Raw genomic sequence first — 220,455 nt, forward strand, 5'->3', positions numbered from 1 at the left:
CCGGCTGTTCGCGCACTGCCCTTTCCTCAGCTGTGCGAATGTTACAGGCCGCGGCCCTTCTCCCGAGAGCTGGCATACTTCCTGCCCTGTTATCGCCAAACCTCCGGCACCTGGCACATGTAATGACCACACCAGCACTGATGGTGTGAAGGATTCCAGGCTGATGTGAGCAGAGTTCCACCCCCCTGCCTTCCTGAAGCGCACAGTCCCAGGGAGCAGTCCAGGACTCTATCAAAAACTCACATTGATTTATTAGAATATGAAAAAAAGGTTCAATTTCTTCTGTACAGGTGGCAGAGCGGCAGCAGCTGCGGTGGCTTTGTACATGGTTGTCGACGTCACCTTGCACGGCGACTTCTGCCCAAAACAGCACTTGCATGGAGAGGAGAGACAGAGGGCCCCATCCCCTGGCGGAGGGCCACTGACTATTGCACGATCCTGGGGGAGGGGGAGTGTCCAGACAGGCAAGGCCCTGCCTGAGCTATGGCGGGGGGGGGGGGGGGCGGGAATGGGACTGTGTGCCTGTGAGCAAAGGCCTCTGGGGACCCAGGGCTCTGTCCACCCCAGCAGCGATGGCCCGGGGGGAGGCCCTCTTACCAGGAAGAGAGGCTTGTGGGGGACACAGAGTAAGAAACAAAGGCCAGCAGAGAGTGAGGGTCAGACTTGAGAGCAAGGCAGGTGCCCGGAGGCCTTGTGCCCGGGAAATTGGTCAATCAGGACAGGTTAGGGCCACGTCTAAAATCGGAGCCTTGAGCAAAAGTTCGGAGCCCAGGAGGCAAAGGACTGATTCGGGGGCAGGGTGCGGGACAGACAGGCACTAATGAGGAGGGCTCTCCAGAGCTGGAGGTCCTGGGAGAGGGGTTTCAGATACGCTAAAACCCAGGACTGCCTCTGTGTGAACAGCAGCGGACACGGAAGTGGGAGTGATCCGAATGTGAAGGCAGGACTTCCGGGGGGCTCAGCGGTCCCTTGCTGGGTAGCGGCCACAGAGACGCCCAGTGTTCACTGTCCACACAGAGAGGCTCCGAGATGCCCTCCGCCTCAGGCGCTGGGTGAGGGCTGGCAGGAGTGGGGTGGCCCTTCCTCCAGTCACTCACCTGGCTTCCAGGAGCAAAGGGGAACCGGGCAGAGGCCAGGAGGCCGCAGCTCCTGGGGGTCCTGGGTGGGGCCACAGCTGAGCCAGAGGCTCTTTGGTCGGAAGGAGGAGGGCGCTGCAGTGGAGGGCACGGCCTTGCAGCCTGCGAGGCCGTGGTCCAGGCATGGCGAGCTCCGATCTGGGGGAGAAGGGCTGCCTCGCCAGCCCAGCAGCTCTGCCCGGTAGGAGAGATGGCGAAGGCAGTTCTGCTGGGAGGGGCGGGAGGAAGCTGTGCTACAGGAGGGGCTGTGGACCCAGCTGCCATGCGGAGGGAGGAAGGGGCGGAGATCCAGATCCAGGTCAGGAAGGGTGTGGGGAGCCCCCAGCTCCCCTCCAATCCCCGCTCTGGTGGGAAGGTCCGTTGTACAGGTGCTGCCCCTTGGCCTGGCACTACTGCCCCTTGGGGATGAACGGCTCCCCCTCCCCTGGATCGGGGTGGGGGCCTGGGTCACTTAGGCAGCGCTGTATCCTTTGGGAGCTGGGGCTGTCACTGGGCCCAGGAGTGAAGACATCATCAGTGCCGGGGGAGGAGGGCTCCTTGGACCGCATCATAATGACTCCATCCTCCTCCTCCTCTTCCTCTGCTACTCTCCCTGGATTCCGGCTTAGCCCCAGGACCTTGCCCTTCAGTTCCTCGTTCACCAGGTCCACAGACTCAGGTGACTGCGGAGAGGCTGGGTCGATGGTGATGACAGGCAAGTCTGCCTTCGGCTCGTAGGCCAGCGGATCTGGGGACCAAGCACAGAACCAAGGTTGGGTTCTACCCAAGTCCTGTCCAGTGCACACCACACCTCCAGGGCCCCTCAGCTGTGTCAGCAACTCCCAGAGCCAGAGCCTTCCGGTGAACGTGGCCGTCTCTGTGAGCCTGAGTGACCCCCTCCGTCCCAGCTCCTCCTCCCTCAGACTGCTCCCTCCCCTTGGACCTGGGGCTCCTACAGGTGGACTGTCATAGAAGTCCAGCTGGGTCTAACAGGGTTCTTAGTGGGTGCTGGTGTCTCACACCTGTAATCCTAGCTACTCAGGAGACAGATTGAGGATCAGGTCTGAAGTCATCCCAGGAAAGCAAGTCTTTTATCTCCAAGTAATTACCAGAAAAGCTGAGGGACAGAGCCTAGACCCTGAGTTCAAGCCCTCCTATACACAGAGAGAGAGAGAGAGACAGAGAGAGACAGAGGGAGAGACAGAGAGAGAGACAGAGACAGAGACAGAAAATAGAGTTCTAGGGCTACACAAGGGCTAGTGGTAGAGTGCTCGCCTCATATACATGAAGCCCTGGGTTTGATTCCTCAGCACCACATATATAGAAAAAGCTGGAAGTGGTGCTGTGGCTCAAGTGGTAGAGTGCTAGCCTTGAGCAAAAAGAAGCCAGGGGCAGTGTCCGTGTCCAGGCCTTGAGTTCAAGCCCTAGGAGTGGCAAAAAACAACAACAAAAAACAAGGGCTGCACTAGGGACCCAGGCCTGTGAGCAGGCCTTGCCCTTGCTCACTTCCGTGGACAGAGGCCCCACCCCGCTGCCAGCCACCCTGTCTGCCCAGCTCCTGTCCCAGTCCTCACTGGGACACCTCTGCATCTGAGGATGGTAACAGGGCCCTTTCTGCCCTCGTCGGCACAGTCCCACCTGAAGCAGATGAGGCCACGGTGGGAGAAGCCTGGCCTCCCCACTGGTTTTCTCGGAGGCCCTTTATGCCTGGAGACGCTGCCTGAGGAGGCTGTGCTGAGTGCCCAGCCCCGGGGGCCCACTCTGCTTACCTGAGCCAATGCGGGCCCGGGACATGGTGGGCGAGTCCAGCTTGTGGGCTGGCACCGTCAGGTAGTTGTTGATCTGACACAGAGAGAGATCCGGTGAGCAAGGCAGTTGGGGGAGGGGGCCCCTTTGCATGCACCTGACACCAGTAGTGCCCTGTGTCTGCTCAAGCATCCTGGATGGCACAAGCAGCCCCTGGGGGCGTGTCCTGGGCTTCCTCCTTGCTGTGTGATCTCTCTGGGCAACCTCGAATGTTCCTATGTTACCCAAGCCTTGGTTCCAGGCCACCACCTGTCTCCGATTCCAGACTAATAAACCAAGTCAAAGGGTGCCCTGGGCCCTGCACGGCCTAACAATTGGCAACTATGCTCAGCTCCTTATCTTCCTTCAATCCTTTCTCAGGACTAGAAGCTTGGACACAAACCTGACTCTTGGGGTGTGGTGGCGTAGTGGCTCAGAAGGCTGAGATCTGAGGATCAAGGTTCAAAGCCCAAGTAGGAAGTCTGTGAGACTCTTATCTCCAATTAGCTACCAGAAAGTCAGAATTGGAGCTTTTACTTAAGTGTTAGAGCACTAGCCTTGAGGAAAAAGGCAAAAGGACAGCACTCAGGCCCTGAGTTCAAGCCTCAGTACTGGCCCAACACCCTACCTCTTCTCCCTTTGGCCCACCCAACTGGTGACAAAAGTTTCCAGTTCTACTTCTTAATGTCCCCTCCCCCGCTCCATCATGTACCCTTTATCTAGGCCACCCCCATCCCTCCCGTGTTACTCCAGGGGATAAAACCCAAACCCTCGAACCATCAGCAAGCCTCCTGAAGCCACTGTTTTTAGCATGAGCACGTTCCCTCTGAGGAGGTGGTGGAGCACTGGGGTGTGGGTATAGGTAGAACACAGATCCCCCCCACCCCCAAAAGGCTGGGTCCCATGCTGATCTGGCTCCCACCTTCTGCTCCAGCTGCCGGGCCTTCTGTCTCCGGAGCAGCATCTGGTTCCAGGCCTCCTCGTAGGGGTCGGCCACCAGTGTGTGTCTATTGTAGGACCGCAGCTGTGGGAGCGACAGGGTGGCTGTCAGCGTGGGCAGGATGGGGGCTGGGGAAGCTCTGGGCACACCGGTGCCCCGGGGCAGAGGAGAAGGCTGCAGGAGCAGAGGCGGCCCTCACCCGCTGCCTGGTCTTCTGCAGGTTGTTTCTTAGGATCTTACGTATCTCCTCTTCCTTGTCCTTGGACAGTGCTGGCAGGATGCGTTCAGCAGCCAGGGACTTGGGATGGATGTTCCTGCCACAACACAGCACAGGTTAGGTCTCCGTTCTCAAGACCTGGGAGCCGGCAGGGATGGGCCAGGAGGCGGCCATGCTGGGGATGGCCTAGGTGGGTGTTCAAAGCTTCAAGCCCCCCTGTGGCCCCCCCACACCTCACAACCCAGGTTCTCCCTAGTGGCCGTTCCAGGCTGGGGCTGGCACAAGGGCAGGGTCGCTGCCCGGCCCGGCCTCGGGCACTCACTGCATGGAGACGGTGGAGACGGCAGAGGGGATCTTGCCCATGCCCCCGCTCTCCACCAGCTCAATGGCCTGCTTCATCTCCATCTTGTGGTAGAAGGCGATGAGCTGGGGCTCCTTGGAGCGCTCGCCGGCTATCAGACATTTCTTCACGTACTTCTTGTTAAATCGGTTGAGCCTGGTGGGAGGAGGAGACAGATGGAGCTGGTTCCCATGGGTGGGCAGATGCCAGGGTCCCTCCCTCGGGGGGAGACCCTTACCTGCACCTTCCCACCCCACCCCACCCCACCCCACCCCACCTGCACCTACTTGTCCTTCCAGTGGTGGTGGCCGTAGTGACCACAGATGTCCTCGATGCCCGTCAGAAGGTGGTCCAGGAACTGAAACGAGCCAAGTCAAGCTTCACTGTGGGGCTCCTTTCCTATCTAGAACTCCTCTGAACAGGCTCTACCTTCCACCCCGGAAGGGCCTCTTGCTCCACCAGGCCTTAAAGTTCCAGAAGTAGCCAGGAGGTGGCGCCAAGCCTCCAGTGATCCTAAAGCCCAGTGGACAATGGGATCTTTCAAACCCGCCCTCTTGGAGCTGGCTGAACCACTTTCTCTGAAACCACTTGAGCCCATCAATGCCTGGGGGCAGGTTTTATCTAGAGGCAAAGATGGCATAACACCCCTGGGATTTCAGCTGCTACCACACCTGCCTATCAGTGAGATGGCAGGCAGCCTCTAGGTACTGAGGGACTACACCCCACTGAGGCAAGGGCAGAGGAGGTAAGAAAACAAAGACCTAGCTGCTCCTGGAGCCTCCTTCAGCAACCGAGCACCCCAGCTCCCAGTACCTGCGTGTGGATCTCCTCATTGATGGAGCGCTTGGTTTCTTGCTTTTTCTTCACAGCCAAAAGGTCTACCAGGGGCCGAATGGTCATGCCCTGGGCAGGGGAGGGGGTGAGGAGCAGTTAGCTCTCAAGTACACTGGATCTGACAGGGATCCTGAGATGTCCTTGCTGCTCCGAGATCCTCAGTGTCCCAGGACCAATAGATGGTGGAACTGTTTGCCTCCCCCCAGCACCAGACCTTCTGGGGGCCACAGCCAGAGCTCCAACAGGGCCCTACACTGCTCCCATAGACAGTGGCAGAGCTAGGGATGATGCTAGGCCTCTAGGCGTCTGGCTTAGAATCCTGTCGTTGCCCATATTCCATTTTACAGATACAGAAACTCGAGACCCCCATGATATGAGACCACTGAGGAAGAGTCAGATCTTGAGACAGGATCTGCTGCTGACAACCCACATCTCTTAAACGGTTCCCAATTGGGTAACAGTCTGGTAACTTTACATTCCAATTGCTAACTTCACAGTGACTCATTTTCCTAACGGCCACTTTACACAGGAGGAAACTGGGGGCCAGAAGGGGAGTGGCTTGTCCATGGTCACAATGCAAGTTAATACACGAGCTTCATACAACACTTTTTTTTTTTTCTTGCCAGTTCTGGGGCTTGAATTCAGGGCCTGAGCACACCACTTCTGGCTCTTTCTATATATGTGGTGCTGAGGAATTGAACCCAGGGCTCCTACCACTAGGCCACATTCTCAGCCCACACAACACATTTTCTATGGGAACAGAACCTGGGACCCTAAGGCCGGAGCCTGCCCCACCCAGGCCCAGCACCTGGACAAAGACGGTGAAGAAGATGACGGTGATGATGGCGGTGAGGAACAGGTCACACATGGGGAAGTGCTTCTTGTCCAGGAGGTAGCCCAGGGAGAAGGCGATGGCCCCTCGCAGGCCCCCGTAGGCGATGATGAACTGGTCCTTGGGGGTCAGCTTCACGATGCGGAATTTGTTGATGAACCAGGTCAGGCCCAGCACTCCTGCCAGGGAGGAGCAGAGGAGGGGTTGGGCAGGCCGGAGCGCCTCCGGGCCTCAGCACCAGGGACTTCCCCACCACAAAGTCCCATAGCTCACTCCTGGGTCCCTCGGCCCAGGGGGCTCTAGATCCATACATAAGGAAGGTTCCTAACCTAAACATGGTGTGGAGATGGCACTGCGGCCGGGTCAGGAAGGGGAAGGCAGGGGGTGTCACAGTCCCTCCTTGTCAATAAGATGGACACATGGGGATCCGTAGCCTAGTCTAATTCTCTCTGCATTTGATGCTCCCCATGATAAAACATTACTTCAAGACACGGGCTGGGTCTGACCTCCACCCACGACACCCAAATCCCTGAAGGGCAGGGCAGCAGCAGGATTGTGAAAATGGCCAAGTCACACAGAACACTCATGGGACCACACAGCCGACCTTCATTTCACAGAGACATGAGCAAGACCCACGGGGACACTGGCTTCTCCACAGAGGTGAGTGAGGCCTGACAGGCATCTGAGGGGACGCCCTCAGCATGCGGCACCCACAGGCGCGCTGGACAGTTTATATATCCTCCTACCTCACCTGCCACGGGCCAGGAGTTCCCCCCCCCCCCCCACTGTACCTCACCCACCATGGCCAGGACTCCCCCCACACACACACCTCACCCACCATGGCCAGGACTGTACCTCACCCACCATGGTAGGGGGGGCCCCCACCCCACTGTACCGCCACGGCCCAGGAGGCCCCCCCCCCACTGTACCTCACCCACCATGGCCAAGACCCTCACACAGCACATCTCACCCTCCATGGCTTAGCTGCTACACACACTCCCCTCCCCCATCATAAATAGCCCTATACCCTGCACCACACCCCGCAAACTAGACTCTCCATGCTCTGTACCTCACACACCACAGCCTCGCCATCTCCTATATTATACCATACACACTAGACAGCTCCTGTACACAGCACGCTACACATCACCACACACTACCGTTCAGTACAATACACATAATACACTATACACACACTGAAGTCCACACTTCTACCAACCTCACACACTGCACCCCCCCACAACCAAGCTCCTCGAAACCCACCCCTACACCACCAAACGGTACCACCCCACAAGCCCCTCTACACTGGGTGCGCTGTGGCCGGCCCTCACCCAGCACACGGGCGATGAGGCAGAAGAGCAGCGTGCTGATAACAAAGGTCCAGTTCCAGTGGTGGGAGCCGGCCACCGTGGAGACGCCCAGGAAGATGAAGATGAGGGTCTCACTGACGCTGCTCCACATCTTCAGGAAATACTTGATGGTGGTGTGGGACTTGTGGGAGATGTTGGCCTCCACGTAGGGGCGCATCACCACCCCTGAGGCAATGAGACTAGGATGGAGGAAGGTAAGGTTCAGGCGCATTCTCGTCCACACTGTGGTGCGGTGCGGCTGACAGTGCTAGGGTGGACAAGCGCTCGTTTTCTGAGCCATGTGTGGGGGTTGATTCCAAGTATGATTCTTTCCCACAATGCACGAGGATCTCCTCAGAGACTTTCACTCAAAGCAGTCACCTAGGTCCTCCTCACCAGGTAGCCACACCAGACTCTGTTCCTCTGGGACAGGTGACTTCTCTACACTTTCATACTTCTCCCCCTTGCACCCCTAGGCCATGCCGCTCTCTGTCCACAGCCCACCCCCCTCCTCAAGACCTAGCAGTGGCCTGGTGAGTTCTTCCTGGGCTGGCTGAGGCAAAGGGTATGGGAGTCCACTCCCACTCAGGGAATTCCATTGAGGCAAAGGAAGGAAGGAAGAGGTGGGGTTGGGACTTTGCAGGACTTTAAGCTCAGTACTTCTGAGGCCACCCTGGGTGCTGCCTCTTGTGTCCAGGGCTAGTCCCAACACAGGTCACTCCTGCTCCATCTGCTCCTAGACAAGAATGCCTCCTAGAGATTCTCAAATCCCCACAGGGACCAGTGGACGTGTCTCATTTCTAGAAGGCCCCTGATGACCTTGGTCATTAAAGCGGTTTCCGTGCAGGTCTGGCGCCTGGACCCTGGGGAGCTCTGTGGTGAGGACCCCGGTCTGAGGCCACCCTGCTAACAGCTTCCCCAGCAGGGCCCGCTGCCTGCCACACCCAAACTCACGCCATGATGCCGGACAGGTGGAAGAGCTCGGCGGACAGATAGGCCATGTAGCTGTAGAGGAAGACGAAGAGTGGCTCGATGACTCGGATGTGAGAGGTGAATCGGGAGGTGAAGGCTGCAATGACCCCGTAGACCACGCCCACAAACACCCCTCCCAGGGCCACTACGAAGAAGCTCAGGAAGCCGAGGACGATGTCTACGATGCCCACTTGATCGTAGCTGGCAAACTCTTCGAAGAGGTGATACAGGACCTGGGAAAAGTGTGCAGGTGGTGGGTGGGAGGGCAGGGTGCTAGCCCATGGCACCCTGGGGTCCACCCAGGGTGATCCCACCCCTCTGGGAACCAGAAACACAAAGAATAGGCCTTGTGGGGGCTGGGGGTGTGGCTCAACTGATGAGTGGCTGCCTTAGCAAATGAAGGCCCTGAGTTCAAACCCCTGATACCACCAAAACCAAACCAACACATAGAATAGACCACATGGTAAAAGAAAAACCCAGTTTCAAACAAGAGCTCAGATCCATGGGCTGAGGGCTGGAGGGAGCTGCCTGGGGCCCGGGCCCCGTCATGCTGGTTATAAACATAGAACCCAGGAACCAAAGGGCCATGTTGAAATCCCTACTCTGCTGCTCCCTAGCTGTGTACTTGGGGCCAAGGACTCCTTGTGCCTTGGTTGTTCCATCTCTAATGTGGGCTGTTAAGCTTCAGCAAACACAGTAAAAGTGCTCAGTACTGTGCCTGGGCAGAGCTAGCACACCCATGTGATCACTCCTCCTTGGGTTCAGTCCCTCCTTCAGCACAAAGCAGGAACTTCAGACAATGAAGAGCAGGATAGCCTTCTTCCCTTTTTCCTCTTTCTTTTCTTTTCTTGCTTTCTTCTTTTTGGTGCCAGTACTAGAACTCGACCTCAGGGCCTTGTGCTCTTCCTTAGCTTTTTTGCTCAAGGCTGGCACTCTACTATTTTAAGCTACAGCTCTACTTCCAGCTTTTTGCTGGTTAACCGGAGCTAAGGGGCTCACAGACTTTTCTGCTCTGGCTGGCTTTGAATCATGATCCCTAGATTTCAGTCTCCTAAGTAACTAAGATTACAGGTGTGAGCTACCAGCACCTACCCAGCTAGAACAGCATTTCTTAATCATGATAATTCATGAGGCCAGGCCATACCCCACTTGAACCCTGTGGGTGGGGCTGAGAAACCCTGCTTTAAGAAGCTCCCCAGGTGGTTGCAATCAACTGCCAAGCTTAGATGCTGTGAAACTGAAAAGTTTCCTGTCCCTTAGACTGGGAGGTAGACATCTCTGCAGAGTTCTGTAGTGTGAAGCCCCTGAACAATCTCTGCCTAGTCAGTACTAGTCTTGTGTGGATTCCTGTTGCCTTGCTACGCTGAGGCTCAGAGAGTTGAAGCGGCATGCCTGAGGGCCCCGGGGACTGCACCCAGGATGTGTTCCCTGATGGCTATGGCCAAGGCCTCCCAGCAGCCTGTTTCTGGTCTCCACCAGCACCATGGCTCCTTGGCCTTCTTGCATCCAGCCCCATATAGCTCTGCCAGGAGCCAGCCAGGGAGTTTACAGGGCCAGTGAGGGGGACAGAGGACCTAAGAATCCATGAGAGGACACATTCCGATGTCCCCAGCACCTGGGCAGTTCCTGGAGGCAAGGGGTAATGGGCAAGGAGTGTGTGTGTGTGTGAGTGTGTGTGTGTGACAGGGCACAGAGCCACCTGAGACCATGCAATGTAGGGACAACCTTACTGCCTGGGAAATGAGGCGCTCAAACCCTTGCCTGGAGTTTCAGAAGTGCCAAATCAGGGCCAAGCAGGAAGAGCAAGTTCTAGGCCCAGGTGCCATCGGGGAGACAGGGCGGGGTAGCAGCAGTAATAGCCTTGTCAGCAGAGACACTTAGCCCTGAGCTACTCCAACTCACTTCTGGCCCGAGGGGAGTCATAAGTGCTCCCAGTCTGCCACACAGGCCACGGGGGCGGGCACAGAAGCCAGGTCCTCCTTTCTGGCTGGGCACTGTGGAATCTGTGTGGCACAGGTCTGTGTTTGGGCTCAGGATCACACTGTGTGCATTTGAACCTGGCTACTCATCAGCTAATGTAACCTCTCAGTGCCTCAGTTTCTTCACCTGGGGAAACAGAACTAACAGCAGTGGCAACCTCATGGGGAATTACTGGATGGCTCAGATGAGGCAATAGGTATGGGACAGGAAGCGGCCCCACACCAGTAACTGCCACACCACCCACTTCAGCAGACATGGCTGTGGATCTGAGTTAACTTTTGGCACAAGCACACCCAACCTGGACTCACATCCACACCCCACTGGCCGCACCTCCGGCACTCAGGGCGAGCAGAATTCCCACAGGAATGCCAGCTAATAGGAACAGCTGGGTACTGCAAGTCCTGTGTCACACTAGCGGGGAACCCTGTGGCAACCCTGGGCTAGGGCTAGTGCTAGAAGACACCAAGATGGAGGCGTCTGCTCAGTGCAGGCTGCTGCTCTACCCAGCCGTATGATGCGCCAGTGAGAGCCAGGAGAGGCAGGGGAAACAGAGGCTGTGGGCACTGAATACCAGTCTACCTCTACAAGGAGGGGTCAGAGGGGCTGGGGGGGGGAGTGCACATGGAGCAGGGACTCGGCAAGCACACGTGCACTTGTGTTTTCCGTGTAAGTGGCTGCTCTTGGAGGGGTCCAGCTTGGTGGGGGGAGGACATACATGCACACATCTCGTGAGGAAATTATGTAGACATGTATAGTATACAGTTCTGCCACATACAATGCAGACCCTGCATGGGTCTTGCCTGCCCGTAGTAGGGCCTTTATAGATGTCCACACCCACCTAGGTGCCAGTGGTTCACATTTGTAACCCTAGCTAAGAGAGGCTAAGAATGAGAGGGTTGCAGTTCAAGAGTGGTTGGGGCAGGAAAAAAATGCACAAGACCCCTTCTCAGCAAATAGCTGGTTACAGTGGCATGTGCCTATCACCCCGCTATAAACAAGCAGCATAAAATAGGTGGATTGTGGTCCAGTCACATACCTGGGCAGGAAGCCAGACCCTGTATCTCAAAAGTAACCAGCACAAAGGCTGGAGATGTGGCTCAGAGATGGAGCTAGGTAATGCCTGTCTAGCAACCAACCACAAGGTCGTGAGTTTAAACCCCAGTACCAAACAAATAAAAGGTGAGGCCCAGAAAGGCAGAGTCATACAAGAAGCAAATAGCTAACCCATTTTTACCTGTCATCTACAAGTTTGGGGGACAAGCCCCCTTTCCAAACAATCTCTGTTCCAAAACTGCACACACTAAATTTCTAACTTAAGATAACTCAACATCAGAACTAAAGGATCGGGCTGGGGATATGGCCTAGTGGCAAGAGTGCCTGCCTCATATACATGAGGCCCTGGGTTTGATTCCCCAGCACCACATATACAGAAAATGGCCAGAAGTGGTGCTGTGGCTCAAGTGGTAGAGTGCTAGCCTTGAGCAAAAAAAAGAAGCCAGGGACAGTGCTCAGGCCCTGAGTCTAAGCCCCAGGACTGGCAAAAAAAAAACCCAAAGCAAAACAAAACAGAACTAAAGGATCAGCAATATGGCCAAGATTACATGGAAATGCAAGCTGAAGAGCGAACATGCGACCTAGGAAGGCCAAGAGCTCCAGCTCTGGAGCGAGGCAGACCTGGTTCAAACACAAACTGCTTCTACCACATTGACTCAACTCTCTGCCCTAACACTCGTTGATGAATGTCTTTGTCTTGTTCTATAGAATGTCAATACCAAGTTTTCCGTTAGGTTCTCCTGAGGATGAAACGTGAGGATTCGTGTCCCTGTGCCCAGCATGGCGCCTGGAACCCAGCAAGGACGAATGGACACCATCTGTTTGCACTACTGCTATTAGCTAGTGGGCAGCTGAGGGATTGGGCCTGTGCCTGTCAGCCGGGCCCCTGGCCCCTCACCACGGTGACAGCGTCGTTGAGGAGGGACTCCCCAAAGACGAGGATGTGCAGGAGCTCGTTGATATGGATCTCCTCAAAGACAGCTAGCACGGCCACGGGGTCCACGGCGGAGATGATGCTGCCGAAGAGCAGGGTGTCCAGGAGGTTGATGTTGTTGATCTGCTCGCCGCCCACCAGGCACACGGCGTACATGAGGCCACCCAGGAAGAAGGCATTCCACAGCGTGCCCACCACAGCGAAGATGAGGATGGTGCCCAGGTTCTCGGTGAACTGCCGCAGCGGCAGGAAGTAGCCGGCGTCCAGGATGATAGGAGGCAGCAGGAAGAGGAAGAAGACATCCGACTGCAGGAAGGGGGGCGTCTCGCCCACACCCTTGATCAGGCCCCCCACCAGCAGCCCCACCACGATGAGCAGGCAGCTCTCTGGGACGATGCTGGAGATGGTGGGGATCACATGGAAACCTGGGGAGGGTGAGAGAACAGGAGGCGGTGGGCTTCTGGGGGATGGGGAACCAGGATTGGGGACCACAGAACAGCTGGCAGAAAAGACGAACAGGCTGTTAACTCTCTGAGCCCCGGCTCCTGTCTAAAAATGGAAGGGATGATACCAGCTCCGCAAGGTTGTGGTATAAAACGAACGATGTTTTAAAGTGTTGGGGAGGTTGTTTGGTTTTGGTCTGGTGCTGGGTGCTGACCTTTCACTTTTTTTTGCTCAAGGCTGGCACTCTACCACTTGAGCCACAGCTCTACTTCTGGCTTTTGGATGGTTAGAGATAAGAATTTCTTGGATTTGTCTGCCAGGGTGGGCTTTGAACTATGATCCTCAGATCTCAGCCTCCTGAGCAGCTAGGATTACAGGTAAGAGTCCGTGGTGCCTGGCTTCAAGTGTCTTTTTTTTTTTTTTTTTCTCCAAAGGATATTTATATGCTGTTTCTGTCACTGTCATAAATAAGGAGCAGCAGGTCTACATGCCTCCAGAAGGCCAAAGTTAATTAGACTGATTACTAAGGTGCCAATACCTAAGGCCTCCTAAGCCTCCAACTTGAACCCAAAGCATCTTTCCAGACACAAGTCCTGGGAGGCCAACTTGAACCCAACACCAGGAACAATCTAACGATTTCCTCTGAGGGAAGCTGGTAGGCTCCCTTGCCAGGGAGATGTTTATTTAACTTGAAGGCAGAAACAGATGGTTGGAGATGCGACAGAGGAGCGGGGAGATTCATAGAAGATCAGTGCAGGAAGGAACGTGGGGGACAGCGAAACGAGGCCTGAGGTCTGCAGACCCGCAGAGCACGTACAGTGCCTCCACTCCAGCACTTGCAGGCTTCTCTGCGGAGCCGCCTGCTTCCTGGCTGAGGCAAAGTAGCTGCTTCACACAAGGCTCTAGGAATCAGCAGCCAGCAATCTCCACGTGAGAGACAAAATCTGTCACCTTTTTAGCCCAATTCTACTCTACATAGGGGGCACCTGAGGCTCAGAAAAGTGAAAGGACTTGCCTAAAGGCACACAACAAACCAGTAACAGAACCTCGAAGGAACAGCTGTGGTTGGTTCTCCAACACCTCCCATCAAACTCCAAAGTTCTGAAATTCAAGCTCTCCTACCATCCCTCCCCATCAAAGCAAAGTATCTTCATGCCCCTTTTTTCTTTCTTTCTTTCTTTTAAAATAACAAACTCAGGGCTTTAAGCCCATACTGGGCTCTTTCTACTCACTGCTGGCATGTAGCTACCACCATGGGAGCCATTTGGCTGCCACTATGTTTCTGCCTCCTCTTCCTCTTCTTCCACCTCCCCCAGAAGGGTTTCTTGGCTACCTTGTGTGCTCAGGGAAGGGTAGGGGTCCTTCACTGGCACCGCTTTCTCTCAGTCTTCAAGTCACAATCACCACCGAGGTTCTGTAGCATCTGCTGAAGTCAGACAATCAGACCAAGAAGTGGAGATGGCCATAGCCCCTCACCCTACAGACCTACAGTGCCCTCGAGGGCAGATGGGACAGCACGAGGTTTAGCTTCAATCTTGACTATCACCCAAAAGGCTCATATTTTAAAGGGTTGGACCCCAGGGTGGTCTATTGGGAGATGGATGTACCTTAAAAGAAGTTGGGTATAGCCAGACCCCAGTAGCTCAAGTCTGTGATCCTAATGACTCTGGGGGCTGAGATCTGAGGATCAGGTGTGAAGATAGCCCAGGCAGGAAAGTCCATGACACTCATCTCCAATTAACCACCAAAAAGCCAGAAGCAGAACTATGGCTTACATGGTGGAACACCAGCTTGAGCAAAAAAGCTAAAGGAGAACACCCACTCTTTGAACTCAAGCCCCAGTACCAGAAAAAAAAAAAAAAAGAGGTTAGAATGGTGGGAGGTTTGGGGCACATTGAGGGTGTGTCCTGATAGGTCTTTGGGACTTCCTGCCTCCCCCCCCCCACTTGCTCTTGGCTCTCCAGCTCATGAAGTAAGTGGCTTGCTCTGCCAAACATTTTCACCATGATGCAGTCAGAGGCCCAAAGCACAGAGCCAGAGCCAATCGATGTTGGACTAAAACCTCCAAAACTGTGGGCCAAAGTTTAAAAACTCTTTTTCTTTCTTCTTCTTTTTTTTGGTAGTAATGGAAATTGAGCCCAGAACCTTGTGTTTGCTAGGCTGAACTGCAACTTAGTCCTTTTGCTTTCAGTTTGTATTTCAGATACATGGTCTTTAGCTTTTGCCCTGGGCTGACCTAAGACCACAATCTTTCTACCTCCGCCTCAGGCATAGCTAGACCACAGGTAGGCATTACTACACCTGGCTTGGTTTCTTTTTTTTTTTTTTTTTTTTTTTTTTTTTTGCCAGTCCTGGGCCTTGGACTCAGGGCCTGAGCACTGTCCCTGGCTTCCTTTTGCTCAAGGCTAGCACTCTGCCACTTGAGCCACAGCGCCGCTTCTGGCCGTTTTCTGTATATGTGGTGCTGGGGAATCGAACCTAGGGCCTCGTGTATCTGAGGCAGGCACTCTTGCCGCTAGGCTATATCCCCAGCCCCTGGCTTGGTTTTGAGACAGAATCTTGAAAACTTTTGCCTGGCTAGCTACTTCCTCTCTCTACCTCCTGAGCAGCTGGGGTTGTAAGCATGTGTCATTACTAGCCCAAATGTTTTCAGTAGGGTTTTGTATTTTTTTTTTTCTTGTTGGTTGTACCAATACTGGGGCTTGAACTCAGGGCCTTGTACTCTACTCTCCCTTACTTTTTGGCTAAGGCTAGCCCTCTACCACTTGAGCCTCACCTCCACTTCTGGCTTTTTGCTGATTATTTGGAGATAACAAATGTGTAGGATTTTTATCTGCCCAGGTTGGCTTTGAACCCTGATCTTCGGCTCTCGGCCTCCTAGTAATGTTTATTATCTCAGGTGTTTCGGTAACAGAAAGCTAACAAGTGTTGAAGGGAATAGAATCCCTTTACATATGCAACAGGAAGCAGCTTCCCAAGGCCCTAAGTCCAGCTCTAGGCAGCTGACCCTCCTGAGTATCCCAGGTGCCGCACTGACAGCTGCCTTGGAGAAGGCAGAGTCTTCACAGACAACTCAGGGTAGACAGGGGACACCCTCTACACCCACCTAACAGGGAAGGCTTGAAAAAAACACCTCTTCTCCTCTATGCCATGGTTCTAATCCCAGAGCTTTCCTGGACCGTGAGCCATGAGCTGGTGCCCCAGAGCTGAGTTCTGTCCCTCTACTCCCCACTGCCTGGGGAGAGGGAGGTATGTGAGCAAGCCAAGAGTGGTAACATGAAGGGTTCGCCGTTCCTGATGTGTCAGCACTATGCCAGAAGGAAGACAAGCTAGCTCTTCAAGGCGAGGCAGACTCCCCTGCTCTAAAGGAGGTGTACCATTATGGGTATTGTTGTTTATTTTTTTTTGTGCCAGACTAGGACTTGAACTCACAACCTGGACACTGTCCCTTAGTTTTTACTCAAGGTTGGTACTTTACCACTTGAGCCACACTTCTGGCTTTTTGGTAGTTAACTGGATATAAGAGTCTCACACACTTTCCTGCTCAGCTGGCTTTGAACTGTGATCCTCAGATTTCAGCCTGCTAGTATAGCTAGGATTACAGGTATGGGCCTCCAGTGCCAGGCTGCTTATGGTGTCTTGAACCTGAAGCAAAGAGCTATATTTAGCCTGCTGCTTCCACGCCAATATTTTCCCTGAGACACCATGTTAGGCACTGGGGACCGAGAGGTGACTCAGGCTCACAACTTACACAAGGAGCTCATGATGGTGACCATGGTTTTCCAGATCGTGGGAGCTCCATCACAGGGAAACAGACAGATGAGAAACTAGAGTGCTGAGAGGAGGCAGGTCCCCCAGGCCTCCTGACCAGGAGATAGCACTTTCTTCTACTTAAGTAGCTTCCAGGATACCTTGCTGGGCCCTGTTCTCAGCCCCCTGCATCCCAGTGAGCAGAGGAGATCTTAGCCCCAGAGGGCTCTGAGTAAGGGCAGGGTTACCATACACACACACACACACACACACACACACACACACACACACACACACACACACACACACACACACACACGCCTTGCTCTTGGCTTTGGGCCCACACTAGGCAGCACCTTACAGGAAAGCGCTTCCAGGGCAGGGGAGGAGGAGGCTCCTCCAGGAAGGGAGGAGTGTCCAGGTCTGTCCTAGCTTGTCCCACTCCCTAGGCCCTGACTACACCCATCAGCTCCACCCTGCCTGAAGAGTCCCCTTACATAAGCTCAGGAAGGTGTCTGATACCAGGTGTGAAAGGGCACGGAGGCATGGGTGGTGGTCCTGGACTGTGTCTAGGGCTGGCATCAAGGGGAGGCCAAAAACTTCTAGGTCTCAAACTTGTTGCTGTGGTGACCTTGCCAGTATGGAATCGGGGTGGGGTGAACACAGAATCAGATCCAGAGACATGAGAGCTGACAGGAACCTCTCAGAGGGAATTTCATTCTCCATTACGTCGTTGGGGAAACAGACTCCAGGAGGGCCAGTGACCTCTCAATGGCCACTCAGCCAGTTCCACCAGGGAAGCTTCCCTTCCCCAAGGCACTGGTGCCTCCAGAGCAAGAAAGGGGACAGAAGTCCCTGGCCCCCAGCCCAGCTGGCCAAACCCTCTGCCCTTGAGAAGAGGCTGGGGGTGGAAAGGAGGTTATTTTTCATTCCTTTCCATAGAGATGGTGGCTTGAACACGTGTGAACACACCTGGGGCATGGTGATCAACAAATCTCAAAACTGCAGGGAGGCTGGGAGCCATCGGGCCCTCTTGTAGCTGCTCTGGCCTTCAGCACAAAGATTTTATTTACACTTGTCAGACTTGTCTCCATCTGCTCAGCCAGCATGGTGGAGCAGTACAGTGTCCCATGTTACCATCAGTTGCCAGGGTGACCAGATTATGTGGTCCCTCTTTCCACAGGCCTCCCCTAGCTTAAGAAGTCAGAGGGGAGCAAGAGGAAGAAGAGCCCTTGAGGCCCACTGGTGCTGGATCACCAGGGACCCAGGGACAAGCTGGGGGCTCTGCCGGCCTACTTTCAGAGCTGCTATGGGGCTGCAAATCGGCCAGACCCCAAGGGATTCCCAGTTGCACAATGATTCCATTTCTTTAACTCCCTCTTCAACTGCCCCAGCAACCAGTCTCAACTGCAGCAATGAAAGGCAACCCCTTACAGGGAAAAGCTGGGCACTCTACAGTGTGTCTGTCACTGATACTCCAATATGTATCTTATGTGCTCCTTACCAGAGCTCTGGGAGGACTCGAGTTTATAGATGAGGAAACTGAGGCACAGAAAAGTTAAGCAACTTGCTCCAAGTCACACAACGGCTAACTGGGATTCAGTTCCATGTTCTTAGCCATTCATCCTGTTAACCCTAGCTCTGTGCATGTGCATGCGCATGCTACTGGAGCTTGAATTCAAGGCCAGGGTACTGTCCTGAGCTTTTTTTGATGAAGGCTGGAGTTTTTTCTCGACTACAGCTCCATTTCCAGCTTTTTAGTAGGTAGTTGAAGATAAAAGTCTCATGGATTGTCCTGCTCAGTCTGGCTTTGAATTCAGGGTCCTCAGATCTCAGCCTCCTGAGTAGCTAGGATTGTAGGTGTGAGCCACACATGCATAGCTGCCTCCTTTTATTCTTATTTTGTTTTTATAGAGAGAATCTGCCCAGGATTAAAGAAGCTCAAAGTAGCCCAAAGTTCTCAGAGAGCCAGAAGCAGCCATTTCTTTCCCCAAGTCTTCTCCTCCATGGCTCCCTTCCTTTCTAGGGGCTCATGAAGACGTCATAGAGCCCGTCTTCCTTTGAAGCCAGCTCTCCTGGAGGCCCTCCAGAGCGAACTCAGCCAGGAGGGTCTTTTCTTTCCTAACTTAGAGCAACAGATGGGAATAATCTAGATTGTTGATTTTTCCACCACCATACTCAGCTCCCAGGCAGGACCAGGGCCGACCAGGCAGCAAGGTAGAGTAGACTAGAATGGACTCAGCTGCTACCTTGTTGCCTAGGTAACTCCTGCCAGACCTGCAGAAGAGGCAGCAGCAGCTACCTGCCCTGTGTGCCACCTCCAGCACACTGGATCCCAATCAGGACAGTTCCTACCCTCAGTTTCCCCACCTGTGTATAGGCCTACTTCAGAGGGTTCCTGGAATATTTCAGAGATAATGAGGGTAAAGAATGCCAAATAGGGGCTGGGAATGTGGCTTAGTGGTAGAGTGCTTGCCTAGCATGCATGAAGGCCTGGATTTGATTCCTCAGCACCACATACCAGAAAAGGCCAGAAGTGGTGCTGTGGCTCAAGTGGTAGAGTGCTAGCTTTGAGCAAAAAAGAAGCCAGGAGGGGCTGGGAATATGGCCTAGTGGCAAGAGTGCTTGCCTCCTACACATGAAGCTCTGGGCTCGATTCCCCAGCACCACATATATGGAAAACGGCCAGAAGGGGCGCTGTGGCTCAGGTGGCAGAGTGCTAGCCTTGAGCGGGAAGAAGCCAGGGATGGTGCTCAGGCCCTGAGTTCAAGCCCCAGGAGTGGCACACACACACACACACACACACAAAAAGCCAAATAATGAGTCAGGCATGGCAGTGTACATCTATGATCACAGGTACTTGAAAGGCTGAGGCAGGAGGATCATAATCAAAGCCAGTCTAGGCAACTTCATGAGATTCAGAAGGAAGGAAGGAAGGAAGGAAGGAAGGAAGGAAGGGCCAAACAATGCTGGCATTCACTGTAAAAAGTGGTGACAATTGCTAATGGAATTGAGTATATGACAAATACATCATCAGGACCTGTTGAGCGTACCTGTGGCATTGCTGGGCAACAGGCTGTCCAAGGGTAGGGCTGTCTACAGTTACCAGGGTCTCTACATTCTAGCACATAGTGGGCACTACTTGTGGACTGAGATCAAATCCTCTTGGTTACATGTTAAGTGTAGGTAGCCCTGTGCTTTCAAGTACATGCAAAACTAAAGAAAAACTAAAGGAGGTAATGTTCCCAAAGCATGGACCATTTGAATCAGGCTTTGAAGGATCAATTTAGAAGTATTCGTAGAGAGAAGGGTCTGTATCTGCTAAAAGGCCTGGCACAGTACATAGCACACAGTGAATGGAGATAAAGAGAATGAATGGAAGGCAGGCTGACTTCACCAAGCTTTGCCCATATCCAAAGGTGAGTGCTATTGTGAAGATGAACAAGATGGTGCATGTAAGCACTTGGCACAATACCTTGTTCATGGGACTGAGGTGTATTTCCTTGGTGACTGCCACTCAGAGAATTTACTTCCAATTTCTGGCTTAGAGCATTAATTCAATGTTTGTTTGTTTGTTTTACAGTGAATGCCAGCCTTGTTTGGCCCTTCCTTCCTCCCTCCCTCCTTCCTTCTAGATCTCATGAGGTTGCCCAGACTGGCTTTGATTAGGATCCTCCTACCTCAGCCTCTCAAGTACCTGTGATCACAGATGTACATTGCCATACCTGACTTGTTATTTGGCATTTATTTATTTATTTGCCAGTCCTGGGGCTTGGACTCAGGACCTGAGCTTGTCCTTGACTTCTTTTTGCTCAAGGCTAGCATTCTACCTCTTGAGCCACAGCACCACTTCTGGTTTTTTTTTCTATATATGTGGTGCTGAGGAATCGAACCCAGGGCTTCATGTATACAAGGCACTCTACTACCACTAGGCCATATTCCAAACCCCATTAATTCAATTCTTAAAAATATAAACCAATAATGCCCTCTTGGGTAGAATATACATGATTATTTTTTGGCAGTACTAGGTTTGAACTCAGGGCCTCAATCTTCTTAAGCAGGTCTTACTACTGAGCCACACCTCCAGTCCTAATTTAATATGACTGTTATCCTCTTAAGATAGAGTCTCTAAGCTGGTAACCCCAGTGCTGAGGCTGAGGCAGAGGATGGAAAGTTCCAGGCCAACCATTATATATTCATCCTCCAGTGCAAAAAAAGAACATTTGCCAACACACAGAGTAACTAAGGTAAGGTGTTGTGCCAAGTCTTTTATATCCTCATGTCTTTCATCCTATACCCTGACCCCCATTTCACATAGACCAGGAAACTGGATCAGAGGTAAGGGGCCTGGCTCAAGGCTGCCTGGCTGGGGAGGATGGCCATAATTAGAACCCAGGGCTCCTAATTGCCAGTTCCTTGCTCTAAGCTGCTGCTGTGAGAATCAACAGGAAGAGGATTCAAGTCTGCAATATGCCTCCCCCACAAAAGCAGCCATAAATAAACCTGCTCCGAGGCCCTAGGTATGAACCATCACTCCCCATGCTGGGGGGGGGGGGAGTGAGGGGCCTGATGTCACTCTTCCACACAGCACCTCTATTTCTCACTTGTCACCATCTACACTTCAGGTTGGGGAGACAGGAGCCCACCCTCCAAGGACATCAGGTCTAGGAAGGTGGCTTCAAAGCTGGCAGGAGACACTAGCGGTGGTGCTGGGCCTGGGCCACCTGGGCCCAGGCTCCAGGCCTAGCTCTGATTTGGGCAAACACCACTCCACAGAACGACCTCTGTGTGTGCATGGAGTCAAGGAACTGGGCACAGAAACCCTCTGTACTGTATACTGTGAACAGCTACTGGTAAAAGACAGGTGAGGATAGAGGCACCATGGGAAACTGGAGAGGGCTGGTGCTCCTGAGTAATCTGCCAAGTGAGGCAGCCAGGAGTCCTGGTAAGAGGCCATTCCAGATGTGGGTACATTGTGACCAAAGACCCAGGCGGGAGGACCTCAGTCCTGGGGACAAGTTCCCTCACAAGTTACTGCCCTTCTCTTACCAGTTCCAATCATCCCCTCTACTCCAGCTGACAAAAGGTCCCCCAGCCCTACTTCTACAAATACTGTGGGGAATGCTTCAGCATACTGAACTTCTACCACCTCTCAAAACCTAGTCAGATGCTACCTCCTGTGGGAAGCCTTCCCATCATCCCCAATCTGAGTCAGGTATGTCTCCAAACTGAGGAGCCAGGTGCTCCCAACACATAGCCCTGGGCCTGCAAAGGTGGCACTCCAGAACAACAGGTTTAGGGGACCGGGGCGGGGTGGGGTGGGGGGAGCTCCCTAAAGAATGTCTGGAACTAAAGTTTGGGCTCTGGGGATTCCTGAGGCCTGCAGCTAGCCTGGAACTGAGACTGGATAGAGAAGGAGATGCTGGTTCACAGGCTTAGTTATGGTCTTCCCACACTTGGCAAGGCTCCTGATCCTCAGGCCTGACCCCAAAGCCCTGCATCTAGGTTGCATTATGGTTCTACTGACAGCAGCCTTCACCATGGAGCTCCAAGAACCATTTCAGCAGACACCCCCTCCAGGCAACCCCAGGCTAGGAGCACTCGATATCCTGAGGTCTTCCTCAAGTCACCCAAGCTCCATATAATCCAAGTTTAATGAATTCCATTCTGTTCCCCCCTCTTCCCCCCCTCCTCCACCAGTGAGACAGAAGATGACTCAGACAGGGGGAGGGGAAGGCCAGGGACTAGGACGGAGGTAAACAGTGTGTGTTCACACAAGAGAACAGGCAGCAACAACCCTGGCAAAGGAGGGGGCTCCAGTGGCCCACGAAGTCACCTGGCAGCGTTCACACAGGACAGATTCGAACCCCAAGCTCCCAAATCTCAGGGCTGGACTGGGGTCCTGGAAGATGGCCAGGTCATACACAGTGGTTTCATTTGATTTTCTCAAAATGCTTTCAGAAAAACCCATGCTTTGTTGGTTTACAATGAATACCTGGTCATTTTAAACATTTTCTAAGCAGGGTATGGTAGGTAGGACACACCTGCAATCCCAGCTCCCCCACATGTAGAGGTAGGAGGATTCCAAGTTTGAGGCCAGCCTGACAAAAGTTAGTGTGACCCTACCTCAAAAACAAATACAGGGGCCCGGCACCAGTGATTCAGGCTTGTCATCCTAGCTACTCAGGAGGCTGAGATCTGAGGATTGTGGTTTGAAACCAGCCTGGGCAGGAAAGTCCATGAAACTCCTATCTCTGACTACAAAAGAAAGGAAGGAAGGAAGGAAGGAAGGAAGGAAGGAAGGAAGGAAAGAAAGAAAGCAAGCTGGAGGTGGTCCTGTGGGTCTAGTGATAGAGCACTTGCCTTGAGCAAACTGAAGATGGACAGTGCACCCAGACCCAAAGTTCAAATCCTAGGACTGGCAACAAACAAACAAATAGGTGGGGATGTGGCTCAAATGGCAGAGCACTTGCCTAGCAAGTGGGAGGCCCTGGGCTCCACCTCTAGTAAGGCATTAGAAATATTTTTTTCTAATAATAATTAAGCACTTTAAATAGAAGAATTATCTCCCAGAGACTTCCTCTTTTCCAATACCCACTTTACCAGCCCACATTTAAATCTCTACTGTTAAGTTTAGAGGATAGATGGCAAACTTTTCTATATCTCTAAGCTTTTTTTTGGGGGGGGGGCATTCCTGGGCCTTGGACTCAGGGCCTGAGCACTGTCCCACTTGAGCCACAGCGCCACTTCTGGCCATTTTCTATATATGTGGTGCTGGGGAATCAAACTCAGGGATTCATGTGTAGGAGGCAAGCACTCTTGCCACTAGGCCATATTCCCAGCCCCTGGTTTTGTTTTTGTTTTTGTTTTTTTGTTTTGTTTGTTTTTTTCTTAGTGCTGGGGCTCATGCTAGGGAAAACTCTCTACCACCTTGTCACAACCTCAGCCCCTAATTTTTGTATGTTCTTTATACATCTTTATACATCAAGCAAAAAAAAAAACCCCTCAATTTCAATTTTCTTAAATTTCATCTTTTAAATTACATATACATGGTCAAGCCACTTCTGTGTGGTATAGACAGCTCTAAGCATGTTATTACAGGGTCTCCTTCAGGAGGTGTTATTATCCCTGTTTTAAGACATAAGAGAAGGCCTGGGGATGGCCACTTACTTACCCCACCTGAGGACAGGGCTCCAGAGCAGGGCTCCAGAGCAGGGCTGACCCATCCCTCCTCCACACTGCTGCCTGTGGGGCCGCCTCATTGGAGGTATGGCCTTGTCTGAGCCATAATAACTGTGTGTTCCCCGACAGGGCATCAGGGTGAAGGCTCTGATACTCCCAACGAGGAGCCACAACGAAGGCTTTTCCTAAAGACCACAAGGCCTTGGGTTCTGGTTTTTCTGGACCTTCACCTAAACCTGTGGCACCAATGGCATTGGAATAATCTAAATAACATGCCTGGCAAACGGGGCCTTTTTTACACCCCAAATTTCAACCCTGGAGTGCGAATGAAATGAAAACAGAATACTGGGAGAAAAAAAAAATACACCTGAGCCTGGCACCAGTGGCTCGTGCCTATAAAATCTTAGTTACTCAGAAGGCTGAGATCTGAGAATCATGGTTCAAAGCCGGCCTGGGCTGAAAAGTCCCCACAAGACTCTTATTTCCCAATTACCACCAGAAAACCAGAAGTACAGCTATGGCTCAAAGTGGTTGAGTGCTTACCTTGAGCAAAAGTGCTCAAGGACAGTGCCCAGACCTTGAGTTCAAGCCCTATGACCAACCACACACACACACACACACACACACACACACACACACACACACACACACACACGAACATCTTTTTCTGGTAGCCCTGGTATGTGGCTCCCCAGACTGGGCTCCTCCCCTGGCCACCTTCGGCTGGCCTATCCTACCTTCTGAACTGCTTTCCTTACAGCTCCAAGCATCACTTTGCCCCACATCTGGGGAGCAGCTGGGGCAGAGGAGAACCAATGAGAACTGTTCCATTTCTAGACACTTTAGAGACAAGGGAAAACTGGATTTTTCTTTTCTTTTTGGCAGGGGATAGGGTATATTGTCCAATATGCAAACGTATAATAAATCTAAAATTGAGAATACATGCTGTCCCTTCCAATTGAAAGCTGCTCACCTTTAGAAGCCTAGCACTGCATTAAATCCATTATATATAACTTGAACTTGCTTAAAATATCATCATACTTGGATAGAGAGGTAGAGTACAGAGGTGGCAGAACGAAAGCAACAGAGAGAGAGAGAGAGAGAGAAAGAGAGAGAGAGAGAAATTGTACAATTTCCAGGACAAGCCCCCTGCAGAAAGTGAGTCACAGTGTCCCATTTTCAGTTGCTACAGAGCACAGGGGGTGGCAAAGAACAAGACTCAAGTGGCACTAGCTGGGTAGGGGAGGGAGAATGGCAGCCTAGGGAAGAAACGGCCCTTCTGTCCCTCATGGTTCAGTTGTACAAGGTCTAATCATGTACTTTGCAGCATCTGTAAGAGGTGACAGAAGGTGTGCCAGCTAATCCTCCAACCTGGCCATGGTGGTAGCCTCTGAGAGGGCCATTAAGATATCAGCTTAGTGATACACACTTATAAATTCCAGCTACCTGAAAGGTAGAATACCAAGGATCGGGGTTTTCAGGCCAGCTCGGGCAAAGTTAATCAGACCCTATCTCAAAAATAAAAACAGAAGGGCTGGAGTATAGCTCAAGGGGTAGAATGCCTACCTAGTAAAGCACAAGGTCTTGGGGTCCTGGGTTCCATCTCCATTTGGGAGGTAGCTGCAAGTGTGAGGAAAAAAATGACTCTCAAGAGGATGGAGCTTGGTGTGGGCCCAGAAGGTATAGAGCCTTCTGGATGGCCATGTCCAGGCAGTAACCCGTCCCTGGAACTGTTCCGATTCCTTTGTGCCTTTCACACTCCACATCCAATCTTGGGCAAAGCTGGCTGCTTCTTCCTCACTAACACTTCTGCTAATAATTGGTCCAGGCCAGTGTGATGGCTTGCTTGGATCACTGTAGCAGCACATGCTCTGTCCCTTACACTGATCCCAGCTTTCTAGTCCCCAGGATCTTCTTATTCTAGGTAAGAGGGAACCTTTGAAAAGGGAAAGGCCAGGAGTGATGGTTCATACCTGTAACCCCAGATACTTGAGAGGTAGAGATCAGGAGGATCACTTAATTGGCCAGCTTGGGCAAAAAGTTAGTGGGACCCCATCTCAACCAGTAAAGCTGGGCGTGATGATACGTTCCTGTCATCCCACCTATACAGAAGGCAGCCTAGGATGACTCAGGCAAAAAAAAACCAAAACCCAAAAAACAAAACTTTTGGAAAAATAATTAAAGGCTGGGTGCCGTTAGCTCACGCCTGTAATCCTTGCTACTCAGGAGGCTGAGATCGAAGGAGTGCAGTTCAAAACCAGTCAGAGCAGGAAAGTCCGTGAGACTCTTATCCCCAATTAACCACCAGGAAACCAGAAGTGGTGCTGTGGCTCAAAATGGTAGAGGGCTAGCCTTGAGCTGAAGTGCTCAAGGACAGAGCTCAGGTCCTGAGTTCAAGCCCCATGACTGACAAAAAAAAAAAAGGAAAAATAACTAAAAAGCAAAAAGGGCTGAGGACATGGCTCAAGTGGTAGGTAGGTAGAACATGAGTACCACCCAAAAAGTATAAAAAAAAAAGATATACTTTTTTTTTTTTTTGGCCAGTCCTGGGCCTTGGACTCAGGGCCTGAGCACTGTCCCTGGCTTCCTTTTTGCTCAAGGCTAGCACTCTGCCACGTGAGCCACAGCGCCGCTTCTGGCCGTTTTTTCTGTATATGTGGTGCTGGGGAATCGAACCTAGGGCCTCGTGTATCCGAGGCAGGCACTCTTGCCACTAGGCTATATCCCCAGCCCCAAAGATATACTTTTTGAAGTAAGACATACTTTCGAAAAGGAAGGACAAAATCCTTAGAGATTTGCACCACATACTCCCCCTCTAGTTCTCCTGGAGTTCTTGCTTTTCCTTGATTCTGCCATGGCCCTTGTTCCCTTTGCCTGCCAACACTCAGCCACATAGGTGAGTGGAGGGTAGGTTCCTTTTCTTCCTCCAGGTCCATTCAAAGGCCACCTCCTAGGCCAGTTTCTTCTGGAATCCTCTCTCCACTGTCACTTTCTGACAATGGATGTGCTTCCTGACAGTCTCCCCTGCCGCCCCCCCCCCCCCACACACTCAGATCACAGGCCAAGTGAAGGGAGACTAGGTGCCCATCATGGTTCTCTGGCAGCTATACTTGTGGCAGGCATATAGTGGGCCCACAACATCTCTTGGTCACTTCAGTGTGGCAGTCCCTGCTAGGCTCATCTGATAGGACAGATAGGAGCAAACTGCAAGGCCCTATTGGGGTGGCTCACTACTGCTTGTCCACTGGAGAGTGCTAAAGTCTGCTCAAACTGGAGGGGTGGCTAATTTGTCTCTCCCTCCAGATCACAAATTCTTGCCCCTGCCTTACTCATCTTTGCTTCTCTGAGAACTGAACACAGAGCCTTGGCATGTGGTAGGTAGACTGAGCTGTGGAGCCTGTGTGACCACTGAAGGGCTCAATTCCTGCCTGAGGTAACCTACTCCCCAGCATTTGCTTCTAAACACGTGGTATGCTAAGTTCCAGAAGCACAAGGCAAGGCAGGTAGGCGGGGTGTAGGTAGAGAACTGCTCCTGGGAGCAAATGGCAGGCAGTCAAGGCGAGAGAGGAAGTTATTACTTAGATTTCCCCCACCACAAGCCTGGGCAGGGGATAGCAGATGAGGAAACAAGCACAGAGAGGTCCAGAGACTCACCCAAGGTCACATGGGTAGCCAGACACTGGTGGCTCTTGCCTGTAATCCTGGCTACTCAGGAAGTGGAGATCTGAGGATTGAGGTTCAGAGCCAACTGGCAAGAAAAAGAGCATCTGTGAGATTCTTACGTCCAATTAACCAGCAAAAAGCCAGAAGTGAAAGTTGTAGCTCAAGTGGTAGATTACTAGCCTTGACGGAAAAAGACAAGTGAGTGCTCAAGCCCCTGAGTCCAAGCCCATGGAGGTGGAATCAGTTCACAACCCAGTCCAAAGCATAATCAGGGCCCGATGATCAAGGGTCTTAGATACCCTGGGGAGGGGAGGTGGAATTCCTAATCCAGCTTATGAGTCAGGCTGGGCTGCAGGGCTCTGACCAGTAGGCTCAGCACCCTGAGGTGGGGCAGAGCTGTCTAGCTACCATCCAGACATTAAGTCTAGGCTCCAGGAAGTCAGCACTGCCTCCTGTATGATACTAGCATGCAGAGTGTATTCTCCTTCTCCAACAGACCCAGAAAGCTACATTCAGAGGGACAAAGGGCCTGCGACAGGCACGGGCTGAAGTTCAGGACCTGCTACCAACTCACTGGGTACTAGTAGTAGTAGGCCCCCGTGTTTCCTCAATCTTACAGGCTTGTTGAAAGCCTCTCCAGCTGTGACATCTGACCCAAGAAGCTCCACTAAAGGACCAGGCTGGCCTCTGCGACATCCTTTCAGTCCCTGCCAACAAATATCATACCTGAGCCCAGGATGGTACTCAGGCCAGAGCAAGGTCACATGAGGCAGGCTGGGGATCAGTGGTAGTTTGCCTAACATGTGCAAAGCCTTGGGTTCCATCCCCCAACCCACTTCCTCCCCCTGCCCCCCCCCCGCAAAAAAAAATCACACAAGGTAGAAAGCAGAGAATAGAGGTAAAAAAGACTGAGGAAGCAGAAGCAAATACAGCCACCGGCAATGAACAGCAGTCATGATGACAGCTCTGCGATCAGAAAGAATGAGGGGGCAGATCACAGTGCCATGGCTGGAAGAGGGATACACAGAAGCTAACTGCAGCCTAGCGTGGCTGCTGCCAGCCCTGACTTGGGTTCAACATGGGCACACCGAGTGTGAAAGTCTCTTGCCAAAGACTAGCCATACCTCTTTGCCAACTACTTAACCTCCAAATCAGTTCCTTCATCTGAAAAATGAGACTCAGAACCATTTCCATTTGGAAGGGCTGTTGGAAACAGCCAATGAGATTGCCTACCTCAATCCGGAGCCCAAGAAACAATCATGTCCTACACTGTATCCCCCATGCTCACCCCCACGATGGCTCACTGGGACTGAGGCACGGCTGGCAAGGAAGCAGCCAAATGACCAGGAATCCTGGGCCATACCTGCAGGCAGATCCGCATTAAGTACTTAGTTCCTGTCACTGCTGGTTCTGGGCTGAGCTGGCCCTTAGGAGTCCACAGAGAAAACAGCTCCTTGCTATCTGTAAAACTTCCTTCCAGGGACTGCTGAGTATAGGTCCAAGGGCTGTGGGTGAGAGCGTAAGAGCTGAAGGCTTCCATGCAGAGGTAGCTTCTCTGTAGCCATGAGCAGCAAGGCCTCCGAGGCAGGTTGGCTAGGCTAGACTCCTATCTATAGGCCCCAGCCTCAAAGCCTGCCACATACTTCTGTTCTGATGACAGTCCAGCTGGCTAAGTCCCAAAAAGGTGGCAGGCAGACATAAAGAGCATAGTTGGAGGGCCTCCTTTCCCCTCCCTTTCAGGCAAGTTTGTCACTCAGGCCTCTAGCAGCCAAGCAAGGGATGAACTAAGTGGATGGGAGAACTGGGCATGCCCAGAGGAGAGGCTGCCCTTCAGAGGATACTGCAGAAAATTGATAGGGACCTGACCAGCATAGGCCTTGGTTCCAAAACCAAGGGTCCAGGGCTCAAGACCTCTCTTGGAGGACAAAGCAGCAGCAAATCACAGGAGATGAGAAGAGGCAGGACCCTATAAGACCCATCCAATGCAACCTGGTTCCCAGACAGAGTGAAACTCAGCGGGGGAGTGTAGGGACTTGGCCAAGAACACAAAGCTGGAAGTCAACTGGGTATGGTAGTAAGCACCTAGAACCCAGTACTCAGGAGGCTGAGGCAATAGGATGGAGAAGTTAAGGCCAGCTTGGGCTACATAATGAGCTCAAAAATAAATAAATATACAAATAAAAAATCTGGGGACTCACACTCAAGACTAATCCTCATGCAAAACACAGTGCCAACCCCCCAAACACTTCCATTTTGTTCTTCACTTTTTTTTGCCATTGTTGTTCTTCATTTTTGACCATCGGTCATATTTTACCTGCATGATTCTCATGCAGCTCTCTTCATTCTACAGCTGAGGAAACTGAGGAAGAAAGGAACTTAACCTCCAAACATGGTGCTTGAAAGTCTGGGTCTTGTTTTTCTGTCCTGCTAGGGAACAGATGAGGCATGTGGGGAGCAGGAACGCAGGTGAGCTGCTAGCTCTTCCTCCTCTGTGGTGTGACCTCAGGCAGCCCAATCACCCATGTCAAATTTCTGTCTCCTCTAAGGCTCGGCATTCTGTGTCGTGTGTGTATGGGGGGGAGGGACTGGGGCTTGGACTCAGGGCCTAGGCACTGTCCCTTAGCTTTCTCATTCAAGATGAGTGGCTCTACCACTTGAACCACAGCTCTACTTCTGATTTTTTTTTTTGCCAGTCCTGGGGCTTGAACTCAGGGCCTGAGCACTGTCCCTGGCTTCTTTTTGCTCCAGACTAGCATGCTACCTCTTGAACCATAGCACCACTTTCAGCTTTTTCTGTTTTCTGGTGCTGAGGAATTGAACCCAGGGCTTCATGCATGCTAGGCAAGTACCACTAAGCCACATTCCTAGCCCCTACTTCTGAATTTTTGATGGCCAACTGGAGATAAGAGTCTCATGGACTTTCCTGCCTGGGCTAGTTTTGAACCTAATCCTCAGATTTCAGCCTGAGTGGCTAGGGTTCTAGGCGTGAGCCTCTGGTGCCCAGCTATGCCCTGCTTCTGTGCATGCCCAATGAGGGGGAGGCAGGAGCTGTCTAGAAAGGAGGAAAGCAGCCCCACTGGCAACACCTCCAGGTCTGAGTCTGGGCCGCAGGCCTCTGCTGAATGCCATATGCACTGCCTTGTGGACACGGTCCTTGTGGACCTCTGCTCATGTACCACCACGGGAAGGGAGAATGACCAGCAAGCCCTGGGCTCTCAGCCTCCGCAGGCCCAGGAAGCTGACTCCTGTTCCCATCTTCTGGGGGACAAACAGGCTCAGAGCATAAAGAACATGCTCAAATGGCACACAGGCCGTACGTAAGCAACCACATTGGTGTTGGATCTCAGGGCTACTTGGTTCTAAAGCCCAGCTCTGCCCTTATGCCAGTCCTGGTAACCACCTCATGTTGCTGTTCTTGTCCTCTGAAATAAGAGCCAGGCTGGAGGCTGGGGGCTGGGGGCCCCTGGTAATGCGCTGAGCACAGAAGGCCAAGGGTTTCAGGCAGGGTGAGGGGGGACCTGCCTGCTAGCCCCTACCGTATTAGTAAGTACACTGTGCCCAAAAAAAGAGATAAGGGGCTGGAAATATGGCCTAGATGGTAGTGCTTGCCTCGTATACATGAAGCCCTGGAGAAGCGCTGTGGCTTGAGTGGCAGAGTGCTAGCCTTGAGCAAAAAGAAGCCAGGGACAGTGCTCAGGTCCTGAGTTCAAGCCCCACAACTGGCAAAAAAAAAAAAAAAAAAAGAGAGAGAGATAAGGAGAAGACTTTGTCAGTGCCTGCTTTCTCCTGGCCCTGTACTGGCCACTGGGCTTACACAGGGCCCATTGTCTGCACATGGCACAGAGGAAGGGGGCACAGGCCTCCCCGTGGCAAGCCAGGGGAGATACTCGAGGCGTGAGGAACTGGGGAAGTGGTCAGCGCTGGGCATGACATGGAGGGTCTGGAACTTAGGCGGGTTGGCTCTAATCAGCTCAGCTCGCAGTTTCCTCATGAGACGGGGGCGGGGGGAAGGGGGGTGCTGCTGATAGCTAGCACTTTTTTTTTTTTGGAAGCCTCTTATTCCTCAGAGATACCCAGTGAGCTAGGCACCATCATACCTACAGTGCAGCTGAGAACACTTGAGACTCAAAGGGGAAGTGACTTGCTCAAGACCACTTAAGTTATTGTGATATTGGGCCAAGCTGGGTTAGGTCTGGGAAGCTAGTTGGCTAGTATCACCCTCCAGGGTGTTCCTCAGCAATTCCTTATCTGCAACACTAACAAAAGGATCCGGGTAGCAATTCTCTCAGAGTTCCAAAGGACTGACCTAACAGGGCTGCCTCAGAGTGGCCCGCAGGGACAGGAAGACGAGGGGGCAGGGCCCCGCATAAGGGCTGCGCTGGTCCATACCAGATCCGGGTCCCTGCACTGCCTGGCCTCACTAGACAACTTCAAATATTTTTTGCATCTCTGAGTGTCTCCAATTCAAGATCATGTAATTTTACCACTATCCAAAGTAAGTTATCTAACTTCTCTGGACCTTGGGGTCATTGTTTCTAGAGATACTTCTGCCTACCTATGGTGACAGGTTCAGGGGAGGACCACTGAGGTGACACACCAAGGAAAGGAGCCAGGTAAGGAGAGTGCTACAAGTTGGTGCTGCCCATGCCTCCTGACTACCCTGCAGGACCTTTTCTCATCACCATTCACTGCCACTGGAGCTTGTGTGACTTCACGGCCTCGCCCTGAAAGCAGAAACCAGCGTTCTCCCCAACCCCCGCCCTGGGCCAACAGGGCACTCCCAGGTGTGCCTTGCCTGGCTTTCTGATTAGCCCTGCCACAGCCCTTTCATAATGAGAGAACGGGTGGGAGCGGGAGCGCCAGGAGCCGTTCCCACTGCTTTGTACCTGGTACTGAGAGTGGTGGCTAAACACCTGGCCCAGCTGGCCAGTACTATGTAAATCTTATGCTAAATGCTTTCTGGGAAGGATGAGGGTGAGTGGGGCAAAGGCCCTAGCCCATGCCAGGTTTGTTCAGGTTTGTTCCCAGATTCTTTATTCTTGATTGTCTTTCTGCTCATGACCGGCACTTTACCACTTGAGCCATACCTCAACTTTTCCAGCTTTCTTTTCTGCTAATTGGAGGTCAAGAGGCTCAAGAATTTGTCTGCCTTGGCTGACTTTCAACTATCATCCTCAGATCTCATCCTTCTGAGTAGCTAGGATTAAAAGTAGGATCCAGTTGTTCCTAGATTCTTGACCTCAGTGCAGGTGGTAAGAGGAGAATCCCTGGTTACTAAGGAGCCAGAAATCTGAGAGACTACTGGAATCCAGGCCTGCAGGGCTCTCCTAAAGGGCAAGGGTCAGGTCCACACTTGATTTCTTAGGGATGGGGAGCAGGCTGAGGCCCAGATTTAGAAATATACTTCAGACAGAGAGGGTGCTGTGACCCACTGGGGCAGCATCTTCCCATATCCGATCCCCCACTGTACTCCTTCCTGTCTTCTAACCTCAGGCCCAAAGAGCAGGATCCCTCCAGGGGAGCTCCTATTGCTTAGAAGAGTAGGCTCCCAAGAGTCAGGGCCAGAGCTCCATTCTGGCCCTGGGTCCTTCCAAGGGCACAGTCTCCTCATGTGTTAGGTGACAGGGCTGGTTAACTACTTCTCAGAAGTTATGATTTTTTAAATTTAATTTAATTTTATTTTTGCCAGTCCTGGGCCTTGGATTCAGGGCCTGAGCACTGTCCCTGGCTTCTTTTTTTGCTCAAGGCTAACACTCTGCCACTTGAGCCACAGCGCCATTGCTGGCCGTTTTCTATATGTGGTGCTGGTGAATCAAACCCAGCACTCTTGCCACTAGGCCATATTCCCAGCCAGAAGTTATGATTTCATATAATAACTAGCATACACATACTACATTCCATTTTGCTTTGTTGTTGTTGTTTTGTGTGTGTGTGTATGTATTTGTAGGGCGTCTGTGTGTGCCAGTACTGAGGTTTGAACTCAGGGTCTGGGCACTATCCCTGACCTATTTTTGCTCAAGACTACCACTACCACTTGAGCCACAGCCCGGCTTCTGGTGTTTTTTGTTGAGGTTGTTTGTTTTGGGTTTTTTGTGTGTGTGGTTAATTGGAGATAGTCTCACAGACTTTCCTGCCTGGGGTGACTTTGAACAGAGATTTTCAGATCTCCTAAGTAGCTAAGATGACAGGCATGAGCCACTGGCACCTGGCTTGCTGTGTACTTTCATGTACATTATTGCGTTTAAACCTCATGACATCTCTCTGAGGTGGGTACCGGTTCTACTACATTAAAAGTAAGAGTGCTGCAGACATAGCTCAGTGGGAGAGCACCTGCCTAGCATGCACAAGGGCTTGTGTCCAATCTGCAGCACCTTAGGGGAAAAAAGAAGTGGAAAGCTAGCTTAAGGAATTTCAAGTTTGAACCATCTGTACTACACAATAAGGCCCTGTCTCAAAACAAAATGAAGCAGAACAGAAAAACAATGAAAAAATAAAGACAACACAGAAAGCTCAAGCCACTTAGGTCCCCACAAGTACACACAGACAAGGAGTGACAAGAACCAGGGCTTACGCCCATCTCCAAAAGCCAAACTTGGATTTCATATAAGAAGCTGGAGAGAAGGGCCCTACTCTGTGCCAGGGTAGAAGGCCCGGGTTCAGGAGCTCATCCCAGATCTCCCTTCCCAAAGCTATTCCCTTGATGCAAATAAGGGGATTCTTTTTTAAAAGATTAGATTCAGCTGGGTGCAGGTGGCTCACACGTGTAGTCCTAGCTACTCAGGAAGTTGAGATCTGAGGATCATGGTTCAAAGCCAGCCTGGGCAGGAAAGTCTGTGAGACTTTTAACTCCAATTAATCACAGAAAAAGCCAGAAGTGGCACTGTGGCTCAAGGGGTCGAGCACTAGCTTTTGAGCAGGCGCATCTCAGGGGTAGAGCCCAGGCCCAGTGTTCAAGCACCAGGAATGGTCAAAAAAAAAAAAAAATCAGGTTCAATATAAAGACTAAATTGTAAAAGAATAAGAAAATGGAAGTGAAAATGCTGACTTATGGGAAGTCAAGAGTATTTCAATTTGAGAGGCTGGGAATATGGCCTAGTGGTAAAGTGCTCGTCTTGTATTTATGAAGCCTTGGGTTCGATTCCTCAGTACCACATATATAGAAAAAGCCGGAAGTGGCACTGTGGCTCAAGTGGCCGAGTCCTAGCCTTGAGCAAAAAGTAGCCAAGGACAGTGCTCAGGCCCTCAGTTCAAGCCCCAGGACTGGCAAAACAAAACAAAACAAAATAAAACAAAAACAAACAAAAAAAAGAGTATTTCAATTTGGGAAGAGGAGATATAGTGAGGATAGTTATTGGGTATGGGGGGGGGCGTACCTAAGTGATGGGAAATCTCCCAATAGCACAGTAAAGTCACTTTGGTTGATAATTACTTGAGATATTTCCAAATAGCTAATAGAAAGGAACTTGAGTGTTCTCAGCACAAAGAAAAATGAGTATCTGAGGAGACAGATATACTAATTATTCTGATCCAATCATTACAGTCTATTTATGTATTGAAATGTCACACTGTGACCCTTACATATGTACAATATGTGCAATTACTATGTGCCAATTAAAATATGTTTTAAAGAAGAAGATACTGGCAGCATACACTTTTAGTGCCAACTATTTTTATTAAAAAGAAATTCAGGAAGTGGAGCTGTGCCTCAAGTGGTACAGTGCTATCCTTGAGAAAAAAAGCTCAGGGATAGTGTCCAGCCCCCCCCCACCCGTGGTCAAGCCCCAGTACTGGGGGGGAGGGGAGGAGGGACGACAAAAGTTCATACCAATGTAGAAAAAATGCCAGTCAGACAGCCCAAACTATTAAGAAGGCTTAGCCCAAAGGGCCAGGAGCAAAAAAAGATATGCCTTATTTTGTTCCTTTAATACCAATGAAGTGCTTGAATTTTTTTTCTTTTTCTGGAAGCATAAAAACCTGGATAGAAAATTTTTATGAGCATCTGCTGAGTCATAATTCAGTATTAAACACTTTCTTGTAATAGATTATCTCATTTAATTTTCACCCAAACCCTAAGGAATATAAGAATGCTCAAAGCAGCTTTCTTCACCACTGTCAGAAAAAAAAGAAAAGGGGGGAAGCATCTCAAATGCCTCAGAGGAAAATGAGCCAACTGTGGTGCAGTCGCAACACAATCCAGAATGGTAACAGACCTCCGGTATACTCAACAATAAAGAAGAACCTCACAAATACATTGGGCAAAAAAGCCAGACACAAGAGTACCTTCTGTATGGTGCCATTTAACTGAAACTCAAGAACAGGTAATAAACCAATCAAGAATGGTTACCCAGGGGAATATGGAAGCACAGGCTAGGAAGGGCGTGAGGGGACCTAGTAGGGTACAGGTTTTCCTTTATCTTGATCAGGGTGGCTTACAGGGATGCAGACATTGTGAATACTCTGAACTTCACGTTTTCACCTATGGTATTTATGCATACCGTTCCTCAATGAAATAATATGTAATATGGAGGTCAGATCTGGCCAGCGCCATCATGGCGAGTTGTACTACCGGGCATCTTGTCTTGATGGGTGTTCCTGGATTTCTAGAGGAAGGGGTGGGCACATGGCCTATAGGTTACTGTACCTGTCTCTCAAGGCCTGTTTAGGGTAAGGTCTGCTCAGGCGCCATTACACTCTGGCCTGTTTCCTGGTAGTGTTAAGGGTATGTATGGGCTGCAGGCCTTTGTAACAACTGGCTGCCTACAGACTGCTAATGCTCTAATAAAAACTCCCAAGATTCAATCCTTCAATATATGGCTTCTCAGATAATTTACACATATATAACAAAAGAAAAGCACAAGGGTGAGAATTATCTGCACAAAAATGACACAGGTCAAGGTCATTTGCCTGCAGTCACAGAGCTGGCAAGTATCAGAGCTGGGATTCAAACCAGGTCTGATCATCTATCAAACTACATTGACCCCTGACCGCCCAGAGGGATGCCTGTGGAGGCAGCTTTGCCCTGGGTCTGGATGTGGTAGCCCTTTGTTCCTACTGCTAGTCACTGGCCACTTAGTTCAGCCACCAAGTAGAAACAGATTTCCCAGAAACCTCAGCCCACTGAGGTGCTGCTGTTTAGTCAGGGAGACCAAATGGTGTAAAATTGGGCCCATACTAAAGCTGTGGGTCTGCTGAGAGCTAAGACAGGAAGAAGGCAGCTATATCAAGAGGGTGCCTGTCACCCCCACCCCCACTCACCCCGACCCAGGCCCACAATAATAGGATTTCAGATCTGAAGGACCAATGCCTTCAGGCCACATAGGAGTTCCAGCAGCACAGCTGGCCTGGGCTAGGTTCCAACACCTGCACAACGGCCTGCCCTCTGAGCCATACTGCTTTACACTCCTACCAAGACCCCTGTTCCTTTTGACCCAGAAGAGCCAGATTCTGCCAGCAGCTCTCACATTCCTCTCCCAGACCAGAGCTCAGAACACAGCCACCTGCATCCTGCTTTGCATCCTCTGCTGGCTTGGTCTTCCCTCCCTTTCCCTTAAAGGAGCCACCTCCTGCTGCTTGGCACATATCCCCCTCTCCTGCTACATCCTCTCCCCACCCCACCCCAAGACGCCTACAGGATCCCTGTCCCAACCATTTCCTGCAAGTTTCCCATCTGATCAGTTTCTGAGGAAGGGTAATTAGCCCAGGAGGGAGGAGGCAGAAAACTCCTAGCACCAAGAACACTGAAAACTTCATCTAGTCCAACTTCCAGGACAGGCTTCCTCTTAAACACACAGGCCAGTTACCATCCTGCCTCTCCTCAAGACATCCATGGCCCCCCTCCCCCATCTACAGCATAGTCCACATTCCTCTGTGCTGAATCTCCTCTTAAGTTCATACCTCATCACCAACAATCTAAGCGGCAGCATTCAAGACCCGTCTGCCACTAGGGCCCACGCTATATCGTGCTGTGTCCCTGTGCCATTCCAACTGCTTTTATTTTAGCTGTTTATATGTCTTATCTCCCACGAAAATGCCAGCACTTCGCAAAGATGAGAACCACTTCCCACACAGCTCTGCCAGAGGAAAGCTTAACAGGTGGGACACCAGGGGAAGCCACACCCCTCTGCAGGAGGAACGGTTAATGTTCACAGGGAATGGTGTAGAAAAGAAGGACCACTTACATCATCGTCATCATCACAGAGGGGCCTGGGCTAGGGATGAGCTCTGCTATGCCTGTCACCCACTGCAGCCCTTGGGCAAGTCACTTCCGCTCAGACCTTCCGCTTCCTCTTCTGTAATATGAGGGAGAGAGCCAGGCTTTGTTACTGCTCACCATTCACGAGCCTTTCTTGCTAGGTTCTCTCCTCAGCATGCTCATTTAACTGCACAGCTCTGTGCATGGGGTTTGCAGGGCTGTAAGCACAGGAGCCAGGACTCTTGGTTCCCAAACTCTTATCTAGATTTCCATTCCACTTTCTGGACTCCACGCTCTGCCTCTTCTCAGCTTTGAAGCCTGACTCTGATTCTATCTCTGTTCTTGCCTGGCCTGACAACCCTAGGCTGTGACACAGGGTTCAGATGGGAAGACACATGCCCAGTCCTAGAGCTTTATAGTACCACACCTCTCACATGACAGGTCTGGTGATCTCTGGCATGATGACTAGCCCGGAGGCTGGCCAGCAAGAGTCCTTTAGAGCCCTGACACCCCCTCAGTCACTCCCTCTCCCACATGCTCTTTGGCTTTCTGCTTCACTACAGCTCCCTGCTCCTTTTCCTGGTGCCGGATCTCCTAGGCTGGTGTCCCTGCCTCACCAAGGCCATGCCAGAACTGCCGGTAGGGGAGCTTTGCTCTGTTGTCACCTGGTCCCAGGCTGAGGTGGTAGTAAACAGAGGCCTGCTTTGCTCTTCTCCCTCTGTGAGTACCCCAGATCCTAAGCCAACCCCCCATCTCTGATTCCCAGTCTGTCTGTACTTCCTTCCCAGATCTCACTACACCACTCTGCTCAGAAGCCTTTGATGGCATCACACAGCAGTTGACATCAACTCTAACACCCAACCCAAGGCTCACAGGTCCTATGTAGTCCATTCCCTGCCTTCCTCTTCATTCCTTCATCACCCTTCCTCTCATACCCCACTCTAGCTTCCTCAAGTACATCCTTCCTTAGGGCCCTAGTCTTTAAAGGTGGGCTTCCTTTTTGTCATTTAGGCACCTCAGAGATCCTTCCCAACCATTTGATGTAGCCCGTTTCCTCTCATCTCTCATCTCTCTCTTAGTCTGCTACTGGAGAAGGAGGGAGCTGAGGTGGGGATGGGTGGGTGGGGCACACACACTCACACTGGCCTGAGTGGTCAGGAAGGCTACCCAGAAGAGAGGACATGGAAACAGGGGTAAGTCCATGGCAAGTCCCAGGAACCAAGCAAGTGCCATGACTGAACGGAAGAAAGGGCCTGGGAAGGGATGGTGTGTCAGGGGACCACAAGAAGGCTGGTGTGATGGGAATGGGGAGCAAGGAGGACGGCACGATGCTGAGGAAGGCACAGGCCACATCTCTTTTGGATATTACCCCAAGTTCATGAGGACGCATCAGAAAGGTTTTCATCAGGGAACATCATGTTCTGGTTTACATTTCTACAAGATCTCAGGGCTGCTTTGTGGACAGGCAGGAATGGAGGTTATGGAGTTACCAGAGTTACTCATGATTTAGACTGGGAGGGAGGACAGGTATGGGAACCAGCACAGGGGTAAGTCCTCAATGTGGCCTGAGGAGCCCTGGCCAAGGCTACACTCCTCTAGCTGGAGTTCTAGATGCTCAGCACCCCAGCCCAGCCTTCTACCCAAGCTTACTTCTCGATGACTCGTAGTCCAGCTGCCCCACCCCCATTGGGCTGGGTATCTTCCTAGTTGGCCACCCATACCAGTTGCTCAGAGCCTTGGCAGGTGTCCCAGCACTCACTGAATGTCACCTCCACCCTCTTATGGGGTCTGGTGAAGGTGCCTGTGCAGAGGCCTCTGCTCTTTGCTCCTCCCAGCCATCTCTCTCCCCTCCCTGGAGGCCTCCGATGATTTGAGCAGTACAAGTCACAGAAATCACCAAGCACTTGATTATCCCCTGTGCTCCTTTCTTGGGATAGCTGTAAGCTGGATAAAGGCAGATGCTCAGGTGTGAAGATGAGACAACACTTCGTGAGGTGGAGTCCTTTAGGAGCTGGGTAATTATCGGCGGGAGCTCAATATATGGTAGCTCTCTCCTCATGCCTACACAGGGCAACATCCCTCACGGATGCTTCCACCCCACAGGTGTGGCTGACCACCTCTGCCAAGAAGGTGTGAGAGACGATTTGGTGGAAGGAGTTGGACATGTCAATGGGCTTTACAAGTAAGGGCAATGGCTCTGCCTCATCTCGGGCTCTGCCCTGTTCACGTCTCTGACTTTCTCCAGTTCTCCCCTCCAGGTGAACTGAGAAAACTCTGTGTAACCTTCAGGACCCAGCTCAAAGCTCTGGGATGCTCTCCCAGCCTGCTGTAGCATTTCATGGTATATTAGCAAATGCCTGTTTATACATTGGCCTCTCCCTTGAGGTTGGGATTATATTTATTAATCTTTCCATCTCCAGCACAGTGTTTTTAGCACAAATCAATGTTGGCTGGATATCTGTCTCCCACAATCAGACAATTCAGTTCACAGTGTCATTTGTGCTCCCACCTGCAATACTGGTGATATTCAGGCCTCCTGTAACACCCTTGGGCTAATATACCTAAAACCATCCTCTTCCTTTAATGCTGCGGGACAAGTGGTTGCCCTACAAGTGTTAACAATGTGCTCAGGGCTTTGCAGACATTGCCTCACTTGATTGAGGAAACTGAGGCTCAGATAGGGTGATACAGCTCAGAAGTGACAGGATTTATTGCCATTAACACTGGCATTGCTCCTGTGGCAATTATAGTTAGGCCAATGTTAGAAACCCATAATCCCAGCTACTCAGGAGGCTGAGAGCAGAAGGTTACTGTTTGAAGCCAAACTGGGCAGACAAATCCAAGACTTTTTTCTCCCATTATTGACAAAAAGCCCCAGTACCAGCACAAAACAGTCAAACAAAAGCATAGCCAGCACCAGTGGCTCACATCTGTAACCCTGGCTACTCAGGAGGCTGAGATCTAAGCTCATGGTTTGAAGCCCACCACAAAGTTGGAAGTGGAGCTATGGCTCAAGTGATAGACAACTATCCTTGAGCATAAAAGCTCAAAGACACTGCCCAGGACTTGAGTTCAAGCCCCTAGCACCAAAAAAAAAAAAAAAAGCATAGCATTCAAGCCTGACCTACAGGTCTTTAGTACTCAAAGGGTGTGGTCAGAAGTTTCTTGGCTGATTCAGAAGGACTAAGCTCAGCAGTGGGTTCTGGTGTAATAATCAGTGTAGTCAAAGTCCAAGGGCTCCCTGCAGGAAACTGTCCATCCTTAAGCCTAACCATACTACCACTAGAAAAAGACTTGCCAATGTTTAGATACCAAGATCCAGTCCAAGGCCATAGCCCCTCCTCTTGGTCTACTGCCTAGAGACCCCTGAGCTAATTAACAGGTAGGGAAGTATCCCACTTCTGCCATTATTTGTGTTTCCTCATTTGTAGATAAGGGAATAACAGTATATCTCTCAAAAGGTTCCTGGGAGGCAGAGTATATAGCTCAGTGGTCCACACTGAGTATGTATAAGGTCTAAGTTTGATCCTCAGCACCAAACAAAAAACAAATAAAAATAAAGTCTTTAAAAATAAAGATATTTATCTAAAGATATTTATCTAAAGATATTTATTAGGAATTGCTTTACCCACCTCAGGGGATGTATCCATTAAAAAGGATATTTTCTATCATAGCCACATTACCCCAAGTATCAACATATCACTGGACACAATGGAATACCAAGAAGTCTTGTTGAGTGTTATTCAGTTCTGGGGAATAAATTCATATTTCTCTTCCTTCTGTCCCTAAGCACCATAATTCCTTTTGGGGGGGCGGGGGGGGGCAATCCTGAGGCTTGAACTAAGGCCTGAGCACTGTCCCTGGCTTCTTTTGCTCAAGGCTAGCACTATTCTACCACCTGAGACACAGCGCCACTTCTGGTTTTTTCTATATATGTATGTGGTGCTGAGGATTCAAACCCAGGGCTTCATGTATGTGACATAAGCACTCTACCACTAGGCCATATTCCCAGCACCCACAATTTCTTTTATGTTCCAATTGTGCCAAATTTTGTGCTACCCATCCTATATGGGTACCTCTTACTGATAGTCAAATTAAGACTCAATGACATTGACTTGCCAAAGCCCATGGTGCTACAAGGTGGTGATGCTGGAATCTGAACCCAGTCTTTGGGGGAGGGGGGTTGCACCCCAGAGATTCTACTCCAGATAGAAGCTACCAGCAGTGGCCAGTGAGACCTCATTCAAAGCATATCCTCAAAACCCTAGCTTCCCTTCATGGTCAGTTCACAAAGCCTTCTCAACCCTCCTAGTGGGGAAGTACCTCTCTTTGCTTTAAACTCCCATAAAATGCCACATGCACCTTAAGTTCCACCCACTTCCTACTGCCTGAGTGCTCTGACATTCCTTGGCCACTCCTTGAGCATGCTGTGAAAGGTAGCATCTTTGTACAGCTAGGCCTGACAAGCTTAGGGAAGGGGAGGTGTGTGTGGCTGTTCCCCTTCCCCCATCTAGCCATAATCTCGGTATTAAACTTGATGATCTAAGTAAGGTATCCTTGACTCATGCTGGCCTCCTATCTTGACTATCTGGTATAGCACTCATCCAGATTCCTGCGGATCCTGACCCTGGACCCAGGAGATGGGATCTTGTTTGATAAGAAAGATGCTATAAAAAGCACAGCACCGGGGCTGGGAATATGGCCTAGTGGTAAAGTGCTCTCCTGTATACATGAAGCCCTGGGTTCGATTCCTCAGCACCACATAAACAGAAAAAGCTGGAAGTGGTGCTGTGGCTCAAGTGGCAGAGTGCTAGCCTTGAGCAAAAAGGAAGCCAGGGACAGTGCTCAGGCCCAGAGTCCAAGCCCCAGGACTGGCAAAAATAAAAAGCACAGCACCCAACCTCAACCACTGGCTTTCAATGGCCTACAAAGCCCAAGGGAGTCAAAGGAGAAGGTCAGAGTTTTCTGAGCTGGCTTAGGGAGCCTGGGCACTATGGAGCCTGGATTCTGTTACAATGACCAGAGGGGTTCTCTGCTCCCTGACAGGTACCACCCTCATGATGATACACCTTTTCTTAGGCTTAAAAAGCCTCCCCTAGGCAGAGGGGGGGGCGGGAAAGGCAAATGCGTGGATACCAACATCCAGAGCAAAGACCAAATCTCCTCCCTCTTCTTGGTTCACTGCCTAGTGATCCCTGAGCTGGCTGTCAGTGTCCTGCCTCTGCCATGAGTTCACCTGTGGCAGGGCCAGACCTCTCTAGACATCCAATGGAAAACCAAGAGGCATGCATCAGAACATCTTCATTCTCCCTATGGACCTGGGGGCCACAGTTATGCCAAGATTCTTTCCATCGCTAGCCTTCAATATAAAGTCAGAGAAATGGGGTGAAGCAGAGACCAGGATCCTCAGTATGAGAGGCAGCAGGGACAGCCAGGACTTCCTGTGTGGCACCCTCAAATCCATCCACCATTTAGAGGCTATCTCCGGAGTCTGATGGCTCCAAGGTAGCTTCTTCCCCGCACAGGGCCTTGGAGGTGTGTTTAGGCCCCGATGACTTTAGGAAAAGAGTGGTAGGCCTAAGTCACACTTGGGTTGTAAGCTGGGCTCCTCATGGCAGACACAAGGGGTACAGTGCAGGAGGAACCTGTTGCATTCCTCTAGGGAACTAGGGAAGTTTTTCTCTATCTTGAGGAGTGGCGTGCCCTTCACTACCCTCAAGACACAGCCTACTCATTCCTCTGGCTGTGAATGCTGTGAATGTTGTTCTGCCATCCTACATACAAACCCCACTCAGCCATTCCAGGACGGCTCATCCTTAACCTTTCTTTTCAGCCTCCTAAAGCACAGAAGCACTATGCCTTGAGTGCTGGAACTGGGGCTTGAACTCGGGGGCCTCATGCTTTTGCTTAGCTTTTTTTTTATTTGCCAGTCCTGGGCTTGAACCTAGGGCCTGGGCACTGTCCCTGAGTTTCTTTTGCTCAAGGCTAGCACTCTACCACTTGAGCCACAGCGCCACTTCTGGCTTTTTCTGTGTATGTGGTACTGAGGAATGGAACCATGGGCTTCATACGTGCTAGGCAAGCACTCTACAACTAAGCCACATTCCCAGCCCACACTTATTTTTTTTTTAATTTATTGAAAGCAGCATGTCTTTAATGGAAGTTTGGTGGCATGATTAAACAAAATTCAATCAAATTTTCTCAGTATTGTACTAAAGTCAATACACTCTAAAAGTATCATGGCCAAGAACAAATAGAAGAAAGAAGGTGAAGAAGAAAGTGAAGAAGGAGAAGAAGAAGAAGGAGAAGGAGACGACAACGAAGAAGACGACGACATTGTAAGTAGCTCACCTGGAAGTAGTCTACCTATGGCAGATGTTCTTATTGTTTAGTCAACATTCTCCTTCAAAACCCTGTTAGAGAAAATTAATTTTGTGGCAACAGTAACAATTCCAGGCTTCCTGTAACTTCCTCATAGGCAACAGAGGTTTTAGGTGGGTGGAGCTCCTAAAAAAAGTAGCACAAAACATGGCCTGTGCCACACGCTTAGCTTTTTTGCTCAAGACCGGTGCTCTAGCATTTGAGCCACACTTCACATCTTTACCACCCCTTTAGAATTTCAGTTACTATGGGCCTTTTCTGAATATGTGACCAAAGCCCACATACATGGTCTGTCTGTGGACAATTTGGGGGAACCATGAAGCACACCATGAACTCCCAAAGAATCACAGAAACTTAGATCCCAGAAGGACAGAAGGTCATCCAGTCCTTTAGCAACCCCTCCTGAATGTTCCTCTATTCCCTTCACCCACCTGTTTAGATCACTTCCTTCCAGAAGCTTCTCTCATTTCTCCTCCTCTTCAATGAGCTAGCTGCATCCCAGCCTAAACCACATAATTTTCTCCCTGTGCTTTCTCCCTGTGTGTTATCTTACTTTCTCTGTGGGCCTGCCTCTTCAATCTTGTGGTAGAGTGATGACCATGAAGCTGTACTACAGATTTGTCTGCCTTGCAGACGGGGCTTTATGACAGCCCTGGCCCACCCCCAAAGGATGAAGCTGGGGCAATCTCCCTCCAATGGCTTTGGGGCACTCAAAAGCAGGGGCTCCCTGGAATGACAGGCCTTTCCACTGGAAAGCACCCGAGAACCTTTCATGGTGAAATCTACTGGTAGGAAGTTAAGTCCTAAAGGAGGCAAAATGACTGAAGATAGGTCATTATATAGGAAAAAGGCTGTAGGACTGGGCCCTAAACTCCTAATTCCCAGCCCAGAGCTCTTTTCCTTTATGCAAAGAAAGGTGGCTCCTTCCTTCCTCCCCTCCTTCCTTCCTGTCCTCTCTTTCTCCTTCCCTTCCTTTCTTCCTTTCTTTTTGTGCTAGTCCTGGGGCTTGAACTCAGAGCCTGGGTAGGGTCCATGAGCTTCTTTCGCTCAAGGCTAGTGCTCTACCACTTGAGCCATAGCTCTACTTCCAGCTTTTTAGGGGAGTAGTTATCTCACAGAGACTTTCCTGCCAGGGCTGTCTTCAAACCTCAATCCTCAGATCTCAGCCTCCTAACTAACCTGGATTACTGTCATGAGCCACCAGCACCTGGCTCATCTTTATTTTTTATGCCAGTACTGGGGCTTGAACTCTGGGCCTAGTCTGGGTACTGTCCCTTAGATTTTTTTTTTTTTTGGTCCATTTTGGGACTTGAACTCTGGGCCTGGGCCCTGAGCTCTTCAGCTCAAGGCTAGTGCTCTACCACTTGGAGCAACAGTGCCATTTCTAGATTTCTGGTGGTTAACTGGAGATAAGAGTCTCATAAACTTTCCTGGCCGGGCAGGCTTTGAACAGCAATCCTCAGATCTCAGTCTCCTGAGTCGCTAGGAATACAGGCATGAGCCACCAGCACAAGCTGTCCTTTAGATTTTTTGTTCAAAGTTGGTGCTCTACCACTTGAGCCACTCTACTTCAACTTAATTGATGATTAATTGGAGATAAGAGTCTCACAGAGTTTTCTGTCTGGGCTGGCCTCAAACCACAATCCTCAGGTCTCAGCCTCTTGAGTAGCTAGGATTATAGGTAGGAGCCACTGACACCTGGCTGTAAGTAGCTTTTTTTTTTTTTTTTTTTTTTTTTTCCGTCCTGGGCCTTGGACTCAGGGTCTGAGCACTGTCCCTGGCTTCTTTTTGCTCAAGGCTAGCACTCTGCCACTTGAGCCTCAGCGTCACTTCTGGCCATTTTTTATAAATGTGGTGCTGGGGAATCGAACCCAGGACTTCATGCATATGAGGCAAGCACTCTTGCCACTAGGCCATATTCCCAGCCCTGTAAGTAGCTTTATGAAAACTAAATCTTCCCTCAAACACATACACAGCCCAGACCTCATATCCACAGAGAATTTCTAAGAAGATACACAAGAAAATAACATCAGGGAGGTGAGGAGAGATACCTTTTCCTTTTTACCTTAAAATACTTTTGTGCTGTTGTTGAGTGTTACTTTGTTGCTTTTGTTGTACCATGAACCTGTTTTACATGTTTCATCCATTTGCATAAAAATAAATGCAACAGAAAGGAAGGGATTCTGGCCCTAGCCTACCCCTAACAAAACAAAGAGAAGCCACAACTAAACCTGTCTACGTATGACTATAAATTAATGAGATTGACTCCTTATGAGGTTTATGACCACTGGTCTCATTAATTTACAGTCAGAGAGCAGTTTATGGCTTGAGGAATCTTTGTAGGAAGAGCCTAGTTCAATTAGGGCTCTCTCAGCAGCTCCCTGAGGAAGCCCGGACACCTCACTTTTACTTACACAGATCAAGGGCAGACCAAACAGACCCAGATCTTTCCTAGAGAGGCCCCACCCAGCCCAGATCCCATGTCCCCGCAGACCCGCCACACCGGAGAGCAGCCACCACAGCTGACACCTAAAGCATTACTCTGTGTCACTTTCGGTTAAACTCCTGGCCTGCACAAGCCAGCCTGGCACCAAACAGCCTCTGCATCTTTTTCCCCCCGCTGCCTCTCTGAGCAATCAACCTGAGTTCTAGTCTCCCACAATCTCTGCCCAGACCCTGGGTCTCCCTCCACATGGAAGTCAGTCATGTGTTCCTTGGTTCATTTGCTCCCCAAATATTTGCAGAGCCCGTACCTTGTGCCAGACACAGATAAGAAAATGAAAATGAGCACAAAAAGTGTTACAGCTCTTTTAGAATGTGTCTAGCAAGTTTCTTGGCTTTGTAGGAAAAATCTCCCCTTGCAGAAAAAAAAAGGAAAGAAGAAAGTGAACATACCAAGGCCCCTGCCTTCAAGAGGTTTACATTCTCATGGGAATAGGCTACTAAGTCTAGCCTGCTCATCTAATTCCTTCCCCTTCATCTAGACTCTGCTCAGGTTCTGCCTTCTCGGAAGAGCCTTCCCTAACCACCCCCCTCCCCACCCCCCAAGCCCTCAGGGACTATCCATTCTCCAGGAACTTGGCCTTTGCCAGGAGCCTGCAGATATATCCTTGTCTTGTCTGGTCTTGTCTGGTCTGAGCAGACTGGAAGCTCCCAGTGAGCAGGGCCTGCGTTTCTCTCTTCTCTCCTCAGTACCCCTTGACCACAAGCCCGCTGGATGACTACATCTGTCCTGCCCTGGGCCTAGGCTCTTAATTAGCTGTTCTCCATCTTGGCTGGCCAATGCAAAGACCTGGTATTCTCTAGCTTCATCTGGTATGTGGCAAGTGCTATGTGTTAGTTATTTATCATTATTTGATGAACTTGTGGGCTCTGTCTCATACATAGCTGTGAGGTCACCCCTTGTCCTTCAATGGCCTAGGCTCAAATGGGCTCTGCATTGCAGAAGGGCCACTCTGGGGTTAGAGGCAGGTGGCCCTGAGAAGGAACCTCCTGCAGAAATGCTAATGGATATATCTTTGCACAGAAGAGCTTGCTGGGGCAACCTGGAAAACTCCTGCTTTTATTTATTTTATTTATTTATTTTTGCCAGTCGTGGGCCTTGAACTCAGGGCCTGAGCACTGTCCCTGGCTTCTTTTTACTCAAGGCTAGCACTCTGCCACTTGAGCCACAGCGCCGCTTCTGGCCATTTATATATATATATATATATATATATATATATATGGTGCTGAGGAATGGAACCCAGGACTTCATGTATACGAGGCAAGCATCCTTGCCACTAGGCTATATCCTCAGCCCCAAAACTCCTGATTTTAAACAAGTTAATATTACAGATCAGGGAGCTGGGGATATGGCCTAGTGGCAAGAGTGCTTGCCTCGTGTACATGAGGCCCTGGGTTCAATTTCCCAGCACCACATATACAGAAAACGGCCAGCTTGGCAGGAAAGTCCCTGAGACTCTCCAATTAACACCAAAAAGCCAGAAGTGGAGCTGTGGCTTAAGTAGTAAAGTGCTAGCCTTGAGTGAAAAAGCTAAGGGACAGCACCCAGGCCCTTGTGTTCAAGCTCCAGTACTAGCACGTGCACACACAATTTAGGGCTCAAGTCTGGCCGAATAATCCCCCAGAACTGGCCCTGAATGTTGCTTTAGGGGTAAGGAAATGAAATCAACATGATCCCAGAGAAGGGGGGGAGAGAGCCCACTGATCCAGGCCCAACCTAAAACTTAGTTGTTAAAATTAGATTAGCCCATAAGATTAAAAATACCCACATATAATCACGGGCTGCCTTAAAGTATCAGTTGATGTTTATTGGCATCTAAAGAGACGGTTTGGCCCAGTGCGGTGTGTGCAGACAACCTTGGGGAGACACGTCTGACTCAGACATTTGCTGCGCGAGGCCCACACAGGCAAAGGGTGACTCAGGAATAACCCAGGTCCTGGCTTTGCTGAGCGAGGCTTCTGGGCTTGTCTCAAAGGAAGGGGAGGGTGGAGGCTGACAGGAGGTGCAGGGAAGGAGGCAGGCTGACACTCCCCAGGGAGCTGGGGCCCCTTGGGTCCCTGTTGGTCTTGTGTGTTTATAAATGCCAATACCCTCTTATATAGGCCATTTCTTCACTGTGGGATTTGCCAGTGGGTCCATTTTCCCTAAACACAAGAGATCCACAGAGAACAGCTTATGGGAAAACTTCAAGTTCTAAATGTAAGTAAAGGTCCTTGAAGCTAGAACTCAACAATTAAAGGAACATCAGCTCCTCAGTCAGGCAGATCTGGGCTTAAACCCCATTGTTTTCTAGCTGTGTAGGGGCCTGGCATAGCCTCTGAAACAGCAGCTTAACACACAGCAGCTCATATAGTTAACAAACATTTTAACAAACATTTTCCAAATTAAGAAACAGGCTCAGAGAAGTTGTGCCTTGCCTAAAGTCACACAGCTGGCAGCAAAGAGCAACAAGCAGGACCAGGGGTTTGGCTTAGTGGCAGAGCACATGTACTGTGCATGTGTAAGCATCTAAGATGTTCTCTCACTTACCTAGATTCCTGTGAGCCCAGGATTCAGTCCCTGTACACACACACACACACACACACACACACACACACACACACACACACACACACACACACACACACACACACACAGATCTCTTGAGCCACTCAGCAAGTTTTCCATTGCATTTCCTTTCTCTTCCTCAAGGGCCCACAACACTTTTAAGGGAAGGAAAGGCCCTCTATTGCAAGGGTTTGCTGCCCCACAGACAAAGAATGATGAGGATGGCAGTTCCTAGTCTGACTTCAGCCCTCATATACAAAATTCAGGTATGGTTAAGGGAGGCTAAGGACTCAGAGCTGAGCTAGCCTGGCTCCTTTAGTCCTTCCTTCCTCTGGGAGGAACTGTTATCCCTAACGACCACCACCCAGATTTCCAACATAAATGCATCTGTTCATATACTCTCCAAGCCTTGGTTCCCCTCTATCCTTACAATAAGCAAGTTGGCCAGATGAGGAAGATGGAGCTGGGTGCTGGTGACTCATATCTGTAAGCCTAGCTACTCAGGAAGCTGAGATCTGAGGATTGTGGTTCAAAGGCAGCCTTGGGCAGGAAAGTCTGTGAGACTGTTATCTCCATTAACCATCAGAAAACAGGAAGTGGCACTGTGGCTCTCAAAGTGGTAGAGTGCTAACCTTGAGCTAAAGAGCTCAGGGACTGGGCCCAGGCCCTGAGTTCAAGCCTCCAACCAAGAAAAAGAAGGAAGGAAGGGAGGAAGGAAGGGAGGGAGGAAGGGAGGGAGGGAAGGAGAGAGGGAGGGAGGGAGGGAGGAAAGAAAAGGCTTGGGGCTAAGAGTCTAGATACTATGTCCTTGGCCACATTTCTGTGACAGGCTAAAACTTATTTTCCATAGATGTTAAAATAAATAAACCCTATATATGCAAATGCTTTAGAAACAAATTACAGTACTAATGAGAATTATTACTAAACTTACCACCTGCTCTACAGGACTGAATAAAGTTGTGCCACCTGCTCCCCAACACAGTGGCTACCTTGAAGGGGATCCTGCTGTGCCCTGAGCCAGAGACCAAGAGCAGGTCTCTCAGGGGCAAGGGGGGTCAAAGTCACAAGGTTTACCACCCCTGGCTGTCTGAAGGAATCACACACCCCCACCACACACACACAACTGCCCAAGAAGGAAAGAAGGAAGCTCAGGTCAGATTCAACAACTCATACAGGACAGGCCCCCAAACCAGGCACAGTGCACAGATGGCTTTCTCAGGCAGGAAGAGGGCTCCCATCATGGAGAGCTGCCTGCGCCCCACCCCCACCCCCAGTGCAGGTGCAGTGGGCTGGGCACCAGTCTTCACAGGACCACAGTCCTGCTCTCAGCATCTGCTGAGAGCAATGCGAGAGGCAGGAGACACAGCTGCACCCCCTCTCTGGGAAGCTATGCCAAGATGTGAACAGAAGATAAACAACAATTCAGCATCACTGAAGATAACCCCTGAGCTGTTTCCTCATCTGCAAAACAGAGGGAGCCTTTATCTTATATGATTTTAGTAGGGATTAGATGAGATTACTTTTACAAAGTGCCTGTCACTACTCTGTAGATACTCTATAAATGGTAATGATTATTAAAACATACCCTCCCCACACAGAGATGTCACAGGACAGTCTAGGCCTAATGCCAAAGCTGTAAAGGAGAAGGGTTCAGGAAAGAAAGGAAAAGAAAACTGCTATGGGCTGGAATAGGCCAGGGAGACTTCCCCAAAGGGGAATAGTACCGTTTGGATCTTAAATATTCCTCCAGAGGCCAGCATATTAAAGCATGGTATCCAGAGTGATGTTAATAGGAGGATGTAGGAACTATAAGTGGTGGGGCTGCGTAGAAAGTTTTTTTTGTTTTTGTTTTTTTCCTGGTATTAGGACTTGAACTCAATCAAGGCCTTGTGTTCTTAGCTCTGCTTTCTTGCTTATATCTGGAGCTCTAATACTTGAGCCAAAGACCCCTGGTCTATCTCGTTTTGCTGGTTAGTTGAAGAACAAGAGCCTCATGGAGTTTTCTGCCTGGGCTGACTTCAAACCCTCAGATCTCACAGGGCACTGGTGGCTCTCTGCCTTCTGAGTAGCTAGGATGACAGGTGTGCGCCGCTGTCCCTGAGCTTAGTGGGAAGTCACCGCTTTCTATTCATGAGAAAGGCGGTTTTACTCCTCCACACACCCTGCCACGGTGTGCTTGCTGCCTTAGCACAGGCTCAAAGCAATGGGGTAAGGGCCAGCTCACTGACATTGATCACCTCCTTGGCCACCAAGCTTGATTTGGCTGATTTGAATTGCTCCTCCCTCAGAGCTCCCTGTGAATCCCTCCTTAAGCCACGAAGGACAACTTTCCCCCAAGAGAGGAAGACTATTGTTTGGTCAGTGAGAAGCTGCCATCCTCTGCTAGAACCTGCAAGCTCTCAAGGTCCAAAGCAATGGAGCCATCTGATCATAATCAACTGTCAGAGGGGGGGCCCGGTGGGAAGTCACTGCCACTCAACTCTCAACTGTGAGCCAGAACAAACTCTTTATACACTGATTATCTCAGGTATTCTGGTATGGCAACAGAAAACTGACCAAAAGAGAGGACTCTGAAGGGCCCTGGAAGCTTTCCAGGGATCTGGATACCTCCAAATCAATCTCTACCTCGGTCTTAGAAGGTAGAGTCACTATCTTCACCTTATGAACAAGGTAAGTGAGATTCAGAGTAATTCGATGCATGGATTCCAAGGTCCACAGTCACACAGGTGCCATGGGACAGAGCCCAGGGTTTCCAACTATGCCTTGCCTTTATGGCAGAGCTAGATGGGCTGGGCTGGCTGGGAACAAGAGGAAAGATGAGCTTCGTGGGTACTTGGCTGGATGAAATCCAGACCATCTGACTAGCGAGGTCCTCCTTCAAGTGTGCGCAGGCGCTCCTGGAGACAAATGCCCTCCCTGATGTCTTCCTCCTTGGCCCTGACTGGTCTCCCTCCCACTGTCCCACAGTCAAGCAGCTGTTTTCTCAAAGAAAAAAAAGGCGAGCTTTCTTTTTAGAGTGCTACCTAGACTTCTTGGGAGTTTCAAGGTGACCTTTAAACTGTTCTTCCTCCCCTTTGAGAAGTGGGGGACTCAGCCATTTCTAATGTCATTTTTACAGGAAAACCGATGCTGGGACCCATATGTGCACATGTGAAGCCAGCAATAACGTCTTCATTTTCCCTACTCATATACCTGTTCTAAGGAGGAAATGGTAGGATATGCCTTATAAAGACTGAAACCAAGAAGCTATAAGATATAAAGGGACAAAAGAAGACATTTTTTGTCCCTGACAGGAGACAAGATGAATACCCTCTTTATAGGCTCCTGGGCCTTGGCCAGGAGTTCTAGGTCAGGAATATGGGCAAACAACAGAAGGGGTGCTGCCAGTAGTGAGCTGGGTTACTACCTCCCTGGGAATAGCACCTGCCTGGGAGTCAGGTGAACTGGGACAAAGCAGAATTCATGAGGGAGCCAAACCACAGGGTACAGGAAGGGGGGGAAGGGTCCACCCCTAAGGCTTAGGGACATGGTGTGGCTCACACCTGTAATTCTAGCTACTCATGAGGCTGAGATCTGAGGATCTCAAAGTCAGCCCAGGAGACTTTTTTTTTTTTTTTTTTTTTTTGCACCAGTCCTGGGGTTTGAACTCTGGCCTGGGCGCTGTCCCTGAGCCTCTTTGTGCTCAAGGCTAGCACTCTACCACATAAGCCACAGCACCACTTCTGACTTTTTCTGAGTAGTTCATTAGAGGTAAGGGTCTCACAGAGACTTTTTTGCCCTGGCTAGCTTTTAACCATGGTCCTCAAGATCTCAGCCTCCTGAGTAGTTAGGATTACAGGCGTGAGCCACCAGTGTCAGGCTTCAGGAGACTCTGATCTCCAATTACCACCAAAAAGCTGGAAGTAGATCTGTGGCTCAAGGGGTAGAGCACTAGCCTTGAGTGAAAAAGCTAACAACAGTGTCCAGGCTCTGGACAGCACCCCCTGCCAAAAAAGAGGCTTAAGGACAGTCTCATAGTTCTCTCTTCAAGCCACTAGCTCTTCCCCTCCAAGGAAAAGCAAGAATCTTTGTCTGTTAGAGAGAGGGAAAAAGACCCAGAGAAAGCTGGCAACAAAGCTTCACTAGTTAATAAGACCTTGCCTAGCAAGAGCAAGGTCTGGAGTTCAATACCCAATACAGAAGGGGGAATAAAGGCCTAGAGAAGGGAAAGGAAAGTGATTTGCTTATTGTCATCCCCAGAAGTTGTACCACTCTAGAATGTTAGGCCTTTTGCCCTGCCCCTCCAACATCAGTCTCTGCAAGGTGCTCCTTAAGACTGCCGCACAATTAGGAATGGAAAGAAGATTGCACACAGCACTTTCCATTCCTAAAGGAGGGGTGCCTTGCAAGCAAAGCAGCTGCCACAGCTGACAGAATGAGGACTCCGCCACAAGTCCTACTCATGCTAAGGTGTTGAGAAAATAGGCAAGACCCCAAAAGAAGCTTTCAGGCTCTAGGGTGTCTGACAGTACAGAAAGAACATGGCCTCAGTCCCCTAGCCCTATCTCCCAGGGCAGCTTGTACCATCTTTTCTCCTTCCACAACCAGCTCAAGTGCATGAAGTCAGTTGGGCATACCCAGAACCCTCAAGGAAGGACACAGGGTGGCAAGGCAGCCTAGGGCTGAAGGATTTGTGATCCTCCAGCCTCCACGGAAAAGGAAAAGAGATAGAGATGCACTTGCTTCAGGAGGCTAAAATAGTAACAAGGGCAGCTGGCCCTCACAGGGAACTCCCTGCATGTACAAAGTCAGATTTGTAATGCATTAATTACATCATCATCACATCCATAGCCATGCAACTAGATATTATTATCCCACCCCCAACACTCTCTAACCTGCTGCTGCTTTCCTGTTCTGCCAGGGATGGAACCCAGGGCTCTGTATATGCCAAGCAAGTACTCTACCACTGACCTACACCCCAGTCTTATTTCCCATTTTATGAATGACAAAACTGAGAGGCTCAGAGATCATCAGTGGCAGAGTAGAAGCTGAATTCTACACTGTAAAGATCAAGGGAGGAATACAGGCCTTCGCTTTTGCCATCTGAGAGACCTTTTGGCCACCATTCCCTCCATTTTCTTCCCAGGTGCCAGAGCTTCTTTGCTGTCAAAAGGCAGAAAAATACCTTTCTATGCCAGAGACGTGGACTTTTGGAATTGCAAAGGAACTCATGCCCAGTCTCCTCGATTTACAATGGGAAAACTGAAGCCCAAGGCTGAGTGACTTTGCCAGGGCTTCCAGAGTCAGTAGAATGACAGAAACGTCAGATCTGGGAAGGGCCACAGAGATCAACTGCTGGCCAGGGAGGCAAGACTGGCCCAAGGTCACCAAGAGCACAGGGATGAGAAACCAGTCTTCCTGACTTCTAGACTGATGCCCTGGCTGTGGCACCATCTCTGCTCTCCAGCTGCTCAAGGTCCTGGGCACAGCACGCTCATGGTGACAAAGCAGGCCAGGCCCGGCCTGACCCCATTAGAAAAGAGATATCAGGCCTGCAAGGAGAAGCCAGACTGTCCAGAGTGGGGTCTTCTTTATAGTCACGCTCTCTGTTATCCCCCTAGCAATCTCTGAGTTCCAGAGAGTACATGCCAGCACCCCCCTCTCCCCCACCCCATGCCCTAATTCAATGCCAGGTATGGTTGAGAGGTGAGTTAGTTGTTTGGAAGGATGGGACAATTTATAGATAGTAGTTGTGTCACACAAGCAAATGATGTATCGTGATCACTTCAGGTTCTTATAATAAATTCAAACACAAGATTTCATGACTCAATCGATACGATCAAATAGCAGTAAAGACTCTCTCATTTCACAAGTTAGGAAGATCTGCAGGAAAAGGCCCTGGCTGTTCAAGGTCATGCATTTATGTCAGAAGCAGTACACAGGGCTCCCCTTGCCCAGACCTTCTTCTTTTTTTTTTTTTCCAGGAAGCTGGCTGCTATCAGGGTCTAGATGACAATGGCCCAGCTCCATGGGCTCAGTGATGGGCTCAGCACCAAAGCCCTGTACCAGGAAGCCAGCTCCTGGATCTATCAAAACAGAGGCACTAGTTTGTTCCTGCAGCATGTCCCAGAGCTCGCCTCATACCACCTTGGCACCTGCACATGGCTCTTCATGTCCTTGGGAAAGCTGCAAGGCTTCCTGCTGAGTCTCATGAGTGTCAAACTCCTCAAACCCAAACCTCAGGCTTAGAAAGGAGCAGCTTCCTTTCCACAGTTAGCTGAGGGTAAGCCAAAAAAAGCAAAGGCAGCTTGCAAACCACCCCCCCCCCTTACAACTTCCAGGGACTTCTCTGGGCTATGCAGCTCCAGTAAGCCCCACCTATCTTTCAACAGAACGGGACACCCAACAGAACAGTTAGGCAGGGAACCCAACTCTTGGAGCAGGCACATTTTTTAAAAAAAAATTTCTTCTAACAAAAAGAATACTTCAAAGTCTCTCCAGACCAGAACACCCCGAGGACTTCTCCCCATACCTCTCCTACTTGAATTAGCAGCCAATGTCAGTGGTCAGACCAGGTAACTACTTAAAACAGTCAGGTTCCAACAATCTTATCTTCCTCTATTTTCCTGCTATCCCAAAGCACACCCGAAAACTGAAGGATAGCATTCTTGGTCCAAAATTTGATTGAGGAGCTTCTAGACAGCCTGAACAGGCAAAGCTGGCAGGTACATTCTGGGGATGAAGGAAGGTGAGACTACGGGGACCCCTCAACATAGTCCACCAACACATAGGTCTCTAGCACCCAGGGCCATGCTCTACCCAAACTCCTCAGACAGGCCAAATAGAAATGCACTCCATCCTGAAAGTATGCCCATGAAGCAGGTAATAAACTGCATAGGTTACTGTTGACAGAGCAGAAAGTATCACTTGCTAGAAGACAATCCCCCTGTCTCTCATACAACCAAATGCCTGGTTCCTCTCTGCAACTGGCCCAGCCAGAGGAGACCTGCCAGGCCCGAAAGCCTTGATGAAGGTACCTGGTAACCATCCTCAAGTCCTGCTCTCTCGCTGTCTCTCACCTCCACAGAGCTGGAATTTGGAGACAAGATGGCAGGGTGGAGGTTGCCTAGATTACAGAAGTAGCTCAACCCTTGAATCCAGGGCAGCCTCAAATGGTAAGAGGCAAGAAGCTAACTTATCTTGGTGGTGGCAGCAGCATCCATAGCAGCATCAAACACACTGGACTTACCTATCTTCATGAGGCAGGCCAGCAGAATCCAGAGGGCAATTTCAAAAGGTCTCCGCACGTGGTCGTAGTCAATGTCCAGAACTGGAAAGGCCTTTCGCGGCTTGATGCCATGGTCAGAGACAGAATGGTTAACAGGATGGCTTTCTGGGTGATGGGGTACCTCTGGTGGGGCAGTGGTGACATCTCCAATTGAGCGCTCAGGTGTTGCTGGGCTGAGCTGGAGGCCATGGCTCCTGAGAACAGGTAGCAGCTCCACCAAGGCGAACACCACAAGCAAGGCAAAGATCCGAGGTGGAGAAAGCCCCCTAGGCATGGTGCCTGGTCCTTTTTAGCCCAGGAGGCCTCAGCCCTTAATGAAGTGAAAGTGAGACCTGGGACATAGGGGTCAGCAGGTGGGAAGAAGGGACTGGGACAGTGTCTAGGAAACACTCATGTTTTAGAGAGGTATTGTCATAGAAGCAGCCTTTGTAGAGGTGAAAGCAGGCGAGGGTGGCAATCCGGAACTCCAAACTGGAGAGGAGGGACAAGGACCTAGGAAGGACCGTGGAGGAAAACCAAAAGATCTGAAGCTCCAAGCCTGGGTGAAAGGAATGGAAGAAACTGCACCCTGGGGACAGAGGGGACAGGACAGGCTAGACCCTGCAGTGAGGGAACGGAAAGAAGGCTAGGACCTTTGGCTGAGGAGAGTGTCTGAGGTGCTGGGACTCGGCTAAGAGAAGGGATAGGGAAGCTGAGCTAAAGGAAGGGAACCGGAGGGGGTGAGACCCAGTCCAAGAAAAGGAGAGAGAGAGTTGGAAGCCCAGTCTGGGAGGACGAAGAGAAGCGGGAAAGAGGCCAGAAGCTTCCCCACCCAGAGGAGAGCCGGGGTCCAGGCGCGCCGGGCTGGGATTCCGGGGAAATGGGGCGAGGCGGAAAGCAGAGGCAGGCGGCCCGGCGGGAAGGGGGCCTCGGGGCGGGCTCGGGGCGGCTCACGGTGGGCCAGCAGCAACGCGCCCCTCCTGGCGACCCCCGAGCTGCGCCGCACTGCTGCACTCCGCCCCGGCCCGGCGGCAGCTCCTTCCCGGCCAGTTCCAGGTGCCGATCCAGCCCGGCCAGGCCCCGGCCCCCGCGGCAGCCGACTGATGTCCTCGCTGAGCCCGGCGCTGTCATTTATAGGCACCAGAGAGCGGCCGGCGCAGCGGGCTAGAGAGCCCTGTCAGCGACCGCGTTGAGCGGCGCCCCCTGTCGACGAGGCGAGGAAGTGTCACGTAGGGAAGAGGAAGCACAGGACGGGGGTTGGGTTGGGGCGGGGTGGGGGGGGGGGGGGGAGGGACACCAAAATTTCCAGACAGTGTAACTCACACGGGTGAAACACTGTACTATTTACAAAGCTCCTCACATCCACAGCCGCAGCCGCATAAAGGATTCCCAATAATCCTGTGAAGGATGTATTATATCCTCTGTATTTACCATGTGACCTTGAGCAAGTTACTTAGCCACTCAGCTTTCTTAGTTTCTCAGCTTTCTCATCTGGAAATTGGAGGTGGCAATAGTATCTATATGGAAGGGACAATGTGATGGCTACATGAAATAACCTATATAAAATGGTTAGAACATACCTTGGCATATTATTATGGGTGGGCTTTTTTGTTGTTTTTTTCTTAACCAAGATGAGCAAACAGGCAGAGAGTTCTTCAGCTAGCTTGTAAGTAGTTGATGAGTTTGGGGCTGCCATTACAGACAACTACAAATCGAGTGGCTGAAGCAACAGCTATTCTCACAGTTTTGAAGGATAGAGAGCCTTAACCATGATGTTGCTTCGAGTGGCCTCCTGCTGGGGGCTGTAAGGAAGAATGTCTCTCGCCTTCTGCGTGCTTTGCTGGAAATGTTTGGCCTTCCTGGATGGTGACATGATAACTCTGATATTCACATGGAACTCCCCCTGGGTCTCTGTCTCTATGTCTAAATTCTCCTTTTATTAAGGAAGCCAGGTAGATTGGATTGGGGTTCCACACAAATGACTTCATCTTAATGTGATTATTTTCAAAGACCCTATCCAAATAAAGCCACATTTACAGGTATTAGGGGTTTGGAGTACAGCTTCTTTAGGGAAGGGGGCAACCCAGTACAATAGTGCAATTGTAATTTGAAACTATAATATTGGTTGGAATTGGTTACGTTGAAGACATTATGGCTATATGTTAGAATCATTAGAAAGAGTTTGAAAGACAATGCCATTCATGGAAAGGAAAAAAAATGAAGGAGGCGGAGGAGGAGGACCAAAAGTAGTATTACCAAATAGGTACTTATATCACATGCCTATAAATCTGAGTTCTGAAAATTATAGTTTGAAGTCAGACTGGACAGAAAAGTTGGAGACATTTATTTTCAATTAATCAGCAAAAAGACTTTAGTGAACGTGTGGCTTAAGTGACAGAGCATCAACCCCAAGGGGGAAAGCTGAGCAAGAGCAGGAAGCCCTGAGTTCAAGACTAATTATTGGCACACACACACACACACACACACACACACACTTCTATTACCTAGGATCTACCTTCAGCTGTTTAAGTTCAATTGCTCTATAGTAGTACTCTGGCACGGGTATTTTTGTTTTGAAGCTCTAATGTACAATGAGTGCTGAGTAGTTTCTTGATGGCATTGGGACCTAGGGCCTTGTATATGCTATCAACTCTACCTCTGCCACTGACCCCATGAGCTCACCCCCCAACCCCCCAGATTGAGAAACTTGGAAATCCCTGAAATGCTGTCCTGTTTTTCAGAAAAGTAAATTAAGGCCAAGAAATTCCAAGAGACTAGGCTCAATATCAGGGGGGAATCTAGTTCAGTTTAACAACTAAGTAACTAAGTTCTGGATCTCTCTCTCTCTCTCTCACTCTCTCTCTCTCTCTCTCTCTCTCTCTCTCTCTCTATATATATATATATATATATATATATATATATATATATATATATATATGTCTCTCTGGTGCCAGTACTGTACTGGGCTTGAACTCAGGGCCTAGACAGTGTCCCTTAGCTTTTCCTCTAAAGGTTGATGCTCTATCACTTGAGCCATATCTATACTTACAGAGTTTTTGCTGGTCAATTGTAGATAAGAGTCTCATGAACTTTTCTGTCCCAGCTAGCTTCAACCAGTGGTGCTCAGATCTCAGCCTCCTGAGTAGCTAGAATTACAGGAATGAGCCACCAGTGCCTGGATCTGGGCCGCTTGACAAGGCTTTGCACTGGACTCTGGCAGCTGAGAATAAGACATGGGTCAGAAGTGTGATAGTGATTGGGAGGGAGCTCAAAGTAGGCCCAGTGAGAGCTGCCAACTGCTACTAATATTCTAGCTCTGTACTGGGTGGTAGTGACAACAGTCACACAGGAGCACACATGGTAGTCCACTGAGCACTCTTGGTTTGGGCACTTTCTCTCCATATGCTATCCTTCCACCAAGAAAAAAAAAAGCATATTAAAATAACAATAGCATGATACTAATAACCGGGTGAAACATAAACCTGACTTCTCTGCACCTCATATTTTCCAGGCATCAGTTCAGTCAGTTGTGAGATGACAAAAGAGCCAGAAAAGCCTTCAGAGCTTTTCATCTGGGAACAGATGAAAGGAGAGCACCTGCTGCAGCAGACATGAGCAAGGAGGAAGAACGTTTAGATCAAAGGTCAGTATGAGGGCACTAATACCTCACAACTATGCAGCCCTTGGGGGTTCTTACCATTCGCTCACATTTGTCAATGGTCCAAGTCCTGCTACATGATGGAGTCAATACATAGCAGTGATTTTTCTCATTCCCATTTTACAGATCAAAAAAATACTGGAGGCTCAGAGATATGAAGCTATCTGCCCAAGGCCACAAAGTTGTTAGGAAGGAAATCCAGGATTTACATCTGGTTTCTAGCCTCTGGATCCAAAACTCGTAAAAACACTACAGGGAGGAGGTAACAAATTATACTAGAAATGTGCGCACTGCCTTATGTATGAAACTGTAACCCCCATCACTTTGACAATAAATAATTATTCAAAAAGAAAAACACTACAGGTTCAGGGTAAAATCAAGAGAAGAAGGCAGCTAGGTACCAGTGATTCATGCCTATAACCTTAGCTACTTGGGAGGCTGAGATCATAGTTTGAAGGCAGCCTGGACAAAGAAATCCATGAAACTTTTATCTCCAATTAATTAGCAAAAATCCAGAAGTGGAGGTGTGGTTCAAGTGGTAGAGTGCCAGCCTTGAGTTAAAAAACCTAGCAAAAGCTGGGCACCAGTGGCTCACTCCTATAATCCTAGATATTCAGGAGGCTGAAATCTGAGGATCCAAAGCCAGCCAGGACAGGAAAGTCCATGAGACTCTTATCTCCAATTAACCACCAGAAAACCATAAGTGGCACTTTGGCTTAAAGTGGTAGAATGTCCTTGGGCAAAAAAGTTCAGGGACAGAGACCCTGAATTCAAACCCTAGTACTAGTACACACACACACACACACACACACACACACACACACACACACACAGAAAAGAAAAGAAAAGAAAAAAGAAAAGAGGGGTTGAAGGAGTGGCTCAGTTGGTAGAGCGCTAGCCAATTGAGCAAAAGCATCAGGTACCAAGTTTGAGTTCTGATCTCAGAACAAAAATCAAAAGGAAAGAGGGAAAGAGAAGAAGGGGTAGGAATGGTAGACAAAAGGAACATTGAGACCTGTAGCCCTTCCAGCCCTCTCTGCATTTCTCTCCTCTCTTTCATCCTTAGTGAGTCTTTAGATGACAGTCTGGAGGTAAAAGGTCCCAGGAGGAATGGGAAATGCTACCTGCAGATCCTCCATGACTTGAAGGTTATAGAAACACAACAGCAAGAAATAATCCTGAGATGGCCATGGCTAAGGCACAGGCAGGAGGCAGCAGGAGCTGCTCAACCTGGATAGTCACTGGTTGGATTCAAATTCCAGTACCACCTCTCCTTACTTACCCCAGGTCAATGCGTCTCTTCCACATTTCTCCCTCCATGATAGAGGGCAGCAATAGTGTCCATCCTTCTGTGCTGTGCCAACCTATACTGCAAAGCCCTTGGATCCGCACCTAGCAAGCGCCATGTGTATTTATTTCCTCTACTGAGGACCTCCAATGCAGATGGTGGCTGTTTTCTATATATGTGGTGCTGAGGAATTGAACCCAGGGCTTCATGTATGGGAGGCAAGCACTCTACCAGTAGGCCATATTCCCAGCCCCTATCCTAGACCTTTTTATGTTTATTTAGTAATTGTTTGGTTTTAGATATATAGTGTAAAGTCGCTGACCCAAACATGTGGAAATACCATTTGAAAAGAAGTTTGTTATTTTATAGATATGGTCTCTATTGTTCTCCCCTCCCCCCTAACAATCATATATCAAGGAGACTATGCGCCTTTATTCTCTGTTACAGGCTTGTCTCGCTCAACATTATTTGTTCAAGCTCTGACCATTTCCCTGCAAATGCCATTATTTTCTAATCACTATGTAGTATTCCATTGTGTTCAGGTACCACATTTTTTTTGATCCATTCATCTGTAGTGGGGCATCTGGGTTGTTTCCATATTTTGGCTATTGTGAATTGTGAAGTGATAAACATGAATGTGCAGGTGTCTTTGTGGTATCCTGGATTCTGTTGTTCAGGATAGATGCCTAGGAGTGGTATGGCTGGGTCATAGGGTATGCCTATGCTGAGTTTTTTGAGGAACCTCCATACTGTTCTCCAGAGTGGTTGTACTAGTTTACACTCCCACCAACAGTAGAGAAGGGTTGCTCTTTCTCCGCATCCCCTCCATCATTTGTTGTTGCCTGAGTTCAGAGTATAGGCCATTCTAACTGGAGTGAGGTGGTATCTCAGAGTTGTTTTTATTTGCATTTCCTTTACTGCCAGGGATGTTGAACATTTCCTCATATATTTCTTTGCACAGGCACCCTTCTTATAGTGAGTTCTTGTATAATCCTCATTCAAATTTCCCCTAATATAAACATTTTTACCTCTAATGTAACTATTTTATTTTACAACAGTAAATTGGTCCAAATGAAAAAAAAAAGCAAAACAGGTATGTTGGTGTTCGCATATAGCCCCAGCACTTGGGAAATGAAAGGAGAATGATCATAAGATGGAGGCTAGCCTGAGCTGTATAGCAAGATATTGTCTTAAAAATAGTAACAAGGCTAGGAATGTGGCTTAGTGAGAGTGCTTGCCTAGCATGCATGAAGCCCTGAGTTCGATTCCTCAAGCACCACATATACAGAAAAAGCAGGAAGTGGCCTCTGTGGCTCAAGTGGTTGAGTGCTTAGTCTTGAGCAAAAAAGAAGCCAGGGCCAGGGCTCAGGCCCTGAGTCCAAACTGTAGGACTGGTAAATAATAATAATGGTAATAATAACAACAAAAACCACCACTGGTATATTACTATTAATAAAACTTCTAGGTTATATTCATATTTCACTGGTTCTAGGATCCCATCCAGGGCACAACATTGTATTTAGTCATCCTGTGTCCTTGGGCTGCTGAGATCTGACAGTTCCTGTCTTTGCTTGTTCCCTTGGTTGTGACAGTCTTCTGGACTACTAGTTGGGTACTTTGCAGACTGTCCCTCAGTTTGGGTTTACCTAATGTTTTCCTCCTGACTTGACTGGAGCTATGGGTAATGGAGAATTCCCTTGTCATGTTAGGGAATACTTGCTACTGCCTGTACTTAGCACAAAAAGTATTATTGATGATCCATCCCCTGCTTAACATGGAGTTTCCGTGTTTTTCTCCTTTGTAAGCTATTAGTTCTTTTCCTGTATTTTTTCATTGATAATGAATATCTAATCATTTCCATTGTCATTCTCTTGATTGGGAATGATAGGACTACCTTTATTTATTCCATTTACTTATTGCTGGTACTGGGACTTGAACTCAAGGCTTGGGTACTGTCCCCTAACTTTTTCATTCAAGGCTAGTGGTCTCCTACTCGAGCTCTACTTCCAGCTTTTTGGGTGGCTAATTGGAGCTAAGAGTCTTACAAACTTGCCTGCCTGGGTCTACTTAGAACTGTGATCATCTGAGTAGCTATGATTACAGGCATGAGCTACTGGCACCTGGCCGAACACCTTACTATATTGACAAGAACTTCCTGCTCAGTCTTTTGCCTGGATGGAAACTTATATGCTTTAGTTCATCAATTGCAATTATCTTCTCCAAGGGAGTCATTTTACATTTTAATTTTGTTTGTAATGTCTTGTAGTATACCTGTTTCTTTCTTTTTTTTTTTTCCAGTCTTGGAGTTTGGACTCAGGGCTTGAGCAATGTCCCTGGCTTCTTTTTGACCAAAGCTAGCACTCTGCCACTTGAGCCCCAGCGCCACTTCTGGCCATTTTCTGTATATGTGGTGCTGGGGAATCGAACCAAGGGCTTCATGTATACGAGGCAAGCACTCTTGTCACTAGGCCATATTCCCAGCCCAGTTTTTTTTATTTCTTATGATACTGAGGATTGAGCCCAGAAAATGCTAGGCAATTTTTCTGGGAAAGTTCGGAGGTAGGACTTGAATTTAGGGCTTGGGTACTATTCCTGACCTTTTGTGCTCAAAGCTAACATTCTATCACTTTTTTTGTTTTTGTTTATATGTATTTTCAAACTGATGTACAGAGAGGTTACAGTTTCATATGTTAGGAATTGGATACATTTCTTTTACTGTTTGTTACCTCCTCCCTCATTCCCCTCTCCCCCCTCACTTTTTTTTTTTTTGCCAGTCCTGGGGCTTGAACTCAGGGCCTTTCTATATATGTGGTGCTGAGGAATCGAACCCAGGGCTTCATGTATAGGAGGCAAGCACTTGCCTCTAGGCCATATTCCCAGACCACATTCTATCACTTTGATCCACTGCTCCTTTTTCAGTTTTTAGGTGGTTAATTGTTTGTTTTGTTTTTGTTGCCAGTCCTGGGGCGTGGACTCAGGGCCTGAGCACTGTCCCTGGCTTCTTTTTGCTCAAGGCTAGCACTCTGCCACTTGAGCCACAGCGCCACTTCCAGCTTTTTTCTATATATGTGGTGCTGGGGAATCGAACCCAGAGCTTCATGTATACGAGGTGAGCACTTTACCACTAGGCCATATTCCCAGTCCCTAGGTGGTTAATTGGAGAGAAGTATCTCCAAACTTTCCTGCCTGGGCTGACTTGGAACTATTATCCTCAAATCTCAGTCTCCTGAATTGTTAGAATTACAGGCTTGAGCCTGGCTAGACAAATTTTAAAATTTTTAAATTAAGTTTTAGAAAACTTGCAAATGCTAGAAAAGCATTATACCACTGAGCTATATCCTCAGCCCCTGTACTCATTTTAATCATATTTGTGTACTGTTTTAGTGTGTGTGTGTGCACACACGCGCGCACGACTGTACTAAGACTTGAACTTGGGACCTTGTATTCTCTTTTTCGCTTAAGGCTGGAGCTCTCTCATTTGAGTCACACCGCCACTTCTGCTTTTTTGCAGTTTAATTGCAGTTTATAAGTCTCATGGAAAGGATGGCTTTGAACTGAGATCGTCAGATCTTAGCCTCCAGTATCAGGTATAAGCCCATGATGCCTCTCCTATTTTTTTTTCTTGCCACTCCTGGGGCTTAAACTCAGGGCCTGAGCACTGTCCCTGCCTTCTAAAGCTAACACTCTGCCACTTGAGCCACAGTGCCACTTGTGGCCGTTTTCTGCAGTCCTGGGGAATTGAACCCAAGGCTTCATATATACGAGGTAAGCACTCTTGCCACTAGGCCATATCCCCAGCCCCCTCCTATTTTATTTTTGTACTTTGGGCTTTTTTTTTCTTCTTTGTTTTCTTTTTGGCAGTACTGGGTTTTAATTCAGGGCTTTATGTTTGCTAAGCAGGCTTTCTGCTATTTGAGCCCTGTCTCAGCCTTCTTTGTGCCTCTGGAATGACCCTTCGACTATCAAGCCATGACTCAGCCAAACCCTAATGGCCATGGTTCTAGTGACATTTATTCATGTTGTCCCCTTGCCTAGAATGCTGAACTTCCTCCCTTCCGGGCAACTTCCTGCTTTTCTTTAACCTCCTCTGGTAGTCAAGTCTCCAGGTAGAATTGGTTAGTATTCATTTAAGGTATCCAAACTTTTACTAAAGCACATAATGTCCTCTCTTATGTTTCTCTTGTTTCAGTGTGTTATCTGCCTCAATTAGATTGTTATCCCTTGAGGGGCTTCAGCTAGTTCTTTCTAAACAGATCACTGAGCTCAATCCAGCTAGTATATATTGAATGCATGAATGGGTAAATGATGAGACTATATAGGCTGGAGGAGTAGTCTTCAGACTTCTTGCTGTTATGCTCCTGAAGAATGTGGGAGGGGGGTGTGGGGTGTGGGGTGTGTGTGTGTGTGTGTGTGTGTGTGTGTGTGTGTGTGTGTACGCACTTGAACTCAGAGTCTCAAGTTCTCACTTATTACTCTTACCACTGGTGCTGTAGTACTTGAGCCACACCTCCAGTTCCCAGCGTTTTGCAGGTTACTTGGAGTCTCTTGGGTCTGTCTCCCACCCTACCTTTCTACCTTTGATCCTTAGATCTCAGTCTCCTGAGTAGCTAGGGTTATAAGATTATTAGCCGCCAGTGCCCTGTGCCTCAAGATTTTTTCTTTTTGGGGGGGGGGTGGTGGTCGTGGAGCTTGAACTCTGGAACTGGGCACTGTCCCTGAGCTCTCCAGTTCAAAGCTAGTATTCTACCACTTTGAGCCACAGTGCCACTTACAGTTTTCTGGTGGTTAATTGGAGATAAGTGTCTCACAGACTTTCCTGCCCAGGCTGGCTTGAAGTGCGATCCTCCGATCACAACCTCCAGAGTAGCTAGGATTACTGGTGTGAGCCACAGGTGCCCAGCCTGAAGAATTTTTATTTCATTTTAATTTTTTGGGGCTGGGAATATGGCCTAGTGGCAAGAGCGCTTGTCTCATTTTAATTTTTTGCCAGTCGTAGTGCTTGAACTCAGGGCCTGGGCACTGTCCCCGAGCTTCTTTTGCTCTAGGATAACACCCATCAGTTGAGCCACAGCGCCTCTTTTGGCTTTTTCTGTTTGTGTGGTACTGGAATTGAATTCAGGGCTTCATGCATGCTAGGCAAGCACTCTACCAATAAGCCACATTCCCAGTCCAAGAATTTTTTTTTTTTTGGCCAGTCCTGGGCCTTGGACTCAGGGCCTGAGGACTGTCCCTGGCTTCTTTTTGCTCAAGGCTAGCACTCTGCCACTTGAGCCACAGCGCCACTTCTGGCCATTTTCTGTATATGTGGTGCTGGGGAATTGAACCCAGGGCCTCATGTATATGAGGCAGGCACTCTTGCCACTAGGCCATATCCCCAGCCCCCAAGAATTTTTTTTAACTATGTACCTCACCCCTCATGTCTGTGTGGGTTTTAGGAGGAAACAAATGGTTCACTCAGATTGAGACAATCTGAGGACGTTGTTTATAGAAAGGGACTAATTTAGATAAGTGATCAAGGTATAAGGAAATCATGAGAGATCACACAGGAAGCTGGCACTGGCAACCAGGCTGTTAATATCACAGTCCTAAAGGGCAAGTCTTCTGCCCTAAGTGGGCCATTAGCTTCCTGTCCACTGACAAGGCTAGCTTGAGTAAGCTTCACAGGGTGACAATCTGAAGGACTAATCCTGACCTCAGTGTTTCCCTCCCCTCCCTCCAACTCTTCTGCCAATATTCCTCATTGGCCAAACCCAAACCAAAGGAGACATTGATGTCTGCCATCCAAGTCAACCAACTGAGGGAGAAGCCAGGTGAAGGAGGGCAGAGACTGGATCTGGGGGTGCATGCAGGATATCTGGCACGTTTTTAACTTGATATCCTGGGTTCAACCTCAGATGAAAGAAAGAAAGAGAGAAAGAAAGAGGAAGAAGGGGGCTGGGGATATGGCCTAGTGGCAAAGAGTGCTTGCCTCGTATACATGAAGCCCTGGGTTCAATTCGCCAGCACCACATATACAGAAAATGGCCAGAAGTGGCGCTGTGGCTCAAGTGGCAGAGTACTAGCCTTGAGCAAAAAGAAGCCAGGGACAGTGCTCAGGCCTGAGTCCAAAGCCCCAGGATTGGAAAAAAAAAAAAAAAGAGGAAGAAGGAAGGAAGGGAGGGAGGAAGGGACGGAGGGAGGAAGGGAGGGAGGGAGGAAGGAAAGGAGGGAAGGGATCATTGCCACTGATATACTTCCTAGCATATTGTAAATATTAAATGTATTAAATAAAACTCTTCTATCACTTAACTGAATCTAAGTACCATCATTATTTGCTACTATCATTCATTAAACACACACACACATAGGAACAAACTCTTTATTCAGAGATGTGACAGGAAAGCCACATCAATACTTTTGTGTGTGTGCTAGTCTTGGGCTTGAACTCTGGCCCTGTTGCTGAGCTTTTGTGCTCAAGGCTAGAGCTCTGCTACTTGGATCCAGCACCACCCTGGCTTTTTCTGAGTAATTCATTGAAGATAAGAGTCTCACAGACTTTCCTACCTAGGTGGGCTTCAATTTCAGTCTGAAATCTTCAGATCTCAGTCTCCTGAGAGGCTGGGATTACGGGTGTGAGCCACCAGTGCCAAGTTTGGACATCACTTCTCTCCTGTATACTTGGCAGGCTCTTGACTTCTCCTTTGGCCCAAATACCTTCTTCATGTAGCATATCCCCAAGGTTATGGGCCTGTTCTGTGTCCAGAATAAACCTGTTTGTCTTGAGAAAGACAGAGAGAGAGAGAGAGAGAGAGAGAGAGAGAGAGAGAGAGAGAGAGAGAGAGAGAGAGAGAGAGAGAGAGAGAGAGAGAAGAAACAGGTTTCTCTGCAAGCCTCTTACCAATACCAAAGTGCTTCTGTGCAGCCTACAGGCAGTCTCAAAAAAAATCCCTTGCAAGGGTGTGGGGAGAGAGCCTGCTCTTCTCCTCTCTGCTCTCTAGCCCTTGTTGGCTGTAGATATTCTGTCCTTTCATCACTGTCCCTGCAGGACAATGTTGTTCAGCAAGCTGAGCTTTTTTTCTTCTTCTTTTGGTGCCAGTAGTGGGGTTTGCAGTCAGGGCTTGCACACTTGCCCTTAGCTTTTTCACTCAATCTCAATCTTCTACCACTTGAGCCATACCTCCACTTTTGGCTTTTTGGTAGTTAATAGGATATAAGAGTCTCATGGACTTTTCTGCCTAGGCTGCATAATCCTCAAATATCAGCTTCCTGATTTGCTAGGATTACAGGTGTGAGTCACTGGCACCTAGACAAGCTACATTTCTTAAGACTCCCAAGAAGTCTCTGACCTTTCTTACCTGTATTACCTCTTCCTTTTTTCTCTTCTGAGGTCCACTGTTGCCCTCCAGAACTCATTGACTTCCTTCTAGAGCTTCTTATCTTTTTTTTTTTTTTTTTCAATGTCAGTGCTAGGGCTTGAATTCAAGACCTGGGCATTGTCTCTGAGTTTATGTGCTCATGGCAAGCCCTCTACCACTTGAGCTACAGCTCCACTTCTGATTTTCTGGTGGTTACTTGGAGACAAGAGTCTCACAGACGTTCCTGCCTGGGCTCGCTTCAAATTGTGATCTTCAGATCTCAGCCTCTGAGAAGCTAGGATCACAGGACCACCAGCACTCAGCTTCAAAGGATCCCTTTTAAAGGAAACTCCCAGTTCTTAAATTCTTGCGAAAGTGCTCCCATTTATTGGAAAATATCACTCCCAAATATGTACATGACCTTAACATATCCATAAAGGAGCCTGAGACTGACAACTTGAGACACTTGACTACTTGGACAAACTGCCTGCCCTCAGCTTCCTCTGAGGGGGTTACTATGGCTTTATGATGAAATGTTTTAATAAAAATCTAGCTTTTGCTTAAATGAATCTGCTCTTGTAAGGATTCTTCTATATGTCCACCCCTGAATTCTTTCAGGGTTAAGACCAAGGACTTGACATCTATCTCCCCAGACAGCACCTCCCAAATTAATTACTCTAGGAGGCTGAGATCTATAGATTGTATCTCTTAGCCAGGGGCCTGTGGCTCACACCTGTAATCCTACTCAAGAGGCTGAGATCTGAGGATCACAGTTTAAAGCCAGCCCAGGCAGGAAAGTCTGTGAGGCTCTTATCTCCAGTAAACTACTCAAAAAAAGCCAGAAGTGACACTGTGGTGCACTCAAGTGGTAGCGCACTAGCCTTGAGCTATAATAGCTCAGGCACATCGCCTGCCTGAGCCCAGAGTTCAAGCCACATGACAGACAAAAAAAAAAAAGCATTGTGTCTTGAAACCAGCCTGGACTGAACTATTCAGAAAAAGACTCTATCTTTGTTTTTTTTTGCCAGTCCTGGGGCTTGAACTCAGGGCCTGAGCACTGTCCATGGCTTCTTTTTGCTCAAGGCTAGCACTCTGCCACTTTAGCCACAATGCCACTTCTGGCTTTTTCTATATATGTGGTGCTGGGGAAATCAAACCCAGGGCTTCATGTATAGGAGGCGAGCACTTTACCACTAGGCCATATTCCCAGCCCAGAGAGAGACTCTTATCTCCAGTTAACCAATAAAATGGTAGAACAGAGGCACAGAGAACCATCCATGAGGGAAAAAGCTGAGCTTGAAGCCCTGAGTTCAAGCCTCGACACTGGTGCACATACAGAATAATTGCCGACCTAGTTTCTTTTTTAAACTTTCCTGCATCTTCTGACATGTTTGCCACAAACATGTTTTAATATATAATCAAGAGAAGACTAAGTACTAGTTGCTAGGGCCCCCCCGCCAATCTTGGCTTTGCAGGTCAGGAGAAGGTTTCATGAGGAAGTTACAAAGGAATGAACATAATTAGTGCTAAAAACAGATTTGGTTGTGTTCAGTTTATAATTATTCTTCAAACTGCACTTATATGTTTGATATACTCTTGTCTGTGTGTATTTCACAATTTAAAAACACAGGGTTAGTCAGACATGGTGGTACATGCCTGTAATCCCATCTCACTCAGGAGGCTGAGACCAAGAGGAACATCAAGTTCAAGGCCATCCTAGCTATGTGGTAAATTTGAAGCCAACTTTGGCAATACAGCAAGACTGTATCAAACAAGAAACCAAACAAGAAAGTAAATAAGCTACATGGTCATCAGTGGCTCACACCTGTGGGATCCTAGCTACTCAGGAGGCTAGGATCTGAGGATTTGTTTACAGCCAGCCCAGGCAGGAAAGTTGCGACTCATCACCAATTAACCACCAAAAAAACTGGAAGTAGAGCCTGTGGCTCAAGTGGTACAGCACTCATTTTGAGCAATAAAACTCAAGGACAGCACCAAATCTCTGAGTTCATGTCCCAAGGAAAATAAGTAAACTAAAAGCACAGGTTTAGCCAGACAGGATAGAACAAGCCTGTAATCCTAGCACTCACTCTGGAGGCTGAGGCAGGAGAATCCAGAATTCAAAGCCAACCTGGGGTATACAGTAAATTATTCTTAGTACTGAGGTTTGAACACAAGGCCTGGGCACTATCCCATAACTTTTTTCCTCAGGCTGGTGCTGTACCACTTGAGTCATGTCTCCATTTCCAGCTTTATTTTCTCGTTAATTGGAGATAAGAGTCTCAAAGGAATTTTTGTCTCAGGCTAGCTTCGATCTTCAAATCTTAGCCTTGTGAATAGCTAGGATTACAGGTGTAAGCTACTGGCAGCGCCCTGCAATTCAATGTCATCTTAGGCTAAACTAGGTACATTCCAGGCAGCATGAAATCATTTTGTACTGAACCATAAATATGATCCTCTTTTGTGGAGAGCCAAGTGGCCTGAACTGCCACCCAGGACTGCCTTCTGTCACTAAGTCTCCAACACACTGCACTCTGTGTAATTATACACCAGGCCTGAGTTGTTCCCAAATACTATCTTTGACACTTAATACTGAAAATCTAGAATTATCCTAAAGCAAAAATTTATGTTACATATGTGTGGGTTTCTTTATAATTTAAGTACGTAATATATCTGAAGCCCTAAGTAGAAAAAACATTTAAAAAGAGAGAGAGAGAGAAAGAAAAAGCTTGTCAAAGGACAAATTATAATTTAGGTTAGAAGTCTTAATTGGCTTACTTTCTATTGTAAAAATCAAGTGATACTTCAGAAGATAGTGTTCTGATGGGTTGAGCACAAGATGTCAGTTTTATAAACAGAAGCAGAAGGAAACAGAAGGGGAAAAAATAAAAAGAAGCTTGTCATTTTAAAGTTACTTTCTTTTAAAAAAATTTTTTTTTGCCAGTCCTGGAGCTTGAACTCAGGGCCTGAGCACTGTCCCTGGCTTCTTTTTGCTCAAGGCTAGCACTCTGCCACTTGAGCCACAGCGCCACTTCTGGCCGTTTTCTATATATGTGGTGCTGAGGAATCAAACCCAGGGCTTCATGCATATGAGGCAAGCACTCTTGCCACTAGACCATACTCCTAGGCCCTAAAGTTACTTTCTTAATCCTAGCTACTTAGGAGGCTGAGATCTGAGGACCATAGTTCGAAGCCAGCACGGGCAGGAAAGAAGTCTGACAGATTTCTGTCAATTAACCACCAAAAAGCTAGAAGTGGAGCTGTGGTTCAAGCCCTAGGACTGGCACAGAAATTAATAAATAAAAATAAAGGTGGGGGCTGGGAATGTGGCTTAGTGGTAGAGCGCTTACCTAGCATGCATGAAGTCCTGGGTTCAATTCTTCAGTACCACATAAACAGAATAAGCCAGAAGTAGCACTGTGGCCCAAGTGGCAGAGTGCTAGCCTTGAGCAAAAGAAGCTCACGGACAGTGCCCAGGCCTTGAATTCAAGCCCCAGGACTGACAACATACATACATAATACATACATACATACATACACACATACACAAATACATAAATAAATGCAGGAAAACAGCAATAGAAAAACAACTTAGTTACCATCAGACTGCTTAGGCATCTCATGCCTGTAATCCCAACTACTCAGGCGGCTGAGATCTAAATAAAGATCCAAGTTTGAAGCCATCATGGGCAGAACAGTTTTGGAAACTCTTATCTCCAATTAACTACCAAAAGGCTGATAGTGGAGTGGTGGCTGGAGTTTATGGAATGTCATCCCTGGGGGAAAAAGCTAAGAGACAGCAGGGTGCTGGTGGCTCACTCCTGTAATCCTAGCTACTCAGGAGGCTGAGATCTGAAGATCTCAGTTCAAAGCCAGCCTGAGCAGGAAAGTCCATGAGACTCTGGTCTCCAATTAACCACCAGAAAACCAGAAGTAGGGCTGTGGCTCAAGTGGTGCAGTACTAACCTTGAGGAAAGAACTCAAGGACAGCACCCAGGTCCTGAGTTCAAGCCCCAGGACCTATCAAAAAAAAAAATACCTTAAGGAATAGTGCCCACGCCCTGAGTTCAACCCCCTTAAATGGCATGTACACGTGCATGTACATACCAACACACACACACACACACCACACACACACACACACACACACACACACACACACTTCTTCAGGCAGCTCTTTGGAAGAGCTAAAGGTAGGGGAAACCTTGGCATTTGATTTGCTTAACATCAAATTAATTCAGGTTACTCTTTGCAAGGACTAAAAGTAAGGGAAATCTAGTTGGCTTCAGATTACTTCAGATTCTTACTTTCTGTAAGGGTTAAAGGTGGAAGAAACCTGAGTATCATTTGGATTAAGCACTTTGCTTGTTTGGGGAAATCTGCTTGACGTTTCTCATTTCGTCTAGTAACTTAGAAGACCAGAAAACTTAGCTTTAGCTTTTAATATAGGGGCTGGAATGTGGCTTAGTGGTAGAGTAAGCTTGCCTAGCATGCATGAAGCCCTGGGTTTGATTCCTCAGCAACACATATATAGAAAACAGCCAGAAGTGGCACTGTGGCTCAAGTGGTAGAGTGCTAGCCTCTAGCAAAAGGAAGCCAGGGACAGTGCCCAGGCCCTGAGTTCAAGCCCCAGGACTGGCAAAAATAAACAAGCAAACTTTTAGTATAAATAACTTGGTTTTTTTGTTGTTGTTTTTGGTGTTGACCTCAGGGCCTGAGCATGGTTCCAGAGCTTCTGTGCTCAAGGCTAGCACTCTACCACTTTGAGCCACAGCTCTACTGTTGGCTTTTTGGTGGTTAATTGAAGATAAGAGTTTCATGGGCTGTCTTCAAACCACAATATTTAGATCTCATTCTCCTGAGTAGCTAGGATTATAGGTATGAGCCATTGACACCTGGCTTGAATGACTATTTAATTAAAAAATTACTTATTTAGAAGACCCTGGGAATTGAATCCAGAGTTTTCAGAATCCTAGGTACCTATTCTACCACTGAGATATAGCTGTAGTCTTTCTAGCTTTGTTTTTACTTTTGTTTCTTAGGGCCTGGTGCTGGAGCTTAGCCAATAGCCTCCTGTAATTTGGAGGGAAGGGGAAGAGGATGTACTAGGGCTGGAAACTCAAGACCTCCCTGAGCTCTAAAGAGCTAAAGCTCAAGGCTAGTGCTCTACCACTTGAGCCACAGTGCCACTTCCAGTTTTCTGGTGGTTAATTGGATAAGAGTTTCATGGATTTTCCTGCCTGGAATGGCCCCCTGAGTAGCTAGGATTATAGGCATGACTCATTGGTGCCAGGCTTCAGCCTTGCACTTTTTTTTTTTTTTTTTTTTTTTTGGGCCAGTCCTGGGGCTGAACTCAGGGCCTGAGCATTGTCCCTGGCTTCTTTTTGCTCAAGGCTAGCACCCTGCCAACTTGAGCCACAGCGCCACTTCTGGCCTTTTTTTTTCTATATATGTGATGCTGAAGAATCGAACCTAGGGCTTTGCATATACGAGGCAAGCACTCTTGCCACTAGGCCACATTCCCAGCCAGCCTTGCACTCTTAAAGCTTGGCTTTTTCAGTCAAGGCTGGCACTCTACCAATTGAGTCAAACCTCCAGTTCTAGAATTTTGCTGGTTAATTGGAGATAAGAGTCTCTTGGATTCATTTGCTAGGCAAACCTTAATCCTCAGATCTCAGCCTCCTGAGTAGTTAAGATTATAGGCATGAGCCATTAGCACCAGGCCTTTTTTCCTTCTTGCAGTGTTATGGGCTTCACAGATGTAAAGCACACTGCTCTCCTATTGAGCTATAGTACCACTTCTGGCTTTTTCTGTTTATGTGGTGCTGAGGAATCGAACCCAGGGCTTCATGCTTGCAAGGCAAGTATTCTACCGCTAAGCCACATTCCCAGCCCCAAACTTGTATAATTTTTATGTGACCCTTCTTGTGAACTGCAAGGCCAGGGCCCAGGGAGGAAGGGTAATAGAAGAGCTGGCTCAACTGAAATAGGAAGTCTGGTCTTTGGATCTTCTGTCCTGTGGAAGGAAGGAGCCATGTAAGGCTATTCAGCAAGGGTGTGGCCTGCTTACTTACTGACTCAGCCAGTTCAGCTTCCTTTTTCAGTATCCTACAGTCTATCCCTCTCTCCACCCAGTATCCTCTCTTTCAAGGTGCTTTTTCTTCTTTGCCTCCAGAGGCCTAGTTCTGGCATGAACTAAGTTACTAGCACAGACTGGGTGTTGGGAGTTCATGCCATAATCCTAGCACTAAGGCCTCATTGAGCTACACCACAAGGCCCTGTCACAAAACAAGGCAAAACAAAACAAAGCAGGGCGTGGAGGTGCATGATTGCAATCCAAGCACTCCAGAGCTAAAGGCCAGTGGGATACATATTGAGAACCTGTCTCAGTCACTAGCAATGAGATTCGGTCAACTCCACAGCCCCACCTCCTGTCCCCACTCCAGCCAGGTCCAATGAGGTTCAACATTTAGAATCTCAACATTCCCCACCCAGTAAGGGGTGGATTCACCGTTGAACACTCCCAGCACAGAGACCCCTGGGTAGGGAGTCACAGGGTGGAACCTCATATAAGATCATCACATGCCCCTGATTGCTTCTTCCCCCACAGAAAGAATCTGGTTTGTTGATAAGGGTCTCTGGGGTAGAAGAAGGAGATTCAACACTAGAAGACAATCTAAGCCTCAGTCTACAGATCGTGTTGCCAGGAGAATCGTCCATTACCAGTGTCTTCCAGTGGCCTCCTTTGAGCACCAAATATGTCCAGGTCAGAAGCTGGGGACAAGGAAAAGCGGGGGGGGGGGGGGGGGGGGGGGGAGGGGGAGAAGAAGAGCCAGCAGGGAGTTGCCTGTAATCCTAGCTACTCAGGAGCCTGAGACCTGAGGCTCACAGTTAGAAGTCAGCCTGAACAGGGACAGTCAGTGAAATTCTTCTATTTTCAATTAAGCACCAAAAATCTGGACGTGGAACACTAGCCTTGAGCAATAAAAGCTCAAGGACAGGGTCCTGGCTGTGAGTTCAAGCCCCAGGAGTGGTACAAAGGAAAAAAAGGGTCAAGGGGGTATTGGACTCACTTCTACCTGAAAGAGCAGAATTTTTTTTTGTCTTGTGTCTCTTTTTATTTTTTTAAATAATTTATTTATTAATTAAACAAAAAATTTTTGACAAGGTGTTGTGCAAAAGGGGTACAGTTACATAGTAGGGCAGTGTATACATTTCTTGTGATATCTTACACCCTGTTTTTCTTTCCCTTCCCTAGGTCAGGTAGACATATATACAATACACAGTGTACCAAGAACATATACAGTAGCCACGTGGCCAAAGAAAATTCGCCTAGGGCTTTAAATGTGATGTCAACAGTAGACAATATGTTGACAGTAGTCTTATGTATATATTTTTTATTTTAAATTTATTTGTTTATTAATTGAACACAAATTTTTTGACAAGGTGTTGTGCAAAAACGGTACAGTTACATAGTAGGGCAGTGTGTACATTTCTTGTGATATCTTACGTCCTGTTTTTCTATCTCTTCTCTAGGTCAGGTAGACATATATACAATATACAATGTATCGTGAACATATACAGTAGCCACGTGGCCACACCCAAGAAAGTTCGCCTAGGGCTTTAAATGTAATGTCGATATTAGACCATATGTCGACAGTAGTCTTATATGAAGGTACATACCTAGCTTTTGAGCTATTGTATTCCCCTGAGAGGTCAATTTTTGACTTTTATATGTTGAGTAATTGTTTGGTTTTAGTTACATACTGTTGGGTTGCTGCCCCAATCCTGTGGGGAATACTATTTGACAAGCAGTTTTTGGTTTCCCAGACTTGGTCTCTACTGTCTCTCCGTCTCCCTTTGTTAACAGTCATATATCAGGGAGATCATGCCCCTTTGTTTTCTGTGTTCTAGGCTTGTCTCGCTCAACATTATTTGTTCGAGTTCTGACCATTTCCCTGCGAATAACAATATTTCACCATTCCTAATCGCTATGTAGTATTCCATTGTGTATAAGTACCATATTTTTTTGATCCATTCATCTGTGGAGGGGCATCTGGGTTGTTTCCATATTTTGGCTATTGTGAATTGTGCCACGATAAACATGGAAGTACAAATGTCTTTTTGATATCTTGGGTTTTGCTGTTTAGGATAGATGCTTAGGAGTGGTATGGCTGGGTCATAGGTAGGTCTATATTGAGCTTTTTGAGAAACCTCCATACTGTTCTCCAAAGTGGTTGTACTAATTTGCACTCTCACCAACAATGGAGAAGGGTTCCTCTTTCCCCGCAACCCCTCCAGCATTTGTTGTTGCCTGAGTTCAGAGTATGGGCCATTCTAACTGGGGTGAGGTGGTATCTCAGGGTTGTTTTTATTTGCATTTCCTTTACTAGCAGGGATGTTGAGCATTTCCTCATGTGTTTCTTTGCCATTTTTATATCTTCTCTTGTGAAGTCTCTCTTTAGCTCCTTTGCCCATTTCCTAATAGGTTTATTGGGCTTGGAGGGGCTTAGTTTTTTGAGTTCTCTGTAGATGACAGATATCAGGCCTTTGTCTGTTGCTGTGCTGGTAAAGATCCTTTCCCATATCGTTGGCTGTCTTTCTATTTTGGTGGCTATGTCCTTAGCTGTGCAGTAGTAGTAGTAGTCCCATTTGTCGAGTCTTTCCCCTATTTGTTGTGCCCCTGGGACTCTATTCAGAAAGTTCCTTCCTGTGCCTATAAGTTCTAGCGTCTTTCCTACTCTGTCCTTCAGTAGTTTCAAGGATTCAGGTCTGCTATTGAGGTCCTTGATCCATTTTGAGTTGATCTTGGTGCATGGTGATAGGCTTGGGTCTACTTTGAGTTTTCTGCATATGGCTGCCCAGTGAAAGAGCAGAATTAATCAGATGCTCACAACCCAGTAGTGAGACACATTTTCTGCATCTTGTATGCATTTTTTTTTATCCTTTTGTGGAGAACCGTAGGCCAACATTGAACCATCAGTTCTGTGCTGGCATCTCTTTGCTGGGGCCTCACAACATCTCTGTTTGCCCATTTTATAAATGAGGAAACTGAGGCTTGGAGAAGGTAAATAATGCACCCAAGGTTATATAGCTGGTAAACTGGTTTTTGGTTTCTCCCAGCTCTGCCATTTTAAGTCTTTACAGGACTAGACTGTATGGGTTTTAAAATGTCAGGGATGCTCACCCCTGAGAGAAGAGGAAATGGTCTGATGATAAAATGTAAATTCCTTCTGGGGTATCCAGTCCCCATTTTCCCTACAATGGGTACTCTACTACTTGAGCTATGCCTTCAGTCTGGCATTTTGCGAGTTTGTAGATGCACTCTCAGGGGCTTCCCTGCCCATGAAAAGTGTTGGAAAGGATGGATACTCAGCCTTGCTGCTTGGGGCCCCCAGCAACCAGGCACAGTATTTGACGGACCAGGAATATTCTTCTCTCCTTTTGGACAGTAACTAAGTGGAGCTTGCCCACATTGGCATCCATAACCCATCCTTGAACAGACTTCTACACTCTTCTCAGTCTTTTTTTTATTGTCAGTTCTGGCACTTGAATTTAGGGCCTGAGCACTGTCCCTGAGCTCTTTTTTGCTCAAGGCTAGCACTCTAACTCCTGAGCCACAGCACCACTTCCGGCTTTTTCTGTTTATGTGTTGCTGAGGAATCGAACCCATGGCTTCATGCATGCTAGGTAAGCACTCTACCACTCGGCCATATTCCCTGCACACACACACACACACACACACACACACACACACACACACTTTTTTTTTCTGCCAATCAAGGGGCTTGAACTCAGAGCGTGGGCTCTGTCCCTGAGCTTCTTTTGCTCAAGGCTAACACTCTACCACTTGAGCCACAGCGCCAGTTCCTCAGTAGCAGGCTGACATGACCAGCTCCATGAGGAAGACTTATTTGTGATCCCAGTACTGTTTTGAACTTCAGAACCATTCCTTTTTTTTTTTTCTCCTATAGTAGTGGTTCTTAGGTTTGAACTCAGGACCTCATGCTTCCTAGGCTGGTAATCTACCACTTGAGCCACACCTTCTAGAAGCAACTTTAATTCTTTAACTCAACTTCTATGGCCATACACATTTCATAAAAATAACAAGTTCTAGGGACTGGGGATATGGCCTAGTGGCAGGAACACTTACCTCTTATACATGAAGCCCTGGGTTCAATTCTCCAGCACCACATATATAGAAAATGGCCACAAGTGGCGCTGTGGCTCAAGTGGCAGAGTGCTAGCCTTGAGCAAAAAAAAGCCAGGGACAGTGCTCAGGCCCTGAGTCCAAGCCCCAGGACTGGCCTAAATAAATAAATAAATAAATAAATAAATAAATAAATAACAAGTTCTAGCCAGGTACTTATGGCTGGCACTTGTAACCCTAGGTACTCAGGAGTCTGAGATCTGAGGATTGTGGTTTGAAGGCAGTCCAGGCAAGAAAGTCCATGAAACTCTTATCTCAAATTAGCTCCCAAAAAACCAGAAGTGGGGCTGTGGCTCAAGTGGTAGAATGTCAACCTTGAGCGAAAAAGCTCAGGGACAGCATACAGGCCCTAAGTTTAAACCGTGGTACTGGCACGTGTGCATGCACACATGTTCATACATGTGTACTGTGTTCTCTCTCTCTCATACACACACACACACACACACACACACACACACACACACACTATCCAGTGCAATGAGTTTCTAGCAGCTAGTGGCTGGAAAGAAGATAGTCATAGTCAGTTTCCTCTTTGTTTGTTTTTGGTTTTTTGCCAGTCCTGGGGTTAAACTCAGTGCCTGAGCACTGTCCCTGGCTTCTTTTTGCTCAAGGCTAGCACTCTGCCACTTGAGCCACAGCGCCACTTCCGGCTTTTTCTATATACATGGTGCTGAGGAATCAAACCCAGGGCTTCATGTATACAAGAGGAGCACTTTACCACTAAGCCATATTCCCAGCCCCTCAGTTTCCTCTTAATATAGCTGGTCACCCATGAGGTCTACTTTTTTTTTTTTTTTTTGCCCTTTTCTTTCCATTCTTGGGGGATGTCACTTTCAATCATTTCTGCTTCTCTATTCTTTTTTTCTTTTTTTTTTTGGCCAGTCCTGGCGCTTGGACTCAGGGCCTGAGCACTGTCCATGGCTTCCTTTTGCTCAAGGCTAGCACTCTGCCACTTGAGCCACAGCGCCACTTCTGGCCGTTTTCTGTATATGTGGTGCTGGGGAATCAAATCCAGGGTTTCATGTATGTAAGGCAAGCACTCTTGCCACTAGGCCATATTCCCAGCTGCCATTTCTGCTTCTCTAAAGCCTTTCATCCCTTAAGAACCATCTCCAGCCTCATGTTCTCTAGCAAACCGTGTAAGGAGTGACATGAGGGCAAGCTCTGAACCAAGATGTCTGTAGCTCAAATCTCTGCTGTGCCACCTTGAATGTGGCCTAGAACAAGGCATTTTTCCTCTGAGATCCTCAGTTCTCTTAAATAGCTGATGGTTACATTACTTACTATACTTTGTTGTGAGAGAATTATAGATGGTAAAGATCAGTAAGCATGGAAGTGTTAAGTAGACATGAGATGTGGGGGTCTCTTTCCTGACACTGTGCTCCTAAGCACTTTCAGGGTGCACCTGTGGTCTGGACTTTGTCGTACTTTCCCTCCAATGATCTGTCCTTTACTCCCAGTGTGGGAGCCAGCAAGCGACTGCCCCTTCTCCAGCATTCTTTTTTTTTTTTTTTTTTTTTTTGCCAGTCCTGGGGCTTGGACTCAGGGCCTGAGCACTGTCCCTGGCTTCTTCTTGCTCAAGGCTAGCACTCTGCCACTTGAGCCACAGCGCCACTTCTGGCCATTTTCTGTATATGTGGTTCTGGGGAATCGAACCCAGGGCCTCATGTATAGGAGGCAAGCACTCTTGCCACTAGGCCATATCCCCAGCCCCCTCACCAGCATTCTTGTATCCCTAAGATTCTAGATATGGGTGCTAGGAAAATAGTTCTGTAATGACTGTGATTATAACCAGCTATAATTTACCAATCACCTATTATGTACTAAGTACTTTTACATATAATTCTAATTCTCAAAACTACCCCAATAACAGGTATATTTTGAGTTCTCACTATGCAACTTGGGTAAAGTTCATTGGAATTAAATGACTTAGCAGGGCACTGGTAGCTCATGCCTGTAATTTTGCTAATCAGGAGTCTGAGATATGATGATTGTGGTTCAAAGCTAGCCCCGGTAGGAAAGTCCATGAAACTTTTACTCCAATTAACCAGCAAAAAGCCATAAGTGGATCTGTGGCTCAAGTGATAGAGCACTAGCCTTGAGTGAAAAAGCGAAGGGACAGCACTCAGGCCTTGAGTTCAAATCCCAATACTGGCACACACACAAAATTAAATACCATGTTCAAACTCACCGAGTTCTTAAACTTTAGAAGCAGAGACTTCAGGGATCTTTCTGGTACTGTCCTTGAGTTTATGTTAAGGGGCTCATGGCTTTCTATCCTTTGGCTCTTCTCTTGGTCTATAGCTGAGCGATGTCTAGATAATATAAAGATCAAACTGGGAACCTAATGGAAGAGGTGTCCATCTTTTTTTTTTCCCCCACCATGGGCAAAACATAAAGACAGGAGGCTTTTTTGTATGATTTTTTTTTTCTGCTCCTGGGGTTTGAACTCATGACCTTTAGCTTGCTAGGCAGGCACTCTACTACTTGAGACACACCCTGAATTCTGGACCAGAGATTTCTGCAGTGGAAATTAAGATATAGCTCCATTCTCATCATTGTCCAAAAGCTCTGGTTCTAGCTGGGCATGATGGCACATGCCTGTAATCCCAGCACTCAGGAGACTAAGGCAGGAAGGCCACAAGTTCAAAGCTAGCCTGGGCTACCTAGTGAGACCCTACCTCAAACAAACAAACAAACAAACAACAACAAAATAAAAACAAGTGAAAAACAGTAGGTGAGAAGTGATCAGGAAACGACTGGATACCTTGTAGAAAAGCCATGGGTGAAATTCCATCTATATCATAGGTGAGGACAGTAGATTACAGCGGGATCTGATGGCTCATTCACATTGTGCGTGTTAGGGGAGGGGAGGGGTCAACTGCCACAGGTTTCTGTCCTCCCAACCAAGAATATGATCCAAGGAGAGCTATGGTATTCACAGTGAGCCACTAGGTGTCACTGTGATAGGAGGTCCCATGACGTACTGTGTTAGAACCTCCCAACCTGAAGAATTAGTAGCTCACACCTGTAATCCTAGCTATTCTGGAGTCTGAGATCTGAGAACATGGTTTAAAGCCAGCCCAAGCAGGGAAGTGCCTGAGATTTTTATTTTTTTTTGGCAGTCCAGGGCTTGAACTCAGGGCCTGGGCACTGTTTTTTTTTTTTTTTTTCTTTTTTCCTCAAGGCTAGCCCTCTACCACTTGAGCCACAGTGCCACTTCCGGCCATTTTCTATATGTGTGGTACTGGGGAATTGAACCCAGGGCTTCATGTATATGAAGCAAGCACTCTTGCCACTAGGCCATATTCCCAGCCCATTTTGTTTTTAGAAAATGCTTCTTTTCTATTTCTATATTGCTAATCTGGTCTTCTAGTAAGCTTTATTATTTTCCTTTAAGTATCTTTTATGCTGTTTGTCTTTAGTAGTCACAAATTGCTTTAGCTTTTGTTTATCATGAAATATTTTTATTTCTTCTCAATTATGAAGGATAGCTTTGCTGGGTATACTAGTCTAGGCTGGTAATTCTTTTTTTTCAGGGCTTAAAGTATGTTCTCTATCCCTTCCTTGCATTAGATCTTTCAACTTTCCATCTTGCTATGTTCCCCAAAATACTTTAGCCAGGCATTTTTTTTCTTTTTTCTTTTTGCCAGTCTTGGGTCTTGAACTCAGGATCTAAGCACTGCTTTTTGCTCAAGGCTAACATTCTACCACTTGAGCCACAGTGCCACTTCTGGCTTTTTCTGTTTATATGGTACTGAAGAATTGAATCCAGGGCTGCATGCATGCTAGGCAAGTACTTTACCACTAATCCACATTCCCAACCTGCATTTTTTCTGGGTTCAATTCCTCAGCACCACATATATAGAAAAGGCCAGAAGTGGCACTGTGGCTCAAGTGGCAGAGTGCTAGCCTTAAGAAAAAAAAAAAAAAGAAAAAAAGAAACCAGGGACAGTGCTCAGGCCCTGAGTCCAAGCCCCAGGACTGGCAAAAAAAAAAAAAAATCCTTTAGACAACTTAAAAAACTTTTGATGACGGTTTTTCCCAATAAAATAAAATACTCTTAGCATCCAGAAAGAAAAGCCATCTTAAATCCATCTACATGCAATAATAATTACATAAAAAACACATATTTAGTAGACATACATAGTACAAGACAGTTGAGTCCAAAGTATATTTATGCAAGAGTAAAGCAGATTATGGTCATTTGTCCAAACAACCAAATTCCAAAATCATATTTGCCATTCCAGAATTAACAGCTCTTTTCCACCTTTGGCTGAGCCTAAGTTGATTTCTGAATTGCCTGCATTTTGGCTAGACACAATTGAGATACAAAAACCATTTTTTAAAGAGTAATGATAGTTTTGATATTAATTTTTGTTGCAAACCGTGGCGAGCACCTTGTCCCACTGCAGCTGGGAGCAAAGCAGTGATGGAGACCAGACCGTGGAGTTGGTTTCGGGGTACCAGGGGACCTGCTGCCTCACTCCAGCAACAGATCCAGAGGGTCCCTTGAACAGGGTTTTTATTCATTTTCAAGCAGAAAACAAGGTAGCCAACTTTAAGAGATAAGGGCACCACAGTGGGGTGAACAATCCTGGGATTAGTGACTTCCAGAAAACAGGATGTGAAGATGGCCAAATTGAATAGGCCACCTGCAAGCTCCAAGGTCAAGTGAAGAACCCGGGGGCCTTGCACTCACCAGGCAGGCGCTCTTCCGCTGAGCCAGATCCCCAGCCCCAAGGATCATCTTAAAGATTTCGACACAGACACACGTATGCACAAAATGTTTTAATTTAAGACCATAAGATTGAGGCATACATAAAAAGTTGGGCTCAGAAATGAAAATCTGGCCACGTGACCATAGCTCATGCCTATAATTTTAGCTACTCAAGAGGCTGAGATCTGGAGAATCTGGGTTTGGAGCTAGTCCAGGCAGAAAAATTTACTAGTTTCTGTTTCCAAAAACAACCAGCAAAAAGCCAGTTTGGCAGTATCAGTCAAGTGGTAGAGTGTCAGCCTAGCAGTGTAAGATCTTTGCAGCATCACAAGAAAAGAATAAGAGCTGGCTGTTGATGGTGAATGGTCATAATCCTAGCTACTCAAGATGCTGAGATCTGAGGATCAGAATTCAAGGCCAGCCCAAGCAGACAAATTCCTGGCAGAGATGGCTACTGGGAATTTGACCACTGTAATGGAGTTCCCCCAAAGTGGGGGACAATGTAATGGGGTCCAAAGTGGGGATGCTCCATCCCTCCAAGAATCCACCACTCAGTCTTACGCAAAAAGATGATAAAAGGATGGATTTATTGGGGAAGTAAAAAGTGAACTGATGGGCTGGGGATATGGCCTAGTGGCAAGAGTGCTTGCCTCGTATACATGAGGCCCTGGGTTCAATTCCCCAGCACCACATATACAGAAAACAGCCAGAAGTGGCGCTGTAGCTCAAGTGGCAGAGTGCTAGCCTTGAGCACAAAGAAGCCAGGGACAGTGCTCAGGCCCTGAGTCCAAGCGCCAGGACTGGCCAAAAAAAAAAAAAAAAAGTGAACTGACCAGCCTGGGTCATGGCCCAGACTCGGGAGCTGGGACTGCACGCCTCAGGCCACGCTCGGGGTCAGGTTATAAAGGCAAACACCACATGGTCAAGCCTGCCACACACAGGTGGCCAATGAAGTTACAACACTTACAGAGCATGCCAGGTCACATGCAGGTGGCCAATGGAGTTACAAACTGCTTCATAGCAACTGTTTGGACTAATCTATCATGTTAGACTTGGCGCACAGATTTGGCAGGGCTCACATGATGCAGGCGGTTATGCCTACTCATGCGAGGGCACAGGTTTAACCTAGAACGTTCCACTACTCAGGTGGTCAAGCAGTTTACACAATCTTATCACAGCATAGGGGAACTTCCCTGGATAGGCTGGGGGAGATCTTAGCGAAGATGGAGTCGGCTTCTGCTCTCTTAAACTAATCTGAGATGGAGTCAATCTGATACCCCTCAACAGCCAATGATGGTGCTGGCCAGATCTGATCTCCATATTACAACCATTAGAGGAGGTAACCATTAGGCCGCATACTAGATGCAGAACTCAGAAACAAATGACATTTTTTGGGAGGGGGTACTCAGAAACAAAATAGTGAAACCAATTTTAAAAACTCTCCACACTAAAGAGAACTTACTTTCTTTTTCTCTAACTTGGATAGGGAGATAAGTTTTTACCCAACAGCCTGAAAAACGCCTGGGGAAAGCAAGGGCTTTCCCTTGGGGCAAAGGGTGGAACAGCCCCAGCTCTTGGGGTAGAGACCTACATTGGGAAGTTTCCAGAAAAAAAGAAAACAAGAAGAGAGGCGATTATCTGAGAGTTTGAAAGGATCCACAGGATCTTTGTGGAGTTTTAAATGCGGATTTTGAATGGTTGAGTTGGTAGGTGAAGGAGATAGAAGACTGGAGTTAGCCAAAGGAGAAAGAACTGCAAATGGCCCTGTGGGCTTGGAAGAAGGAAAAGGGCTTAAAGATGGGTCTTGCTTCCTAGTTCAAGCTGAGAACTTCTGACTCTCAACAGGAGTATTTAGATATTTTTAAATGTAAATTTTACTTGGTGGGATTTAAATCTGCTGTCTTGCCATACGTTTTCTATTTGTTCCTTCTGTTTTTGGTCCATCTATATTTTTGTGTTCCTGCTTTTGTTTTTGTTGTTTTGCAACAGGGTTTTGCTACGGGGCCTGGGCTGGCCTCAAACTCCTCCTGCCTCATTGCCAGAATGCGGGATGGGATTACAGGCATGAGCTGTCATGCTCAGCTGCTCATTTCCTGCTTTCTTCTGTACTGAGGTTTGTTTTTGTTTTGTTTTGTTTTGTTCAATAACCCCACTTTAATCTCTCTTGTATCTTAGTTATATTGCTTTTATAAAACTCTGGTGACTATCCTAGGATTTTTAACACACATATTTAACTTATGACAATCTACCTTCATATGCTATTATGTGATTTCTGTACATTTTTAGAGCCTTAACCTGTACATGGAAGAAACAATATGTTTCCAGCTCCTTCCTACAATTTTCTGCGTTTTTACTCTCAGACGTTTGCTGGAGTTTGAACTCAGGACCTGATGCAAGCGCTCTATCAGCTGAGCCACACCTGAATCCTTTTGCTTTTAGTTTGTTTTTCAGATAGGTGCTCAAACATTTGCCAGGTCTGGTTTGGAATGATATCCTCTGACCTCTTCCTCTCGTGTAGTTGGGATTATAGGCATGCAATACCCTGCCTGGCCTGCATTTTCTTTTTAAATTCCTTAGAAACTGCATATGATACATTGTTAACTATTTTTACTCTAGTCGGTTATATTTTAATTAAGAATTAAGAGGGCTGGGGATATAGCCTAGTGGCAAGAGTGCCTGCCTCGGATACACGAGGCCCTAGGTTCGATTCCCCAGCACCACATATACAGAAAACGGCCAGAAGCGGCGCTGTGGCTCAAGTTGGCAGAGTGCTAGCCTTGAGCGGGAAGAAGCCAGGGACAGTGCTCAGGCCCGGAGTCCAAGGCCCAAGACTGGCCAAAAAAAAAAAAAAAGAATTAAGAGAAGTATTTTTTATTGTTACCTTATTTTCTACCATTTCAGTAGTCTTTGTTTCCTTGTGTAGCTCCAACTTGCATCTCGTGTCATCCTCCTGAAGACGGTCTCTTGGCAGTGAGTTTTTCTAGCTCTTTTCCTTCCCTGGTGAGCTTTCTGTAATCTGTGCACCCATGCCAAGGTCCCTGGTACTATACCTAGTGTAATATGGAGGTCAGATCTGGCCAGCACCATAATTGGCTATTGAGGGGTGTCAGATTGACTCCATCTCAGATTAGTTTAAGAGAGCAGAAGCCGACTCCATCTTCGCTAAGATCTCCCCCAGCCTATCCAGGGAAGTTCCCCTATTCTGTGATAAGATTGTGTAAACTGCTTGACCACCTGAGTAGTGGAACATTCTAGGTTAAACCTGTGCCCTCGCATGAGTAGACGTATCCGCCTGCATCATGTGAGCCCCACCAAATCCATGTGCCAAGTCTAACTAACATGATAGGTTGGTTCAAACAGTTTCTACGAGGCAGATTGTAACTCCACTGGCCATCTGCGTGTGAGCTGGCATGCTCTGTAAGTGTTGTAACCTCATTGGCCACCTGTGTGTGGCAGGCTTGACCATGTGGTGTTTGCCTTTATAACCCGACCCTGAGCGTAGCCTGGGATGCATTGTCCCAGTTCCTCAGTCTGGGCTGTGGCCCTGGCCATCCAGCCTGCTTTTTACCGTCGGCAGTTTCAGCTCCAGAGTCTGGGCCATGACCCTGGCCAGTCAGTATACTTTTTACTTCCCCAATAAATCCATCTTTTTACTTGAGACTGTCTCTGAGTGGTGGACTCTTGGAGGAATTGGGATTTCCCACCCCCATCCCATTACACCTAGTACTTGGTATGCTGTGCCCCAGGGAGAGAGGTGGGTTTCTCTGCTGTCCTGGTCTAGACTCAGTGTCATGTTTTATGACCACAGGGCCTTGCATGTGCTAAGCAAAGACATAGCCCAGCCTCCATCTTAGGCTGTAAACATCTGGGCTCCAGCCTGGGGTTTTCTCAGCATTCCTGCCCAGCCTCATGGTGTTGTGCTGCAGTGTCAGGAGACCTTAGCTGGGGTCCTGTACGATCCTGTCTGTTCTAGAGGGGCCCAGGGTGGTTTGCTTCTCACCTTCCCCCAGCTGCAGTGAGTCTTTACTTGTGTCACATGGGGAGAGGGTGTTTCCTACCCACCCACCATCTAGGCAGATGGGTTTTGCTTCTGTTCCTCCCCCAGAATTAGTAAGTCTTTGCTGAAACCAGGCATGTTATTGCTTCTCCTACCCCAGATGCCTGTGTGTGTGTGTGTGTGTGTGTGTGTGTGTGTGTGTGTGTGTGTGTGTGCTGACATTGGAGCTTGAATTCAGGGCCTTGTGTTCTCACTCACCTTTTCTGCTCATGGCTGATGCTTTGCTACTTGAGCCACACCTTTGGTTCTGGCTTTTTGCTGGTTATCTGGAGATGTGTCACAAAGATTGTCCACAGCTGGCTTTGAAATTCCATCCTCTGCTCTCAGACGCCTGAGTAGCTAGGATACAGGTGTGAGCCACCAGCTCCTGGCTCAGATGCCTATTGTTTGCTGAAAAGAAAGAATGGTCTGAGAAGGCTTGTGGGACTCCTGCTCATCCCTCTGCGGCAGCCCATTATCTCTCTGCATACTCCAAGCACCTGTTCTCATTCCCCAGTTCCAACCTTTCTTGTGAAAGAAGTTCATCCCTTGGAGCTTGGATAAGTACAAATTCTCTTTATGTCTAGAGCCCTGATCTATACAAATTGATCTCCTAGCATGCACTTGATCTTCAAAACCGTGTTAAGTTTTAGCTGATTTCTTCTTCCTTCTTAGATAGACGGTAAATATGACATTTGGTTTCCTTGTACTCTTCAGCTTTTTTTTCCTTTTTTTTCCCATTTATTTAGTGCCAGTAGTGAGGCTTGAACTTGGGGCCTCATGATCTCATTTGCCTTTTTCTTTTAAAGTGTATGTTCTACCACCTCAGCCGTAGCTCAAGCTTTCTGTGGTTACTTGGAGATAAGCGTCTCATGGACTTTTCTGCCTGGGCTGGCTTTGAACTTTGATCCTCAGATCTCATCTTCCTGAGTAGTTAGGATTACAAGCACAAACCACTGGTGCTTGGCAGAATTAACCTTTTAATTGGGGAATAGCAAGGTTCTAGAAGTGCAGAGATATTGTTGTAGCTATTTTTGGAAAACACAATCTGTCACACTGTGGGAAGAGTGTTGCAGTAGAGAGAATGCTTGAGCAAGTCTTCCTGAGGGAGAAACAGGGTGAATCTAACCACATAAAGACCAGCCTAGTAAGGCTAGTGCATAGCCAAGAAGAAACTGATAGAAGGCTTACTAGGACAAGAAAAGCAAAAGTCTTCATTCTACCTTGAGGAGTTGTTAATCTTTTATTTTGGTCACTCAATTGATCAACTGAGGTGGAAGTCTCCTTAACTAATATTAAATACACATGGTTCCTTATCCTGTTAGCTCCAAGTCTCTGATTTTCTGTTGCACCTCAACTTTCCTGTCAGGCTCTAGGTTCACCATGAACATGTTTCAGACTCTCTTCCCCCTTAAAACATTGGTTGCTAGCTACTTCCTGGGGACAGACTTTGCATGCATCTCTACAAAACTTGTTGCTTTGACCATAGATGTATTTCTTACTATATTGTGTCTAGAACAGTGCCTTTGCCTTTGTAAGATTGATATCTGCTAAGTTCTGTATTTGATACAGTGTGGGTATTCAGTGAATCTCTGATAACTGAACGCATCTCCCCTGATCAAACACTGCTCCATGCCTCTGGGAATATAATCTGAACTCAATTCTTTCCATTAGGCTTCACCTCTCTTACTCAAACTGACCCCTTGGGAAATTTGACTGCAACCAATATGGTCTTATTAGTGCCTGTCACTCAGCCTCTGCCAGACCTTCACTTAGGCTGTTGATTATCAGCTAAAATCTAAAACTAAGTTTTCATGATGTACTAGGAGAACAAGTATATCTATGCAACGTGTAAGTACTTAATATATTGTGCAAGAAGTTGTCTGGTTTGGAAAGCTCTCTGCCATCAGCCCCATTGCAACATTGTTTAACACAGTAAAAGACAGTAGTAGGGATGGTTAAACAATATGGTGGTAACTTTACTCAGTGCTCTGGTACATAGCTGGGGGTATCCCGCTCTCTCACCAAGAGCACCTTTTCATATGCAGATTTGCAGCTTGTGTATTTCATTTTGTGAAATATCTATTTTGTTTGTCCTTCCTTCCTTCTTTCCTCCCTCCCTCCCTCCCTCCCTCCTTCCTTCCCTCCCTCCCTCCCTGCCTCCTTCCTTCCTTCCTTCCTTCTTTCCTCTCTCCCTCCCTCCCTCCCTCCCTCTCTCCCTCCCTCCCTTCCTTCCTTCCTTCCTTCCTTCCTTCCTCTTCTTTTCTTTCTTTTTGTGCTGGTTCTGGGGCTTGAACTAGTCTGAAGGTTAGAGCTCTGTCACTTGAATGATACCTCCACTTCTGGCTTTTTTTTGGTGGTTATTACCTTTTTTTATTTTGGTGCCAGTACAGGATCTTGAACTTAAGGCCTCATTTCTACACAGCTTCTGTGTGTGTGTGTGTGTGTGTGTGTGTGTGTGTGTGTGTGTGTGTGTGTGTGTGTGTGCTGGTCCTGGGGCTTGAACTCAATGCCTGGGCACTGACTCTGAGCTTCTTTGGCTCATGGCTAGCCCTCTACTATTTTTTTTTTTTTTTTTTTTTTTTTGGCCAGTCCTGGGCCTTGGACTCCAGGCCTGAGCACTGTCCCTGGCTTCTTCCCGCTCAAGGCTAGCACTCTGCCACTTGAGCCACAGCGCCGCTTCTGGCCGTTTTCTGTATATGTGGTGCTGGGGAATCGAACCTAGGGCCTCGTGTATCCGAGGCAGGCACTCTTGCCACTAGGCTATATCCCCAGCCCATAGCCCTCTACTATTTGAATTACAGCTCTACCACTGACTTTTTAGTGTTTGCTTGGAGATAAAAGTCTCATGGATTTCCTGCTTAGACTGGCTTTGAAATTTGTTCCTCAGATATCAACCTTCTGAGTAGCTAGGATTTACAGGTGGGAGATACCAGTGCCTGGCCCCATACAACTTTTTTACTCATGGTTAGGCTCTACCACTTGGAACACATCTCTAGTTCTACCTTTTTGCTGGTTAATTGGAGATAAATTGATTAGAGGATTTGTCTGCCTGGACTGACTTAGAACTGAGCCTCAGATTTTAGCCTGAGTAGCTAAGATTATAGATGTGTGCTACCTATCCTGATTACATTAACTGGTTATATGGTACTTCTCTATATGTTTAAGCCACAGTTCACCTGTCAATTTCCCTAAAAATGGGGAAAATGGAGTCTTGACATTTTGCTATACTGGTAGGACTGCATGTTAGTATCTCCTGTGCACATTTCCAACAGGGCCGCTACAGTTTTAGGAGTATTAGCCTGCAAAAATATGAGCACCTTCCATTTTAGGTTGAAAATTTTTGCTTTTGCATAGATGTCTAATAAGGAGTAGGAAATTGTGATGCTAGCGACTATCTCTGCAAAGCCATTGAATCAGTTGGAATATTCCCTGGTGCTTTGCAGAGGGAAAAAGTTGTGTTCACCGCCATAATCTTTATTTGAATACTCTTTGTTTCCAAAAACCATATCAGAACATTGCAATTGGTCTCTTAATATAAAATTCAGTCCAAGGCTGGGAATGCGTGTGGCTCAGTGGTAGAGTGCTTCCCTAGCATGCATGAAGCCCTGGGTTCGATTCCTCAGCACCACATAAACAGAAAAAAGCCAGAAGTGGCGCTGTGGCTCAAGCGGTAGGATGCTAGCCTTGAGCAAAAAGAAGCCAGGGACAGTGCTCAGGCCCTGAGTCGAAGCCCCAGGACTGGCAAAACAACAACAACAAAAAGCAATCCAACCACTTCTAGAGTGTTCTGAACATGACTATACAGCCTGTACTTCAATACTGTCAGAGACAGAGCTCAATCTTCCAAAGTGGCTCAGCTCTATTAACATGAAAAAATACTCTGTGTGTGTGTATGTATGTGTGTGTGTGTGTGTGTGTGTGTGTGTGTGTGTGTGTGTGTGTGTTTGTTAGGATCAAACCCAGGGCCTCATGCATACCAGGCAACTCAGGTCTATTAGACAGAAGATTTTCTCTTTGATTAATCTGCCTGGGATATGTGGCAGATTTTGTGCAGTGTTTGTGATTGATTCCAGGGTCTTGTACATGTTAGCCAAATGCTTACCATTGAGCTACATCCCCATCCCTTAACTTCCTTTTGGGTTTTTTTTCCCTATGTAAAATAGGAGTAAGAATGACACCTAACTCATAAGGTGATTATAATGATCAAATGAGTTAGTTATGTGAATGCCTGTGTGCACACGTGTGTGTATATATACACACATATATACACATACACATATGTGGAAATTCATGAAAGGTTGAATGAGAATCTGACAGGAAATACCCAATAGTATGTTGGGTGTGGTGGCTCATGCCTATAATCCTGGCTACTCAGGAAGGGGAGATCTAGAGGATTGTGATTGGAGGCCAGCTTGAGCAAAAAAAGTTCTTCTGCCCGCCCCCAAACTCAGCTAATACAAGTTGGGTGAGGTGATGTGTGCCTGACATCCCAGTTACCTAGGAAGTGTAAATTGGTGGATCATGGTCCAAGCCAGCCCAGGGCATAAACAATCAGATCCTAAGAAAAATATAACTGAAGTTACAAGAGCAGAAACATGGCTCAAATGGTTGAGTATCTGTCTATTTAATTAATTAATTATTTATTTTTGCCAGTCCTGGGCCTTGGACTCCAGGCCTGAGCACTGTCCTTGGCTTCTTTATGCTCAAAGCTAGCGCTCTGCCACTTGAGCCACAGCGCCACTTCTGGCCATTTTCTGTATATGTGGTGCTGGGGAATTGAACCCAGGGCTTCATGTATATGAGGCAAGTACTTTTGCTACTAGGCCATATTCCCAGCCCCCTGAGTATCTGTCTAGTAAGTGCAATATCCTGAATTCAAAATCCCAGTACCACTAATAAATAATCATTAGTAGCTATAGATTTATAAGTCTTCCTGTTATCTGCTGCTCACTACTGTCAAACATTCATTCTAACAACAAATATTTCCTGAGTGTCTGCTATAAACTGCCAGGAAACAGAAGCATGTCCACTCTTTTGTCAACATTTCTAAGAACTTCTGTAATCTTACCACCTAGAAAAAGGGGTTCAAATAATGGTGGTTCTGGATTAGAATAATCTGGGTTTTAATCTCTCTGTCTCTGTCTGTCTCTCTGTCTGTCTCTCTGTCTCTGTCTCTGTCTCTGTCTCTGTCTCTCTCTCTCTCTCTCTCTCTCTGCCACTGAGCTACATCGCTGTCCCTGGGTTTTAATCTTAACTGTACTACCTCCTAAGGGTGTGACTGTAGAAGTGTTGTTCATGTTCTATAATGTGAGCTATTATTCAGCCTAATTTATCCAATCGTCTAACCAAGGTTGCCTCCTTAAACTGTAGAACTACGAGTAGATAGTCGCAATGCTTTTTTCTAGCCCCAAAGTCTATGATTTCTTTATATTTGGAAAAACAGTTATGGGGAGAAAGAATGACCACAATGTTTTTAGAAAAGCTGAATTCACAAGGATAGGTTCTTCTAGAAATGATGGATTCAGCTTTGGGAGCTGCTCAAGGTAGAGGCTGTTTGATTTTCATCAGAGGGACAGAGAATGTTTAAAATGTTGATTCTGGAGTCAGGCAAATCTGAGTTTGAGCTTTAACTTGCTCCCTTTCAGCTGGGTAAACCCTTTTCTGCTTCAGCTTCCTCTTCAAAACACAGACAGCAACTTTACCTACCTAGGGGACCCTGCCCAATATAATGGAAATAAAAGTCAATTAGTATGATCTGATAAATGGCACCCTGTGGGTGAGTGACAAGTTTACCTTCTCAGAATTTGATGGCTGACAGTCTTCCTTTTCTCATTTGAGACTCCGGGTACCTGCCTTGAAAAGTTAGGCATCGTGCCTACCTTCTCACCTTGGTAACTTTCTCACAGTGTAGGGTGTCTCCCTCAGACTTAGGGCTGGCTGGAATGGCCTCTCTTCCTCAGAGGTGAGATCAGCAATGACTCCAGCAGTCTCTCTTGGACGTTAGCTCCTATCAATCAGCCTTAGACTTCCCACAGTGTGCGTGGCTGACTACCCTCCAAGAGACTCTGTGTAGGACCAATCCTCCTCAGGCCCTGGAAACACCATAATGAAATTGATGCTCCAGTAAACCTTCCAAGCCAGAAAGAGTGGGCTGAAGCTTAGCTCTGAAAGACCCTGAGCCCTAGCCTGAGGGTTACCCCAATTCAGGAGCTCAGGCAGTCTTGACTCCAGGCTGTGTTCTGGGTGCTAATGGTTGAGTGTGTGGGGGCGGGCCCCAGAAGCCGTCTTAGGGAGCATTGTACCGGATGGTAGGGTGGGAGGCGCGTCCAAGTAACTAATGGCAACTGGGAGGGGCAAGCCTGCTCTGCAGGAGCGCCTCGACGGTGAAAGACTACAACTCCCAGAATGCCCCAGGGGTCAGCCCGGCTTTCCCACCTGCCCATTGGCTGCCAGTCGCGCGAACGGCGAAGTGGATTGGCTAAGGGAGAGCGGGACTCTCCCACTAGCATGTTAGTAGGCGCCGCCGGCAGCAGACGTTGACCGTGCGCGGGGAGGGGGGGTGGGGGAGCTGGGGCCCCAGCTCGCCATTCTGGAAACTACTGGGCGCTGTCTCCGTAGCGTAGCCGCGGGCTGTGAGGCACCAGGCCGGCGCGGAGACTGCGCGGCGCAGGCGCAGTGCGGGGCTTCTCCCGGGTCCCTAGACAGCTGGAGGAGATAAACAGAGGAGGAGGAGGGAGGGGAGTGCGTGTGTGAGAGCGCGCGAGGGAGTGTGAGTGTGTGTGAGCGCGGGTGTGAGGCGGTGCGCAGGGGCGGGCGGAGGCGCTGTCCGGCCTCGGCCAGGCGCCGGGCGGGGAGCATGGGAAGAGGCTAGAGCTGCCCGGGCCCTCAGCCCCCTTCCCGGGATCCGCGCCCCTCACTCCCGGGAGAGGGGCCGGGCCCCCGGACGGACATGGGCTCCTGAAGTTGCGCTGCTGCTGCTGCTGGTCCCGGGAAGAGACCTGACAGGTACGGGTCGCCGCCGCCCCCTGCCCTCCCTCCGCGGGCACCCACGGGCTTCCCTCCGCCCAGGCACCCGGGCCGCCCGCTCTGGGCCAGCTCCAGCCCAGCCGGCCTGGGAGTCTGAGCCCGCCCGCCTCGGGGCCCCCGGGTGTCCCAAGTAGGGGCAGGCCTCGCTGGGCGGAGGGCGCGGGGGCCCCAGGGGCTGGAGGTCGAGGGACCGGCGGAGGGCGGGCTGGGACTGGAGGTGGGGGAGGCTGTGGGAGTCCCCGGGGGGCTCTGCGGAGGGAGGAGTGGAAGTCCTCTATCTTATCACGGGACTTTTGCGGAGTTTCTGCCATCCGATCTGGCGTTGTGTCTCACTCGGGGAGAAAGGGGCAGGTGGAAATTACTGGAGGGCAATGACTCGACCTGTGTGTGTGTGATATTTCTCTCTCTCTCTCTCTCTCTCTCTCTCTCTCTCTCTCTCTCTCTCTCTCTCTCTCTCTCTCTCTCCCCTCCCTTCCCTCTCTCTCCCTCTCTCTCCCTCTCCCTCTCCCTCCCTCTCCCTCTCCCTCTCCCTCTCCCTCTCCCTCCCTCCCACCTTCCCTCCCTCCCTCTCTCCCCCCTCATACTTCTGGCAGGTACCAATGACCTATCCTGCCACCAAACTGAACTTTGGCAAGGTGTTTCCTCCCTGCACTGTAGCCCCGTGCAAAGGGCCTGTACTTGGGAGTGGGCTCTTCAGTGCCCACTTCACATGATAAATAGGAAGTGAGGAGATAGACTGCTATGCAGCAGGAAAGCCGCAGTGGGTCGTTCCCTGACAGCCTGATGGTTGGCTTTGCTTGATGGCCTCTTGCTCCCTCTAACAAATGTGCTACCAAGATTTTTAGAGGTGTGGGAGCTGATGAGTAGAGTATAACAGTCCAATATGACTGTGTCCCTATAGTTCTCTGATTTCCTTTAATATCCTAACTTAGTGGTAAAGCAACTGAAACTTTTGTTTATAAGTTTGAGTTTACAAGCTGTAGCTTCCCCATTCCTTCCAAGAATGGGTGGATGATCAGGGTAAAGTGGTAGTTAAGTGTTCCTTTTTAGCAAAGCCTGAAACCGTTTTGGGAAGAAATCTGTTCTGTTGCTTTGCATTGGTGGCTCACACCTGTAATCCTAGCTATTCAGGAGCCTGAGATCTGAGGATCAAGGTTCAAACCCAGCCCTGGCAGACAATCTGAGACACTTTTTTTTTTTTTTCTGGTGAGTCCTGGGGCTTGAACTCAGTGCCTGGGCGCTGTCCCTGAGCTGTTCAGCTCAAGGCTATATAACTCTACCACTTTGAGCCAGGGCGCCACTTCCGGTTTTCTGGTGGTTAATTGGAGATGTGAGTTCAGGGACTTTCCTGCCCATTGAACTGAGATCCTCAGATCTCAGCCTCCTGAGTAGCTAGGATTACAGACATGAGCTACCAACACACAGCTTCAAATTTGAGATACTCTTACTGCTAATTAACCAGCAAAAGCCAAAAGTGGAGCTGTGGCTCAAGTGGTAGTGCACTGGCTTTGAGCGAAAAAGCTAAGCAAGAATATGAGGCCCTAAGTTTAAGCCCTAATACCAGAAACACACACACACACACAGTGTTATGAGGACACCTTCAGACCCAGAAGTGTTAGGAAATATCCACCCAGGGCATGAGTTTGCTCAGGTTTGCATTAACCTTTTCTGTACTTCAGGGCCCTTGAGTGGCCAATCTCTGCTCACTATGCTGAACAAAATACTGGTAATTATTTCTCCTTCAAGTTCTGACTTACTCTTCCTTGTAATTCTTGTATTTTTTTAAATTCTTGTATTTTTAGAGGCGTGGAATTGAGTCTTTGTTGTTGGGTGTAATCCCCAGATCCTCTAGGAAGTCTTAGACTTAAGATTTCTTCATTGTTTATTGTTGTATTACACTGGGAGGCCAGATCAAACAGTCTGTGTCTTTGCTTTTCTGACCCTTGGGCACATATTCAAGTCTTATCTCAAGCTGAAGAGGCAAAGCTTTTAGCTTATTTCTTCAGAATAATTGAACAGCAATTTGCATTTCTTTCTATGATGGTCACTGAGGGAAAGAATATGTGTAGTAATTATGACAGTGGTGTTAGTGACAATTTTCCAGCTTTGAGTTTTGGAGTTGTCACACAAGTGGCAGTTAACTTCTTTAAAGGAAGAATGATTTTGACTTTGAGTTGCAAAGGGTTCAGTTCATGGTGGGCTCTGTGTGCATAGGCCAGGTGCTAGTGGCTCATACCTGCCATCCTAGCTACTTAGGAGGCTAAGATCTGAGGATGGAGATTTTATTTTTGTTGTGGGGCTTGAACTCAGCACCTGGGCCCTGTCCCTGAGCCTCTTTGTGCTCAAGGCTATCACTCTACCACTTGAGCCACTTCCAGTTTTGAGTGGTTAAATGTAGATAAGAACCTCATGGGGACTTTTCTGCCAAGGCTGGCTGGCTTTGAACCTGACTGGCTTTGAACTGTGATCCTCAGATCTCAAACTCCTGAGTAGCTAGAATTATAGGCATGAGGCATTGGTGCTGGCTAAAGATGGAGATTTTAAGCCAGTCTGAGAAGGAAAGTTCATGAGACTCTTACCTCCAATTAACTACCAAAAAGCTGGAAATGGAGCTGTAACTCAAAGAGAGCACTAATAAGTTAGTACTGGCTAACTTACTTTGTGAGTTATTTCCCAGTTGACATATATCTTAAAAAGTGATATTTCCTGGCACCAGTGGCTCACACCTGTAATCCTAGCTACTCAGGAGGCTGAGATCTGAGGATCACAGTTCAAAGCCAGCCTGGGCAGGAAAGTCCATGAGACTCTTATCTACAATTAACCACCAGAAAACCAAAGTGGCTCTGTGACTTAAAGTGGTAGAGTGCTAGCCTTGAACTGAAGAGCTCAGGGACAGTGACCAGGTCTAGAGTTCAAGTCCCATGACTGACAAAAAAAAAGTATCTGACATTTATTGAGGGGATCTGGTGTTATTTTTGGTACTAAATAGTTTTCTCCCTTATCGAATTTAACCCCCATGGGCTGTCTTGGGAGGTGATAATTGTTTTTTATATAATATATATGAAGAAACTGATTTAGAGAGGTTAAGAAACTTGTTTTAATTCAAAATTACATAGCTAATACAAGGAAAGATTGGGATTCAAACCCAAGGCTGTCTGCTTTGTGATTATCAAGTTATCTCTAGGATGGTGACACATAAGAAAGAGCCAAAAAGACCAAAGTTTAGGGTATGGGGTAACAGGAGAGCTGTCTGTAAATTCTTGAATTGTCATGGGGAGAGGGAACTGGACTTTCTCTTTGTGATTATAGAAGGCACCTTGTGATTAAAAGATAAAAATTCCAAGGGGGTAGTCTGATTTGGTAGGAGAAAATTTGACTTTGTAAAAAAAAGGGGGGGGGTATTACCTTGTCATGTTACCCATTGTGGAAATATTTGAGCAGAGGCCTTGTCACTTTGTATCAAGGATATAGAAAGGGTTCATGCTTATATAGGTAATAGGACTAAGCAGTCTTTTAGTATTTTAAACTATCCTTCTATGGAAATGTCAACCTCCCTTTATTTTTTATCTATGAAATTGACATGTTTTGATTTCCTGCTTTATGCTGGAGACTTGGCTAGATAGATACTTTATTTTTTACAATCTCTCTCTTAATTTTTAGAAATCTCCTACAAAGTAGACTGATTACTATCCTCAAATGTAAAGAAGTGAAGTTCTGGAAAGTTCAGGAACGTGCTGGCAATTACACAACTACTAGTTGTAGGGCTGCAATTTGAACCCATATTTGCCTCCTGTTTGTTGTGTGACCTAGGCTAAATAATAAATCATGGGTCCTCTTTGAGCTACAGAGGAATTTTTTCATATGTTAAAAATAAATTTTATGGTGGGACTTCCTATAGTGGATTGATGAGGACTGAATGACATCATACGTGCTTTTCACTGTATCTCACTGGTTTTCTTCGAGAGCCAGCATTTTGAGTTAAAGGAACATTTCTTTATTGGGATCAACATGCTGAGAATTCTGGAACTCATTCTTTGTGCTATTAGTAATAGCTGTAGACTCCTCCAAGGGTTTTGTGGCATTAGTGACTAAGACCTAAAAACGTAAAGCCTGAATAATGGGAAGAAGTGCCAGCAGATCAGAGCATATACAAGGCAGTGTTCTCCTTTATTTTTGCCCAGTGCAGATTCAAGTGTCACTGCATTTTTATATTTTATGATTTCTTTTAGGATGATCAAGGTCGTAACTGCTAGAACTGTGCCAGAGCTGGATGCCAAGAATAATGACCCTTAATCCTCTCTGTAGCCATCTGGAGAGGCATTAACCCCATTTTCTTGAGGTGGGGGCGGGGGTGGGAAACAGGATAAAACCTTGCCCAGGTAGCTATCTCAGGGCAGTGTGTTGTATCAGGACTTGGTTAACTTTTTCCTTATATATAAAACCCCAGGTTCTGTTTTCATGATAAGACTGTTCATCCTCAAACCTTCTAGGGGCCTATCTCAGAACAAGAGCCAGACAGTACTGTTCAGAAGCTTCTCCTTAGTTGGAGCCTGACTATTGAGTGTTTATGGTCTACTGTTCCCTCTTATGTCATATTTGTATGTAGCATAAGTGAGTTAGAAAAGGATTTCCAAATTAATAAGTTTAGTTTTCATTTATCTTTCTGCTAAAAGAACAGTGAGAACCATTGAGAAACTTCGGTGTCTTCCCTAATTTGGAAAGATGTAAGTTAGCAGTTAAGGCCATAATTGTGGATGCTTTTAAATAGTAAAAGGACAGCATTATCAAAATGTACTCCTTTTTCTCTTTCTGTATCCTCCACACTACCTTCACACTACCTTATGATGAATGTGGGCCTAGGAGAAGGTAGGTAAAACAAATGATTAAGAAACAAAGTTCAAAAGCATCCAAGGGGCTGGGGATATGGCCTAGTGGCAAGAGTGCCTGCCTCATATACATGAGGCCCTGGGTTCAATTCCCCAGCACCACATATACAGAAAATGGCCAGAAGTGGCGCTGTGGCTCAAGTGGCAGAGTGCTAGCCTTGAGCAAAAAGAAGCCAGGGACAGTGCTCAGGCCCTGAGTCCAAGCCCCAGGACTGGCCAAAAAAAAAAAAAAAAAGCATCCAGGAGTGGGCTGGGAATATGGCCTAGTGGCAAGAGTGCTTGCCTCATATATATGAAGCCCTAGGTTCAATTCCCCAGCACCACATATGTAATGAAAACAGCCAGAAGTGGCACTGTGTCTCAAGTGGTAGAGTGCTAGCCTTGAGCAAAAAGAAGCCAGGGACAGTGCACAGGCCCTGAGTTCAACACACAGGACTGGCAAAAAAAAAAAAGTTAAAAATAAAGCATCCAGGAAAAATGATAACAATGTCCAAATTGTGCAATAAAGCCTCCTCAAGCAGAGAAGCACCAAGGTAAGTTCTCACCAAAGCCTTTCACTAAGTGAAACATTCCTTAGGATGGACTTACAGAGAGAGAGATGTGCGGTTCCACATGGGATCCTGATGATGGCAAAGAATATTTCCAAAGATGCTTTGCTGATAGGCCTGTATTTTAGGCAACACTGTTTCCCAAAATCTGTCATTGTTCTTAGTGCACGACCCCAAAGTGTTTTCATTTCTTTGTTGTTTTGCTTTGAGACAGTCTTGCTATACATCTCAGGCTGGCCTGGAACTTGAGCCCAAGGTGGCCTCCAGGCTCTCCAGTGATCCTAACTCTCAGCTTTCTGAGTGCTGTGATTATAGGCTACCATGTCAGCATACAGTGACATTTTTAATTTCTCTTTGAAGTCAAGAAGAGTCAAGGGAGTTTGTGTGTGTGTGTGTGTGTGTGTGTGTGTGTGTGTGTGTGTTTTGTCATTCCTCCATTCCCTTTGTTGGTTAGGTACTGGAGATTGCACCCAAGGGACTCAGACAAGGCATTTTTTTTCTCTTTTGCCTAAATCTAAGGAATGGCAAGATACAAAATTAGGCATGACTACTTGGACATTGATTTGAGATAGTAATATTATTTTTTGGTAGGCAATAAAAATAACAGTAGGGTCTGTCTCATGGGATTGTCATGTGTAGTTTGTGACATAACACTATTACAATGTGTAAAATGTTCAGTAAATACTTACTAGGCTCAGTGTCAGGGCTTTGTTTTTTTGTTTTTGTCAGTCCTGGGGCTTCAGGGCCTGAGTACCTGTCCCTGGGACAGAAGCCTGTCCCTGACTTCTTTTACTCAAGGCTAGCACTCTACCACTTGAGCCACAATGCCACTTTTGGCCTTTTTTCTATGTATGTGGTACTGAGGAATCGAACCCAGTGCTTCATGCATGCAAGACAAGCACTCTGCCCCTAGGGCACATTCCCAGCCCAGTGTCAGGTATTTTTACATGTGTGTTCTTCCATTTTGGACCACCCTGTAAAGGCAAAGGTAGTCAGACTAGGAAACAGGTTTAGAAATGTTAAGTCACACAGAAAATAGGTACCACAGCTGGAATTTGAACATTAGGTTCCACAGCTCGGCTCTTCATCTTATTTTGCTACTTCAGTGACCTTATGCATTAAAAATGCTCCTGGCTCACTTATTGCACTTTTCTTCTATTCCATATCATTGTTTCTATAGTAGGAGGAAAGCTAGTACAGATAGAGTAAAAGGAAACGTGTACATCACTTGCATAATTCAGAATGTTGAAAAAAGGGGTCATCTGGGCTAAGGGTACCTCACTGCTGTGGGAGGCAGCTTTTCCAGAGGAAAAAGAATATAGATGATTGAAGTCCCATCTTTGGTGTGCTGCAGAATAGTAGTGTCTCCTTAGCATCACAGGGGAGTGTTGTTGTAAGGGGTTTTGTAAGCTCATCTCTGAGTTCACCTCTCATTTTACAGATGGAGAAAGAGACTTAACAGTGAAATGCCATCTCAGTGTCACACAGCCGGTCACACAGCTGGCCCAGAGCACAAAACCCTGGATCCCAGTGCTTCTGCCTCAGTTCCATGTCATGTTGCACTTCAGTTCTCTCTTATTAAGTGGAAATAATAGCTTTTGTGGCTTCCTCACAGGATTGTTGTGAAGCAAATTAAAAGCATGAACAAAAGCACGTTAGGTATGCAAGGTAGTCATGCTGTTTTTTACTTAGCAATAGTTATTTGCCCCTCCTAAATGTGTATCATTCCTGGAGACTTAGGAGGATTAATAGATGAACCAAATAAAAAGCTGGCCCCCAGAATGCTGCTACTGCTGCTAGTGATGTGGATCTATTTTTTTTTTTTTAATGGTACTGGAGTTTGAGCTCAGGGCATACCAATGAGCCACACTCCAACTCTTTTCTGGCTGGATATTTATTTTGGGTTTGAAATTAGAACTTCATGCTGAACTTCCTAAATGCTGGAATAACAGACATATCCCATCATGCTTGGTTTCTTCATTACTTTTTTATGGTACAATAATATTCCCTTTATGTAGGTTTTATCTGTCTACAGGTATTTTCTTTGTTTCCTGTCTTTTGGTAATAATGAATAATGCAACTATAAATGTTCTTTTACAAATTTTTTTCTTTTTTTGTCTGTCATGGGGCTTGAATTGAGGGCCTAGGCACTGTCTCTGAGCTCTTTTGCTCAAGGCTAGCATTCTACCACTTTGAAGCACAGCGCCACTTTCAGGTTTGTTGGGGTTTTTCTTTTGCCAGTCCAGGGGCTTGAACTCAGGGCCTGGGAGCTGTCCCTGAGCAGCTTATATTTTTCTGGTCCTGTGTCTTGAACTCAGGGCCTGAGCACTGTCCCTGAGCCTTTTTGTACTCAAGGCTAGCACTCTATCACTTGAGTCACAGTGCCACTTCTGACTTTTTCTGTTTATGTGGTACTGAGGAATTGAACCCAGGGCTTCCTGCATGCTAGGCAAGCACTCTACCACTAAGCCACATTCCCAGCCACACTTGCAGTTTTTTGAGTAGTTTTCTCATTGGTAATTGAAGATAAGAGTCTCATGGACTTTACAGCCTGGGCTGGTTTGAACAGATCCTCAGATTTCAGATCCTCAGATCTCAGCCTCCCGAGTAGCTAAGATTATAGGTATGAGCTACCGGCATCTGGCTATAAATTTTTTAAAATGTAGTTCCTATCTTTGGTACTGGAATTTGAACTCAAGGCCTTGTAGCACTCTACCACTTGGGCCACATGTTTGCTTGTTTGATCTGGTACCAAAGCTTGCACTAAGGGCCTCAAGGTTCTTGCTTGGTTTTCTTTGCTCATGGCTAGCAGTCTACTACTTGAGCCATTCCTCAAGTAGTTGGCTAATTGGAAATCGTCTTGTGGCTTTCTGCCTAGCTGACTTTGAACCGCAATTCTCCAGGTCTTTTATCTTCTTTGGTAGCTGGGATTGAAGGTACTCACATGCAGCTTATTTGTTATTTGTTTGCTTGCTTGCTTCCTTGTTTGGGGTACCAGAACAAAGAACTGTGTGGTCCAGACTTACAAACTTTTCTGCTTGGGCAGGCCTTGAACCACATCCTTCTCCTTGAAGTCCTCCAAGGACCCGAGATTACAGACATTAGTCACCAGCATCTGGCTATTATGTACTTTCATATATCTTATCATTGAATCCTGTCAACACCCCATTGAAATAGCATACCTATTTTATAAATGTGGAAATCAGAACTTGCCTAGTTGGCACATTGAGGTACCCAAGTACTTCAGATCTGTTCTCCTTGAGCTACATTATTCAGAAGATGATGTGACATCTGAAATGGATGATTCTTTATGTTTGAATGTTGATATTTGGTCCCTGGTTCCATGTGGGTAATCTTTGTGGATGTATTTTATTCTAAGGTTTATTAACATAAGGCTATTACTGGTATGCTTTGTATGATGAATAGACTCATTCCTCCACATTGAGCTATTAAATATCATTTTCTTACTAGCGTCCTTAATAATAGCAGAGATAGATTCAGATAACATTCAGTAGCCTAAGTTAAACTTTTGTAGACTGGATAGGGTTAAGTGGTAGCCTGCAAGGCATTTTAGAACTCTAAGAATAGAATACCTTTGGAGAGGTGTAACATCTGCAGCTCATATTTTTATTTTAACATTATGCCATATGTTTTCCTCTGTGACTTAGGTATTTTTATATGTTTCATATTCCCCACTTCCGGAAACAAGCTTTCTCTTTTTCACTGAGTATGTGTTAGGGTTGACCCACAGTATCCTAGATTACAAATCCTGATCTTAAACATGTGTCTTCTAGTGTAGAAAGTTTTTGTGGAACTCTCAGGTTATCTTGTTCAACTTTCATTTGTTTAGTTACCTTGTGGTCATTCTTATGCGTGCTTCTAAGATGTCTGAATAAATTAGTATAAACAAGATTTAATTTACTACTGCAGGTGTAAGCTCCCAGTGTTTGGTGTTTGGTCCATTTGACTGTTTGGTACTTGATACTCAGTTAACAGTGTAAGAATATTGGCAATTGAATTGCTATTTGGTAGATTCTCATAGTGATCCTTACTTGGGAAATTACACACTATAGTAGTTAAGGAAATAGGCTTCAGAATCATGTAGCCTTATATTTGAATCTCTTTTCTAACTGCTTGTAGCAGCATGTACTTACAAGCTGCTCCTCTTCTTCTTCTTCTTCTTCTTCTTCTTCTTCTTCTTCTTCTTCTTCTTCTTCTTCTTCTTCTTCTTCTTCTTCTTCTTCTTTTTGGTGCCAGTATTGTGGCTTGATCTCAGGGTCTGGGTGTTGTCTTTGACTTTTTTTGCTCAGGGCTGCTATACTACCACTTGAGCCACATTTTCACTTCCAGCTTTTTGGTTTTTTTTTTTTTGATGTCTAATTGGACTTTACTGCTCAGATTGGCTTTGAACCGTGGTCCTCAGATCTTAGCCTTCTGAGTAGCTAGGATTATGGTGTGAGCCACCAGCAGGTAGATTTACAAGCCTTTTGAACTTCTCTTCCTCTATTGCCTTAACACTCTTTGCTCAAAAACATCTTCATATAGTTCTTTCCCCCCACCCCCCCAGTGGTGGTGGCTTGAGGTTTGAATTCTGTGCTTTGAATTTTCTAGGCAGGTACTCTTACTTGAGCCATGTCTCCAGCTCTTTTTTGCTTTATTTATTTTTCTAATTGGGTCCTGTGCCTATGCTTGGGCTGACCCGGAACATAACCTTCCTATTTATGTTTCCCATATAGCTGTAATGGGCAGCATGCACCACTACTCCCAGCCTTTTATTGACTGAAAAGGAATCTTATGGACTTTTTGCCTGGGCACACCAATCTCCACTTTCCAAGTAGCTAAGATTACAAGTGTGCGCCATTGTATTTGGCTTCTTCTTATCATTCATAGCTTAGCTTTAATGTCTCTTCTCTCATAAAGCCCCTCTGTATCAGGTAGGGTTTATTATTGTAAGCAATAGAAACCAACGCTGGCTGATTATTGGAAGGAATATTAAGGAAATTCGCAAAATATCAGGGTAGGCCACAGAACCAAGCTGAAACAATGGGCTAGCACCAGAGAGAATCTGGACACTCACAGAGCAAGTCAGTGAGGACACTGACTGCCATTTCTCACGGAGCTTACAACGCTGCTGCTGGCTATGCTGGACCATCCCTTGCTGCCAGGGACTCTCTGCTTCAGCGCTGTGAGACTAGGTCCCATTTCATACTCCATGGGTAATGTACTTAGCTAGTGTGGCCTTCTCCATATATGTACACAGTAGCTGCAAGGGCATCTCAGAAATGAGGGAAGAATCAGGTTCTGAGCAGGCAGAAAACTCCAAAAACAGCTGTTTTCCTTGACCTCACCACTAAGAGGAACCCTCTAGTCATATCAAATAAAAGCCTGTTTTATGGTCATCATAGCATTTTCTGTCCATTGGATGTTTTCTTAGATTATTGTTTATTGTCTTTCCTCTCTGCTAGGATGTCAGTAACAAGAGAACAAGGACTTTGCCTATTTTGTTCATTGCTGTATACTCTGGCCTGAAATAGCACCTGTGTTTATTTGTTGAATGAATGAATACTTACTACAATTCCTGCCACATAGTAATTGCATAATTCTTGGCAACTTAATAATTTATTTCTTGGGGCCGGGAATGTGTCTTAGTGGTAAAGTGCTTACCCAGCATGCATGAAGCCCTGGGTTCGCTTCCTCAGCACCACATAAACAGAAAAGGCTGGAAGTGGTGCTGTGGTTCAAGAGGTAGAGTGCTAGCTTTGAGAGCACAAAGAAGCCTGGACAGTGCCCAGGCTCTGAGTCCAAGCTCCAGGACTGGCAAAAAAATCAACCTTCCTTCTTTCCTTCCTTCCTTCCTTCCTTCCTTCCTTCCTTCCTTCCTTCCTTCCTTCCTTCCTTCCTTCCTTCCTTTCTCTTCCCTCCCTCCCTCTCCCTCTTTTCTTCTTTCCTTCCTTCCATTTCCATAGGCCCTAGGACTTTCACTCAGGGTTTAGGCCACAGCTTGATTTCTGGCTTTTTAAGTTTTATGGATTTTTCTTTCCTGCCCAGACTGTCTTGAAACCTTGATCCTCCAGATCTCATCCTCCAGAATAGCTAGGATTACAGGTGTTAGCCATCAGTACCCAGCTACTTCACTATTTAACAGATAAAAATATTTCTTGTTCTTAAAACACTTATTTATTTATTTATTTTTGGTGCTGGGGATCCAAGGTACTCACACATATTAAGGCAAGCACTCTACTTTCAGACTGAAATTTTTGACTTATATTATTCCATTTGACTTTCCATGGCAGTCCTCCAAAGAAAATAGTTTTGGGGTTAAGGAATGAGCCTTATTTAGTATTTTGTTCATTATTTTGTTCCTGAACCTGTGAGAAATCACACAACTGGTCTTAATACCAAATACACTTTTAGCTCCTAGGCCATTTTCATTAAAACCCACATCTCATGCTCTTGGTGATTGTGAGAAAATTTTGCCTTCTCTTTGACCATTACGTCACAAACCAAAGCTACAGACATACTTGCAGCCAGTGTTTAGCTTACATTGATTTGTTCAAGTTTACACATTTAAGTGGATAGGCCAAAGACCCCTGAGAAAGCCATTGTGACATGTTAGCTGTCTTCCACTGCTATTCCTGAATGTGCCTAGTGTTTGTGGGATTGTGACCCTAAATAGTGCCAAAGATTTCTCCTCAATGTTCACGAAGATACAATGCTGAAAGGCTTCTGTATTGGAGCACTAGCCCCAAAGGTCTTGGGCTGAATGGGAATATCTAATCAGGCCTCAAGCTTGTTTATTGTCTTACTATGTATTCAGCATTAAAGGGGAAAAATCTGCAAAAACAAAGTTTAAAAACACAATTACCCCTTTTTCCCCATTGCTTTTGTGCCTGTACTGGGGCTTAAACTCAGGATCTCACACTCTTGCTTGGGTTTTGTTTTTGTTTTGCCAGTCCTGGGGCTTGGACTCAGGTCCTGAGCACTGTCCCTGGCTTCTTTTTGCCCAAGGCTACCTCTCTACCTCTTGAGCCACAGCACCACTTCTAGCCATTTTTGTTTATGTGGTACTGAGGAATTGAACCCAGGGCTTCGTGCATGCTAAGTAAGCACTTTACTGCTAAGCCACATTCCCAGCACTCCCCCCCCCCCTTTTTTTGGTCAGTCATGGGGCTTGAACTCAGGGCTTTGGCAATGGCCCTCACTTAAGGCTAGCACTCTAGCACTTCACACAGCTCCATTTCCAGCTTTGTGTGTGTGTGTGTGTGTGTGCGCGCGCGTGTGTGTGTGCACATAATCACCTAGAGTCTCATGGGTACCAAGTGCTAGTGGCTCACATCTGTAATCCTAACTACTCAGGAGGCTGAGATCTGAGGATTGTGGTTGGAAACCAGCCTGGCCAAGAAAGGACATGTGACTCTCTTCTCCAATTAACTACCTCAAAACCAGAAGGGAAGCTATGGGGCAAAGTGGTAGAGCAGTAGCCTTGAGCAAAAAAAGAAAAGCTCAAGGATAGTGCCCATGCCCTGAGTTCAAGCCCCATAACTGACCTTCTCCCTCCAAAAAGAAGAAAAAGTCTTATGGACTTTCTTGCCTTGGCTGACTTCAAACCATAATCCTCAGATCTCAGCCTCCTGACTACCTAGCTAGGATTATGGGTGTGAGGCTCGGATGCCAACCCTTGAGTTTTCTTTTTTGCTGTATTGCTTTTTAATTTTTTTCTTATTATTTAAAGGTGATGTACAGAAAGGTTACAATTACATAAGTCAGGTAATAAATACATTCCCTTTTGGACAGTGTCACCCTTTCCATTGCTCTCTCCCAGTTTTTCCCTTCCATCCCCACTTACAAGTTGTATAGTTCATTTTCAACATAGTGTCTAATGAGTACCACTAGTGCCTATGTTTGCTGTATTCTTAAGAATGGGATTGCTGGGCTGGGGATATGGCCTAGTGGCAAGAGAGCTTGCCTCGTATACATGAGGCCCTGGGTTCGATTCCCCAGCACCACATATACAGAAAATGGCCAGAAGTGGTGCTGTGGCTCAAGTGGCAGAGTGCTAGCCTTGAGCAAAAGGAAGCCAGGGACAGTGCTCAAGCCCTGAGTCCAAGGCCCAGGACTGGCCAAAAAAAAAAAGGATTGGTTTTTTTCACTTTTGAAAAATTTGAGTAGTTGTACAAAGAGGTTTCAGTTCAACGGTGAGCATAATGCATCTTGATCAATGTTACACGTCCCATCATTCTTCCCCTCCATTTGTCTCAACCTACTTGTTCTTTCTAACTGCAGTCATAACACATAAATAGCTTCAAGAAGTGATGAGTCCAAAGGCTGACCTATCAGGATGTTTAAGAGGAATTTATCAGTTGGATCTTGCCCTGTAGTCACTACTATGTTTCCTTGTCACTTTTTAAAAACATATACTGGTTCATTATAGATGGTATTACAAAGGATATAGGTAACAAGATTCATAGAGCTAGATGTGGAAAGGAACTTCTATGCCCTCCCTGTGCTTGCCACTCTCCAGGAACTTCCATGTACTCAGCTGTTGTGAAGTCTCCCCCCCCCCCCCTTTTTTTTTTTTTTACATAATATATTGGTCATTTTGCAAGGGACAGGGGGTTGAATTCAGGGCCTTGTATTTTCTTTTTTTTTTTTTTTTTTTGCCAATCCTGGGGCTTCAACTCAGGGCCTGGGCATTGTCCCCAAGCTTCTTTTGCTTAAGGCTAGCGCACCACTTCTAGCTTTTTTTTTTTTTTTTTTTTTTGGCCAGTCCTGGGCCTTGGACTCAGGGCCTGAGCACTGTCCCTGGCTTCTTCCCGCTCAAGGCTAGCACTCTGCCACTTGAGCCACAGCGCCGCTTCTGGCTGTTTTTCTATATATGTGGTGCTGGGGAATCGAACCTAGGGCCTCGTATATCCGAGGCAGGTACTCTTGCCACTAGGCTATATCCCCAGCCCCACTTCTAGCTTTTTATGTTTAAGTAATAATGAGGATTCAAACCCAAGGCTTCATGCATGCTAGGCAAGTACTCTACCACCATGCCACATTCCCAGCCCAGAGCCTTGCACTTTCAAAGTAGATGTTCTACCACACCAGCCTCTAAAAGCTTCCCTTTCACTCTTTGATTCAGTGGATCTAGAGGTTCTACATTCTGGCTGCAATACTGATTTGGTTTTGAGGAGAGTCAAGCTGAAAGGTCATGGATTTTAAACATAATTAAAATTTCTGATGGCTTGCCACAGAGTCATACTGAGCAAAGGAAACTTGACATCTGTCTAGCTATGTGCCTGTTCTTGCTTTCAGGACATACTGCCATCTTCCTCTACATATATACGTGTCTAACCCTGCATTTTCTGGTGAAGTACACCTGACTCCCTCAGAGTTTGTTTGGTTTTGGTTTTGTTGCCCGTCCTGGGGCTTGAACTCAGGCCCTGAGCACCGCCCCTGCCTTCTTTTTGCTCAAGGCTAGCACTCTGCCACTGGAGCCACAGCGCCACTTCCGGCTTTTTCTATATATACATGGTGCTGAGGAATCGAACCCAGGGCTTCATGTATATGAGACGTGCACTTTACCACTAGGCCATATTCCCAGCCCTCCCTCAGTTCATTACAGTTGTTCCTGTAGTTAGGTGTCACTGTCCTGTCACTTTACCCATTCGGAGGTCCTCAGTACTATGGAGGCCGGGCTATTTAAGGGTGAGATCAGGCCTCTGAAGTCAGCTTTGTTTATTCCCCCAAATTTGATTTGTTTTTCTCCTCAGGTAATTAAATGTGTATCTTGTGGGCCTGGTCTTGGCTGGAATGTACAAGGGTCCTGAAGATCCTTCTCTAGCTTCCTTCTGTTGAACTAATTAAGAGAAGATGGCAAAAGTCAACATAACTAGAGACCTCATTCGCAGGCAGATCAAGGTAAGTATCCCAGATCTCTCTGAACCAGAGCATGGACTCCTTCTTTATCCACAGATTTGTTTTTTGTTTGTTTTTGTTTTTGTTGGGGCTTGGACTCAGGGCCTGAGCACTGTCCCTGGCTTCTTTTTGCTCAAGGCTAGCACTCTACCACTTGAGCCACAGCACTTCTAGCCTTTTTTGTTTATGTGGTGCTGAGGAATCGAACCCAGGGCTTCATGTATAGAAGGCAAGCACTTTACCACTAGGCCACATTCCCAGCCCCTATCCACAGATTTGTTTTTATAGATGTGAAAAACAAAACAAAAACAACCACACACACACACACACACACACACACACAAATCCACCACTCAAGTCTAGAATCAGTAACTTGCCAGAGACACATAGCAAGTTACGATCAGAACTGACTAGATCTATCGCCTCCCATTTTCCTTCACCCAAGAACATGGAATTCATTGAGATTCCTCTGTCAGTCAGGAGCTTTTACCTGACTGCTGGATTAACATAGACAAGTAAGGAAGGGAATCATCAATGTAATGTGTTGTGCACATGTGTATGAAGGGTGCACAAAGAGTAAACATAGTTTCTTCATGTTGCTCCAGCTGCTGAGTTAAATAATTGAACCTGGAGGAGTCCATACAGCTTAGATTGTTTCTTTTCTCCAAAGCTCTCCCAGTCCTAAAGCCTGCCCTCTACAGGTGCACATAGGAGACACTCTGATACCTGTGAGACAAATTCAGTTCATATTCAAGTTGTTAGTCACATAGTTCTAGGCCTTATCAGGAAAACCTTGAGTAAAGTAGCCACAGGGTGGAGTAGATTGAATTATAAGAACTCCCAATTTGGAATTAGGAACTTTGCATACCACTATAGTGCCAGTCCTGGGACTTGAACTCAGAACTCAGGGCCTGAGCATTATCCCCTAACTCCCTTCCCCATATCCCCTAACTCCCTTCCCCACCTCCCCACACATAAGGCTAGCACTCTACCACTTTGAGCCACAGCTCCATTTCCTGTTTTTAGGTGGTTAATTGGAGATGAGAGTCTCATGGGTTTTCCTGCCCTGGCTAGCTTCATCCTCATATCTCAGCCTAGCAAGGATTACAGGTGTGAGAGCCATGGGCACCTGGCTACCGCTGCCATATTAACTACCTAGTTATTTTGCTTCCCTACTTCCTTGTACCTCAGTTTTCTTTTTATCTCTGTTTAAGTTCTGGGGTTTGAACTTTAACACTTGAGCCATAACCCCCAGCCCTTATGCTTTTAGCTTCCTGTTAAATGGTAACATCTATACCTACAGGCTGTTTTTTTTTGTTTGTTTGTTTGTTTTGTTTTTTTGTCTGTTCCAGGGTTTGAACTCAGGGCCTCTAGATAGCTTGGCTGGCACTCTGGCCATGCCTTCAGTCCACTGAAGAATTCTTCCAAATGGTTAGGTGCTAACAAGATTTAAAACTTTAAAAAAAAGTTCAATTGCATTTTCTATGCTCTGATCATTCACAAAAGGACTGAGGATGTGTCCTAAATGAGTAGTGTGCTTAATGCACACTAGTCTGTATGCTTGTATATTTTTCTCTACAAACCCTTTTACCTTGTCTAGTTGTAGAAGTCTTTAGAAATGTTATTAGACTAGATGGCCCTCAAGGACAGGGACTACTCCATAAGGCATAGAGTCAGTGGATAATTCTCTTTTTTTTTTTCTGCCAGTCCGGGGGTTTAAACTCAGGGCCTAAGCACTGTCCCTGAGCTTTTTTTGCTCAAGGCTAGCACTCTACCTCTTGAGCCACAGCATCACTTCTGGCTTTTTCTGTTTATGTGGTACTGAGGAATTGAGCCCAGGGCTTCATGCATGCTAGGCAAGCACTCTACCACTAAGCTACATTCCAAGCCTGGATAATTCTTTTGAATGTCTCTGTCCTCCACATTATATATCCTTAGAGTATGCCAACCTTCTCTTTCACCTTAGATATGTGTATACTGTGTAACGAATGCAATAAGTGGTCTGATCAACCTCAGGCTAATGCCTGTAATCCTTACTACTCAGGAGGATGAGATCTAAGGATTGCAGTTCAAAGCCAGCTTGGGCAGAAAAGTCTGTGAGACTCAGCAGAGTATGCTTGTTGTTTCCAATCTTCTTTCCCTCTCTCCCTCCTTTCCTTTCTTTGTTTCCTTTCCTTTTCCTTTCCCTTGTTTTTCTCTTTTCTCCCTCCCTCCCTCCTCTCTCTTTCTCTTCTCTTCTCTCTCTCTCTCTCTCTCTGTATGTGGGTATGAATACCGGGGCTTGAACTCAAGGTCTAGACACTTTCCTTTAGCTTTTTCGTTCAAGGCTGGTTCTCTCTCTCTCTCTCTCTCTCTCTCTCTCTCTCTCTCTCTCTCTCTCTCTCTCTCTCTCTCTTTCTCTCTCTCTCTGTCTCTCTGTCTCTCTCTATCTCTTTTTGCCAGTCTTGGGGCTTGAACCCTAGGCCTGAGCACTGTTCCTGGCTCCTTTTTGCTCAAGGCTAGCACTCTACCACTTGAACCATAGTACCACTTCTGGCTTTTTCTTCTTTTTTTAAAAATTTAATTTATTTATTAATTGAACACAATTTTTTTTGACAAGGTGTTGTGCAAAAAGGGTACAGTTACATAGTAGGGCAGTTTGTACATTTCTTGTGATATCTTACGCCCTGTTTTTCTATCCCTTCTCTAGGTCAGGTCTGGCTTTTTCTATATATGTGAATCGAACCAAGGGCTTCATGCATACTAGACAAGCCACTCTACCACTAGGCCATATTCCCAGCCTGGTGCTCTGTCATTTGAGCCACAGCTCTTTGGTGCTTAGTTGGAAATAAGTCTCACAGAATTTCCTGCTTGGACTGGCTCCTAACTTCAATCCTCACATTTCAGCCTCCTGAGTAGCTAGGATTTACAGGTGTGAGCCACAGCCTCATGGCTCATACTTTACTTTTTAAAAGTATAACTGAGTGCTAAATTATATTTGCTCTTTTATTACATTCTAACCCTTCCCTAGAGTAGTACAAATTCCTACAGGTCAATTTCTTATTTTTGTAGCTCCTGTAGTACCCAGCACAGGACTGGATGTAGGAAAAATGTACAATAAATCATGTTGAATTGAACCAAGGAAACCATGAGTTTGTTTTTGTCCTCTAGGAACGGGGTGCCCTGAGCTTTGAACGGCGCTACCATGTCACTGACCCCTTTATCCGGCGGCTGGGCCTAGAAGCAGAGCTGCAGGTAAGAGTTCTAGTTTGCATCCTACCTGTTCTCCATTCTCTGCATGCAGAGAATTCTGTTGAATTATTCAAGGAAAAGACAAGTTTTTCCTCTGTAGGTCATACCTGAAGGTTACTTGTCCTTTTATGTAGATTTTTTTTTTTTTTTTGGCCAGTCCTGGGGTTTGAACTCACAGCCTGGGCACTGTCGCTGAGCTTCTCTTTTTTTGCTTAAGGCTAGCACTCTACCACTTGAGCCACAGCACTACTTCTGGCTTTTTCTATATATGTGGTGCTGAGGAATTGAACCCAGGGCTTTGTGCATGCTAGGAAAGCACTGTACCTCTAAGCCACATTCCCAGCCCACGTGGCAATATTTTTTTCTTTTGGCTAGTCCTGGTGCTTGAACTCAGGGCCTAAGCACTGTCCCTGGCTTCTTTTTGCTCAAGGCTAGCACTCTACCACTTGAGCCACAATGCTACGTCTGGCTTTTTTATATATGTGGTGCTGAGGAATTGAACCCACGGCTTCATGTATACAAGGCAAGCACTCTACCACTAGGCCATATTCCCAGCTCCCCATGTGGCAACATTTTTATGCTGTTAAATATGAATCTAGTTGAGTGATCTACTTGGTCACATAGAAATGGTTTTTTGAACGTGTTAGTTGCTTCATGCTTGGAAAAGTCACTTGAATTCCATATCACCATTTTTACTATTGGTGTAGACAGTCAAAATTCTTGCCTGAATATAGGAATTTTTCATTTATGGGGTTTCATAAACATATATACATATATATGTACACATTTTCTCAATTTAGCTTTAAAGCAATGCTTTGAGGACTATAGATAGGCAATAGGATTTGTTTTTGTTTTTTTAATTGTGTTTCTTGTTATTGTTGTTGTTGTTCCAGTCCTTGGGCTTGAACCCTAGGCACTATCCTTCAGCTTGTTTTGCTCAAGGTTAGCATTCTACCACTTTGAGCCACAGCTCCCCTTCTGGTTTTCTGGTGGTTAATTGGAGATTAAAGTCTTAGGGACTTTTCTGCCTGGCAGGCTTTGACCACAATTCTCAGCCTCTTTGAGTAGCCATCACAGCCGTGAGCCACCAGTGCCCAGCATTAATTATGTTTTTTCTTTTAATTATGATGTTTTCTGTTTTGCAATTTGGGCAAAACTTTTTTCCCCATACTTTTCATGTAAGTTACAATGTCACAGCTGTGTTCTTTTTTTTTTTTTGGTCAGTCATGTGGCTTAAACTCTGGGCCTAGGTGCTGTCCCTGAGCTCTTCAGCTCAAGGCTAGTGCTCTGCCACTTGAGCCATAGCGCCACTTCTGGTTTTCTGGTGGGTAATTGAAGATAAGAGCCTCATGGATTTTCTTGGCCGGGCTGGCTTTGAACCGCAATCCTCAGATCTCAGCCTCCTGATTAGCTAGGATTACAGATGTGAGCCACTGGCACCGGCAGCCTTGTTCTTTTTTTTTTTTTTTTTTGCCAGTCCTGGGGCTTGGACTCGGTCTGAGCACTGTCCCTGGCTTTTTTTTGCTCAAGGCTAGCACTCTGCCACTTGAGCCACAGCGCCACTTCTGGCCGTTTTCTAGATATGTGGTGCTGGAGAATCGAACCCAGGGCTTCATGTATACGAGGCGAGCTCTCTTGCCACTAGGCCATATTCCCAGCCCAGCCTTTTTCTTTTTTATGGATGAGTGATGTTTCAGTGTGTGGATGTGTTTGTCCATCAGTCTGTCATGGACACTGGTGCTGTTCTTACCTTTTCCCTCGTGAACATGAATATATATGCATTTGTTTAAACTCCATTCTTTGGAGCATATATCTAGGAATAGAATTTCAAAAGCCTAAACTCAGCTATTACGTTAAGCAATTGCTAACCTAATACTACTTGTAAGCCAGGTAAGGTTGACAGGGTTGATGTGGAACAGGGTCCATCCCAGGGCTGGATGGAGCCCCCTGAGAATCCTCTTCTAACAGCAGGAGGTGGCCATACTCAACGCCAGCCAATGGTCACCATAGAAAACCAGCCCTGCTCAGCAAGATGCTCTGATCATTCAAGAAAAATTGACACGAAATTTTCACATCTCTGCATGTTGCTAATTTTAAAATGTGTGGCCCTGGGTGTGACACTTTACAGCCCTGCCTTTCCTCTGGTCTGCACAGCTTGATTTTTACAACATGCATGATGCCATGATTGATTGGGAGGAAAAAAGTCAAAAGTAAAGAAGATTGGGGGACAAAACAAGGGGTCAGAGTCCATCTGTAGGTCACCTTAAGACTTGTGATCACCTGGCTTGAGTGAGTAAGGGTACTGAATCACTCTAAGATCTCCAGTGACTGGGGCCAGGCTGTGAGCAACTAAGTTATTCTAAGATCTATTGTAAGTGAGTCTAGGCTGTGAGTAACTAGTATAAGTACTAGGCCATTGTGACATTGGACATGAAAGCCATCATGAAAGTATGTAAGTCTGTCCTGTGGCTACTATAACAAAACAACACAAAGGTATTATCTCACAGTTTTGGAAGCAGGAATCTGACACAGGCCTCTAGATACTGCAGGCAGGTCCCTCCTGGAGGCTTAAGGAAGACTCCACATCTCATCTTTTGTAGCTTCTAGAGACTCTTCATTCTTTATCTTGTAGTCCTTTCCTCCCTCTCCAGTGCGGACAGTGCAGTTTCCTAGTCTCCTCAATCTGACCCTGACCTTTCTGCCTTCCTCTTAGGAGGATCCTTTTTGCAGCTGCTGTTAGCTGATTTGAAATAACAAAGGGGATGGAGGTATGGCAGAGTGGTAGAGTGGTAGAGTGCTTGCCAACATAAATAAATAAATCAGATTTGCCACCCCACAGTTCTGGAGTCCAGAAGTCTAAAAATCAAAGGAGGCTTGCCTTCTCCAAAGGCTCGAGTGTGGATCCTTCTGCCTCTTCTGGCATTGGGTCGCTGCTGGCATCCTTGGCTTGTGGCTACTCCATTCACTATCTTCATCTTCACATATGCTACTCTTCTGTGTCCTCTTTTTTTCTACTTTTTCTTATTGGCAGTACTTGCGTTTGAACTTGGGGCTTCACACTTACTAGACAGATGCTTTATTACTGAGTAACACTTTACTTTCTTCATCATGCCTTTGATAGCCAACAATTTTCAGTTTAAAATTTCTTTGGTCCCTCGGGCTGTTGGTGTTATATCTGAAAAACCATTGCTTACTCAGGGCTATGGAGATTTATACTGGTTTTCCTCTAAGTATTTTATTGTCTTAGATATCCTGCATATATCTTTGATTCATTTTGTATTCTTTTTTATTTTTTTTAATTGGTCATGGGGCTTGAACTCTGGGCTTGGGCACTGTCCCTGAACTCTTCAGCTCAAGGCTAGAGCTCTACCACTTGAGCCACAGTGCCACTTCTGGTTTTTAGGTGGTTAATGGGAGATAAGCATCTCAGTCTTTCCTGCCTTCTAAGTAGCTTGGATTACAGGCGTGAGCTACCAGCACCTGGCTTGTATTCCTTTTTATATCTGATATAGTTACGTTATTTATATATATGTATATGTGTAAATATAATATGTGTATATATATATATTATTCTTTTGCATGTGAATATCCTATTGTCCCAGCATTTATTGAAAATTCTTCTTTCTCTACTGAATTGTCTGGGACTTTTACCAGAAGTCAAGTGACTGTAAATACACAGGCTTATTTATAAACTTTCAACTCCGCTCCATTGATCTGAATGTCCTGACATGCCAGTACCGTTTTGTAGCAATTTATGAAGTTAGGAAGTGTATCTTCCAACTTCATTCTTTTTTCAAGATTGTTTGGCTACTCTTGGTTCTTTGCATTTCCATGAGTTTCAAGGCTCGTGCCACCTGTTTTTATAAATAAAGTTTTATTGGAATACAGCCACACTCATTCATTTATGTATTGTCTGTCTGCTTTAGTGATTCAGCAGCAGAATTGAGTAATTCAGACAGAGACCATATGGCACACACAGCCTAAAATATCTACTAGCTGGCCCTTCAAAAAGTTGTCAACCACTACTTTAGGTAATTCAGTAAACTAATTCTTTAAAGCACCTGAAAACCAAAGTAGAAGCCAATCATCAATTTATGAGTGCCTAGCAATGTCCCATAAACTGAGAGATGAATATAACAATGAAGAAGTTCAACAGTTCCTGGCCTCTTGAATCTTTCCATAGCACTTGGATTCCAACCTCTGCCTACCTCCCCAAGCCCACTCTTATCATCTTCCTATGTTCCCTTCATCAGTATGCTCTGTGCAGTGGTCTTTATTCTGTTCTTTTTGTTTTGTTATGTTTTTTGCTAGTCCTGGGGCTTGAACTCAGAGCCTAGGCACTGTCCCTGAGCTTCTTTTTTCTTTTGCTCAAGGCAAGCACTCTTGCCACTTGAGCCACGGCACCACTTCTGGCTTTTTTTTATGTTTGTGGTACCGAGGAATCAAACCCAGGGCTTTATGCATGCTAGGCAAGCACTCTACCACTGAGCCACATTCCTAGCCCTGGTCTTCATTCTGTTGTGTAGCGTTCAAAGCTTTTTCTTACATTTGTGTAGGTGCTTCCTTATACCTGATATGCTTTTCCTTCAGATGTTTGATTTTTTCCTCTCTCAATATTCACACTTCTCATCAAGCTCAGATAACAGTTGAAAGATTGAATAAGAGATGGTTATGAATTATTGAGGCCTTGATCTATTATACTTAATTATGTGGGGTTTTTTTGTTTGTTTGAGGTGAGATCTTACTGTGCTACCCAGGCTGGCCTTGAGCCCCGGATCTTCCTGTACCACCTCCCAAGTACTGAGGATGCACCCAAGCCTTCTGCCATCACCCACCTGAAATCTTTTCATCCACATTGGGATTTGAGTTGAGGGCCTTGCACTTGCTAGGAAAGAATTCTACCACTTGAGCTACATCTCCAGTACTGAAATACATTTAAGTTGTTCCTTTTCATGTCATCTAGGAGAACTAACCTAAATTTACAACACGAGAGAGATGGATAAACATTTAGCCTTTGGAGGAATAGTCTCTAGTCATCAGTAGTGAATTTTATGAGGAGAGCATAATAACACTAGAGAAAACTAAACCTCAGAACTGTGTTAAGGACAAGAGGTTTATCTTTCTGACGCAGTTGTGTCTCCCTAACTCAGTAAATGGTGGCACATAGCAGGTATTAAGTTTTGGGAGGGAGAGTTCTGAATTTTCAAAAATGTGGCATCATGGTAGAAAGCCAACCTTGAGCCAAATACTAGTAGTTCATGCCTATAATCCTAGCTATTCAGGAGATAAGATCTGGAAGATCTTGGTTTGAGGCCAAGTTAGGCAGAAAAATCCATGAGACTATCTCCAGCAGGAGCTTGGTTGAAGGTTGAATGCACAAGCAAGCAGGTTGAAGGCTCTAAGATCAAATTCTGATAGAGAGAGAGGGAATAAAAAGCCAAGCTTGAGTCTGTCAGACATGAGTTCACATTCTGGTTATGCTGCTTTCCTAGTGACTTAAAACAATACAAGGGGCTGGGGAGATGGCCTAGTGGCAAGAGAGCTTATCTCGTATACATGAGGCCCTGGGTTCGATTCCCCAGCACCACATATACAGAAAACGGCCAGAAGTGGCGCTGTGGCTCAAGTGGCAGAGTGCTAGCCTTGAGCAAAAGGAAGCCAAGGACAGTGCTCAGGCCCTGAGTCCAAGGCCCAGGACTGGCAAAAAAACAAAACAAAACAAAAAAACAATACAAATTTATTAGCTTCCAGTTTGTACATCAGAAATCTGACAGGTCTCACCAGGCCAAAAGCAAAGTGTTAGCAGGACTGTGTTTCTTCAGGAGTCTGTAGTATAATCTCATTTCTTGTTCCCAGTTTCTAGAGGGAAGCCAGCAACGGTGGGTCCAGTCCTTTTCCCACCTCCATCCCGCTAGTTTTCTGCAGTGAGGAAAGGGTCTCTGATTTGTAAGGATGCTTGTGATTAGATTGGGCCCAACTGGATAATCTAGGATAATCTCTCCATCTATCTCAAAAGTCCTTAGCCTTAATCACATCTGCAAAGTCCCTTTTGCCACCTGAAATCACATATTCACAGGTTTCAGAGAATTAGGACAGGACATCTGTAGGGGAGCCATTATTCCGCCTACCACAAGTGCTCAACATAGCCTTATGCCTGGCTCTTTGTAAACACCTCAGTAAGTGGCAGTCATTCAAGGTTCTCAGTGCTCCGGGAGACTCAGAGTAGAGACTGTGACTCCTGGGCACAAGTAATTTAGAGCCTGATGGAAAAATAAGAGGAATACAGACAGAAATGATTCTGAGGCAGATGAATGATGAGAGATATATGTGTGTTTCAACCAGTATTTGGGAAGGCAAGAGACCTCAGGTCAGCAAGTAACATGGCAGATTTGAGCAAACAATGTGCCAGATATATAAGTAGAGAATCTGAGAGGAAAGAACCAGTTGAGCATCTTTACAGGACAAAGGGAAAAAGGAAAAGATGAGTAGAACATCCTTTCCTGACTAGACAGCCCATGGCTCCATTCTTCCCACTGGTTCCAGTGGACCCTTTTGGTCAGTTCAGTAACAAAGAGCTGGCTGCCCTGCACTGTGCCTGGCCTTGGAGACGAAGTCAACATTATCCACAAACCTCTCCTCAGGAAACAGCCTCCTTGAGGCAGAGCTGTAATGCACACAGACCTGAAGAGGACCTGAAACTGTTAGGATGCTCTGTGCCACAAGTAATAGCCTAACTCGAATTCCCTTAAATAATAGTGAACTGATTGGCTCACTTGATTAGAAGAGTAGAGTAGCAGTGGATAGGAGTTATGGTTGGTTACTCTGGTCAGTCTGGCTCCATTTTCTATGCTTCCCTTGGGTCAGCTCTCCTCTGTGTGTTAACGTTACCTTTGGGGTAGCTTTCCTCATGGTGGCAAAATGTGTGCAGCAATTCCAGAAGTCAGTCCTATCTCCAGCAGTCAGAGGAAGACATCTCTCCTGTGGACTTGTTCCTAAGAATTCAAAAACTCCTTTCCCAGAAGCTCCCAGTACCTGTTATGCCTTCCATCCGGGATCACAGGTTCACTTCAGAGACAATTGTGGTAGCCAAGTGAATGCCATATACTATTTGGTTTAGACCCGAGTTTCTGAGCCCATCATTGTGGCAAGGACACTGTGTTTGTGCTTCCTGAGCACTGTCCGGCGTAGAGCAGAAAGAAAATTACCAAATGTAAATCAAAGTACTATTAGGAAGCAGGGAAGGTGATGGACAGAACAGTGGCTTTGTGTCTGCTCCTTACACCTTCTGCTTATTCATGAATTCCCAAATTTCACTGCTCATTTTCTACTTTAGCATCTGCTGTTAACTGTTGTAATCTCCCATTCTTCCTCAGTTCAAATCTCCAAGATCATGATTAGCCCAGTTTGCCCTTCTGCACCAAGATCTCTTTTTCTATCTTCTTGACGTAGGCTTCAGAAGACCAGAGGCTCTGTTTCATACACTGGTGTACCCCAGCATCCGAACCGTGTCTGGCATGCAGCAAGTATGAAATGAATGAAAGCTAATCCTCTTATTTAGTTGCCCATGGGTCAGATACTCCTCTGAAAGCAAACTTTCTAGTCCTCAGCTTGTCCCTTGAAGAAACTGTTGACATGTCTCTTCTAGTGGTAGGAGCAAAAGAGTTTTTATCTTGCTTCTACTACTTACTATTATCTAAACTTCAGTTTACTTTTCTGCAAAATAGGATCGATAAAACATGCCTTTTGTACCTCAGAGGTGCCCAGTGTCGAGATTAAGGCCAGATTGCTTATTCTGTCGCGCTTCTCAGTGTTGACTTACCCTGGAGAATCTCTAACCAGCTCTCTCCCCATTGGTTCCCCAGGGTCACTCAGGATGTGTCAACTGTCTGGAGTGGAATGAGAAAGGAGAGTAAGTATGAGCTAGAAGGTGTTGAAATAGGAGGGGTGAGGAGGTTGGTAGAAGGGAGTTTCTTCTCATGAAGAAAAACAGCTGTTCCCTGCTCATATGGTCTACCCTATAACTGTCATAGTTATAATAACACACACTTAAACTATTTTTTGCTTGTTTTGTTTTTTGCCAGTCCTGGGGCTTGAATTCAGGGCCTGAGCACTGTCCCTGGCTTCTTTATTGCTCAATGCTAGCACTCTACCACTTGAGCCAGAGCGCCACTTCCAGCTTTTTCTATATATGTGGTGCTGAGGAATCGAACCCAGGGCTTCATGTACACAAGGCAAGCACTTTACAAGGCAAGCACTCTTGCCACTAGGCCATATCCCCAGCAAGGCAAGCACTTTACCATTAGGCCATTTTCCCAGCCCACACTTAAACTATTAACCTAGATAGATGGAAGGCTCAGTAACCATCCAAACCCAGTCATTTGGGGTTTTGTTTTGTTTTGTTTGCCTGTACCATAGCTTGAACTCATGGCCTTATGTTCACTTGGCTTGCTTGCTCACAGCTGGTGCTCTACTGCTTGAGCCACACCTCCAGCCTAGTCTCTAATTAACCAGCAAAACGCTACACAGATTTTTTCTGCCAAAGTTGGCTTCAAACCTCAGTCCTCCAGATCTCACCGTTCTGAATAGGTGTGAAGTGTGAGGTGTGAGCCACTGGTGCCCAGCCCAGTTTTTATAAAAAGACAATAATTCACCAGATACTAGTGACTTATGCCTATAATCCCAGCTATTCAGAAGGCTGAAATCTGAGGCTAGATATCTGACAAATCCAGATAGACAAATTTGACAGGGTCTTATTTCTTATTTACCAACACAAAACTAAAATTAGAGGTGTGGCGCAAGTGGTAGAGTCCCAGCCTTGGCCAAAAAAGCCAAATGAGAATGCAAGGCTCTGAGTTTTAGTACTAGTACACACACACACTCTCTCTCTCTCTCTCTCTCTCTCTCTCTCTCTCTCTCTCTTTCTCTCTCTCTCTCTCTCTCTCTTCAGAGAGGGAAATTCTTAGAACAAAATACTAGGGAACCTGCTAATGTATATGAGGTAACTTTGATGTCCACCCTTCAAGTTCTCTGTGGCCTAATTCCTGCTTATCAGCTGGAAATATGGAAGGCAGGAAGCGGGTTGGAGAACTTGAGAGGTCAAGGCCCCTGACTCTGCCCACAGCTTGCTGGCCTCTGGTTCCGACGACCAGCACACGATCGTGTGGGACCCACTGCACCACAAGAAGCTGCTCTCCATGCACACGGGACACACTGCAAATATCTTCTCTGTCAAGGTGAGCAAGACAAGGCACAGAGTGGGTAAAAATGTGACTGAGTGGTGGGCATGCCTGTGTCTGAATGTGTGGTCCTATGTATTCCTTTGGGGTTACAGAAACCTGTGGTCCGAGTGACTGATAGTGCTGCTTGAAACCCCATCTCTCTTCCGTGATCATCTTCCTCTCTACTTTAATATAAGTGGAGATGTCAAGGAATAGTTCTGAGGGCTGGGAATATGGCCTAGTGGCAAGAGAGCCTGCCTCGTATACATTGAAGCCCTGGGTTCAATTCCCCAGTACCACATATATAGAAAACGGCCAGAAGTGGCGCTGTGGCTCAAGTGGCAGAGTGCTAGCCTTGAGCAAAAGGAAGCCAGGGACAGTGCTCAGGCCCTGAGTCCAAGGCCCAGGACTGGCAAACAAAAAAAAAACAAAACAAGGAATGGTTCTGAGCATGAACTTTAGAAGCAGGTTGACACTGGGTTTGAATTCCTTTTTTTGCCTCTTGGAAATTGTGGCCTGAACTCTTGGAGCCTGTTGCTTCCTTTGTTGTTGGTTTTTTTTGTTTTGTTTTGTTTTTTGTTTTTAAGAAAAAAGTGGCTAAAGATAATATCCTTGGGATGGGAGTATGGCCTAGTGGCAACAGTTCTTGCCTCCTATACATGAAACCCTGGGTTCAATTCCCCAGCACCGCATATATAGAAAACGGCCAGAAGGGGTGATGTGGCTCAGGTGACAGAGTGCTAGCCTTGAGCAAAAAGAAGCCAGGAACAGTGCTCAGGCCCTGAGTCCAAGGTCCAGAACTGGCAAAAAAAAAAAAAAGATAATATCCTTGTAAGCTGGGTGCCAGTGGCTCACACCTATAATCCTAGTTACTCAGGAGGCTGAGATCTGAGGATAATGCTTTAAAGATAGCCAGGGCAGCAAAGTCCACGAGACTCTTATCTCCAATTAACCACTAGAAAACCAGAAGAGGTGTTGTGCTTCAAAGTGGTAGTTGGTAGCCTTGAGCAAAAAAGCTCAGGGATAGTACCCAGTTCAAGCCCCATGACTGGAAAGGAAGGAAGGAAGGAAAGAAGGATCTTATGAACAAATTGGGGAAAAATCACTTAATTTAAAAGGAAGTAGTAGTAATTCACAGTTAACTTTTAGTTCATGTAATTGAGAGTAGGGTACCAGTGGCTTATGCCTGTACATAAATAGTCCTTCTTAGATACTCAGGAGTGTGAAATCTTCACAGTCAAGATTCTAAGCCAGCCCAGGGAGAAAAGTCCTTAAGACTCCATTTCTAGAATAACCAGAATAATAAAAATAAGGCTGGCGGTATGGCTCAAATAGTAGAGCTTTAGACAGTAAGCAATTCATAGTATGCCCTTAGGTCAAACCTTAGTACTACGTGTGTGTGTGTGTGTGTGTGTGTGTGTGTATGTGTGTAATTGATTTTTTTTTTTCTGGTACTTGGGATCGAACCCAGGATGTTGTACTTGGCTAGGCAAGTGCTTTGCCACTGAGCTACATCCCATCCCCTTAATTGATTTTTTTTTCTTTTTTTTTGGCCAGTCCTGGGCCTTGGACTCAGGGCCTGAGCACTGTCTCTGGCTTCTTCCCGCTCAAGGCTAGCACTCTGCCACTTGAGCCACAGCGCCGCTTCTGGCCGTTTTCTGTATATGTGGTGCTGGGGAATCGAACCTAGGGCCTCGTGTATCCGAGGCAGGCACTCTTGCCACTAGGCTATATCCCCAGCCCCCCCTTAATTGATTTTTTTAAAAGCATCTGGCACTGGTATTTCTAGGTGGTCTATCTCTTCATAGGAAATAAATCTTTTGACTTATTGAGGGAAGTTGGGCTGAGAAAGAGATTTATAGACCTTTGCAGCTTGATATGTGAAAGTAACATGAGTCTCATTCTTTTTTTGATCCTAGAGAACAGACCTAGGCCAAGAGTCTGTGAACCCACAGAAGTGCATGTGGGCCTAGAGAAGGGACGAATTGTCTAATGATGCTTAGAGCTGTTTGAAAAATGTAGCACAGCATTCTGCATATATGCAGATGTCCTAGTACTGAAATTGCCTACTCTTTGGGTATTTTATCTACCAGATTTGAGGTTGGAGGAAATGACTTATAAGGAAGGGTCTTTCCAGCTCTGAAATTCTAAAATGAGTGCATATGAGAGTGAGACTGGCCTCTGGAAAGCCTAATTAACTTAAATGGATGAATGACAAGATGTCTGAACCATAAACTAGATTAGAGCGCTCAGAACCTAAACCCCACCTCTTTTACAAGCTTTGATTCTTACCTCCCATTCCAACATCCTACTCTAGATAAGTTTCTGTGATTTTTAAAATTTTTTGTTGACAGAACTGGAATTGTACTCAAGAGTCTTCCACTCTACCACTTGAGCCATGCTCCTAACACTTCTTTTGCTTTAGTTATTTTTTGGGTAGGATTCAGCCTCAGACCCTAATCTCTTGCCTGTGCTTTCCTCATAGCTAGGATTGTAGACATTAATCCCTGCTTGCAACTTTTTTCTTTTTTCTTACTATAATTTTATTTTTTAAGTAGTTCCAACTTATTTGTTGAGATGGGATCTCACTTCTTATTTTTATTTTTTGAGGTGGCCTGAAACAGAAATCCTTCTGATTCTCATACCTCCTGAGTGGCCAAGATTACAGGTGTGAGCCACCAAAGCTGGATAAATTTCTGTTTTTGTTTTTGCCATTCCTGGGCCTTGAACTCAGAGCCTGATCACTGTCCCTGGCTTCTTTTTCTCAAGGCTAGCACTCTACCACTTGAGCCACAGCACCACTTCTGGCTTTTTCTATGTATGTGGTGCTGAGGAATCGAACCCAGGGGCCTCATGTATGCGAGGCAAGCACTCTACCACTAGGCCATATTCCCAGCCCATGTTTTGTTTTGGTTTGGTTTGTTTTTTTTTAGAGGCAGCACAATGACAGTTACTTCTTACATGACCAACAGATGATCGTCAGTTTGCTTTTTCATAGTTTTGATGAACAGCACAAATTTGTGTGGGATCCACTGCACCACAAAAAGTTGGAAAGTTTATTTCTAATTTGAGTCTCTGTGGTCAGACCTACAAATAGGAGGACCTAAGCTATCCAATTTGGTCATAGTTTAAATACTTTATAATGGTCAGACCTAATATATAAGACATGTATTTACAGTGTTTCACCATATACTCCCCCTTGTGGCAACTACAGTATATGACAAATGTCACAAAAGCCACAGGAGGCTGTAGTGGAGGCTCCATCATCTGTTTCTGCTGTTCATGAAGTGTATGTTATCCCCAAACAGGAGTTAAAGACTATTAATTTTCCCTTAAGGTAATTGAATTATGTCTGTTTCATCTGTCCTTTGTCCTCATGTGGTAATGGAGAAATATATGTGGAAAAAGTAAAGGATTGCCGGGCTGGAAATATGGCCTAGTGGTAGAGCGCTCACCTCCTACACATGAAACCCTGGGTTCGATTCCCCAGCACCACATATATAGAAAATGGCCAGAAGTGGCACTGTGGCTCAAGTGGCAGAGTGCTAGCCTTGAGCCAAAAGAAGCCAGGGACAGTGCTCAGGCCCTGAGCCCAAGGCCCAGGACTGGCAAAAAAAAAAAAAAAAAAGTAAAGGATTGCCCTTCTGTGAATATTTGAAGTCAAGCAAGACTACAGCTCTTTAAATGCAGAATTATGCTGCCCCTTCAGGACCACCACTCAGCTCCAGTGTGGGTTGGTAGGAACATTTCAGAAAAGAGAATAGAGAGACACTTAAATCTAAACTCAAAAGCAAAGAACCCAACTTACATCGCCCCCAGTTTCTTCTACAAAGTTAGAGAATAGAACACTCTGGTTTGGCTTTTTTTCCCTCTTACTGGGATACAGTCTTTGTATTTTGTACTTTGTATATGTCATTTGAAATGCTGTGTTCTAGACTTCAGTGATGGAGCTCTCTCACTCTCTTTTTGTGTGTGTGCAAATCCTGTGGCTTGAATTCAGAGCCTGGCCACTGCCCCTGATCTTTTTTGCTCAAGACTGGTGCAGGACCACTTGAGCCAAACCTTCACTTCCAGTAAGATAAAGTAGCTACCCTAGTGTCCAGCATATGATAAATTCTTAGCAAATGGTGCTGTGAAGATTATCCACTTAGCTCTTATTTGAGGAAGAATCAGAGGGAAAGGCCCCTCCAGTAGTCCATCTTAGAACAGGACATGACTGCTCTTGGCCAGGTAACTTGTGTATCCTGCTTTTGTCTTATGGCTTTATAGGCTACTTGATACCCAGAGTTGTATTGGTTATTGTTGTTAGTTTATTTTCAGCGGATTGCTTTGGTGGGCTCTTGTCTAATATGAACATGGGAAGGAAATACTGATTTTCCTGGCCAACCCCTTTTTCAATCTCTCCTGAACAGTTCCTGCCTCATGCCGGAGACCGTATCTTGATCACAGGGGCAGCCGACTCCAAGGTGCACGTGCATGACCTGACGGTAAAGGAGACTATCCATATGTTTGGAGACCACACAAACCGGGTGAAGCGCATCGCCACCGCACCCATGTGGCCAAACACATTCTGGAGTGCCGCTGAGGATGGGCTTATCCGGTAAGGGTCTGGGCATGGAATAGCCTCTGCCCCCTCTGCTCAGTGCTGCTGCTATCCCATCTGCCCACAGCCTGGATTTTCCCCTCCAACCTCCTTTGTCAGTAGCATTGGGGTGGACAGACTCAAGTAGGAACATTTGCTTACCCTATCTAGCCCTCTTTCCTCCCTACTTCCCTCCCCTCCACAGTACTACCTCCAGGACTGCTGGCTTCTCCCCACCCCAGATGCCCAGGTCTTTGCTTCTTGGGGTGTTCGTACCTGCTGTTTCTCTACTTGGGGCTCTCCAGGCTGGCTCTTTCCATGTCTCATTGTTTCTTTCAAAGCTTCTTGTCTGGCCATCTTGTTTAAAGAGGATAGACATTGGTTATAAACATAACCCAGCAGTGATAAGCAGGCCACTAGTGTCAAATCCTACCTCTGTACAGTATTTTACAAGAAATAATCTCTTCACTATTAGTGAAGTAGGAGTAAACATAGTATCTCCTTTGTTGAGCTGAGTGTTTTTCTTTTTTAAGATTTTTGTGTTTTTTGTTGGTTGTGGGGCTTGAACTCTGGACCTGGGCATTGTCCTTGAGTTCTTCAGCTCAAGGCTAGTGCTCTACCACTTTGAACCACAGCACCATTTCCAGAGCTGAGTGTTAAGATTGCAAAAGCACCTGTAAAACCTTAACATAGTACTTAGACAGAAGGCACATGGTCAGCCAGGCACTGGTGGCTCACACCTGTAATCCTAGCTATTCAGGTGGCTGAGATCTGAGGATCATTGTTCAAAGCCAGGCCAGGCATGAAAGTCCATGAGACTCTAATCTCCAATTAACTGAAAGTGGCGCTGTAGTTCAAAGTGGCAGAGTGCTAGCCTTGAGCAAAAAGAGCTGAGACAGTACCCAGCCCCTGAGCTCAAGCCCCATTACTGATATTAAAAAAAAAGAAAGAAAAAGCACATGGTCAATTGTATGGTATGTCTAACTCTACAATGCACTTCTTGACATTGACTGACCAAACTGTATAAGATCCAACATTTAGGGCATTGGGCAGGATCATAAGGACTTAAGCATAATTAGTCAGGGAAGTGTCCCACTGTTATCATAACATTACAAACTGGTGCTTCCAGAACAGTCGGAATTTGGATAGACAAGAAAAGTCACAGTGGATTTCCCACATGAGTTGTTAGTGTTGGCAGGGATAAAAGCGGCATATATAAGATGAAGAATGCTGAGTTGTAATTAACCCATGTTTAGACAACTGGAGAATCAGAAGTATTTGAAATTGGGTCTTGAGAACAAAACTGTCGAGTGTGGTAAAAGTAAATTTTAACTAAACACATGGTAAAAGTATTGAGGCTGGGCACCAGTGGCTCACACTTGTGATCCTAACTACTCAGGAGACTGAGATCTGACAGTTCAAAGCCAGCCCAGGCAGGAACATCCATAAGACTCTCTTATCTCCAGTTAACCACCAGAACACTGGAAGTGGTTCTGTGGCTCAAGTGGTAGAGTGCTAGCCTTGAGCTGAAGAGCTCAGAAACAGCGCCCAGGCCCAGAGTTTAAGCCCCATGACCAGTGGGGGGGGGGGGGGGAGCGCGGGACGGGGAGGGGAGCACTGAGGAATTTCCAAAATTTGTTTTGTGGTTTTTTTTGGCCAATCCTGGGGCGTGGGCTCAGGGCCTGAGCACTGTCCCTGGCTTCTCTTTGCTCAAGGCTAGCACTCTGCCACTTGAGCCACAGCGCCACTTCTGGCTATTTTCTGTATATGTGGTGCTGGGGAATTGAACCCAGGGCCTCATGTATACGAGGGAAGCACTCTTGCCACTAGGCCATATCCCCAGCCCCAATTTCCAAACTTTGGAGGGCAGGAGAGTAATGTAAGACAATTTTAGGAAGAGCATTCTGAACAAAATGATGATAAAGGCAAGGCAGATTGAAGAGATCTTTAGTTGGCATAGAGGTCTTGGCTGAGCACATGGGTGAATGCCCTCCCACCCCACCCTCTGAAGGTACCTGGGTATTGACAACACAAAGTCCTTGATCTGGAGGGCATTTACTACCACTGGCAGGTGTTTTAGCATTACTTTTACCACACAGCTGGGTCTGTGGGACTGGACTTTGGGTTTTTTTCTGTCACTTCTATACTTCCTTTGTTTTCTAAAAGAAACTAGATTAGAGAGAAGCAGAGCAAAGTAGTTTAAATGTATTTGTAGCAAGCTCTCCCCACTTGGCACTTTCTGGGCATGTTATTTAACTTCTCTGGACCTCATCTATAAAATAAATAACAGTAGTATCTACTGTTTAAATGTATTTGTAGTTTAAATGTATTTGTAGCAAGCTCTCCCCACTTGGCACTTTCTGGGCATGTTATTTAACTTCTCTGGACCTCATCTATAAAATAAATAACAGTAGTATCTACCTTAAGGGGTTGTATGAGGGTAAACAGAACCTTCACATAGTAAGCACTTAAAAATGGAAGCATTATTTTTGCATCATATGCAAATAGGCCCAAAGTCCTCCTTGGTCCTCTTGCAGAACAAGGACTTGTCTTCACTGCCTTCCACAGGACCCCATCCTCTAACACTGTCCTTTCTCACAGCCAGTATGACCTTCGGGAGAACAGTAAACACTCAGAGGTGCTGATTGACCTCACAGAATACTGTGGTCAGCTGGTGGAGGCCAAGTGCCTCACGGTCAATCCTCAGGACAACAACTGCCTGGCGGTGGGGGCTAGTGGGCCCTTTGTGAGGCTCTATGACATTCGCATGATCCACAACCACAGGTATGTCCAGTACAGCCTCCTGCAGGCGAGTCCCTCAGCCCGTGGCCCCTTGCCTCATTGTCATGTCCTCTTTCTGAGCAGGCTATTTAAGGTTTTTCTTTACAAAAATAGTAGTTTCTGCTTGTTTGTGGAAAACATTATAAAGAAATTACTAATCTGGGCACTGGTGGCTCATGCCTGTAGTCCAACTACTCAGGAGGCTAAGATCTAAGGATTGTGGTTCAAAGCCAGCCCCAGCAGGAAAATGCATCAGACTCATATCTTCATTTAACCACCAGAATATTGGAAATGGAGCTGCGGCTCACAGTGGTAGAACACTAGCCTTGAGCAAAAGAGCTCAGGGACAGTGCCTAGGCCCTGAGTTCAGGCCTCACAACTGACAAAAAAAAAGGGAGAAAGAAAGAAATTACCCACACTCTCCTCACCTGAATTACTACAGGTAGTATTTTGTTAATTTTCTTACAATAATTAGTTGTAGAGTTAATAATTTTATATATGTAATTTTTGTACACGTAAATTTATTTTGGGTCTGTTGAAAATAAGGGTAAGTAGAACATAATGAGAATCCCCACCTAAGTTGCTCTGACAGCCTGGGCTTTCTATGCTTCTTGGATAAGTGCTACCATCTCTGCTACTCTTTCCATATTATGTGTCTGGAAATGGCCTTGAATGGGGTTATTAACCCAGATGGGTTAAGGACCTCTGTGGTGAAACACTATAATGTGTGTCCACAGCCATCTAGTGGTTAGCATTTGGAATTGCTTATTTCAGGAGAAAAAAGACCTCCCATATCTCTAGAGACACAAACTTGGGCTTCTGTGGAATTCAGTCTAGCTCACCAAGGGCAATACTGAAATTTCCTTGGGGGGTGGTGGTGAATTCAGGGCCTTGTGCTTGGTAGGCAGGTATTCTATCACTTAAGTCATGTCCCGGGCCTTTTTGCTTTTCGAGGCAAGCACTTTACAACTAAGCCATATTCCCAGCCCCAAAATACAACAAAACTTTTTTTTTTGCCAGTCTTGGGCCTTGAACTCAGGGCCCGAGCACTGTCCCTGGCTTCTTTTTGCTCAAGGCTAGCACTCTGCACCACTTCTGGCCATTTTCTATATATGTGGTGCTGAGAAATCGAACCCAGGGCTTCATGTATACGAAGCAAGCATTCTTGCCACTAGGCCATATTCCCAACCCCCTTTTTGCTTTTCATATAGGCTGGAACTCCAGTTTTTTTTCCTGGGGCTAGCTTCAAACCAAAATCCCCCTCTTTTCTGTATAGCTGTGATTACTGGGGTATACCGCAGTGTCTGCCTTGTCTTTTGGAAATTTGGTCTTTAACATTGAGTTCTGCTAACTTTTTGCTATGGCTGGCTTCAAATTGAGATTTTCCTATCTTTGCCTCCCAAGTGACATGAGCTACTATACCTAGAGTACTAAAGGGTTTTTTTGTTGTTGGTAGTGGTTTTGTGCCAATCCTGGGAATTGAACTTACTGTTCATGCGCTTTTTTGCTCAAGGCTAGTGCTCTGCCACTTGAGCAACATCACCACTTCCAGCTTTTTGGTGGTTAGTCAGAAATAAGAATCTCAAGGACTTTCCTTTCTGAGCTGGCTTTGAACCACAATCCTTTAATCTCAGTCTCTTGAGCATCTAGAATTATAAGCATGAACAAGTAGTACCTAGCTAGTGCTAGAGTTTTAACCTGTCTGATTTTCCTTCCCATTAGAAAGAGCATGAAGCAGAACCCTTCCGCAGGGGTGCACACCTTCTGTGACCGGCAGAAGCCCCTTCCAGATGGCGCAGCCCAGTATTATGTAGCAGGTAGGGCTCCACCTGTCTCTGACTCTGCACTCTTGACAACCTGGCCAAGAGCAAGGCTTTCAGAGTCACATGGACCTGACCTTTTCTCTGGTTCACCACTGACCGTTGGGTGATGTTCAGTGAATGCCTTAACCTTGATGAGCTTCTTCTCTGCAGGATAGAGCTGTACTGATTGAGATAAACATGTTAGCCCAGTGCCAACACTAAGGGCTCAACACTTAGAGCTGCTTCTGTGATAGAATGGATGGCTCACATTTGCAATGTAGTTATTCCCATGGTCTCCTGCCCCTTTGAGGGCAGAACCCTCATTCTAGAGTGACTGGATGTTCCCTGCAGGTCACTTGCCAGTGAAGCTGCCTGACTATAACAACCGTCTGAGAGTGCTGGTTGCCACCTATGTGACCTTCAGCCCCAATGGCACCGAGCTGCTTGTCAACATGGGAGGGGAGCAGGTAGGTTCTGCTGCCTACTGTGAATCTGCCTCTCCCACCATCCTCAGTCCTGAGGCCACCAGAAGTAACAGTGAATGACCTTAGAATAAAATGTGGGAGTGACAGGACATCTATAAGGATTCCTAGGAAGCATCATTACCTGGCCTTTCCCCCCACCCCCGCTTTCTTTCTGTCATTAATGAACTAGAGATAGGTATGAGAGTATAATATTTGGTTAAGAACAAACATAGGATTTGAAATTGACCAACCTATCTTCAAATATTAGTCTGCTGTTTACTGGGTACTGTGACTTTGAACAAGTCTCCCTCTGTTTCCTCATCTGCTGTTTTTCTAGGAGGATATCCCTGAGGCTCAGAGTTCACAGCCAGGTTATGGTTTAGGGTCAGCTCTGAGAAGTATTACTTGATAATAGCAGGTTGCTAAACCTTCTGCTTGCATGCTCTCAGGATATTTAATAAGCCTTGCATAAATTCATTTGCTCCATAGTCATTGAGCTCTTACTGTGGGACTAGCATTATCATAAACATAGTCTGCAAATAGCAGCCATTGCTACTAGGCTGACAGGACACAGATGAAACAGGGATAACCTCACCAGGCAAGGCACAACTGTATACAAAAGAACTGGGTTGGAAAATGGGTGAGTACCTGAGTTCAGAATAGGCGTCACCAAGTTAAGCATCACCTAGCCCGAAAGTGCATGGGGATGAGTGGAGAGGCCTAGCAGAACGGTTTGTAGTCAGGCAGACCTGAGTTTGAGTTCTGCTTATGCCCCATTGCTGCTTTTATATTCCTGGACAAGATACTTAAATTCTGATCCTACATGTTTTTATTAGCAAAGGGGTGATGGTAATAGTACCTCTCCATGTGGTTCTTTCTAGAATGAAAAAAAAATCAATGTATAGCACTTAAGCAGAATTCTGGAGCAAAGTAAGCATTGAAAGCAAGCATTCTATATGTGTTTCATAGTAGTAGATAATATGTACTTACTGGTGAAAGTAACTTGTCATGTTACTTGACCAAACTTGCTTCTTCTCTGAGGCCTCAATTTTCCCATCTGTAGGACAAGACATGTGGCCTTGTGACTTCTGAAGACCTTTTCAATTTGAGTATACAGTATTTGACAGCATTCCAGGCAGGGCTTTGGTAGACCAAACAACCCACCTGAAGGCCAGGAGATAGGAAGATTTTCCTGTGCTAGCTCTGTGTTTTCATGCTCACTACTCACTCTTCTAAGATCCTTGATAGCTGCCAGGGCCTTGCTAGTGGTCAGTTAATTGAATCTTTGTCTCATAGTCTCCATATCTTCTTGATTCTTCCACTCTAGGTCTATTTGTTTGACCTGACTTATAAGCAGCGGCCATACACCTTCCTCTTACCTAGGAAATGTCACTCTTCAGGGGGTAAGTTCTTCCTTAGGGCTTCTCTATTGAGGCAAGAAAGGGGAGGGGGGAAGCTCAGCATTGCTATCTCTGTGGAAAAAGAAGCCTGGATTTATTTATTTATTTACTCCAAAAGGAGCACATCTCTGCAGTGATCCTCTCTGTAGTAAGAAGGAAGATAACTGGTCAGCGATATTGGTCCAGGAGCTTTGCATCACAGCCCTTTTCACTTACCTCTCCATAGACCTGTTCTTCCCTTCCTTACCCTTTATTCCCTCCTCTACCCCAGCTAAGGAAAACATCTACCTGAGCTGTGTTCTCTTCAGCCAGCAGAGGGCGCACAGGCTTTTTTCTTTTCTTTTCTTTTCTTTCTTTTTTTTTTTTTTTTTTTTTTTTTTTGCCAGTCCTGGGCCTTGGACTCAAGGCTGAGCACTGTCCCTGGCTTCTTTTTGCTCAAGGCTAGCACTCTGCCACTTGAGCGACAGCGCCACTTCTGGTCATTTTCTATATAGGTGGTGCTGGGGAATTGAACCCAGGGCTTCATGTATACGAAGCAAGCACTCTTGCCACTAGGCCTTTATGCTATTGAATGCCCATCTGCCTGAACTTGGTTTCTGGGACTGGGTTATACCTGGGAGAATAGTAAGAACCACAGTGGAACCATCAGACCCTGTGGTAGAAGCCACAGAGCTGTGAGGGAAAAAAGAGGAGCTTCCCCTAAGTTGTCAATTTGTCTTCATCCCTGCAGAAGTCCAGAACGGCAAGATGTCCACCAATGGTGTGTCTAATGGCATGTCTAATGGACTTCATCTTCACAGCAATGGCTTCCGGCTGCCTGAGAGTAGAGGACATGTCAGGTGAGGCTAGTTAGCTTAGTTACATTTTAGGAACTGGAGGGAGGACCACCACCTGGAAACCTTCTTCCTGATGGTACACATTCCAGAGGGAGTATACTGGAGCAAAATAGCTTCTCAAAGCATGACTAGTGGGTCCTGAGGCCACTTCCCTGCTAGACCACCAGTTACACTCAGTCTAAAGCTGCAGGCCCTTGGCACCAGTAGCAAGGGCCAGGTCCCAGTGGCTAGCTGCCTCTTAACATTGAGCTTGCTCAAAAAAAAGGACTATCCACAGATAGTCCTTCCCCCTTAAATTATTCCTCATCCCAATAGCATAGTCCTTCCTCTGCTCTCTGCCAGATCCTCTATTGTACTTTGGATGCATAGATGTTCAAATTTCTTAGCCCCTGAGAGAAACACAATTCCCCATAAAGAGATCCAAGAGAGACCAGGGTGGTCTCAAGGCTCAGCATGGAGCCAGGGGTTATCAGCTGTGGTCACATGAGCCCCAGCATCTGATTGAGAACCTCCTCAACCCTGCGCAGGACAGTCTCATTCCCTCCCCTCTTCTCACCCAGAGGGTCAGGACCTGTGCCAGTGAGGGTGCCAACCCAAGCTGGAGACAAGACTGCCCCCTCTTCTAGGTGACAACGCAGACTGCAGGGGCTGCAAAAGCCTGCACAGCCCTCAGGCAGGGCAGTTCTCCTTGTTTGACTTCTCTGACTTGGCTCTGCTTCCCCCTACAGCCCCCAGGTAGAGTTGCCCCCATATCTGGAGCGTGTGAAACAGCAAGCCAATGAGGCTTTTGCTTGCCAACAGTGGACTCAGGCCATTCAGCTTTACAGCAAGGCTGTGCAGAAGGCCCCTCACAATGCTATGCTCTATGGAAACCGAGCTGCTGCCTATATGAAGCGCAAGTGGTAAGTGAGCATTGCAGAGGAGATGGGTGGGGGGTGGGGGGAGGTGGCAGAACGCAGGATGAAGCACTGGACCACAAGGCATTGGGCCTGACTGGACCAAGTTGCCAAGGCATCTGGTGAAGGCAGCAGTTATTCCTGCCACTTCTCAGGACTCCTTGAACCTGGGCCTCTTCTGCCCACCTCCGACTGAGACAGGCAGACTCCAAGCACCAAGGAAGCTAACAAAAAAGTGGAACACATTCACAAGTAACTCGGGCAACAGGCTTTGTTATAAAGTGCTGAGAAAACAGGAGTTGAGAGAATAATTGGAGAACTGGGCCTTGAACTAGATTTTGAAGGTATGGTAGAATCTTGCTGTGGAAATGAGTTTGTCTAAAACGATTCTATAGCTCAATGGCCCTGGGGCTTGCTTTCTGTTCACTTAGACTCATTGGACCACGCACAAACAAGAACCCAGAGATCTGAGTCTGTCTTCGAGTCCTGCTGGGGTATAGTGACTGGTGGTAAAGGAGCAGCTCTATATCCTTAGGAGCCCTTCATCTTCAGAGACCATCAGGGCCCAGACCTTCTGCCTATAGCACCAGCAGGCAAGCAAGCAGGCAGACCCCCATCCCCCAGCCAGGGCCAGGACTGGAGATGGATAGAGCTGGGCCCACAGCCATTTCTGCTCCGTCTGGCATCCGTCGGCCCTGCCCAGACAGACAGGCCAGCTGGTGTGCCATCGTCTGGCTGGAACTAGGCAGGCTTGGGAAGCTTAAGAATCCCACCCAAGTGAGCAGGCTGGTAGGTGGGGGATGGGGAAGATGCCATCCCCTGCAGGCCTCAGCTTGGGCATCAGGAATTTGCTCAGTGTTCAGGTGACACCCAGATCCAAGAGATGACTATTTGGGGGCCATCCTGAGGTGTGTCACCTCTGTCCCAACAGTTAGGTAGGACCTGGTAGTCTTCATCCAGGCATTAAGCTGGAGTCCTGCTTTATATCTATACTCCTGTTAAGAGGCTGCCCATTTCCCAATCCACCTGTGTTCTGACCTTACTCTCTGAGCTCCTACTATGTGCTGGAGAAACAAAGCTCTGTCACTCTGTAACAGTCTCTGTGCCCTAGCACAGAGGACAGGACCCTGTCCCAGACAGCTCATCATGAAAGAGGCAGGAAGTCTTGTGAGTGGTCAGGTAAAGTGCTACGGACATCAAGAAGAGTTGGGTCACTATAGCTGGGGATTGGGGAGGCATCAGAAAGACACGGTGTGTGAATGGGCTTGAAGTGTGGGCAGGCTTAGACAAGGAGATGAAGGGGAGGAGGGGACCGTGGGGAAGGACATTCCAGGGAGATGAAATGGTGTGAACAAAGGCGTGGGGGCGGGGGACTGACTGAAGAGCTTGCTTCAGAACAGCAAATCTATTTGGCTGGAGCAGAGGATTCGGGAAAGGACTGGCAGGAGATGAGTCTGTGAGGTAGCCTGGGGCTGGCCTGGAAAGGGCTTGGAATGCAGAGCGGTGGCGTTTGGCCTTGATTCAGTGCATGATGGGCAGCTACTGGAGGGTTGTGAGCAGGAGAGAGTGCAGAGGGCTGTCCTTTCAGGGAGATTGATCTGGCAGTCGTCTAGGATTGGGGGGGGGGGGCACGGCGGGCAACCCACTCTCTACCCTCATCCCCACATGCCTGCCAGTGACCCCTAGAATGTCACATTCTGTCCCAGGCCTGTCTCCCCAGGGCTACCATCTGCTCCTAGAAGCACCACCCTCTGGCTCCTGGCTGGTCTCTGGTCTGGCTCTTTCTGAGAGCTCTGAGGGGCACCTTGCAGGCAGTAATTGGGTTTCCAAACAGTGCCTGCTCCTTCGTCATAGCCACTCACTCTGACGCAGACCACACCATCAAAACATCTCTGTTTCCTGCCTGCCCGCCCCCACACTGCTGAGACGCTGGTCCCTTGTGTGAGCCTGGCTGTTCTGAACGCTGTGGGGAAAGAAGGGTCAGGAGGAGGCTTCCCATGTCAGACCTGCTTTGGCGTACAGGAGGGTTATGATCTAGGGAATGCTGCCTACTGCTTAGCTAGGTCCACCCCGACCCAGCACAGGGAGGAAAAAACAGTCTCAAACAGGGGAAGTGGCCCTCATAAGCTGTCTGCTGTCCAGATGAGAAGCAAGGACAGGTCTCTAGGAGCTAAGCACCTCCTGTATCCTGGTACAGGATGGAAAAAGGAGGGGTTTCTCCTTACCTCCTCCCAGTCACCACCCCCCCAACAGAAAGCACTTCCACTTCCCTTCCTCCACACTTTAGGTTGGAGGCACAAGTGGGGACAATTTGGAGCTCCTGGCGTGCACAGCCCCCTCGCCAGCAGCTTCCAGAGAGCTGACTCTGCCAAAGAGTCAGGGCCCATCCTCCAGCCCCAGGAGGTGGAGGCCACAGCTGCTGCGGATCAGTCAGCCAGGACAGAGGGGGGTCTGGCTGAGGGCTTGCTGCCCGCTGGTCAGACCCTGAGCCCCCAGCCTGGCACTTCTGGCTTCCCCAGACCCTAGAACTGTCCTTGAGGGCCCCCTGCTTTGGACATCGCTTTGAAGGCCAGCAGGGGGATTTGAGGAGGTGGATGAAGAAAAAGAGAAGGAGGGCTTGGGGAGCCTGGGGTGGGCAGGATGCCAAGCCTTCTGCTGCAGAGCTGCGGGTGCCTGAGGTGAGCAGTGCGCAGTTGCAGCCAGAGCCCAGCAGAGGGCAGACTGACACCATTTATTGCTGCCTCAGGCCTTCAGGGTTCTTAGCTTTAGCATGCTGTCTCTTTGGGAAAGAAGCCTGGGCTGAGCCAGGCCTTCGTCCCCTTGTCCCCAAACCCCAAGGTCTGTCAGAGATGGATTAGGATGATTACTGGAAGTATAGGCGGAAACCCCTGGCTTCCCATGTGGCTGCACTTCTAAGGGTGTATTCTCCTGTCTTCCCAGGGACGGTGACCACTATGACGCCCTAAGGGACTGCCTCAAGGCCATCTCCCTAAACCCATGCCACCTCAAGGCACACTTCCGTCTGGCCCGCTGCCTCTTTGAGCTCAAGTATGTGGCAGAGGCCCTGGAGTGCCTGGATGACTTCAAAGGAAAGTTCCCAGAGCAGGCCCACAGCAGTGCTTGTGACGCACTGGGCCGAGACATCACAGCCGCCCTCTTCTCCAAGAACGACGGCGGTGAGTAGGTGCTGAGGAGGGAGGGGTGGTTGCAGGACCTCCTGGAGAGGATGTAGTTGTGGGATTGGAGAGGCTTAGATTCAGAAGCCATCAACCTAAGACAATAGTCTCCCAGTCTGAGAAGTGCTAGCTCTCCCATTGAGAGTTTGGATTGGTTATAGTATTGTTTTGTTCTTTTGTGCCCATACTGGGGCTTGAGCTCAGAGTCTCGTACTGTCACTCAGCTTTCTTGCTCATGACTAGCACTCTAATGTTGGAGCAAAACCTCCAATTTGGTTTTTTTGCTGGTCAGTTGGCGATAGTCTCATAGACTTTTGTGCCCAGACAGACATCAAACCATGATCCTCTGTGTTCAAACTCAGTCCTCAGATCTCAGTCTCCTGGGTAGCTAGGATTACAGGCAGGAGCCCTAAGTACCCAGCCTGTTGCAGTAGGTTGGAGGCACCTGATATAGGAGTTAAATAAGCCCAGTTTGCTGGGTCTTCCCTCTATTCCCAGACAGGCCTTGGCAGCTCACTAGACTTAGGCAGGAGCTGGGCTTTACCTTTGTTCCAGCCTGTACATGTACAGCAGAGGTGGCAGCTCCAGGCAAAAATAATGCCTCCACTTTCCCCTCAGCTCTGCCAGGTGAACTGTGTCACGCACACAGCTCACTGCACAGAGGGCACAGGACTATGCAGCCCCATTGGAGGGCAAGCTGGGTTGTGGTGGGGTGGTCTATAAATGTGGTAGGAAGGTGAACTCACTACAGGCAGACCCCTTCTCCTTCCAATTTACTAGCCACGGGATTCACTCCTTGGTTTAGTTACCAGACACCTACCATGTGCCAGACACTGTGCTAGGTCCTAGAAATATAGCTGTGATTCTGTCAGATGAGATTTGTGTTCATGGAGTTCACAGTCTAATGACGTAAGCACACATTGCAAGCCAGGCAAAGAGAGCAACAAGTGCTGGGGCTCCAAGTGGCATCGGAGTGGGAAAAGGGCTTGATGATGACCTGGCCTTCTTTAGGAAGAGACCTGAGTTCACAAAGTGGCTGCAGGAGGCAGAGTCCCTGGCATGGGGACTTTCAAGAAACTTTAAAAAAAAAAAGTAGCAGCCAGGTGCTGGGGGCTCACACCTGTAATCCTAGCTATTCAAGAGGCTGAGATCTGAGGATTGTGGTTCAAAGCCAGCACAGGCAGGAAGGTCCAATAAACCACCAGAAAACCAGGAGTGGCACTGTGGCTCAAAGTGAGCATTAGCCTCGAGCAAAAGACCTCAGGGACAGCACCAGGCCTTGAGTTCAAGGCCCATGACAAAAAAAAAAAAAGGAAACTAGCACACTTGTCAACTGACCAGTATCCCAGTTGGGATCCGTAATAACTTGGGGCTACCAAGCCTTTATTGGGAGACTTGAACCAGGGTTCTCCTGATATGAAAGGTTTCCTCTGAACCATTCTGAAAAGATAGCTGGATCCAGAGATCCATCTTCCCACAACCTTTGTCAGTTTTCCAGAGGAGATGGAAGCAAGCAGCCCTACATGGCCAGTACTTGGACTGGAACACAGGGCCAAGCATGGAGGAAAGGGGGAAGGAGTGGCAGGATTCACAGCTTTCCTTGCTTTCTGCCCCCAGAGGAGAAGAAGGGATCTGGTGGTGGAGGGCCAGTCCGCCTCCGCAACACAAGCCGCAAGGACTCCATCTCTGAAGATGAGATGGTGCTACGGGAACGGAGCTACGACTACCAGTTCCGCTACTGTGGCCACTGCAACACCACGACAGATATCAAGGAGGCCAATTTCTTTGGCAGGTCTGAGGCCCTAAATAGGAGGCATACCCAGTTAGCAGGAGTTGGGGTGGGAGGGTTAGGGACATATGTTTTTAGAAAAAAGCCTCAACTCCCAGCACTACTTCTGTATCTTTGTGCATCTATCTCTGACGTGAAACAAGCTGTACCTACTCAAGAAGAGGCTATCCCCTGACCTCGGGAGAAACTCCACATACCGCATCCCTCACTTCTGACTCTGTCTGCATGGGCCAAAGCCTGGTGTCTTGTTTTTGTTTTTGTTGGGGGTGGAGGGAGTGTTGGAGATTGAACTCCATACTTGCTTGATAAATGCTCTTGCACTTTTAGTTTTTTTATTAGTCCTAGGACTTGAACTCAGGGCCTGGGTGCTATCCCTGAGCTCTTTTGCTCAACACTCATTTTGCGCCACAATGCCACTTCTGGCTTTCTGGTGGTTAACTGGAGATAATAAGAGCCTCACAGACTTTCCTGCCCAGGTTTGCATTGAACTGCAATCCTCAGATCTCAGCCTCCTGGTGTGAGCCACCAACACCTGGCCTGTTTTTTCATATAGGAGTGTACATTTTTGCCTGAGCTAGCCTCAGATCTCAGTCCTTCTACTTCTTCCTGAGTAGCTCAGATTACAGGTATATACTACCATGCCTGCCCTGTAGAATTTCTTTATGCACATGCTTGGAGCTTCTCTAATGGGAAAGAACTGTCAAGAGCCCTCAGAAGCTGGGGTCTTGGCACAACTGTTGTGTGCTCACACTGTGCCCTCTGTACTGAGAAACAAAGCCTGTTTATCACACACCATCACCTCAACCTTCCTTTGTAGATGCTTAGATTTTCAGTAGATGAGACACGTGGACATGCGTTGACAGTCTGTCTGTCAAGACCCACTGTGAATATCAGAAGTGCGTGAGGCCTTCTGCTGCAGAAGTGTTGTAGGATTCAGAGGTCTGGATGAAGAAGCCCTGGGTTGGGAAGGTTTAGATGTGGGTGTTGTTAGAGACCTCAGAGAAACAAGATCTGATCCTGGCACTTTGAATGGGACCATCTTAGAGGGCCACAGGCAGTAGCAGGTCTTGGATTGAAGCGAGCAGTAAGTAGGGTCTGCTGCATGGAAAGTTCCAGGTACATGGGAGTTTTAGTCAGAGGCAGACCTAAAGTGTAGGGACCCAGGGGCTCCAGACTTCCTGTTCCCCCATTGAGCCTGTACTTGAGGCTTGGGAGCGCTCCCCACCTGACCTCTCCCTGCCCTTTGCCCCCTTCCAGCAATGCCCAGTACATCGTCAGTGGCTCAGATGATGGCTCCTTCTTCATCTGGGAAAAGGAGACCACCAACCTAGTCCGCGTGCTCCAAGGGGACGAGTCCATTGTCAACTGCCTGCAGCCGCATCCCAGCTACTGCTTCCTGGCCACCAGTGGCATTGACCCTGTTGTGCGACTCTGGAACCCTAGACCAGAGGTAAGGGTACAGGCAAAGCGGCCAAAGCCGGGCCCCGCGCAGGGTGAGGGCCCCGCACAGAGCCTCTGGCTCAGCTGAGAAGTGAGCTTCACAGGTTTGCAGCTGCTGAGGTGACTAAGGAAGGCTGGGCCATACCAGGGCCCTCGGGTTCTGGGAAGTTCCAAATGCAGTAGGTAATTGTCAGAGCAGTGGTTGGTATTTGCCTTCTTGAAGATGCCCATCCCCTAAGAACAGGGGTACGGGGCAGACAGAAGCAGACTAGCTATGGCTCTTCATGAGAAGGGCATCTCAGAAGCTCCACAGGGGCCCTTCCACTCACAGACCAGCGAGCCCTGAGGCACAGGGAAGTGTGCGGGCTTTGAAGCCTGGTGACCCTTACCATCTGCCCCTGCCTGCCTCCTCCCTGCTCCTCCACTCATGCCTGCAAGATCCAGCCATCCCTTTAACAGGAGTGGGAATTTCAGCACCACCCCAGTGGGTTGCTGTGAGGACTGAGGGGCAGTACCTCCGCTGTCCGTCTCAGTGTAGCCAACCAGAGGACTCCCTGGCCTCTGCCCCCCCTCCTCCCCACTTCCTCACTGTCAAGTTGCTAATTTAACATGACTTAAAAAGAAAGCACCATCCAGGAGCCTTCCTTGGGAGGAGAAGAAAAAGATGCTAAGAAGGGGCTGTTGGGAGTGCATTGGATCAGTAGAGGAAGACGCTGTCCCTGCCTCTCCCCCCCGCCCCCTAGAACGTGGGCTGTCCCCCATATAGACTGCAACTCCATGTTCCCCAGCATGCGTCCCAGTGTGTGCTCCATGCGTTCTACTTGGTGTGCCTACCACAGGCACATAACCTAGTGTGGCCTTGTGCTACCCTTCCTCCCCTCACCCCTGTATCACTAGGTGTATGTGCCTCCCCTCCACCATGCACATCGCGTGTGTGCCTCTCCCTGCGCGAGTGTGGTTGTGTCTTCCCCTGCCCACTGGCCCCCCACACACCCCAGTCCTCTTGAGCTGCCCTTTCCTCTGCCACAGAGTGAAGATCTCACAGGCCGAGTTGTGGAAGACATGGAGGGCGCCTCTCAAGCCAACCAGCGGCGCATGAACGCGGACCCACTGGAGGTGATGCTGCTCAACATGGGCTACCGGATCACAGGCCTGAGCAGCGGGGGCGCTGGGGCCTCTGACGATGAGGACAGCTCCGAGGGCCAAGTGCAATGCCGGCCCAGCTAGAGCGCCTGCCCCCATTCTCCAGCCCTGCCACTGGCTGGACCCTCCTCCCCGGGCAGGAGGTCAAGGGATTCTGTTTTGGTTTGTCTTCCCACCCACCCCCATTTTTCATTTCCCCTGTTTTGTTTGTTAGTTTGGCATTGGGGGTGGGGGTTGCTGCAACTTGCTGGCTTTTACACTCTTGGGCTGATTGTCCCTTGACTTTTCCCAGCCCTGAGCCGAAAGAAGGAGGGGACTGTCCCCTCCATGTGCCCCCACCTCCTGCTTCCATGTCCCTGGAAGGCTCTGGCCTGCCTCAGAACCCTTTCTGCCTTGGGGGCCAGGACCGAAGCTATTATCAAGGACTGCCTTGCCCTTCAGCGGCAGCAGGAAGGGAGTGGAGCTCCCAGCTGGTGACAGCTAGGCCTGGCCTGTTGCCACTGGCTCTCCTGCCTGCAGGGCTAGCTCTCCTCCCTCCCATGGTCTTCAGGGAAGTCCCTCCACAGCCACCAGCATTAGGGTGGCAGGAAGGGAGGGGGAGCCCCGGGTGGGCAAGGCCAGCCACATGCCCTGGTGGCATGCCCCTCGTGGGCATCAGCTCTCCTGCCCAGGCCTACTCACGCCGGCCACCTCTGGGGACCCTTCCCTTTCTGAGGGACCTGCACCCACGTGGCCACGTGTGCACCCCCGGCCACTCTCCTAGGGCGCTCCTTGGCCTCACTGTGACCTTTCTGCCAGAGCTCCCAGCCAGGCCGGCTCTGCCCTCTCTGCCCTCTTTCCCACCCCACATGCTGAGCCGCCACAAAGACCAAAGAAGTGATGGCTTTTCTAGGTCCCCCGCTGCTCTGGGGAGAGGGGGTGGGAACGTCTCCAGCTCAGTCCCCTCCCTCCTCAGCAGCCCCAAGCTTTACACTGGATGCAGCAGCGGCCACCCCACCAAGCCCCCCCTTTCCCTCTGCCCCCTTGGCTCCTAGCTCAGGAGCCACTTGGGTAGTTGGTTCATCCTCCCTCCCGTCTCCCTCCCCATTTCCCTCCGTGCTTCCTTGGCTCCAGCCCTCCAGCTGCAGCCTCTGGGGAGAAGCAGCCTCCCTTCCTCCCTCTCTCCCTCCGCCCTCCCTCACCCCTGTCTCTGCCAGGTGCCTCCTCTCAGTCAGCTTCAGAGCAGCCCTGGAGACAGGAGGGCCATGTTAAAAGCTTTTTCACAGTTTTAAGAAGACAGGGAGGGGGGCGAAACTAGTGGTGGGGGGGTCTGGCGCCATCTCATTGCTTTAATCCCAGCGACACAGGTGGCAGCTTCTCCCCCTGCCTGCCCACCCCAGTCCCCCTTCCCACCCCTCTTCTTCTAGCTTGGTAATGAAGTATATTTATTGGTGAAGGGAACAGCTGCTGCTGCTTCTCCCGCTGCTGGGACTCGCTCCCCTGTCTCTTCTCCATGACCTTTCTCTAGCTGGGGAGTGGGGATAATGGGGCTAGCCCCTGGGACAAAAGAACTGGCCAGGGCCCCTTTGCTTTCCTGTGTTCCAGCCACCCACCATTTCTTCCCTCCCTGCCTCCTGCCTCCCACCTCCCACCCCTGCCTGCCCAGCCTGGGCCCTGCAGTGTGGAGAGACACAGAAGCCTTACTGTCCTCTGGGGCAGGAGCCGAGCCTTTTTGTTGCTCTGCTCCCAGGAGAGTGAGGGTAACGCAATTGATTAAAACCATTTTGTTCTAGTTGTGGCTAGTGGCATTTGTGGGATACACATGGGTCTTGGGTCCCTCCCCTCCCTAGCTGTGTGACCTTGAGTGATAGCTCTTCCACCAGGCAGAATTGAGGCCTGCCTTGCAGGGTCACTGAGCACTGGCCACTCAGCCTGGCAGGATAGAGCACAAAGCCCAGCACTGGTGACGGTGAGTCTGCAATAATCAGCTTTTACTCACTGGCTTTCTCTCCTATAAAATAAGGGACTTGGAATCTTGGTGGTTTTTCAAACTTTTTAAAACCTAGAACCCAAATAAGAATGAAGTTTCACAGTGTGAAGCTAGCTTGCTAAGAGGGGTGTAATAATGAACAAAAGTTTTACACCATCATACTTCTCTTGCTACATGCAATGTGTGCTGTGTCTACTTTTCTGTTTTATTAGGAGGAAAATTCTGGTTGTAGCCCACTAAACTGATTTCACAACCTGCAGATTTTTTTTCTTCTCAGTTGTGGGGCTTGAATTCAGTGCCAGGGCGCTGTTCCTGAGCTCTTTAAAGCTAGTGCTCTACCACGTTGAGCCACAGCACCACTTCCAGTTTCCTGGTGGTTAATTGGAGATAAGAATCCTACTAGTTTTCTGCCCCAGCTGGCTTCAAACCATGATCATCAGATCTCAGCCTCCTGACAAGCTAGGATTACAGGAGTGATGAGCCATGGGTGCCACTAACGATCTGCAGTTTGTTATGTGTACTAGATTACCAGCTATTCTCTTAGACCAGAAGATTCCAAATTTGCTCAGCTCACAGCACTGTTAGCATGCCAGTAAGTTTTCTTAGAGCCCTTAAGCCAAAAGAAATCGCTAACAGCTCAATTTATTAAGTAGTGATACCCAACTCCCTTAATAAGTGCTTATGTCTTGATAAGTTGCCATTTAAAAATTAATACACATAATTGAAAGGGATGTTCATTTTATTGTTAAACTGCAGTTAGTGGGATCTGTTTACCTGTTGGGACTGTGCAACTTGTCAAGCTGTAATCAACATAGACGCTTTCACCAAGACTTCCTGTTATGTACTGATTTGCATTTGCTTCTTGTCACAGCCAGCACTGAAAACTCAGCTTCTCAAAATTATGTCAAAGTGATGTAAGGCAGCCATGTAATGAAGTTGCAAACTCCCGGGAGCCAGTACTTTTCTTAGGTAGTACCTCTCAAACTTAAATGCTCTACTTGGCCCCCTGGAATTGGCTGCAGCACCCTAATGGCCTTCGATACAGCTTAAGAGCTGGTTCACTGCTGTGGGAATAGTTGCCTATTGAAACATTATGATTCTTCTTTGGGAAGAACTGGGCTGGGCCAGCTGGCTATACTTGGTTTAGTCCAGAAGACGGACCAGAAATAAGTTCTGCCAAAAACAAAATAGGTGGAGTTAGGAAGTAGGTAACTTCCAGCTGGTGTCATTCTTCTCTGTTCCCAAACTGAAATCTGCAGTAGCTTTAAGATATTCTCAGACTCTGCAAGGCAGGGACAATATTCCAGGCCAGGGAAGCGGTGCATTATTGCTTCATGGACCCTGAGTGATTCGTTCAGCTGGATTGTAGAGGATGGCCTGGAAGGATAATTAAGTTGGAGGATTAAGTTTGGTCTTATAGGCAAAGAGGAGTCATTAGAAACCGCCAGAGGTTGGACAAGCGGTTTGCACCTATAATCCTAACTACTCAGGAGGCTGAGATTTGAGGATTCGTGTTCGAAGCCATCCTGGGCAGGAAAAGCTGTAAGACTCTTATCTCCAGTTAATGACCTCAAAACCAGAGGCAGACATGTGGCTAAAAGTGGTAGGGTACTAGCCTTGAGCCAAAAAGCTCAGGAGGCCCTGAATTGAAGCCCTATGACTGACCAAAAAAGAAAAGAAAATCACCAGGGGCTCTTACATTTTTTTTTTTTTTGCCAGTATTGACATTTGAACTCAGTTCTACAGGCTTGATTGTATTACTTGCTTGGCTAGTGGTACTCTTATAACTTGAGCCACGCCTCCACTCCACTTTCTGCAGAGTGTGTGTGTGTGTGTGTGTGTGTGTGTGTGTGTGTGTGTGTGTGTACATGTACCAGTCCTGGGGCTTGAACTCAAGACCTAGGCATTGTTCCTGAGCCTTTTTGCTCAAGTCTGGTGTTCTACCACTTGTGCCATAGTTCTACTTCTAGCTTTCTAGTGCTTAACTGGAGATAAAGGTCTCATGCACTTTCCTGCCTTGGCTGGCTTCAAACCACAATCCTCGTGTCTTAGCCTCCTGAGCAGCTAGGATTACAGGTGTGAGCCACCAGCACCTGGCTGGTGCATTAGTTTAGCCATAAATGTTTTCCCATGTGTCTTGTGAGATGTACAGTTCACACAAGGCATTCTCATTACTTTGGACTGCAGATGTCTCTGGTGTGTTTTTTCACTTGTCATTTGGGTATTTTAAAATATCTGTGTCTATATAAATACATTTTTTACTATATAGATTGAATAATGAAGTGTACCCTCTGGAACCGTGGGCTTTGTCCCATTCTGAGGAGGGTTAATAGTTACCTGCACAGTGCAATTCCATTATGGGTTTTTGGTTCATAGAGTAATGACTGAGGAAATCCACTGTGATTTCCCACTTGAAAACCAAGCAACCAAACATAGTATGGAACGTAAGGCTGATTTGCCAACTAATAGCTGAGATCAGAGCAAACAACTTACTGTGAGAAAATTCAGATTTAGTTGAAAAGGAGTTCTTTAGTATAACCAGTGTGACAAATTTTTTGTGCTAGTCCTGGGACTTGAACTCAGGTCCCAGGCGCTTGTGCTCAAGGCTAGTACCCTACCACCTAAGCCACACCTTTACTCCCAGCTTTTTGGTGGTTAGTTGTAGATAAGAGTCTCATGACTTTCCTTCTCAGGCTGGCTTGGAACCACAACCCTTAGATCTCAGCCTCCTCAGTAGCTAGGATCACAGGTGTGAGCCACTGGTGTCAGGCTAATATATTTTTATGGAAAATGTTTGGTAATAACTCAATAAAATGTATAAAGAAATAAAGATCTGTTTACTTAAGGCCACAGTGATCAAGACAGCCTGGTATTGGCAAAATAGATTAGCCAATAGAATCAATAGAGAACCCAGAAATAGACCTATACAAATATAACCAACTGATACTTGACAAAGGAGCAAAGTTAATTCAGTGGGAAAGAGATGATTTTTTTTTTTTTTTTTTTTTTTTGCCAGTCCTGGGCCTTGGACTCAGGGCCTGAGCACTGTCCCTGGCTTCTTCCCGCTCAAGGCTAGCACTCTGCCACTTGAGCCACGGCGCCGCTTCTGGCCGTTTTCTGTATATGTGGTGCTGGGGAACCGAACCTAGGGCCTCATGTATCCGAGGCAGGCACTCTTGCCACTAGGCCATATCCCCAGCCCAAGAGATGATTTTTTATCACATGCAGAAACAACTGGACATCTGCATGTGAGAAAGAAAACACTAAACATGACCTTCTATTGCTCACACAAACAACAGCCAAGGCGCTGGTGGCTCACACCTGTAAACATAGCCACTCAGGAGGCTCAGATCTGAGGACTGAAGTCCAAAGCTAGCCCAGGCAAGAGAGGCCATGAGACATCACTAATAAACTACTTAGAGTGGCTGTGTCTCAAGTGGTAGAGCACTAGCCTTGAGCAAAAGAAGCTTAGGGACAGTGCCCAGGCCTAGAGTTGAAGCCCCAGGACAAGAGGGAAAAAAACTCAGATGTCTCATAGAAAAGCCAGGCATGAGGACTGAGTGGTGGCTCATCTGTAATTCACCTGGGGAGGCAGAGATTGGGAGGATTGAAGTGCGAGGCCAACCCCAATGAAAAGTTAACAGACCCCCATCTCAATAAGCAGGTGTGGTCGTGTGTACACCTGTGATCCCAGCTCCTAACTGGTTGACTGTAGGTGAAACGATCACAGTCTTGAGCAAAAATGGGACACTCTACTTGAAAAAGCCAAGAAGAGCTGGAGCATAGGCTCATAGATGTGAAGTGCTGAGTTCAAAACCCAGGAACACAAAGAGAAGCTATTTATGGTGGTACAAGTCTGTAATCTTCAGCATTCTGGAGGCTGAGGCAGGAACATCTTGAGTTTCAAAAGACCAGCCTTGGCTACATAGCAAGATCTTGTTTTTTGTTTTGTTTTTTAAAAGCCATGGAAAATAACAGTAAAAATCCTAGACAACCTTGAGTTTGGTAATGAGGTTTTAGATACACGACCTTGAAACAAATCTGTGAAACAAAATACTAATACACTCAAGAAAATGGTAAGTTGGACTTATGTAGATTAAAATGTTTGGCTCAGCAAAAGGCTCTGTTAAAGTGTCAGCCACTGGTGCTTGGCTGAGAAACTTTTTGAAACATGCCTGGCAAAAGACTTGTATCCAAAATGTACAGAGAGCCTGGCGCTGATGGCTGGTGCCTGTCATCCTAAATACTCAGGAGGCTGAGATAGGAGGATCACAGCTCAAAGGCAACCTGGGCAGAGACTTATCTCCAGTTAACCACCAGAAAACTGGCAGTAGCTCTGTAGCTCAAAGTGGTAGAACACTAGTCCTGGGCAAAAAAGCTCAGGGACAGCGCCCAGGCCCTGAGTTCAAGCCCCAACAACCAACGACAAAAAAAAATAATTAATTAAAAAAAAATATATATATATATGTAGAAGCCCCAAGACACAACGATTTGAAATAATCTAATTAAAAAGTGGACAAAAGATCAGAGCTAGGCACCCACCGGGGGGCTCACGCCTGTAATCCTAGCTACTCAGGAGGCTGAGATTTGAAGATCACAGTTCAAAGGCAGCTTGGGCAGGAAAGTCTGTGATTATCTCCAGAAAACTGAAAGTAGCGCTGTGGCTTAAGTGGTTGAGTGCTAGTCTTGAGCTGAAGAGCTCAGGGACAGCGCCCAGGCCCATAGTTCAAGCCCCACAACTGACATTTAAAAAAACAAAAACAAAAAAACAGAACATATAGACATTACAGAACAGCAAATTAAAACAGAAAACTCTACATACATATTAAGATGCCTACATTTCTTGAATGATGGTATCAAATGCTGACAAAGATATGGATAACTCTCATTGACTGCTAACGGAAATGTAAAAGAGCACTGTCATTTTTAAAGACAGTTTGGCAAAGAGTCTTGAAGTTTGATCCAGCTTCACTCTGGTGTTCACCCAAAGAAGGCAAATCTCTTAGGTCCATACAAACCTGTATATAAATGTTTATGAGTTAGTTTCATAATTGTCCCGAATTGAAAGCAACCAAGATATCCTTGAGAAGATTAGTGCATAGCCCTGTGCTGGTGGCTATAAGCCTAGCTATGGGAGGCTGAGGATCCTTGTTTGAAGCCAGCCCAGGCAGGAAAGTCTGTGAGACTCTCCTCCAGTTAACCACCAAAACCCAAATGTCCAGCTGTGGCAGAAGTGGAGCACCAGCTTTCAGTGGAAAAAGCTAAGAGTCAGTGCCCAAGCCCTGAGTTCAAGCTCCAGCACTGATACTAATATATATATATATGGAACAAAAAATTTCAAAGGTTGGCATGAAAAAGAAAGGATGGGGGCTGGGGATATGGCCTAGTGGCAAGAGCGCTTGCCTCATATACTTGAAGCCCTGGGTTCGATTCCCCAGCACCACATATACAGAAAATGGCCAGAAGTGGCGCTGTGACTCAAGTGGCAGAGTGCTAGCCTTGAGCAAAAAGAAGCCAGTGACAGTGCTCAGGCCCTGAGTCCAAGCCCCAGGACTGGCAAAAAAAAAAAAAAAAAAAAAAAGAAAGGATGGAGTGCTTTTCCTTGCTTCAAGAACTTACATTCATGCATTGGGAAGAAACTTAAGTGCATATTGCTTAGTGACAAGCCAGTCTGTAAAGGCAACAAATTCTAGGTAACTATATCACTTCCTGGAAAAGGCAAAACAAGACAGTAGAAAGCAATAGAATTTCATTTTTAAAGTATTCTGCATGTATGACTCATTGAAAGCTCTCACTGGACCTGCTGACAGAGAACCTGGGACTCAGATAAGCCCACATAGTGAATGCACAGCAAAACAGATGTAGGACGTTGGGACTTCTGTGGTGGTGGTGGACAACCGAGGCCCCAGTGCCCTGCTGCCACTCTCTATGCTTAGAAGCATGCCAAAACGTGCTCGTAGACCTTGGGAGATGAGAAGTTAGCAGCTCAGTGGTTCTCAGTCTTTGTATATACCAGACTCATCCAGGATGCTGAAAAAAACAACTTCCTATGCCTCACCCCTCCCCCAGAGGTTCTGATTTGATAGAATTCATGCATCCATCTATTATTTTACAGCATCTTAGATTTTGCCTAATGGAAGCCAGACTGAGATCCATTGATCTACTATAGACCTAACCACTGATCTACAATGTGGGTAGGCCCACATTCTACAAATATGGGCAGTAAATTCCAATTGGGGTAGAAACTCCAGTGCAGGAAAATCAAGTCCAAGTCTGAAATTCTGATTTTGTGTGTGTGTGTGTGTGTGTTTAATAAACCTCAGTCATAGGGGTTTGAACTCAGGGCTTGGGAGCTGTCTCTAAGTTTTTGTTTTTTTTTTTTGCTCAAGGCTAGCACTCTACCACTTGAGCCAAGGCTCCACTTCTGGCTTTTTGGTAGTTAATTGGAGGTGAGAGTCTCAGGACCTTCCTAGCTGGGCTGGTTTCTAATTGAGATCTTCAGATCTCAGCCTCCTGAGTAGCTGGGATTATAGGCGTGTGCCACTGGCACCCAGCTTTTTGAGATTGTGATGGCTTGATTCCTACTCTGGTTCTTGAAATCAGTTTCTTGGTCTATCCGGGGCTCTGGGTTTGATCTCCAACACCACCACCCCCTAAAGTCCTTTTCTTCTCAGTTACTAAGTCCTGATACTCTTTCAGCTTTTGCCCTGTGCCTAGCATTGGACTAGACATTGTTCCTGAAAATGCACACAACAGACTCAGTTGGTGCCCTTCTAGAACTTCTGGATTTCCTGGACACTGAGGAATAGCAAAGTCCAGGGTACCACACAGTCCCTGCACATCAGGTCTCACTGTGAGACCTGAGTCCTTTCTGGTGCTTTTTTTTTTTTAATTTTTATTATCAAACTGATATACAAAGAGGTTACAGTTTCATACGTTAGGCATTGGATACATCTCTTGTACTGTTTGTTACCCTGTCCCTCATACCCCCTTTCCCTTTCCCCCGCTGAGGTGTTCAGTTCACTTTCACCAAACAGTTTTGCAAGTATTGCTTTTGTAGTTGTTAGTCTTTTTTTTCTTTTTTTTCCGGTGCATTTTTAAAAATCAGTAACAAGTAACACTACTTCATACTCACTCAGCTTTCTTGTTTAAGGCTGGCAGTCAACTGCTTGAGCCACACCTCTGGGCAGACATTTTGCAGGCTTTTGGACTCTTCTGCCTGAGATGGCTTCGAACTGTGGTCCTCCAGGTCTCAGCCTCCTGAATAGTTTAGGGCTATAGATGTGAGCCACTGCTGCACGCAGTTTTCTCTTGAGTACTTTCTGTTACCACTGATATGTCCCACTGTGTGCCAGATTTTGTCAGGCCTGCCTTGGGTATCAACATGTCTGGCTGAGAAGTCAGACCTTTGGGAAGAATTGTGACAGCCGTGATGGTAGGCCTGTGCCACTCAGGGGGCTGCCTCCTGATCTCGATCATGTCTTTAAATAAGATAGGTCCTGGTCCTAATGAAGTCATCATTTATATCTACTTGATGTGGATTTCTCAGGCCGTTCTCCATCATTCTCTACTGGCCCTAAAAGAGATTGTGAAGAAAGACAAATAGGGGCTGAACCCTAGCTGAGCAATGCTTATACCCCAAGCAGGTCCCTCAGCCCCTTTGGATACCTTCTCATCAGTAAACTGGATGTTGAATCCCCAGCTTTGTTTGTCTGGCTGTATGGTGAGGAGGCTCCAGGTCACAGCAAGTGTGTGCTCACTAAAGTGCTCTGAAGCAGCGATGTCGGGTTGTAACTGCTCCAGTGTCTGCCACTGAAGCCCTCATTTTGGCCAAGCATCATCCAAGTGTACACTACCAGGTTTCACAAAAACCACAGAAAATTGTTCTTTATATTAGAGCTGAGGAATCGGCTGCTCCTGCCCATTTCCTTTCCTAAGGTGTGACAGCAGAGGTTCTGGCCCCACTGACGGATCACTCCTGAGTCTACACATTGAACCCTGTGCTTCGCTACCTACCCTAAAGCACATTCTGCTTCTAGATGTGCTGCCCATAATCTTGAGGAAGTCTGTCCATCTATAAAAGAGAATGAAGGGTCTGGGAATGTGGCTTAGTGGTAAAGTGCTTGCCTTGCATGCACGCACACACACACACACACTTTATTGGGCTTGAACTCAGGGCCTGGGCACTGTCCTTTAGCTCTTTCACTCAAGGCTGGTGTTCTGTCACTTGAGGCACATTTCCACTTTCAGCCTTTTGCTGATTAGTTGGAGAATAGAGTCACACAGACTTTCCTGCCTGGGCTGGCTTTGAACCCTGGTCCTCTGATTCAAACCTGAGTAGCTATAATTACAGATCTGAGCCATAGGTGCCCAACCTGATTTCTTGAATTATATTGGCCACTTTGGCCTTCCATTTATGGAAAGTTCTGGAGAAATAATGGGAGGGAGGGGCACTTTCCAGTCTCCAGGAGCCTCTGGGGGAGGAAGTATAATGACAGAGCTGGGCAGAAAGGCTGCGGGTCCAGGCATTGCCCTCCTCCATGCCGTCCCTCTTCCCCCAGGCCTTCCCCCAGGCTCTCCCCCATGCCCTCCCCCAGGCCACACTCAGCAGCTCCCAGCATGGCAGCCCCTGGCTCAGCCCTGTTTCACGGGAGTAAGGAGGATTAGCAGAGGCGCTTCTCCTCTTATGGTCAACAACTAGCTTGCATGATATTCCCTGGGTGCTTGAGGCTGCCAGGTGCCCTGCTGACTACAGAGAATAGTAGAGCCAGTCGATCTTTTTCTCAAGGAGTTCACAATCTCTTAAGGGAGACAGACTTGTAAACAGCTAACGCTAATGCAAGTACACATGAATATTCAATAGGTGGAAACATAGTCTTCGTGCTCTGGGAGCCAAGAGGGAGTATTTGTGTGAAACCTTGAAGATGGTGTAGAAGAGGAGGGGAAGGGCAATCCCAATTAAGGAACCATGTGAGCAAAGACATGAGGTACGAACTACAGGGTTGATGACTTCCAAGAAGCCAGAGGGAGGCAGTGAGAGGTGAACTTGGAAAGTAAATGTAGAACCAGACAGTGGGGGAGCCTTGAGTGCCAGAATGAGTGAGAGGGCCTGAGAGAGGAGCCCTAGGGACTCCTATGTGAGGCCAGCTGAGGGGGTACCCTGACTCACCCCAAAATAATAGTGCCCCAAGCTCACCCTTCAAACAAGCAGCATCTTACCGTCAAAGGCTTGCCAGCTTGACAGTTCCCACTCTGCCATCCTCACCCCCCCACCCCCCACCCCCGTTAGCCCCATAAGTGGATCCAGATGGTCATTCCTATTTTTGGTCTGAGTATGTGGGGGGGGGATGGGTAGCTCTGAACCCTATCAATCCTGTCCCAAAGCTCTCTATGTGAGAGGAGCTTCTTCCAGGCCCCTGCTGAGATCCTCTGAGCCTGGAAGGCAGTGCGAATCTTTGATGGCGATATCCCATCTGTCTAGGGGTGAAGAAAGAAGCAAAAGCTGAGGGGCAGGGCTCAGGCCCTGGAGGCTGTTAGATTGGGTGAGAACCAAAGGGGTGATGTGTGAGAAGGGGCCCTGTTGTTGTCATGGAGGACAAGGAAGGAAGCCAGAGTTGGAGCTGGCTTCCCATTCCAGCAACCTGGTCATCGTTGTGCCTTTGCTTCGCAGCTGCCTGGGCCTAAGGGTTGAAGATACAGGCCAGAGGGAATGGAGTTGGCTCTGGTAAGAACCTCCAAGAGCACCTTAAAAGGGCTCAGAGGTAACCAGCTGACAAGCTCGAGTCCTGTCCTCAGACGATACCCAGTGTGTGATGCTAAGCCTGCAAGGATTTGCCACTCACACAATTGAATGAATATTAAATATCATGTGCTACGCTAGCCATAGAGCTTATGGGAGAACAAGACAAAATATCTGCCTTCCAGGAGTTTCTAGTCTAGTGGGAAATGCAGACAGTACATGACCATTCACGTGCTATGAAGAAAAAGAATAAGGTGTTCCAAAGGAGATTAACAGGGCCTTTCTAATCTACATGGGAAGGCCAAAAGTCAGTTCTCTAAGAAAATGACATTTAGGCTCGGAATGTGGCTTACTGGTAGAGTGCTTGCCTAGCATGCATGAAGCCCTGGGTTTGATCCCTCAGTACCAAATAAAGAGAAAAAGCTGGAAGTGGTGTTGTGGCTCAAGTAGTCGAGTGCTAGCCTTGAGCAAAAGAAGCTCAGGGACAGTGCCCAGGCCCTGAGTTCAAGCCCCAGGACTGGCAAAAAAAAAAAGACATTTAATCTAAAATTAGGATGAATACAAATGGGTGGGACACACATTTTAGGCAGAGGGGTACGGTATGTATCATATTCCTAGAAATGAAAGAGCGTGGCACCTAAAAGAACCTGGAAAAGGGTCAGAGGAAGGCTGTAGTATAGTGAACAAATGAGAAACAGTAGGATCCAGAAGATATATATGCTTTTATACTAAGTGCAATGGGAAGCCACTGAAGGTTGTCAGATCAAATTTAGTACTATGTTAGTACTATCAAATTTGCAGCAGACCCTGAGAGACTTACTTTGGTTGCTTTTTTTCATCCATCTAGGCAATGAATGTTTAAAGGGCACCTGGGTTGACAGCGATGGTAGTGGGATGTCTAAGCCACAGACCTTCCTTGGAGCCTGTGGTCCAGGAGAGATTAGATAAACCAGTGATTGAATCAAGAAACAATGTAATTTATTCATCTGACAACTGTATACTGAGCACCTAATCCATTCCAAGCCCTCTGCTGGATGCTGCCTGCTGCCCTCCAAGGATCACAGACCACACAGGGTCATGGAAGAAGTGCAAACATGCTCAAAGAATTCTGAGTGGGTCAGAATCCTTTTTAGTTTTGATACCTGTGAGGTCTTTAGAAGACATCAATTCATCGAATCATTTGATAAAACAATAAACATTTAATGAATATTCAATAGGTCTATGTATAACTCCTATTGTATCTGGCTCTGCATCAGAAACTGTGGTAGCTACCAAAGTCCAGGACTTCGGGGGTTCTTATAGCACAGATGGATTTTTAAAAAATGCATTGAAGTATTATTGCCCAAAACAGAACCACAGGCTTTCTATGGATAAGCATTGAGGGAGAATAATTCAACAGAAGAAAGACCTTCCCAAAAGATGTGAGCTCCAACCTTACTGGGTGCATTTGTCTATCCTTTCCTTTTGCCTGATTTTGAACAGCTGCCTTTCATCTGGCCCCACCTGCAGTAGATTTCAAACCCTTTATCTATCTGGACATTTTCTAAAAGCCAAGACTCCAAGATCAGAGCCTGGCCTTCCGCATTACTGGGTGTGATTTCAGACAATTGCTAACCACCAACCCTCAGCTTTCCCATTTGAACAAAGAAGGCATCAGATCACATCTAAGTCTGGTGTTTTACTCCAGCTAGGGTGATATTCACACTCCTGTGGACACAGGGCTCCTCCCAGCCTGACTTTCTTTGCGCCACTGCATCCATCCCCTCCCCCCTGCCACCTGGCCAACTTCAAGACTCAGCTCACATATCTTATCTTCTTGCTCCACTGGCTAGCTCGCCCTCTCGCAGGCACGAGATTTTAGTCTGTCAGAGGCCGCAGGATGAAAAGAACAAAGGAGAAAACAAGGTTTGGGTTTGTGTAGAGTGCTCGGAATCCTCCCGTTCCCCGCCTCAGTTTCTCACTTGTAACGGCGGTGGGGGGAGGGGGGAGGGAGATATCTAAATATGTGATGTTTATGAGCGTTAGAAACAATGCTTGGTATCTTTAAAATGCCCAATAAAGCCAACTCCTGCGTACTGGAGCTCATCGCGGTTCTCATTCTAGGCAACTGCCAGCTGCCTGAGGGCAGAGCATAGCCAGGGCCCATCTCCGGGCACGGAGGGCGGGCCGGAGCAGCCGGGGCCCAGAGGAACGCGGCTCCAATTCCCGGGGGGAAGGCCAACGGCGTGGGGCCACCTCCCGGAAGTGACGTCACGGGAACGCGCGGCGCCGGAACAGGGCATGCCGGAGCGGGGCGCGCGCAGCATGGCGGAAGCGGAAGGGAGTTCTCCGCTCCTGTTACCGCCGCCGCCGCCCCCTCCCGGGATGGCGGAAGTGGAAGCGCCGACGGCGGCCGAGACGGACATGAAACACTACCACGGCTCCGGCGGCGTTACCATGGACGTGGAACGGAGTCGCTTCCCCTACTGCGTGGTGTGGACTCCCATCCCGGTGCTCACGTAAGTCTCCTCCGGTGCCCACTCGGGGATGAGAAGGTCCGGGGAGAGCCGGGGCGCTGGCGGCGTCCTTGGGCAGGACGGGATCAGCCCCCAGCCCTCCCCCGCCCCCCTCCGGGAAGGGTCCGCTCGCCTCGTCCAGTCTCCAGAACCCCGCCACCCGCGTGGGGCCCGCGTCCGCCGATGGTGGGATCCCCTCCCGACCCGCGGTAAGCCTGGTCTAGTCCCGGAGAGAGCCAAGTGCAGATCGGTGGGAATGGCCAGGGACCGAGAGGCTGGAGCTCTGCAGGTGTTGAGAAGAAGGGCCCCTAGCTTCATTCATTCACCGACTCATTCACTCACTGAGCAAATTCTTACTGATTGCCCGACGCCGACGTCTTCCTGCGTCTGGAAGCAAGAGTGGGAGTTTGAAGCCCCCCCGGCTCCTGGGATGTCTGCACTGCAAGGGGCGCAGAGGTCTGAGAGTTGTGAGCCCTTTGCCTCGCACCATCTCAGTTGCAAACCAGGGTCTGGTCAGAGCGTTCGTTCTGTCTATATAGTCTTCGACAGGAGAGAAGCAAGGGCCCTGGTGTTGCTTGCTGCCCTTCTGCTTCAGCCTTGACAGGTGACAGTAACTGCTTCTTGACGTTCAGGACAGTTTGCCAAGCTTTTTCACTCCGAATTGCACAGATTCTTTTTTCCTTTTCTTTTCTTTGTGTGTGTGTTCTGGCACTGATGCTTGAACTCAAGGCCTCAAGCTGCTCTTGCTTACTTAGCTGTTTTGCTCAAGGCTGCCACTTCACCACTTGAGTCACAGCTCCAAGCTTTTTGCTGGTTAATTGGAGATAGAGTCTCTCGATTCATCTGTCTAAGCTGGCTTCAAACCCTGATCCTCACATCTCACCCTCCTGGATAGATGGAATTACAGACATGAGCCACAGCCACTTGCTAAGGTAGAAATTGTCTTTTCCCGTGGTGAAGCTGAGCTGCTTGTAATGTCTCAGTCTTGTTAGAACCCTCTTCCTGAAGCAGAAGCTTTCAGAACTCAGTCTTCTGACTGTATACTTTGCCACGTTTAGCTATAATTTAAATTTCTCTTTCTTTTTCCCCTTTTCCCCTGCATCAAATACAGCCAAGTGGTGGTGTAGACAAGGGACCATGTTGGACTTTATATGTTGCTGGCCTACAATTTACTATGTGGCTTATATCAACCTCACATTCTCCATTCTGCCTCAGCCCTGGGATGCTAGGATTATAAGGCATGCCCTTTCACACCCAGCTAAGTGATCTTAATTTTTTAATTATGTTGAAAATCTTGAATTGTTTTCAAATACTTATACATTTCTTTAAGAGAAGCCAAGTTTAAAAATAAAACTTGTAAGAGTATGTATTCAGGACTGGGAATGTGGCTTAGCGGTAGAGTGCTTGCCTTGCATGCATGAAGCCCTAGGTTCCATTCCTCAGCACCACATACACAGAAAAGGCTGGAAGTGGCGCTGTGGCTCAAATGGTAGGATGCTAGCCTTGAATAAAAGAAGACAGGGACAGTGCTCAGGCCCTGAGTCCCAAGCTCTAGGACTGGCAAAAAAAAAAAAAAAAAGTATGTATTCATTGATTCATTCAGTGCTCTTTTGAATAGTCGATAGTGATGCCTATGTGCCCAGATAGTCCTAGGTGGTAAGATTATCCAGTGGAGCACTTGCTCTCATAGAGGAGGAGACAGCAAACAATTAACTCAAAAAAACTTCTGATAGTAGTTTGTGCTATGGAGAAAAATGTTATTGTGACAATAACTGGAAGGAATACTCGGAGGATATGTTGGTTTTGCTAAAATGTTATTCTATTATGTTATTTTAAAATCTCTACAGTCTTTTCATTTTCAAAATATTTGTCATATGGTTCAGTGCAGAGAACTGGTGGCAACATGAGGTGGAGGCACCACAATTTCCAGTCACCTGGGCCCAAAGCAGCTCACATCCCAGTTCTCTTCAGGTGCCCATTGAAGGCTGTACACTCCCAAGGATTCACCCTCCAGCTGAAGGGAGAGAGCGGCCATAAACTAAACTCTGTAATGCATAGCCCTGTTGCTGACAGCTAGGAGTACATATGACACAAGGAATTGTCATCTCTCTTTCAAAAGGAGGTCAAATAAGGAAACAAAATCCAAGGAATCTATCCCCTCCCGCACATATGGTAATCATCTTGCCTGAAAATGGAGATAATTGCTGCTACTAATAAAAACAACTAAATATTGCATATTGTGAACTAATCATTTTATGATATCATTGAGGCCTCACAGCCCTTACATCAATCCATGAAAGTAAATGCTATCTCCTCATATGTAGATGTGGAAATAAAGGCTTAGAAGCCAACAAGGGCTTTTCATACTGGGGTATTCATCCTCCTCATGGAGACCTTTAGTATTAGTAACTCAATTGTCCATTCACTAAATCTTTATCCCCGGGGGGTCCTGAGCTCAGGGTCTGTCTGAGATGCCAAGAGAGCTACTTTTTCAGAAATCTTAATATCTGTTCTGGGACCAGTAATGGTCTTCAGATAACTGAAGTTAATCACATAGCAAGTATTTGTTGACTACCTTGAGATAACAGCATTGACCAACTAGGAACCATGAACAAGTGTCCTAAGCACTTTGCAAGAAGGTCCTACTTAGTTCTCATTGTTTAACACCCCCACCCCCACCCAAGGAACTCCCTATCTGTTGGGAGATGAGAATGAATAACTTGGCAACAACAAAAACTCAACCTAGATCTGGCATCAGAACCCTGTTCCACTTTTTTTTTTTTTTTTGCCAGTCCCGGCCCTTGGGCTCAGGGCCTGAGCACTGTCCCTGGCTTCTTTTTGCTCAAGGCTAGCACTCTGCCACTTGAGCCACAGCGGCCACTTCTGGCTGTTTTCTATATATATGGTGCTGGGGAATCAAACCCAGGGCTTCATGTATACGAGGTGAGCGCTCTACCACTAGGCCATATTCCCAGCCCCCAGTTGCACTTTTAAAAAGAACAACAACATTGGCGCATAGTAATTATATATATTTATGGGATACAGGTTAACATTACAGGTTCACGCCTGTAATCCTAGTTACTCCAGAGGCTGAGATCTAAGGATGGAAGTTTGAAGCCAGCCCAGGCAGGAAATGTCCATAAGACTATTATCTCCAGTTAGCCAACATAAAGCTAGAAATGGAGCTGTGAGTCATTGGTAGGGCACCCACCTTGAGCAAAAAAGCTAAGAGACAGCTCCCAGGCCCTGAGTTCTGGCCCTAATACCAAAAAAAATAGGGGGAGGGACGACAAATCTCAGATGGACTCTTAATATGTAAGACATAGAAACCAGTTTATTTATGCAACTTTATTAAGATAATTCACATAGAGTAAAACACACACATTAAAGATTTGATTTTGTTTTTTGCAGTGCTGGGGCTTATACATGCTAGGCAAGTACTCTACCATTGAGTCACACACCTAGCTCTGAGTTCAGTGAGTTGACGAAGATTACATCTATTTGCAGTGAAGTGCAATGTATTTTCTTGTGCACACTTTGGTGGGCACGAGCTCTCATTTCTGTTGGGTGGAACTACTAAGGCATAGCGTGCCTGGCTGGTTGTGGTTTTGTTTTGTTTTTGATGGGTCATGGGGCTTGAACTCAGGGCTTGGTGGTTAATTGGAGATAAGCGTCTCATGAAGACTTTTCTGCCCGGGCTGGCTTCAAACTTTGATCCTCAGATCTCAGCCTCCTGAGCAGCTAGGATTACAGGCGTGAGCCAGCAAGGCCCAGCTCTGCCTGGCTGTTCAAAAAAAAAAAAAAAAAAAAAAAGGAGTTGTTTCTGTTCCCCAGCAGAGAATGTTCTGCTGACCTCTGCCCCTCACCTGTGTTTGCTTGGTGTCGTCTTCTTGGTGAAGTGCAGCGGTATCTTTTAGGTGCTGTTCTCAGTGGCCCTCGAGTGCTTTCCCACCCTGGAGCACTGTAATGGACTCTCACCGCAGGACACTATAGTCACAAGCTTCCACAATAGACCCAGTGGCCCCGCCTCTGTCTAGCTGGCTGGAAGACCCCTAAGCTCATCCCTCCCTGCCCTCTTTCCTTACAGGTGGTTTTTCCCCATCATCGGCCACATGGGCATCTGCACGTCCACTGGAGTCATTCGGGACTTTGCTGGCCCCTATTTTGTCTCGGTGAGTCCCAATTTTGCCATGACCTGGTGGGTTCCAAGACTTACAGGGAAAGCTGGCCCATCTCCCCAGACCCACAGAGATGCAGCTACTACGCAGCCCTGGCTCCAGCCCTCTGCCCCTCACCAGTGTTTGACCCCTTTCCTTCTCTTGCCTCCAGGACAGGCCGGGAGGGCAGTGTGGCCAAAGGATTCTTAAGTTACTGGCCCAGCTCTTTGCCCCCATCCCTGGGGTACCAAGACATGGGTAGGGGTTAGAGGCAAGAGTGGAGTCAGACCATCCAGGAACCACATCTCTGGACCTTCAGAAGGTGGGAGCCAAGGTGGGGGACAGGGGAGGCTGACATGGTCCCTGGGGTGGGGCTTCCCCAGCAAACCAGCTGTGTTCTCAGATCTGTTCCCTGAGGATGGCCCAAGACTGGTCTCCCCAGTGGGCCTTCTCCAGGTGAACGCCAGCATCTGCCTCCTCCACTTGCCAGCTGGAATGAAAGCATGTGGCGGGAACAGCCTGTTTGCATTAGTAGTTCTAATGACCATCCTAATAGGACAAGGCCTCCTTTTTTTTTTTAACGTTTTTATTAGATTTCACATGTAACCATCAATATTCTATTCCTGCCTGGTTTCATTTTGTTTCTCAGGGCAAAGTAATTATAAACATTCACCTAGAGATTAATATATCTCCTCCTTGTGGTTAAACAATAATACGATTCATTTAATGGAAAAAAAGTTGAATCTGTATAAATCTCATGGTATAAATACAGCTTTTTTTTAAGCTTGTCTGTTTGTGCTTGGTTTGTTGTGTTTTTGAGGCTAGGTCTCATGTAGCCCAGAATGATCTCACATTTGTGATCCTTTTACCTTAGTCTCTTCAATACTGGGATTACAGGCATGTGCTATTATGCCCAACTACTGTCCCACACATTTATAATTCCTCTTCAGTCAGCTCTTTGATCTTTAGGATCTCCTGGGTTCTGAACCTAGCCTTTGTCTCTACATGACTCCTATAAGCTATGTCTTACATGGTGAATCTAGGTCTCCCTCATGGGAAGGCTCTAGAGTACAGCAACCCCATCCTACTCTGCGTAAGCCAGGCTGCCAGGTAGAGAGAAGTTCCACGTGAGCTGTTTCTGTTGAACAGGGAGGTCACACTAGGAAGGAAACATGGCTGTGATCAGAGCTCAGAGACTGACTAAGAACTTAGAGAAATGATGCCCGGCAAAGGCCAAAGGATTCCTTGGGTGTTGCACTGCTTCCCTCCACACAAAGCTGTTATTGGCACTTCAGACAACCTGCTAGCCCTGAGCTAGTTCATGCCCAACTTCCTGCCCCTGGCATACCCCCTTCTGAATTGCTGCCCCAGCCCCTGACCCGGCTTTGTCAGGAGGCAGGGATGTCAGTTCCCACTGACCTCTGCTCTTGTCTCTCAACAGGAAGACAACATGGCCTTTGGAAAGCCTGCCAAGTAAGTCATGAACACCCATGTGACTGGCCCTAGGGCCAGGTTCCTGCCCAGAGCAGCAGGCCAGGCTCTTGGGCACAGCAGGAGCCAGCACCCCGAGGACAAGTATGGGAGAGAGACAGACACTGTCTACCAGGCATAGCAGCCATGTGCCAAGCCTCTGGAGCACCAGCATCTGGGTTGGCTATTTGTTCCTAGGCTGATTTTCAAAGGCAACATGTTTGGTCTGTTTGTTTTGTATTTCTTGAAGACAGTTTTAAGGCCATCCTTTTCCGGGCTCCTGAGTGGCCCCAGTTCAGGCTTGGCTTCTCATTGTCTCCAGGCTCCTCCACCCAGCCATTCCCCAAACAGCAGCTGGAGAGTGCTCTGTCCTCCCAGCACTCCTGGCCTGTGGCCCCTGGGGCCTCCATTGTCTGTTCAGCTTGACCTTCCTGGGCTTCTCTCCCACTGACCCCAGCAAGCCACCTGGGGACGCTTAGGGAGAATGTTGTTGATGGGTCGAGTCACGTGACACTCACCCCCACCAGGCGTAACTGTCATATGACTAGCCTGCTGCTACATCTCCTGCCTTACCTGCAAGTATTCCTTCACCCCATTTGTCCCAAATCCTCTCCTAAGTGGCTGATCCTCAAACAAGTTTTGAGGCCCACAGCAATCTTTTGCCTCTCACATTCTTAGTGCCTACCTCCTTTTTGTGTCCTGTTAACTCCTCTTTTTTCAACCTAGACTCAGGTGCCATCTCCAAAAAGCCTCCTCATATGTGTGTGTGTGTGCGTGCGTGCACGCGCATGTGCACATGCACACACGTGCTATTACTAGAGTTTGAACTCGGGGCCTGAGCACCAGCCCTTAGCTTTTTTGCTCAAGGCTGGTGCTCTACCACTTGATCCACAGCTTCACTTCAGGCATTTTGCTAGTTAATTAGAAATAAGAATCTCACTGACTTCCCTTCTCAGGCGCACTTCAGATCTCAATCCTCAGATCTCAGCCTCCTAAGTAGTCAGGATTATAGGCACGAGCTGCTGGGGCCTGGCTCTACCCTCTGTCTTAATTAGGGTTTCCATAACAAAACACCAGCAAGTGGGTGGTACAAAAACAGCAGAAATTTCTTGCTCCGGAGGCTGGGAAGGCGAGGCGCAAAGGCCAATGGATTCAGTGCTGCCAACTATACTCACAGAAAGGCTGAGGGGTCTCAGGCCTCCTCATGAGGACACTGATCAACTCAGGCTTCCACCCCATGTCTCTCTTAATCACTTCTCAAAGGCTGCATCTAACGCTGCTGCCTACGGGGTAGCATTTCACTGTCTGAAACGAGTCCCCACCATTCAGGTCATCAGCCCCTGGGGCTGAGTTAACTTCCTGTCCTGAGATCCACATAGCACTGGTGTCTCACCCTGGGTTACAGTTGTCTGCTAGGGAACACGCCGTGACTTGACTCCCCGCGGCCTCAGCACCCGGCTCAGGGCCAGGCACACAGCAGGCCAGGGTGCCACAGGGAGCTGAGCTGTGCCCACACCCCTCTCCCCTCAGGTACTGGAAGCTGGACCCTGCCCAGGTCTACACCAGCGGGCCCAATGCCTGGGACACGGCTGTGCATGACGCCTCCGAGGAGTACAAGCACCGCATGGTAGGTGAGCGGGGACAGCAGGCACACCCCCGCCCTGGCCCTGCTGTCCTCACACAGCCTTCCTGCACTTCCAGCACAATCTCTGCTGCGACAATTGCCACTCACACGTGGCGCTGGCCCTGAACCTGATGCGCTATAACAACAGCACCAACTGGAACATGGTGACACTCTGCTTCTTCTGCCTGCTCTATGGGAAGTACGTCAGGTGAGCCTGCCTCCCACCTCACCCTTCCCGCTGCTCCTCTGGGAGGCCTAGCAAGGAAGGCCATTGCTGAAGATGCTGGTTGGAGCCATGAAGGTTCTAGAATGGCGAGCTCATTTCCTAGTGGAGAGCAAGTTGGATGTGTCAGAGCCCAGCTTGACCAGGGTCCCCAGACAGCTATAATACCTGCGTCAGCCATAGGTAGAGGCTGCAGCTGTCCCTGGTAACATGGCAGTGTGAGTCTGAAACTGTGTGTCTCCCAAGCCCCGTGTTGAGGCAGTGTGGGTGGATGGTGAAGTGATTTCCCCTACAGAGTTTCTGGAAGGGGGACCCAATGTTAGCCCACGTGGGGCTTTGAAGCCACAGCCTCCTGACCTGTGAATCCCTATAGTCCCAGCTCACAGGAAAGAGAGAACTACAGCCCAGCCTGGTGACTTACACTTGTAGTCCCTCTTACTCAGGATGTAGAGATCGAAGTTTGAGGTGAACCCAGGCAAAAAGTTAGGCCCTATCCCAAAAATAAGTCGGGCCAGGCATCAGTGGTTACGCCTGTGATCCTAGCTACTCAGGAGGCTGAGATCTGAGGATCACAGTTCATAGCCAACTCAGGCAGGAAAGTGTAAGATTCTTATTGCCACTGAACTACTAAAAACTGGAGGTGGAGTTGTGGCTCAAATGGTAGAGTGCTAGCCTTGAGCAAAAGAAGCTCAGGGACAGTGCCCAGGCCCTGAGTTCAAGCCCCAGGACAACGACATACACAAAAAAGGTCAGGTGAGGGCTGGGGATATGGCCTAGTGGCAAGAGTGCCTGCCTCGGGCCCTAGGTTCGATTCCCCAGCACCACATATACAGAAAACGGCCAGAAGCGGTGCTGTGGCTCAAGCGGCAGAGTGCTAGCCTTGAGCGGGAAGAAGCCAGGGACAGGGCTGGGGATATAGCCTAGTGGCAAGAGTGCCTGCCTCGGATACACAAGGCCCTAGGTTCGATTCCCCAGCACCACATATGCAGAAAACGGCCAGAAGCGGCGCTGTGGCTCAAGTGGCAGAGTGCTAGCCTTGAGCGGGAAGAAGCCAGGGACAGTGCTCAGGCCCTGAGTCCAAGGCCCAGGACTGGCAAAAAAAAAAAAAAAAAAGGTCAGGTGAAAAAAAAAAAAGTTGGGTGTGGTTCATGCCCGTAATCCCTGCTCCTGGGGAGGTGGGGGGTAGGAGGATCGTGACCCCAAGACATCTTTAGCCAAGTGTGAGACCTTGTCTGAAAAGCAAAAGTCAGAAGGATGGGAGGATTGCTCAAGTGGTCGGGGGCTAACTAAGCTGCCTATGGCCCCCCAGCGTGGCCACGGCAGAGCCCAGGCCAATCTGACTCACGCCTGTCCAACCTCTTCTCTTAGTTGTGCTCATTCTTGGGAGATTTAGGGTCTGTTCTCCCCCCAGGACGACCTTTGGAGTCCCCTGAGAAGAACATGGCTGTCGTCATGCTGAGGCAGAGCAGGGCTGAGCCGGGCCGGGCCTGGCTCTCGCACTCTGGCTACAGTCAGCTCCTAGTGCCCCGCACCTCCCCATGGCTTCCCGGTGCACACCAAAGAGGGTGACACCCCGAAGCCTAGCCAGCAGGGTCCACACTGCACTGGAACTAGCAGCCAGGGGTCCTTCTGGCTGCCTCTGATGGGGCCTTGCCCCTGGTGGACGACTGTTGGGGTGAGGGCGGGGCTCCAGGGGCTCCATGGAGCTCACTGGCACCCCACTGTGCTTCTCATGGCAGTGTTGGGGCCTTCGTGAAGACCTGGCTGCCCTTCGTCCTCCTCCTGGGCATCATCCTCACCGTCAGCCTGGTCTTCAACCTGCGGTGATGGCTGCCAGCCAGCCCCAAGGAGCCCGCGCCCCCTTCGCCGGCGGACCCCTTCCCTCACTCCCATGATGGCTGCTACGGGGGGCCGGGCTGGGCCGGGCAGCTGGGATGGGTGCTCCTTGTGTCTCACTGGCTGCTCCTCCTCCCCAGGCGCAGGCCCCTGCCCGTGAGGCTCCCTCCTCTTCCCTCCGGAGGGCCTTCCTTCCCACACAGCTCCCGCCACTGCCACACCCAGGGCCCGGTGCAGACAAGGAGAGCGGGACCCTGCTGGCTAGGAGCCTGCCTCCTGCTGTGTCCCGGGCGGGGGGGGTACCCCAGGGTCTGCTCCAAGTTCCCTGGAGGCTTCCCAAGGCCTCCTTCGATGTCTGACTGAGCTACCCGAGGGTACTTGCGCCCCACCTCCCGGTGTCCTCCGGCTGGCAGCACCCATCCCCTACTCCTAGGGCTTCCAGCACTCGGGCCCAGCCCAAGGGGGGTTTGTGCTCAACATGGCAGCTCCCCGGTCCCGCATGCGGGTGGCCGGTCAGCAGCCAGTGCCATCGGAGTGGAGGGAGCCGTTGCTTGGTGTCAGAAAGGGCCCTGTGCTGCCCTCTGCCCCTGCTCCATGGGCCCCTCGGAAGGGGCTTCCTGGTAGGAAATAAAGAGTTTTTGAGTCTGCGTGCAGCCTGTCATTGTTTCACACGCACGCACACACACACACACACACCTCCCCCAGTGCCTTGAATGTGTCTGCCCCTGGGGAGGGATGTGGTGACCAGCACCACTGTATCCAGTGCCTGGAGCATAGGGGTCACCAGTATCTCCTGGGTGTATGCTGCCCTGTGCCCCATGCCGGTTCCCCACCGTTCCACAGCCCCGGTTCAGCTCTGGAAGCAGCTGAGTGGCAAGGCTGCCCTGTGATCCCTGCCAAGAACTTGGCAGTAGAGTTGTGCTTAGGGCCTAGCAGATCCCTACCGCTGCCTTGCCGGGGGTGCCAGTCCTTGACCCTGCCTGCCAGTCCTGTCACCCAGCTTCCTGTGTCCATCAGAGACCACTCTTCTGCTGCTACCCAAACCCTCCAGGCTCCTCACTGCTGGCACATGCAGCGGGGTTCACTGCCTGTGGCCCTGTTGAACCACCCTGCTTTCCCGTGGCCCTGCTTGCAGGCTACTTCTGTCGTCCATGGCACTTGCTTAGCACATGCGAGGCCTTGGGTTTCATCCCCAGCACCACAGAAAAGCCCATAAAGTCACTGAACGCTCACTGTGCTCTAAGCCTTGTCATAAAGGACTCACAATGGCCGTGTAAGGTAGATGCCACAAGCCCCATTCTACAGATGAAGAAGCACACACACGGGCATAGAGTAGGAAGAGGAGCAGTGGTTCAAACCCAGCAGCCCGGCCCTAGCCCCCCAGCCCCACACACCCGAGAAGGTGGCCATGCTGGGGCCCAAAGAGATAAAGTGGAGCAGTTCCTCCAAAGGACGTGGTGCTTGACCAACAAGAATGGATGCAGAAGATATAAAGCCTTCCCACTGACCAACGAGGCAGCTGCCATCCTGTGCTACAGAGCTGGTGGAGACTTGAGCAAGGCCAGATGAGGTAGAACCCAGATCCGCCGGCCTTGGGGACCCTGCCTCCATCCAGGAGCCTGGAGGTCAGAGGCCAGCCTGCAGTGTGCATGGCTATGAGCCCCCAGTAGCCGGGCAGGGACATGGCACCCAGGAGCACGGGGGTCAGAAAGCGACTTAGCCAGGCTCTACAGGTACAAGTGAAGAAGGAGCCAGATTTCCAGTGGCATTGGATGGTCAGGCTCAGGTTGGACAGTCCCGAGGGAGGACCCGCTGTGTGTGGGTCACAGGGGCTGGTGGAGGGCGCTGCACAGGTTCAGAGACTGGCTGGCTCTCGACACCTTCCGAACCTGAGTAACGCCAAGGGCTATGTTCAAAAGGAGAAGAGCAGGAGAGGCCAGTGTGGCAGCAGGAGGCCAGGGAAGGCTTCTAGAAGACGCTGGACAGATGATGGGATGGGGAGGGGACAGCAGCAGGAGCAGAGGGGGACAGTCCTTGAGACCAGGACGGTGGAGGGCAGAGTTCCAGGTGGGGCCAGAGCCTTGCTGCCCATGCCTGTCACCCTAGGCTCTGTGAGAGGCTGACATTGGATCACTGTGCCAAGCTGTCTTGCATGCATAAGGCCCTAAGTTCAAACCCCAGTATTGGAAAAAACAAGCCTTTGGGGTGAGTCTCCTGCCCAGGAGCAGAATACAGTCCCAGCGGTTCAGCCCCAAAGCCAATGTCTCTAGAGGCAGAGTGGGTACTCAAGGACTTGTCCATAGATGAGGCTTGAGGATGTGGGGCCCTCACCTCACAGGGTCTGATTCTCCCCAAGAAAATGTGACCAAGGGTGGCCAGGGTGTCATGGGAGACACATGGGGGCGGTGGGCGCTGAAATGGCTGTGGGCACTGCACGGTTGGTTGGAGAAGGGAAGCCTGGCACCTCCTACATACCAGCTTGTACCAGGCACTTTCATTTCTCTTTTGCCAGGCTCCTTGCGTTCTGCTATCTCCTTTGCATAGGAAGAAATTGCAGCTCAGAGAGGATAAGGGACCTGCTCGAGGTCACACAGTGGCAGAGCGGGGACTTCTTGGGGTTGCTTAACTGCAAAGTCTTCCATCCCTCCATTACGCTAGTTCTTAGAAAGAGAAGTGTCTGGCTTTGCTTTCAAAGCAATTTCCTATTAACAACTCCCTGGGCTGAGTGGGGCTTTTGCCCATTCGACAGCCAGGCCAGGTGCTAGTTACCGAGCGAGTGCGAGTCTGCTGTGCTAGGGCTGAGTCCTGGGCCTCCCTGACTCGCCCAACCAGCTCTCGGGCTCTGAACGCCGCTGTGGGGCACACCCCGGGAGCCATGGTCCAGGCCCGGTTTTGCACCAGGCCCTGCAGAGGTGTTTCCTCCTCCTCCCCCTCCCGCCTCCTCCGGCAGGCCGGGGCAGCTGCTGGCGGGGCTGGGCCAGTCAGCCTTGCTCCCGCACGTCTTCGGTTCCCGAGACTCCTACTAGGAGGGTTGGAGTCACCCACGCAGGTGTCCTTCCATTCCCCACGGGACGCCTCCAGGTAACACCACACTGTCCTCTCTCCTGCCAGGACGGAGGGGCAGGCACTGCTCCCTGGCCACCTGGCTATTCTTGGCCACCTTTTGGCAACTTGGGGTGGGGGAAGCGGGAACACGGCTGGCTAAGACTGGGCGGGCAGGACAGATGGACAGACTCCTCTACTATCCAAGGCTCTGAAGAGTGCCGAGAGCAGGCAGAGGGGCGCAGAGCGGAACACTGTCTGCTCTGGAAGGAGAAGGACTCGGGAAGGGGGGCATCAGGCTTGGATACCTGTGGCCCAGCCGGGGTCACGAGCAGGCTCAGGAGCTCTGAATACCCCCTGACACACGCACACATGTACACCAACACTGGTGACCCCGAGGTGCACACCACAACACACTTGTTGTGCCAGACAGCCTAGGAGGAAACGCACACACCCACCTAGCACTGTCACAGCACTGTCATACCACCCGTCAGCCATTTGGCATCACACACACACACACACACACACACACACACACACACACACACACAGAGCATGCAGACCCAACATAACAGATACAGAAGCTCTGCCATGCCTCCCCTGCAACCAAAGAGCCCAGGACAATGCTCAGGGCAGCCAGCGCCTTCGGCTCGGCAGACACGCAGGGATGTTGTGGCTCTCGCACACACAGGCATTCACGCAGGGTTAGGCGTGTGGAGACGTGCAGAAGTCCCAGGCCCTGAAGCCAGGCAGCAGGGGGAAGGCTGGCTCCATGCGGATGTTGGTTCAGCTGGGGGTGGGGATGAGACCTCGTGCTGAGCTGTCATCTCCACGCCTCAGCCTCACCCCTACCTGAAGCCCTGGCGTGGAGGTGAGGGAAGGGAGGAGAGACCACCCAGGAGGCTCGGGCCAAGGTCAACCACAGCGTGCTGGGTCCCTTGCCAGGTCCACACGCCCCTCTCGGCTGGCAAATGTTTTCCTTCCGGAGTCACTATGGTGCCTGGGTAGCTGCTTTGCCAGCCAAGGCTTCCAGTCAGGTGTGAGGAGAGGAGGGGGCTGAGCTCTTCGGCCAGTGCAGAAGGGCCCAGAAGGGCCTGGTAAGGGGGCAGGCGTGTTGGGGTGGGGTATCCAGGGCTAGCAGCCTGATGGAAGTGGGTGCTGCGGTTTCCCTGGGGAGAGGAAGTTGCCTCAGACAGGAAGGCCAAATGGGCCCGGGCAGGGTGGAGGTGGAGGGGGTGGGGGGAGCAGACCTGGGCTGGGAGGCTCCCCAGCAAGGGACAAGCAGAGGGATATGGTGTGTGCATGTCCATGCATGTGTGTGTGCTTACACAGGTGTGTTCTTGCACTTCACATATGAAGCACTAACTCTTCCTCGCATGCAGAGCACTTGTTTTGAGGGGAATGGCCTATTCCTAGCTTCAAGGAGCTTGCAACTCAGTTACGGGGCAATGGAAGTGGGCAAAAGTCTCAGAGCTTTGTGTATTCAGGAACATGCATTTGTCCCCAGATTTATTCGTGTGTGTGTGTGCACCGTGTGCACCACTCAGGTATGAGTCCATGCCTGCATCTGCACAGGTCCCTTCCTGGGGGGATGGGTGTGCAGGTGTGCACCACTGATGTCAGTGCACATGTGTGACCTTGGGTACTTGCGCTTCCATGGCCAGTGTGCACATGTGCCTGAGTGTGCTGCTTCCCCATCCGTCCATCTCTGTGTGTGTGTACACTCCTCTGAGTGTATTACACTCACTTGGGGGGAGGAGAACAGTAATTCCAGAATGTGCTGTATATTTGCTAAGAGGCTGACCCGGCGCTTGGTCCCTTCCAGGAAGCCACGTGTGCCCAGCTGGGGCACAGCTCCAGCTCATGCCCCAGAGGGGCCACCCATCCCAGGAGAGGACTTGGGCGCTGCCCTCCCTCCCCATGGCGCAGGGGCCGGAACCCGAGGCGGAGGGGCTGCTGGACCTCAGCTTCCTCACAGAGGAGGAGCAGGAGGCCATCGCTGATGTCCTCAGGAGAGATGCCCGCCTGCGCCAGCTGGAGGAGGGGCGGGTCAGGTGAGGCGTGGCTGGGAGGGAGGGCTCTGGGGTCCTCAGGGGCTTGGCAGCCCCCACCCCGTCTGTCTCTACTAATGTGCTGCCAGCCCATGGCTGGGTCGCTCTTGATGTCTTCTCTTGGTCACCCCTGCCCTTGGCTGGATCAGAACCTCTCAGGATGGCGTTACCTGCTTCCTTCCAGGCCCACACCTCTAGTCACTCAGTGTGGGACAGGATGCTGCTTGTCCTTAGTATCCTGTTGAAACCTCCCTAGGAGGGAGCAAGCTCCTGGACGTGACCCACACACCTCCCTGCGTGGCCCCTGAAAGCCTCTTCCCGCCTCATCTTTCCTGGAACATACACGCACCACAGCAGAGGAGCTTGGGCGGCACGAGCGGGGCTGAGGACACATAGACACGGGGACAACTCCCGACCCTCAGCACCACTTGCCTCAGCTAATGCAGAGCTGCAGCCAGGCGCCGGTGGCTCACGCCTATAATCCTACCTAGCTGCTCAGAAGGCTGAGGTCTGAGGATCACAGTTGGAAGCCAGCCCAGGCAAAAAAGTTCATGAAGACTCTTATCTCCGAATAACTACCAGAAAACCGGAAGTGGAGCTGTGGCTCTAGGTGATAGAGTGCTAGCCTTGAGTGGAAAAGTTCAGGGACAGTGCCCAGGCCCTGAGTTCAAGCCCTATAACTGACAAAAATATGTATTTATAATTGAGCATAAAATAAAATAGGGCTGAAGAGTCTTAGTGCAGAATTAAGAGGGATTTATGCAAGTATAGTCCACAACAATCACAATGATTAGTAATCATCAGAGCAATGCAAATGTCCCCTCCTCTAGGAAGACCTCCTAGATTCCCACAGACAAAGCTGGCCTGTCTAAGGTTCTTTTCTACACCTGCCTCATCATGGAGGACTTCTGTCTTCTGGATGCTGTCTCTCTAGCAGTCTGAGCTCCTGCACTGCAAGGGTCAAGTCTGGTTTACTGCTGAGTCCCTGATACCACAGAGTGGGTAGCAGGAATATTCCTGAGTGCGTAGTGACAGCCATGCCATTTGGCCTCCTCCAGCAAACTCCGGGCCTCACTGGTAGACCCCGGACGACTGAAGATCCTGACAGGGGACTGGTTCCAAGAAGCACGCTCCCAAAGGCACCACCATGTCCACTTTGGCTCTGACCTTCTCCGAGCTTCCATCCGCAGGAAGAAGAGCTCCAGGGGTGAGAGGAGAGAGCCCCGGGACAGGGCGAGTGCCCCATACTGTCTAACTTCCACCGGGCGCTGAGCACCCATGGGCTCTGGGTGGCGGCTATTGGGCATTGCCACGGGCCTCTCCTGGGGGGTCACAGTCAGACTTTCTTCTTGCTTCCGCCCAGGTGACCAGGCTCTGGGCAGTGATGGGGAAACCCGGGCTGAGGTTTCTGGGAGAGAGGCCGAAGAGGAGCCAGAACCCAGGTGAGGAGGCATTAGGGAGAGAGGGCAGGGGACTTCTGGTTCCTAGCCCTTTCCCTTGAGAATCCCTGCTCCTGCCTCCTAGGCTCCCCACAGACAAGGCCCTGGAGGAGAGGTGCAGTGAGACTCAGGTGAGGATCTGCTCCTGCTGGGGAGCCCAGAGGCCTGAGGCATCCCCTTTCCCTGGGCTGGAGCCCCCAATCCAGCCAGGAGGAGTACATGGGTGTGAGGTGGGTGGGGCTCCCCAGAGTCAGGCCAGCCCATCCTGAGTGGTAGGACCTGGGATGGCAGGGTGTGAAGTACAGGCCAGACTGGTCCTGCAGCCAGCCCTGCCCTGAGGCTTGCCCTAAATCTGAAGCTGGAATAGCCAGGCTGGAGTCTCTGACCTCTGACCTTGGCATGACCTATGAACCTCTCCCCACCGGCACCCACTGTGACCTCTGCCCCTTGTCTTCTTCAGGAATCTGGTTTCCTCTCACCCCCCTATACCCCCCCAAAAGCTTCAGGTCATGAGAAGGACCCCCAGGACCAGGAAGGTGAGAGGGCGCACAGGGAGGTTGTGAGGATCAGGGGCAACTGGAAGGGACCCCAGCCGCCATAAACATCTCCCCTCTCCCACGCCCGCGGCCCATGGTGACCCCAGACCAGCACTGGGGCCTGGATCTGCGGGTCACCGGGGTTGTAAACCGGTGCCTAGAGTTTGCCGGGGCGCAGGGCGGGGGCGCAGGGCCGCAGGCTCAGCAGCCCGTGCCCCTGACCCACCCCCCACCCCAGCCCCGAGCCCAGGGGGCGCACAGGTGGAAGTCCCGGAGGCGGACCCGGACCCGGAGCCCGCGCCCCGGGCGGAGGAGCCCCGGCCCGCCGCGGCCCAGGTAGGCGGGGGCGGACCGGTGCTGCTCCCAAGACCCGGAGCGGATTGTGGACGGGGCGCGCCCCTGCCCCGGGCGGCCCGCCGTCGGAGGGGCGGGAAGGAGGGGGCGCCCTGATCACTCTCCCCCTCCTGCAGACCGCGCAGGCCCCTGAGATCCAGGAGAACGGGGAGACCCCAGGGCTCGAACCCTCACTCAACCGCATGCTCAGCAGCAGCTCCTCGGTGTCAAGCCTCAACTCCTCCACGGTGAGGGGGGTGAAAGAGAGAAACCGGGGTGCCAGATCGGCCCCGGCCTGACCCCGCCCTCACCCCAACCCGACGCCCCAGCGCCCAGGCACGCCGCCCGCCCGGAGGGGCGCTTTACCTCTCCCCATGGCTTTGCCCGCATAGCCCGCGGTGCCTCCCCCAGCCCCAGCCCCGACGTGAGCGCCCAGCCCCGCCCGGGCCTGACCTCCCTCCCGCTCCCGCAGCTGAGCGGCAGCCAGATGAGCCTGGCCGGGGAGGCCGAGGCGGGCGCGGTGCAGGTGCGCGGCGCGGTGCACTTGGCGCTGCACTACGAGCCGGGCGCCGCCGAGCTGCGCGTGCGCGTCATCCAGTGCCAGGGCCTGGCGGCCGCCCGACGCCGCCGCTCCGACCCGTGAGTGCGCGGCGGGGGAGGCGGGGAGGCTGGGAGGGGGCGCCCCGAGGAGGCGGGGGAGGCGGGGCGCCCCATGGCCCGGCCTCCACGCCGCGTCCCCAGCATGGGAACCCGAGGCCGGAGGTCTTTCCGTGTCGGTCATCACGAGGCCCGGTGTTCGGGGTGGAGGATGGGAACCTACGCCCACCCCGGGGGGGGGGAGGGTAGACAGAAAGCTCTGGAAGGCCCCTGAACCCCTGGCCCTCCCCTTCCGTGCCCCTAGATACGTCAAAATCTACCTCCTCCCGGATAAGCAGAGCAAACGCAAGACGGCAGTGAAGAAACGGAATTTGAACCCGGTTTTCAACGAGACTCTGCGGGTGAGGGACCCGTGGACGGCCCCCCCCCCCCCAGAGGCCCCGGGCGCCCCTCAGGGTCGCAGGCCTGGACGGCGGGAGTCGCCTGTGCCTCGCCAGGGCCACAGCAGGGAGACCCCGGTAGCGCGCTCCCCAGCGCAGCCATCTTTGCAGCCATTTGAGCCAGCGGCCTTCTAGACCCCCATTAGTGCCCTTCGAGGGTCCCCAGGACTCCATCCTGCCCGGGGTGTTGGGGGCGGGACCAACTCCGGGCCACCAGCGGTACCCCACTAAAGCGCACCGCCTGTCCCCAGTACTCCATCCCGCCCGCCGAGCTCCCGGGCCGCGTGCTGAGCCTGTCCGTGTGGCACCGCGAAAGTCTGGGCCGCAACATCTTTCTGGGCGAGGCCGAAGTGCCCCTGGACACGTGGGACTGGGACTCGGAGGCCACGTGGCTCCCCCTGCAGCCCCGGGTAAGGCAGGGCCACCGGGCCATGGACCCAGCATTCCACAGGGCAGAGCCACCTCCGCGGAAGCCACGCCCCGGCCCCACGCCCTAGCCACGCCCCCTCGGTGTCTGGAGTCCTCCCACCCCTTGGCCGGCCTTAAGCTTTGTCCCGCACCTGCACCTGCCGCTGACTAGCCCACCTCTGGCTCTCCCAGGTACCCCCATCCCCCGATGAGCTTCCCAGCCGCGGGCTGCTCTCCCTGTCCCTCAAGTATGTCCCAGCCGGCTCTGAGGGTGAGTGACCAACCCCCCAGGAGAGGCCAAGCCGGTTGGGCCCTGGGAGGTGGGGGACCCCCGATCCCACCGAGGAGGTGGCCTGAGCTTGAGGAGGTGACCCTGCCTCGCAGGCGCGGGGCAGCCTGTGAGCGGGGAGCTGCACTTCTGGGTGAAGGAGGCTCAGGACCTGGTACCGCTGCGCTCGGGATCTCTGGACACTTACATACAATGGTGAGGGGCTCCGAGGCTTCGCAGCTTCCTCCTGCTCTAACCTCCACTCAGCCACTTTCCTGCATCCCTGACCGCCCACTGAAAGGCCAGGTGGTGGAGCTAGGCCCTGAACTTGTAGTTCAGGGCTTTGTTGTTGTTGTTTTGTTCAAGCCCAGGGCCTCATGTGCGCTAAGTATATGTTCTCAACTACTGAGCTGTTCCTCCAGCTCCAGTGATTTTCAAAGTGAACTTGATGAACGTAGGCCTATCAGAATCTGGGCTCCCAGTCTGTTCTCCCAGTTTCCGTACTTTAGGGTAGTCATTTGTTTTTGCAGGAAGGGTTCTGAGGCCTGGGGAACTAATTGGTGTGGGTGGTGTGGCACAGCAGGGAGTAGCTGCTTGCATTTGAGAGAGGTCATCCAGCAGTCCTGTAAAGAGCTGTAAATTTCTAGGGGAGACAATCGGGAGGAGGCTGATGTAAAAGGTCCTGGGGCAGTGAGGCCTGGAGCCATAGGCATACTTAGGGAGAAGGAGCAGGACTGAGTGTGAGCTGGAAAGTCTGAGGGGGTTGCCATCTGATGCCAGTCCCCCCCACCCCCCAGCTCTGTGCTGCCTGATGACAGTCGGGCCAGCCGCCAGCGCACCAGGGTGGTGCGGCGCAGCCTCAGCCCAGTGTTCAACCACACCATGGTTTATGACGGCTTCAGTCCTGCCGACCTGCGACAGGCCTGTGCTGAGCTCTCCCTCTGGGACCACGGGGCCCTGGCCAACCGCCAGCTGGGGGGCACACGCCTCAGCCTGGGCACAGGTAAGCGGAGCAGGGCCTGGAGGGAGTTGATCTGGGAGGCAGGGGCTCTGTTCATGGCCTTTCCTTCCCCTGTGCTCTTTCCACCGAGAACTGGGGGTGGCAGCAGGTTTGCTTTCAAGCAGAAAGGATCCAAGGTGCCTATGCCTTCTACCCCTGCCCACCCACTTCCAGGCAGCAGCTACGGGCTGCAAGTGCCCTGGATGGATTCCACACCCGAGGAGAAGCAGCTGTGGCAGACACTCCTGGAGAGGCCATGTGAGTGGGTCGATGGCCTTCTGCCCCTCAGAACCAATCTGGTCCCCAGGGCGTAGCCAGCCCTACCGAGCTCCTCTCTGGACTGCCATCTCAGAGCCTGCCCTTGGTGAAAGTCAATAAAAGCTGTCCCAAGGACAATAAGAGGCTGATGTTTTCTGGGCAGGGAAGTAGGACAGGGAGATAAAGTGTTATAAGAAAGGGGGAGGGGGGAGTGAAGGAAGCCAGATCTGTAAGGGACATCAGACACAGAGAGACCTCGGGAGGCTCCTCTTCAGATACTCGCCATACACACCTCTCTGAAGTTCAAAGACAAATGCTTATATGAAAATGTTCTGTTGAATAGTCTTTGGTAAGGTTGGGGATGGTGCTGCACACCTACAATCCCAGCTACTTGGAGGTGGAGACAGGTGGATCCAGAATTCAAGGCCAGCATAGCTAAAAGCAGTGAAAGTCAGCCTCACTAGATATTTGTCTTTGATCAGGCTCTCACACTTATTTATGACCCTAGCTACTCCGGAGGCTGAGATCTGAGGATCATGGTTCAAATCCAGTCTGGGAGGGAAAGTCCATAAGACTCTTACCTCCAATTAACCACCAAAAAGCCAGAAGCAGAGCTGTGGCTCAAGTGGTAGAGCACTAGCCTTGAGCATTAAAGCTCAGGGACAGCACTCAAGCTCCAGAACTAGTGCATGCACATGCGCGTACACACACACATACGTACAAAATTAGCAGTGAAAACCCATCTCAAAAACAAAAGGGTTAAGGCTATGGCTCAAGTGGTGGAGTACCTGAGCTCAGTCCCAGCATCACACACACACACACACACACACACACACACACACACACACACACACACACACACAGAGTTTGGACTTTATTTGGGGATTGGGATTCTAGCTTATTGGTAGAGTGCTGGCTTAGCCAGCCAGCTTCAGGGCCTGAGTTTGGTTGCCAACACCAAAAGAAAAAAAAAGAAAGTCTTTGGTACGCTCGAGTGCCTCCTCTTGGTCCCCCGACACACGGATGCTAGGCCTGGGCTCTGCCTGGCTCCACCGGCCTGGCCTGTAGTTGCCCTTGGATCCTCAGGCAGAGTGTCAGCAGTTGCTCCTGTCTTCTCAGTTCATCTGTCTGTGCGTCTTTCCTGCCTCTGCTGTCTTCATTCAGCTTCCCGAGGCCCTGTGGTCACTAGCGTGGATCCTGTTCGCTGTGCCAAGATGGCTCTCCAGATTCGGCATACCATCCCTCCTCTGGGGAGAGCATAATCTATGTGGCTCAGCCAGAAGAAGGCCCGGGCTCTCTCTGGTAGCCACTCTCAGCCCAATGCTGCTCTGTCCCGAAGGGATCTGGGTGAACCTAGGCAGGCTTGCAGCTAGGGGTGGGGGAAGGCTGGTCGTGAGGCCTAGTGCACGGTTCCTTCCTGGAGGGCCCAGGGTGTACCTGATTCGGGTGTAGAGGAGGTCGTCTCGAGTGGCACAGGTGAGAAGAGCATTCAGGGTGAAGCTGTGGTTCAGCAGCTAGTTGTCGAACACGACCCACAGAAACAGAGAGAAATAAGATGACTGAAAGATGCATCTGGAGATACGGGTACTTCCTTCCACTACCAAAATGCTAAGGCAGGTCCCGTTTAACCCATCCAGACAAGGAGTGGTGCAGTAAGGAGGGCTCCCCCAGTTTCCTCTGCAGCAGTGGGAAGAGAGGGAAGCACTGAGCTGGGCGCTGGTGGCTCACGCCTATAATCCTAGCTACTCAGGAGGCTGAGATCTGAGAATCCAGGTTCAAAACCAGCCTGGGCAAGAAAGTCCTTGAGATTCTCTAACCACCAGAAAACTGGAAGTGGAGCTGTAGCTCCAAGTAGTAGAGTGTTAGCCTTGAGCAAAAGAGCTCAAGGACAGCACCCAGGTCCTGAGTTCAAGACCCACAACTAACCAAAAAGTATAAGGAAAGATGGACAGAGATGGAGTGGTGGGTGGTGGGGGTCAGGGATGGCCAGCATGCACATCCTCACCGTGTGGATGGTGCCCGAGTCCACACGTAGTTCCTGTAGCCACTGCACCAGGCCCTGGTCTGTGGGGAGAGAGGCTGTCAAGAGGTCAGGTGAGCTGGAAGTGCCTTCAGCCAGAGGCGCTCTCACGCGGAACCCCAGCGGCTCACCAGGGGGCTGGGGCGCACAGGCGCCAGTCTCCGCGTTCACCCGCTGCAGGGCCCGCTGCAGCAGGGCTTGGCACTCCCGCTCCTTCTCCTCCAGGATTTCCCGCAGCCTGTTGGAGGGCAGGAGTAGAATGGAGGAGCCAGTGTGTTGAAGAATGAGCAGATCGTCTGGACGCTTCCCAGGGACCTTACCTGTTCGTCTCCGCTCGCAAGAGGCCCAGCTGCACGATCAGAGCTGGGGGCTCCTGCTTGGCTTCTGCGGGGAGCTGGCTGGGCGGAATCGGGGAGTCCTGCTGTCTCTGCCGGGCCTCTCCTTTTTTACTTAACTCCTCTGACCTCGGAGAGACGGCCTTCTTCTCTCCCTCTGTCAATCCAAGCGGGGCGAGATCAGACAGGGCAAGATGCTGGTTTGAGACCCCCCCCAACCACCACCTAGGTACTAGCGGTGAGGGTAGTTTAGGAAAAGGGCCCTGGGCAGTGACCCAACTGGGCCAGTCTGAGAGGCTAATGAAGTCACTTTCCCATGGGCTCCATCCCACCTAGCCAAGCCAAGCTGCAACCCTCTCCATCCTGTGCTCGCCACCCCCCCCCAAAGCGCCACACCCGCGTCCGTGTAGGCTGGGGGACTCCAGCCAGCCCAACCGCACCAGAGTCCAGCGCGGCCAGGGTGGCCCGGACGGCACGGCTGAGCAGCGAGTCCAGCACGAACATCCAGTGTGGACGGATCTGGCGCCTGCGGAGGATCTGCTTCACCTGGACGGGGGAGAGGGTGTGGCGGAGATCGCTGAGCCTCAGAGTGGGCCTTGCCAGAGAAAGACCTAGAAAGTTTTCTGCCTAAAGCGAGTGAGGTGGGGGGCTTGGGGTCAAGGGAGGCGCTGGGCTGCTAGGACCGGCCAGACGCGCATCTTCTTCACAGAGGAGACATGGTGTGCTCATCATTAAGTCCTTGCAGATTTCCAGCACAAGGATGATAGAACCCTTGCCACCCGACAGCCCTAACCCCGGCGGCGGCTGCGTCCTCACCGCGTCCGGGAAGGCAAAGAGCGGCCCGTGGAGAAGGGAAGGCCCAAGACCCTGGGCTCGCAGCTGTGCTTGCAGCACCCCAAGTTCCTGGGCCAGCTGCCGGCGGTTGGGGGTGTGAATGTACGCCCCAAGGCAGCGCAGCAGCTGTTCCACATGATTCCTGCTCAGGTGGGAACCCTGAGAAAGAGAGGGGCGGTCGGCAAGTGTCCCCTCATGAACCTAGAGAGCTACTGAGTGGTGGGGAGAGACAATCAGCCACCCTGGTCCACGTTCCACCACCAGGGCCCCCGGGGGGAGGCCCCCACCTGCTCCTGGCACAGACTCTCGGCCAGCGTGGGCAGCTCCTGGCCCAGCACGGCTGCCAGCATGGCCCGGCGCTTGCTCTCCTGGTGCAGCAGGCTCAGCCCTGAGCTCTCCTCGGGAGACGTGGGCTCCTCGGCCCCGGGCTCCTCCGGCACCCTGGGCAGAGTGGGAAGCGGCTGATGGAGACTCTCACTCAGGGTTTGAAGCTGGGTCCACCTCCCAGGAATAATGAGGTGGAGGTGAGGTGAGGGCGGCAAGCACACGGGAGGGTGGCCGAGAGAAAGCAGGTAAGTACCAGATGCCAACGTGCAAGTGGTCATGGTGCCCAGGCTTCCAAGAAGGGCACCCTCCACCCCACCCCCATCCAAGGCAAAACCAGGCAAAGGGGACCCAGCGGAGGGTCCCAGATCTCACCGTAGCTGGCTGGTGTCTCCGTAGCTGAGGCAGCGCTTCGGGGGGCTGGGTGGGTGCTGCGAAGGTGCCTGCGGGCTTGGGAACGTCTGGGACTGGGTGGCCGGATCAGCTGGAGGAATGGGGCGGGCCGGAGCGGCATCTGAGGGAGGAAAAAGGTGTCAGCGCTTAGCCTGCACAGCCGCTCTGCGCTGCTGGACGGCAGTGAAGACTGTCCCTCACTTCCACAGCACCTGGGGGCCGGAGGGCGTGGCGAGGGGAGCCCGGACTGCGGCTCCTCTTCCCCGGCTGCAGGAAGGGGTCCTCCAGCAGTGCTTGGGCGCTGGCGCGGACACAGGGATCCGGCTCAAAAGTACGGAGGAGGAAGGCTTGGGCCTCCGCGGATAGAGAGCTGGGCATGGGTGGGTGCACCTTGTACATGCCCACCTGGGGAGAGGAGACAGGAAGGGAGTGTAAGAGTCAAGCTTAGGACAGCAGTGCCGCACCTAATCTCCATGAGGCTCTCACCTGAAACATGGCAGCCTGAGGGCTCCCCAGCTCGTGGAAGGGTGGGTGGCCTGTGGCCATCTCAATCACCGTGCAGCCCAGTGACCAGATGTCAGCTGCCTTCCCATACCCGCGTGGACCCTGGTCAATGATCTCTGGGGCCATATACTGCAGAGTCCCTAGGACAAGAGCAGAGCAACCATGCCCACCTAGACTTTAGCACAGGAGCAAGGGGCCACCATCACCCCCTCTGGCTGCCTGCACCCACGCTGAGCTTATTATCCAAAACACTTCCCATTGCCTACCTTGGTGAGCAAACATCCGTGCTACCCTAGGCTTCATCATTCGGCAGGGCTCCATCGTTACTGCTAGGCTGCATTGCCTTCATGGAGTCCATCACATCATGTATCTAACGTTGTGTCACCCACCTATGCTACCACCCACTTGGGCCACCGTGGCCTGCCTCAACACCAGGGCTCCAGTTTCATGCATTCAATCGCATCGGTTATCCAAGTTCCTCTTCTAGGTTCTATCAATTCTCTGCTGGCCCAATTAATCACCTGCCTAGGCTCATCCTGCATTAGAGCTATAACTCCATGCTTAAAGGAAATGCCATTCCCTGGGAGGACCCGAGTTCTGTATCCCCACTACCTGTGAAGGTCTCCGTGCACGGTGGTGATGCCTGCCAGCCGTTTGGAGGTGCCGAAATCCGAAATCTTGAGCAGCCCACTGAAGGTATTGATTAGCACGTTGTCACCCTGGTCGGAATGGACATTGTGCTTTGTGAGACACTGGGCTGGCCCTCGACACAGACCCTTCTCCTGGGACTCCATCACTCAGGGATGTCAGGCCGGCTAGGCCTCTATCAACTCCCTCCTCTGCCATTCCTCACAGATGCCCCATTGGAAATGGGTGCCACCACCTCCCTGCCTCTAGCCAACTAGTGGGTGCAGACACAGAGCTGACCTTGATGTCCCGGTGCACAATGCGGTTGTCATGCAGGTAGCTGAGCCCCTGCAAGATCTGCCGGGTGTAGAAACTGATAGTGCTCTCGTTGTCCTTCAGAGGTCCCCACACTGACCGCAGCAGGGAGGACAAGCTGCCTGGGCAGATACAGTCCCAGTTCATCCTTGGAACCCACTGGCTCCACCCACATCTTCCTGCTCCAAGGCCCAGACACACCTAGACACATCACTAACCACACACTCAGTCAGCGAGTTCTGGGAGACACCACCCACACGCGCTAGGGCTCATTTCCCTCCAGGGTTCTCCGCCCCTGCCTGGCGCCATTCCTCTGCCCCACATGTCAGGTTTCACTCCCATCCCACCTCCAGGCACTTCTTCCATGAAGATCTTCAGGTATCCGCCCTGGCTGGCTGAGCCCAGGTAGCGCACGATGTTCTTGTGGCGCAGGCGTTTGTGGAGAGCGATCTCTTCGTGCAGGGGCTGAGAGAACCTGGGGAGTTAGGAGAGAGAGGGTGATTGGGGTTGGGTAGGAGTTGCTCACATCTGTAATCCTAGCTACTCAGAAAGCTGAGATCTGGGGATCTGGGTTCAAAGCCAGCCTGGACAAGAAAGTCTGTAAGAATCGTGCCTCTAATTAACCATCGAAAAGACAGAAGTAAATGGAGTTGTGGCTCAAGTGGCAGAGCCTTGAGCAAAAAAGCTAAAGGGGGGGCTGGGGAGATAGCCTAGTGGCAAGAGTGCCTGCCTCGGATACACGAGGCCCTAGGTTCGATTCCCCAGCACCACATATACAGAAAAACGGCCAGAAGCGGCGCTGTGGCTCAAGTGGTGGAGTGCTAGCCTTGAGCGGGAAGAAGCCAGGGACAGTGCTCAGGCCCTGAGTCCAAGGCCCAGGACTGGCCAAAAAAAAAAAAAAAAAAAAAAAAGCTAAGGGGCCGTGCCCAGGCCCTGAGATCAAGCCCCAGGACCAACATGCACGCACGCACATACACGCACACACGCGCACACACACGCATGCATGCACACACACACACACAAAAATTTGGGCAGAGATGTTCTCCCTAATCCTATACCAGCAAGGCTAGGCCCCCTAGGCCCACAAGGCCCTCCCTAACCTCACCCTTCCGATAGCCCCGCCCACAGACCACCTCAGGCTTAGCCCCGCCTTCCACAACCTTCTGCCAGGCCCATGGCTCCAGGTCACAGCCCACGGGGTCTAGCTGGACCTCCCCCAGCTTTTGGCCACTGTCCATTAGAAATCCTTCTGTAGGTCCCCTTGCTGGGTCTGCTGACGCCCGCCCTCTTGAGCTCCTGAATCCACACGGCCCAACACACCAACCTGCTATCCCGTTCTGGGATCTCCTTGATGGCAATTCGGACTTTGGTGTGCCGCTCGCGTCCTGCGTACACCACCCCGTAGGTGCCTTTGCCCAGCACCAGCCTCTCACCAGTCTCCGAGTATTCATAATCAAACTACAGGGCGAGGGACAGCAGGACTCAGCAGGGCCCGGAACCCTTCCCTTCTCTCTCTCCCAGCCCCCCAGAGCCCCCTTCCACATCCTCACCTCCAGCACCTCCCCCACGCCCACCGCCTCCTCCACGCGGGTTGTAGAATCTGGATTTGTCACCACGCCCTGAATCAGGCCGCAGAACCTGAGGGATGGGAGAGGTGGGAGAGGTCAGGCAGGAGGGGCATCCTGGACAAGAACCAACCCCTGGGGGGGGGGGAGAGCCCCTGGGGGTTGCCAACCCTCCCCTTCTCTCATTTCCCCAAGCCCTCCCCTCCCCACCAAGTCTGCCAACCCTGAAAGGCCGCGCACCACTGGCAGCGCTCCACGCTGGGAAAGCACAGCTGGAGGTCCTGCGCGGGAGGCAGCGCATAGAGGAAGCAGCAGCGCTCATCCCTCTTGGAGACACTGGGGAAGGGTGGAGGGAGACACCAGTGAGCCCCAGCCCCAGGGCGGTGGCCCAGCCAGCCCGCAGGTCCTGCCTCTCACCTGACACCACAAAGGGAGGTCACTGGGAAGGTCCAGGTGGAGGGATCCTGTTGTGGGAAGAAAGAGGGCTTAGCTGGGCACTGGCTCCTGCTTGTAGTCCTTGCTCTTCAGGAGGCAGAGATCTGAGGATTGGGGTTGGAAGCTAACTAAGGCAGGAAAGTGTGTGAGACTCTATCTCCCACTAACCAGCAACATGGCAGCAGTGGAACTGTGGCTTCAGTGGTAGAGTGCCAGCCTTGGCTGGAAAAGTTGCGGGACAGTGCCCAGGTTCTGGTACTGGAATGTTGACATGTTTGTGCTCTCTCTCTCTCTCTCTTTCTCTCTCTCTCTCTCACACACACACGGAGGAGAAGGAACAGAAAAAAGAAGAGGAGGAGGAAGAAGAAGAGGTGGAGGAGGAGGAAGAAGAGAAGGAAGAGGAGGAGGAGGAGGAGGAGAAAATGAAGAGGAGGAGGAGAAGAAAATGAAGAGGAGGAGGAGAAGGGTGCTGGGGGAGGGTGCTGGGATGGGAGAAAGGCTTGGAGATGAGAGAAAGGCCCGAAGGAAGCACATTTCAGGGCGGCTCACCTGGGTCTCTGGCTCCAGCAGACTTAGGGTCACTGCAGTCACTGGGTCAGTACCCTGAACCTCAAGCTTTGCGGGCAGCAGTACTTTGTTCAATTCCAGAACCAGCACCTGGGCGCAGAGGGGAGGGACGATCAGTCAGAAGAGGCTCACTCCTTTCCTGGGTCTTCCCTACCCACGGGCCTCACCAGGCACTGCTCCTCGCGGGGACAGTCTCTCTGGAAAGGCTGGCAGGACTGGAACAAGAAGTGGAGCCAGAAGTGGGCATGCAGCGGGGGGCCCCCCGAGGGCTCCGGAGTAGGTCGGAAGTGCTGGTAGAGCAGGAAGGTTTCCATCACTGACACCAGGTACCTGTGGGCACCACCTTGTCCTCAGCTCCACCCAGCTGGCACTGCCAGGCTGGATGTCACTGGGCATGGGGTGGTGTGGACCTTGGGGTTCAGACTAGAGTGCCAGTGGACAGGGGTGCAGGAGCCAATAGCCCAGGCCAGGAATGTAAGAAGGGCCACTCACCATATGGGGGCATTGAGTTTGTACAGCTGCTCCGCGGCCAGCACCACCCGGATGGGGTCGTTAGCGAGGATCTGGGCTCCCAGGTAGAAGCCTACATCCCAGTAATACTGCATCTTCTCCACGCAGCCTTTGCGGCCCAGCAGGCAGCCCAGCTTCATGCCTGAGGGAGGGGGCATGAGCTCGGTGAGCACGAGTGCAGGGCTGGGCAAGGCCCAAGTGCAGGGACACAGATATGGGTGTGGTAAGCTCACAGGTGGGTGGGGGGCATGGCTCAAGTGGCAGAACGCATGCTCAGGAAGCAGCAAGCATGAAGCCCTGAGTTCAAACCCCTGTACCACTCAGTACAGACAAGTGAGGGCTGGGGCTCCAGGGGATGCAAAATCCAGTGTGTAACGAACACACGCTGCAGCGCGGCAACCATTGTGGCTCAGGGCCTCCTGAGGGCCCGGAAGAGGCATAAGGAGGAGCGCAGTGGGGGCATGAACGAGCCAGCTTGGGAGCTGGGGGAGCGGGCTCACCTATCAACTGGAGCTCCTCCGAGTCCTCGAAGTGTTGCCCGGCTGCGATGAGGAGCACGGCCGCGTTGATGCCGGAGTGCAGGCTGGGCTCCACATCGAAGGCCTTGCGGTACCTGGGGCCAGGATGGAGTGGGTGAGGCCCAGGTAAGCCCCGCCCCCATCCCACTGGCTCCGCCCTCTCTCCTGTACTCCTTACCAGTGATAGGCTTGCTCCAGATGTCCGACATCCTGGAATCCAGAGCTGAAGAACATGTCCTTGTAGACGCGGCCACACATGCAGTACAGATCAGGTGCCACGGGGCCCTCAAACTGGACCAGGGGCAGCAGCACAGCCAGCGCCTTCTCCCGGTCCCCAGGCCTGTTCCTCCTAGGGACAAGGGGAAGTGCACTCAGTATCATCCCCATGGCTCTGACCCAATCAATCTACTGGCCCTAAAAAGCAGGGCTCTTTCTAGGGTCCTGACCTTGGCCCCCCACCCCCTTAGATGAAACCAGCCCTGGTCACCACTGACCTCTGGGTCAGTAGTGACAGGAGCAGTCACTTTGGACAGCTGAGACCACGCTGAAGCTGGCACCACCTCTCCTGTCCCCACCAGATAGCAGTAACCCAGAGCGAGGCTCGTTTTGGGTCAGATCCCCGGTCAGCAAATTCCTGGAAGTGCAGGGGTCCCAGGCTGCAGGGCCCCGGGCCCAGAGGCCACCCTGCAGCTCACAGCCCTGCTCCACACTCACCGGTTGAGGGCAAACGTGTAGTGGAAGCAGATATTGTGCTGCTCAGCCACATCACAGGTGGGCAAGGCCTGCAGCGTCTCCACCAGCTCAATGATGGCCGAGTAGTCCTGTGTGAAGGAACTGGCGTGAGGAGCCCTCAACCTGGAGGAATCCTAAAGCAGGGTTCCTGCCCAGACTCTGTACACCTCCGCCAGGCCTGGCAGGCCACACCTCGTGTGGCAAATCCACTGTGTGCCCTGTGCTGCTGGCTCCCACCTCACAACAAAGCGGAGAAGTGGCTAAACTGGTAGAGCACCAGCCTTGAGCAAAGAAAGCCAAGCAGCCGGGCAGCAGTGGCTCCCCACCTGTAATCTCTACGTAGGAGGCTTAGATCTGAGAAGCGTAGTGAGAAGCCAGTCTGGGCAGGAAAGTCTGTGAGACACTTATGTCCAATTAATCACCAGAAAAAAGACAGAAGTAGAGATGTGTGGCACTAGTTCTGAGCAAAATAAGCTTAGGGACAGTGTCTCCACTCTGAGTTCAAGTCCCAGGACACTCTCTCTCTCTCTCTCTCTCTCTCTCTCTCTCACACACACACACACACACACGCACGCACGCACACCAGCAAAAGTGGTTGGGAGACTCCAAGTTCAAGCCTCAGTACTAGCATCAGAGAGAGAGAGGGAGAGAGAGAGAGACACAAAGAGAGAGAGATCACTAACATCTGTCCTGGGAGGCAATGATGTCATCATTCCCTACTGCAAATAAGGAAATTGAGGCTCAGAGAGGTTAGACAATTTGCTCAAAGCTAGCAGTGACCAAATGGCCCAACCTGCCACCAACAATGCCACTCACCTGCACATCACGGTAGGACAGCAAGAGGTTCATGATGATGTCAGGAGTCAGCAGTTCCACGCTGTCCAGTCTCCTCTGCAGGCGAGCCAGCTCCTGCCTCAGCTGCGGCCCACTGAACCGCTCTCGGGCCTGCCGGATACTCTGCCGAATAGTCTCCCGGAAATAGCCACTGGTGCCCAGGCCAAGAGAGGGAGAGAAAGTGGTGAGCCTGTCCTTCTGCCCCCGCCCTCTGTACCCTCACCAGTCTCCTCTTGGTTGGGCCCCCATTACCAAGAGTCCATGGGTGTGGCCTCCAGCAGACGGGCAAGCCGGCTCACCAGCGGAGTGAGCAGAGCCTCGGTGCCCGCCCCAGCCTGTACCAGCCCATCAGCCATGCCCCTCAGGAGGCCTGCATCACCACACAGCACCCGGCCAGCGGCCGTCACCACATAGGGGATCAATGTGTAGCTGCCAGTGCAATCCTGGTGGGAGGGAGGCAGGAGTTGGTGGAGGTCATGAGAGGGGGACAAGAAGGGGTCAGAGGTCAGTACCAGCGAGGATTGGGATAATAGGAAAGAGCCACACTTCATCAAAGGGAGGTTGCTGAGAACTGAGGGTTACATAGATGTCATGGAACCTTAAGAGGTCAGAGGTAACTGAGGAGACAAGAATATTAGTGAGGGGCTGGGAATATGGCCTAGTGGCAAGAGTACTTGCCTTGTATACATGAAGCTCTGGGTTCAATTCCCCAGCACCACATATATAGAAAACGGCCAGAAGGGGCGCTGTGGCTCAAGTGGCAGAGTGCTAGCCTTGAGCGGGAAGAAGCCAGGGACAGTGCTCAGGCCCTGAGTCCAAGGCCCAGGACTGGCCAAAAAAAAAAAAAAAAAAAAAAAAAGAATATTAGTGAGGTCAGAGGTCAAAGGGCACACAAGAATGAGAAATGGATTCTGCTCACCGAATTCTTCTGGAAAACATCCTCCTGCAGAAGGAAAACCATGAGATGTTAGTATTCTGGGTAGGCCTCTTGCCAACCTTCACCTGCCCCCTCCTCCCCCAGCCCCTTGGCCACTTACACGCAGGGCCTGCAGGTCAGGGAGGTCAGCTTGGGAGCAGAGGAGCACGTTGTTGGTCATGCTGAAGCTCTCCCGCACACCAAGATGGTAGAACAGGGAGGGCTGTGCCAGGGAGCTGCTCACCTCCAGCACCAACACATCTGTGGGTACAGGGGTACAAGCCCTGAGCCCCAAAGCCCAGGGGAGGAAGCCTGGGGGTGCAGCCTGGCTCCACCTGCCTTGCTGTGGGACTCCAGCCGGATCTAGTTCTGCTCTGGGCCTGTTTCCCCACTTGAGGGCTCCCCACCCCCCCAGTGCTACAGTAGGAGGGCAGGAGAGGAAAGGGTGATCCCTGTGTGGGTGGGCTCACTGGCCTGGGGCCCTGACTCTCCTGTGCAGTCTGTGAGCACCACAATTAGGGGTCAGGCTGTGATCAGGCGCAGAGCTTGTTCAGCCTAGACTCTTGAAAGCAGCCAGGTCCATCACCAGTGTGTAGACAAGCTGTACCTGTGCCTGTGTCATTTACTGTGCCCACCTGTATCTTTGTGTCTGCTAAGTGCTTCTGTGAGTCAACATAGATGTGATTTGAGTCCATTGTAAGACTCTGTCTCTTTGTGTCCTCATGGTCACATCAACCTTAATATCCAGGCAGTCATTTTCTTGTGCATTCAGGAAACCCGGGTTCCGGGACTCCGTGAACAAATAAAGCGCGGAGGCGGACATCTGGGTTGATGGGAGGGAGGGGTGACCCTGGCCTTCGGGTGTCGCCACAGGCCTTCCGGCCATGTCTCCGGCTCCTGGACAGCGGGTTCTCTGAAGCTAAGTTTCCTCGCCCGAGGCCCAGTCCCGGTCCCGGCGCTTCACTTTCCGACTCTCTAGCCCGATCCGTGGCAGTGGTAATACCAGGATCTCTAAACCCCAGCTCTAGGGGACCGGCCCCTCCAACCTCCTCCTGGCTGGCTTGGCCCTCAGTAGCCCCAGGTGAGATCACCCCACGTGGGTGCTAAGGCCCCAGCAGAGAACCAGGCGGCCTTCCTTTCTTAACCACGCCCCAATTGTAAACCCCGCCCTGCTCAGCCCTGGGCACCGCCCCTTAGGAAGGGTGCTTCACTTCCAACCCTGAACCCCAAAGCCAAGCCAAGCCTAGATCCCTCAATCTAATGTTGAACCTGGTCACAGCCCAGAGCCCCTGAGTCGCACAGTCATCACTGCCCCATAGCTAACTCACCGCAAGCCCCTGGACCCGGTATTCCCCTCCACCGACTCAGGGCCCCGCCCAGCCCTCATCCAGCCCCGCCCCCAGCCCCGCCCCCGCCCAGCCCACTCCCCGGCCCGCCCCGGCCCCGCCCACGCCCACGCCCCCGGCGCCTACCCGCGTTGTAGAAGGAGTCCAGCGCCGCCGTGTCGCCCAGCGCCAGGGTTCCGAAAGGCAAGCTGTGCAGCCGGGGTGCGGGCCGGGGCCCCTGGAGCTGCGCACAGGCCTCGCGCAGGCAGCGCAGGGGCAGCGGCTCCACCTCAGCGCCCGCCCCAGGCTCCTCCACCCCGGGCTGCGGCTCTCGGGTCAGCACGTAGACCACGCTGAGCGGCCGGCTCCGCGCGCAGCCCCGGCCCGGAGACGCAGCCAGCGGCCGGCCCCGGCTCAGCGCCTCGGCCAGCGGGTCCTGCCAGCAACTGCCCGCGCGCTCCAAGGTCCCGGACCCGGGGCACGGCCCCTCCATGCGGGGACGCTGCGGCGCCAGGGGCCCGGAGCAGAGCCGGAGCCTGGGGCGCCGGGGCAGCCTGGGGTCAAGGCCCGAGAATCCCTTAGGAGATCTGAGGAGCCAGACACCCACCGGACGTCCCGTTCCAGAAATCCAGTAGAGCGCACACGCGCGAGGTCCCGAGGGTCGGAAATCCGGGACTGGGCTCCCAGAATCGGGGGTGCTGGTGCTCTGAGGCTCAGGAGTCACCGGGGCGCCCTAGATCCGGTCGGCAGAGCCGGCCGCCCCGACTTCCCTGGGGAGCGCCGGCAAACACTCTGTCCTGCCCGCCCTGCCCAGCCCTTTTCCGAACTGGGAAAGCTCCACCCACAGCCCTGGGGCAGCGCCGCTCCCCGGGCGGCTGCGGACCGACACCCTCTCCCTCCTCTCCCGCCAGAACCTCCGACAGTGGCGTCTTCCGGAACTGCCTCGCCCCGGTGCGGGCCACCGGAGGTGCAGGCCACCGGAGACGGCTGGCAGCAGATGCCCGTCAGATGCCTGCCCAGGCCAGGGCCGGGAACAGGCCGGGATCCCCTGAATGAACTGGACCTCAGAGCACAGGGAGCAGCAGCCCTGGGGCCTGCCTGGCACCTGATTTTCTTTTCCCCCAGAATCCCACCTGCTATAGGGCCATGCTGACCTATGACCTCCACCCGGAGCACAACCATGAGATCTGAGAAACACTGTAAGCACCATCTACCCTAAAAACCAGCTCCCTAGCTGTCCCAACGTCAGCAACAAGAATCTCTAACTTTCTAGTGTATATTCTCGTGTAAACCTCAGTGGGCCTCAAAATCAGGAACTGAGGATCTAGAGAGGTTAGGTAATTTGTCCATGACCAGTCAGCTACATTTCAGAATAGAATTCCCACAAGGACTCTTTTATCTGCTGATTTCTGCAGTCACTTAATATGTGGCTTTGGAGAAATAAAATGCTCCATAAATGCTAGTCAGTGTCCTGTTGCCTCATGGGAGTGAAAAGTGCCCAGTTTTGGTTTGATCTCTGGTTCAAGACGGCATCTTTTTGGTCAGTTGTGGGGCTTGGCCTCAGGGCCTGGGTGCTGTCTCTGAGCTCTTCAGCTCAAGGCTAGCACTCTACCACTTTGAGCAACTGAGCCACTTCTGGTTTTCTGATGGTTAATTGGAGATAAGAATCTCACTGATTTTCCTGCTGGGGATGGCCTTAAACTATAATCCTCAAATCTCAGTCTCCTGGGTAGCTAGGATTACAGGCATGGACCACCAGCACCAGGCTCAAGCCAGCTTTTCATGGGACAGAAAAGAAGCAGTAAGGGGTGAGAACTTGGCCTATAACCAAGGCTAGGGTAGAAAACAGCTTACCAGAGACAGCAAAGGAACAGAGGTGGTGAGAAAGCTGTGTAATTTCCACTACAAAATGATTTGCTAGCACTAGTTAATTGTCACTGGCTCTGCCTGTAATCTTAGCTATTCAGGAGACTAAATAAGATCTCAGTAACCTGGTTCAAAGAGCCTGAACAGATGAATCCAAGAGACTCTTACAGTCGCTTATCAAGCAAAAGAACTGGAAGTGGAGCTGTGTCTTCCATGGCAGAGTGCTAGCCTTGAGCAAAAAAGATCAGGGACAGCACCCATACTCTGAGTTCAAGCCCCAGTACAAGCACATAAAATAAGTAAATAGAAAAAAAAATTTTTCGGGGGGGGGGCGGTGTTGGTCATGGGGCCTGAACTCTGGGCCTGGGTGCTGTCCCTGAGCTCTTCAGCTCAAGGCCAATGCTCTACCACTTTGAGCCACAGCACTACTTCTGGTTTTCTGGTGGTTCACTGGAGATAAAAGTCTCTTAGACTTTCCTGCCCAGGCTAGCTTTGAACCATGATCCTTAGATCTCAGCCTTCTGAGTAGCTAGGATCACAGGTGTGAGTCACCGGTATCCAACCCCAAATTCTTTTTAAAATGAAACTTAAATTTATATCCCTCCTCCCATAGGGCTTTCCCAGAATACTGAAAGCCAGACAAGGGTTAACAGTCTTTATTTTAAAATGTGGACAGGAAAGCAGATGTGGGTGGCAATGGGGAAGTGGTTGAGGTTCCAGAAGCTCTACGATGAAGAGAAGGGTACTGTTTTCTAGGTTGCCTTAGCGAAGCATCATCTGAACCCTACGGTAAGGGTGGCCCACACCTAGGCCCGTGGACCAGTCGATGCCATACCTGTGGGCAGTGGCTTCAGACATGGCGTAGCGCCCATTGAGGTTGGATCGGTAGCAGGCATGGTACCACCAGGCGCCGTGGACAATCACTGGGCAGTTGCCCTTACTTCCATCATGGTCAGCATCATAGGTGGAAAAGGGCTTCCCACTATGGGAGCTCAGAGAGTCCCCTGCACAGAGAGGACAGAGGCATCTGGAGGCCCCACCTATGCCTGGCATCCTTGGAGCTATTGCCTCAAGGCAGCCTCACATCAACTCTGAGGTGGACATTAGGTCTCATGGGACATTAGTTTCAGCGAGTCCCAGCAGAAGTAGGACTTGAACTCAGGACACCAGCTCTTCCTCCACCCTAGTCTCCTCCAGGGTCCCCAGCTTCCCTCTCCCTCCTCTGTCCATCCTCAGCCCTGGTCAGCAGCCTGAGCAACACTGCCAGGGAGAGCTGGAGGAACCTCTTTAGTGCCTGGGCAGGAAAGGGGGCACCCGCAGTATGTCTCCCCATGACACTCCTCCCTTTTATGTCTTCTGTTTCTCTGAAAGACTTCTCTGGTTTTCCTCCCACAGCAGAAAATACTAATAAGCACCAGAGCCTCTGTCTCTCCATCTCTGTCTCTGTCTCTCTATCTCCCTGCACATTTTTTTTTTTTGCCAGTCCTTGGCCTTAAACTCAGGGCCTGAGCACTGTCCCTGGCTTCTTTTTTGCTCAAGGCTAGCACTCTGCCACTTGAGCCACAGTGCCGCTTCTGGCCATTTTCTATATATGTGGTGCTGAAGAATCAAACCCAGGGCTTCATGTATGCGAGGCAAGCACTCTACCACTTAGGCCACATTCCCAGCCCTTCCTTGCACATTTTTTTGGTAGAGAAGGAAACTGAGGCAGTGACAGGGAAGAAACTGATCACATAGCCTGGGAATGGCAGAGCAGTTTACATCCAGAGCCCACATTCTTTCTCTTCTGTGCCATCCTGCCTCTGGCATGCCATTTCTCAGATGATAAAACTGAGTCCCACAGAAGGGAAGAAGCTATGCCAGCTCATTTATGGAGGCAATGGAAGTACTGGGGGGGGGGGAAGGCAACCTCCCTTCTCCAGGCACCCCCCCCCCTTGAGCCCACTCACCTGCGGTGCCCTCTGAGAATGTGCCTAGCACTAGCTGGTAGTGGTCGGCCTCCCCGAGGAGGCGGAAGGTGGCATAGTGGGCAAAGGTGTGGTTGCCACTGAAGTCTTCCAGCTCCACCCGAAGCTGCCAGGAACCTGCAAGGAGGGGGATCCTGAAGGCAGGGATTCAGGGGGGTGGACTAACACGCTTCATGCCCAGCCTCCCCGCCAGGAACTCACCCTGCTGGGTGAGTTGATACAAATTCTCATTCCCCAGCCAGAACTCAGATGCCTGGTTCCCAAAACCTGCTTTGTAGGAGGCCCAAGAGCGGAAGAAATCCACAGACCCATCCTGCCGTCTCTGGAACACCTGGGGAGACGCGGGAGGCAGGGCATGGGGCGTGGGGCCGGGACAAGAGGGCTGCCGAGGCTGGTGGAGGAGAGGAGTGTGCGGACATTTCCCTTCTCTTTGGATTGGGGCCTGTGATTCCTCTCAGTGTGGTTGGCTTAGGAATATGATTATAAACTCAATTTCCTCGTTAACCTTTTGCTGTGGTTATGGTACTGCGGCTTGAACTCGTGGTCTGGAAGCTGTCCCTTAGGTTTTTTTGCTCCAAGACTAGTGTTCTAACCAGTTGAGCCCACAGCTCAGTCTATCTCACCCCTGCTCAGCAGCTCCTGGCAGCTTCTAGCGCCTGGGAAAAGGGCGATAGCTTGAGGGTTAATTGGCGATAAGAGTCTCACAGACTTTCCTGCCTGGGCTGACTTTGAAACCTGATCTTCAGACCTCATCCTCCTGAGTAGCTAGGATTACAGGTGTGAGCCCCCCCACACAGGGCCCCTTATTAACTTTTACTGATAATCAACCTCATGCCTACATTTTTCTGGCCTCTGAGGAATCTGAAATGATAGAACCATCATCCCTGCCCTAGGAAAATGGTCAGTCCTGCTGAAAGTCAGACTCAAAATAATCTGCTTTAATTTACTATGATTAAAAACAAGTTGGTACAGTGCACCTTCATAGTATAGCTTGAGTCAATTTTTCTTTGTTTTTGGGTCAGTCATGGGGATTGAACTCAGGGTCTGGGCACTGTCCCTGAGCTTTTCCGCTCAAGCCTAGCACTCTACCACTTTGAGCCACGTTGCCGCATCCAATTTTCTTGTGATTAATTGGAGATAAGAGTCTCATGGAGTTTCCTGCCCAGGCTCGCTTTGAACCATGAGCCTCAGATCTCCGCTTCCTTAATAGCTAGGATCACAGGTGTGAACCACCGGCCCTGGGCCTTAAATCATCTTTCTAAAATACCATCCTGACTTGGTTCTTCTCCTGCTTAGAACTCTTCACGGTTCCTTGTAGCCTTCCACACTTCTCAGCCAGTCATGTAATGCCCTCTCCGCTCATTCACATGGTACCCCTAGCTCCTCTTCTATTCCCCTTCTGAGTTTATCTCTTCTTCTACCTGGAAAATGCTTCTACACGGCCTTCCAGTTCCTTTCAGACAGCACCTCCTCTGGGAAGCCTTCCCAGACTTCTTCAGACTCTGCAGCTCAGCAAACATTTGTCAGAGGATTTCTCTAAAGATTTCCTGGTGCCAGTGGGCACTGGCTCCCCCTAGGGGCCAGGGGGAGAAGTGACCCACCGAGCCTGGCCTTTCCACTCACCAACCAGCCACCTCCCAAGGTGTCCATGTCGCAATAGACTGGGAGGGCCCTGCCCTCAGGTAGGCACACGTGGTACCAGCCGCTCAGGGTGGCGCCCTGGCTCAGCAGCTCCTGACAGCTTCTAGGGCCTGGGAAAGGGGAGATCGATTGAAGGGAACCACTAAGTTATTACCCAAACCCTTCCACCAGGCTCTGGAACAAATGTAGGAGCCCCTTAGAGCCTCTTAGCCCCTTGGAGCTCCTGAAGAGGGGCTCTAGGGAGGGCTGGGGAGAGGAGCTTGGTCACTGGGGAGCCCACCAACACCCCAGCTCTGCCTGATTGCAAGTAACTGGCTCTGAAGAAGGGGTCGCACCTTCTTGACACCGGAGCAGGCTCACTGGCTCTCCTGCAGGGAGGAGGATGAAGATGATGGTTCTGAGGTCTGAGGACCCTTAAGAGAAGTCCCCAAACTGGGCCCCATCCCAGCCTTCCACCCCCAGGGGAGGGTGATCCTAGCTGATGGCTGACAGCAGCCACACAGAAGTCCCATGCTCCCCTCTCTTCTGGGGACAGAGAGAAGAAAGCAGGGGAGGGGGCAGCCCCACGTACTCACCGGGCTCACCCTTGGGCCCCATTTTGCCTGGTGGTCCAGGTGGCCCTGAAATCCCAGAGGCAGACTTGCTCAGTACCAAAACGAACTGGAGGTTGAAGCCATCCCAACTCCCTCTTCACCCTCTTCTGGTTCTATGATTGAGGGCAAACAATTTCGCCTCCTTTTTCCTTACTCTTCTCAGTAAAATGGGGATCACAGCACCAACCTGGCAGATCTTGGGGTGCTGGGCACCTGTCCATCTTCAGCCTGGCCCAGAGGCTGGTCCTGCCCTTTTTGTGACACCCAGCTTCCCTCATTACCCTAAGGGCCCTGCCCACTCCCCAACATCTCTCACCGTGAGGACCTGGAGTTCCCTTCTCCCCAGGACTTCCTGGGGAGCCTGGACAGCTGGGCAGGATGACAACTTTGCTGGCTTCCAGCTCCTTGGGTTCTGCAGGGAGACACAGAGTCGGTGGGCACCATGGATTCGTCTCTCCCGGACCCCTCCGCAGTTCTCTTTCTAGCTCCTAGCTTCCAGCTGTCAGGATGCTTGTTCCTGAGTTGGCAAGGTTTGGGGCTATTTCCATCCAATTAGCATACATTTGCATTCTCAACTCCGAATCCTGCTCCTTGGAGAGGGAGTGGGGAGAATTCCTTAGGCCCCTACCTGGACAGCTGAGATGGTCCTGAGTCTTCAGATAGGCAGGCTCCCCACAGAAGAGGAGCAACAAGCAGAATGTTATCCACTGTAAGTCCATCCTGCTGAGCCCACCAGAGGGGGGTGTGGCAGCTTATAAAGGACCAGGCTAGTGGGAAGATATAAGGAAAACTTCCGCCCGTTATCTTCCAGCGACACCCCACCCAGGCTGGAGCCATTGCGAGTACAGACATTTCCTTCCTTAGCCCCAGAGAGAACTGGCCTTGTCCCCTCCTGTCCAGCCCAGATAGAATCATTTGGATTGTCTCACCTTTGAACCTTATGTCATGTGGTCCTTCCATCTGGAGGTCTAGCCTCTTCTGCGAAGCTCCGCCTGTCTGGGAAGGTCCTGCCCTACAGCTGTCTCACTATCCTGTCCTTGTTCATATTATTAATAGTGAACATGGAAGTTGGGCCCCCATGGCTCACACCTGTAATCCTAACTACTCTGGAAGCTGAAATCTGAGGATCATGGTTCAAAGCCAGCCTGGGCAGAAAAGTCCATGAGACTCATCTCCAATTAACCACAAAAAATCTGGAAGTGAAGCTGCAGCTCAAATGGTAGAATACCAGGCTTGAGTAAAAAAGCTAAGGAACAGCACCCAGGCTCTGAGTTCAGGCCCACAGCACCAATGCTAACGAAATAATAGTGACCACTGCTGTATAGCACTCCTGCTTCACTAATGTCACATTGAGTAGCTTGTGACCTCTGACCTTTACATGCCCTGTTAGTCCTTATAACTGGCCATGGGCTATAGACCTGTGCAAAGCTGGTGCCCAATAAGCATCAGTTAATACATAGTAGAGTGCTTGTCTAGCTAGAGGAAGCCAAGTTCACTCCCCAGTACCCCCCCAAACAACAACAAACAAGGAATGTGCAAAACATCCATTAAGCGGCTGGAGGTGACGTTCACCTGTACAGTTGCGTTTGGCATGTGTGAGGCCCAGGGTTCTACCCAGTAGCACCAATATGTGAATAAAGGAGAAAACCCAGATCCCAGAGACAGGGCATGGGGCACGATTCTGCTCTCTCTGGCACTTATGTGCCCAGAGCTTTTCCCTAAGTGCCATGTATCCTGCATCCTGCTAAAGGGAGAGGAGGAACCATGTCTCAGTTTGAATCCTGGGGCTTCAGAAAACACCTGCTAACATACATCTATCAAGTGGGTGGCTCATTAGGGGGCTCCCAGGCAGCCATGATCTGTTTGTGAGGCCATCAGACCTGAGCATGAGCAGAATCTCAGGTGATAGGGGAGGAGAGGAAAGGTGTGATCTCTTATTCATTCAATAAACTCTCCTGTGCTGAACCCAGTGAGTGAACAGGGCTACTAAGCTGAAGACTAGCAGCGGTAAGCTATGGGCCATGTCAGGACCACAAATCACTCAGTACGTGATGGAACAGTTCCTCATAGGCTTCTTGTTGGCTATCTGTAACCACCTGCCAGTATTAATTTTGGATGGTCCAGGAATGATGCTCTAAGTATCCAAATGGCAGGAAAACAAGTTTCCCTCCTCCTGCATGAATCCCTGAGATCCCAAGGCTCTCTGGGAATCTGTCCTCCCCAAAGCCTTCGCGTGTGTGCCAAAGTCTGCCGGCAAGCCCGTTTGCCATGGCTGTTTATGAGAGTCAACACGGAAATGACGCTACCAGCTGCTGGTTGTTCCCCCAGGCAAATCAATGACGACCATCTGGACAAATCACGGGGTGCCTGGAGCGGAGTCCACAGAACAACATGGCTAGGACTAGCCACCCCCCCTTTTTTTTTTTTTTGCTTTTGCTTGAACTCAGGGCCTTGCACTTGGCTAGGCAGGCTCTCTACCACAGAGCCAAGTTCTTGGCCCTGTTTTTATTTCCTTTCTAGACAAGGTCTTGCTATGTAGCCCTGGCTGGCTTCAACTCTCAATAGTTCTGCTTCAGGCTCTCAAGTGCTGCATTACAGGCGTGAACTGCCACATTTGGCTTGAAAACATCTTAAAGGGAGACAGCAACAGTGTTGAGAAGAATTTCTGTTAAGGGGAGGGCCATGGCCATCCCCTCACCCGCCCAAGCCACACGCAGCCGGAGACACGGGACAGGAAGCACAGCGTGGAAACAGACTGTTTTATTTGGGGGCAGACTGTCCAGGCTGGGTTGGTGGGAAGAGGCAGCACAGCCCCCGGCTACCAGTCTGGATGTCCAGAAGAGACAACGGAGGAGACATGAGGTGGTTGAGGGGTGTTCTCAGCTGCAGGTGCCTGGCCCAGGACTGGAGGGGGTGTCAAGGCACTAGCGCTGGGCCTGCTCTGTGCCTGATGCCCACAGGGGCCAGAAACTGGTGGCCAAAGTGTGTCCCACCCCAGTGCCCACAAGGCAGCCAAGAGGGCGGCCTTTGTGTCCTTTAGGGTGGCATCCAGACCCACGAGGGTCAGATTCTGTGGAGGCCAGACAGAGAAGACATTTAGGGAGGTGCCTCTGTGGGCAGGACCCCCCCACACACACTTCCCAGAGAGCAGGTGCAGCTAGAAAAGCAAACACAGCTATGCCTCCATCTCACAGCACACAGAGCACGCGAGGCTTCACACACCCTCCCTCCTCGGAGGAAAGCGCACTGTACACACAGCCCCAGTCTGTGGCTGAGGACCCGCTTGCGCTGGCACCTACTGGTTCTCCTCCCTGAGGGCAGCATGAGGGAGCAAAGACACAGGGGGCTCAGCTGGGCTCCCAGACACCGGGGCCAGGGCTGAGTCCTGGTCCCAGCTAACATCTGGCAGAGACAGCCTGAACTGGAGGAGGAAGAAGGGGCGTGGCTCGCGTGGGGGATGCTGGGAGAAAGTCAATGTCTCTTTAGTCAGCCCATGGAAGGACAGTTCCCTGGTACGGAGGGTGTAGGGAAGGGGGCTGGCCCCCTCCTACCTACTTGCCAGGTACTCACAGTGTCTGGTAAGTGCTGTCCTTGGCCTTGAGGAAGCGTATCATGAAGAAGGCCACCGCCTGCAGGCTCAGCACCAGCACCACGCCCCCAATGAAGCTAGCCCCATCAAAGCCAGGGCCATGGTCTTCAGGGACTGCTGGGCTGCCTGCAGGGTGAGGGACGGCAGAGGTCACAGCAGGCCACAAGCGAGCAGGACCCCAGCATCACCCTCAAAACAGGTACAGGCAGCCTAGAGGTGCCAAGCCGCATCGTGGGACCAAGACTACCGGGCTTAGAAGTCCAGATCAGCTCCTCAGGAGGCTGAGATTTGAGTATGGAGGTTTGAAGTCAGCCTGAGCAGGGACGTTCATGAGACTCTTATTTCCAGTTGACTAGTAAAGGTAGAGCTATGGCTCAAGTGGAAGAGTGCTAGGCTTGAGCAAAAAAGCTAAGGGACAGAGCCTGGTGGAAGGGATGGCACTGGAGAGGCAGGCCTTGGCTAGTCCTGGCCCTGCTCCTGGGCTGCTCCATGGCTTAGTGGCATGCTCTGGGTCTCCTGATCACATGGGCCCCATAGGCTGAGTGAAACCGGATAGCATGGAAGCTCTTCTCCAGCCCATCTGCCTGTCACTAGTCCAATAGAGTAAGGGCACCTTCAGTCAGCCAAGGATCTTAGGGCTCCAACCCCAAATGAGATGATGTGGTCCTTCTCAGGCCTCTTAAGCCTGGAGTTGTTAATCCCCCGAGGAAGGAGCGGGAAGAAGGTGGAGACCCCCAAGCCAACACCCAGCACATGGGGGTGGAGACTAGAAGATAGCATGAACCTGGCAAGTCACCTCCTCAGTAGGACAGAGCTGGACTCGCAGGGTCCCTCGACCCTTCCCTCTGTCCCTGCAAGGGTACCACCTTAGGGATGTCTGGTTGCCAGTCTAGGCCTGGATGGCTCCCAGCTGTGCCATGTTATCATTAACTCCTATCAGGGATTCAATTTCAGGTCCTAGGCCAGGTGCCCAGAGCAGGGCAGCAGCCCTGGTGGGTGTTAGGTGATTCTGGGACGGTGGACAGGGAATGGGGCTGGGAATGGGGTCCACTCCCCAGGGACTGTGGGTGGCCTAAGGGGGTCTGACCATATGAAGGGGAAAGGATGGTCCATCTGCAGCTCAGGGAGCCCCAAAGAAAGATGCTGGGAAGAGGAGAAAGAGAAGAAATGAGCCGCATATGGCAGATCTGGGGCTCGAGCCGAGGGAGCTGAGCCATCAATAATTCAGCCTCTGAGATCAGTTTCTGGCTTTAATTAACCAACAGCCTTTTCAGCCATCCTGACCAAGTCTGGTGACCTCTGGGTCCTGAGGGGCAGTGGGAAGCAAAGGGCGGAGCTCTGGCCCTTGCTCTGCGGAGCATCTGCCCTGTGGACCCTCAGGTTGCAGCATGTAGTCATCCAGGACATCCCATGGAAGAATGGAGCCCCCTCCTCCCACCCAGCTTCAAGGACAGGTCCTCAGTGGTCACTCCAGCTAGAACGAGCTGGGGAAGGGAGGGAAGCCACCATTTCTGATTCACGTCCAGTGTGTCAAAACACGGAAGCAAGTGGGCCTTACTCAGTCTCATAAAATGTTCACAGTTCTGTGAGGCAGATGTTGCCTAGCTCATCTTATAGATGTAGACAGATGTGGACAACTCTGAGAGTGGAGGTCAGGAAGCCTGGCAGGGCCTGACCCCACTCTGTCCTTGCCTCTATACCTCTTATTTTCCACCAACCTCCCAGGCAGTACCTACCTGTTGTGGTTGTCTTCGGTTCATAGGTGGGGTGGTGGTGGGCAGCTGAGAAGACAGGACATATGTAATAACACAGTGCCCCCCCCAAGACCCCAGCCCTGGCCAGCAGCTTGGGCTCTGACTCATATCAGACCCTGCTCAGTTCCTAATACCCACCATATTTTTAAGCTTTAGTCCCCCATTCCCCCCCCACACACACACATACCAGCTGAGCTCTCTCCCTTTCTGCCTACAGGCCCATCTCTAATGTCACTTCCTCCAGGATCCTCTGTTCCCTTCTGAGCTTCCAAGCCACACTTAAGAGAAAATGCTGATACCTGCACCCCTCTCCACACCTGCATAGTTACAGATGAGGAAGCTGTCTGACAGGGGAAGGGAGACTTCTCTGGGAGCTAAAGGCAGAATTGAAACTCTACTCAAGTGTTTGTGGGCTCAAGCCACTTCCAGAGAGGCTGGTTGCTCCTGGATGCAGCAGGCTGTGGCTGGGGAGCCCTCAGCCTTCTCCCCCAAAGTTGCCATAGGGTGGGTGGGAACTTCCTTACCTGGACATGACTCTGAGTGGTTGTAGACAGAGCAACCCTCCTTGGTCACCTCAGCTCGGGCCACACAGTGTCCTGGTGGAAGAAGGTGCAGGTGAGACATGTGGGGAAAGGGGGGTCCTGTGGTTGAGAGTTGGGAGGGCGCTGGACTTGGGGCGGGCACAGTTCTGTACCTGGCTCTTCTGGCCGACAGTGCTGCCAGACGCATCCGGAGAGGTTGTGTGCTCGGTCCCCCTCCACACAGCGTTCGCAGGCCTCCAGCCTGGCGCAGCCTCCTTGGTCAGCTGGCCAGATGTTCAGGCGGATCAGGGCTCCCCGCCCAAAGCCTGGAGCTCCCTTACCTGTGGGTGGGAGTGGGAAGAGAACAGTGCCAGGAAGCCAAGCTGCAGGCCTCCTGCCCCCACGACAGGCCCTCACCCTTAGAGGGGTCTCACGCTTTTGCTCACCCTGGAACTTGCGGGAACTCAGCGTTACACTTGCCTAGCCCCCTTCCCTCCCTCCGGACCCCCTTCCTTTGAGGGCTCCGCTAAGTTCCCCGGTGTGTGTGGCGCTCCCCCACGCCCCTCCCCCACCCGGAGACTACAGAAGGGCGCTTGGGGCGCCACACAGAGGCCGCCCCTTCCTCCCACCCCTGAAGCCCTGCCCGTGTTGGGAACGCTTCCTCCCTCTCCCCGCAGGCCCACACTGCGCGGCGCCGGGGCTGGGGCTGAGGGAGGGGCAAGTTCCACCTGCCCCCTGCCTGGAATCCTCATCGGACCCTGCGGGGCCTTACCAGCCACCGCGAGCTGGGCACACAGGAGGAGGCAGCAGCAGCCGCCACACAGCGCAGCCCGCGAGGCTCGGGGTCCCGGCGTGGCCATGGGCGCGGGGACAGGGACTGGGGGTCGGCAGACAGCTGGTGCGGCGAGTCCCTTCTGGACTCGCTCCCCGGAGCTTGTGGAAGGGAGACCTGGGCAACCAGGGCGCGTTCAGGTAGGGGCGTGGCGGCAAGGGGCGTGGCCGTCTCGGGGCGTGGCTAGGGATGGGGCGTGGTCAGCGCGCTGGGCTGTTTCGTGGAGGCGGATCCAAACAGGGGCGTGGCTGTGTTCTGTGTTTGGGGCGCGGCTTGGACAAAGGGGCGTGGCCCCGAACTTGGAGCCCCACCCCCACCCCAGGCAGAGGCTACTTTCATTCCCTCTTCACAGGTGAAGGGACCCAGGCTTAGAAAAGGTGCGTGACCAGTTCAAGGTTATTGGCAAAAACCTGAATTAGACGGAAATTCACTTTCTTACCTTCAAGGCTAAGTTCCAACCAAGCCTTGTGGGTTGAACCCTCCCCAGCAGGCCCTATAAGGCTGGGCCAGGCTGCCCAGCTGCTCTGGCTGCCTGTGCCTAGAGCTGCTTGTTCTTCACCCCTAGCACCTCCTCCCTTCTCCTCAGCTCACCACCTGACCAAGTCATGGGGCATGCACTCCATGACCAGGTCAACTGGGCCTTCCATGGTCATCTCCATGGCCACTCTTCTGCCCCACCCAGCACCGGCTTCTTTAGATTCTTTTCCTCCCTCTTCAGCGTCTCAGGTTCCTCCTCCTCCCCCTCCTTCCCTTCCTCCCCCTCCCCCTCTTCTTTCCTCTTCCTCCTCCCCCTCCTCCTCCCTTTCCTCTTCCTGCTCCTCCTCCCTCTCCCTGCTTCTCTTCCTTCTCTTCCTCCTCATATCCCCCTTTCAATCAGTAGTGACTCAGTTTAGAGTCCTGAGTCCTATTCCACACACTTCCTGGAGTATCTTGCCCATGCCCCTGCTAGCAGTTCCCATTTAAAAGCTACTAGGTGCAAGAAAGTCCAGAGACTCTTATCTCCAATTAACCACCAGGAAAACGGAAGTGGAGCTGTGCTTTAAAGTGGTACAGCACTAGCCTTAAGTGACAAAGGTCAGGGACAGCACCTAGGCCCTGAGTTCAAGGCCCACAACTGACAAAAGAAAAAAAGAGCCACTGAACTGGGCACTGGTGGGTGGCTTACACCTGTAATCCTAGCTATTCAGGAGGCTGAGATTTGAAGATCATAGTTGGAAGCCAGCCTGGGCAGTGGGACTCTTTTCTCCAATGTATCAGCAAAAAGCCAGAAGTGGAGATATGACTCAAGAGCTAGAGCATCTTCCCTGAGAAAAAAAGCCAAGCAAGAGAGCCCTGAATTCAAGTAAAAATAAAAGCCGTCATCTGTAATCTCCAATTCCAGGACAGTCCTGGCTCCATAGCCGCCACCCCTATAACTAGTAACAGAGCTATCAGTGAGCCCTTGCTGCTAGAAGAAGGGATATTCTCCTAAGAGCTTCATAAGCGGTATTGTCCTCAATTTGCAGGCTTCTCAGGGAGACAGATAAGAGTGCAGCAGGCCAAGCTGTGAAGACAGAATGCAAGGAAGCTAGAGGTCATTCTCCCCTCTTCTGTGCTTTCTGGGGATCCCTGCTTTTTAGACATCTAAAGCCTCTGAAACAATCTGCTCCCTTCCCCCACTCAGAAGGCACCATCATCCTCTCCCCAACGCTGTCAGCCCCCACTTGGGCTTTGTGGTTTCATGCTCACTTCTCCTCCTCTCTTAGCTCCTCAAATTAAAAATCCTTCAAACTCCACATCTCTATCTCCTGAGCCTCGTGCTCATCTTCCCTCAGCTGACCTCCTCCCCACGCTGGCTGTCACAGAAAGAGTGGGAGGCTCTCCGGAAACCATGCACTCGACACACATCTCTTCCAGTTAGCAATGTCGACTCCTGGCTCTCACAGTCTCTCGCTTGTCCTGGGCTCTTCTTATTGCCTTCTTACTCTCTAAGAAAATAGGACAGCAGCCCCCACTCCTTTATTCTAGTTTTTCTGTTTCCTGGGGGGTCCTCTAACCCTGACTCTATATGCCTGGCTGATTCTTCAAGTTACCCCTAAAACAGAGATCCTTGGAAAAAAATAAGCCATTGTACCTGCCTAAAACCACCACTTTCCAGTGGCATCCTATGACCCACAGGGATCTGTCTGTGCCTACATCTTTGAGTTTAAGCCCACTCTTCCCCTTAGGCTCACTGGGCTTCTCTCTGTTTAGCCATCTCTCTATTTTTGAAACTCTTCCACTGATTAGGGACTGTGTACAGTCTGCAACCTGTGTTTGAAACTTTTCTGCCTCTCCAGTGACTTGCTCGATGAGCTCCCTACCCTAAGAGATATCTCCTGGCTATTCTCTATCACAAAGTTTGCCATTCCATCTGGAGCATATGTCAAGTATATAATTAATTTCCCATTGTTTCCTGGGCTATAATCTTCACAAAGACAGGAACCACATTTAGCTTCTTCCCTAGCTAACTATCAGCAGAGTTCAGGGAAGTAGATGTTCATTAGTAGCCAAATTGTACCATTTTGTCACCATTTGTATACATGTCTTTCTGGTCCACGGGTTTGTGAGACCCTAAAGAGATCCTTAAGTGTGTGTGTGCGTGCACATTTGTGCTAGTCATAGGACTTGAACTCAGGGCCTAGGCACTGTCTCTGAGCCGTTTTGCTAAAGGCTAGTGCTTCCACTAGCAACTCTACTTCCTGCTCTCTAGTGGTTATTTGGAGATGAGTTTCATGGACTTTCCTGCCTGCCTAGCTTCAAACCCTGATCCTTAGATCCCAGCTTCCTGAGTAGCCAGGATTATAAGGGTGAGCCACTGGTGCCCAGCAAGTGTTCCTTATTGATATCACATTAAATATCTCTTTGTAGATGCCTATTTCTTCTTGGTAGAGTGGAAGCTCTTTGAAGAAGACAAAGCATTGTGTTCACTGCTGTATTCTGTGTGCTTGGCAAATATACTCAATAAATATGTACTAACTGTTAAAAAATGCAGGAGTGTGGCCAGATTATATCTCTGTCCAGGAGACTGGCAATGAATATTGACTGAATGAATGGGTCTGTGGGAAAACAAACAACAACTAAAAAAAAACAAACCCCAAAACCTAATCATGCAGTGATAATACCCAGACTCTGGGTCTTGGACAAGGGGTTCAGGTGTGGAGATTGTGTACCGCACACATGCACATTCTCAGATCCCTTAGATCTTAGAACCAAGTTCCCCAGATTGGTGGAGACTGAAGAGATAAAGCGATGTCTTACCTGGCCATAAGGTGAGCCATCTGGTGGCCACCTGGGGAACTGCATGTGTTGTCAACTCTAGAGAACCTCACCCCTAGCCCTTTCTGAGGAGAGGCTGTCTTCCAGGTTCCCGTGAAAGGTCCTGTGCACTTGTCTACAAATAGGTCTGGCTCCAGACTACAGGTCTGCTGTTTACTGTGTGGTGTGAGGCAAGTCCCTTCCCTTGCTTCTCTGGGCTTCGTCTCTAGCACCCAGTAGGTGGGAAGGACTGGCCAGGGGGTGTCATTGGAAGAAAGTAGACAGTAGGGGTAGAGGGCATGACGAGGGGAGGAAAGACCTGATGGGCAAGGTGTCCTCAGTTTTCATATCGCCATGAGTAATTTCATTGCATGAGAGAGAGCACGCATGCAAATCTGTGGCCTCTCATCAGCCTCTCACACGTCCCAGGTTTCTCAGGGTCAGATACAGGGCAACACTATGAGCTCTTTTCCTCTCTGGCTGCCAGAGGAGTAACTTGCATTGTGAAGGACACCATGACCATCCAGAGAGGAAGTTCATGACTAATCACCTCCTTCAGCAGAAACAAATGGTTCTTGATGGCCTTCACCCCAAATGGCAGCAAAATAACTAAGAAATTAGGGGGAAATCTAGTTGGACACTGGTGTCTCATATCTGTAATCCTTGTTACTCAGGAGGCTGAGATCTGAGGATTGCGGTTCAAAGCCAGCCCATGTAAGAAAGTCTGTGAGACTCTTCTCTCCAATTAACCACCAGAAAGCCAGAAGTGGAGCTGTGGCTCAAAGTAGCAGAGCATGAACCTTGAGCACAAAAGCTTAGGGACAGTGCCCAGCCTCGAGTTCAAGCCTCATGCCCCACCCCAAAAACATGTAGCCAGGCACCAGGGGCTCACACTTGTCATCGTAGCTGCTCAGGAGGATGAGCTCTAAGAATCTTTGGGTTTTTGGTTGTTTTTGTTTTGTTTTGTTTTTAATTGTATTTTTTTGTCTTTTCTTTTTTTGGTACGGAGGATCAAACCCAGGACATTGCAAGCGCTTTGCCACTGAGCTACATCCCAGCCCAGGATCTTGGTTTGAAGCTAGCCTGGGCAGAAAAGTCCTCGTAAGACTCCTATCACCAACTAACCACTCAGAAACCAGAAGTGGCTCAAAATGGTAGACTGCTAGAGCCTTGAGCAAAAGAGCTCAGGAACAGCAAGCACCTAGGCCCTGAGTTTAAGCCCATGACCAACCAAATAATAATAATAATAATAATAATAATAATAATAATGAGGAAATTCTAGCTAGAATACACAGGACCACACCAGATATCATCTGGAACATTTGGATTCAGATCCTGTTTTGGTGGCAACACAATTCATTTGGGTATAACTTATAGCTTTTTTAAAATTTTTTTTATTTTTATTTTTATTTTTTTGCCAGTCCTGGGCTTGGACCTAGGGCCTGAGCACTGTCCCTGGCTTCTTTTTGCTCAAGGCTAGCACTCCGCCACTTGAGCCACAGCACCACTTCTGGCCGTTTTCTATATATGTGGTGCTGGGAAATCGAACCCAGGGCTTCAAGTATACGAGGCAAACACTCTTGCCACTAGGCCATATTCCCAGCCCTAACTTATAGCTTTTTGACAAAGAAAAATTAATCCAAATACAGATTTGAAAGATGTGGTCTGTATAAGGTGAAGATGACCGTAACATGACAGCTAGAGGACAGGAGAACAGAGTGCAGATAGGGGCCCCTCAGCCAGCACTGGTGCTGGCAAGCAGTGACTTGACCTGCAGTGACCAGAGTTTATACCAGAGGATCGTGAACTATGAAGACACCAGGAATCTATCGTTCCCTGCTTTCATCCCAGCCTCCGCACACCCTTTAGCCATTTTTTTTGTTGTTTTTTTTTGCCAGTTCTGCCGCTTGGACTCAGGGCCTGAGCACTGTCCCTGGCTTCTTTTTGCTCAAAGCTAGCACTCTGCCACTTGAGCCACAGCGCCACTTCTGGCCATTTTCTATATATGTGGCTTTATGTATACGAGGCAAGCACTCTTGCCACTAGGCCATATTCCCAGCCCCACCCTTTAGCCTTTTCTGAGACCAGAGCTCCATTGGGACCCAACTTGGATGGGGGGAGAAGGTGGATCCATGAATCTTGGGATGCTGGTGCCTTTGTCCCTCCTCTGGGACATCCCTACCAGGCATATTATAGCTTCCTCTATGGTTTTCTTTCTTTTCCTGGCTGCTCTGGTCATTTTCATCACCCAGTAGTATTTCAGGACACCTTCATACATTCAGGACTGCTCTGTAGCAGAAAACAGAACCTAGTCACTGCTCCCATGGAGTCTAGAACCAATCCATACCAAAGAAAGAAACATGGATAAATATGCTAAAAAAATAATCGAAGGCTCTAAAAATAATAGAGAAGAAGGTGAGGGAAAGGACAGGTCATCTAGGACAAAGGTTGGTGAAGTCAGCTTTAGAACAGACTGGAAACAGATCTGAAGGAAGTGGAAGGTTCTAGGCAAGGAAACAACCAGTGCAAAGGCCCAGGAAGGGCCCAGCCTGGCCCTTCAAAGGGGGAATTCCCTCAGCCCACTCCTCATTCTCATCCCTAGCCCTATTTCTGGCCTTTTTTGCTGAATAATTGGAGATAAGAGTGTCACTGAGGGGCTGGGGATATGGCCTAGTGGCAAGAGTGCTTGCCTCCTATACATGAGGCCCTGGGTTCGATTCCCCAGCACCACATATACAGAAAATGGCCAGAAGTGGCGCTGTGGCTCAAGTGGCAGAGTGCTAGCCTTGAGCAAGAAGAAGCCAAGGACAGTGCTCAGGCCCTGAGTCCAAGCCCCAGGACTGGCCAAAAAAAAAAAAAAGAGTGTCACTGACTTTCCTGCTCAAGCTGGCTTTAAACTGTGATCCTTAGATCTCAGCCTCCTGAACAGTTAGGATTATAGGCATGAGCCTGGTCAGTGCCCATACCCCTATTTTAGAAATAAGGAACAAAAGAGAGCCTATGGGCTCCCCAAAGTAACCAGCTAGGGAATGGAGGAGTTGGGAGCTGAATCTAGTCTACTCTTTTGGGGGGGGGAGGGGTGGTGGTGATCCTGAGGCTTGAACTCAGAGCCTGAGCGCTGTCCCTGAGCCTCTTTGTGTTCAAGGCTAGCACTCTACCACTTTGGCCTCAGGGCCACTTCTGGCTTTTCTCTGAGTAGTTTATTAGAGATGAGTCTCATGGACTTTCCTAGCCAAGCTGCCTTTGACCTGCGATCCTAAGATCTCAGCCTCCTGGGTAGCTAGGATTACTGGTGTGATCCAGCTGCACGGGGCTTCTTTCTAGTCTACTCCTGATCTCCTCTCGCTAAGCACCCCATCCTCACCAGATCCAAACCAAAATGCACCGCCCCCCACCCCAGCCCCATTCTTTCTTCTCTGCACGTCCACTGCCCCACACCCAAACCCCACACTTGCCCCGTGGACCCCGACCGAGGGAGCTAAGAAGTGGTGCTGAGATGGGAGATCTGGGACCTGTGCTCCACTTTCCTCCAGCCTGACCCCGGGCCCCATTGCCCTTCCACAAGTCTAGAGGGTTTCAGTGAGGATCAGAGCTAGGAACAGCAGACAAGGGGCAGCTCTGACCGCGGGTCAGATCAGGGCAGGCTGGGTGAGGGGAGAGGGTCCCCCTTTCTCCATGCCCGCCCACTAGGGCGGGGAAGCCGACAGGGCCCTGCCCTGAGGACTCGACGGCCAGGTTTGCTCCCAGCTTCTTCCCGGTTCCCCATCTCAGGCTGCTTCAGGGAAGTGGCCCCCGCCCCCCTTGGCTGGCCTTGCACATCCTTGAATTAATAATTCAGATGTGGAGGGGCGGCCCGCCAGGCGCGCGCTTCCGCTCGGCGAGGGCGCCATTGGGCCCGCGGCGGTGATGTCACCGGGCTCTTCACCCCAGCGCCGGCATCACGGGACCCGTCCTGTCCCGACACCAACTTAGCCGCCCGTCACCGTGGTCACCCAGGGTCCTGGTCCCAGGACCCCGCGGCCCGCATCCGGCTTGGCCACCTCAGCACCTCAGCGCTCCGCGGCGGCCCGGTGGCCCGAAGTCCCTCGAGCTGGGGCTCCATCCTTCCTCCGCCGCCGCCACCCCGGGATGCAGCGGAGTCACCCCCCCACCCCCACGCCGCCGCCCCGATCCTGCCACCGCGCTCCCATCGTCACAGCCACCCACGTCCCGCCCCCTCTGCTCCCGTCACCGTCACCCCGAGGCCCCGTTACCGGCAACCCCGTCATCCCGCTGGGGACGCGTGTGCAGCCCATCCCGGGCCCCTGTCACCTGGAGGCGGCCAGCAGGTTCCGGCCACCCCATCCCGGCCTCCCCTCTGCTGTCCTCCCCGTGACGCCTCCCCGCAGTCCCCCTCAGACCTCGCCCAGGTTCTCCCGCCATCGTCCCCGAACCCTCGGCCCGCCGAACCCCCGGCCCGCAGAGGGCGCCGCGTCAAGGACAGCGCCGGCCGCGCGGGAGGGGGCGGGGCCGCGGCCACGGTCTCTTTTTATGAATGGGGGAGCGGGCGGCGCGAGGCCTCATTACTATGCCGCGCATCGTGCGCTGCGCCCCAACGCGCCGCGCCCATTGGCTGGCTGGGCTTCTGACGTCACCGAACGGGTGGCCGGGGGCGGGGCGGGGCGGGGTGACTCACGCCGCTTCTCCCGCGGCCGCGGGGGCTTTTCGGGGTCCGCGCACACCTTGCGCTGCCAGGACCCGAGCGGAGCCTCCCCGCGGCCCGGCCGCGCCCAGTCTGGACCGGTGAGTAGCGGGCATCCAGCGCTCGGGAGGGCACTCGGGATGCTAGAACCTTGGGCAGTCGGAAAGCTCTGTGCAGCTGACCGGGGTCGGAGGTCGAAGCGGGGATTCTGGGTTACCAGATCCTGGGGCTAGCAGGTGGGTCCCCGAGTGTTTGAATGCCGGCCTGGCCCGTTGGGTGGCCTGGAAGGAGGGGAGGGGGGATGAGCATTTCCGAGGGGATCCCAGGCCCTAGAAGGAGAGACTGGCATCTGAGATTGGCTGGCGGGAGGAGTCCCGGGGCGCAGACCCAGGCGTCTGGGCATCGGGAGGTGTCCAGACACCCAGGCAGAGGGCGTAGTCAGGCCCCAATCTCGGTGTCCAGGCGGACGGAGGGGGTCTGGCTCCGGGATCTAGGCTTCCAGTAGGGGGTGGCTCTTACAGAGACCCAGGGGTTAGGCAGAAAAAGAGGGCTGGCTGCTGGCAGAAGTCCGGGAGAGGTGTGGGGGACTGAGTCCGCAGGTGCTGTCACCCCAGGAAGGTCAGGTGGGGGCTGTCAGAAGCCTCACGCGCTCTCCCTGGGGGCGGAGCCTGGGTCTGACAGCTCGGAGAATCGTGAGGGGTCTGGGAGCCTCTGAAAGGAAGTCATCCTCTTTGAAGGAAGGAAGCACAGCTGCCTCCTTTAGAGACGAGTGCCATCCCCGTCCCCCTCCCGTCCCCCCCGCCCCCCCAGCACCTCCCTTTCCCCACGCTTGAGCTATTTCAGGACATCTCCTGGATCCTGCGGTTCCCCATTCACTTACAGCCCTTGATCACCTCTGATCACACACGTGGGAGAAGAGGTCTGATGAATCCAGAGGATTGGAAGGGAAGGTGAAGGAACCTAAGACAGGGATGGCCAGGAAAAGAAGCCCCTGTTAAGAGGCCTGGAGGCACAGGGGGAGAACAGATATCCAGGGAAGAGCTTCAGGTCACGAACTGGAGTCACAACAGTGGTACCCCAACAGGTATCCCAAAGAGCACCTCACCCCTTCTAGACACCTTCCATGAGCACCCAGCTCTGCCAGCATCTCACAGGGTCTTTCTCCTGCAGGTACCATGATGTGGGGTCCAGGCAGCTCGCTGGCCTGGCTCTCAGCTGGTCCAGGCACTGTGAATGTGAGCACCGCAGACCCAGAAGAGGGGCCCACTGGCCCAGCTGCACTGCTGCCCTCACCCAGAGCCTGGGATGTGGTGCTGTGCATCTCAGGCACCCTGGTGTCCTGCGAGAATGCACTGGTGGTGGCCATCATCGTGGGCACCCCTGCCTTCCGGGCCCCCATGTTCCTGCTGGTGGGGAGCCTGGCTGTGGCAGATCTGCTGGCAGGCCTGGGCCTGGTCCTGCACTTTGCTGCTGTCTTCTGCATTGGCTCAATGGAGATGAGTCTGGTGCTGATTGGTGTGCTGGCAATGGCCTTTACTGCCAGCATCGGCAGCCTGCTGGCCATCACTGTGGATCGCTACCTTTCTTTGTACAATGCCCTCACTTACTACTCAGAGACAACCGTGACTCGGACCTATGTGATGCTGGTCCTGGTGTGGGGGAGCGCCCTGGGCCTGGGGCTGCTGCCTGTACTGGCCTGGAACTGCTTGGATGGCCTGACCACGTGTGGTGTGGTATATCCACTCTCCAAGAACCATCTGGTGGTCCTGGCTATTGCCTTCTTCATGGTGTTTGGCATCATGCTGCAGCTCTATGCCCAGATCTGTCGCATTGTCTGCCGCCATGCCCAGCAGATTGCCCTCCAGCGGCACCTGCTGCCTGCCTCCCACTACGTGGCCACCCGCAAGGGTATTGCCACACTGGCCGTGGTGCTTGGCGCCTTTGCTGCCTGCTGGTTGCCCTTCACCGTCTACTGCCTGCTGGGTGACGCCAACTCCCCATACCTCTACACCTATCTCACCCTGCTCCCTGCCACTTATAACTCCATGATCAATCCCATCATCTACGCCTTCCGCAACCAGGATGTGCAGAAGGTGCTGTGGGCCGTTTGCTGCTGCTGTTCCTCTTCCAAGATCCCCTTCCGGTCCCGTTCTCCCAGTGATGTCTAGCTATGTCCTGGTGCCCGGCCGCCCTGGGGAGTTGCTTTATTGCAACTCCTTCCACTCCACACCCCTCAAGACCCAGCTGGTTCTGGAGTTCTAAGACATTGGGTGTTCCAGGATTCTGTTCAAGGTCCCTGTAGGCGGTTAGCTGGCTCCAGGGTTCTAGAATGTTCTAGGCGGCCAGGGTTACACTCAGAAATGTACCACTGCCCGGGTGGCTTGGCAGTTCCAGAATGCTGGGAATCTTACAGTGCCATTCCAAGTCCTCAAATGTTCCTCTCCCTGAAACTTGACCTTGGCCATGTCACTTTACTTTTGAATTGTTGAGTCAAAGAGGATAGCCATTTAGTTGCCTAGAGAGAAAAAAGATTTATCTATATCTATATCTATATATATGTGCACATACAGAGAAATTATATTATTTATATTTATAAATTTATTTATGGATGGTTAGGGGGAAAAAAAGACCCACATCTTGAAATCTAAGGCCATACTAGGGTATCCCCAGTCCTTACACCCCCATTTCTGACCTCAGTTCCTGGAGGGGGGAATGAAGAAAGAGAAACCATGTATTTTGTTAATTGTTTTTGCTTATTTTTTATCGAAGAGATCATAGAAACCAGAGCCTTCTCCCCAGGCCTGCCCTCCTCAGGTCTGCAAGGGAACACACCAGCCTCTGGTTTTTTATTTTTTTAAGAAGCCATTACCTGAGCAACCGAGAATTCCTCCGCGCTGGGGCCCTGCTGCCCTCTGGTGGTAATTTTGGGGAATTGCATCCTGGCCAGGCAGTCGGGACTAGAAAATGCAACCCCAACTCTTAACTCCAGTCTGGCGTCCAGAGTCACAGCCATGGCCTGGTAGCCAGGCCTCACCCCGAGGTGCCCTAGGGAAGGCGGGGCAAGAGCCAAAACCCCACCCTTCTGCCAACCGGGGTACTGGCCCCCAGTGCATTCCCTGTTCCTCTCCCAACCCAACTCAGTAATAAATGATTTTGTGATACCTATTTCTATGAGTTTATGTTTATACAGGGTGTACAGGCTGGATGGAGGAGGGTTTGGGGAACGAGAGGGCTGGGTATCCAGGTGGAGTCAGTCTGACACCCACCCCCCCCCCCCCCCGCCCAACACACACCCTATCAGGATGTCAATATCCACCTGGCACAGACCTCCCCTCACCCTGGGGGCAGGAAGCAAGGTGCTGGGCTGTTCTTGGGTTGAGCATGCCCACATCCTGCCCACAGTAGCCAGTGTGGGGCTTTGGCATGAAGCATGTGCTCACAGGATGTCAAAGTCCTTCATAATAATAGTCGCTTTCCTCCGTTCGTGTGTTAACTGTGGCCACTGTGCTAGGGTACCGAGTAGCCTCTCTCCCCGACACTGCACACTCGTCTCCTGGCACAGGTAGTATCCTCTCCATTTCACAGAGGAGGAAACCGAGGCTGAGAAGGGCAGAGGTTGACATAAGCTCATATAGCTAGGAGTGTCTCGCATCTGTGTTCTGTTCCCTGAACAACAGCCTCTCACGTCCTTTTTAGGATGTTTTCAAGCCGCCTCCCCAATAGTGGCCACAGGAGTCCAGGGAGGTGGGCACGCCACAGAGCCCTGTCTTCTCTCCCAGTCTCTCTGGAGGATCCCAGGAAAGAATCCTACTCCACAAGCACCAGGCCAAGCTTGGGGACAAACACTTCACATGCCACCACCATGATGTCACCAGACAGGTGCCTCCCCCCTCCCCGCCCTCTCCCCCTCCCCCACCCTCAGTCCTGGCCTGGTGCTGTCCCTAAGTTCCTTTTTACTCAAGGCTAACACTCTACTACTTGAGCCACAGTGCCACTTCTGGACTTGTCTGTGATTTAACTGCAATTAAAGCCTGTTATTAATTTAATCACAGGCTTTCGTGCCTGGGCTGGCTCCAAATGGTGATGGTCAGATCTCAGCCTCCTGAGTAGCTAGGATTACAGGCGCGAGCCACTGGCGGCTGGCGGTGGATCCTCCTCCTCCTCCTCCTCCTCCTCCTCCTCCTCCTCCTCCTCCTCCTCCTCCTCCTCCTTCCTCCTCTTCCTCCTCCTACCCTTCTTGTTATAAAGGTGGCATACAGAGGGGTCACAGTTACATAAGTCAGGTAAAGGGTACATTGCTTTTTGGACAATGTCACACCCTCTTCTTTTGTTTTTGTTTTTGTCAGTCATGGGGCTTGAACTCTGAGCCTGGGGGCTGTCCCTGAGCTCTTCAAGGCTAGCGTTCTACCACCTGAACCACAGCGCCACTTTCAGTTTTCTGGTGGATAACTGGAGATAAGAGTCTCACAGACTTTCCTGCCCAGGCTGGCTTTGAACCTAGTTCCTCAGATCTCAGCCTCTTGAGTAGCTAGGATTACAGGTGTGAGCCACTGACCCCTAGCCCCTCCCTACTTTTCAAAAGAAGTTGTTGACAGCTGGGCACTGGGTAGCTCACACCTGTAATCCTAGTGACTCAGGAGGCTGAGATCTGAGGATCATGGTTCAAACCAGCCTGGACAAAAAAGTCCATGAGACTCTTATCCAACTAACCAGCAAAAAGCTGAAAGGGGAGTTGTGGCTCAAGTGGTAGAGCACCAGCTTTGAGTGAAAAAGCCAAGTGAGAGCACAAGGTCCTGAGCTCAAGTCCCAGTAGCAGTGTATGCGTGAGTGCGCGCGCACACACACACACACCTCACACACGCAAAAGAGAAAGTTGAGGCTCAGAAAAAATGTCTCTTCATTCATGGATGTCCCTGTGGATAGCTCACGTCTAGAGAGATAATAACAATAAATAGAAAATTTTGTTGTCCCCCTAACCCCCCCAAAAAACTTCATGGTGATAAGTCCTCAGATAAAAAGGAAAATAAGGAAGAAGCCTAGGGAGTATAGGAGTAATTTTTAAAAGCAGCTGTTCAAAATGAAGGCCTCCTTGAAAAGCCCGAAGTGACAGTGAGGACTTGAGTTCTGGACCCAGGTCAGCAGGCTAGGAAACTGAGGCAGGAAGTCCTATGTCTGGGCCAGGAAAACCCTGGGGAGTCTCCTTTACACCCATACCTTAGGCTCAAGGAAGGGCACCCAGGGAGGGCCTGGTGCTTGTTGCTGGGGGAGGGGGGCCCTTTGTGTTCTTATCCGGACCTGCCTTGTCCAGAGCAGGGAGCACTGGGGGGGGGGTCCCCCCCATTTCCCCCAGACCCTGCCCCACCTGTAGAGATGCACCCCATTCCTGCTCCCACTCCAGCTTGCATCAGGGCCTGGAGAAGTCGGCTCCACCGCCGGAGGACGGTCCCTGAGGGAGGGGACCTGTTTGTCTACTCAGCCATGAAAGCAGCCGCCTCTGTCTCTCCTGAACACAAGTCCTGCCTCCCCCCGCTCGGCTCCCCCCTCAGCCTCCCCAGGGCTGAGGGCCACAGCTGGGGGGGGGGACTCCACGGGGGGCACTGGGCCTCCCCTGGCTCTTCAGCCTCAGCCTCATAATGGTGCTCAGGCCAGGACTGTTCACACAGCATGCCTGTGTGTGTGCGTGCATGTGTGTGTGCACACACGTGTGCATGGGGGAGAGAGGGCCAAGCTTTCTCCCAGCCTCTGCTTCTGGAGCTTTCCAACCCCAAGGCCTGACCCCACCCAGCTACAGAGGCCAAGGAGGGGGAGCTGGGCAGTGGGCTCCGGGAATTGGGGGCGGCAAGGGCGCCTGGGGGGGGCGCGGGCCCGAGTGCCCCCCACCTCACCGGGGCCACGGCCGCCTCTGCCTGCCATGAGCGAGGAGACAGCAGCTATTAATATGAGATGCTTCCGCGGGCGGGAAAGCAGGCTCCCGGGCCGGGCTGCGGCGGGCTCATCTGTCAGAGCCTGGAGCCCCGTGGTCCTGCGGCCCTCAGCTCCTTCCATGCCAAGCTGCGTGTGCACACACACACAGGCACACATGCGGGGGAGCAGGCACCTGGCTATCCAGAGCATGCACACACACAAGTACACCCAGTACCTCCACACACTAGTGCAGCACATGTACACAGATTCACACACGTGCACAGTTCCACGCTGGTTGCATAAGCAACCCCGCTTGTGCACTCATACACAACCTGCACACGTGTTTACAGGTGGTATCCATACAAACATAACTACGCAGGCTCGATGACGAGTGTAGGCACACACAGCAGTTCACACCGTGTACTCACGCTCCCCCGCCCCCCCCATGCCTGCCAGTGCCCGGCAATCATGAATCCACTGCCCCCCCCCACCCACCCCCAGCCCCTGGTCATCAGCACTGATTGGCTGGCTCAGCCCCAGTCCCTTCCCCCAGCTTTATAACAAGCAGTTCCTGCTCCTTCCAACCCCCCCAGGGGGCCCCAGATCCCTGATTAAGCCCCTTGCTAATTGGCCAGCAGCCCCTTGACTTTGCTGCGGGCCTTCTCCAGAGCTGGGAGCAAGAGGCTGCAAATTGGCCAAGCAGAATGGATCTGGGGAATTGCATGTGTGTGGGGGTGAGGGTGGGAGGGCTGAGAACCCAGTGCGGCACCCTCCCCACCCCCCCCCCCAAGGTCCTGCAAAGGCATGCCTGTGATCCGCATGTACTCACAGGAAGCCATTTCAGCATGCACGTTTACACCCACCTCACATGCAGAGGAATATTCACCCCTCTGCACACCAATGCAGACCAATGCTAGCGCACACGCAAGGACATTTTATGAGCACACCAAGCATGACCTTACATGTGCTTTGTCACCTGTCATACAGATACGATACTTAGGTATGGACACACGTGTATGTATGCATGCAAGTGCTGGGCGAAGGGCAGCTCAGTTGTAGAACTTGTGCTCGTGTCTCTGCAGACATGTGCAAAAATACACCCTCAAGCCAGGAGTTGGTGGCTCACTGTAATCCTAACTACTCAAGGGGCTGAGATCGAGGATCCATGTCCAAAGCCAGACTGGGCAGTCATATCTGAAAAACTCCAACTAACCAGCATAAAACAGGAAGTAGAAGTATGGCTCAAGTGGTAGAGCACCAGCCTTGAACCAGAAAAGCTAAGCGAGAGCACAAGGCCCTGAGTTCAAGTCCCAGTACTGAAGCACACGTGTGTGCATGCACATGCACACATGCACACAGGTAGGTGTGTAGTCTGGGCACACAGGCCTACAGCACTCACCTACCTTGATGTGCCAGCCAGCAAGCGCGCCCAGGGGCGATGGAGAGGCCTTGCTAGATTGCCTCTAGCTTTGCCTAAGAGAAACCTGGGACCTGCCCAGACTACTGGGAAGAAAGTGGTGCGACTCAGCTTCCAAACTTCCAGGAAGCCACAGGAACCCTTTCATGGCTCCCAGAATGAATAGCCCAGCTCTTTTAGCCCAGCTGCCTGGGCTCTGTGCCCAAGCCCACAAGGTGCTGTGCTCTCTGAAACATTAAGGTTTTTATTTCGATGCCTGTTGCCTGCCTGCTGTGTGACTCTGGACAAGTTGCTGGGCCTCTCTGTGCCTTGTTTCCTCATCGGTAAACTAGGAATAAATGGCTTTGTATTGGTGATCCTTCCAAGATTATCCTTAGAGGAGACCATGGAGCCATGTTTATTAATGTGTATTCAAGACACATCAGGGAGCAGTGTCAGCTCCCCAGATGGTGAAATGCCAAGATGGAGGGGTCACAACCATTCGGGGGTTGAGAAAGTGAGGAGGAAATGCAGGCTGAGGGAGGGAGGGCCAGGACCTCCTCTGGAGGCCTGAGAGGCAGGGCAGTGCACAGGTCCTTGGGGGAGGGGTGGCTGCTTGTTGGGGGGAGGGGGTGGCTGGGGGTCGGCTTCTGCCTGTTGCAGAAGACTGACGATGGAACGTGGAGATTCCTGGGTGGTCAAAGGCCATTCTGGCTCTTAGCTTCTCCTGGGCGCCCCTGAGCCCCTGAAACTGCTCCTGCCTGAGGTCTAGACGGGAGCTGGCTGCCACCTGGAGCAGAACGTCAGCCAATGGCGCCAGGTTGCCCTGGCGGCCAGGCGGCCAGGAGGGGGCAGTGAGCCACTGGCCGAGGCAGCAAGCGGGGAAGGGTGGCTCCGAGGACTTTGTGTGCGATCCGCCAGCCATGATGTCTGTTCCAGTAACTGCATGCTGACTTGTGTCCTCGTTTGCACAAGGACAGGCGCCTACACCAGGTGTGCATGTGCCCCTGGGCCTGGGCTGCAGTGTGCCACTCACACACGCCAAGTGTGGGTAAGGCCTGGCCCGCGTGGGCTGGGCAGGGTGCTCTGTGGTGCCCCCAGGTAGCCAGGGGCGGCTGGGCCCTGGCCACGCGCACTGACTTCACAGAGCAAGGGGAAAGGTGGGGGCCAGGAGGTGAGGGCTGAGCCTCGCCCGTGGAGTGCCTGCGGGATCTGACAGCACTCCACCCTCCACCCGTGAGCCTGCTGCTCTCTGGTGGATCACGGGGCCTCTGCCCCTGCAGATCAGCACTAAGCATGCGCAGTCTTCAGCAGTGGTGGGAGCTGGGTGAGTGCCCGTCTCCTCAGGAAAGGTCCCCAAGGTGAGGACCAGCCAGGACGGGCTGCTGCCAGGGCCTTCCTCCCCCACCCTGTTCCTCCCAGGGCGGCTCCTACACCTCCATTTTGTCCTGCCTGGGCGGGTGTCTGGCTGCCTGTCAGTCACCGGCCTTGGGCAGCCAAGTGCTGACTAAACACAGGCTGGAGCAGAGGGTGGAGCGGCCCGTGCCCCCTCCCCTCCGCCCCCCTCCCACCATGAGCTCAGGGCCGGCGCAGCAGCTGCTGACAGCTCAAAACTTCTGCCCCCCAGACACCAGTGGATGACTCCAACAGCAGGCGTGACCTGCAGAGCCACCAGCCTACCCTTCTGCCCAGGGCCACCCCATTGGGTCTGCTGGCCTGGAACTGGGTGTCTGCTCATCAATCACCCCAGGGACAGCAACCCCTGGCAGCTGCTAGGAACAGCCACTGCTGCTTGCACAGGTCACTTTGGGGGGGTCAGAACATAAACCCAGGCAGGAGGGGGTGCGCGGCAGCCTAACCCTTTCCATGGGATTCCATTGTAAACAGTGCTATTGAAGGGATGCGCCGGGGCCTGAGAGGCAGACAAGATGCCGGCCAGATGTGGGGAGGTGGCGGCATCAGCATTCAGCCTGTGCTGCTGCTGGCACAGGAGCTGTGCGGCCCTCCTCGTGGGGAGGGGGCCTGGACTCCAACCTCCAACCCCCCACGTGGGCCTCTGCCTTGGAGCCACCAAGCTGACCCCCTCTAGAGCTCACTGCCCGTGGCTCTTGGCGTGGCCCCAAGTCTCCATGAAATACGCCAACACCAGAGGTGGCTGTGTGGCTACAGAGCCTTTGTCACACGACTGAAAATGGTAGCCCTAATTCCACAGGACCTCCTGGGCACTGGGGTACAAACATGGTACACAGGCCTGGCAGGAAAGCAAATGAGACAAGACTGGGTGTCCCTACAAGGGTCTGCGAAGAAAGGGGAAGAGGAGAAGGCGGCCACTTTGGGGGGCTGGCTCCTTTCCCAGCCTTCGGGAAAGGAGGGCTTTCTGATGGTGTCTCCACTACCTCTTCACTCACTCCCTAAAATCTCGATGTGCCAGACACACCCAAGAACTCACCGGAGTCTGTTCTTATAAATATATTTATATCAGAGAAAACAAGGCACTTTGGGAGCATTACAGCTTACTTTTCTACATGTACATCATTCTAGACAGAAAGTAAAAATTGGTTAGTTTCTCAAGTGAATTAACTGGCTAAAGTTAATACAGAGACAGAGATGTTCCCCGGCCCTTGCTGAGGCCCCATTAAAGCAAACGTGGTGGGAGGCCCAGGCCCAGGCCCAGCTCGGTGACACCTGCCCTGGTCAGGTGGACCCAGGCAGAGCTCAAAGCTGTGCGCCCTGGAGGAAGGCTGGCGTCTCTACTGAGCAGGAGCGTCAGGCACGCGGCGGCGTCCTCCCGCAGGCCCTGAGGTCAGGTGAGGGGCTGCGGTGGGAGGCAGTCCTAGAGCAGAGCAGGAACGCGGTGGGAATGCTTAAGCAGGGTCACCAAAGCCACAGAGACCTCAATCTGTCCATGCTGGCGCTGCAGAGCCAGAGGATCGGCGCCACGGGAAGAGATTTCACATTAGCCCTGACAACACCGCCTCAGCTCTGCTGTGACATTGGCCAGGGTCGTTTCTGAGGGCGCTGGAGCTTCCATCGGAGGCGAGCTGGAGCTCAGGCCAGCTGCTCTGAGCCTCCAAGGGATCACTGCCCGCCTTCCCCCACCCCTGCTCCCTTGGAATGAAATCATCTCACGAGCCAGGCAAAGCCACAAGTCACTTCTGACACTGCCG

At 49.9% G+C, this 220,455-nt stretch overlaps 8 protein-coding genes, 1 long non-coding RNA gene and 1 other non-coding gene across 12 annotated transcripts; 5 read left to right on the top strand and 5 right to left on the bottom strand.

Annotated features, from left to right (window-relative positions):
- Nucleotides 1-227: 227 nt before the first annotated feature.
- Nucleotides 228-57,346, bottom strand: Slc9a1 (solute carrier family 9 member A1). Its single transcript, XM_048350609.1, has 12 exons — nt 56,242-57,346; nt 12,316-12,776; nt 8,367-8,617; nt 7,395-7,612; nt 6,040-6,242; nt 5,211-5,300; nt 4,685-4,755; nt 4,380-4,553; nt 4,040-4,154; nt 3,823-3,924; nt 2,885-2,957; nt 228-1,863 (listed from the first exon to the last, which is right to left on the bottom strand). Exons 1-12 carry the CDS (start codon nt 56,552-56,554, stop codon nt 1,526-1,528), a joined length of 2,409 nt encoding a protein of 802 aa, XP_048206566.1. The 5' UTR covers nt 56,555-57,346; the 3' UTR covers nt 228-1,525.
- Nucleotides 46,758-46,820, top strand: LOC125355781. Its single transcript, XR_007211715.1, has one exon. It is a non-coding gene; the product is annotated as a U7 small nuclear RNA (small nuclear RNA).
- Nucleotides 57,347-94,207: 36,861 nt separating the features above from the next.
- Wdtc1 (WD and tetratricopeptide repeats 1) lies at nt 94,208-144,400 on the top strand. Its single transcript, XM_048350610.1, has 16 exons — nt 94,208-94,513; nt 109,727-109,874; nt 113,022-113,105; nt 120,965-121,011; nt 122,224-122,335; nt 126,733-126,920; nt 129,504-129,686; nt 131,406-131,500; nt 131,837-131,952; nt 133,277-133,352; nt 134,080-134,188; nt 134,914-135,087; nt 138,022-138,257; nt 139,875-140,049; nt 141,304-141,496; nt 142,516-144,400. The coding sequence occupies exons 2-16, from the start codon at nt 109,827-109,829 to the stop codon at nt 142,711-142,713; spliced, it is 2,034 nt and encodes a 677-aa protein (XP_048206567.1). The 5' UTR covers nt 94,208-94,513; nt 109,727-109,826; the 3' UTR covers nt 142,714-144,400.
- A 923-nt stretch (nt 144,401-145,323) lies between these two features.
- On the bottom strand, nt 145,324-156,564 carry LOC125354781. Of its 2 annotated transcripts, none has more exons than XR_007211540.1 (4): nt 156,414-156,564; nt 155,158-155,260; nt 149,421-149,616; nt 145,324-145,975 (listed from the first exon to the last, which is right to left on the bottom strand). It is a non-coding gene; the product is annotated as an uncharacterized LOC125354781 (long non-coding RNA). The 2 variants fall into 2 exon arrangements; XR_007211541.1 differs by lacking the exon at nt 156,414-156,564 and adding an exon at nt 156,115-156,361.
- Nucleotides 156,565-156,619: 55 nt separating this feature from the next.
- Tmem222 (transmembrane protein 222) lies at nt 156,620-166,789 on the top strand. Its single transcript, XM_048350611.1, has 6 exons — nt 156,620-156,835; nt 160,920-161,004; nt 162,431-162,462; nt 163,990-164,086; nt 164,161-164,291; nt 166,046-166,789. Exons 1-6 carry the CDS (start codon nt 156,642-156,644, stop codon nt 166,131-166,133), a joined length of 627 nt encoding a protein of 208 aa, XP_048206568.1. The 5' UTR covers nt 156,620-156,641; the 3' UTR covers nt 166,134-166,789.
- Nucleotides 166,790-169,121: 2,332 nt separating this feature from the next.
- Sytl1 (synaptotagmin like 1) lies at nt 169,122-176,648 on the top strand. The gene is made up of 15 exons (XM_048350612.1): nt 169,122-169,223; nt 171,010-171,238; nt 172,294-172,442; nt 172,599-172,677; nt 172,760-172,805; nt 173,135-173,210; nt 173,449-173,546; nt 173,681-173,791; nt 174,016-174,182; nt 174,445-174,541; nt 174,832-174,990; nt 175,181-175,259; nt 175,373-175,472; nt 176,054-176,259; nt 176,431-176,648. Exons 2-15 carry the CDS (start codon nt 171,048-171,050, stop codon nt 176,568-176,570), a joined length of 1,698 nt encoding a protein of 565 aa, XP_048206569.1. The 5' UTR covers nt 169,122-169,223; nt 171,010-171,047; the 3' UTR covers nt 176,571-176,648.
- Nucleotides 176,649-177,385: 737 nt separating this feature from the next.
- Nucleotides 177,386-189,927, bottom strand: Map3k6 (mitogen-activated protein kinase kinase kinase 6). The gene is given in 30 exon segments (XM_048350613.1): nt 177,386-177,761; nt 177,952-178,028; nt 178,520-178,593; nt 178,666-178,772; nt 178,855-179,026; nt 179,310-179,415; nt 179,686-179,904; nt 179,991-180,144; nt 180,403-180,541; nt 180,633-180,825; nt 180,907-181,064; nt 181,537-181,558; nt 181,560-181,643; nt 181,852-181,988; nt 182,214-182,341; nt 183,191-183,324; nt 183,417-183,504; nt 183,672-183,767; nt 183,849-183,895; nt 184,416-184,523; nt 184,601-184,763; nt 184,926-185,085; nt 185,444-185,556; nt 185,640-185,810; nt 186,176-186,282; nt 187,010-187,178; nt 187,280-187,470; nt 187,947-187,970; nt 188,065-188,204; nt 189,416-189,927. Coding segments are annotated over 30 exon segments (3,918 nt in total). The 5' UTR covers nt 189,762-189,927; the 3' UTR covers nt 177,386-177,670.
- A 1,848-nt stretch (nt 189,928-191,775) lies between these two features.
- Fcn3 (ficolin 3) lies at nt 191,776-196,091 on the bottom strand. The gene is made up of 8 exons (XM_048350614.1): nt 195,964-196,091; nt 195,652-195,747; nt 195,318-195,362; nt 195,078-195,110; nt 194,725-194,852; nt 193,303-193,432; nt 193,084-193,218; nt 191,776-192,138 (listed from the first exon to the last, which is right to left on the bottom strand). Exons 1-8 carry the CDS (start codon nt 196,052-196,054, stop codon nt 191,897-191,899), a joined length of 900 nt encoding a protein of 299 aa, XP_048206571.1. The 5' UTR covers nt 196,055-196,091; the 3' UTR covers nt 191,776-191,896.
- A 2,018-nt stretch (nt 196,092-198,109) lies between these two features.
- On the bottom strand, nt 198,110-202,700 carry Cd164l2 (CD164 molecule like 2). Of its 2 annotated transcripts, XM_048350615.1 has the most exons (6): nt 201,972-202,700; nt 201,373-201,540; nt 201,203-201,274; nt 200,661-200,705; nt 198,906-199,050; nt 198,110-198,405 (listed from the first exon to the last, which is right to left on the bottom strand). In XM_048350615.1, the coding sequence occupies exons 1-6, from the start codon at nt 202,057-202,059 to the stop codon at nt 198,399-198,401; spliced, it is 525 nt and encodes a 174-aa protein (XP_048206572.1). In that variant the 5' UTR covers nt 202,060-202,700; the 3' UTR covers nt 198,110-198,398. The 2 variants fall into 2 exon arrangements, with proteins under 2 accessions (XP_048206572.1, XP_048206573.1); XM_048350616.1 differs by having other exon boundaries at nt 198,110-199,050.
- An 8,463-nt stretch (nt 202,701-211,163) lies between these two features.
- Nucleotides 211,164-212,161, top strand: Gpr3 (G protein-coupled receptor 3). Its single transcript, XM_048349856.1, has one exon. The coding sequence runs from the start codon at nt 211,164-211,166 to the stop codon at nt 212,154-212,156; it is 993 nt and encodes a 330-aa protein (XP_048205813.1). The 3' UTR covers nt 212,157-212,161.
- The last annotated feature ends 8,294 nt before the right edge of the window (nt 212,162-220,455 follow it).

The sequence above is a fragment of the Perognathus longimembris genome, chromosome 7 (assembly GCF_023159225.1).
Source record: "Perognathus longimembris pacificus isolate PPM17 chromosome 7, ASM2315922v1, whole genome shotgun sequence".
In the NCBI taxonomy this organism is placed as follows: Eukaryota; Metazoa; Chordata; class Mammalia; order Rodentia; family Heteromyidae; genus Perognathus; species Perognathus longimembris.

What these genes read in the sequence shown, in the direction of transcription:
- Slc9a1 (XM_048350609.1), bottom strand. Translation starts at nt 56,554, where the DNA reads ATGCCTAGGGGGCTTTCTCCACCTCGGATCTTTGCCTTGCTTGTGGTG. An exon ending in TCAACGACGCTGTCACCGTG is followed by an intron (nt 8,618 to 12,315) that starts GTGAGGGGCCAG and finishes CACTTTTCCCAG; the next exon opens with GTCCTGTATCACCTCTTCGA. An exon ending in CACCTGTCCGGCATCATGGC is followed by an intron (nt 7,613 to 8,366) that starts GTGAGTTTGGGT and finishes CCTCCATCCTAG; the next exon opens with TCTCATTGCCTCAGGGGTGG.
- Wdtc1 (XM_048350610.1), top strand. Translation starts at nt 109,827, where the DNA reads ATGGCAAAAGTCAACATAACTAGAGACCTCATTCGCAGGCAGATCAAG. An exon ending in CAAATATCTTCTCTGTCAAG is followed by an intron (nt 122,336 to 126,732) that starts GTGAGCAAGACA and finishes TCTCCTGAACAG; the next exon opens with TTCCTGCCTCATGCCGGAGA. An exon ending in CTTCTCCAAGAACGACGGCG is followed by an intron (nt 138,258 to 139,874) that starts GTGAGTAGGTGC and finishes TTCTGCCCCCAG; the next exon opens with AGGAGAAGAAGGGATCTGGT.
- Tmem222 (XM_048350611.1), top strand. Translation starts at nt 156,642, where the DNA reads ATGGCGGAAGCGGAAGGGAGTTCTCCGCTCCTGTTACCGCCGCCGCCG. An exon ending in CTGGCCCCTATTTTGTCTCG is followed by an intron (nt 161,005 to 162,430) that starts GTGAGTCCCAAT and finishes GTCTCTCAACAG; the next exon opens with GAAGACAACATGGCCTTTGG. An exon ending in GCCTTTGGAAAGCCTGCCAA is followed by an intron (nt 162,463 to 163,989) that starts GTAAGTCATGAA and finishes CTCTCCCCTCAG; the next exon opens with GTACTGGAAGCTGGACCCTG.
- Sytl1 (XM_048350612.1), top strand. Translation starts at nt 171,048, where the DNA reads ATGCCCCAGAGGGGCCACCCATCCCAGGAGAGGACTTGGGCGCTGCCC. An exon ending in CAAGCCTCAACTCCTCCACG is followed by an intron (nt 173,792 to 174,015) that starts GTGAGGGGGGTG and finishes CCGCTCCCGCAG; the next exon opens with CTGAGCGGCAGCCAGATGAG. An exon ending in TGTCCCAGCCGGCTCTGAGG is followed by an intron (nt 175,260 to 175,372) that starts GTGAGTGACCAA and finishes CCTGCCTCGCAG; the next exon opens with GCGCGGGGCAGCCTGTGAGC.
- Fcn3 (XM_048350614.1), bottom strand. Translation starts at nt 196,054, where the DNA reads ATGGACTTACAGTGGATAACATTCTGCTTGTTGCTCCTCTTCTGTGGG. An exon ending in GGGAACTCCAGGTCCTCACG is followed by an intron (nt 195,363 to 195,651) that starts GTGAGAGATGTT and finishes CTGGGATTTCAG; the next exon opens with GGCCACCTGGACCACCAGGC. An exon ending in CCTGCTCCGGTGTCAAGAAG is followed by an intron (nt 194,853 to 195,077) that starts GTGCGACCCCTT and finishes CCCCTTTCCCAG; the next exon opens with GCCCTAGAAGCTGTCAGGAG.
- Cd164l2 (XM_048350615.1), bottom strand. Translation starts at nt 202,059, where the DNA reads ATGGCCACGCCGGGACCCCGAGCCTCGCGGGCTGCGCTGTGTGGCGGC. An exon ending in TGCCCAGCTCGCGGTGGCTG is followed by an intron (nt 201,541 to 201,971) that starts GTAAGGCCCCGC and finishes TCCCACCCACAG; the next exon opens with GTAAGGGAGCTCCAGGCTTT. An exon ending in ACCGAAGACAACCACAACAG is followed by an intron (nt 199,051 to 200,660) that starts GTAGGTACTGCC and finishes CTCACCCTGCAG; the next exon opens with GCAGCCCAGCAGTCCCTGAA.
- Gpr3 (XM_048349856.1), top strand. Translation starts at nt 211,164, where the DNA reads ATGATGTGGGGTCCAGGCAGCTCGCTGGCCTGGCTCTCAGCTGGTCCA.